The 210182-nt window shown below is 47.9% G+C and overlaps 1 protein-coding gene and 1 long non-coding RNA gene across 4 annotated transcripts; one reads left to right on the top strand and one right to left on the bottom strand.

Moving 5' to 3' along the window:
- Positions 1 to 9724: 9724 nt before the first annotated feature.
- Positions 9725 to 202280, bottom strand: lmnb1 (lamin B1). 3 transcript variants are annotated; one of them, XM_072516572.1, is made up of 15 exons: positions 202178 to 202280; positions 181421 to 181509; positions 179279 to 179319; positions 151845 to 151930; positions 144171 to 144244; positions 35713 to 35869; positions 31872 to 31997; positions 24788 to 24958; positions 20288 to 20413; positions 19985 to 20205; positions 18005 to 18230; positions 17793 to 17897; positions 16645 to 16764; positions 16149 to 16247; positions 9725 to 10397 (listed from the first exon to the last, which is right to left on the bottom strand). In XM_072516572.1, the coding sequence occupies exons 2-15, from the start codon at positions 181492 to 181494 to the stop codon at positions 10356 to 10358; spliced, it is 1668 nt and encodes a 555-aa protein (XP_072372673.1). In that variant the 5' UTR covers positions 181495 to 181509; positions 202178 to 202280; the 3' UTR covers positions 9725 to 10355. The 3 variants fall into 3 exon arrangements, with proteins under 3 accessions (XP_072372673.1, XP_072372672.1, XP_072372674.1); XM_072516571.1 differs by lacking the exons at positions 144171 to 144244; positions 151845 to 151930; positions 179279 to 179319; positions 181421 to 181509; positions 202178 to 202280 and adding an exon at positions 77727 to 78332; XM_072516573.1 differs by lacking the exons at positions 144171 to 144244; positions 151845 to 151930; positions 179279 to 179319; positions 181421 to 181509; positions 202178 to 202280 and adding an exon at positions 76601 to 76692.
- Positions 105605 to 117417, top strand: LOC140429499 (uncharacterized). The gene is made up of 3 exons (XR_011949102.1): positions 105605 to 105690; positions 113766 to 113853; positions 113944 to 117417. It is a non-coding gene; the product is annotated as an uncharacterized lncRNA (long non-coding RNA).
- Positions 202281 to 210182: the final 7902 nt, after the last annotated feature.

The following is a 210182-nucleotide window of genomic DNA, read 5'->3' as shown; positions in this document are numbered from 1 at the left end:
CCCCAACCCTCTTACCGGCTCCTCTCTCCCCCCCCCCCCAACCCCCACCCTCTTTCCAGCTCCTCCACCACCACCCTCCGAACCCTCTCTTACAGACTCCTCCCCCTCCCACCCCCCGAACCCTCTCTTACCGGTCCTTCCCCCCCCCCCAACCCCCCGAACCCTCTCTTACCCGCTCCTCCCCGCCCCACCCCCCGAACCCTCTCTTACCGGTCCTTCCCCCCCCCCCAACCCCCCGAACCCTCTCTTACCCGCTCCTCCCCGCCCCACCCCCCGAACCCTCTCTTACCGGTCCTTCCCCCCCCCCAACCCCCCGAACCCTCTCTTACCCGCTCCTCCCCGCCCCACCCCCCGAACCCTCTCTTACCGGCTCCTCTCCCCACCCCCACCCCCACCCCCCCCGAACCCTCTCTTACCGGCTCCTCCCCCCCCGAACCCTCTCTTACTGGCTCCTCCCCCCCCCCCCAAACCCTCTTACCGCTCCTCCCCCCCCAAACCCTCTCTTACAGACTACCCCCCCCCACACGAACCCTCTCTTACAGACGCCTCCCCCCCCCACCCCCCGAACCCTCTTTTACTGGCCCCTCCTCCCCCACCCCCGAACCCTCTCTTACCGGCTCCTCCCCCCCCCCCACCCCCCGAACCCTCTTACCGGCTCACCCGCCCCCCCCCCATAACCGCCCGAACCCTCTTACCGGCTCACCCGCCCCCCCCATAACCGCCCGAACCATCCCGAACCCTCTTACCGTTCCTGCCCCCCCCCCACACGAACCCTCTCTTACAGACGCCTCCCCCCCCCACCCCCCGAACCCTCTTTTACTGGCCCCTCCTCCCCCCACACGAACCCTCTCTTACAGACGCCTCCCCCCCCCCACCCCCCGAACCCTCTTTTACTGGCCCCTCCTCCCCCCACCCTCCAAACCCCCTCTTACCGGCTCCTCCCCCCCCCCCGAGCCCTCTTACCGGCTCTCTCCCCCTCCCCCCTCCTCCCCGAACCCTCTTACCTGCTCTCACTCCCCCCCCCCCCCCGAAACCTCTCTTACCGGCTCATCCACCCCCCCCCCCCTCCGAACTCTCTCTTACATACTCCTCCTCCCCCCCCCCCCACCCACCCTCCGAACCGTCTCTTACTGGCTCTCCCCCACCCCACCCCGAAACCCCCCTTACCGGCTCCTCCCCCCCCCGAACCCTCTCTTACCAGCTCCTCCCCGCCACCCCCCCCCAAACCCTCTGTTACCAGCTCTCTTTCCCCCCCCCCCCGAACCCTCTTTTACTGGCTCCTCCTCCCCCACCCCCCGAACCCTCTCTTACCGGCTCCTCCCCCCCCCCCACCCCCTGAACCTCCTCTTACCGGCTCCTCCCCCCCCCCCACCCCCTGAACCTCCTCTTACCGGCTCCTCCCCCCCCCAAACCCTCTCATACCGGCTCCTCTCCCCACCACCCCTCTCTTACCGGCTCCTCCCCGACCCCCCCCCCCAAACCCTCTGTTACCAGCTCTCCTTCCCCCCCCCCCCCCCCGAACCCCCTCTTACCGGCTCCTCTCCCCACCACCCCCCAAACCCTCTCTTACCGGCTCCTCACCACCCCCACCCCCCCCCCAACCCTCTCTTACCGGCTCCTCTTCCCCCGTCCCCCCTCCCAACCCTCTCTTACAGACTCCTTCCCCCTCCCACCCCCCGAACCCTCTCTTACAGACTCCTTCCCCCTCCCACCCCCCGAACCCTCTCTTACAGACTCCTTCCCCCTCCCACCCCCCGAACCCTCTCTTACCGGCTCTTCTCTCCCCCCCCCACCGAACCCTCTCACCGGCTCCTCCTCCACCCCCCCCCCCACCGAACCCTCTCACCGGCTCCTCCCCCCCCCCCCCACCGAACCCTCTCACCGGCTCCTCCCCCCCCCCCACCGAACCCTCTCACCGGCTCCTCCCCCCCCCTACCGAACCGTCTAGGTTGTTTGCACTGAGTGCTGAATTTGGTGCTTTTTGAGTGCGATAGTGAGAGTTTGGTGACCGAGGGAGTAAAGGCTTCATTTTTATCTAAAGTTTAGTCTTTCTTTTATTTAGTTAATTAACTTAAAAGTTGCTGTTTGGTTTAGAAGAAGGTGAATTTTCAATCAGCTTTAAACAGGCTTCTACTTCTAGGCACTTGCAGCTGGAGCTTGTTAATTAGTTAATTGGATTAGGCCAGTTTTTCAGAGGCTAGATTCACAGTATAAAAGTGATCCCCTACAGTGCAGACTTTGTTTGCACTGAGTGCTGAATTTGGTGCTTTTTGAGTGCGATAGTGAGAGTTTGGTGACCGAGGGAGTGCTGAATTTGGTGCTTTTTGAGTGCGATAGTGAGAGTTTGGTGACCGAGGGAGTTAGGTGAGGAGGGAGTAAGGTGCTCCTTTCATTTTGTTTCTGACATTTCCGCAAAGAGTGAGAAGAGAGCCAGGAGTTTACAGGAAGTGTAGCTGACTGGGAGCAGAGTCGGAGGGCGGAGATCTAGTTAGTCCACACAGCAGCTATATTCTGTCAGGTGAGAGGGGATGGAGGCTAGGCCAGTTACATGCTCCTCCTGTAGGATGTGGGTGGTGAGGGATACCACCGGTGTCCCCACTGACTATACCTGCGGGAAGTGCACCCAACTTCAGCTCCTCAAAGACCGTGTTAGGGAACTGGAGCTGAAGCTGGATGAACTTCGGATCATCCGGGAGGCAGAGGGGGTGATTGAGAAGAGTTACAGGGAGGTAACCACACCCAAGGTACAGGACAAGAATAGCTGGGTTACAGTCAGGGGGAAAAAAAACAAACAGGCAGACAGTGCAGGGATCCCTCGTGGCCGTTCCCCTTCAAAACAAGTATACCGTTTTGGATGCTGTTGGGGGGGATGACCTACCGGGGGAAGGCCCTAGCGGCAAGGTCTCTGGCACTGAGTCTGGCTCTGGGGCTCAGAAGGGAAGGGGGGAGAATAGAAAAGCAATAGTTGTAGGAGATTCAATGGTTAGGGGAATAGATAGGAGATTCTGTGGTCGCGAGCGAGACTCCCGGAAGGTATGTTGCCTCCCGGGTGCCAGGGCCAGGGATGTCTCGGATCGTGTCTTCAGGATCCTTAAGGGGGAGGGTGAGCAGCCAGAAGTCGTGGTGCACATTGGTACCAACGACATAGGTAGGAAAAGGGGTGTGGAGGTAATAAACAAGTTTAGGGAGTTAGGCTGGAAGTTGAAAGCCAGGACAGACAGAGTTGTCATCTCTGGTTTGTTGCCGGTGCCACGTGATAGCGAGGCTAGGAATAGGGAGAGAGTGCAGTTGAACACGTGGCTGCAGGAATGGTGTAGGAGGGAGGGCTTCAGGTATTTGGATAATTGGAGCGCATTCTGGGGAAGGTGGGACCTGTACAAGCAGGACGGGTTGCATCTGAACCAGAGGGGCACCAATATCCTGGGAGGGAGGTTTGCTAGTACTCTTCGGGAGGGTTTAAACTAATTTGGCAGGGGAATGGGAACCGGATTTGTAGTCCAGCAACTAAGGTAGCCGATATTCAGGACGCCAAAGCATGTAACGAGGCAGTGGGGAAGGGAACACTGACAAAGGAGAGTATTTGCAGGCACGGAGATGGGTTGAAGTGTGTATACTTCAACGCAAGAAGCATCAGGAATAAGGTGGGTGAACTTAAGGCATGGATCGGTACTTGGGACTACGATGTGGTGGCCATCACGGAAACTTGGATAGAAGAGGGGCAGAAATGGTTGTTGGAGGTCCCTGGTAAAGATGTTTCAATAAGATTAGGGAGGGTGGTAAAAGAGGTGGGGGGGGTGGCATTATTAATTAGAGATAGTATAACAGCTGCAGAAAGGCAGTTCGAGGAGTATCACCCTATTGAGGTAGTATGGGTTGAAGTCAGAAATAGGAAAGGAGCAGTCACCTTGTTAGGAGTTTTCTATAGGCCCCCCAATAGTAGCAGAGATGTGGAGGAACAGATTGGGAAACAGATTTTGGAAAGGTGCAGAAGTCATAGGGTAGTAGTCATGGGCGACTTTAACTTCCCAAATATTGAGTGGAAACTCTTTAGATCAAATAGTTTGGATGGGGTGGTGTTTGTGCAGTGTGTCCAGGAAGCTTTTCTAACACAGTATGTAGATTGTCCGACCAGAGGAGGGGCAATATTGGATTTAGTACTGGGTAATGAGCCAGGGCAAGTGATAGATTTGTTAGTGGGGGAGCATTTTGGAGATAGTGACCACAATTCTGTGACTTTCACTTTAGTAATGGAGAGGGATAGGTACGTGCAACAGGGCAAGGTTTACAATTGGGGGAAGGGTAAATACGATGTTGTCAGACAAGAATTGAAGTGCATAAGTTGGGAACATAGGCTGGCAGGGAAGGACACAAGTGAAATGTGGAACTTGTTCAAGGAACAGGTGCTACGTGTCCTTGATATGTATGTCCCTGTCAGGCAGGGAAGAGATGGTCGAGTGAGGGAACCATGGTTGACAAGAGAGGTTGAATGTCTTGTTAAGAGAAAAAAGGTGACTTATGTAAGGCTGAAGAAACAAGGTTCAGACAGGGCATTGGAGGGATACAAGATAGCCAGGAGGGAACTGAAGAAAGGGATTAGGAGAGCTAAGAGAGGGCATGAACAATCTTTGGCGGGTAGGATCAAGGAAAACCCCAAGGCCTTTTACACATATGTGAGAAATATGAGAATGACTAGAGCGAGGGTAGGTCCGATCAAGGATAGTAGCGGGAGATTGTGTATTGAGTCTGAAGAGATAGGAGAGGTCTTGAATGAGTACTTTTCTTCTGTATTTACAAATGAGAGGGGCGATATTGTTGGAGAGGACAGTGTGAAACAGATTGGTAAGCTCGAGGAAATACTTGTTAGGAAGGAAGATGTGTTGGGCATTTTGAAAAACTTGAGGATAGACAAGTCCCCCGGGCCTGACGGGATATATCCAAGGATTCTATGGGAAGCAAGAGATGAAATTGCAGAGCCGTTGGCAATGATCTTTTCGTCCTCACTGTCAACAGGGGTGGTACCAGGGGATTGGAGAGTGGCGAATGTCGTGCCCCTGTTCAAAAAAGGAACTAGGGATAACCCTGGGAATTACAGGCCAGTTAGTCTTACTTCGGTGGTAGGCAAAGTAATGGAAAGGGTACTGAAGGATAGGATTTCTGAGCATCTGGAAAGACACTGCTTGATTCGGGATAGTCAGCACGGATTTGTGAGGGGTAGGTCTTGCCTTACAAATCTTATTGAATTCTTTGAGGAGGTGACCAAGCATGTGGATGAAGGTAAAGCAGTGGATGTAGTGTACATGGATTTTAGTAAGGCATTTGATAAAGTTCCCCATGGTAGGCTTCTGCACAAAGTAAGGAGGCATGGGATAGTGGGAAATTTGGCCAGTTAGATAACGAACTGGCTAACCGATAGAAGTCAGAGAGTGGTGGTGGATGGCAAATATTCAGCCTGGATCCCCGTTACCAGTGGTGTACCGCAGGGATCAGTTCTGGGTCCTCTGCTGTTTGTGATTTTCATTAATGACTTGGATGAGGGAGTTGAAGGGTGGGTCAGTAAATTTGCAGACGATACGAAGATTGGTGGAGTTGTGGATAGTAAGGAGGGCTGTTGTCGGCTGCAAAGAGACATAGATAGGATGCAAAGCTGGGCTGAGAAGTGGCAGATGGAGTTTAACCCTGAAAAGTGTGAGGTTGTCCATTTTGGAAGGACAAATATGAATGCGGAATACAGGGTTAACGGTAGAGTTCTTGGCATTGTGGAGGAGCAGAGAGATCTTGGGGTCTATGTTCATACATCTTTGAAAGTTGCCACTCAAGTGGATAGAGCTGTGAAGAAGGCCTACGGTGTGCTCGCGTTCATTAACAGAGGGATTGAATTTAAGAGCCGTGAGGTGATGATGCAGCTGTACAAAACTTTGGTAAGGCCACATTTGGAGTACTGTGTACAGTTCTGGTCGCCTCATTTTAGGAAGGATGTGGAAGCTCTGGAAAAGGTGCAAAGAAGATTTACCAGGATGTTGCCTGGAATGGAGAGTAGGTCTTACGAGGAAAGGTTGAGGGTGCTAGGCCTTTTCTCATTAGAGCGGAGAAGGATGAGGGGCGACTTGATAGAGGTTTATAAGATGATCAGGGGAATAGATAGAGTAGACAGTCAGAGACTTTTTCCCCGGGTGGAACAAACCATTACGAGGGGACATAAATTTAAGGTGAAAGGTGGAAGATATAGGAGGGATATCAGAGGTAGGTTCTTTACCCAGAGAGTAGTGGGGGCATGGAATGCACTGCCTGTGGAAGTAGTTGAGTCGGAAACATTCGGGACCTTCAAGCAGCTGTTGGATAGGTACATGGATTACGGGAAAATGATATAGTGTAGATTTATTTGTTCTTAAGGGCAGCACGGTAGCATTGTGGATAGCACAATTGCTTCACAGATTCATGGTCCCAGGTTCGATTCCGGCTTGGGTCATTGTCTGTGCGGAGTCTGCACGTCCTCCCAGTGTCTGCGTGGGTTTCCTCCGGGTGCTCCGGTTTCCTCCCACAGTCCAAAGATGTGCGGGTGAGGTGAATTGGCCAATGATAAATTGCCCTTAATGTCCAAATTGCCCTTGGTGTTGGGTGGAGGTATTGAGTTTGGGTAGGGTGCTCTTTCCAAGAGCTGGTGCAGACTCAAAGGGCCGAATGGCCTCCTTCTGCACTGTAAATTCAATGATAATCTATGATTAATCTAGGACAAAGGTTCGGCACAACATCGTGGGCCGAAGGGCCTGTTCTGTGCTGTATTTTCTATGTTCTATGAACCCTCTCACCGGCCCCCTCCCAACCATCTCTTACCAGCTCTTCTCCCCCCCCCCCCCGGAACCCCCTCTTACCAGCTCTCTTTCTCCCCCCCCCCCCCCCGGAACCCCCTCTTACCGGCTCTCCCCCCCAGAACCCCCTCTTAACGGCTCCTCCCCCCCCCCCGAACCCCCTCTTACCGGCTCCTCTCCCCACCACCCCCCAAACGCTCTCTTACCGGCTCCTCACCATCCCCCCCCCCCCCACCCTCTTTCCAGCTCCTCCACCACCACCCTCCGAACCCTCTCTTACAGACTCCTCCCCCTCCCACCCCCCGAACCCTCTCTTATCGGCTCCTCCCCCCCCCCCCAACCCCCCGAACCCTCTCTTACCGGCTCCTTTCCCTCCCCCCCAACCCCCCGAACCCTCTCTTACCCGCTCCTCCCCGCCCCACCCCCCGAACCCTCTCTTACTGGCTCCTCTCCCCACCCCCCGAACCCCCTCTTACCGGCTCCTCCCCCTCCCCCCAACCCTCTTACCGGCTCCTCTCCCCACCCCCACCACCCCCGAACCCTCTCTTACCGGCTCCTCCCCCCCCGAACCCTCTCTTACCAGCTCCTCCCCCCCCAAACCCTCTCTTACAGACTACCCCCCCCCCCACACGAACCCTCTCTTACAGACGCCTCCCCCCCCCACCCCCCGAACCCTCTTTTACTGGCCCCTCCTCCCCCACCCCCGAACCCTCTCTTACCGGCTCCTCCACCCGCCCCCCCCCATAACCGCCCGAACCATCTTACCGTTCCTGCCCCCCCCTCCAAACCCTCTCTTACAGACTACCCCCCCCCCACACGAACCCTCTCTTACAGACACCTCCCCCCCCCCACACCCTCTTTTACTGGCCCCTCCTCCCCCCACCCTCCAAACCCCCTCTTACCAGCTCTCTTCTCCCCCCCCCCCTCCCTCCTCCCCGAACCCTCTTACCTGCTCTCCCCCCCCCCCCCCCCTTCCCGAAACCTCTCTTACCGGCTCCTCTCCCCCCCCCCACCCCACCCTCTCTTACCGGCTCCTCTTTCTCTCTCCCCCCCCCCCCCCCCCCAAACCCTCTTACCAGCTCCTCCCCCCCACCCCCTCATCTACAAAATGTCTTCCTCACACAGCCTTGGAATACATTCAATTACCCAGCTTCCATTGCTTCCTGGGGAGGGAATTCCACAGAATGATGACCCTCTGACAGAAAGAAATCCTCCTCATTCACTTTAAAAGTGTTACTTCTCTTAAATAATGTTTCCTCGTTCACCCCACACCGGTTAAAGGGGCGTGAACTGTCTCAAACCAGGACAGTTGGGAGGTTTTGCAAGCCCAGGGCAGATGGTGGGGGGGGGGGGGGGGGGGGGTTGAATGTAATGGGACATAAATCCAAGGTCCCGGCTGAGATCGTACTGATGTGTGCGGAATTTGGCTGTAAGCTTCTGCTCGGCGATTCTGCGTTGTCGCGCGTGCTGAAGGCCGCCTTGAAGAACGCTTATCCGAAGATCAGAGGCTGAATGCCCTCGACTGCTGAAGTGTTCCTCGACTGGAAGGGAACATTCCTGCCTGGTGATTGTTGCGCGATGTCCGTTCATTCGTTGTCGCAGCGTCTCCACGGTCTTGCCAATGTACCACGCTTCAGGGCATCCTTTCCTGCAGCATACGAGATAGACAACGTTAGCCGAGTCGCACGAGTATGTACCACGTACCTGCTGGGTGGTGTTCTCACGTGTAATGGTGGTACCCATGTCGATGATCTGGCACGTCTTGCAGGATTGCCATGGCAGGGTTGTGTGGTGTTGTGGTCGCTGTTCTGAAGGCTGGGTAGTTTGCTGCAAACAATGGTTTGTTTGACGTTGTGCGGTTGTTTGACAGCAAGTAGTGGGGGTGTGGGGATAATCTTGGCAAGATGTTTGTCTTCAACGATGACATGTTGAAGGCTGCGAAGAGGATGTCGTAGTTTCTCCACTCCGGGGAAGTACTGGACGACGAAGGGTACTCTGTCTGTTGTATCCCATGTTTGTCTTCTGAGTAGGTCGGTGCGGTTTTTTGCTGTGACGCGTTTATTTTTCAGGAAAATACAGCTCCTGCTGATATCCACCTGGGAGGTTAGGTGAACCTTGGCGATCATGAACCGAGCTGGTATAAAGAACTTCCCAATTTTGTGACAGTAAAAAGGTTCTCATCCCCTACCCTCAAGCACTTCTGTGGGGGGTTGCTGGTCATCTCTGCAGTTCACTTCCAGAATACAACTTCAGTCCAAAAAAACTAGAACAAAATGACTTCCCTTTTTGGAGACCAAGGGTAATTTAGCATAGCCAATCCACCAAACCTGCACGTCTTTAGACTGTGGGAGGAAACCGGAGCACCCAGAGGAAACCCACGCAAAACATGGGGGAGAACGTGCACTCTGCACAGACAGTGGGAATTGAACCTGGGGCTGTGAAGCAACAGTGCTGACCACAATCTCTTCCATTGGGCAGGAGATGCAAATGTTGGAGAACAGCACTCCAGATTCAAAAACAGAAGTTACCAGACTCCTGAATGACCCTCTTATGGACTGAACTGATCTCTCCATGTATCTCCTCTACTGTGTAGCAGGATACTGCTTCACCTGAGGTCACTCCTGTCTAGCATGACACTGCTTCACCTGAAGTCTATGTATTTACTTTGTGTATTTATTGTTACGTTCTGTTTTTCCTGTAGGGAATTATCTGCCTGGACTGTACGCAGAACAATACTTTGCTGTACCTCGGTACACATCTAGATCCGAACTGTAACAAAGTGCAAAAATTTTAATTTTTAAATTAAGTTTAGTTGACCTACAATACAAAAGGTATTTTAGTGACACAGCAGTTACTTGAGATGCCTCAAATCATGGTACTTTGATGCCGGTTTGATTTCAGAAAGAATGACATAACAATTCTTTATTACACAATGTTTACTTTATTTGTATTTGCCAAGAAAACCCAAGTAGATCATTTCTACATTAAAACTTATTTTAAAAATCTGCAATAAGTCATACCATGTGCCCAACCACTATCTAAATAAGGGGGTAAAGCTACACACTAGATTCTTCATCCCATTTTGTGGCATATTTAGGTCAACCTGGTATAAACAATTTAAAAAAATTAAAAAGGTTACGTTCAGTATTGTTCTATTTATAAATTTACAAAATGTCATTACCAAAATCTAATCCCCCCTTTCCCTGCTCATTAACTCAAGTCCAGTCACAAATGCAAGCTGCCCCAAAATAACTGTAGTTTCTTCAACTACACAAAATTATGTTTCACTGGTTTCATCGGTAATCTTCGGAAAACCATCTGATTCACATTAGTTTGGTTTCAGAATTACACACTTTTGTTTTAAGTCTACACCTTGTAATGTTCTAAAACAATTCTCAGTAACAGTATAAAAAGCCCTGAACCAATGTCATGTGTACAAAAAGAAATTAACAAAATATCTAAAATACAAATTACTGAAATACAAAAATAGTTTATAAGTTGAACGTAGGCTGCGATGAGTTTTTGAAGAAATGTTGTCTTGCAAGACAATCACATTACTGCACAGCCCCTGTCAGCTGCTCTTGGATCTCCCTGCAAAAGAAACCCAAACAAGCTTAATGTTTTAAAGTAGACAAGTTCATTTTTACTCATTGGGTTTTTACTATTTTGATTTGGACAGTAATACAATGATTTGTATTTATATATCACCTTTAAAACAAAATTCATTTAAAACATAATTTGAACCAAAAGAGATATTAAGAAGGGAGCAGAGGGTGAATTAAAATCTTGATCAAAGAGTTGGGTTCGGCTGGTCTTAAAAAAAGGTGCTGTGGAGAAGTGTATAAAATTGCAGAGCTTCATCATCTCGACGGCAGTGATTAGGACTGCTGCCTCACAGCGCCAGGGACCCGGGTTTAATTCCGACCTTTGGTGACTGACTGTGTGGAGTTTGCACTTTTTCCCTCAGTGACTGTGTGGGTTTCCTCCAGGAGCTCAAATTTCCTCCCACAGTCCAGAGATGTGCAGGTTAAGTGGATTGGTCACGATAAATTGCCCCTTGGTGTCCAACGATTGGGTGGGTTATGGTGATAGGGCAGGGTTGTGCGCCTTGGTATGGTGCTCTTTCAGAGGGATGGTACAGGCTGGATGGGCCAAATGGCCTTCTTCTGCACTGTAGGGATTCTATGATCATAGCTAAAGGCACTTTAGGATGAAGAGGCCAAAGTTTGATGATCGCAGACTAGTTGTAAATCTCGCAGGATAGCAAGCAGATGAGGTCAGGGACAGGTTTGAACAGGACTGAATTTTAAAATTAAGGTACTGGGAGACAATATGGGTCTATCAGCATAGATAATGGGCAAATGAAACTTGGTATGATACAAGAAACAAGCTCAAATTTGGATGAGAAATTTATATTGAGTACAAGATAAATTTTGTGTTCTATGTTAGCCTGCATATCACCACATTACAATTGTATGGTCAATTACCAGGTGCTAAAGGGGAACTCTGGATCTATTTTCTCATTCAAAAAAGGTTTTGATATTCGTTGAGAACAGTTCAACCTCATGAACAAGCTTTCCAAATGACCTGGTCAGCTTTCATCCCTCAACCAGTTTAACTGATCATTTATCTCACTATTTGAAGATCTTGCTGCACACAAATTGGTTGCCTGTTTGTCTATACTTCAAGAAGTAATTTGTTGCCTTATAAAAGCAGTTTGGGACAAAGAACATCAAAATATATAAAAGCAAATGCACTTAGAGTGGACAGTGAAGAAGTGAGTAAGAGGCTTGAAAGAACACGGGCAGGCCTACATCACCTCAGATTTATTTTTTCAGTTTAATCTGCCACATTGATATTACAAACTAAATGGTACAATAAAGAGACCCATGGGGCATGTGCACACATCTTTAAAGGCAGCATGATAGATTAACAAAGAGGTTAATAAAGCCTTGTGCTTTCCAAATAGACAGTGTTCTAAAGTCAGGATGTTAAACTTGTATATTGGCCCCAGCTGGTTAATTCTGGGCACCATTAGGAAGGATGTGGCAAAAATAAATTCGCTAGATAGACTCCAGGAATGATGAATTATATGTTATATAATAATCTTTATTGTCACGATAGGCTTACAACACTGCAATAAAGTTACTGTGAAAAGCCCCTAGTCGTCACATTCTGGCACCTGTTCGGGTACACAGAGGGAGAAATCAGAATTTCCAGCTGGTACAGGAATTGAACCCACGCTGCAGGCCTTGTTCTGCATCACAAACCGCTGTCTGGCCCACTGAGCTAAACCAGCCCAAGAGAAATGGTTTTCAAATGAATCAGCATGGATTTGTGATTGGCAAAAGAACCAGAGACAACAGGAGGAGAAACTTTACTGGACGAATGAAGAGGATTTGGAATACACAGAGTGGTGGAGATTAAATCAATAGGTGTTCAAAAGGGGATTAGATAAATAATTGCAGGAATATGAAAAAGGAATAAGAAGTTTGTGGGACTGAATTAATTTTCTTTGAAAGAAGCAGCACAGATTCAATGGCTGGATAGTTTCCTTCTGCCCTGCACTAGTCTATGATTCTATGAAATAAAACACTTGTTGATTTAGAGCCTGCATGCCAGACTGATAAAAAGCACATATACAGGCCACTTCTAAAGAGAAAGGAATCGCATTGCAGTAGCTGCGTTAGAGAAATTATATTCCCCAATCATGAACCTCCGGTCTTGCCATGAATGAACACATTTCAGATTTATTCTTCCTCAGTTACAAAACTTTAAAATTCACATCACATTCAGGATCTGCGTCAGAATTGGTGTACGATTGCACTAATCACTTCCCTTTTGCAACTATCCACTTACACAAGAAACCAAATGTTATTGAACATTCACAATAAGGTTAGAAGGAAATGAAGCCCAAGACATTCAGTTCACTTGCATTATGTCCAATGTGTAGACATACGAGGTGTGATTCTTCCCCAAAATTTCTAAGTTCATTTGTGGAGGATTTTTCAGGGACTTTCCCGCCGACTTTGCCGGCGAGTTCCCCACTGTTATTCAATGACAAGTAGTTTTTCTTTTCCCCGAGGTGTGTTGATAAGGTAGGGTTTTTCTATTTCCATTTTTTTTTATCGTGTGATTAGTAACATTTTTTCCTTTTTTTTTCCTTTTTCATTTATCTATTATTTGATATTATAGTTGGACTAAGGTAAGCTTAAGATTAAAAATGGCATAAGATCTCAGACCAGAGTTATGCTCCTCTTGCTCAATGTGGGAGCTCAGGGACGTGGCTGATGTCCCTGGCTCCTTCATGTGCGGGAAGTGTTTCCAGCTGCAGCTCTTGTTAGACCGCATGACGGCTCTGGAGCTGCGGATGGACTCACTTTGGAGCATCCGCGATGCTGTGGATAGCATGTTTGGCGAAGTGGTCACATCACAGATTAGGATTGCTGAGGGAGAAAGGGAATGGGTGACCAAAAGGCAGAGAAAAAGCAGGAAGACAGTGCAGGTGTCCCCTGCGGTCATCTTTCTCCAAAACAGGTATACCATTTTGGATACTGTTGGGGGAAATGGCTCACCTTGGGAAGGCAGCAGTAGCCAGGTTCATGGCACCATGGTTGGCACTACTGTACAAAAGGGCAGGAAAAAGAGTGGAAGGGCTATAGTCAAAGGGGATTCAATTGTAAGGGGAGTAGATCGGCGGTTCGGAGGTCGAAAACGGGACTCGCGAATGGTATGTTGCCTCCCAGGTGCACGGGTCAGGGATGTCTCAGATTGGCTGCAGAACATTCTGAAGGGAGAGGGTGAACAGGCAGTTGCCGTGGTGCATATAGGCACCAATGATATAGGTAAAAAACAGGACGAGGTCCTACAAGCAGAATTTAGGGAGTTAGGAGCCAAGTTAAAAAGTCAGACCTCAGGACTGCTACCAGTGCCACCTGGTAGTCAGTAGAAATGAAAGAATAGGCAGGATGAATGCGTGGCTTGAGAGATGGTGCAGGAGGGAGGGGTTCATATTTTTGGGACATTGGGACCGGTTCTGGGAGAGATGGGACTACTACAAATTGGACGGTCTGCACCTGGGCAGGACTGGAACCAATGTTGGCGAGGGTTTAAACTAATGTAGCAGGGGGATGGGAACCAAATGAGGTTAGTGAATAGTAAGGAGGTAGTAATCAAAGCTTGTAAGGAACTAGATCATGAAGCCAGCATGACTAAGGGGAAGAGCAGGCAGGGAGCAGATGATGAACGCAAAAGGGACTGGTGGTCTGAGGTGCATTTGTTTTCATGCAAGTGTAGTAGATAAGGCAGATGAACTTAGGGCTTGGATTAGCACCTGGGAGTATGATGTTATTGCTATTACTGAGACTTGGTTGAGGGAAGGGCATGATTGGCAACTAAATATCCCAGGATATCGATGCTTCAGGCGGGATAGAGAGGGAGGTAAAAGAGGTGGAGGAGTTGCATTACTGGTCAGAGAGGATATCACAGCTGTGCTGAAGGAGGGCACTATGGAGGACTCGAGCAGTGAGGTGATATGGGCAGAGCTCAGAAATAGGAACGGTGCGGTAACAATGTAATCTGTACTACATTGGACTATGTAGTACAGATCTCCCAACAGCGAGCGTGAGATAGAGGTACAAATATGTAAACAGGTTATGGAAAGATGTAGGAGCAACAGGGTGGTGGTGATAGGAGATTTTAATTTTCCCAACATTGACTGGGATACACTTAGTGTCAGAGGTTTAGATGGAGCAGAATTTGTAAGGAGCATCCAGGAGGGTTTTCTAGAGCAGTGTGTAAATAGTCCAACTCGGGAAGGGGCTATACTGGACCTAGTGTTGGGGAATGAACTCGGTGGTTGAAGTTTCAGTCGGGGATGACTTTGGGAATAGTGATCACAATTCCGTAAGTTTTAGAATACTCATGGACAAAGACGAGAGTGGTCCTAAAGGAAGAGTGCTGAATTGGGGGAAGGCCAACTATACCAAAATTCGGCAGGAGCTGGAAAATGTGGATTGGGAGCAGCTGTTTGAAGGTAAATCCACATTTGATAATGTGGGAGGCTTTTAAAGAGAGGTTGATTAGAGTGCAGGACAGACATGTCCCTATGAAAATGAGGGATAGAAATGGCAAGATTAGGGAACTATGGATGACAGGTGAAATTGTGAGACTAGCCAAGAGGAAAAAGGAAGCATACATAAGGTCTAGGCGACTGAAGACAGACGAAGCTTTGGAAGAATATCAGGAATGTAGGACCAATTTGAAACGAGGAATCAAGAGGGCTAAAAGGAGTCATGAAATATCTTTAGCAAACAGGGTTAAGGAAAATCCTAAAGCCTTTTATTCATATATAAGGAGCAAGAGGGTAACTAGAGAAAGGGTTGGCCCACTCAAGGACAAAGGAGGAAAGTTATGCGTGGAGTCAGAGAAAACACGTGAAATTTTTAACGAGTACTTTGCATTGGTATTCACCGAGGAGAGAGACATGACGGATGTTGAGGTTAGGGATAGATGTTTGATTACTCTAGGTCAAGTCGGCATAAGGAGGATGTGTTGGTATTCTAAAAGGCATTAAGGTGGACAAGTCCCCAGGTCCGCACCACCACACCCACTTAAGGGCCCCTCCCTTTCCAGGACCCCATCCCCCTCCAACCTCCCAGAGGACGGATGGACGGACGCACGCATGCACCCCCCCCCCCCACCCCCCAGGCGTGCCCCCCTTCCCTCGGGCTTGGACCCTCAGCAGTGCCACCCTGGCACCACTCCTGCCAGCTTGGCAGTATCAGCGAGTCACCATGGCAGTGCCAAGGAGTCCATGTTCCAGTGAGAGCGCCAGGGAACCAATCTGCACTGACCCTGACCACCCTGGGGTCTCCGATGGTCCGGGAGATTGTTGTGTGGACCGGTGCTGAACAGCACCCGGTTGCAGCCTCGCTGGGGAGGCCGGTGGATCCCAGGTAATTCACCAGTCGGTTTAAAACCAGCTTCGGTGTGCGCTGTTTGGTCCCGCCCCTTGGGGGTGTGTTTCTGACTCTGGCACCTCGCGGGACTTGGGTGAATCCTGCAAGATGTGAAGACTTCCAGGAAGCCTACGAGAGGGCTCTCCCAGCATCGACTGGCCGCATCGCGCTCTAGCGCGAGCACAACACAGCTGGTGGATTGTGCCATGTTGTCTTGATCTAAAACTAAAATTAAATGCAAATTATTGCTTCAATTTCAGACATTCCACCAGTGTAAACCGGAAGCTTGCAAAAGCTCCCACAGCTCATTTATATCACTCACAATGTCTCCTTGTGTAGCTCACTTTGTGGGATACAAATTCAGTTGTTAGATCAAACATACCTGTTGATGGAAGAGGTCTTCATCTTTGATCTCAACTTCTTCTTCCTCCTCCTCCTCCGGTACAGTAGTTGTGAAGATGGTGGTTCTGTCAGCCACCGCCTATATACGTACACAAAAGAAATCAATTTAGGAAGCTAAACCTAAAACTAGCAAATTGCATTGTAACCATTATTCTACATAGTGTGTGTTTTTAAAAATATAAATGCATATTTTAATCTTTACTACCTGTGAATTGAAGATAAAGATTCTGGCATATTTCATCTCCCATAGCTTAATGCTTACACAGCTGTTATTTAGTCATGTTCAAATTATAATATAGAGGCTTATAAGTGGAGTTATTTAAGCCTCCATTGATGCAACCCCTCCCAACCCCTATGAAACCTATTCCCATCTTTATTTGTTACAGCATTAATTTTGTTTGCTTGGAACTGGCAAGAGATATTAATGGTTAGAAACGACACATACATGTTTCAATCCCACTGAAAGAAGCATTTACCTCGCCCTGAGAATTCTTGAGAACTACTTTCACATCTGTCCCAGTGCCCCAAGCACTTTGGTTCTTCCAGACGAGGTTGGCAGGAGGCGCAGATGTCACACCAGCATCAGCAGCCCAGATCTGCAGTATTACAATTATTAAATAAGAAGCAGTTTCAGCCTTACAGCAGGCACATTTTGATAAAGTTCTCTGAAAATTATTTGAACTAAGCAGTGGGTATAATGCATCGAAGTAGCTTTGTTTTTGCGCAAACTCTGCTTATTGTCTTCCACCAATGGCAGTCATACAGCTAGCAAAACTTAATACTTCAACTGCTGGATGTTATTACTTGGAAGCTAACAGAAACAGATTTAACCTTCAAATCTAGGGTTTGGCACCACTTTGATTGTTGGAAATTAGAAAGTTGCTTAAATTTCATTTCTCAATTGAGAGTGACTGTTGGGTATTGTGCAAAGTTAATCATGAAAATCTCTTGGTCAAGAAAATCAGCTGGATGACGAATGTGACTGGCTCAATAATCTAAAGTCTAAACCACAACTCTGCAGCAAATGCAGATCTGTGACGAGGAGATAGGATTCTTCCCACTCAGCTACAAATAATCCTGAAAACGAATGTCACAATAGGCAAGGTGGTCCTACTAATGCAGGGTCCCACCTATGCTCATGCCCTACTTCTCTGGACTTAAGTGAAGCATGTCCCCAAGTAGAGAGGGTGAGCACTCCTCAGACAAGAAGGAACTATAGGTCAGCCACCTGAACGACTAAAGGGTATTTAGGAGATCAAATCACTGGAAGTCAATTATGCATTAGGATCATAACAGTACAAGTTAATATCCACTCTCTTGTTTCTGGAAACTGGATTTTCCAGTTCTTGCAACAATCTAACCAATGTACAGGGAACATCCAATCACTATTTCCTAAACTAACAAATTGTCTGATTTCAACTCCAGATAAAATAAGCACTCCAACCCAAAATCAGATCCATCATTTCAGCAGCGATCACTGAATGCCACATCAGGATCTAGGGACCCTGGCAGCTTTTTCTAGCAGAAGTACACCAAAGCCAACCAACTCCTCCCTGTAACAACTGCAAATAGAGATCAACAAAGGCTGTATCTCGCTTTAAATCAGCAATTATATTGGACTTACTGTAGTAGTCTGCCCAGCTTTCAATGTATATTTTGGGGTAAATTTGTAAGAGACAGTTGCATCACCAATTTTTCTGGTCAGCTCCCAGCCACCCATGAATTGATCCTGTTAAAGAATGTTTTGAGGAAATAGTGAGAAAAAAAAAACAGCATACCCAAAACAAATCATTTGATGCATGCTATATGTAAACATTTTTTCCCCCCCACTCATACCTGTTCAGAATTGTTCTTTAGGCGGATAAATTTGCCATCTACATCCACTTCTTCAATGACAACATTCCCTGTGGCAGAAGCAAGATGGGAAATGCTGACACTGCTACTGGCCTCTGATTCCTCAACATCATTGCGCTTTCTCTTCCCACGAGTTGTTCGGACACTGCGACTAGATGTCGCACGAGAAACAGTCACACGAGAAGATGGACTTGGTGACAACTTCAATCTGAAAAGGTTAAGGAAACCAAATTAGCAAAAAAGCTACAAGAAAAGGACAAGTTCTTACAATTTACATGTTGTAAAAGTCCTTCAAGTAAAATTGCGACATAAAAATCAAATAGCTTGTGCAAAGTTGCAAAAGTCATCCTTTATCCAAATCATCAAATGAAGGTTTTGAGTTGCTGATGTTTCTATGGTGAATTCCAACACTGTGGCTACAAGTATTTTGATGACGTATAACATTTTGGATATTGGATTTGGATTTTGTTTGTTGTCACATGCACCAAGGTACAGTGAAAAGTATTTTTCTGCAAGCAGCTCAACAGATCATAAATACATGAAAAGAAAAGGAAATAAAAGAAAATACATAATAGGGCAACATAAGGTACACAATGTAACTACATAACACCGCATCGGGTGAAGCATACAGGGGTGTAGTGTTAATGAGGCCAGTCCATAAGAGGGTCGTTTAGGAGTCTGGTAACAACGGGAAGCTGTTTTTAAGTCTGTTCGTGCGAGTTCTCAGAGTTTTGTATCTCCTGCCCGATGGAAGAAGTTGGAAGAGTGAGTAAACCGGGTGGGAGGGGCCTTTGATTATGCTGCCCCCTTTCCCCAGGCAACGGGAGGTGTAGATGGAAGTCAATGGATGGCAGGCAGATAGTGTGATGGACTGGGCTCTTGTTCACGACTCTCTGAAGTTTCGTGAAGTTCAGCTCAAAAGATATGCCTGATGAGGGGCAAGGGTCAGATGATGTCAGTGCATATAAACATCTGCAGGTGTGTGTCCATCCGTGCATACATTGAGATTTTGAACACAATAAACCACTTCTAAAGTTATTAAACTCCAAACAAAAGAGAAAGGCATCAGGACTTTTCCCATACCAGAATCCATAAGTTTGTAAAGAGAGTGACTGAATATCTAAAGACCAGAAAAATCGACAGCTTTCAGAGATCTCACACAGACTGAATGAGTCTATTTTGCCGAATGTGCCAAATTTAAAGTTCCTGGATAATCAAAAATTTGTTTCCATATTTATGGCAGTGACATATTTTAAATGTTCATCTTGCTCAGATTAAGAAACACAAAAAAAAGCCCACCTCACACTTGGATTACCTTTAGCCAAAGCTCGATTCATTAGGAATCCAATTTTATTGGGTATTTTCTGTCAGAGAAGATACCAACGTAAAAGAATACTTAATATTAGGGGGGAAGTGCAGTCAACAGGAGATAACATTTAAAAGCATCAGATACCATAACATGGTTGTTTTGCAACAGCATACTACAACCTTTAAATGAAACAGAGTACTCGTCCTTGAAAATCTGTTGCTTGTGTGTATTAAAACTATTTGGCCCTGTAAAAATATTCAACATAACAGATGCACAACAGGATAGATATGGCATTTCAAGCACAATGATATAGTCTGTGGTTGTCAGAGTACTAAACTGTACACCTGCCATTTTCTTTAATATTAAACTACTGTCCATAACTGAAAAATGATAAGGAGTGAGGCTGTGAAGTACTTGTAAGCAAATATGAAGAATCAGAATTTAGTCCACTGGAGACATGAAGTAAGGCAAGGTGTAATATAATGGGTAGAACTTGATGCTCAACAGGATATGTATATTGTAAAGAGCAGTGGCATATGGACACTTTGACATTGGAGTAAGGCATGGACAGGAAACAAAAAAGATGTTAAATATGACCTCAGCCGTCTTAAAAATTTAAACTTGAAAGTACGATTATAATCGTTAAAGATTACCTCTCCTCTTCACCCTCCAACAGCTTCCTGTATGCACTGATTTCCATATCCAATGCTAACTTAACATCCAAAAGATCTTCATATTCATTTAGTTGGTGCTGCATCTGTGCTCGGATCTCTGCCATTTCTTTCTCCCTTTCTGACAGCAGCCTGCGATGTCCATTCCTCTCCTTTTCCAGCTCATCTTCCAATTCCTGAACCCTTTCTTGCCAGGCTCTAGCCTATGGCAAGAAGGCAGGGTGAGAATAGTTGAAAGCATTTAAAATTACTGATATGTTAACTCCAATTAATAAATTTACTTACATCTTTTTGCATGTTGAACAACTGAGTGCTGAGACTCTCTATCCTCATCGAATTTTCTTTCAACTCTTCTTCAGCTGCCTTGGCTGACCTGGTGTTCATCTCGGAGGCAAATCTCGCATTCTCCAGCTTAAAAACACAATTGCCAGGAAATTTCAAAATATGCACTTCCTCAAAATGGTTCGTAATCGAGTCACATGAGTCCATATAGAATTGAGCCAATTATCCTCAATGCCCTTCAGATTACTGAATATATAAAAGTGCAGAATTAGCAGAAACAACTTGCAAAACTATTTCGGTTTAAAAAAAAAAAAGAGAACTATTATTTGCAGCTTTTCAGAATTCATTGCAAGTTCTGTAAACCCCAATCTACATATTGCATGTTCCTATCATACCAAAGGGTTTTTCAAAAACTAAAAAGGTACACAAAGAAAACACTGAACTGCGCAGTCATGCCCATTGCTTGCTTCCTATCAGAAAAGGCTATAAGCTATTAGGGAAATGGTACAAAGCACAGAATCAGGCAGAGTCACTGATTAATCAAGGGAAACAGCCTTTAGCAGTTAGTGTTTTGAGAGTGAACTAATAGAATGGATATGGGGCAGATGTAGTGCATTTGCAAGAAGCTCCCTCTGTCCTTGTACAAGTGTGGGCTCCCTTGCATAGGCACGAATAAAACCGATAAACCCAGCCCTGCCCACTCTCCATTCTAACATCTGGGAGCTTATGCCGAAGTTGGGAGAGCTGTCTCTCAGAATAGTCAAGCAACAGCCTGACAATTCTGAGTGTATGACTATGTCCCAGACACCACTATCACCATTCCTGGGTATGTTCGGTTTCACCGGCAGGACGGATGCAGAGGTGGCGGCATAGTGGTATACATTCGGGCGACCTCAACAATGACTCTCTGCCATCCGAGGGATTCCACAAAATGTGGAGGCCATTCACGAACATGTTCCAGGGCCTGTTCAAGGAGGGGGGGGGGGGGGGGGGGGGGGGGGTGATGGGGAACATCAGCAGCAGAATCGTATTCAATCACAATCTGCAACCTCATTGTCATATCCCCACTCTATATTACCACCAAGCCAGTGGATCAACCTTGGTTCAATGAAAAGTGTAGGAGAGCATGCCTGGAGCAACATCAGGTGTACCAAAAAATGTCAACAGGACTACTTGTGTGCCAAACAGCATAAGTAGTAAATAATAGACAGAGCTAAGTGATTCCACAAGAAAGCATCAGATAGAAACTCTGTAGAATGGTGGTGGACAATTAAACAACAGTGGGGAGGCTCCACAAATATCCCCACCCTCAAATGATGGAGGAGCCCAGCACATGTGTGCAAAAGACAGGGCTGAAGCATTCGGAATAATCTTCAGCTAGAAATGCTGAGTGGATGATCCATCTTGGTTCCCTCCGGAGAACCCCAGAATCACAGATGTCAGTCTTCAGCCAATGTGATTCACTCCATGTGATAGTAAGAAACAGCTTAAGGTACTAAATACTAAGGCCATGGGCCCTGACAATATTCCGGCAATAGTACTAAAGACTTGAGCTCCAGAAGATGCTGCACCTCGCCAAGCTGTTCCAGTACAGCTACAACACTGGCATCTACCCAGCAATGTGGAAAAGTTCCCAGGTGTGTCCTGTACACAAGAAATAGGACAAATCCAACCCAGCCAATTATCACCCAATCAGTCTACTCTCCATCAGCAAAGTGGTGGAAGGAGTCATCAACAGTGCTGACAAGTGGCACTTCTCAGCAATAACCTGCTCACAGATGTTAAGTTTGGGTTCCGCCAGGGTCCTCAGCTCCTGACCTCATTACAGCCTTGGTACAAACATGGACAAAAGAACTGAATGCCAGGTGAGGTGAAGACATCAAAGCAGTAATTGCCCAAGTATGGCATCAAGGAGCTCTCGCTAAACTGGACAATGTGAATCAGGGAGGAAAACTCTCCACTGGTTGGAGTCATAGCTGGTACAAAAGAAAATAGTTGTGGTGGTTGGAGGTCAATCATCTCAGCTCCAGGACATACTGCAGGGGTTCCCCAGGGTAGTGTCCTAGGCCTAACCATCTTCAGCTGCTTCAATGACCCCCCCCTCCCCCTCCATTATAAAGGTCAGAAGTGTGAATGTTTACAGAAGACTGCATAATGTTCAGCACCATTCGGAACTCCTCAGATAATGAAGCAGTCCATGTTCAAATGCAGCAAGACCTGGGCAATATCCAGGCTTGGGCTGACAAGTGGCAAGTTACACTCTTGCCACACAAGTGCCAGGTAATGGCCATCTCCTACAAAAGCGATATGACCATCGCTGAATCCCCCACAAACATCCTGGGTGACAATTGACCAGAAACTGAACTGGATTAGCCATATTAATATTGCGGCTACCAGGGCAGATCAAAGTGTAGGAATCCTACGGCATGTAACTCGCCTCCTGACCCCCCAAATTCTGCCCACCATCTATAATACACAAGTCAGAGTGGAATGGAATACTCTCCAACAACAATCAAGAACCTCAACACCATCCAGGACAAAGCTGCCTGCTTGATTACTACTCCTTCCACAAACATTCAAACCCTCCACCACCGAACAGTGGCAGCTGTGTACACCATCTACAAGTGCACTGCAGGAACTCACCAAGGTTCCTTAGACAGCACCTTCCAAATCCACAACCACCATCATCTAGAAGGACATGAGCAGCAGATACCTGGGAACTCCACCACTTAGAGGTTCACCACCAAGTCACTCACCATCCGGTCTTGGAAATATATCACCGTTCTTTCACTGTCACTGGGGCAAAATGATATATATTGATATTTGTCACATGTACCGAAGTACAGTGAAAAGTATTTTTCTGCGGTCAAGGGAGCGTACACAGTACTTACATAGTAGACGACAAAAGAATAATCGACATGGTGCATCAACAAATAGTGATGGTTACAGTGCGGAACAAAGCCAAACAAGAGCAACATAGGACATTGTGAATAGTGTTACAGAGAACAGATCAGTCCAAAGAAGAGTCATTGAGGAGTCTGTTAACTGTGGGGAAGAAGCTGTTCCTATGTCTGAATGTGCGGGTCTTCAGACTTCTGTATCTTCTGCCTGATGGAAGGGTCTGGAAGAGGGCAAAGCCTGGGTGTGAGGGGTCTCTGACAATGCGGTCTGCCTTTAAGGTGTATACAGAATCAATAGGAGGATGGCAAGCTTGTGTGCTGCGTTAGGATGAGTTCACCACACTCTTATAGTTTCTTGCGGTCTTGGGCCGAGCAGTTGCCATACCAGCTATAATGCAGCTGGATAGGATGCTCTCTATGACACATCTGTAGAAGTTTGAGAGTTGATGGAGACATGCCAAATTTCTTCAGCGTCCTAAGAAAGTAGAGACATTGTTGGACTTTCTTGACTGTTGCATCAACGTTGAGTGGACCAGGACAGACCGTTGGTGACGGTGACCCCCAGGAACTTAAAGCTATTGACCATCTCTACTTTGGAGCCATTGATGTTGGGGAGGGGGGGGGGGGGTCATGCTACACTTCCTGAAGTCAATGACTTCCTTTGTCTTTTAGAGAGGTTGTTTTCGGTACACCATGCAACCAAGTGATCTATCTCCCTCGTGGAACACCACCCTGACAGCACTGTGGGTGTACCTACACCGCCGGGACTGCAGCGATTCAAGGCGGCAACTCTCCACTACTTTCTGAAGGCAAATTAGGGATGGGCAATAAATGCTGGCCTAACCAGTGACCCCCCATCCCGTAAATGAATTTAAGAAAAAAAAAAAATCATGCACAGGTCAGCTACCTCACTTAGGAGGAACACTCGAAAAAGAGACTCAATGAAGAGTTGTCATTATTGTAGGAGGTTATTGAGTGACATTTCATAATTACAATTAATGTTTTCTGGTGTACATATTTCTGAACAATCAGGGCCATTTCCTATTTATAAAATCTTAAAGACAGGCGCCAGAATGTGGTGACTAGGGGCTTTTCACAGTAACTTCATTGAAGCCTAGTGCTTATATTTTTATAAAGTAATGAAAGAAAATATACTGCAAGTGATACAAATCTTGGGAGCAACAGATTTAAGAGTGCATGTGCATAGGTCATTAAAGGTCAAAAGTACAGGTTAAAAGAGCAGGACAAAAAGCAAGTAGTTTCTACAAGATAGAATTTGCATAACACATTTGGAGCATTGCAGGTAGCTCAGGACAGGCCATCATATGAAGGATATTAAAGCCAAAGAAAGGGCACAGTGAATACTGACTGGAACGATTGGACGGCGGAGGTGTGAAACTCGGGTGAGGAAATGGAAGCTCTCTCCCACCCAGAAAACCTCAGGGTGGTTTTTAAAATTATCGATAGTTTTGTGCAGTAAAAATGATTAATTAAACCTAGTCAACGATTTACCTCGAATTATTTATTCTTTGATATACTGGATTACTCTTCCTTGTACACACCTTCACAGATATTGATGGGGGAAGAGTTTTTTTTTAATTACCTTATCGCGGAAGTTTTTTTCGAGTTCTTCTTTATAGATTTTAACTTGTTGATCATGGTGTTCTCTGAGTTCTTGTAGAGCTTTGGCCAGCTTGTGCTCATATTCAACCAACCGACCTGTATCCACCTCAACTAGACGAGTCTCATGTCTCTTTCTGGTTTCTTTGATTTCCTGGGGGGTCACAGAAAAGAGCCACAAGTACATGGAGGTTTTACACAAACAATTACTTGAAAAAACACACAAGATTTAGAATCGACCTGGAAAGGAAGTAATACGCTACACCACAAGGCTTTGGAAAACGTAGTTAGTTGAGAAGTTAAAGCATCAAGACTGCCTGGGGTAGCGGGGTACGAATTGATTCTAACATTTTACCTGGTAGTGTTAGCCTCTCCTCGTGCAAGGTCATATTGGCTGCCTCTCAAGGATGGAGGAATTCTGGAGTATCAAAATCAACACATCCACTATTTTTGCAGCCGCCTCTTAAAACCCCAGGTTGCAGGTCATCAAAACCAAGCAATCTGTTGCTACTTCATCTCAAAAATGTCCCCAGTACCATTTCATTACTTATACTAATTTAAGTTCTTATTTCTTACTAGGCGATTATTTCGGGAACATTGTCTTCTACTGTGAAAACAGACAAGTTGTGTTAATGTCTCTGCCGTTTCCCTATTCCTCATGATTTTACCTGCCTCTGATGGCCCAGGTTTCCTTTCACCAATTGCTGCCTATTTACATTTAGTCTATTTTTACATCTGTTTCTAGCTTACTCTCTGTCCTATTTTGTTCCTTCTTTGCTAAATTCATTGCAATCCTCAGGCTCACCGTTCTTTCACAAAATAAGCTTTTCATGTAATGCTGTTGAACAGCTGGTCCACATTTTTTGTACCTTTACAGAATACATAGTTGTTGCAAATTAGGTATTAATTCTTTAAATGTTGCACTAACGGGACTGCCATTTAATCAAGCCCGACACAAATTACGCTACCTGGGGATCCAAATAGCCCGTGACTGGAAAGGGATCCACAATTGGAACCTCACCAGTCTGACAGAGGAAGTAAAAAAAGGACTTGCAATGATGGAACACACTCCACTCTCCCTCGCGGGGAGAGTCCAGACGATCAAAATGAACGTGCTGCCCAGGTACCTCTTCCTATTCAGATCCATCCCGATCTACATCCGCAAGGCCTTTTTCAAAGCATTAGACAAACTAATCATGGCGTTTGTATTGGGGGGGGGGGGGGGGGGGGGGAGGAGAAGAGATACTGGACGAGTTACTGGATGCAAGCATACTAGAGAAAGGAAACTGTAGCGACACGTATGACCGACTGGTAGAAGGGGCCGACACCGTACTGGAAGCAACAACAATGAAATGGGAGAAGGACCCGGGGATCGAAATAGGGTGGGTACTCTGGAGCGAAGGATTGCATAGGGTCAACTCCACCTCTACTTGCGCAAGGCTCAGCCTGACGCAACTAAAAGTGGTACATAGAGCCCACTTAAGAAGAACTCATATGAGTAGGTTCTTCCCGGAGGTGGAGGATATATGTGAACGGTGCCAAGGAGGCCCAGCCAACCACACCCACATGTTCTGGTCTTGCCCCAGACTTGTGGAGTACTGGACAGCCTTCTTCGAGGCAATGCCCAAAGTGGTGGGGGTGAGGGTGGAGCCATGCCCGAAAGCAGCAGTCTTCGGGGTTTCAGACCTATTCCTGGGGAGGAGGGCAGACGCCTTTGCCCTCCTGATCGCCCGCCGTAGAATCCTGTTCGGCTGGCGGTCAGCAGCACCACCCAAAGCTGCAGACTGGCTGTCCGACTAGCAGGGGGGGGGGGCAGGGAAACATTAACTAACTTGACATCCACAGGAACAGAGAAAAAGGAGAATATAGGTGGAAGACGGGAGGGCCGGCTGAAGCGGTAGTGAGCACGAGCCGACAACGGCAGAGAAATCCATCCGGGAGAAGCAAGGGACAACATCGGCACCAGACCCATTCAAGAATTGCCCTCTGGAATTGTCTCTCTGGCACAAACAGATGCCTACTTGTGTGTAAATAATTTAGCCAAGTGTACAGAGTTGCTGCGGCTGGGCGGGTGCATTATACCCTACCAGTTACATTATTCGATTTTGTACTTCTCTCGTGTTGTTACTGTTTTTTGTTCTTTTCTTTTCTCCTCTCCCTTTGTGATGAGTGTGTGTGCCCTTCCCTTCTATATAGATATATACATCATATCTTATGTACATAACGGCAAATATACTTTGTTCAAAAATCCAATAAAAAACATTTATAAAAAAAAAAAAATCTTTAAATGTTAGCCATTGATTGTCATATCTTTTAATGTATTTTCCCCATCTATCTTGGGCAACTCATACATGCTTTGCTTTGTTTAGATTTAAATCCCTAGTTTCAGTCATACCTAAAACAAAATTCTAACATACTATGGTCACTCTTTCTTCAAGGTTTCTTTAATACAAGGTTATTCATTAACTTATTTCCATTGCACTACTGAGATACTCAGTAAGGAGTTAGGTAATCTCATTACTTGCGACTTTGGAGGGAGTTGAGACGTTACAAAGGAGTACCCTACACCAGGCTAGATCAATCAGAGGACAGACAGGTAATATCACAAACTAAAACTGTGTGCCTATGTAATACGGTATTTTGTTAGCAAGTTGCTTTTAGTGCAACAAAGCATTGTGATTTTTGAAAATGAAATTTGTATCTCAAATAAGTGTGGGGAAACATGTTTCCAGACACATCAACGAACACTACTAAATCCAAAACAGCCTATACTCTAGTTGGTTATTTGACATACCTGATCTAAAAAAAACTCAACAGGCTACTCAATCCCATCAATCTTTTCTGCCTTGGTTTCTTAGCCCCACGGGAATGGAATCTAATACTTAAGATTATCTTTATCTACACTACCCTGCTTTTCCATTTTGCACCTCAAAAAAGTATCACAAACATTTAGTTCCTAAACTTATCCACACACTAACCACATTTACTACCAGATCAAACTTTTTAATTTGTTTGTGTTAATTCACCTAATTTGTTACAAACACTAATAAGCAAATATTAGTGTATTTAGCTTCAACATTTTCCAAAGCAATAATAATCTTAGTCACAAGTAGGCTTACATTAACACTGCAATGACATTACTGCGAAAATCCTCTAGTTGCCACACTACTGCACCTGTTCAGGTAAACTCACCCAACAAGCACGTCTTTCAGGACTTGTGGGAGGAAACTGGAGCACCCGAAGGAAACCCACGCAGACATTAGAGAACGTTTAGACTCCGCATAGGCAGTGTCGGAGAATCAAACCAGGGTCCTTGGTGCTGTGAAGCAACAGGGCTAACCACTTGCTACCTTGCCGCCCTTCCACCTACTTTCTACTTGTTATCTATAGTTTTCCTCCCCTTCCTTGTACTGTGTAGTTACTTAATTCAGTCCCCCCCCCCCACCCCCCACCCCTTCCCTGTACTGTGCACTAGTCACTTCCTCCTTTTGCCAGAACTCCAATCCATTCTTTAAACTAAAACCTTCACCAAAACTCCTTTTGTCAATTTCACTGTCCTTATTCTCTTCAACATAAAGTCTCAAAGCACACAAGGCCTAATGTTTCAGTCACTGACAAAGCCACTCTGATCTTAAGTGTTGCTTAACATACAAAAATGTACGACAAGTCACATTGGCCTGTGCAAATTCTAGTTCTTCGCCTGGAGTCATTTGCATTAATTGCATTTTGTTGGTTCATTTCCCATATCCTATACTTAACATTAAAGGGCTAAAAATCTTATAGGGTTCCCCCCTCTACTATAACACCAAGAGTATTGACAGAATTGTGGTGCCCTCAAAACTGTATCCATCCATTTCTACTATCCCATTTCAAACTTTAACTTTACATTTGCCTCCATTTCAAATATCGAGTTTGATTTCCACTCAGCTTACAGCAAGATTATACAAATTGATGTCATCCATGGCATCCTCTGTAGCTATGAAAATAGTGCATTCTCCTCAGAAAGAAACTCACTGTACTGTCTCTCCTCCATAATTCATCTAAAATTCTTACTTGCATGGTTCCAATGATATAGATTCTATCTGAAGCACATCTCCTGCAATGACTTCTCAACTCACTTCTTGCAAGGTCAATTTGCAACTGTCCTCCCTTTCTTGCTCTATATGTGGTCCCTTAGCAGCATTATCATCAAGAATGAAAGTTTGATCTATGCTTACCATATCCAATTCTACGTCGCCACCAACCTCAACTCAATAAGTAATATGCTGTCCAATTAGTGGTTAGATCTCAAAACAAAAACAAAAAAAAAGAGACAGAAACTTCCCAGACAACATAAATAAACCTTTCCCTACCCTGGCATGTTATTGCCTGCTCATGGTATGATGCTCTAAACTGTTGTGAAAGAGTTCATTAATTTATTGACAAGGTGGGATTGTGTGCCCATACTTCACCATTTACTGTGGCCTGTCTCAGCTTCTGAAACTTTGTTCTCTCCAGATTTGACGAATTCTAATTATTTTCATACTTTATTTTAATGTCTGTCTATAACCATAATGAATTTGATTACTGGTTTGATTTGCATAATCACCACAATTTGACATATGCTTTGACAATTCTTCAATAAACCAATTATCGATTCTGTTCAGCTCCCGTCAAAAACTAGAACCACAGAATCCCGAGTGCAGAAGGAGGCTATTCAGCCCATCAAATCAGCACCAGCCCTCTGAAAGAGCCCCTACCTAGGCCCACCATAACACTGTGCAAAATGTAGCCCTTCAACTATTCATTAGTCATCTCCACTAACTGTGCAACCAATGGTCGGCTTCAGTCTCCTCTTCTTTGGGCACCCAACAGCAGGTATTACACCAAAAAATATATTATATAGCTAAACCAAGTTGGTTTAGTTCACTTGCTGGACAGCTGGTTTATGATGCAGAGCAAGGCCAGCAGTTCCTGTACCAGCTGAGGTTATTCATGAAGGCACTGCCTTCTCAACCTTGCCCCTCGCCCGAGGTGTGATCCTCGGGTTAAAATCACCACCAGTCAGCTCTCCCCTGGAGGAAAGCAGCCCATCGTCATCAAGGACAATGGTGACTTTACCTTACTATATACTTGCAAATGACAGTTCATCTGTTCAAGGTTTGACTGTTCAAATAAACAGCATGATCTCTAGGCTTCTAGATAATTCCTGCAGATCTTTCACTGATTCACATGCTATGACATTAGCTTCAAATGTTTTCATCCTATAAATCACTCCTCGATCTCACCATTAATCTGACTGAACCTTCTCCATTTGGTCCAGCCAACATTTGCTGTGCCTCCCAACTCCATCACCACTCATTTTGCCCCTCCTGCCAAGGTCAACGTTTCAAACAGTAAGCTCAGGTTTACTCTTTCAAAACTTTGTCCCTTTCGCCAAAAAAAATTGAAAGATTTCTGTACTTCACCCCACAGTACCTTCCTAACACGTTTTCCAATCATTCTCTCATTTAGAAATTCTGTGCAAGATGTGCAACCTATTATAGCACACTACAAAACTAAATTTCCTTAAACTGTTGGCACAAGGGTAGATTTAAGGGTGTAATGACTGTCAACACATCAATCATAACCAACCAACCATTTTAGAAAGAATAAAAAGATGACTCCTATAATACAAAAGAAATCTAAATCCAGTAGTGAAAATCATTCAATTTTATTCTGTGGGCAAAAAGAGCAAGCAATTATTATTTGGCGTTCAATTGGGCAGCACCATAGCACAATGGTTAGCACTGTTGCTTCACAGCACCAGGGTCCCAAGTTCGATTCCAGGCTTGGATCACTGCCTGTGTGGAGTCGGCATGTTCAAGAGTCTGCATGGGTTTCCTCCAGTGCTCCGGTTTCCTCCCACAAGTCCCAAAAGACGTGCTTGTTAAGTGATTTGGGCATTCCGAATTCTCCCTCAGTGTACCCGAACAGGCGCCGCAGTGGGATGACTGGGGGCTTTTCACAGTAACTTTATTGCAGTGTTAATGTAAGCCTACTTGTGACAATAAAGATTAAATTAAATGTAAGATGCCTAAATAAAATTCACAATCCAGATCAGAAGAGAGGCACTGTACTATCTTCCTATGTGCAAATTCAATAAAGTACAAGTTTTATACTCGGGCTGAGTTTTAGGAAGTGGCTTAGTTTGGTATTTTGACTGATGCTGTGGCCAAACCCATTTCCTAAATGGTCTCCACCACAATTCATTCAAAAGTGATGCATTAGAGTCTGAAATTATGAAAAAAAAAAGGGAGCTTGGCAATGGCCTACAGCATCTTCCTGGTCATCCCACAGTAGGTATGAAATGAGGGAGATTGGTTGGATGCGATAAATTGGTTTCTTGAATCTTGCTTTAAATCACCTAAAAAAGCACAACTTTCCTCCCATAGGTCTCACTTGAAATAGTTGCCTAGAATTAGAAAAAATGGAAATGACAACAGGCTAGAGTTGCAGTATTTTTGGCTAGTTAATATTCAGCGTTTCCCTCAACCCCTCCGAATCCAATCACAACTTCAGGACTTCACACAAGCAGAAGTACGATTAACGCTCCATAAAAAACTGTGGGGAATCCCCCATCCCATCCAAGCTGGTAGTGAAATCAGTTACTCGCCGGAACCTCCCCTTTTCACTCAATTATTAGAAACCAAGTCCAGTCTTTTCAATGAAGTGCAACTGGATTTTATTATTTAATCACAATTTTATAATTTCAGCTGAACAATCAATCTGGTCCTCAAAAAAGTGGAATGAATGATTTATTACTAGTTGTTTTTTTGTTCCTATTTCAATCTCTACCTTATCCTTGTGCATGTCCCAATCTTCTGATCGGTTTATCGGAGTTTCTCAATTCCTGGTGTGGTGCCTGTGAAAATTTGCCTGGACAGAATGACATAACTGCAGCTCAATGCTGGGAATTTCCCGCAAACATTATACATCAGCACAGATCGCCGGATTCATCCATGCAGCTTTCTAGGGGCCAGTATGATTGCCATCTCTTTGCTGCTGGCTGCAAATCTGGATCAAGTAACATTGCATTCCATTCTTACCTCCTCATATATATTCTTTCTGAACTCCAGTTCCTCGGTGAGGCTCTGACATCGATTCTCAAGATCTACTCGTAAGAGAGTCTCTTCTTCTAGTTGTTTCTTTACAGCAGCTAAGGAAACCTCCAGCTTTAAGAGAGATATTTCAGTTTCATTTCAAGAATTCAACTCTACCTGAAATCTAAAAAGATGCTATGCATAGATAATTAGTCTATTCAAGTGATTAGATTTTAGGAACATATTTGCAGATGCCTTGTTATACAAGTATGTATGCATGGTACCATGAACAGTGAAGACTTTGGGGTAGAGTGGGGGGGCGGCTCATTCATTCCCTCCAATGGGAAGAGTAGCTCGTAGAAACCTCTTTATGCGGAAATTTGATGAGCTTGGGATGATGTATTAGAGAAGGCAGAGGCTGTTACAGAAGAAGATCAAAAAAGATCAGGCTATGGGGGAATCGATCAGGGCAGCTGGATTAATTTTGGGCTGCCCCATTTAAAAACCTGGACAGACCAGTTGCATCAAATAACATCTGTGCAGCAAACTTCCATGGTGAGGGACCCCCTTTGCTTAAACTTCCTTTTAACATTTAAACTTGTGAAATGTTTTGATAGAATGGGTGGTGCTGAGAGATAATGTGGTCTCCTGTGGGGAAGAACAATCACAAGAGACCAGCAATGCAAGATAGTCACCAAGAAATGCAATAGGGAATTAGGAAGAAACTTTACCCAAAGAATGGCAAGAAGGTAGAACTCACAACCACAGGGAGAGTGAGATAATTGAAGGGAGTAGCTAGTATAGGTGCATTTGAGGAAAAACTAGACAAGCATTAAGGGGATCAGATGGTGGATTTAAAGCAGAAAAGATGTGAGAAGGCTCGAGCACAAACGCTGGAATGAGCTGGTTAGATCAAGTAGTGACTTTCTGGGCAGCATATAGGGCAGCACGGTAGCACTGTTACTTCACAGCTCCAGGGTCAAGGTTCAATTTCCAGCTTAGGGCATTGTCTGTGCCAGTGCCATTCCCAGTGTCTGCATGGGTTTCCTCCAGGTGCTCCGGTTTCCTCCCAGTCCAAAGATCTGCAGGTTAGGTGGATTGTCCGTGCTAAATTGCCTGTGTCCAAAAGGATAGGTTGGGTTATGTGGATAGGATGGAGGTGTGGGCTTATGTAGGGTGCTCTTTCCAAGAGCCAGTGCAGACTCGATGGGCCGAATAGCCTCCTTCTGTTCTGTAAATTCTATGAATTCTAAGATAAATTAAAGAAACATTCAGTGAAGAAGTTTACAACAATGGTCAGACTCTGTAATAATAACTATGGTACTGGGTTTTCACTATTTTATAACAATTGCAGAGGGTCATCTGACAATAACAGCACAATTATTTTCAAATAAGACAAATTGCAGAATGATTTACAAAAGAAACCTGTCATTTTTTTCATCTTGACAATAATAGTTTGTAATTAATTTAGTGTGACGCAGGGGGCGTCAGCTGGAGGTGAAGTGACCCAAGGGCAGGAGTGCAGTGGGGCTGCCACAGCTGTTACTAATGAGAACACAAAATATTGCCAAGAAGCAAGCACCAAAAATTTGATAAATGATGTACACGTGTCTCTAGCTTGCATTCACCAGTTGTGGGGAGGAGGAGGAGGAATTGTCCAGTTCTAGACCCCAAGGGGAGGGAAAGAAATTAGGCCAGTCCAAAATTGCCATTGTTCCGTATCTTCCAAGCTCCAAGGTGTCATGACTGAGGGATTCATAAAGGGTAGGTCGTGTCTGACTAATTTGGTAGAATTTTTTGAGGACGTTACCAGTGCAGTAGATAACGGGGAGCCAATGGATGTGGTATAGCTGGATTTCCAGAAAGCTTTTGACAAGGTGCCACACAAAAGGTTGCTGCATAAACTAAAGATGCATGGCATTGAGGGTAAAGTGGTAGCATGGGTAGAGGATTGGTTAACTAACAGAAAGCAGAGAGTGGGGATAAATGGGTGTTTCTCTGGTTGGCAACCTGTAACTAGTGTGGTCCCTCAAGGATCAGTGTTGGGCCCGCAGTTGTTCACAATTTATATAGATGATTTGGAGTTGGGGACCAAATGCAATGTGGCAAAGTTTGCAGACAACACTAAGATGAGTGGTAAAGCAAAAAGTGCAGAGGATACCGGAAGTCTGCAGAAGGATTTGGATAGGTTAGATGAATGGGCTAGGGTCTGGCAGATGGAATTCAATGTTGCCAAGTGTGAGGCTATCCATTTTGGGATGAATAACAGCAGAATGGATTATTATTTAAACGGCAAGATGTTAAAACATGCTGCTGTGCAGAGGGACCTGGGTGTGCTGGTGCAACAGGTGATTAAGAAGGCTAATCGAGTTTTGTCTTTCATTGCTAGAGGGATGGAGTTCAAGACTAGGGAGGTTATGCTGCAATTGTATAAGGTGTTGGTGAGGCCACATCTGGAGTAAGGACATATTGGCACTGGAGGGAGTGCAGAAGAGATTCACTAGGTTGATCCCAGAGTTGAGGGGATTAGATTATGACGAGAGGTTGAGTAGGCTGGGACTGTACTCATTGGAGTTTAGAAGAATGCGGGGGGATCTTATTGAAACATATAAAATTATGAAGGGAATAGATAGGATAGATGCGGGCAGGTTGTTTCCACTGGTCGGGGAAAGCAGAACTAGGGGGCATAGCCTCAAAATAAGGGGAAGTAGATTTAGGACCGAGTTTAGGAGGAACGTCTTCACCCAAAGGGGTTGTGAATCTCTGGAATTCCTTGCCCAGTGAAGCCGTTGAGGCTCCTTCTTTAAACGTTTTTAAGAAAAAGATAGATACCTTTCTAAAGAATAAAGGGATTCGGGGATATGGTGTACGGGCCGGAGAGTGGAGCTGAGTCCACAAAGATCAGCCATGATTTCATTGAATGGCAGAGCAGGCTCGAGGGGCCAGATGGCCTACTCCTGTTCCTAGTTCTTATGATCACGTTGCTCAAGTGGAAAAATAGAAGAGGAGCTGGTGGGGCAGTCCTATGGTCGCAGAGTGCACAGGATTGGTAACAAAGCGACAAAACGTGTCATCACTTTCCCAACATGCAGGAAACGTTTTCTGGCATAGCAATGAAGGAAAAATTCAGGCTCTGCCTGGAAGGAGAAAATGATGTACAAAAGGTTCATTGCCATCAATGCATATTACATGAATTTTCAGATGGTAATTAAACAACCCTGAAATGTCTAATTTTTAAAGAATTCTGGCTGAGTCAAAAGTTATCCTTCAGCTCATCGAGTCTATGTCGGCCTCAAATACCCATCTATTCTAATCCCATTTTCCACCACATGGTCCATAGCCTTGTATGCAATGGTGTTTCAAGTGCTCATCTGTGGAATTAATGTCTGGAGTACATTAAGATTGCTTTTGGGAATAGATGCAATAAAGTCAACATGAGGCCTCCAACTTGCAGCTTCTACATGCAGACAGCCCAACTCAAACTGCAATTCAGTGGCATTCGACAATGTTAGCATATGCACGTTAATGGAAACCTAGATTTAAGCCATTTACCTGGCTTTCTTGCTATACAATAATGTGGCTCATGAAGACAAGTAGTTAGAAAAGATGCTGCAGAAGGGGATAGCTTATGAATACATGGTTATACCCAGTACTCTAACTAAATGAAAGGAGGAAAAATAAAATTGAAAAAAAGAGGCAAAAATAGACAAGACTTTTTCCAACCCACAGTATTAAGATCAAAACACAAGAGAATGGGAAGAAATGGCATCTCGCCAAACAATTTTCAAGCAAAACTTCATCCTGTTGGATATCCAAGGATTTTCCAATCCAACAGTCACAATGCTACCTTTGAAAGACGGGCCTGCAAATCCTCAGCTTCTTCCTCAAGTGCGTCCTTTCCTCCCAGGGCATTGGCGAGGCTAGCCTCCTTAGAATGAAGCACAGTTTCAAGATCTTTGATGTGAAGTTGGGCCCCATGAAGATCAGATTCTTTCTTGGTATAACTGTTGAAAGACCAGAGAGAAAAGAATATTCAAACTTAGCTTCCTGCCCCCAAGTTAACTAAAGTTGGATCTAGTGCTTGGTCACATTTTAGATAACGCAATCGGGCATGGATTGCAATATGGTTTCCTTAAATCACGGTGAATTGACTGATGATCAAAAAAGGAGAAAATTAAGCATTAAAAATGCAACTTACAGTTCTAGTTATGTACCTAGAATGGCTTTATTCTCAGCTCTAATACAGCCAAAATGTCTCAGACTTCAATTTAATACCATTTTTAAATTCAAAGATTTTCTTTGTCTTTTCAAAGTGTTAAAAATCAGTGTATTAGTGTCCCCCCAAAAGTTAAAAGCACATTTCAATAAGAAAATTCACATCAGTATTTAGATTATGATCATATTTTAAATACTATAAAAAGGATTATATACCAAATACCAACAGCTGCAAATGGAAGAAAATGTTTGTTAAATTAAGAGCTATGTACATGGACATACCAGGTAACAAAATGTGATTGTGCCAACCAGGACCCTTCAACACTTCCTGGAAGAGTATGCAGGTTCAGGAAGATGATATGCACTTTTGTAAAAATTCATGGATACAAGTTTCAGTGGCAAGGCCAGGATAACTATCCTTAATATGGTGGCAGGCCACCTTTTTGAAATCCTGCACTCTCACTGCTATTAGGAAGGAAACTCCAGGTATTGTTCAGTCAGGATTACATTTGGCTTGGAGGGAACATGGCAGGTGATAACAAAACAGCAGATGCTGGACAATCTCAGCATGTCCGACAAACGTTTGCCAAAGATGGAGACAACCGGAAATAGATGGGAGTTTAACGTGCACACATGCGCATTTTCAGTTCTCTGTAGCTTGGAGAAAGAATCATCCAGACCCAAAAAGTGTTACTTCCCACTTTGAAGTAGCTGAAGACGGTTGGTCCCCAAGGAACCTCTGCAGCAACACCCTGGGGCAGAGACGATGGGACTCCCAATAACTGCAATCATCTTCCTTTGTTCCAAATAGGATTCCAGCCACTGGAGAGTTTGTCCAACCTGCCCCACCCACCAATTACCACTGGACTTCTTGCCAGGGCCCCTTGATGCCACACTCGTTAAATGCTGTTTTGAGGTCAGTGGCAATCACCTCACTTCTGGATTTCAGTTCTTTCAATGTTTTGACCAAGGCTCTAGAGCAGAGTGGTCCTGGCACACCCCACACTGAGCTGGATGCAGGTTAACGTATCAAGTGCCACTTGATAACACTGTCAATGACATAGCTATTGCTGGTTTTGAAGCTCAAAAAGCTGACCATAATGGGATGTTGTCCAGAACTTTGCATGCTGCTTCTATTTTTTGGCATGCATAGGAAGCTTCACCAGGTTAATACCTTATTTTTAAAGTATGCTGCTCTTGGTATTCTCTCCTGCTCTCCATTAAACTACGGCTTGTCCCACAGCTTGATAGTAATGGCAAGTAAGAGACATGCAAGGTTACATATTTAGGTTGAATATAATTAGACTACTACCACTACTGCTCCTGATAGCCCACACCGACTCATGGATGCCATGTTTTGAGCAGCTAAACCTGCTCCGAATCTCTATGCTGGTAGGACCACATAATATGATGTAGCGTGTACTCAACATGAGGGATGATTTAGTCACAGAAAAAGCTGTGATGGTCACTCCTAGTAATATTGCCTTTGGTGACTACAACAGGTAGACTGGCACAGAATGGCACAAATGGGGCCAAGTAGGTTTTTCCCCTCCGATTCCCTCACCACCTGATTCAGGCCCAGTCTGGAAGATGCGTCCCTCATTACACAACCAGTTCATTTACAAATGGTGCTACTGAGCCACTTGCGGTGATGGACACCCTTACCCAAAGTACATTCAAGTGGTGTTCAACATAGAGGAGAAGTGATTCAACATCGGAGGGAGAGCAGTAGGTAATATCAGATTTCCTTGCCCATGTTTGACCTGATAGTTCATGGGGTTCTGGAGTCAATGTGGAGGACTTAGAGGGACACTCCTTTCTGGCTGCATACCCTGTGTCACCACCTCTGGTCACTGTCCTGCCACTAGAACATGATGTACCCATTGTAGCTGGGTAGCGAATGGTAGTGACTTTGTCATACCTTACTTTCAGATTTGGAACTTTGTCATACCTTCGACTGTAGCCATCTGGGATGGCCACTTCCAGAACACAAAATGGATGCTCAAGAGAATGTAGGGAAATGAGAACAATACTAAACAACAAGCAGGCACAGAGCCCGAATGTATATTTGGGAAGCAGTTACCAGACCGAATCGAAACTCTGGGTCGATTAACGTATCAATGGCCCATCTCCAGAGAACAAAGGACTAACACTCAGGTAGGTGACACTGTCGTAGACATCCTGGCGCCAGTACCCCAACCGAAAGACACAAAACAAATCAAGGCCAACGGCCACCTAAGACACGCCCAGCCATCAGGACACACACCCCATTATTGCTTAAGATCGATAACAATGATCGAGAATGATCAATTAATTGCGACCAAGTTTAAGGCCCGCCTAAAAGCTCGCAAAGCCCCTCCAAGTATAAGAAGGAACCCCCCACGAGAGATTTGCTCTCTTGGATTCGGCTCTCAAGCGGAGAGGCCCATCCACCAGCATCACCAGAAGCAAACAAGTTCAAGGTCAACGCTCGCTACCAGACGGACGACTTTAGCTGTACTCCTGTTACCTCTTCGAACCCAACAGCCTCAGATCCGAACAACCTGCCATTGTTCCTCTGACTAAGTGGGCACCCAAAGTTAAGTATAGGTGTTAGTGATAGAGATAGTTTAGTTTGTAGTATTATCGTGCACGAGTAGATCTTGTGTATAAATAAATAGTATTTTTTGAAATAACTAACTGGTGCATTGGCTCTTTGATTGGTATTCGTGTTGAACCTTGTGGCGGTATCAAGGAGATACCTGGCGACTCTGAAAGCATATTCATAATTAGGATTAAGAAAGGCGACCATATAACCAAATAAATATAGCAACAGACTAATCGGAGGAAAGCTCTCCAATTTTGGCACAATCCCCAGATGTTAAAAAGGAGAATATTTGGGCAGGGTGTGCCCTTGTCCTTTCTTGTTATCTAGATCATACGTGGTCCAACCAGTATTGTTCCTTTTCAACTTTTCTGTAATGATTTGGCACAACTGAGTGGTTTGTTTGGCTACTAGAGGGCAGTTAAAATTGGCGTCATTGCCCATGTTTGGGTCTGACATCACATGTAAGCCAGATCGGGGAACAAGGCATATTTCTTTCCGCGAAGGACTTTTGCATTGGTCAGTGTGCAGAAGGTGGCACTTATTAACCATCTGCCTCAAGCCAAAAGAAATTCAGCCAACCACTTGCGGAAACGAGGGGGTCTGTCAAGCCTTGTGTCACCACCTCTGGTCACTTCCCCAAACCTTGACAATGCAGCATCCAATTCCCCAATCAAATACATCAATTAAAGTATCAGTTCAAATTTTTTTTAGGGATCTGGGTTGTTTGCTTGACTCAGAACCTGATGGAGACCGCTATGTCTCATCTCCCATGCAAAAGTTGCCACTATGTTGTGTCCTCCATGAATACAAGCCAAAAGTAAGCAAGTTCAACAGAGGTAATGTTGACATTAGATTACTGTAAAATAGTTTTAATTCACACTCTATGCAAAGTCAAAATTACATTCCCTCCCCCGTTTCCAACTCCAAGCATTTCTTTTCAGAAAGGCAAAGAAGAACCTCCCTCTCAGGAAATCTACGATAACAAGAGTCTCCCGTTACCTCAGCTGCCAGGTTAAAATCAAAAAGGTACAAGAGATCCATATGATTTCAGGGTCAAGGTGTTCGTACACAAGGGAAACAAAAATCAAGTCAAATTTTCAAGTCAGTATACAATGATCAAATAGAAACAGGCTATCTGAAAGTTTAATTTCAGCAGTACAATCAATATTATTTTACTCGTACAACGTGTAATTAATACAACAAATAGATAGTGGGTATGGGGCTTTGTTCTGGTTAAGAATCTGAACTCAAATAAAAATAGGAAAATCTCCAGGACCTGGTGATTTCTACTCCAGAAAGTTTAGTCCTTTGATTTGGTTTTAATTTCTAACTTCTATCATTGGTATTTTATCTTTTACCTTTGTGAATACAGAATAAGAGTACGTGTTTAATCACTTTGCTATTAGTTTATCCATTGCAATATTATCTGCATCGGTCTTTAATGGGCTCACATTTCCCTTAGCCACTAAAAATCTCACAAAGAACAAAGAACAAAGAAATGTACAGCACAGGAACAGGCCCTTCGGCCCTCCAAGCCCGTGCCGACCATACTGCCCGACTAAACTACAATCTTCTACACTTCCTGGGTCCGTATCCTTCTATTCCCATCCTATTCATATATTTGTCAAGATGCCCCTTAAATGTCCCTATCGTCCCTGCCTCCACTACCTCCTCCGGTAGTGAGTTCCAGGCACCCACTACCCTCTGCGTAAAAAACTTGCCTCGTACATCTACTCTAAACTTTGCCCCTCTCACCTTAAACCTATGCCCCCTAGTAATTGACCCCTCTACCCTGGGGAAAAGCCTCTGACTATTGGCTTTTTATACTATTTGGGTTTTCCATACCATACTCCTTTTCAGTTAATATATTTTGTGCAATGCCACTTTCTTAAAAAGTAAATTCAGGTCAGAACTGAATTGGTGGTATTGGTCATCGCACTCAAAAATCACTTTTCCAAATGATTGGAAATGTCCATTTATTTCTTCTATGGATCAATTAAAATTTTGAACGTATAGGTGCTTCATGTCGATTGACAAGCCCAACTAATGCCAACTAGGAATGGCTATACGTTCCAACAATTTGGTCAATTTCAACCATAGGATGTCAATTCTTAGGCATAATTAAATACTTGGTGGCAGCATGGTGAGGAGTCGCACATGTGACTGCTCGTGCTAGGGTACTTCGCTTATGACCCTTTTCACTGGGTTTATTGGTGTGGGGGGGGGGGGGGGGAAGGTGGAGTAATCCGAAAGAGCAAGGTCCCCACAATGTCCAAGTATACAAGGCAGCAGAGGGGCAAAGAATTGTCAGACTCAGAAGCTCCTCCCGCCTCATTGGTGGAGAAAATAGCATAGGCTCCTGCTGCAACTTTCTGTGGACGGCCAAGGATGCTGGCAAGCTTCTTGGGGGATGAGTTCAAGAAGCAGCGGTAGGAGGTCTCAGAGGAACATGATAAGGGGCTCGAGCCCCGATCGGTGCAGAAGACGGATTGCAAAATAAAGGAGCATGGAGCAGACGTAGTGATAGCACTAAGACCAGATTGTTTCACTGGAGGCAGAGATGGCCCTGCTGGCTGAAGGGCATAGAAAAAAGAGGGCCAAGATAGATGACCTGGAAAGCTGCTCCAGTCGGCAAAATTTAAGAAGTTAGGCTGCCAGAGGACCCATTCCTACAGACTACATGTCCAGGATGTTGGGACGGTGGTGGTTGGGGGAGGGGGGGGGGGGGGTTAGGGGTGGATTACCATTCCCTCTGGACTGGACCAGGCCCAGCAGTCGCTAAGGCAAAAGCCCCAATCTGGGGAATCACCAGGGGCAATCATAGTCAAGTTCCACCAGGTACCAAGACATGAAGCGGGCTGCTGATTTGCCTGGCCAGGACTAGCTTCTGTTATTTGGGAATCCCGGTGGCCAAAGATTGGACCTCGCTCCACAACTTTGCTAGTCAGGTGAAGAGAGTTACAGCAGACCTGAAAAGGTAGTACGTCCTCCCTTGAACCCAAGTTGTCAGGGTGCAGACTGTGAACATGAACGTTCTTCCGAGGTTTAGTTTCAGTGTCTCCGTCTTTCCAAATCTCTTTTGTACGGTCAATAAAATAATATCCTCCTTTGAGGAGGAAGGCCCCATGGATTTGTAGGAGATTTGTACAGAGAGAGGCAGCTGGGGGGCCTGGCGCTACCTAATGTTATTTTATTATTGGGCTGCAAATATTGAAAAGGTGCGGGGGTACCTTAGGGATTCAGATTCTAGGCGAAGAGGATGGAGGTGGGCTCTTGTAGTAGAGGTCAGAGTCTGAGGACTCTGGTCACTGCCGAGCTAGAGTTTTCCCGTACATAACACCTAATAGGGCAAACTCTGAGGATTTGGAGGCAGTTTAGGCAGCATTTTAAGCTGGGCTTCATGTCAATGTCCACCCCTATTTGCAGGAACCCTTTCTTTGGCCGTCTGACATGGACTCATCGTTCAGGGCACCGGGGGGTGGGGGAAGAAGAAGAGGAGGAAAGAGTTATTGGAGAAGTTGCAGCTCCCAAGGACTCGTGAATTCAGGTACTTGCAGGTTTGCGACTTCTTGCGGAAGGATGTTCCTTCCATTTCCTCTGGCACAACCACCTTCGCTCTTGGATAGGACCCTTTGTCTGGCCGAGTTGGGCAAGGGAGGATTTCAGATATATATAGCCGGATCCTGTCAACGGAGCAGGCTTTGTTAGAGGATAAAATACACACCGATTGTGTCAAATCCATTAAATAACTGCTGAAAAAGTCAAACTTTGATCAAAATTCATAATAATCTGGGTTTCCAGAACACTAATAGCCTGGCAAGAATCGAAAAGTAAAGCGAAGTTACTGTCACACTGGAAGACACACCAAAACACCGGTTTGCTAGTACTAAACCCACTGTTCGTTGTACTAACAACATTTTAACAAGTCCGAGCAAATAATTTTCATTAAAACTTTTAATTGCCATACTGTTTAATTCCAGTCAGCTTCTTGAAAATGTACGAGGATTGACAGAATGTTTTAAAAATATTTTTCATAAATAAAGCCACCTACTTTTCTATTTTAAATCAATTGCAGTATCCTTGTGGATTAATGAGAAATAATCTATCTATTGTCTCTTGACTGACTGCATATTTCCAAAAAGTACAAAATGGCCAACAGGTTAAAATGTATTTTGTTAAACATACTAAGAACAGATTAACTGACCAGGAATGTGCAATGATACAGTTTTTGTGGTGATGTGGGGCATATTGAGCAATGAGCAGCAGTATTTTATCACCCTAAACCACAATTTCAGAATGATTAGCCACATTTCTTTCCTTGGATTTATTTTATTTTAATTACATGGATTAGTTTAATTTAAAATGTGAAATTTAGTGGTATGTACCTATTCAATCTGCAGTCAACAGTTCTATAAAAAATATTGCTGTTGAAGAGGTAATAAAAAAAAAAAGAATAATCTCCTCTACAGTTTAGGAACTTGAATTAAAGCATCACTCAGTTATTAGACAAAACCAGGGATGGATCGGCACACTCTCCATTATATAAGAGGGTTTAAACTAGTATGGCAGGGGGGTGGGCACAGGAGCAATAGGTCAGAAGGTGAGAGCATTGAGGGAGAACTAGGGAATAGGGACAGTGTGGCTCTGAGGCAGAGCAGACAGGGAGAAGTTGCTGAACACAGCGGGTCTGGTGGCCTGAAGTGCATATGTTTTAATGCAAGGAGCATTACAGGTAAGGCAGATGAACTTAGAGCTTGGATTACTACTTGGAACTATGATGTTGTTGCCATTACAGAGACCTGGTTGAGGGAAGGGCAGGATTGGCAACTAAACGTTCCAGGATTTAGATGTTTCAGGCGGGATAGAGGGGGATGTAAAAGGGGAGGCGGGGTTGCGCTACTTGTTCGGGAGAATATCACAGCTATACTGCGAGAGGACACCTCCGAGGGCAGTGAGGCTATATGGGTAGAAATCAGGAATAAGAAGGGTGCAGTCACAATGTTGGGGGTATACTACAGGCCTCCCAACAGCCAGCGGGAGATGGAGGAGCAGATAGGTAGACAGATTTTGGAAAAGAGTAAAAACAACAGGGTTGTGGTGATGGGAGACTTCAACTTCCCCAATATTGACTGGGACTCACTTAGTGCCAGGGGCTTAGACGGGGTGGAGTTTGTAAGGAACATCCAGGAGGGCTTCTTAAAACAATATGTAAACAGTCCAACTAGGGAAGGGGCGGTACTGGACCTGGTATTGGGGAATGAGCCCGGCCAGGTGGTCGATGTTTCAGTAGGGGAGCATTTCGGTAACAGTGACCACAATTCAGTAAGTTTTAAAGTACTGGTGGACAAGGATAAGAGTGGTCCGAGGATGAATGTGCTAAATTGGGGGAAGGCTAATTATAACAATATTAGGCGGGAACTGAAGAACATAGATTGGGGGCGGATGTTTGAGGGCAAATCAACATCTGACATGTGGGAGGCTTTCAAGTGTCAGTTGAAAGGAATACAGGACAGGCATGTTCCTGTGAGGAAGAAAGATAAATACAGGAATTTTCGGGAACCTTGGATGACGAGTGATATTGTAGGCCTCGTCAAAAAGAAAAAGGAGGCATTTGTCAGGGCTAAAAGGCTGGGAACAGACGAAGCCTGTGTGGCATATAAGGAAAGTAGGAAGGAACTTAAGCAAGGAGTCAGGAGGGCTAGAAGGGGTCATGAAAAGTCATTGGCAAATAGGGTTAAGGAAAATCCCAAGGCTTTTTACACGTACATAAAAAGCAAGAGGGTAGCCAGGGAAAGGGTTGGCCCACTGAAGGATAGGCAAGGGAATCTATGTGTGGAGCCAGAGGAAATGGGCGAGGTACTAAATGAATACTTTGCATCAGTATTCACCAAAGAGAAGGAATTGGTAGATGTTGAGTCTGGAGAAGGGGGTGTAGATAGCCTGGGTCACATTGTGATCCAAAAAGACGAGGTGTTGGGTGTCTTAAAAAATATTAAGGTAGATAAGTCCCCAGGGCCGGATGGGATCTACCCCAGAATACTGAAGGAGGCTGGAGAGGAAATTGCTGAGGCCTTGACAGAAATCTTTGGATCCTCGCTGTCTTCAGGGGATGTCCCGGAGGACTGGAGAATAGCCAATGTTGTTCCTCTGTTTAAGAAGGGTAGCAAGGATAATCCCGGGAACTACAGGCCGGTGAGCCTTACTTCAGTGGTAGGGAAATTACTGGAGAGAATTCTTCGAGACAGGATCTACACCCATTTGGAAGCAAATGGACGTATTAGTGAGAGGCAGCACGGTTTTGTGAAGGGAAGGTCGTGTCTCACTAACTTGATAGAGTTTTTCGAGGAGGTCACTAAGATGATTGATGCAGGTAGGGCAGTAGATGTTGTCTATATGGACTTCAGTAAGGCCTTTGACAAGGTCCCTCATGGTAGACTAGTACAAAAGGTGAAGTCACACGGGATCAGGGGTGAACTGGCAAGGTGGATACAGAACTGGCTAGGCCATAGAAGGCAGAGGGTAGCAATGGAGGGATGCTTTTCTCATTGGAGGGCTGTGACCAGTGGTGTTCCACAGGGATCAGTGCTGGGACCTTTGCTCTTTGTAGTATATATAAATGATTTGGAGGAAAATGTAACTGGTCTGATGATTAGTAAGTTTGCAGACGACACAAAGGTTGGTGGAATTGCGGATAGCGATGAGGACTGTCTGAGGATACAGCAGGATTTAGATTGTCTGGAGACTTGGGCGGAGAGATGGCAGATGGAGTTTAATCCGGACAAATGTGAGGTAATGCATTTTGGAAGGGCTAATGCAGGTAGGGAATATACAGTGAATGGTAGAACCCTCAAGAGTATTGAAAGTCAAAGAGATCTAGGAGTACAGGTCCACAGGTCATTGAAAGGGGCAACACAGGTGGAGAAGGTAGTCAAGAAGGCATACGGCATGCTTGCCTTCATTGGCCGGGGCATTGAGTATAAGAATTGGCAAGTCATGTTGCAGCTGTATAGAACCTTAGTTAGGCCACACTTGGAGTATAGTGTTCAATTCTGGTCGCCACACTACCAGAAGGATGTGGAGGCTTTAGAGAGGGTGCAGAAGAGATTTACCAGAATGTTGCCTGGTATGGAGGGCATAAGCTATGAGGAGCGATTGAATAAACTCGGTTTGTTCTCACTGGAACGAAGGAGGTTGAGGGGCGACCTGATAGAGGTATACAAAATTATGAGGGGCATAGACAGAGTGGATAGTCAGAGGCTTTTCCCCAGGGTAGAGGGGTCAATTACTAGGGGGCATAGGTTTAAGGTGAGAGGGGCAAAGTTTAGAGTAGATGTACGAGGCAAGTTTTTTTTACGCAGAGGGTAGTGGGTGCCTGGAACTCACTACCGGAGGAGGCAGTGGAAGCAGGGACGATAGGGACATTTAAGGGGCATCTTGACAAATATATGAATAGGATGGGAATAGAAGGATACGGACCCAGGAAGTGTAGAAGATTGTAGTTTAGTCGGGCAGTATGGTCGGCACGGGCTTGGAGGGCCGAAGGGCCTGTTCCTGTGCTGTACATTTCTTTGTTCTTTGTATAACGGTGGGTGGGTTGAAGTCTCCATTCTTAAATGACTCAGGAATTTGAGAAATAAATGGCATTTGGGTATTCTTAGCCCTGCTCAGAAAGTGGTGATTACAGCACAAAATAATCCAGGATTCTGTACACAAGAGTCCAAAAGTAGTAGGGCAGAATCATAAAATTTACAGTGCCGAAGGAGGCCATTCAGCCCATCGAGACTGCACCAGCCCTTGGAAAGAGCACCCGTGCTAAGCCCACACGTCCACCCTATCCCCATAACCCCACCCAACCTTTGTGTTTTGGACACGAAGGGCAATTTAGCATGGCCGGCACATCTTTGGACTGCTGGAGGAAACTAGAGCACACACGGGGAGGATGCACAGACTCCACACAGACAGTGACCGAAGCTAGGAATTGAACCTGGGACCCTGGAGCTATGAAGCAACTGTGCTAACCATGTGCTACCTTCATTGAAAAGGAATACACATGCTGCCCTCTTTGAAAAGGAATACAAAGTGAAATTTGGATTACTAAAAAGTATTCGTGCCACGTAATGCAGACCCAAAAATAATTAAGTTAGCTACCCAAAAAGGATTCACACATCAAACAGTGGACTTATTTGATGGTTAAAATCTTTAGCAAGTACTCAAACATTTCACAAAATGTACTACTGAAGCCGGCCACTGCATGTTGCCCAATATTGTCAGGTTCTGCAAGAACCTTGCATCAAGTGCTGTATATTTCTGTACAATGCATTCACCGCCACCCCCCCCCCCACCCCCCCCGCAATGTTTTTTCTTTGGATATTCACCTATGTACAACTTGATCACAGTCTTTCTTCAACATTATTCCAAATGAGAGCTAATCAAAATGAAAACTAACCATCCAGCCAAAGAACATAAAAACAGAGGGATCCAAAATCAGCTCATCTACTAAACAAACTACCTTCTTCCTATCTCTGCAGACAGCAGTCTGCCTGCCCATCTAGCACTCTTGCATGGACATATGCCCAATTAGACAACCTAAAATTACCCCCAAGATACCATTGATCACAACATACAGATGACCATCCATGCCACCACAATTAAATGAGTGAAAGTTTTTGCCTCCAATTACTTCAGGAGTGGCACAGTAGCACAACGGTTAGCACTGTTGCTTCACAGCACCAAGCTCCCATGTTTAAATCCCGGCTTGGGTCACTGTGCAGAGTCTGCATGTTCTCCCTGTGTCTGCGTGGGTTTCCTCCGGGTGCCCTGGTTTCTCCTCACAAAACCCATGCAGTTAGGAAATTTGGACATTCTGAATTCTCCCTCAAGTGTACCCGAACAGGCGCCGGAATATGGTGACTAGCGGCTTTTCACAGTAACTTCATTGCAGTGTATGCAAGCCTTCTTGGGACAATAAAGATTTTTATTATGCGGTACACTTCCTAGCACTTTGCCTGAAAATCCCTTTCTCCAGTTACAAACTAGCGCAAGCATCCCAGCAAATCTGAAGAATGAGTTCAGGATTAAACCTACCCTATGCCATTACTGTCCTGCATATTGTAGATGCACCCCTCGTAAATAATTTTCTAAAAAGAGAATTCAGAGATACATATGCATATACATATCCATATCTCATTACATAGCACAAAAAGGTTCTATGGCACTTTGCAACAGTGTTAAACAAAACACATGGGGGGAGAGATTTTTGGACAAGTGACCCAAATTCAAAAAAGGAGAGAGACACAATCTGAGGGTTTTGGGAGGAATGCCAGAATTTCTTGACAAGGAAGCTTAAAGCATGCTCAATGGTGGACCAATTAAAATCACGATTGTGGAGATGCCGGCGTTGGACTGGGGTGGGCACAGTAAGAAGTCTTACAACACCAGGCTAAAGTCCAACAGGTTTGTTTGGAATCACGAGCTTTCGGCAGAGGGCAGTAGAGCGGAGATGCTGATTGGCTGTTGCGGGGGCAATTTGCATACATCTGCTGTGCTCACCCTAACTTGAAGGTGGTTTGGGGAGGAGCTGTTGTCAAGTGACACTTAAACCCGAAACACTTCTTCAGTGTTTCCCTCCCTACCCCCTCCTCTAACCAAAAAAAAACTGCTGTAAAGATCAAGAGGCAGGCTCGAGGGCAGGTAGAAGTTGAACCGTGAAGTCACAGCCTGCAGGTAAGGGATTGGCAAGTAGTTTTTTTCTTTTATTTTCCCTCAGGTGTTATCGTGCGGGGCGCTGAGGTTGCTGAGTGAGTGCTTGCTGAGAAGGGGAGTGAATAACAGGGAAGCTCTTCCTTTCTTTTTTTATCTAGAGGGGATGGCAGGGAAGATAGTGCAATGTTCCTCCTGCAGAATGTTTGAGGTGAGGGACGCAGTCAGTGTCCCTGCTGATTTCATCTGTGGGAAGTGCACCCATCTCCCCCTCCTCAGAAACCACGTTAGGGAAGTGGAGCAACTTTGGATCATTCAGGAGGCAGAGGTGGTCATAGATAGAAGCTTCAGGGATGTAGTTACTCCGAAGAATAAAGATAGATGGGCGACGGTGAGAGGGGCTGGGAGGAGCAGTCAGTACAGGGATCCCCTGTGGTCGTTCCCCTAAGTAACAAGTATACCGCTTTGGATACTGTTTGGGGGGGGGGGGGGGGGGGGGGGAAGAGAGAAGACGACTTACCAGGGATAAGCCATGGGGTACAGGTCTCTGGCACAGAGTCTGTCCCTGTTGCTCAGAAGGGAAGGGGAGAGGAGTAGAGCATTAGTCATTGGAGACTCCATAGTTAGGGGGGATAGATAGGAGATTCTGTGGAAACGAGAGAGACTCGCGGTTGGTGTGTTGCCTGCCAGGTGAGTGATGTCTTGGATCGTGTTTTCGGGATCCTTAAGGGGGAGGGGGAGCAACCCCAAGTCGTGGTCCACATAGGTAGGAAAAGGGATAGGGATTGTAGCCACCTAAAATGGCTGATTCCCGATTAATTTGGCCAAACCCCAATGTAAAATGGCGAACTGAAAAGGCTGATGGGAAAATCAGTCAACAGGGCACAAACGGACAGCTGCAGACAGAACAGCGTATTCGGCTCTGGGGAAGTCGGCCCAGACCGATACCTGCAACCATTAGCAGCACATCAACCCAGCCATCTGCAGTTTAATCGGCTATCCCCGGGAACAATTGCTACAAATTAGCAATTGAAAGCCGATCCAGACCCCTCGGCGCCAGTATTGGCCGAGACAAAGAAAGGTGAACGACCACCCCCCGATCAAGGAACCGCCCCATATTGGAACATATCGAACCCAGTGATTGGGACCAAGTCCAATCACTTGGGACCAGGGTCAAGGTCCGCCCCGAGAGGCAGGAAGCCCCTGGGAACTATAAAAATAGGGGCCAAGTTCAGATCAACCCTTCTTCTCCTACTCGCAACCTTCAAGACCCTTCGACGGAAGAACAAGTCTACTCCAGCGATCGCTACCTGATAGGTGTTCCAGACTATCGACCCGTACCAGCCTTTTCGAATCCCGCAGGCCAGACCCAATTCGATAAGCCATTCGTTTCCCTGACCTGGGGGGCCATCACCAAAGTTAAGTATTGGCCTTTAGTGGTAGGTAATAGTCTAGAGGTAGTATTATTGTGTAAGTATTTATTGCTGTATATAGTAAATGATATTTGATTTAACATTTACTAAGCGGTGTGCTGTATTATTAATCATTACTTGAGCTTGGACCACGTGGCGGTATCAGAAAGATACCTGGCAACTCGTGAGCAAAGGTGACAGAATTAGAGCTAATACAACTAAGGCTAATAAGAGTAACAGGATGTAACGCAGGAATTCAGGGAGCTAGGGTGGAAACCTAGATCTAGGACAAACAGAGTTATTATCTCTAGGTTGTTACCCGTGCCACGTGATAGCGAGATGAGGAATAGGGAGAGAGAGAGGAGTTGAACACGTGGCTACAGGGATGGTGCAGGAGAGAGGGTTTCAGATTTCTGGATAATTGGGGCTCATTCTGGGGTCGGTGGGACCTCTACAAATGGGATGGTCTACACCTGGACCAGAGGGGTACCAATATCCGGGGGGGGAAAGAGAGAATTTGCTCGTGCTCTTCGGGAGGGTTTAAACTAGTTCAGCAGGGGCTTGGGAACCGGAATTGTAACTCCAGTATACAGGAGGTTGAGTGTAGTGAGGTCATGAGTAAGGTTTCAAAGTTGCAGGAGTGTACCAGCAGGCAGGAAGGTGGTTTAAAGTGTGTCTTCTTCAATGCCAGGAGCATCCAGAATAAGGTGGGTGAACTTTGCGGCATGGGTTGGTACCTGGGACTTCGATGTTGTGGCCATTTCAGAGACATGGATTGAGCAGGGACAGGAATGGTTGTTGCAGGTGCTGGGGTTTAGATATTTCAGTAAGCTCAGGGAAGGTGGTAAAAGAGGGGGTGGTGTGGCATTGTTAGTCAAGGACAGTATTACGGTGGCAGAAAGGACATTTGATGCGGACTCGTCTACTGAGGTAGTATGGGCCGAGGCTAGAAACAGGAAAGGAGAGGTCATCCTGTTAGGAGTTTTCTATAGGCCTCCGAAAAACTCCAGAGATGTAGAGGAAAGGATTGCAAAGATGATTCTGGATAGGAGCGAAGCAACAGGGTAGTTGTTATGGGGGACTTTAACTTTCCAAATATTGACTGGAGACGCTATAGTTAGGAGTACTTTAGATGGGTCCGTTTTTGTCCAATGCGTGCAGGAGGGTTTCCTGGCACAGTATGTAGATAGGCCAACGAGAGGCGAGGCCATATTGGATTTGGTACTGGGTAATGAACCAGGCCAGGTGTTAGATTTGGAGGTAAGTGAGCACTTTGGTGATAGTGACCACAATTCGATTAAGTTTACTTTAGTGATGGAAAGGGATAGGTATGTACCGCAGGGCAAGAGTTATATCTGGGGGAAAGGCAATTATGATGCGATGAAGCAAGACATGGGATGCATCGGATGGAGGGGAAAACTGCAGGGGATGGACATAATGGAAATGTGGAGCTTGTTCAAGGAACAGCTACTGCATGTCTTTGATAAGTATGTACCTGTCAGGCAGGGAGGAAGTGGTCGAGCGAGGGAACCGTAGTTTACTAAAGCAGTTGAAACACTTGTCAAGAGGAAGGAGGCGGCTTATGTAAAGGTGAGACGTGAAGGTTCAGTTAGGGCGCTCGAGAGTTACAAGTTAGCTAGGAAGGACCTAAAGAGAGAGCTAAGAGGAGCCAGGAAGGGCATGAGAAGTCTTTGGCAGGTAGGATCAAGGATAACCTGAAAGCTTTCTATAGATATGTCAGGAATAAATGAATGACTAGGGTAAGAGTAGGGCCAGTCAAGGACAGTAGTGGGAAGTTGTGCTTGGAGTCCGAGGAGATAGGAGAGGTGCTAAATGAATATTGTGTGTCAGTATTCACACAGGAAAAAGACAATCTTGTTGTTATAACCTGCCTGCTTACCATTGGCTGGGGACTAATGACAATCCCACAATCCTGTGGGAGTATGAGCTTCCCCAACGAGAGGGGGGGGGGGGGGGGCGGAGAAACCATTAGTAAGCCCAATGTATAAATAAAGCTGGCCAGTTTGGAACCAGCAGGAAGGAGTGTGCAGCAAGGGAAGTTGCCAAATATATGTTATTACTTTGTATCCTTAAAACTCGTGCTGGATTCTTCGCGGCCCTTACAAAACTGGCGACGAGGGTTAAAGTGAATAGCTGTCTACACTGCTGAAGCCACCTCCCTGGATTTTTGTTGGATACAGGTTGGAAGTTGTTTTCTATTATACCATGCCTCTGTACGGACGTATGGATGTTTTTGATGCTGTGCTGGAAAGCTGGAACCAGTACGCACAACGGATGCATTACTATTTCTGGGCAAACAATATCACCGAAAACGAGCGCCAATTGGTCATATTGCTCACCGCCTGCGGCCCGCATAAATTTGGGGTGATTAGGAGCCTTACGTACCCAGCTGCGCCGGACACCAAAACATTTGATGAACTTGCGAATATAGTGGGGCAACATTTTAACCCAACCTCGTCCACGATAGTCCAGCGTTACCTGTTTAATACCGCTGAGAGGACCCCTGGAGAACCCCTTGCCGACTTTCTATCCAGGCTACGCAGGATTGCGGAGTACCGTGACTATGGTGAGACCTTGTCAGAAATGTTACGCGACCGTTTGGTTTGCGGTATTAACAATGCGGCCACCCACAGAAAGTTGTTAGCTCAGCCAACATTGACTTTTCAACAGGCCATTCAAATAGTATTGTCCCGAGAGAGCGCAGAACGAGGAGTGCAGGAGCTACAGGGAATGGAAGTGCATGCCTTGGGGCGCAACCCCTTCCGTCCGAAAACGTCCCCCCGCACTCCTGCGGTACCTTGGGCGAGGCGCCGTCCGGACCGACGCCAGTGGCCGTCGGACATTCCTCGCCGAAGGGAGCCTTCTCCTGAACCAATGGATGAGGAGCCATGTCCGTGTCACGACTTGTAGGCGCCGACCCCGTCGCGGACGCCGGTCCTGGGGGCGCCAGAGGCGCCGTCGTTCCGACCGAAACTGGGACCAGCCCAGGGCCCGTACCTTCAATGTGGATGAACCTCCGGCGACTACTCCTGAGGACGTGGAGACGGAGGACGACTGCCTGCAGCTGCACTGTGTGGCAGCTCCCAGTGTGGCCCCTATTAAGGTGACAGTACGGGTCAATGGTCACTCGCTTGAGATGGAGTTGAACACTGGCGCAGCGGTCTCAGTGATCGCCCAGAGGACATTCGACCGCATCAAGCAGGGTATACAGACCCTTACATTAACAAACTCACAGGGGCCAGGTTGGCCAGCCTACACGGGGGGGGAACCACTGGACATTGCAGGAACTACCAATGACCCCTGTTGTTTATGGACGCCAGGAAGGGCGTTTCCCACTTATCGTGGTGCACGCCCAGGAGCCCAGCCTGTTGGGTCAGGACTGGTTCCGCCATTTGCGGTTGCAATGGCAGCACATCCTCCAAACAGTTTCCGAAGGGTTGACTGAGGTGCCAGGACAATACCCAGATGTATTCCAGCCTGGTTCGGGGAAAATAAAAGGGGCCGTAGCCCGTATCCAAGTCGAACCAGGAGCCACGTCGCACGTCGTAAACTATTACGGGAAGTTCCTCCCCAATCTGGCAACTACGCTGGCCCCGTTGCACCTTCTGCTAAAGAAAAATCACACCTGGGTTTGGGGTCAGCCGCAAGAAACTGCTTTCCGGCGGGTAAAGCAACAATTGTCGTCGTCTGGGTTACTAACCCACTATGATCCTGGAAAGCCTTTGCTCGTCACATGTGATGCAACCCCGTATGGTATTGGGGCGCTCCCTGTCCCACAAGATGGAGAACAGGGCCGAGCGACCGATAGCTTTCGCCTCTCGCACATTGACTGCAGTGGAGAAAAAGTACGCGCAGATAGAGAAGGGGGGCTTGGCAGTGGTTTTTGCGGTGAAACGCTTCCACCAGTACGTGTATGGCCGCCATTTCACTATCGTGACTGATCATAAGCCTCTGCTGGGACTTTTCAGAGAGGATAAGCCAATACCGCCCATTACTTCCGCACGGATCCAGCGCTGGGCTTTGTTGCTCGCTGCTTACGAGTATTCTCTGGAGCACAAACCAGGAACGCAGATAGCGAATGCCAACGTACTGAGCCGATTGCCTTTATCGACCGGCCCCATGTCGATCCCCACGACCGGGGAGGTAGTTGCAACCCTAAATTTTATGGACTGTCACGGCATCACAGATCCGTGAGTGGACCCAGACGGAGCCAGTCTTGTCAAAGGTTCGGCACATAGTCCTGTATGGTGGGCAGCATAGACAGCTACCAGGCGAGATGCGGGCATTTTCCTCCAAGCTGTCAGAATTCAGCGTGGAAGACGGCATCCTCTTGTGGGGGACGCGTGTGATTGTCCCAGAAAAAGGACAGGAGCTAATACTAAGAGACTTGCACAATGGGCATCCAGGTGTGACCAAAATGAAAATGTTGGCCCGGAGTTATGTCTGGTGGCCAGGCCTCGACACCGACATTGAGAAGGTGGCCCAAAACTGCTCCATTTGCCAGGAGCATCAGAAGCTTCCGCCAGCCGCGCCCCTACATCACTGGCAATGGCCAGGGCGGCCTAGGGCGCGCTTGCATGCCGATTTTGCAGGCCCGTTTCAAGGATCCATGTTCCTTCTATTAATCGACGTCCAGTCTAAATGGCTAGAGGTGCATAAGATACAGCGACAACGTCCTGCGCAACAATTACAGTCCAAAGATGTGCGGGTTAGGTGAATTGGCCAATGATAAATTGCCCTTAATGTCCAAATTGCCCTTGGTGTTGGGTGGAAGTGTTGAGTTTGGGTAGGGTGCTCTTTCCAAGAGCTGGTGCAGACTCAAAGGGCCGAATAGCCTCCTTCTGCACTGTAAATTCAATGATAATCTATGATTAATCTAGGACAAAGGTTCGGCACAACATCGTGGGCCGAAGGGCCTGTTCTGTGCTGTATTTTTCTATGTTCTATGCGTGTCTTTTAGTATGCACGGCCTCCCCGAGGTGCTGGTCACGGATAACGGCACTCCATTCACGAGTGAGGAGTTTGCGAGGTTCATAAAGATGAATGGCATACGCCATATCCGCACTGCCCCTTACCACCCGGCTTCAAATAGGTTGGCAGAGCGCAAACATTCAAGAGGTCTAAAGAAGCAGTCTTCCTTCCGCATCAATGGACACGAGACTGGCTCGCTTTTTGTTTACGTATAGGACCACCCCCCATGCGGTGACTGGGGTAGCTCCCGCAGAACTCCTAATGGGCCGGAGACTTCGCACCCACCTTAGTGTGGTTTTCCTGGACATTGGCGCAAAGGTACGCCGCACACAAGAACGGCAGGGACAAGGATTTTCTCGGCATCGGCCGATTCGGCAGTTTGCGCCCGGTGACCCAGTGATCGTTCGGAATTTTGCTGGTGGTGCCCAGTGGGTTCCTGGCGTAATCTTTCGCCAAACGGGCCCTATATCTTACCAGGTGCAAGCCCAGGGTCGTCTCCAGCACAAACATGTAGACCACGTCCGGTCCAGAGGACTATATCTTCCGAAGATTCCCCGCCCCCGGAGCTCTTTTCTGCAGCCGCAGAGACCAGAGACAATGGAAGGTAGTCCTCACAATCTTCCACTGGTGCCTCACTCAAAGCCTGTGCAGGTCGTTACAGAACCAAATGGAGAGAGGCTGACATGGAGGCAGCAGACTCTGACTCCGAGATGGAGACACAGGACGCATCAGAGGGGGAATCCTCGGGTCCATGGGCCGTGGATGTACAACCATTACGCCGTTCATCACGGAAGCGCCGGTCTCCATCTCGTTACACGCCGCCTGATCCAGCAAATGGTGTCCGGCCTGCGGGGGGGGGGGGGGGGGGGAGGAGGAGATGATGTTATAACCTGCCTGCTTACCATTGGATATGGAATAATGACAATCCCACAATCCTGTGGGAGTATGAGCTTCCCCAATGAGGGGGGGGGGGGGGGGGGGGGGGGGGGGGGGAGAGAAACCCCATGTATAAATAAAGCTGGCCAGTTTGGAACCAGCAGGAAGAGGTGTGCAGCAAGGGAAGTTGCTGCTGCTGAATATCGTGGCTCTTACAAAACATGTCGAGGAGAATACGGAGATTCAAGCTACTAGAATAGAAGGGCTTGAGGTTCATAAGGTGGTGTTAGCAATTCTGGAAAGTGTGAAAATAGATCAGTCCCCTGGGCCGGATGGGATTTAACCTAGGATTCTCTGGGAAGCTAGGGAGGAGATTGCTGAGCCTTTGATCTTTAAGTCATCTTTGTCTACAGGAATAGTCCCAGAAGACTGGAGGATAGCAAATGTTGTCCCCTTGTTCAAGAAGGGGAGTAGAGACAACCCAGGTAACTATAGACCCGTGAGCCTTACTTCTGTTGTGGGCAAAATCTTGGAAAGGTTTATAAGAGATCGGGTGCATAATCATCTGGAAAGGAATAATTTGATTAAAGATAGTCAACACTGTTTTGTGAAGGGTAGGTCGTGCCTCACAAACCTTATTGAGTTCTTTGAGAAGGTGACCAAACAGGTGGATGAGGGTAAAGCAGTTGATGTGGTGTATATGGATTTCAGTAAAGCGTTTGATAAGGTTCCCCACGGTAGGCTACTACAGAAAATACGGATGCATGGGATTCAGGGTGATTTAGCAGTTTGGATCAGAAATTTGCTAGCTGGAAGACGACAAAGGGTGATGGCTGATGGGAAATGTTCAGACTGGAGTCCAGTTACTAGTGGTATACCACAAGGATGTGATTTGGGGCCACTGCTGTTGTCTGGTGCGGCCACATTTGGAGTATCGCCTGCAATTCTGATCGCCGCATTATAGGAAGGATGGAGAAGCATTGGAAAGGGTGCAGAGGAGATTTACCAGAATCTTGCCTGGTATGGAGGGAAGATCTTATGGAGGAAAGGCTGAGGGACTTGAGGCTGTTTTCGTTAGAGAGAAGAAGGTTAAGAGGTGACTTAATTGAGGCATACAAGATGATCAGAGGATTGGATAGGGTGGACAGTGAGAGCCTTTTTCCTCGGATGGTGATGTCTAGCACGAGGGGACATAGCTTTAAATTGAGGGGAGATAGATATAGGACAGATGTCAGAGGTTTGTTCTTTACTCAGAGGGTAGTAAGGGCGTGGAATGCCCTGCCTGCCACAGGAGTGGACTCGCCAACACTAAGGGCATTCAAATGGTCATTGGATAGACAAATGGATGATAAGGGAATAGTGTAGATGGGCTTTAGAGTGTTTCACAGATCGGCACAACATCGAGGGCCGAAGGGCCTGTACTGCGCTGTAATGTTCTATGTTCGGAGCACTGCTCCTTCTTCAGGGATGTACATGTGCAGAAGCCAGAGATAGGGACGAGGGAGGGGCAAGGTCACAGATTTGAAAACAAAAGGAATTTGATTGAGACGTTGCCACCTATGATTTCCTCATTGTTGATCCACAATTATTTGGCATGCTAAATCAGAATCTTCATCAACATCACTAATCCCTTTCCATAAGTTTCCGCTCAATGTACAGTATTGTGCATTCATCTGCATTGTACATCAGTCATGCTTATTTGTGCATTAGCTTATTTTGTAGCTCACTAGATGGACTCTTCTCCCAATTTATCATCCTCTACTTAAATTATTTGGTTTCCAAAGTCATACGTTTAGATTAGGAACATCAAGGACTTCCAAACCACAATCTGCCAAAAAAGAATCCATTCAACATCTGGGCAGAGGTAGGTGCTATTTTTCTGCAAGCATCACTGTTTTACTCAGCCAATTCAATAACTGCACAGATTGAAGCTGCTATACAATGTTGCCACAAAAATAACCCTTCATAAAGTTGCTCAAGTATTTTAAGTCCACTACATCATTTGGTTTCCATTATGCCATTTGGTTCATGAATGCCTTCCAGGCAAGAAAATTTGCCATCCTATCCAGTCTGGACAACGTGACTTCCCAAGCACAGCGATATAGTCAACTCTAAAATGCACTTTGAATGGCCTAGCAAGCCGCCGAGATATAATTTCTGCAAATTTCAACTAATTCAAGGAAGTTTCTACTTCTAAACCAAAGCTAGCTTTTAAAGCATAAATTGGGCAACAGACTCTACTGTCCTCCTACCCAAAAAAGGAGGTATTCCTCATATTTCCCAGGTGAATAATTGGATAAGCAATCATCTAATTGGATATCAAACTTTGCTTGCATCTTTTTCAACTGCTTGGTTACTCTTGGTGCCTTCGGGTAAAATACAAGACAAAAGCATCTCTACAAATTTCAGTTCCCTTTGGCTCACCTCATCTAAAAACCTGTTTAGTAGCTCTGACAACTGGTGGCTCCAAATTATCTCAAAAATGCAGTTGGATATTGCTTATTATAGGGAATTTTCTGTACCAGTGCAACCAGTAAAACCAACCTAAAAGGTACAAAACAAAAAAACCCACCGGAAACACTCATGGAATGAGACACAGAGCTAACATTGCAGACCAGTTATCTTGGGTCAGAACTAGGCAGGGATCACATAGTGGTCACTCCCATAAATACAGTCATGGATACATGCAGCTGCTACAACAAGACTGGCCAGCACAATGTCAAGATGATTCCCTCATCAACCTCTGGCAGGCATGCCCTTCAGGGCTCAGTCCACTCCGGTGAGTAGCAGTGCTTTATTCTTTCATAGGATGCCGGCATCACTGGCAAGAGGAGCATTTGTGGCCAATCCCTAATTGCCTTTAAACTGAGTGACTTGCTTGGCCACGGCAGAAAGCATCAAAGAGTAAGCCACATTATTGTTGTGGGTCCAGAGTCAATTTGCAATGGGGAGCTGAACAGAGATCGGGCCGCCATTTTGAAAGGGTGCCCCAATTGATCTTGTGCACCCCCCACACTTCCTACCCATGGGCAATGTCACCCCCCCCCCCCACCCCAAAGTGATGACACATTGCTATGGGGTTCCTGGGGATCTCACCTCTTCAGGCACCCCCCCCCCCCCAGCCCCCTTACAGCACCCCCACCCATCACCTCCCCTTCGTATCCTCCTTTCGTGGGCATGGCTCCCCTTGCCCCCTGGCAGTGTCACCCTGGCACCACAACAGTGCTCCTGCCAGCTTGGCAATGCCAAGGTGCCAGCTGGGCAGTGCCAAGCTGCCCATGTTCAGGGGGGCAGCGGGCCACCCTGCACTGACTCCCATCATCCAGGGGTTCCTGTTGGCCCGGGATCCCCTGGGGGCCTTTCCGCCTGGTCCATGATTGTGAGAACCAGTGCTGAACAGCACCCAGGTGCGGCCTCGCTGGGGAGGCTAGAAAATCGAGGGAGACCAGTAGATGCTGAGTGAGTTCGCCCAAGTCAATTAAAAAACCAGCTTCGGCGAGCGCAGTTTGTTCCCTCCGCTTGTACATGGGATTCTGACTTTGACGCCTCACAGGACTTGGGTGAATCCCAGGAGGCAACTGCCAGGAAGCCCGTGAGAGGGCTCTCCCAGCATTCACCAGCCGCACCGCGCTCATGCGAGTGTGCAATGTAGCGGGTGGATTTAAATTCTAGTTTTAGTAAATTAATTTCAATTCCACAGCTGTCTTGAACCCATGTCCCCAGAGCATTAGCCTGCACCTCTAGGATTACAAGATAAGATACCACATTACCCACCCCCATGAAGTGGCTATCAAGCCACTTTTGGTGACTGAAAGCCACACACCCCAAGTACATGGTTCAGCTCACAATACCATCAGCACCTCCTCAAAGTGTTGATGTACTGATTCATTAACTCGAGGGAGGGCAGAAAATGCGTCCTTACACGTTTGCTCTAATGACGGCAGACAACTTTGGGAGTTCCCAGAGACACTCTCTCAACTGTACACTAGTAACGGTTCTGAAAGCGTCAATGGGTTTATAGAAAATATAGTTGACAATGGAAATAGCAAAGTCAAAAGAGTCAGATTTGGGCCAAAGATAAAAAGGGGTGGCGAAGCAGTTGTACAAGTTCAAAAAGGGGCATTGTAGTAGACCCAGAAACAACTAGAATAAAGAATCCCACAAAAAAAAGACAAGCATGGCCAGGATCCATGCAGGTTCCTAGTATGACACGTTTTGGAAGTAGTAAGTGGAGTCAAAGGGCAAGCTGCTAAATACAACAAGCACCATTAACAGGGTGGAGGAAGACGACTGATTGGGTCTCTGTTCAAGGAAGAATGGAGTGCCCAAAAGCCATCATATCATGTTAGACAACAGAGGTGTAGAAGGATAGAGATGAAACGGACATGCTTGGGGGCCAGGAAACAAGCGGTGGAGTGCGCCGTAAGAGTCATGGCTGGGCGGTGGGAAGAGAATGTACAAGGAGAAAAAAAAAAGATAGTAAAGTGATCAGGCAAGGACAAACTATGGGTCTAGCAGGGTAGTCTTTGCTTTTGAGGATTTGTAAAATAGAAATGAGCTGTGCACGGTTGTGAGTGGGGAGACCATGTGGTTTAAGGTCGAGGCTGGAGGTGGATAGTGAAGACCTCCTGTAACGAGCAGAACTGACATTCTGAAAATGATGGTTTAATGCTGTGGTCAGGAACTGATCCAGGCAGAGGCAGGCGGTGGTGTTAGATAAGTAATGGTCTGTTTTAGAAACAATGCTGCCTGTCAGACATTTCAAAATAATGTCAGAGTTGAACTGGAGAAAGCAGAGAGCTGCAATTCAGGAGGGGGGGGGGGGGGGGGGGGGGGGGGGGGGGGTGTTATGTTGGGTATGCCAGGTCTGCGTTTACTGCAGCAGTGAGAGACAGGCTTCCAACACTTGAAGAAATGCAACAACTTGATTTTATTGAACTCTTAACTATCATACATACTTTAACTGTGGGTTGACACTATGCTGACTTGACTGGAGACCTGATGCTAATCTGACCAGACTATCTTACTACCACATGGTGTATGTTCTAGTTGCTGCTCACGGACTCTGACGGTCTCAGAGGCTGGATCCCATGAGCGGGAAAACTAGTGCCCTCTGGCTTTATAGTGGTCGTGTCGTGTCTGGTGATTGGCTGCTGTGTTCTGTGTGTTCACTGGTCATCCTGTGTGTCAATCACTGCACCGTCATATACCTGTGTGTATATTATGACAGGAGGTATGTCAGGGTAAGCAAAGAAATTGAGACAACCAAATGTCGAACTAGCAGTTCCACCCCCCCCCCCCCCACCCCCCCCCCCCCCCCCCCCCCCCCCCCCCCCCCCCCCAAAATAAAAGGGGCCAGAGGAAAGAAGCCAGGTGGAAGGTGAAATCTAAAGACAAAAATTACACTTGTGCACCTCTGGACCAAATAAATAGTTGCAGAGATGAAAGTTCTCAAAATTCCTTACGGTAGAGGTGGACAATGAAACCAAGATCTCTGGTCGAACTCTGCTGATTCTCTGACCTCTTCAGGACTGGGGTGGGGGGTTGGGGAGAGGGAAATAGGAGTATAAAAAGATCAAAAAGTTTGAGGGATGGAGAGAAACACAAAATGAAGGAAAAAACATTTTAGAAAGGTGTTGCTATCCAATAGTTGAAAATTAAGAACCATGTACAATGAATGAAGTGCAACTGCAGATTAGGACAATTCGAGCGAGTGACTGCTTACGTAGCAGTAGAGTGTTGATATCAGTGAAATAGCAACGGTGTTTCAAAGAACATTATTGAGGTAGATATGTGATCATGGGTGGATCAGTAACACAAGGGGGTGGAATTTCAATTCAATCCAGGTGGAATAAGTCAGAGCCAGTTGCTGACGAGAGATGGGACTGTGCATGATCAAACTTGGGAAAGGAAACAGAAAGCAAATTATAGAGGAGACAAACAGAAATCCGTTTCGAGAGAAGAGCAGAGAACTTCAATGTGGGCATTCCTGGAAGGAGTGGCAAAATTAAACACCATTACAAACAGGGGAAAATACCGCAGATTCTGGACATCTGAAATAAGCAGAAAATGATGAACATTCCCAGCAGGTCAAAGCAGCATCTCAATTCAAGAATGGCAATGCAAGATCTGGAGTCTGCTCCAGAAGGATTTAAAAAATTTACATTGGAAATGAATATGATGCTGGGAATGAGGGATGGGTTAAGAGTCAGGGGCAGATGGTGGGCAATGTTAAGATATTATGCCTAATGTGCTAGCCAATTAAGTTCTAGGAGAGAGAAATCAGTTATTACCTGCCCACAATTTCCATGGTGATACTGCCTGCAAGTATCACTGCGTGCCAGAGTGACTGCCAAGAATGAGCCCTTATTATTTCTGGGGGAAGTTAACTTTCATCAAAATGGTATACTATATAATGTTTGACTTTCATAATTAAGTTGGTTCCATTTCCTCAAAAATCACAATCAGCTCTTAACCCAATAGCATATCTCAGATTTCTCAACTCCTTTGGAAAGTGAAAAGGAGGAACCGATTATGCTTTCATGCACCAAGTATGTTCAGATTTCAGTACATACTAAATAAGGAGAACCAAGTATTTTGGAAGCCAGAAGGAATTTTCACCTGACCTTTTTGCTATCTGTTGCAAACTGGCTTCCAAGTCTAATCTGGCTTCTCACCACCTAGAACATTCCTTGCATCATGCTCAGTATAAAATGTATATATTACTATAACAAAAGTAAAAATCAACAAAAATAATCAAAAAGGGCAGTACGTTAGCACAGTGGTTATCACAATTGCTTCACAGCTCCAGGGTCCCTAGTTCAATTCCCGGCTTGGGTCACTGTCTGTGCGGAGTCTGCACGTTCTCCCAGTGTCTGCGTGGGTTTCCTCCGGGTGCTCCGGTTTCCTCCCACAGTCCAAAGATGTGCAGGTTAGGTGGATTGACCATGCTAAATTGCCCTTAGTGTCCAAAAAGGTTAGGTGGGGTTATTGGGTTACGGGTGTGGGCTTAAGTGGGGTGCTATTTCCGAGGGCCGGTGCAGACTCGTTGGGCTGAATGTCCTCCTGCACTGTAAATTCTGTAAAACATTGAATAATTGCAGTTTTACACTCCCATACTCATTATGTGGAAAATGTTGCGAACAGGAGTCTTTCGTGGCAGTGGCATTTGCACAATCTGCATTTGGAACAGATTTACAGAGGAATCATTAAGCTAACAGATACAATAGAGCTGCAAAATGTAAACTCGCCGTAGTCCCAGGTGACCATAGGCTGTTTTCCCCTTTTTTGAGGTGATTTAACTGGAGGATCACCCATCTCAGGTGATGGGGCCATGGTTGAGAGGATAGGCCTTCACAAATAACCTCAGCCAGTATAAGAATGTTTTAACCCATCCCTCATTCCCAGCATATTTCATTCTCTGGAGCAGAATCCAGATCTTGGATTGCTATTCCTGAATTGCCAACGGTATATTAATAGATGCTACTCGACCTGCTGGGAATCACACAACAGGAATCAGCTGCCCAGCAAATAGAGCTAAACCGGCAGTAGAACGAAGGCTTACAAGACAACAATATTTTCCCACTACTGCTAGCACTTCCATTATTCACTGCACCAAGGGAAAAAAAAATTGAATTATTCTGCTTCAGAAGAAGCTTGCTTAAAGCAGAGCCATTTTGTAGACAGCAAAAAGGTCCTCAACAGCAATATTTATTAACTGGTAATCGAAGTGCTGACTGAGGGAGAACAGTTGCCCAGAACACCAAAGCTCCCAGAAGAAATTGTGGTGGATATCCAAAAGACACTCCATTGTAGATAAAGCAAGCAGCAGTTTATTCAATAAAATTATGCATACAGGGAAATATTTTCAAGAGAGCACTCCAAGACAGTTCAAAGATACAGTTTCAGTCATTTATACTACCATCTGTGCAATACATCATTAACACTCAAAGATGCCTATAGTTTCTTCGAAAACATTAACTGTGCTTCTTTAGACTGATGTTTTGTTGCAGTGCCCAGTCGTATGTATATTTTAAAACTGCCTGAACTCCAGGCAAGCTATCATAGTACAATAAAAAAAAAAAAAAAAACTTATGGGTCATTCAAAGCAGCAACTTAGTCAAGCCCGAGTGATTCCATGATACACCACACACAAAGTCTCTCAAAGAAGGATGACATCTACCAGGCTTCACGATTGTTCTGTTGACTCAACAGGCCAATCAAACCCGGAGCCACAGATGGGCAGACTGAACAAGTGTTGCCCCGAGGAAAAGAGTTTGAGCCAGAGTTCTGCTCTCTCCCCTTCTACATTCAGCACTACTGCAGTTTAGAGATTAGCTTCCGACTGTGCTTTGGATTGTTAGATGAAGCGTTGCCACTGGCACAATTTGCAGCACTCCCACACACTGGTGTCAAGTTATCTCCTTTTCAGGGAAGCCTTCAGCTGGTCCTTAAAAACATTGTCCTCGAGATCAGGTGCCATCATGTAGTTGTCTGCTTCAAAACCAATTATTTGGATTGTGAATACAGTGTCCAGAGTACCAGAGCTGATTTTGAATGCTCATAGTTGTGAAGCTGGATTAATTGATTTTAGTGAGCGCACTGGAGTTTATTCACCATCTTCCCACTTTCTGCAGAGACACTGCTGGTGGAAATTTCCCAGCACTCAGCAGTGCCTTTGGTGGCTGGCACAAGATACTGCCAAGAACAGCAGTGGCAATACCACCACCGCAGACTAAAGACTTAGACCCTCTTTTCAGATCCTTGTTCCTGAAGACACAGTTGACCAATTTTTGGAAGGCTATCTTGGCACAATTTATTCAGTGCTGGATTGCCATTTCCAATAGTGACCAAAAAGGTTGCTGCAGAGACAAGGAAAGTGTTCAACACATGTCTGTTCTTCAGTAATAGATGGGAGAAGTAGCAGCTTAGCCAGGAGGAGTTGGGTTGGGTCTTGATAGGAACTGAAAACCAATCCTTTCATATGCAGAATTGAACTATTTGACTTCTGGAGATGGTGATATGCTGAGCAGATGTACATCAGGTGGCTCTCTTCCAGACCGGAATCAAAATGGCACTGTCGAATTTTGCCCAAACATTCAAAAACAAATTTACTTCAAATTTGCAAGAGGACAGTAACCATGAACGAATGCCAGCAAACGGAAGCTAGAGGGACCGAAGAGACAGCAGAAGTGGAAGAAAGGGCCACGAGCAGCAGGTAGTATTGTCGAATCCACAATACTACCACTGGGCAGCCACATCCGAAAGGGAGAGAGGATGGATACGAGAACCAAACGCAGAATGGGTGCGGGTGGATGAGTTCACCTGCAAGCGAACGACCCTCCGGGGCTCGCCACGGCAGAGCTCCCATCCTCCCCGCCAAAGTACACATCCTACCCAGTGGTGGTATCCACAGAAGACATGAAGCAGCATTTCAGTCTCAGAGATGTCCCCCATCTGCAACAACCACAAATTCTCACCAGTCGTGCTCGACAGCAACTTTGCCAGGATGGGGGGGGGGGGGGGGGGGGGGCGGGGAAGAGACGCTAGCAGTCAGGGATTCTTTCATATGGGACAGACTCGTGATCCTGGGAAAACTGACGGAAGACCTGGACCTACCGACAGGAACGGAACTCTGGCAACTCCAAATTAAACACTTTCACCGCAAGGAAACGGCAAGATACCCCAGGGCCCTGAGAGAGCCACAACTAGAGGAAAAACATAAGAGGAAACACACACAATGGAAAGTAGCAGAGGAGGAAGGAGAGAGAAGGGAACCCAATGGAATCACAGAAATCAGTAGGAGGAGAGGGGCCACGTAGCCCACAACAGAATGTGACGCCCAGAGCAGGAGTCAACACTAAGCTACCAACAGAGGAAAGGGTAGAGGGGGGAGGGGGGGGGGGGGGAAAGAAAACAACTTTATTTGTAAACACCCAGTACATTTGTGCTGTTGCTCTGCAAAAATACCAATAAAAAATTTCAAACAAAAAAAGAATCGAAGTAGTTGAGGGTGGTCTGAATGTTTTTTTTTTTTCCAGAGCGAGCCACAACTGAGTAGTCATCAACATACTGCAAGTCATGAGATATGCAGGAGCATCACTTGGTCTTGGCTCTCAGCTTGAAGTTAAAAATTTTCCCTTCAAGGTGAAACGCAATTAGGATTCCTTGGAACTCCCGTTTCTGACCAGCTTCTACATGAACAGACCAAAACAGATGGAATTGGAGCAATCAGAGCTTTGCTGGATGCTCTTCTCCAATCCACTGCAAAGGATAGTTGCTACTATCCTGTGACTCCTGCAGGATAGACACCCAAGTCTCTGGAGGACTTTCCAAACTGGTGTGGTTGAACGAATCGAAGACATTCAACAGATCAAGAAAGGCCATGTACTTTTGCACTGTTCCAGACACTTTGCCGAATGACAAAGGTGGTATCTGTGGTTCCCCTCAATGGTCGGAAACACACCGGTATAATAAGGTCTTTATGGACAGTAGAGGTCGGTTCAGGAGGATTTAGACGAGAAGTGGACCAAAGGGAAATACTTCTAGATCCAGTGAATTATGGCACTGCAGACACTTGGAGATAGTGGGTGGAATTTACCAGCTGTTCACGCCACGCTGGCGGGATATTCCAGTCCCACTGATGGCAAATTAATTTCCTAGCAACGAGGGGTGCTGTCAATGGGAAATCCTCCTGATCACGGCAGGACCAGAAAATCCCGCTGGCAGCATCTTCCACCACTGAAAAATATGCAGCGGGTTGGTCGATAAGTCCAGCCCCCCAATCATTTCTTCCCAGATTACTGTAAAAAGATCTGAGAGTTTGAACGGGAACTCACAACCACCAACTTTACAGGTCTCTGCAGGAATGTTGTCCAGGTCACATGCCTTTTCATTGATAGCCTTTGCATCAAGTTGGCAATGTACTCAAAATTTGCCTTCCAAGCCGAGGGATGGTTTTATCTGATATGGTTTAGTTTCAACTAAGATTTCAGCGGTGTTCCTTCCAACAGTCTCAGATAAATGTATCATTACAAGAGCCTCCACTTTACAGGCTCAACCAACCAAAAACGATCAATAGCTCCATCATTGTTGCAATGGCATGCCATCCTCGACTGTGTGCTCTATTCCTAAAATGGGCAGAACCCACATCCTGAGGAGAATAACACCAAGTTTTATGGATTGCGCTAGCAATTAATTTAAATATTGCACACAAAATTAAGATAAATGCTACCAGGGCATGTACAGCATTTTATGTATAAATATAATTTATAAATAAAATCGGCTTCAATTGCTCAGGAATACAGTGCACCACAGGCAGCAGGCCATTGATCAAATCTTCTGATCAAGTGCTCCAATACCATTGCAGAATGGTGGCAAAAAACAAATCAAAATCTTAGCTTTCATATCTTACGGAAGGATTTAATAAAAAGCTGTGCAACACAGTAAGTGCTGGTCGAGCCAGCGACACCCACTTCCCACGAATGAATTTTTAAAAATGTGCAGGAACCAAAATTGTTAACAATTTGCTAAGATATATTTTTGCAGCGTGTAGTTTTGCCACTACCTTGAACAAAGGCAAAACAGTGGCCTCCTCTGTTTGTTTGTGACATGCATGTCATAACCAGCTGAGCCAGTGCGGGGAAAAGACGGATCACCAACACATTCAATCAAGTGACCAATTTAAATGCAGCTTTCAAATTACACACACTCTAATCAGCAATAGAAATACTTTTGCCAGGATGTGACAAATAGCTCCCAGTAATTATAATCCCACATGTTGTAATGGACAACATATCAGGCATCAACAGGGGGAAACAATAACAGTTATACATTTCCTTGAATAGGAACAATATTATTCAAACATCTGTCAAATAAAGCAGTTGGTTCTTTTACTTGCAGCTGCTTTTCTCATCAAGGTTTGATGAATAAAACAAGAGAAGACTATTATTTTAAACTCGGTTTAATGTTACAGATGTCAGACTAGTTTGAATTAAAACAGTCTGAATTGTAGTACTGAGCATCCCCATCCCCAAAACAGAGGCAACAGCTGAGATTACAGTTAAGACAGCAACCATGCCAGCAGCTTGAAATGACCACCTGTCCTTCACTAGTCTCACATTTCATTGCCACATGCAGATATTTTAAACACCTGCCAGCTCCTTTTGCCATAAATGAAAACAGCCAAAATCCTCATGCATACTTTTCCCCCTTTTCTATCCCTCCTAATGCACTTGGGCATGCACTACCTTATCTGTACACCGTCACATAGAAGATATAATCCTTTCAGGTTGAAGACCCTTTTCTTCACGTAAAATTACTAGGGACCATTTTTAATTCTGCTCGGTTGACCAAACTCTGACAATTCATTCAGTGAAGATAATTTCTGGAACTCGCAGATCAATTCCAGTTCAGTGGTTAGAGTCCTCTCAAATATTGCCCTCCCCTCATTCAATGGGACACACCATTGAGTCCCCGCAACCACCACATGGCTCTACAAAACAGCCTCTGGACACGAATGGAGCATCTCCACCATCATAACACTGAAGAAACCTGAAGAAAAGCTAGAGCAGAAACCATCCCAAATAAGCACTAGAGTCTCTTACCCAACCTCTTAACAACCACACATGGATGATTTGGACACATGATGCACAAATGGCATCTGGTAACCTCACCTGGTTGTGGCTGCATAAGCCCTGCCCACAGCATATAGCATCTTGTCACCATTTTGGGGATGGGGATGCTCAGTATCTTGGCAACATCCTTGAATTACACTTGCTCTCCAGCAGGGCATTGAACTGGTTTGGGCTCTCCAGCAGGGCATTGAACTGGTTTGGGAACATGACATTTAAAATGTTGACAGTTTCGGTTCCCAAAGCCAAACGAGGGGAAGAACAGGGACCACCATAACCAAGTTTCCATCACTGCTGCACTAGTAGCTTTCTGAACCTTTACCCCTGTGGTATTAAGAAATTCAGGAAACAAAACATTGAAATTTGCCATGTTTTTACTACAGAAGAGTCAAGATGATACAAATAACATTTGTCAGGCTGTGCATAGCTCTAGTTATGTAATTAACAAATGGATAAACTGCATACAAATTTTACAGTTTATAGCACATACTGCAAAATAAATTGCAACCCAATTTCATGTAGCATTTTTCCAATTTTGAAAAATTGACTACGGCACATCTATAGCACTAGGGCACAAAGTGTTGGAAATTAGGCAATTATATACACCACACCACAATGTACGAGAGCATCAAAAGCAAGTATGGAACTTGTTGAATTGCCACTTGACCAGTGCAGAATAGAGCTTGAAGGCTCAGTAAAGTAGTTGCTCATGGCCAACTTTTTATTGACTTGTTCCAAGTACTTGATGGAAATCATATGTCATAAGGCCTACTGCTGCTCCCCCCACCCCATACATCAGATTAATGGTCCAAATTCTGAAGTCGATAAACAAAGCAGCACTTGCTGCTGACTTTGAAGAAAGCCACCCGAGAATATCTGCTGAATTTTGGGGTGCAACTTTTCCCTTTTCTGACAGCAGCTTAAATCTGACTAAGTCATGAGAATGTTTTGGTATGCAATAGTAGCCAATCACACTGAAGCATTTACATGCAAACTAGGAAGTTAAAAGTACTGAATATTCACTTAAAATGTTCAGATAGTGAAATAACCCGATTAAGGTAAAAGGTTCTGTGAAAAAAAATCTTTATTTTTATAAAATGTGGATTTGTTCAAAATTGAGAAATTTGTCACTCCACAAAGATTAAATTTTCAGCCTGACCAGAGGGTGAGCATACTTTTTGAAACGAGCTACACCTCATTCAACAAAGAAACTTTTTTTCTAAAAACAGCAAGACTAACTTTCCAAGAGTGTAGGTTCTAAAATTTGCAATTATTGCAGTCTGGAGAGATCTTAACGCATCACTGACAGCAACTCCTGCATTTGGGTATTACTCTGTACACTTGCAGATTTAGTGGAATGATGGTCAACACCAAATGTGGTCATGACCACTGCAAAATGCAGGCCGATTAGAGATTATATATGGATTGCAACCAGTAATAAAATGTAGGTAGGAAATAATATGCAGTTTTGGGAGATAACACTGCACTTGGATGCCTTCTTCTTGGAGCTAATTTATACGGTCAATTTGAACACAAATTAAACATGACCATTCGGTTTGTAAACACTGCCATACATCCCAACTGTTCTACCAAATCAAAGTTACAAAGAAAGAAGCACTGGGAAAGCAGCACAGGAACAGACCCGCGTCGATCACATGTCCCATCTAGACCAACTGCCTGTATCCTTCTATACCTCATCTGTTCATGTCCCTATCCAGATAAGTCTTAAAGGTCACAAACGTATATGCCTCAACCACCTCACAAGGCAGTGCATTCCTGGCCACCACCGCCTTCTTTAAAAAAAAACTTTCCCCCCACATCTCTACAAACCTTTTCCCTGCTCACCTTGAACTTGTGCCCCCTTGTAATTGTCATTTCCGCCCTGGGAAAAAGCCTCCAACTGTTCACCCGCTCTATATACCTAATAATTTTATAAAACTTCCAATCAGGTTGTCCCTCAGCCCCTCTCGGGAAAACGATCCCTGTTTATTCAAATCTCGCCTCACAGCTAATACCCTCCATACCAGGCAACATCCTGGTAAACCTTTTCTGTACTCTCTCCAAAGCCTTCTGGTAGTGCGCTGACCAGAATTGGACACAGTATTCCAAATGTGGCCTCACCAATGTTCTATATAACTAACATAATTCCGAGCTTTTATACTCAATACCCCGTCCTATGAAGGTAGGCACATGTCATATGCTTTCTTTACCACCATTTCCACCTGTGCTGACACTTTAAGGATCCGTGGACCTGCATGCCCAGATTGGCGTCTCTATGCTCTTGCCATTTATTTTATAGTTCCCATCTGAATTGGATCTACCAAAATGTATCACCTCGCATTTGTCTGGGTTAAATTCCATCTGCCATTTCTCTGCTCAATTTTCAGCCTATCTACATCCGGTTGTATTCTCTGACAATCTTCATCACTATCCGCAACTCCTGCAATCTTCATCACTACTCCTGCAATCTTAGTATCATCCGCAAACTTGCTAATCAGACCCGCTACGTTTTCTTTGAAGTCGTTTATAAATATTACAAAGAGCAGAGGTCCCAGTACTGATCCCTGTGGAACACTAGTTACAGACCTCCATTCGGAAAACACACTTCCACTGCTACCGTCTATGGCCAAGCCAGTTCTGGATCCATCCAGCTAGTTCACCCCTGACCCCATGTGATTTAATCTTTTGCACCAGCCTGCCATGAGTGACCTTTTCAAATGCTTTACTAAAGTCCTTGTAGACAACATCCACAGCCCTTCCCTCGTCAAATATTTTTGTCACCTCAACAAATTCAATCAAATTAGCGAGACATGACCTCCCTCATACAAAACCATGCTGTCTGTCGCAAGACCATTCACTTCCAAATGTGCATAGATCCTATCTCGGAGAATCTTTTCCAACAATTTCACTATCACCGACGTCAAGCTCACTGGCCTATAATTACCCAGATTATCTTTGCAACCCATCTTAAATAACGGTACAACATTGTCTATCCTCCAATCCTCTGGAATCTCACCTGTGGCCAAAATCCTCCAATCCTCTGGGGTCTCACCTGTGGCCAATGTCTATCCTCCAATCCTCTGGGGTCTCACCTGTGGCCAATGAGGGCACAAAGATTTCTGTCAGAGGCCCAGCGATTTAATTTCTTGTCTCCCTCAGCAATCTGGGATAGATGTCATCTGGCCGTGGGAATTTGTCTACCGTAAATGCTTTTTAAACACACCCAACACTTCCTCCCGCATAATAACCTTTTCTAAAGCTTTCACTCTTTCTCTAGCTACCATCTAGTTCCTAATATATGTAGAAAACGCCTTGGGATTCTCCTTAACCCAGTCTGCAAAGGACATCTCATGACCCTTTTTGCCTTCCTAACTCCCTGCTTGAACTTTACTACTTTCCTTGTATTCCCAAGTGCTTTATCTGTTTTTAGTTGCCTGCACCTTTTGACAAGATTCTCAAATTCCCTGGTCATCCATAGTTCCTGAATCCTGTCCTTCCTTTTTACCGGCACATGCCTGTCCTGCACTCCCATCAACTGCTCCTTTAAAGACTCCCACATGCCAAATGTGGATTTACCCTCAAACAGCCTCCAAATCCTGACTAATCTAGTTGTAGTTAGCCTTTCCCCAATTTAGCACCTTAATCCTAGGACAACACTCGCCCTTTTCCATGAGTATCCGAAAGCTTACAGAATTGTTGTCACTGTCCGCCACTTGTTCTCCCACTGCAACTTTGATGACCTGGCCATGCCCGTTCCCTAGTACTAGGTCCAATATAGCGCTTTTTCTTGTTGGACTATCAACATATGTTCTTGGCCGCACTTACCAAATTCCTCACCAACCCTATTATTTCTACATCTATTCAGAATCTGCTTACATATCTGCTCAACTGCCCGTGGGCTGTTGGGGAGGTCTGTATACACCCCCATCATAGTGACTGCCCCCTTCCTGTTTCTGAGTTCTACACACAGTGCCTTGTTACTCGATTCTTCCATGGTGTCCTCCCTCTGTACAGCAGTAATAGGTTCTCTAACCAGCATTGCAACTCCCCCACCTCTTTTACGTTCCTCCCCGTCTCGCCTAAAACACCTATACCCTGGAATATTTAGCTGCCAGTCCTGTTCCTTTTTTAACCAAGTCTCCATTACAGCAACCACATCCAAGTTCCGCACGTGAATCAAGGCTTTAAGTTCATCTGTCTGATCTGTTATACTCAGTGCATCGAGGCAGATACACTACAGACCCACTGAGTTTGACCTCCCTCAGCCAGCCCTTCCTCTTAGCCAGCCTGGCGCTGGTACCATGCTCATCCCCAGTCTCTACACTTGCTGACTTACTGCCCCGATTCCCTCCCACCTGCCAAATTAGTTTACGATTCTCAATATTTGTTCCATTCTATATCAGACCCAAGTAGCTTGGGGGAGTGAGTCAGAAAGATTCAATTCACCATTAGGCTTCCGGAGGTACGTAATAATCTTTTACAGCAAATTGGTCTGCAAATTCAGTACTCAAGAACTGGGGAGCACAAGATTCTAGTTATCATATTTGCTGCTAACAGCACGGTGGTGCAGTGGATTAGCCCTGCAGCCTCACGGCGCCGAGGTCCCAGGTTCTATCCCGGCTCTGGGTCACTGTCCGTGTGGAGTTTGCACATTATCCCCGTGTCATAGAATTTACAGTGCAGAAGGAGGCCATTCAGCCCATCGAGTCTGCACCGGCTCTTGGAAAGAGCACCCTACCCAAGGTCAACACCTCCACCCTTTCCCCATAACCCAGTAACCCCACCCAACACCAAGGGCAATTTATCAGGGCCAATCCACCTAACCTGCACATCTTTGGACTGTGGGAGGAAACCCACGCACACACGGGAAGAACGTGCAGACTCCACACAGACAGTGACCCAAGCCGGGAATCGAACCAGAGACCCTGGAGCTGTGAAGCAATTGTGCTAATCACCATGCTACCGCGCTGTCTGCGTGGGTTTCGCCCCCACAACCCAAAGATGTGCCGGGTAGGTGGATTGGCCACACGAAGTTGCAAAAAATGAATTGGGTACTAGATTTGGGTAAAATGGAGTTTAGACCAATGTTGAAGCCAAATCTAAAGACAATGAAGCACCGATCAGAATCACTCGATTATCCTAAGATGATAACAAAAACGTTGTAGGGTTCATAAAATGGTAGAGAAGTTTCATTTTTACAAAGAAACCTTCTCCGAAAAGCTGGATTAACCCGACTCCCAAAGGCATTCTGGAGGAAAGAAATTGAATATCTCACAGTGGAGTCAACCTATATTTCTAAGAAGCACTTAGCAGAAAAATCATCTCCAAAAAACATCGAGCAACACCATCTATTCTTTGATAATTAAACCACAATTGGAGTCAGCAAAATGACAGTATAATATATAGCTGAAGCACCAAAGGGGCTAGAATACACAGGGGGTGAAAGTTATAGCTAATCAGAATTTATCTGGGAGTACATATATCCCCGGTTTGAACTCGTTCTAAGTGAACTTTCCTGAATAGTGCTGCTGGTCACATATTTAGATTTTCACTTTAGTGCAGTTACTGCACATTTGTAACAACAACAAAAAATACACATCTAGTCAGTTATTACAGCACATGCTTGTGATCTCAGTATAATATCCAGGGCTATCTCACTCTTCTTGAGACAGGAGATATTATGGTAGATTTAGGAAACGCTTTAAAAATCCTTTTTTATTTCAGACCTCGATCTGCAACTCTGGTCTGAAAAAGGGTCCTAGCAGACTTAGAACATCAATATCAGCTGTTTTTCTCTCCACAAATGCTGCCAGGCCCGAGTGTTTCCAACATTAAGCTCTTTCGTCCCATCTCGACAATTTTAAGCCTGCTTCCAATTCCCTTGATGTTGCGAAGTGGTCCAAAATTCACCCGTAGCTGTGCAGAGCACCAGATCTGCCACTCCACCATGACATCAGTCAAAATCTACACCTGCCCAGGGCTATACAAAATAGATGAAGATATAATTTTAAGTAAAGGCCTCATTTTCCCTGGCTCTGCCAGAGATCCTACCAGATCTCTTGGGTTTCAACTTCTAACCCCTTTGGCTTCAGCCAAGTTTTGGACCCAGTCATTTGTCTCGTGATTTGATGTGTTACAGCATCCTGCAATTAATCAGCATTTCTGCATCTGGTGCATGTTTGGTAAATCATTCATCACCTTGCCTCAAGTTTGAAACACCATGGCAAATTGGCCTATGCACGTGACATTTAAATACATCTGCATCGGAGGAAAAGTATATTACATTTTTCAAAATAGAGTTAAGAATCATCTTCTAACAATACAAACAATAACTACTGTAAAATTTCAGATGATGACCATTCATCAGAACTGGGTCAACAAAGCCATCAGGAACCTGAACCATTAACTTTTTCTTGCTCTCCACACATGTTGCCAGGCCAGAGTGCTCCCAACATTGTCCATTTCAGATTTACAGCATCAGCTGTATTTTGCTTTTGTATAGGCATTACTTTACTGCACTGAAACAATACAGGTATTTTATTGCATGCAAACCAGCCAAATTTGCAGGTGACAGCAAACCAAAAAAGGGGTTAAGTAAAATCCATTGAGTTTCGCTGGTCTATGCATTGAATGCAGTAAAAAGTGACACTTTGCATATTGCAAATAAATGCAAGGACTTACAACCCATAAGATGACCTGACAGCGTATGAACAAGATTAGGTCATTTAGCCCCTCAAGCCAGTCATTCAATGAGATACTGGCTGATTTGTGATGAATACCTTCGCTCGCTCTATACCTTTGGTTCAATAAAAATGTTTTTATCCTTTAAAACTAATTCAATGTAGCATCAATAGCCATTTGTAGAAGAGAGCACCAAGCCTCCATCACTGCGTAAAAGTTTCCCCTAATTTCACTTTAGGTTTGGGTCTAGGCTTTAGATTGTTGACCCTACCCAACACAGAAAGCCCCTCTTCTCCAGCAAATCCATCAGGTCCCCTTAATATCTTAAACCTTCAATCAGACCATCCATTATCCATCTAAAATTCCAGGGAATACAAGCTTGTTTGGGAGATCTCTCCTTGTAATTTAACCCTGGGGGTCCAGGTGTGTTATTCTGGTAAATCTGCGCTGCACTCCTTACAAGGCCAAATCTAAAAGCAAATCACCGAGGGATGTAGAGGTAACAATGGACTCTTATGAAGTACATTGGGATGTAGCAATGCATAAAAAAGGTGCCATCTAAATGTATGCCTTCAAAGCTAGGAATACAGCTTGCATATTGTTACTGCCTGCATAGAGACCAATAATGTTTGAAATGAAATAGCTAGAATAAGAAGAGTTCACTGTGACAGACTAAAAGCATTTGACTAAAGACAAGTTACTTTAAACTTTCACACAATTGCCATTTAATGTCCAAAGCTGTTAGGTTAAGGGATTATTGGGATAGGGCAGGGTGAGTGGGCCTGGGTGGAGTGCTTGGAGGATTAGTACAGACTTGATGGGCTGAATGTCCTTCTTCTGCACTGTAGGGATTATATGATAATAGGAAGTTCAGTGCTATTTTAGAAAAGCCTGTAACCTGATATCACAATTGTTTCCACTGTACCTTACCACCTCAGATTCCATTACCATGGTAATGTGAATTACATGGGCCTTGTATCCAGGCAGAGATGCCTATGAGAACCCAATTCTTTCATCTTGGATAAAGGACAGTTTAGAGCACAATCGTTTACACCCAACATTTCACTTTTCTGGGACAGGAGACTCAATTTATCCACTGTTGGCACACAGGCTGCTGCAAGGGCAAACACCTTGCACCTTCTTTCCTGTGAGACAATCCAGGCCCCCTTTAATCTCCAACAGGCAGATTTCAGATGACCCCCTTCCATTTTATCTGAAATTAAAGACAGTCCCAAAAACCAATCTTATTAATTTTAATAGGAATGCAATTCCAAAACACTTTTTGAATGATGGCAATCTTCATATTGTGATCACAATTTTAAACAGGCTTGTGAAGCAAAAGCATTGAATGGTTGAGGAAACAGCTGTGAAATATTGGGTACAGGGGCAAAAGCCTGGAACGATGTTTGAGCAAGCTACAGTGTGTCGAACAACGGCTTGCAACTTCCGCGATCGGGAATTATTTGCAAATAAACCGTGCACAGCGGCAAACATGGAAAAAAAGCACCTGACCAGAGGGAAAGTAAACAGGTGAAAACCCCAGCCGCCCTTAGGGATTCCACGAAAATCTAAGATTATGTTACAAGAATTGGGGGTGGGTACTTTTATCACTGAAATGGTTAAGGAAGGAAAAGGTCTCACCAGTCACAACATTTTTTTAAAAATGGCAGATAGCCGTCACCCCTCCTCCCCAACACTGAAGGATAGCCGTTTGTCATCAAAAGGCAAACTGGTCAGCCGGACATCTGGCTCACACCACGATTTTAAAAAGGGATACAATCCTAATGTGTAATACAGGTCTTATTCGATGAAAGTTTGCCGTTTATTTCGCTTGAATTGTAACCGCTGTAGCCCTGCCTGGGGTTTTGCAGGGTGCCGGCTCAGGAGCAGCTCTTTGTCTGCACAACGGCTCTTCCACACGACAGATGGTCATTGTCCAGCTCGCACATTAACTATTCCCCTCAAAACAGACACCGACCTCCACGATGGCGTTCATCGTTTAAAGAGTCCCCCCCACCCCCACCCAACCAAAAAGAAACACGGCTGCAATGTGTGATATTAGTGAAAGAGCTGAGATTTCCCAGCAGGAAAGCGCGATACCCGCCTTCAGCCCATATATGGTCAGCCTGTAGTAACTGGGCAAACTGGTCCATTCAAACAGCACCAATTACACCCGGGACATAGTACACACACACACAATGGCAACTCCCAAGTCACCGAGGTTGGAAATATCGCTTCATTCAACACAAGTTCACGACACAATATATGGAGAGCTTGGACCACATCGACACACTCCCGCTTCGAGGAAAAAGGTTGGAGTGCTCACACAAATAGACATCCCCGTTGATGCATTCCCCGCGCGGTTTAACCACATTTATCCGGCCACCGACTCTACCCTTTATATAAAAGATATAATTGTTAAATTCATTTTATCCATTCCTACGTGCCTGAAGGAGATGCCGGTTTAACCAATGAAAATCGACCCCAAATCACGACCGTAAAATACCAAGTCACAAGCGATCCATCTGTAACAAATACGTTGGGGTGCGAATCACGGGGAATCTTCAAAACACAAATCTCGTACAATGAGATTCTCCCCACCTCCTCGAGACTCTAGCTCAATATTGTCCATTGAATTCAAATGTGCATCACATAGCGAAACAGGAAGAAAAACACCGGGGAATTCACCACTAATGTGAAATCCCAAAGCACAGTTTTATCCACCTACCTTTGACTAATTTACACCCTGAATTTCAGTCACTCTCACCTCTGCAGCACGTTCTCGTAGTCCCCGCGGAGCTTGCCCAGCTCTATCTGTAAACGCGCCCTCTCCCTGGCAGTCTCATCCAGGGACTGGCGGGCGTCCGCCAGCTCATTCTCATACAGGTTTCTAATGCCGGTCACCTCCCGGCTGGTTACCTCCTCCCTCTCGGAGATTTGCAGCTGCAGGATACTATTCTCGGACTCCAGCGAGCGCACCTTGTCGATGTAGACAGCGAGCCTGTCGTTCAGGTTCTTCAGGTCCTCCTTCTCCTGCAGTCGGGAAATTCGGGTCGGACTGAGCGGGGAGCTGGCCGCACTCCGGCCGCTCGGACGGTGCTGCTGGCTCTTGGGAGTAGCCATTGCCATAACTTACATACACAACCGTGTTGGGTGGGTGTGTTTTTCGTACAGTGGAGCCAAAAAAAACCTGACGTGAACCAGCAATTATTTTCCGAATAAAATCAAAGCAATACGAGAAGCGGCAGCACCTGATAGCTCTTCCTGCTCCCTGCCTGTACCCGCGCTTCTTTTCCACACACTGCTTCCTCTGTTAAAATGGCTCCTCGTTTTAGATACACAACGTGACCATCTGGAGGTCAATTGTACCGCGAGACTAGACCCGTCCTCACAACACCACCAGCAGTTGTGAAGTTTGTGAAATGTCCATGTTCATCTTTAAATCACGGTACCATTTTACCTCGCTTAAACTAAGATAACCACCAGGACTGCATCTGTAGTTAACCAGGGATTTACACTTGTAAAATCCGGTCTGATTGTTGAGGTTTTTTTCTCTTTCTCTGGGAATCAGTGCGGTGTAGTGATTACTGTAAATGTGAAGCTGCTTAAGTCAATTATACGGGCTGGTATCACCTCATATTCACATCAAGGAGACCGAAATAATAGGTTGATTGGCAGGGTGAAATAATTAAGTTGAACAGATTCGTCTAATTAATTGTGAACATGGCTTTTGAGGTTAGATTTTTAAAAAAGTTTTGTTATTCTAACAACAATTTCTACACCTGAAGTTTCTCGCGCTGACAAACAAAAATCGATTAAATGCGAAGACCATATGTGCACAAATCATTCGTGAACACCGGTTTTCACCAACTCTGAATGCTCACACATTCGATCATAGGTAGACAGGGTAATTGATACCCAGCAAATGTTTCTTTTCAGAAATACTGCGAGCGCTGGAAATTTGAAAACCAAAGGACTGGAAATACTCAGCAGCACCGGCGACAACGGTGCAAAAACAAGGCACAGGTTTCCTTCTCTGTGGCTAATTGCACTGCTCGGGTATTGGCACATAAACTAATCACTGCTCATAACTACCCTATCCAAAAAATGTTTCAATTTCAGTCTGGTGTATGAGACAATTTTTCTCGTTCTTAGCCAAACCTTACGTGGGTAACGGATGGTGTAAATCCGCTCTACACTTTTGGGAGAAACTGCATGAAATAGTAAGAGCTTCTTATGAGTCAAAAGATTTGTTTTAAATAGGGAAACGTGTTTATCATTGGCGGCGCCACATGAGGTTAAAGGCCAAGTCTATAAACTTGCAGTTACTACATTTATATTTGAGCAGTATTGCTAACAGGACCTTTTTTTGTCATGTATTCACTAATCAGGATAATCACAAGACTGCCAATGTAAGGGAAAGCAACACATTTGTACTGTATGAGAAAAGAGTGCTGATTGGTTGGCAAGTGGACAGCTCGAGGCCTTGCATGGAAAATGCACTTGTTGATCTTGATTGACAGTTAACTGCCAAGCATTGTTTGAAATTTAAACCAGGCTTTAGATCTGGTCAGAAATAAACTAGTGAATGGCTGTTGCTTATTTTGTTTAGCTGAAACAGGAACTATGTGTGCACATATTCTTTCTGTCTGCAAATTCATATTTATTGTACAAAATTAACAACACGCTTATTTAGGTGCTTATACATAAGCATCATATTCAAGTTCCATATGGAACTAATTGAAAATATGTGATACAAGAATGTGGATTTGAAATAACAAAGATGATCAAGGCACAAATGCCACATAAATGTTCAATGGTAGTGGATCTCCAAATATATACATTATTTTTGAGCAGTTGTTTTCTGACTTTATGTTCTATGTTATTTGTATAAACTATAAACGTGCTGAAAATATTCCAGGTTTATGTCACAACAAAATACAAGAGATTTAAAAAATAGGCCATTCCAGATACAGAAAATTGAGTGAAATGTACTGTATTAAACAACTTTATTGTACAGAAGTAGTAAACTCAGCATAACATTGAAATCTGAAATCCTAAGCAAAGCATAAAATATTCATGAATGATACTTTTAAAGCATTCTAAGTCATCAGCATTTTAAAACAGACTTAATCGACTTGCAAGTTCAGAAGGATTCTAGGAAGGGAATAAATCAACCATGGTTAACCAAGGAAGTGACGGATAGTACTAAACTGAAAGAAAAATATACCATGTGGAAAAGATGAGCCAGAGGATTTAAAAACCAACAAAAGATTACCAAAAAAAAGAAAATAAACCATGAGGATAAACGAGCAAGTAATATAAAAATGGACAGTAATGGTTCTTTAAATATATAAAAAGGAAGAATGTGGGGAACATAATCCCCTTAAGATAATGAGACTGGAGAAATAATAATAGGGAACAAGGAAATGACAGAGGAGTTAAATAAATACTTTGCGCCAGTCTTCATGGTGGAAGACACTAATAAATAACATTCCAAAAATACAAAATAATCAAGGGCAAACTGAAGGGGCAAGAGGAAATAAATACAATAACTATCACTGGAGAAAAGGTACTGGGGAAACTAATAGGGCTTAAGTCCTCTAGGACTGATGAGTTGCATCCTAGGATATTAAAGAAAGTAGCCTACAGAGGTAGTAGATGCACTGGTAGTGATCTTCCTAAAATTCTGAAAAAATCCTAGACGATTGGAAAACTGCCAATGTTTACTCAAAAAGGGAGGGAGACAAAAAGAAAACAATAGGCCAGGTAGCTTAACAATTTTCATTTGGAAAATATTAGATACCATTATAAAGAATGTAATAGCAGAGCATTTAGAAATACATAATTTAAACAAGCAGAGTCAGCATGGCTCATGAAGGGGAAATCATATTGAGAAATTTATTCAGATTCTTTGATGTGGTTATGAGCAGGAAAGACACAGGGGAACCAGTAGATATAATTTACTTGGATTTTTAAAAAAAACATTTGATAAGGTACCGCACAAAAGGCTGCTTAATAAGGGGAGGCGGTGGCGTAGTGGTATTGTCACTGGACGAGTAATCCAGAGTACTCTTGGATCTCAGATTCAAATCCCACCACTGCAGATGGTGAAATTTGAATTCAATAAAATCAATAAAAATCTGCAATTAAAAGTCTAGTGATGACCATGAAACCATTGTCGATTGTTGTTGTAAAAAGAAATCTGCCATCCTTACCCTGTCTGGCCTATAAGGGGAGTAGTATATTAGCCTGGATAGCGAATTGGCTAGCTAATAGACAGACTTGGAATAAGTGAGACTTTTGCAGAATGGCAACCTGTAACTAGTGGAGTGCGGCCACAGGGGTCAGTGCTGTGGCCACAATTATTTACAATAAATAAATTACTTGGACGAGGGAAGTGAAGGTCTTATTGCCAAGCTTGTGGATGACACAAAAATAGATGGGAAAGAAAGTGAAACAAAGAGTCTACAGAGGGATGTAGAGAGGTTAAGTGAGTTGGCAAAAACTTGGCAGATGGAATATAATTTAGGAAAATGTGAAGTTCTGCATTTTGGTAGGAAGAATAAAGAAGCTGGATATTATTTAAATGGAGAAAGCTGCAGCACAGAGGTATTTGGGGTCCTTGTACATAAATCACAAAAGGCTAGAGGCAAATGCGATGTTGGCCTTTATTTCAAAGGAAACGGTGTATAAAAATAGGGAAGTCTTGCTAAAACTATCTCAGGCACTAATTAGACCACAACTGTATTACTGTTAACAGTTTTAGTCCTCTTATCTAAGGAACGATATGCAAGCATTGGAGGGAGTCCAGAGAAGGTTCACGAGGGTGATGCCAGGTATGGAGGGATTTGCTCACGATGAGAGGCTGAGTAGGTTGGACCTGTTGGAGTTTATCATATCAAATCAGTCATGATCTCATTGAGTGGCAGAGCAGACCTGATGGGCCAAATTGCCTACTTTTGCTCTTACATCATATTTTCTTTGAGGTTTAACTATTGCATAATTCCAGTATGGGAATAATAATTACTAAATGGGTGAACCTTGGTCAGTAAATAATTAACATTTTAGAGCTGTTTTTTCCAGAAGAGTAGAGTGAGAAATTAACGTTTTGAGGTTTTGTGACATAAGAAACCATTCTGCAGCCCAGTACACCATTCACTAAGATCATATCTGATCTCCTACCCAAGCAGCACCTTCCTGTACTATTCGCATATCACTTGATTCCACATGTATCAATCTCTGACTTGAATTACTCAACAACTGTGCCTGGATATTAACATTTATAGCCTCTGGAAATTTAAAATATATTCTACTTTTCTCTTTTTCTAGCCAAAGTGGATAATTTCACATTTTTTCCACATTACATTTCATCTGCCATATTTTTGCACACTTACTTAATCTGTCTAAACCCTTTTTCAGCTTCTTCAGAACTTACTTTCCCACCTAAAAGATCATCAGTAAACTTGGACATATACTTGGTCCCCTCATGTAAGTCATTCATATACATTGTAAATAACTATTGATCCTTGCCATCATCAATTTCCCTTTCATTAAATTTATGTTGACTTGGCCCAATCAAATTATGATTTTCTAAGTGTTCTGTTTACCACTGTTGGAGGGAAGAAATGCTCAGAGTCCGTTTGCGACTGCATGGTGTTGGTAAAACTTTTGTTTATTCAAAATATGGCTGTGTGCACAACAGGAAAACCAGAAGATGCTGCTGCCTTCAGCTAGCACGAGTCTGTTCTGATTTCATGCATATATATTTTAAGTTCGCTCAGTTACAGATAAGCATTGACATCATCAATCAATTTCATACAATACAATCTGATCAGTAGGTATCGGTAGAAATGTTTCCTGATCCCCTTAATGGGAAACCGATTTACTCATACAATGAGTTTTACAAGTTACCAGATCACATTCAGAATGTTCCCCTTAACCTGAAATAATGCCGTTAGTCCTTGATGAGGCGTTAATGGATTTGTATTCCCTGATCTGGAAAGAACAGTGAATCTCCTGCAGGCAAGGTGGTTTGTGACATAGGTTCCCCATTATTATTATAATGTTCTGTAAAATGATTAAATTATCCTGAGTGCAGGTTTTCTTAAGGTTTCTGGCTGATCCAACAATTTAACCCTTTGCCTACCGGTTTTCCACTCCCCAAGTGCTGCTTTTAACCTAGAATATCTTTTTATTAATATATATATTATTTTCTCACTACCACTTTCCTAATAATAGATTCCAGCATGTTCCCCACTACTGATGTCAGGGCAACTGGCCTACATTGTTCATCGATTTCCCGCTCCTTTTTTTTGAACAGAGAGGTTACATGTGCTACCTTCCAATCCATAGGGATTGTTGTATAATTTAAGGAATTGTGGAAGATCAAAACCAATACATCTACTACCTCTGTAACCACCTCATCTACCCCATAGGGTGAAAGCCATCAAGCCCAGGGATTTGTTGAATTTTAGTCCCATTAATTGCTCCTGTACAATTTCACTGATATTAATTTCCTTAAGTTCCTCGTTTTCATTCAACACTTGATTGCTCACTTCATAGAATTTACAGTGCAGAAGGAGGCCACCCAGCCCATCGAGTCTGCACGGGCTCTTGGAAAGAGCACCCTACCCAAGGTCAACACCTCCACCCTATCCCCACAACCCAGCAACCCCACCCAACACTAAGGGCAATTTTGGACACTAAGGGCAATTTATCACGGCCAATCCACTTAACTTCCCCTAGAATGTTTTTGTGTCCATGAAAACAGATACAAATATTTCTTCAACAACACTGCCAATTCCTTATTCCCTATTAACATTTAATCTGTCAGGGTGGCACGTGGCACAGTGGTTAGCATTGCTGCATCCGGCACTGAGGACCCGGGTTCGAATCCCGGCCCTGGGTCACAATCCGTGTGGAGTTTGCACATTCTCCTCTTGTCTGCATGGGTTTCACCCCCATAACCCAAAGATGTGCACGGTAGGTGGATCGGCCACACTAAATTGCCCCCTAATTAGAAAAAAAGATAATTAGGTACTCTAAATTTATTTATTTTTTAAATTTCATCTGTCTCGAGGACACACTTTAGTCTCACTAATAGTTTCCTTTTTACATACGTATTGGAGCTTTAACATCTGTTTTGATCTCTAGCTGACATATTCACATAGCCTATTTTCCCTTTCTTTTCTTTAGTCATCTCTTTGCCATGCCTTATGTCTGCGAGGTTTTCCTCCGGGTGCTCCGGTTTCCTCCCACATGTCTTGAAAGACGTGCTGTTAGAAGACTTGGTCATTCTTAATTCTCCCTCGGTGTACCCGAACAGGCGCCAGAATGTGGTAACTAGGAGCTTTTCACAGTAACTTCATTGCAGTGTTAATGTAAGCCTACTTGTGACAATAAAGATTATTACTATTAAGGCATTACTATTATTATTTTTTGATTTTTATATTCCTCCAAATCCCCAGGCTTGGAATTAATTATTTAAATGTTTGTCATTGCCCATACCATCATATCTTTTCAATCTAATTTCCCACTACAGCCAACTTTTCCCTCATACCTACATAGCTTGTATTGTTAAAATTCGTTACTTAGCTCATCACTCTCAAACTCAATATAAAATGCTATCATATTGTGATCACTCTTTTACATAGACTCCTTTATCACCAAGTTATTAATTAACCTTGTCTCTTTGAGGGCAGCACGGTGGCACAGTGGTTAGCATTGCTGCCTACGACATTGAGGACCCAGGTTCGAATCCCGGCCCTGGGTCACTGTTTGTGTGGAGTTTGCACGTTCGCCCCGTGTCTGTATGGGTTTCACCCCCACAACCCAAAGATGCGCAAGGTAGGTGAATTGGCCACGCTAAATTGCCCCTTAATTGGAAAAAATAATAATTTTTTTTTTTTAACTTTTCTCTTTGTACAATACTGGATCTAAAATAGCAATTTCCCTAATTTGTTCCTTGATGAAGAAAATAATCTTTAACGTATTCCATGAACCAATGGAATACCAGTCTTATAAATTTGTTTTTCCCAGCTAGTATGAAGATTGTAGTCTTCCATGATTAATGTATTACCCTTGTTACATACACCTTCCTTGTTATAATGTTAGGATATGGAGACAGTTTAAATAATTTTATAAATAAATAAACTTTATTGTCACAAGTAGGCTTACATTAACACTGCAATGAAGTTACTGTGAAATGCCCCCAGTCATCACATGCCGGTGCCTGTTCGGGTCCACAGAGGGAGAATTCAGAATTCTCAGCTGGTACGAGAATTGAACCCTCACTGCTGGCCTTGTTTTGCATCACAAACCACTGTCAAGCCCACTGAACTAGAAATAAAGTATACGTGTAAGCTGAGCTTAATTTGTGTTTCTGTATTTGTGTGCTAAGAAAGGATTAACATTTCAGTTAGCTTTACGTTAAACAAAGGTACCTGCATATCTATATGTTTTCATTTCTCTTCAAACTTTTCCTGCATTGTAATTAAGGATTTACAATGTAAAAGCTATTACATGCTTTAAATAAAGACCATGCTGTTGCTTAGCAACCAGAGTCTCATACTGAAAAGCAGAAAGTTTTTTCAGTCTGGAGCTAGGTAACCCCAGAAACAAAAACTTTTGCACAGAAACTACCAGTAAAGGCAGGACAATAAAATAAGGAGCAAGAAAGCAAGACACATAAGCTAAAGAATAGATAGTTCCAGGGAATAAAAAGAGCAAAGACCCAGGAAGGTTGAAGTCAGGGGGACAAAGAACTGGAATCTGAACAAGATACTGGTCACTGAAGTTAAATTAAGAGGCAGAGAGAGGCTCCCAGTTAAAGTGATGATGGGATGAATTTGATGGGAAATCCACAGAAGTTGTATTGGGTGGCATCTGCCACTTAGGTTCAAAGTGTTTGACCACCTTTTGCCTATTGGTTTACATAGGCTGTGAACTTACTGAGAACATTAGAGTATAAGATATATTTTGTTATTTACAAGCCTGTATATATCTGTAAAGGTAGAGCTGAGGTGCATTATAATTTCCCCATGTCTGTGTGTGTTTCCTCTGGCTGCTTGGTTTCCTCCCACAGTCCAAAGATGTGCAGGTTAGGTGGATTGGCCATGATAAATTGCACTTAGTGCCCAAAAAGGTTAGGTGGGGTTACGGGGATGGAGTGGAGGCATGGGCTTAAGTAGGGTGCTCTTTCTAAGGGCCACTGCAGACTCGATGGATCGAATTACCTCCTTCTATACTGTAATTCTATGAAAATCAAAACATATTGGAAATATACAGGAAGATAACTGGTATATGAAGCTCAGCAGTACTTTGGCTACCTTCGTCAATGGAAAGGCATTAAAGATATTGGGGACAGTATCAATACCAGTATCGTATCAACAGCAGCCAGCCCTGTCTTTTGTTTAATCATTTTTACTTTTGTTAAACGTTAATTGGCAGTCCTATGAATCAGTTCATCCACACCTCTGAACAAAAAAATAAAAGTTACAATCTATTGAGCGGGTTTGTAACAATACCCTTCTCAACACCACAATTACTGTTAAGGCAGCACGGTGGCACAGTGGTTAACTCTGCTGCCTCACAGTTCCATGGACCCAGGTTCGATTCCAACCTGGGGTTACTGTCTGTGTGGAGTTTACACATTTATCTGTGTGGGTTTCCCCAGGGTGCTCCGGTTTCCTCCCACAGTCAAAAGATGTGCCAGTTAGATGGATTAACCATGCTAAATTGACCCTAGGTGTCCAAAAGGTTAGGTGGGGTTATGGGACTGGGGTGGGGGAGTAGGCCCCGGTAGGGTGCTCTTTTGGAGGGTCAGTGCACACTTGATGGGCCGAATGGCCTCCTTCTGCACTGTATTGATGTTATGAGTATGGGCCCTTGAGCTATTCCCTCCAGTGATCTGGCCCTTGTTGCTTCTTAGCTCAACCTAAAATGATTCAACCTACGTTGATTTTATGAACTAAATTCCTTTGTCTTTACTGTCTTTATTCCATCCTTCACCATCAGGACTGGTTACCCTACAATCATGACTCTGTAATGGCTATTACATAAACCCCTTTAATTTCTATGTGTGCTATTAATTCATCTGTTATTTTGCAAATGCTTCATACATTCATATATAATGGTTTGGGCTTTTTTCCCCTCATGAAGCATGAAAGTGTTGACCTGAATGACTGTGAGGAACTTGCTACCAATCAGTCAGAATAGCGACAACTTATCCATCAATCTGCATCAGGCTTTGAGTCCTAACACCTTAATGATGAGGCAGAGCAGTAGCAGGGAAGGAAAGAAAAGGAAGAAAATCTAATATTCTGGATGCCACGACCTTGTGGGACATCCTGCCCCATGTGCCCCCAAAGATCTGCAGGTGAAAATCATGAAGACCCATAGCAGAAATATGTGACCCTGAGTAGACTTCATCCTTGAATCGAGGGACAGCCAAGATGACGAGGTAGAGAAGAAGTTTCCACTTGTGGAGAAGCCCAAACGTAGGAACCATAAATATATTTTAATTACTAATAAATACAATATGGAATTAAGAAGAAACATCTTTAATAAGGGAGTGGGAATAGAAGGGTATGTTGAGAAGGTGAGATGAAGTAAAGTGGTGGAAGCTCATGTGGAGCATAAATACCTCCATTGGTCTGCTGGACCGAAAGCCCGTTAACCTGAGCTCACAAAGAGTGAGCAATGAAATGGAGCATGCTCTACACCATAAAGTAGAGGTGGAGTTGAAGCATCTGGCAGACCTGGGGGTAATTACGCCAGGACAGTTTTCACAATGGGCAGCATGGTAGCACAGTGGTTAGCACAGTTGCTTCACAGCTCCAGGGTCCCAGGTTGAATTCCCGACTTGGGTCACTGTCTGTGCTGAGTCTGCACGTGCTCCCCATGTCTGCGTATGTTTCCTCTGGCTGCTTGGTTTCCTCCCACAGTCCAAAGATGTGCAGGTTAGATGGATTGGCCATGATAAATTGCCCTTGGTGTCCAAAAAGGTTAGGTGGGGTTACTGGGTTAAGGGGATGGAGTGGAGGCATGGGCTTAAGTAGGGTGCTCTTTCTAAGGGCCGGTGCAGACTTGATGGACTGAATGACCTTCTGTACTGTAATTCCAGGAAAATCAAAACATATTGGAATTATACAGGAAGATAACTTGTATATGAAGCTCAGCAGTACTTTGGCTACCTTCGTCAATGGAAAGGCATTAAAGATATTGGGGACAGTATCAATACCAGTATCATATCAATAGCAGCCAGCCCAGTTACCATTAACCATTGTGGAGGGAAAGAGACCAAGCCTCATGGGCATGATTGGCTGAAGAAAATCAAATAGAATTGGTTGGAATTATTCAGTATCACTGGGGTTTTCCAGGAGCTTCTACAGAAACACCATGAGGTCTTTCAGAGAGAGTTGGGATGCATCAAAGATGTGAAGGCAAAGATCTATGTAGAGCCAGAAGCAACACCAAACCTTTTTCATGCCGGATCAGTGCCTTCTGCTCTACACCAGAAAGTAGAGGTGGAGTTGAAGCGTCTGGCATACCTGGGGGTAATTACTCCAGTACAGTATCAGAATGAGCAGCACCGATTGTACCAGTGTTGAACTTTGTTTTAAGCTCCCTTGCTGTAACCCTTTTGTATGCAACTGTAAATAAGAGTTTTTCTGTTTGGATCTGTGAGGGAACTTGAGATGGGTGGAATGTGGTAGTGTGACCTCTTCAGCGTAATCCTTTGTGGAGCACTTGGCGGGTCTAGAACCTATGGGTGCATTGCATGCGAACATAAGTCTATCAGGAGTTTAGGTGCAGCTCTGGCAATTGGGACTTGGTCAGAGTTAGCCTGGGAGTCATGGGAACAAGACCTGTGTATTAGTTGTGCTGCCCTGTGTGTGTAGTTGCCTTAGTTCTATAAACTTCTTTTATGTTTCCACACTGTCGCGTTGATCGCCTTGCAATACAATAATGATCTTCCGACTCTGCAACATGCAGGCAGGTGGTGCTTGAAGGGCTAGGTAATTGAGTTATTTGGAGACTTGCATGCTCTTTCTAATGCTTCAACTTCACCTCTGCTAGCTCCTGACATAGAAACATAGAAAAAAGGAACAGGAGTAGGCCATTCGGAGCCTGCTCTGCCATTCAACATGATTTGATATCTGAATTAGGTGACTGCTTTGCAGAACACCTCCATTCAGCCTGCCAAAGTGACCATGAGCTTTTTGTCGCTTGTCATTTTAGTTCTCTGACCCACTTTTAATCTAACTTCTCTTGGCCTCCTACACTGTAAGCTTGAAGAACAGCACCTCATCTTTTGATTAGGAATTTTACATTTCAGGCACACCAGAGTTCAACAATTTCATCTCAAAATTACTGCTCGTATTTTTCAGTGTTGGGAATGGTTCTGTTTGATGCTTTCCCAAATTAACCTTCCCATTTTTGCCCGTCACAAGCCAGGGACTCTCATGAGTCAGCAGGGTGTTTGACATTTCACAGATGCTTTGAGGACAGCCCTAAAATGTCTTGGTTGTCCTCCTGGGACTCTCCTGCCACGGCCGAGTTGTGAGTAGAAGGGCTCTACTGTTCTACAGGGAATCTGATATCAGGCAATGCAATGTCCTGTCCAGCGGAGCTGGTTTTGAGTGATTAACATCTCAATGCTGAGAATATTGGCTTGGGAAAGATGGTGTTGGCAGGCTGTCTTTCTTACCATCATATTTGGAGAATCTTGTGAAGGCACCGCTGGTGGAACATTTCCCAATACTATGAGATGTATCATGCAAGTTGTCCAAGTCTCCCAAGCAGTACAGGAATCACTGCTGCTTGGGAAACCATGAAGTTGTCTCGGGTTTGAGATCCTGGTCCTCAAGTGACACACCTGATACACTTAGTCATCAGAATACCATATTTTGACATATTTAGTTATAATGCATGTTTTAGTGTTGGCATAGGTTGGTGATTTTACAATCCTAACCCTTTTATTTTGGAATTATGAGGTCAGATGTATGCCCCCATTAATTTCCCTCAACTTCAGCCTTGATTGGCATTATGAACATGTTTTTGGTCCAGTGAATCTAACTTGCTGCTTATCCAATGGAAGAAAATCGCCCAGGAGTTTTACCTTCCTCCTGATTGATTAAATTTCAATAATATTTTAGCTAGGTCCTAAAATTCATAAATATTATAAGGGTCTGGGTTAGCATCTCAGTAAACATTCCTCCACCATTAAGAGAATAGGAGTTGGGTTCATTGGGTGTTTGATACAAAAGCTTAGGTGAGACAATTTATGTTTTAAGAATAAACACAAATTTATTATAATATAAAAGAAAGCATGAAAAACAGAGGTCAGTTTTAAGAAGGTTGTTCAAGGAGGCAAGAGTGTTGGAATGGCTAAGATAGAAAATGCGAAAGTGTGGGATCTAGGCAGATGAAAGCATTGTTATCAAAAGGGTTCACAGAAACTTCGAGTCAGGAACAGAGAGTTTGGAAGAGGTTGTGTGGTTGGAAAAAGTCACAGAGATGAGGCGACAAAAAATAATATTGGACATGAATTTAACATCTTTTTGAGGGACCAGGAGCAGGGAGAATAAGGGTGATGGCCTCGTCGAACATGTTGCAGGATAGGTGTAAGAAAGAAGATGAACTGGTATTAATCAAATGGAAGATCAGGAAGGAGAGCATTTGAATAAGTAAATCTGAAGGTGATGTACATATGTATCAGGGTCTCGGCAGCAGATTGATTGAAGTAGTGGTGGTGGTGGGCTATCTAGGATCTGGGGGTCAGATACTTAATGTGAGATTAAAGAACTAGACTGAAAGATTGCAACTTCTTTCTGCTAAGGGGAATAAGTAACTGGGGTTTGTGGCAGACTTGGACACGGCTTTAGTGTTCTTTTCCAATGTTTAATTGGAGGAAATGTAGTAAAGCCAAAAATTATTCCCTTCATGTGAGACAATTTATATTCAATGTTAGGTGTTAAGCATTCTGCTTAATCTTATGATAATATTTTTAAATTAAGATGTAGTAAGTATAAAGGTTATGGTGCAGGGCTTTTTGGTGGACAGCTTTTGTTTTATTGCTAGAACTGCTTAATTACCATTTTAGAAATTCTTTAAATTGGGACTTAAGTTACCATTTGTATGAACTATTATCCCGAAACAAATGTTAACTAATTTCAATTATTTTTGCAAAAACAATGTTGGAAATATTCAGCAGGTCAGGCCACAACCGTGGAGCGAAACAGAGTCAACATTTCCGATCAATATTGGCCATTCATCAGAACAGAGTCATTGTTGCATCTCACCATTTGGAGAATATTGTACCTTAGTTCAATATTGTTCTGTGGGAGATCACTATTAATTCTGACAAGCACTGAATATTTGAGAATGTATGTAAATTTTGAAATGATTTTAAATTAAATCTGTTTCTTGTTTTCAGTAAGTTACTTTTGTAAAGTTAGTGTGAGAATTTGGGAAACTAATGTTAAAACAATTAACAAACATTCCATTTGTCTTTCACCATGCTCGAGAGGCAATCTTTGAAATATGCCTGAGATTTGACCTTTGACAAATGTCATGAAAGGCAGGACTGAAAATCTGTGAAATCTGCACGTTTGATTGAACATTTAAGAATGAGAGTGATTTTTGGATTACTAAGAGGATGAACAATGTCATTGTCTAGATCCTATTCTTCACAGTTTGTTAGTCCTGCTGGCATTGATGACACAATAGTTTGATGTGTAGTAGGCTCTTTCATCTTCTGATTTTATGCTTGACATGGCTGCAGTAGCAGGGATTTCACCATGTCTTTGCATTCCCTTCCTCTCTAGGTTTAAAGTTCTGGTCTCACATATATTCTACTGAAATAATCTGAACATCATTTTGCAGTTCTTTCAATGGGAGTACCTTTTTTTGTTTGAAAGGGAGAAAATTCATAAGTATGGTACTTCACCAACTGTCTCAGTTGGATGTAAGCTCAGAGTGCTGGGGTTAAACACTATCCCAATACAAATTGTCCAATGATATTCTGATAGAGGCATTGTTTCCCTCAGCCTGTTGTTAATTATATTTGAGTATTCATTTACGTTCAGTTGTAATCCTAGAATATGATTTCAATATTGCTGAAAAAAAAAGATTTGCTGTCAAACCTTTTTATTTTGGTCTCATGAGGCCAGATTCACATGAATACCATTTGTAAAGGCAACAATAATTTGTTCTGCATGAGAAGAGATAATTGGCTGGCAAGTGGACTCTGATTGGCAGAGATGATGACATGGAGAATGCATCAGGGAACAGTTAACTGCCAAACCTTTGTTTAGATTCAAACCAGGCAGGTTGACTGATTGGTCAAGGCATTGTCATGGGGAATGAACCATGGGATGGCTGTTCCCCCAAGGTTTTGTTTAGTTGAAAAAAGCATAATGCGTGGACATGATTCTTCTGCCTGCAAAGGACAGGGCCATATATATGAGTAAATGTAGCCTCCAATTTGCATGAGAGCCACACTATGCACCTGAGTGAGTCTTATTCTGATTGTTAGTGTAATTCTTAGCATAATCAAAATTCTTTAGCAAGTGTTGTCCAATCATGGAATCAATCTAATGTTGAACAATATGTTTTGAGTTTTGCAAGCACAGGCTTGTTGAGTATGTCAGTACTTCGCTTGTTGCGAACAGCTGAATGACATGCTGGTTGATACAATTCTCCAAGCATTGTGATGTACAGCCTACATACCTGACATCAGACCTGAAATTCATATACCACATTACTCAGTGTATGATAGGCAGAACGTCTTTTTGGGGCTGGATGGCAGCATCCTATTATTGGATAGAAAAACTTATTGCTACTGCACAGTAGCAGTGTGAAACAGCTGCACCTGCTGCTCAGATTTTTGAGAAACCTTGTCCTTTTGGCTAAACTGAAATACACTAGGCACGTTTTAGGACCAAAGCTTTCTGCCCATTCATGAGTTTCTGCGATATAAAATGAGCAATGATCGGATCAGAACAGCTATTATAACGGAGGGTAGCTTTGATGTGCCCTCTTTCAGCGTCAAGCTTGAACAATAAGCAAATGACTTGAGCCTTATTTAGGAGGTTGCCAATAAGGCTAATCTTATAGTGCATGGAACTATACAAATTCCAACATATATATATATACCTGTTATGGTAGGCTTGCAGTAGACAGTACTAGAGAACCCATTGGCAGATTGTTCAACTAGCATGTTGAGGAATGTGAGCTCCTTTGACTGCACCACTTTAAAGGTGAATTTGAGCACAAGATGGTGCCCGTTAAAATGTGTAAGAAAATTCTTATATGCAGCTGCAGATTCAACACCATCTATTTTAGCATACATGATGTTGTTAAAACTGAACACAACTGCACAAGTTGCTGAGTTCATAAGTGCAATGAATACAGATTCAGTCAAAGGTGCGATTCTAGATTGATAATATAGCGATGTGGTGCAAATGTTTATGGCTTCCTTGAGTGTTACATTGATGAGCTGGCTAGCAATGTCACAAGCACATGAAACACTGCACTGTTATCAATAGCAAGTCCTGTAGTCTTTGCAAACATGAAATTGAAGGAATCCTTCATGGAAAACCTGCTCAAACCAGATTGTAGCAACTCACCCAACCATTTTGTCAATTCATGTTGTGCAGAATCAGTGACAGATGAGATAGGATGTAAAGAGACAGCAATGTTTGGACATCTTGGGTAGTCCATACATACAATGACAGTGAAACGTGAAGATGAATCCTTTCATATATCCAACCTGGCAGCTCGTTACTCTAGGCAAGTCCAACAAGCAGTATTGGTAAATACTACTTGATACAGTTTGTGGTAATTCCATCACTTTTAATTGAAAGGAGGCAATGGAACCATTATTTGTTGGGTTGGACTTGTCCAATTTTCTACGTCGTAAGGTAAATATCAGCAGTTTAGCTATACAGGTAGAACAGCTTGGCTCAGGGTGTGGTGAAGTTCCAGCATGTTTTCAGCACTTGTGTGATGTTGTCAGGGCAGGTAGCCTTCATCAACTCTAAGCATTGGTCATCACATTTAACAATAGACCTTCCACATTTTGCTCCCATGCTACCATTGGTGCTTACTGCAAATGGTCTTCAACATGGAGGAATAATGATTCATCAATTGAGGGACGTCAGTGGGTGTAATCAGCAACACATTTTCTTGCTTGTGTTTGACCTTAAGCCAAAAGACCTCATGGGAGCTGGTGTGAATGTTGAGTACTCCCAGGGACCCTCTCCATAAAAGTATGGCCCGATGTCTCTACCTCTGGTGAGTTTGTCCGATAGGTGGATAAGATATATCTAGAGAATGTGATCAAAGATAATAAAAACAGTACTGGTAATACTCATCAGCTCTGGTAGCATGGGGAGAGAGAAACAGTTTTAACATTGAGTAAAGTATGACTTCTTCAGAAATTCCTCTTCATCTCCATCTTAAATAGGAGAACCCTTATTTTTAAACTGTGCCTAATCCTAGTTCTAGATTCTTCCATGAGAGGAGACAGTCTCTCAGCATCTACCCTGTCAAGTTCCCTCAGATTCTTATGTTTCATAAGATCACCTCATTCTTCTAAACTTATAGGCACAATATTTTCTCCTAAGACGAACCCTTCAACCCAGCAATCAGCCCAATGAACCTTCTCTGAACTGCCTCCATTGCAAGAATATCCCTCCTTAAGTAAGGTGATCAAAACTGTACACAGTAGTTTGGTTGTGGTCACACCAATGCCCTGTACATTTGTAGCAAGACTTACTGTTATAACCTGCCTGCTTACCATTGGCTGGGGACTAATGACAATCCCACAATCCTGTGGGAGTATGAGCTTCCCCAATGAGGGGGGCGGAGAAATCATTAGCAGACTCCCTGTATAAATAAAGCTGGCCAGTTTGGAACTAGCAGGAAGGAGTAAGCAGCAAGTGAGTTTGCTGCTGTTATGTGTATATATGTTATTGTAAATAAATGTTATTTCTTGTATCCTTGAAACTCGTGCTGGATTCTTCGTGGCCCTCACAAAACTGGCGGCGAAGATGGGATTAAAGTGAATAGCTGTCTACACTGCTGAAGGCACCTCCCTGGATTTTTGTTGGATACAGGTTGGAAGTTGTTTTCTATTACACCATGCCTCTGTACGGATGTTTGGATGTTTTTGATGCTGCGCTGGAAAGCTGGAACCAGTACGCACAACGGATGCGTTACTATTTCCGGGCAAACAATATCACTGAAAACGAGCGCCAGGTGGTCATATTGCTCACCGCCTGCAGGCTGCATACGTTTGGGGTGATTAGGAGCCTTACGTACCCAGCTGCGCTGGACACCAAAACATTTGAGGAACTTGCGAATTTAGTGGGGCAGCATTTTAACCCAGCCCCATCCACGATAGTCCAACGTTACCGGTTTAATACCGCTGAGAGGACCCCAGGAGAATCCCTTGCCGATTTTCTATCCAGGCTACGCAGGATTGCGGAGTACTGTGACGATGGTGAGACCTTGTCAGAAATGTTACGTGACCATTTGGTTTGCGGTATTAACAATGCGGCCACCCAGAGAAAGTTGTTAGCTGAGCCAACATTACAGGCCATTCAAATAGTATTGTCCCGAGAGAGTGCAGAACGAGGAGTGCAGGAGATACAGGGAATGGAAGTGCATGTCTTGGGGCGCAACCCCTTCTGTCCAAAAATGTCCCCCCGCACTCCTGCGGTACCTTGGGCGAGACGACGTCCGGATCGACGCCTGTGGCCGTCGGACATTACTCCCCGAAGGGAGCATTCTCCAGAACCAATGGATGAGGAGCCATGTCCGTGTCAGACTTGTAGGCGCCGACCCCGTCGCGGACGCCGGTCCTGGGGGCGCCAGAGGCGCCGTCGTTCCGACTGAAACTGGGACCAGCCCAGGGGCCGTACCTACCATGTGGATGAACCTGCGGCGACTACTCCTGAGGACGTGGAGACGGAGGACGACTGCCTGCAGCTGCATTGTGTGGCACTCCCCGTGTGGCCCCCATTAAGGTGACAGTACGGGTCAATGGTCACCCGCTCGAGATGGAGTTGGACACAGGCGCAGCAGTCTCCGTGATCACCCAGAGGACATTCGACCGCATCAAGCAGGGTATACAGACCCTTACATTAACCGACACACAGGCCAGGATGGCCACCTACACCGGGGGAACCACTGGACATTGCAGGAACTACAATGACCCCTGTTGTTTATGGACGCCAGGAGGGGCGTTTCCCACTTATCGTGGTGCGCGGCCATGGACCCAGCCTGTTGGGTCAGGATTGCTTGCGCCATTTGCGCTTGCAGTGGCAGCACATCCTCCAAACAGTTTCTGGAGGGTTGACTGAGGTGCTAGGACGATACCCAGATGTATTTCAGCCCGGTTTGGGGAAAATAAAAGGGCGCGCCAGGTGCCTTACGCCTTGCTTGAGAAGGTAGAAGGGGAGCTCACTCGTTTGGAAACTTTGGGTATTATCAGGCCCGTCCGTTTCGCTGACTGGGCAGCACCAATTGTACCTGTAATGAAGCCAGATGCCACAGTTCGCTTGTGCGGCGACTATAAACTTAGTGACTACGGCTTCCCGACTCGACCGATATCCAATGCCTTGCCTAGAGGATCTCTACGCAAAGCTTGCAGGTAGACTCTCATTCACAAAATTAGATATGAGTCACGCCTACCTACAGTTGGAGCTGGACCCGGTCTCCCGACCATATGTAACGATTAATACACACCAGGGCCTGTATGACTGTACATGTTTGCCCTTTGGAGTATCCTCTGCCTGCGCTATTTTTCAACACGTTATGGAGGGCATTGAGAGGTTTACCGTGTGTCGCTGTATACTTAGATGACGTTTTGATCACCGGGACGTCGGACCAGGAACATTTGGAAAATCTGGAGGCTGTCCTTCGACGTTTTTCGGAGGCTGGAGTCGGTTTACGTCGCACAAAGTGCGTCTTTCAGGCGAAGGAAGTAGTCTACCTGGGTTATCGGGTGGACCGCGAAGGTTTGCACCCTGTCGCAAAGAAGGTGCGCGCGATTCAACAGGACCCCGTCCCGACTGACACTTCGCATCTTCGTTCTTTTCTTGGACTCGTAAACTATTACGAGAAGTTCCTCCCCAATCTGGCAACTATGCTGGCCCCGTTGCATCTTCTGCTAAAGAAAAATCACACCTTGGTTTGGGGTCAGCCGCAAGAAACCGCTTTCCGGCGAGTTAAAAAAATAATTGTCGTCCTCTGGGTTACTAACGCACTACGATCCTGGAAAGCCTTTGCTCATCACGTGATGCATCCCCGTATGGTATTGGGGCCGTCCTGTCCCACAAGATGGAGAACGGGGCCGAGCGGCCGATAGCTTTCGCCTCCCGCACATTGACTGCAGCGGAAAAAAAGTACGCGCAGATTGAGGAAGGTCTGGCAGTGGTCTTTGCGGTGAAACATTTCCACCAGTAAGTGTATGGCCGCCATTTCACTATTGTGACTGATCATAAGCCTCTGCTGGGACTTTTCAGAGAGGATAAGCCAATACCGCCCATTGCTTCCGCACGGATCCAGCGCTGGGCTTTGTTGCTCGCTGCTTACGAGTATTCTCTGGAGCACAAACCAGGAACGCAGATAGCGAATGCCGACGCACTGAGCCGATTGCCTTTATCGACCGGCCCCATGTCGACCCCCACGACCGGTGAGGTGGTTGCAACCCTAAATTTTATGGACACCTTGCCTGACACGGCATCACAGATCCGTGAGTGGACCCGGGCGGAGCCAGTCCTGTCAAAGGTTCGACACATAGTCCTGTATGGTGGGCAGCATAGACAGCTCCCAGGCGAGTTGTGGGAATTTTCCTCCAAGCTGTCAGAATTCAGCGTGGAAGACGGCATCCTCTTGTGGGGGACGCGTGTGATTGTCCCGGAAAAAGGACAGGAGCTAATACTAAGAGACTTGCACAATGGGCATCCAGGTGTGACCAAAGTGAAAATGTTGGCCCAGAGTTATGTTTGGTGGCCAGGCCTCGACACCGACATTGAGAAGGTGGCCCAAAGCTGCTCCATTTGTCAGGAGCATCAGAAGCTTCCGCCGGCCACGCCCCTCCGTCACTGGGAATGGCCAGGGCGGCTGTGGGCACGCTTGCATTCGGATTTCGCCGGCCCTTTTCAAGGATCCATGTTCCTTTTATTGATCGACGCCCAGTCTAAATGGCTAGAGGTGCATAACATGCTAGGCACAACGTCCTACGCAACAATTGAGAAGATGCGTTTGTCTTTTAGTACACATGACCTCCCCGAGGTGCTGGTCACGGATAACGGCACTCCATTCACCAGTGAGGAGTTTGCGAGGTTCATGAAGATGAACGGCATACGCCATATCCGCACTGCCCCTTACCAACCGGCTTCAAATGGGTTGGCGGAGCGCAGACATTCAAACAAGGCCTAAAAAAGCAGTCTTCCGGATCAATGGACACGAGACTGGCTCGCTTTTTGTTTTCGTATAGGACCACCCCCATGCGGTGACTGGGGTAGCTCCCGCAGAACTCCTAATGGGCCGGAGACTTCGCACCCGCCTTAGTATGGTTTTCCTGGACATTGGCGCAAAAGTACGCCACACACAAGAACGGCAGGGACAGGGTTTTTCTCGGCATGGGCCAATTCGGCAGTTTGCGCCCGGTGACCCAGTGTTCGTTCAAAATTTTGCAGGTGGTGCCCAGTGGGTCCCTGGCGTAATCTTTCACCAAACGGGCACTATATCTTACCAGGTGCAAGCCCAGGGTCGTCTCCAGCGCAAACATGTAGACCACGTTCGGTCCAGAAGGCTATCCTTTCCAAAGATTCCCCGCCCCCGGAGCTCATTTCTACAGCCGCTGAGACCAGAGACAATGGAAAGTAGTCCTCACAATCTTCCTCTGGTGCCTCACTCCAAGCCTGCGCAGGTCGTTACAGAACCGCGTGGAGATAGAGACTCCGAGATGACAGAGGCAGCAGACTCTGGCTCCGAGATGGAGACACAGGACGCATCAGAGGGGGAATCCTCGGGCCCACGGGCCGTGGATGTACAACCGTTGCGCCGGTCTCAGTCTTGTTACACGCCGCCCGATCCAGCGCCTCGTGCAAATGGTGTCCGGCCTGCGGCAAAACGAGTCCGACGCCCTCCTTCGCCAGGGTCTTCGGTGGATTCCTTGGAGTTCGGGGGGGAGGAGGGATGTTATAACCTGCCTGCTTACCATTGGCTGGGGACTAATGACAATCCCACAATCCCGTGGGAGTATGAGCTTCCCCAATGAGGGGGGCAGAGAAATCATTAGCAGACTCCCTGTATAAATAAAGCTGGTCAGTTTGGAACTAGCAGGAAGGAGTAAGCAGCAAGTGAGGTTGCTGCTGTTATGTATATATATGGTATTGTAAATAAATGTTATTTCTTGTATCCTTGAAACTCGTGCTGGATTCTTCGTGGCCCTCACAAAACGTACCTACTTTTATATTCCATCCCTCCTTGCAAAGAAGGCTAACATTCAACTTGCCTTAATTCCTTGCTGTATTTGCATTCTGACTTTGTAATAATGTACAAGGACACCCAGGTCCCTCTGTATTACAGCATTTGGCAATTACACTGTTTAAATAATATTCTACGATATTGATCACATTCCTAACAGGATTATCCAACTGTTACTGAGGGAATAATGTTCCCTGGGTAAGATTCTTTTGGGGAATAAGATAGCTTGTTTTTCTATGCATGACCTAACATGCAGTTTTACTACTCGTTGCCTATGCAGTACATTTATCAAATCCTGACACCTTTTATGGCACACAAACAACAGAGACAATTCATACGTATTCAAAACTGCATTTAATACAACATTCAGACTACACTCCTTCAGGGGAGGAGGGGCACAGTGGAGAAGGGATATAAAGTTCAGCACAAAGTACAAAATAGTTAACACTAGTACAATAATTATAAATTTAAATCAGTCCCAATGTGCAGTTTTATTCATTTTATATAAAAAGAAAGCATATTAAATTAAAGCTCATATCTGGTAAAACAATATACTGATCAGACCATCTCCACCAATTTTATAATTTTCTACATAAATAGAACTTTTATATTACAATTACTTCTTCATATCTAAATATTATACATATTGAAAATGTCTAACCAGTAATGGTTTCTTCAGATAATTACACCAACATTTGTAACCATCTGGAAAGCTACAGTAATATATTAAGTGAAAAAAAAAATGTGAACTGTTGCATTTCTGAAATATACATGAGTGGATCATGAATGTGGAATAAACACAACACTGAGGGTCAACACTTGAAGTTAGTTCAAAAGTTACTTTTTCTCTTCCAAAACTCTCAAACATCAATAAAACTGTGAAAAACCTAAATAGACTCAAGTTGCCGTCGCACTTTTTGTTCAGCACGTCTATCTAGCGTCCTTTGTCTAAACAGAACAATGATGGCAAAAATTACCCCCACCAAAACCACAATTCCTTCGAACCTCCAGAACTTCAGCTCTTCCATTTCATCTGAACGACAGCTACAAAAAGGTGGAATTGAAAGAAATATTAAAGTTTAATATATATTTTAATAGGCAATTTCCCAAGATCAACATTGAAATCTACTTGGTTAATGAAACATACAGCAGTGACTTTTATGCAGAATTCAAATACAACCTTGAGAGAATATATGAGAGTGCACAGTAAGTGCACAATACAGCTCCTTTCTGCATTTCATAGTACAGTAAAACAACTTAAAACAAACTTAGCAGTGAAAAACAAGTCCCAAGTGTGAGGTACCTCGACGATATAACCATCTTAAACAGGATCTTCCATTAAATCTGTGCTAAAACACAAAAAAAATTAATTTTGTCCCTCTGCAGAATCTGCTACGTACAGATCCCAAAAGCAGCCAACAAACTAAAGTCGTAGAATTAGCCAATTCAGCCAAGTAATATTACACTTCACTGGGAATAACCCCACGACAACACCTTTACTCATGTAGGGTACTTAGTGTAATAAACATGGCAAGATGCTTCACAGGAATGCAGACACAAAATAACAGCAAGCTGGAGCAGGAGCTACTAAAGATACGTGACTAAAACGTTGGTCAACGAGGCAGATTTTAAAAGTAAACTGAAAGGAGAATGGTGTCGAAGATTAGGGGAATAATTCCAGATCTTGGGGAGTTGAAGATACAACAGTGACTGCATGAGGGAAGGAAATTAAGGATTTGTAATAGGCCAGAGATCGAGGAGCATTGCTCTCGAAAGGGTGAGTGAATTTACAGAGATAAGGCAGGGGGTAAGGCCCTCAAGAGATGTGAAGACAAGTAAAATCTCTGGTGGACCGGGATCCAATGTACATTAGCAAGCAAAAAGATGACGGGTAAATAAGACGTTGTGAGTTAGGACACAAACAACACAACTTTGGATAAGCCCATATTTATGGAGAGTGGATGATGGGAGGCTGATCAGGAGAGTATTGAATAGTCAAGTGTGAAAGGAACAAAAGCATGGATGAGAGCTTCAACAGCATTTGGGCATTGGCACTGTTGGAGAGGGTTACATCATGAAAGAGAAGTCAGTCTTTGAGATGAAGATATACGGTTGGATGCTCCACTCAGGGGCAAATAGGACATCAAGGTTGGAAACAGCCTGGTTCAGCCAGAGGCAGTGACCAGGGACAGAATGGAATCTGTAACAAAAACAGAAAATACTGGGCAATCTCAGCCGGTCTGACAGCATCTGTGGAGAGAAAAGGGAGCGAACGTTGAGTCTAGGTGACTATTTGTCAAAGCTAGAGAGAGCTAGAAATGGGGTCAGATTTATACTGTAGCCGGAGGGATGAGGCTGGATGGGGGGCCAGCTACAGGTGGAGACTGACAAAGATGTCGAGGACAGAAGATAAAAGGAATTCAAATGAAGGTGATTAAGGCTAAGAAGGGTGCTGATAGTGCTGATTAGAATGTGCGAATGGAAGAAAGATGAGCAGTGTGTCAAAGAGCAACTAGGAACAGATGACCCGAGTGGGGTGGGGGAGGGGAAAACAATGGTGAGGGGGAAACAGATCAATGGTAAAAATGAAAAGAAATTGATAGAAATAAAAACGGGGAGAAGGCAGAGGAGAGAGTTCACAGTTCGAAGCTGTTGAACTCCATGTTAAGTCCAGAAATCTGTAACGTGCCAAATCGGAAGATGAGGCGCTGTTCCTCCAGTTTACGCTGGGCTTCACTGGAATACTGCAGCAGGCCAAGGACGGACATATGGATGTGGGAGCAGGACGGTGAGTTGAAATATCAAGCGACAGGAATGTCTGGGTCTTGGTTGCAGATGGACCGGAGGTGTTCTGCAAAGCGGTCAGCCAGTCTGCTTTTAGTCTCTCCAATGTACAGTAGACCGCATTGGGAGCAGCAAATGCAATATACCAGATTGAAGAAGGCGCCTCACATGAAGAGAGTATTTAGGGCATGAGATGGTGAGCAGGGAGGATACATAGATACATAGAAGATAGGAGCAGGAGGAGGCCTTTTGGCCCTTCGAGCCTGCTTCGCCATTTATCACAATCATTGATCCCAATCACCCCAAGTGCTATATCTAGCCGCCTCTTGACTATATTCAATGTTTCAGCATCAACTACTTCCTGTGGTAATGAATTCCACAGGCTCACCACGCTTTGGGTGAAGAAATATCTCCTCATCTCTGTCCGAAATGGTTTACCCTGAATCCTTTACCCTGAATCCTCAGACTGTGACCCCTGGTTCTGGACCCAATCATCATTGGGAACATCTTCCCTGCATCTACCCGGTCTAGTCCTGTTAGAATTTTCTAAGTCTCTATAAGATCCCCCCCTCATTCTTCTGAACTCCAGCGAGAGCAATCGTAACCTAGTCAATCTCTCCTCATACGACAGTCCCGCCATCCCTGGAATCAGTCTGGTAAACCTTTGCTGCGCTCCCTCAGGAGCAAGAACATCCTTCCTCAGAAAAAGAGACCAAAACTGCACACAATATTCTAGGTGTGGCCTCACCAAGGCCCTGTATAATTACATCAACACATCCCTGCTCCTGTACTCGAAACCTCTTGCAATGAAGGCCAACATACCATTATCCTTCTGCACCTGCATGCTTACCTTCAGCGACTGGTGCACAAGGACACCCAGGTCCCGCTGCACACTCCCCTCTCCCAATTTACAACCGTTCAGGTGGTAATCTGCCTCACACTTATCCAAATTATACTGCATCTGCCATTGATTTGCCCACGAGCCCAACCTGTCCAGATCATGCTGTAGGATCCCTGCATCCTCGTCACAGTTCACCCTCCCACCCAACTTGGTATCATCTGCAAACTTTGTGATGTTATATTTTGTTCCCTCAGCCGAATCATTAATATATATTGTGAATAGCTGGAGTCCTAGCATCGATTCCTGTGGCACCCCACGAATTACTGCCTGCCAATTTGAAAAGTACCCATTAATCCCTACTCTTTGTTTCCTCTCTGCCAACCAGTTTTCTATCCACCTCAATGCATTTCCCCCAATCCCATGAGCTTTAATCTTGCACAACAATCTCTTATGCGGGAAATTGTCAAGTGCCTTCTGAAAGTCCAAATATACCACATCAACTGGCTCCCCCTTGTCAACTGTACTAGTTACATCTTCAAAGAATTCCAACACGAGGTGGTGAAGGGGAAGGTGTTACACCTTCTGCGATTGTATGGGATGGGGTGTTGGGGTGATGGAGGGCCAGGGTATCCTGGACGGAAAGGTCCCTGCAAAATGCTGACAGGGAGAATGAGGGGATTGTGTTTGGTGATGGAATCATGCTAGAGTTGGCGGAACTGGTGGACGATGATACTTTGAATGCAGAGGCTGGTGATGTGAAAAGGGTGGACAAGGGGGACCCTATCCTGGTACTGGGAGGGAGGAGAGGGCAGAGGTGCGGGACATGGGTCAGACATGGTTCAGTGCACTGTCGACCACAGTGGGTGGGAAACCATGATTAAGGAAGAATGAAGACATGGAATCTGTGGCTAGGGAATGGTGCTTGTGGCAGGAACTGAGGATAATGTCTTCACACTTCCTAATCTTTAACCAAAGGAAGCTTCAGCTCATCCAGAATAGGTCAAACAGACAGTGGTGTGTTTGACAGAGGCAGTGACAAACTAGAGCTGAATGTCATAAAGCACACTAACACCACCCCAAAATATTCAGCATGGATGGATTCCAAATCTTGACAGGAAAACCTAGGACTAACCCCCCAACCTATCCCTCTAACCCCACCTAGGGGCAATGTAGTATAGCCAATTCACCCATCTGAGTCAGTCAGTGGAGTCTGAAGCAATCATAATAATCTTTATTAGTGTCACAAGAAGGCTTATATTAACACTACAATGAAGTTACTGTGAAAATCTCCTAGTTGCCACATTCCGGCACCTGATCGAGCACACTGAGGGAGAATTCAGAATGTCCAATTCACCTAACAAGCACGTCTTTCGGGACTTGTGGGAGGAAAATGGGGCACGCAGAGGAAACCCATGTAGACACAGGGAGAACGTGCAGACTCTGCACAGACAGTGACCCAAGCCAGGAATCGAACCCGGGTCCCTGGCGCTGTGAAGCAACAGTGCTAATACATCAACTTTCAACAGCGAGTTAACAATTTCATGTCTGAGATATTCTTCTATTTCTAATTGAAGCATTTCTTTCCTGATCCAAATTTATAGACGGATACATTTCCTTGTCAAAAAAATCCTAAAATAAATTCCATATGTTTGGCTCCTCCTCACGGACGGAAGCTTAAATGCTGCACCCATAAATGATCAATTTCATAGAATCCCTACAGTGCAATTCAGCCCATCCGAGTCTGCACCGACCTTCTGAAAGAGCACCCTACCTAGGACCAACCCCCCACCCTATCCCCCTAACCCCACCTAGGGGCAATGTAGTATAGCCAGTCCACCCAACCTGCACATCTTTGGACTGTGTGGAAACCGGAGCACACGGAGTAAACCCAGCCAGACGTGGGAAGAATATGCAAACTCCACACAGTCAGCCGAGGCCAGAATCGTACCTGGGTCTCTGGCGCTGTGAGGTAGCAATGCCAACCACTGTGCTACCGTGCTGCTATTTGATCGAGGTTGCAAAATATTAATCATGATGTACAGTAATGTAACAAAATTTCTTGGGAGATATTTCACAACCATGCTATATTTTATCAAAAGAACTGCAATCTCAGATTATCCATAAATATATTTTACCAATATCGAATTTTTATTTTATTTTTATTTTTTAATATAAATTCAAAGTACCCTTATTCTCTTTTGCCAATTTAGTGTGGCAAATCCACCTGTCCTGCACAGCTTTGGGCTATGGGGGTGAGGCCCATGCAGACACTGGGAGAATGTGCAAACTCCACACGGACAGTGACCCGGGGCCAGGATCGAACCCGGGTCCTCAGTGCCATGAGGCAGCAGTGGTAACCACTGTGCCACCGACTCCAATATAGAATTTAACGTGATAATTTTAACAACACATGGTTACAGCACCGGAGACCATTTGGCCCTCATCTGCTGGCTTTCTACAATAGCAATATTCAGTTGTATTTGAGTGCTCCTTCTAATGTCCCTCTCTTTAGCTCAGCATCCACGGTTTTGTTATTACGCCTCTGTGGAACACCATGGGAGATTTAGCTACATCAAATCGAAAGTACTTTAGAAATGTAAGTTGCTGATCTTGTGTGCTTCAACTTAAGATCTTTTTCCTTACATTCAAGATTGCTAATATGCTGTTTGATTTTAATTATTTTTTCTCAGCTGATAGGGTCACAAAAAGACTGGGCCATAGTACCACAGCTTCGAGTTTGTCAGGGCTTCACAACATTATACATCCATGATTCACTGTAAAACGGTAGAGGAAACACTTATAATAAACTCATGCAACCAATGCAACTGAACACCAAATGCAACATCCTGCCTTTTTACCATAGTCCTGCAAATTGTTCCTCTTTTTTTTCTCTTGGAATTCACTTCAGCTAGTTCCAGTTAATTATTTATCAGATCATGGACCAAGTTTCCCAACTAAACGCTAATTTAATCAGTTAATTTTGCATTCTAATCATACAGCAATGCAGGTTAAATCATAAACGTTATAACATGCTACAATTTTCTTCCCCCACATTCTTTCACTCGCCTTTTCACACCCACACAGTTGCCTACAGTTAACATGGCAAAATAGATAGCAGAAATTAGTAGTTATCACATCAGTAAAGCAAAACAAACTTTAACTTCAAAGTCAATTGTTTCATAATAGCTAATATAATATTTAACATTGCCAAAAAACCATCAGTTTTCTCACCAATAAATGAAGCATCATAATGCATTTAACATTATGAAGGGGCTGAGATATGTGAATTGAGAGAAGATACTGCACTTGAAAATCCATAACTAAGGGTCTTAAATGTAAGATAGTTGCTAATTCAGAACTTTACCCAGAAAATTATGGGAATGTGAAATTTGCTACCACGAGTATGGAAGTATAGATACATTTAAAGGAAAGCCAGATAAGTAGATAATGAAGAAATGTATAGATATCTGTGCAGATAGGGTGAAATGAAGAGCGGTGGGAAGAGACTCATGGAGCCTAAACGGTCAAAAGTTGAATGGCCTGATTTTGTGATGTACATTCCATGTAATTACATGCAATATCTATAACTTCAAAAAGATTAGATGCTTATAAAGATACATGGGTTGGAGGGAGGTGAAAGGTTATCTGTGAATACACTTCTATGTATTAAAAAAAAGTGTTTTGGGAAACAAAATGACATTTAATAAAGTCAAAGGCTAGATATGTTTTGAAGCATTAATTATTTGTAAATTTGCAATCTTGGTATCCTGTTCAATTTTATTTTTTTTTTAAATATGTTTTATTGAAATTTTTTTCCCAAACAACAATTTTTCCCCTCTTACAAAGCAAACGCAACAATAACAATACAGAAATTTTTAACAATACACAAGTAACAAAACCCCTTTATCTTTGACCTAAACTAAACTAACCCCCCCCCCCCCTCCCCCCCTTCCCCCTGGGCTGCTGCTGCTGGTCATCTGTCTTCCCTCTAACGTTCCCCTAGGTAGTCGAGAAATGGCTGCCACTGCCTGGTGAACCCTTGAGCCGATCCTCTCAGGGCAAACTTTATCTGCTCCAGTTTAATGAACCCCGCCATATCATTTACCCAGGCCTCCAGTCCGGGGGGTTTCGCCTCCTTCCACATGAGTAGGATCCTGCGCCGGGCTACTAGGGACGCAAAGGCCACAACGTCGACCTCTTTCGCCTCCTGCACTCCCGGCTCTTCCGCAACTCCAAATAGAGCTAACCCCCAGCCTGGTTTGACCCGGGCCTTCACCACCCGCGAAATCACTCCCGTCACTCCCTTCCAATACCCTTCCAGTGCCGGGCACGCCCAAAACATATGTGCGTGGTTTGCCGGGCTCCCGCCACACCTCCCACATTTGTCCTCCACTCCAAAGAACCTGCTCAATCTTGCTCCCATTATGTGTGCTCCATGTAGCACCTTAAATTGAATCAGGCTAAGCCTGGCGCATGAGGAAGAGGAATTTACCCTGCTTAGGGCATCAGCCCACATACCCTCCTCTATCTCCTCCCCTAGTTCTTCTTCCCACTTTCCTTTTAGTTCGCCCACCGACTCCTCCCCCTCTTCCCTCATCTCTCGGTAAATCTCTGACACCTTGCCCTCTCCGACCCACACCCCTGAAAGCACCCTGTCCTGTATCCCCTGTGTCGGGAGCAACGGAAATTCCCTCACCTGTTGTCTAGTAAACGCCCTCACCTGCATATATCTCAAGAAATTTCCCCGGGGCAACTTATACTTTTCCTCCAATGCTCCCAAGCTCGCAAAAGTCCCATCTATAAATAAATCTCCCACCCTCCTAATTCCCAACTGGTACCAGCTCTGAAATCCTCCATCCATTCTTCCTGGGGTGAACCCATGGTTGTTCCTGATTGGGGACCCCACCAGGGCTCCCCGCACCCCTCTCTGTCGCCTCCACTGTCCCCAGATATTCAATGTTGCCGCCACCACCGGGTTCGTGATAAACTTTTTAGGTGAGATCGGTAGCGGCGCCGTCACCAGCGCCTCTAAACTCGTCCCTATACAGGACTTTCTCTCCAGTCTTTTCCACGCCGCTCCCTCACCCTCCATCATCCATTTACATATCATTGCCACATTGGCGGCCCAATAGTAATCGCCCAAGTTCGGTAGTGCCAATCCTCCTCTGTCCCTACTACGCTGAAGGAACCCCCTCCTTACTCTCGGAACTTTCCCTGCCCACACGAAGCTCGTGATGCTCCTGTCTATTTTATTAAAAAAGGTCTTGGTGATTAGTATAGGGAGACATTGAAATACAAATAAGAACCTCGGGAGGACCATCATCTTAATTGCTTGCACCCTGCCCGCCAGCGATAGAGGCTGCATGTCCCACCTCTTGAAGTCCTCCTCCATTTGTTCTACCAACCGTGTCAGATTAAGTCTGTGCAAGGTTCCCCAGCTCCTAGCGATCTGAATCCCCAGGTATCGGAAGTTTCTTTCCACTTTCCTTAGAGGCAAGCCTTCTATCTCTCTACTCTGGTCCCCTGGATGTATCACAAATAATTCACTCTTTCCCATGTTTAGCCTATACCCCGAGAAATCCCCGAACCCCCTCAAAATTCGCATAACCTCTAACATCCCCACCGCTGGGTCCGACACGTATAACAATAGGTCATCCGCGTATAACGAGACTCGGTGTTCTTCTCCCCCTCTAATCACCCCTCTCCATTTCCTGGAGTCTCTCAACGCCATGGCCAGAGGTTCAATTGCCAACGCGAACAACAATGGAGACAGCGGGCATCCCTGTCTTGTTCCCCTATATAGTCGGAAATACTCCGATCTATGTCGACCTGTAACTACGCTTGCCGTCGGAGCCCCATAAAGAAGTCTAACCCAGCGAATAAACCCGTTCCCAAACCCAAACCTCCTTAACACTTCCCATAAATACTTCCACTCCACCCCATCAAATGCCTTCTCTGCGTCCATTGCCGCCACTATCTCTGCCTCCCCCTCCACTGGGGGCATCATTATCACCCCTAATAGTCGTCGCACGTTAACATTCAGTTGTCTCCCTTTTACGAACCCTGTCTGGTCTTCGTGCACCACCCCCGGGACACAGTCCTCTATCCTCGATGCCAGTACCTTTGCCAACAATTTGGCGTTCACGTTCAATAATGAAATGGGTCTATAGGACCCGCACTGCAACGGATCTTTAGCCCTCTTCAAAATTAACGATATCGTCGCCTCCGACATCGTCGGGTGTAGAGTCCCCCCTTTCCTGGCCTCATTGAACGTCCTCACCATCAACGGGGCCAACAAGTCCACATATTTTCTGTAATACTCCACCGGGAACCCGTCTGGTCCTGGGGCCTTCCCTGCTTGCATGCTTCCCAGTCCCTTAATAACCTCGTCCACCCCAATTGGTGCCCCCAGGCCTACCACCCCCCACTCCTCCACTTTCGGGAACCTCAATTGGTCCAGGAACTGCCGCATCCCCTCCTCTCCCTCTGGGGGTTGAGACCTATACAGTTCCTCACAGAAGGTCTTGAACACCTCATTTATCTTTCCTGCCCTTCGCACCGTGTCTCCCCTTTCGTCTCTAATTCCTCCTATCTCCCTCGCTGCTGCCCTCTTTCATAGAATTTACAGAGCAGAAGGAGGCCATTCAGCCCATCGAGTCTGCACCGGCTCTTGGAAAGAGCACCCTACCCAAGGTCAACACCGCCACCCTATCCCCATAACCCAGTAACCCCACCCAACACTAAGGGCAATTTTGGACACTAAGGGCAATTTATCATGGCCAATCCACCTAACCCGCACATCTTTGGACTGTGGGAGGAAACCGGAGCACCCGGAGGAAACCCACGCACACACGGGGAGGATGTGCAGACTCCGCACAGACAGTGACCCAAGCCAGAATCGAACCTGGGACCCTGGAGCTGTGAAGCAATTGTGCTATCCACAAGGCTACCGTGCTACCGTTTCGCAATTGATGAGCCGACTAGCCTTTTCCCCATATTCCTACCTCCTCCCGTGCCTTCCTCCACAGTACCTCCGCCTTTCTGGTGGTCAGAAGGTCAAATTCCGTCTGGAGTCGTCTCCTCTCCCTGTACAATTCCTCCTCCGGGGTCTCTGCAAATTCCCTATCCACCCTTAAAATCTCCCCCAGTAATCTTTCCCTTTCCTTGGCCTCTGTTTTCCTTTTGTGGGCCCCAATGGAGATCAGCTCTCCTCTGACCACCGCTTTTAGTGCTTCCCATACCACTCCCACAGGGACCTCACCGTCGTCATTGACCTCCAGGTATCTCTCAATACACCCCCGCACTCTTGCACACACTCCCTCATCCGCCATCAGTCCCACATCTAATCACCAGAGCGTTCTCTGCTCCCTTTCCTCTCCTAATTCCAGGTCCACCCAATGTGGGGCATGATCCGAAACCGCTATGGCTGAGTACTCTGCTTCATCCACCCTAGAGATCAACGACCTTCCCAAAACAAAAAAATCTATCCGGGAGTACACTTTATGGACATGGGAGAAGAAGGAAAACTCCCTAGCCCTAGGTCTAAGAAATCGCCATGGATCCACTCCCCCCATTTGGTCCATAAACCCCTTAAGTACCTTGGCCGCTGCCGGCCTTCTTCCGGTCCTTGAGCTGGATCTATCTAGCCCCGGGTCCAGCACCGTATTAAAGTCCCCTCCTAAAATCAAGTTTCCTACCTCCAGGTCCGGTATACGCCCCAGCAACCGTCTCATAAATCCCGCATCGTCCCAGTTTGGGGCATACACATTAACCAACACGACCTCCATTCCCTCCAGCCTGCCACTCACCATTACATATCTACCTCCGCTATCTGCTACGATGTTCTTTGCTTCAAATGCTACCCGTTTCCCCACCAAAATGGCCACCCCTCTATTCTTTGCGTCCAGTCCTGAGTGGAACACCTGTCCCACCCATCCTTTCCTTAGCCTAACTTGGTCCGCCACCTTTAGGTGCGTCTCTTGGAGCATAACCACGTCTGCCCTTAGTCCTTTCAAATGCGCGAGCACTCGGGCCCTTTTTATCGGTCCGTTCAGGCCTCTCACGTTCCACGTGATCAGCCTCACTAGGGGGCTACCTGCCCCCCTCCCGTGTCGACTAGTCATTACCTTCTCTAGGCCAGTCCCATATCCCGCTTCCGCGCTCCCGCTCGCTCCCCCAGCGTCGCACACCATCCCCGCCCACCCACTCTTTAGCCATTTCCTTTTGGATTTCCGCAGCAGCAACCCAGTTGTCCCCCCCCCCCCCCCCCCCCCCGCTAGATCTCTTTCTAGCATGATTGCTCCCCCATATTACTTCCGTAAGTCAGCTGACTTCAACTAACCCCGGCTACTCCTGCTCACTCCTCGACCCCCCCGTGTGGGGAACTCCCATCCACCTTGCGCCTGTCTTCCCGCCTTATTCTTTCTGGCGCGGGAACATCCCTTTACCTGACCCGCCTCTTATAGCACAGCTCCCTTTCCCCTCCCCCTCCCCTTCCCCATTCTCCAACTATGTCCCGTCTTTCCCCCCTCACCGGCGCCCACATTTCCCCAATGTCTCCCCCCTTCCCAATTTACTTCTCAATTAACTTCAACCATAACATTAACAATAACATTTCCTGCAGCATCAGTCCCTCAGTTCCGATCCAATTTCTCTTCTTTGATGAAGGTCCATGCTTCCTCCGCCGTCTCGAAATAATGATGTCTCTCCTGATACGTGACCCATAGTCTTGCCGGCTGCAGCATCCCGAACTTCACCTTCCTTTTATGCAACACCTCTTTGGCTTGGTTGAAGCTCGCCCTCCTTCCCGCCACCTCCGCACTCCAATCCTGGTATACCCGTACCACTGCATTCTCCCATCTGCTACTCCGCACCTTTTTAGCCCATCTCAGGACCTCTTCTCTATCCTTAAGGCGGTAAAATCGCACGATTATCGCCCTGGGTGGTTCTCCCGCTTTTGGTCTTCTCGCCGGAATCCGATTTGCCCACTCCACCTCCAAGGGGCCCGTAAGGGCCTCAGCACCCATCAGTGAGCTCAGCATCGTACTTGCGTACGCTCCACAGTCCACTCCTTCCACACCCTCAGGGAGACCCAGTATCCGAAGGTTCTTCCTTCGCGCTTCATTTTCTAGGGCTTCGATCCTTTCAGTACACTTTTTATGAAGTGCCTCGTGCGTCTGTGTCTTAACCGCCAGGCCCAGGATCTCGTCCTCAATATCTGTCACCTTCTGCTCCACCATGCGGAGCTCTGTCTCCTGGGTCTTTAATGTCTCCTTGAGCCCCTCAATTGCCTGTAGCAACGGGGTCAGCACCTCCCTCTTCAGCAGCTCCACGCACCGTCTCACAATTTCATCCTGCTCAGGCCCCCATGTCGCCTGCGCTTTCTCCGCCGCCATCTTGTACTTCTCTCTTTCTGACCCTTTGGTCGACGATTCCTCGCGCTGCAGCCGCCGCCGCCTGTTTTTTCCTCCTTCGTTTGGGGGGGGGGGGAACTCCCTTCTCACACACCCCACACCGGGTTGCGTCATCGAAAAATTCCCCGTTGGGGCTCTTAAAAGAGCCCGAAGGTCTGTCGGAGCTGGAGCCGCCGAAGCGTGCGGCTAGCTAGGCATCACCGCAACTGGAAGTCCCTTCAGTGGCCTTGATGAGGTCTTTTCACAGTTGTTCCCTCTGCTGCTAGAATTCACCTTTGATACAGGCCCTCAGGTCAGCTTGCAGCTTTAAGCTTGCCCTTCCCCCGCCTGCATGCTGGAAGAGGCCCTGTTTATCCTGCAGTTGCAGCCAAATCTTTTACTGTTTCTGCCGTGTCTGGCAACCCAGAGATATACCCTTCCTGGGGGACACTGTCGGGGGAATATTGCAGCCTTCTTCCCACACCGGGAAATGTCAAACAAATGCCCTGTAAAAGAGCCCAAAAGTCTGTTCCAAGCAGGAGCTGCCGAATATGCGACCTAGCTCTGCATAGCCGCACCCGGAAGTGTCCTGTTCAACTTTAAACTGAGCTTCCACCCCCACATCTTCTCAAAGGACATCAAATTCATTCCATTAAAAAGACTCACCTCCAACCCTACCTCTGCCCATCTGCTGCTGGAATTGCATATACACCTCCAAATTTGATTATTCTTGCATTCTTCTGACCAGTCTCCCATCCTGCAATTTTATCATCCATAATTCAGCTGTTCATATCCGATCCCACAAGAAGTCCTGGTCACCCATCACGTCTATCCTTGCTAATCCACTTTGGCCAAATGTAAAATGGCCATCCTCATATTTAAATTCATCCACATCCTTATCTGTTCTTTTCTCTGCAACATTGTCCAGCCCTACAAGCAGCACAGAACACACTGAACTGTGCAAGCCCCCTCCCTCCCTCCTTGCCACCTCGGCTCCACCCAGACTTGAATTTCCCTATCAGTCCAACTCCCCTTCCTCCTTTCAGATCTCCTTAAATTTTACTGAAATCCCCTCCCCCTGCTAATATCTTCTCTTTAGCCCAGCATCCAATATTTTGCTTTTGTACTTCTGTGAAGCAACATGGGTGGTTAAGTTACATCAAATTGAAAGTACTTTAGAAATGCAAGTCGCTGATGTTGTAGGCTCCAACTCAAAATCTTTTAATTTTCTTACCAAACAGGATCGTCAATTTATTGTTTGTTTTCACTTTTTTCTTAGCCAACACGGTCACAAATTGGGCCAGAATACTGCAGTTCCAAATTTGTCAAGGCTTCACAACTTAATCCATAATGATTCACCACAAATGGTAGGTGATGCAGATATTGGGGTAGCTGCGTTTCCTTTGAGCTCTGGTGCTATTCTAATGTAAATCCTTTCATTTCCCGTTTTCATACAGCTCACTTTCAGTTAAATGGGGAGTGAAAACTCCATAATATATCCCTAAATCTTTGGCCGAACTCTAGTCAAAATGCAGAGAAATGTGAAGAAAACCATTGATAAAATCGATCAGCTGGAGAGGTATCTGTTCTTCAATTTGGCGACTAAATCAGCTCTTGATCCGATACATTCTTTTTTTTTTCATGTATTTTTATTACAAACATGTATCAAAGCAGGTTACAACCAATAAACACCCCGGGAAACACACTTCCGAACAATCAACTATACAGTCTGTACAAATCTTTTCCCCCTTTTCCCCCTCCACCCCCCCCCCTGCGACGAACAGCTCCTCAAACATGGTCACAAACATCCCCCACCTTTTCTCAAACTCCCCTGCTGAGCCCCTTAACTCATACTTTATCTTCTCCAACCCCATGAAGTCGTACAGGTCACCCAACCTGCTGCTACCCCTGGTGGCAATGCCGACCGCCACTCCAGCAAAATTCGCCGCTGTGCAATCAGAGAGGTGAATGCCACGACATTGGCCTTCCTCCTCTGCATGAGCTCCGGCTTCACTGAAACCCCAAATATCGCCACCAAAGGGTCTGGGTCCACTTCCTGCTCCACTACCCTTGCTAAGACCGCGAACAGTCCCGCCTAGAATCTTCCCAATTTTTCGCAACCCCAAAACATGTGCACGTGATTCGTTGGCCCCCGCCCACACCTCTCACACCCATCTGCTACCCCCTGAAAGAACCCACCCATTCTCGCCCGAGTCATACCACCTTAAACTGCATCAGGCTCATCTTTGCACAAGAGGAGGTCCCATTTACCCTTCGCAGTGCCTCACTCCATACTCCCCAATTGCTCTCCCCTCCCAACTCCTCTTCCCATTTCTCCTTGATCTTCACCACCCACTCACCTCCCTATTCCCCCAGCCACTTGTATATATCCCCAATTCTTCCCTCCCCTTCCACATCCTGAAGCAGCAGGGTGTATCCCGGCAACCTAAGGAACCCCCTCCAAACCTTTCGCGCAAATTCCCCAACCTGCAGACACCTGAACTCACTACCCTTCGGCAGCTCTGCCCTCTCCCTTAGCTCCTCCAGACTGGCGAACCCTTCCTCCAAATACAGATCCCTCACCTCGACCAGCCCCACTTCCCTCCACCTCCTGTATACATTGTCCATCCCCCTCCGGTTTAAACCCATGATTCTCACACAGCAGCGACATCCCTTCCATCCTAAAATGCCTCCTCAGCTGATTCCATATCTTCACCGTGGACTGCACCACTGGACTCCCTGAATACCTACTCGGAGCCATTGGCAACGCTGCTGTCACCATAGCCCTCAAACCAGACCCCTTACAAGATTTCTCCTCCATCCCAAGATCCTGTACTTTCAAAGGCATGTGGACTGATGACTGCTAATATCATTAAGTCATTGGTGAGAGACTGGCTATTAGCACAAAACATCAGTGCCATACGAACTGCAGAATACTGATAAAAGACTTGACGAAGCTGGGGAACGAATTTGGTGTGGAAAATGCAACTTCCTCAGTAGAGGCCCATTTACAGGCTCTCGAAAAACAGTTGCTCACAATGTCGGAACATTAGAGAACCGAGGCCAGAGGAAAAATGGTCGGATTATTGGTTTACCAGAGGGAGCAGAGGGTAAGCTCCCAGTTAAATTATTTGAAAGCTGGCCACTAAGTTTTCCTCAACATAGAAAAAGTTGGGCGCATTAAATTGGAAAGGGCACATCGATCACTTGTTCAGAGGCCCAGGAACAACCAACGACCCCAGGCCATGGTTGTGAGTTTCCAAAACTTTGAAGTTGTCAAAAAGTGATGGAGGCAGCTAGACGAAATGGGACTTTACTCTGATGGATCAAGTCTCTTTCTGTCAAGATTTTTCAGCGGCGGTACAACAGAGCCATAAGGGTTTCTTTGAAGTCAACAGACGACTGAAGGCATCGGAGCATAGTACACTCTACTGTATACAGCCATACTGAGGGTGGCATTTAATACTCTGGCTAAAGCCATGGCTTTCCATGAATTCCGTGGGAGACAATAATTTTGGTGCCTCAACTGAAAGACATTTGTGAACAGGCTGCAGTTGATTATAAAGTCTGGACTTTATCCCTTGTGTGTGAGTATGTATACATATATATATATATTGTATTTATCATTCTGACAGAGATGGGGGACGACAGTGCGTATGGTATTTAAGAAATGCTGGGACTTGTAAATTGGATGATTAACATTTTTCAATGTTTTCAAAGGGATACGCTTTGCAGGTTATATGATACTGTTGTATGAGAAATGTATTTTTTCCTTTTTATACGTACTTTTAATTTTGTATATTTTGTTTCCATCTCATTATGTTAAATGTGTGGCACTACTGCTGAGCTGAGCATGTGACTTGGGTTTGAATAGGCAAGGCTAGATTACAGAGATGGCACCTCGTTCTCTTTTACTTTACATTACATTTAAATTTTTCTTTCTTGAAGAGAGAGGCTCTGTGTCATAAATATGGAATGTATATTTGGTTAGTTAAACAAGGCCTCACATTTGGTGAGGAAAACCCCCTTAAAGTTAACTCTTTTTGATCGGTTGTTTAAAATAGTTTGTGTGTGATTACTTTTGTTTGTTTTGGTTTAAAGAATCATTCGTTGGTTACTGGTATTCTTGCAAGGGTACAGACCAGGTTGCTTTGCGAGAAAGTAACTATTTAATATGGGGTGGCACGCTAGCACAGTGGTTAGCACTTTTGCTTCACAGCCCCAGGATCCCAGGTTTGATTCCAAGCTTGGGTCACTGTGCGGAGTCTGCACGTTCTCTCCGTGTCTGCATGGGTTTCCTCCGGTGCTCCGGTTTCCTCCCACAAGTCACAAAAGATGTACTTGTTAGGTGAATTGGACATTCTGAATTCTCCCTCTGTATACCCGAACAGGCGCCGGAGTATGGCGACTAGGGGATTTTCACAATAACTTAATGTAAGCCTACTTGTGATAATAATAAAGATTATTATGTCCCTGGCGCTTGTCCAGTTAACTGGGGATGTGGGAGGTGAGTCTGGGCATACAACCGAACAGGAAGTCAACATCATGTAAGAGGCCAACTTTCTTTTATCAGTCTCCTACAATCTTTTTTATGGAGTAAGTAATGGCAGTGGCTACACTGAAAATTTGCACATGGAATGTACGGGGATTCATCATCTTATTAAAAGAAAAAATTGCATCTTTCCTCAAAAAGGAGAAAGTTGCGAAGCTCTGATACAAGAGATACCTTTGGACAACAAAGAACATCCGAAATTGAAGCAAGAATGGGTCGGACAAGTGGTTTCTGCCTCATTTTCTACTAATAGCCGAGAGGGTGTGATTTTGATTAATAAAATCTTGTCATTTAGACTTGAACTGCGTGGAGGGGGAAGATATGCAATTATCAAAGCAATATTGCATCGGGAAAATATTTTAATAAAGAATGTTTATGGTCCTCCAAGCTATTCTCCTGACTTTATGGATTTTGCTGAATTGCAACGACAAATTCATTTATAGGAGGGGACTTCAACTGCCACATAAATCCTTTGTTTGACGAGCTTTCTCGAACTAGAAATGCACCGACACAACAGGCGAAGTGTTGTGTGCGATGAAATAGGATACCTGGATGTTTGGAGAATATTAAATCCTCAGGACACAGAGTTCACTTTCTTCCCTGTTCCTCACCAATGTCATACCAGGATTGATTTTCTTTACATGCCAAAAACAATAGTACACAATTGTTTTTTTTTTAAAAATATGTTTTTATTAAGAATTTTTCAGGAACAATATTTTCCACCTTACAAACACCCCCCTCCCCCGTAACAAAGAAAAGAGAAAGAACTCGCATTGCAAGACAGAAACACAGCAAGTCAATAAGATACAAAACTTTGTACATTGGATTCTTCCCGTACATGTCAGTTTCCGGATCATTCATGTGTTTTCTTGCTCAAATGCCCCCCAGAGAACCCCCCCCTTCTCCCCCCCCCCCCCGGGGTTGCTGCTGCTGTCCGACCTTCATCTAACGCTCCGCGAGATGGTCTAGGAACGGTTGCCACCGCCTGTAGAGCCCCTGCGCAGACCCTCTCAAAGCAAACTTTATCCTTTCCAACTTGACAAACCCTGCCATATCATTTATCCAGGCCTCCACGCTGGGGGGCTTCGCCTCCTTCCACATTAGCAAGATCCTTCGCCGGGCTACTAGGGACGCAAAGGCCAGAAGGCCGGCCTCTTTCGCCTCCTGCACTCCCGGCTCGTCCACTACTCCAAATAGTGCTAGCCCCCAGCTTGGCTTGACTCGGACTTTCACCACCTTAGATACTGTTCCCGCCACTCCCCTCCAGAGCCAGGCATGACCAAAACATATGGACATGGTTCGCCGGACTTCCTGAGCACCTCCCACATCTGTCCTCCACCCCAAAGAACCTGCTCAGCCTCGCCCCCGTCATATGCGCTCTATGAACCACCTTAAATTGTATCAGGCTAAGCCTGGCACACGAGGAAGAGGAATTAACCCTACTTAGGGCGTCAGCCCATAGCCCCTCCTCAATCTCCTCCCCCAACTCCTCCTCCCATTTACCCTTCAGCTCCTCTACCAAAGCCTCCCCCCTCTTCTTTTATCTCCTGGTATATCGCCGACACCTTGCCCTCCCCGACCCATACGCCCGAAATCACCCTATCTTGAATCCCCTGTGCCGGCAGTAGCGGAAATTCCCTCACCTGCCGCCTCACAAACGCCCTCACTTGCATGTACCTGAAAGCGTTTCCCGGGGGTAGCCCAAACTTCTCCTCCAGCGCCCCTAAGCTCGCAAACGTCCCATCAATGAACAGGTCCCCCATTCTTCTAATCCCTACCCGTGCCAGCTCTGAAACCCCCCGTCCATCCTTCCTGGGACAAACCAATGATTGTCTCTGATCGGGGCCCACACCGAAGCTCCCGTCGCACCCCTGTGCCATCTCCACTGCCCCCAGATCTTTAGCGTTGCCGCCACCACCGGGCTTGTCGGCGAGAACGGCAGCGGTGCCGTCACCAGCGCCCCCAGGCTCGTTCCTTTGCAGGACGCCATCTCCAACCTCTTCCACGCCGCCCCCTCTCCCTCCATCACCCACTTACGGATCATTGCCACGTTGGCTGCCCAATAGTAACCACCCAAGTTCGGCAACGCCAACCCTCCTCTATCTCTGCTACGCTCCAAGAACCCCCTACTTACCCGCGGGGTCTTGCTCGCCCACACAAATCCCATAATGCTCCTGCTTACCCTCTTAAGGAAGGCCTTAGTAATTACAATTGGGAGGCATTGGAATACAAAAAGAAACCTCGGGAGGACCACCATTTTAACCGACTGTATCCTACCCGCCAGAGAGAGTGGCAACATGTCCCAACTTTTAAAATCCTCCTCCATCTGTTCCACCAACCGCGTCAAATTAAGTTTGTGCAGTGTCCCCCAGCTCCTAGCTACCTGAATTCCCAAATATCGAAAGCTCCTTTCCGCCCTCCTCAACGGTAGGTCGTCTATTCCCTGGTCCCCCGGATGGATCACAAAGAGCTCACTCTTTCCCACATTGAGCTTATAGCCCGAAAAGTCTCCAAACTCCCGTAGGATCTGCATTACCTCAACCATCCCCTCCACTGGATCCGTCACATACAGCAACAGGTCGTCTGCGTACAACGACACTCGATGTTCCTCTCCCCCTCGAACCACCCCCTTCCATTTCCCCGACTCCCTTAACGCCATGGCCAAAGGTTCAATTGCTAATGCAAACAGCAGAGGGGACAGGGGCACCCCTGTGCCTCGTCCCTCGATACAGCCGGAAATACTCCGACCTCCGCCAGTTCGTGACCACACTCGCCACTGGGGCTTTATACAGGAGCTTAACCCAACTGATAAACCCTCCCCCGAACCCAAACCTCCTCAACACTTCCCAGAGATACTCCCACTCTACCCGATCAAAGGCCTCCTCTGCGTCCATGGCTGTCACCATCTCCGCTTCTCCCTCCACCGATGGCATCATTATCACATTTAGGAGCCTTCGCACATTAGTATTTAACTGCCTACCCTTTACGAATCCCGTCTGGTCCTCATGAATCACCCCCGGGACACAGTCCTCAACCCTCATGGCCAACATTTTTGCCAGCAACTTAGCATCTACATTAAGGAGCGAGATCGGTCTATACGACCCACATTGCAGTGGGTCCTTATCCCGCTTCAAGATCAAAGAGAGCGTCGCCTCCGATATTGTCGGGGGCAGGGTCCCCCTCTCCCTTGATTCATTGAAGGTCCTTACCAGCAACGGGGCTAACAGGTCTACGTACTTCCTGTAGAACGCCACCGGGAACCCATCCGGCCCCGGGGCCTTCCCTGCCTGCATGCTCCCCAGTCCTTTAGCCAACTCCTCCACCCCAATTGGCGCCCCAAACCAGCCACCTCCTGCACCTCCACTCTTGGGAACCTCAACTGATCCAAGAATCGCCGCATCCCCTCTTTTCCCCCTGGGGGCTGGGACCTATACAGTTCCTCGTAAAAGGCCTTAAAAGCCTCATTCACTTTCCCTGCACTCCGCACCGTAGTTCCCCTGCCATCTTTGACTCCACCTATTTCCCTCGCTGCCGTCCTCTTACGGAGCTGGTGTGCCAGCATCCGGCTCGCCTTCTCCCCATATTCATTTATTGCCCCCTGTGCCTTCCTCCACTGTGCCTCTGCCTTCCCTGTGGTCAACAGGTCGAACTCCGTCTGGAGGCTTCGTCTCTCCCCGAGTAGTCCCTCATCAGGAGCCTCTGCATAGCTCCTGTCCACCCTTAAAATCTCCCCCACTAACCTCTCCCTTTCCCTGCCCTCTCTCTTCACCCTGTGAGTCCGGATGGAGATGAACTCTCCCCTGACCACCGCCTTCAGCACCTCCCATACTACTCCCACCTGCACCTCCCCGTTGTCGTTAGCCTCCAGATACCTTTCAATACACCCCCGCACACTTCCTCGTCTGCCAGCAGTCCCACATCCAACCTCCACAACGGCGTTGGTCCCTCTCCTTCCCCAGCTCCAGCTCCACCCAGTGCGGGGCATGGTCTGAAATGGCTATGGCCAAATACTCCGTTCCCTCCACTTTCGGGATCAATGCCCTGCCCAGAACAAGAAAAACTATCCGGGAGTAGGCCTTATGGACGTGGGAGAAAAAAGAAAATTCTCTGGCCAAAGGCCTGGCAAATCTCCACGGATCTACTCCCCCCATCTGATCCATAAACCCCCTAAGCACCTTGGCCGCAGCCGGCCTCTTTCCCATCCTAGATCTGGAATGATCTAATGCTGGGCCCAGCACCGTGTAAAAATCCCCACCCATTATCAAACTCCCTACCTCCAGGTCCGGAATACGCCCCAACATCCGTTTCATGAATCCAGCATCGTCCCAGTTTGGGGCATACACATTCACCAGTACCACCTCCTTCCCCTGCAACCTACCACTCACCATCACGTATCGGCCTCCCTTGTCCGCTACTATGTTCTTGGCCTCAAACGACACCCCCTTTCCCACCAGTATTGCCACCCCTCTATTCTTCGCATCCAGCCCCGAATGGAACACCTGTCCCATCCATCCCTTCCTTAACCTGACCTGCCACCTTCAAATGTGTCTCCTGAAGCATGACCACGTCTGCCTTCAGTCCCTTTAGGTGCGCGAACACTCGGGCCCTCTTTTTAAAAAAATTTTTTTTCATTCTCCTCCTTTTTCACGTTTTCTCCCACATTTACACCCATCAACAATAAACAATAATCAACAAGATATGTCAATCCCCATAATAACAATGATCCTATCCGCCCACCAACCCCCAAACCTCAACCTGCATGTTTACATAAACAAATGACAAAAAGGAATCAGGGATTACCCGTAGTCACCCTTCATCTACACGGCTCTCCACCCCCCCCAACCAACGCCATCCAGCCTCTAAGAGAGTACCGTGCATGATACCCCACAGTTGTAGCCCCCCACCCCCCAAAGTCTCCAGCTCCTCCTGTCCACTGCCTCTTGTAAAACTCCTCCTCCCAACCTCGGTTCCCTCCCCCCAACTTTCCACCCCGGCTAGACCACTCGGACCCTGTTCTGTCAGGCTCCGATGGCCGCAGCCCTTCCCCCCCACCTCACTCCCGTTCACTGGCCGGCTTAAACCGGCCAGCGTGGAGGCCCCCGCCCGGGTCCCTTTCCCCCTTGCCCGGCCCTAGTAAAGCCCAAAGATCCCCTTTTAGCACACAAACCCCACATATCCACCTACACCCCAAAGAGCTTTCCTTTCGAATGAAAGTCCCGTCCCTTCCCTTGTCCAAATATATGCAACATTGGCTCCTTTAGCCTCTACCCCCGCGCGCAGTGACACAAAAAGAAAGAAGAAAATACAGTCATGAGGTTACATCGGCACATGACCATTCCTCAATTTGTCAGTTCTGCCACAGTCCTTCTGCCTTCGCAAACTCCTCCGCTGCTTCCGCCGTTCCAAAATAAAAGTCCCTGAGCTTGTAAGTCACCCTCAGCTTCGCTGGATATACAATGCCACACTGCACCTTGCCAATGTACAGTGCCCTCTTCACCCGGTTGAAGGCAGCCCGCCTCCTCGCCAGCTCCACCGTAAAGTCCTGGTATACACGTATACCAGCTCCAGCCCACTGCACCACCCGCTTCTGCTTGGCCCAGTTCAGACTAGCCATCTCCTATCTTAGGCCGGACCCGTGCTCGCGCCTCCCGCCCCCTCCAGTTCCCCAGGCGGGGAACCCCCGCCCCGACCACCTCTTCCATTTTCAGTTCCCCCTCGGACAGTGCAGCAGCAACCCTAGAATCCCCCCCCCCCCCCCCACCCCCCGCCACTAGATCCACATCTAGCACTTTTGCCCCCCCCATATTACGTCCGTGAGTCAGCTGACGTCTGCTGACCCCGGCTTCCCCCGCCTTCCCGTTGATCTCTCCCGTGTGGGAGTCTCTCCTCCTCCTTACCTTCCTCCATCCCCCCCCCCCTTTTGGCGCGGGAAAAAGCCCGCGCTGTCCTGAACCAGCCCCGCCCCCTATGGTGCAGCTCCTGTTGCAGCCAATATCCCAGTTCCCTCATCCCAGAGTCTCAACTCCCTCCAGCACCCACGCCCACATTCCCCATCATCATCATCTTGTCTACAGAAAAGAAAAAAGGAAATTTTAGGAATTTTAACCAGAACTCTACCCCCATCCCCATCCATCATCCCACCCATGAAATATTCTTTACCCATATTTACAACCCCATACACAACCACATCCCCTCAGTTCGAGTCCAGTTTTTCCATCCGGATAAAGGTCCAAGCCTCTTCTGGCGTTTCAAAATAATGGTGTCGGTCCTGTAAGTGACCCACAGGCTGCAGCATGCCGAACCTGACTCTTTTTTTAATGCAGCACCGCCTTGGCCCGGTTGAAGCCAGCTCTCCTCTTTGCCACCTCCGCGCTCCAATCCTGGTATACTCGGATTACCGCGTTCTCCCATTTACTGCTCCGCACCTTCTTGGCCCATCTCAGCACACTTTCTTTGTCCGCGAATCGATGGAACCTTGCCACTATCGCCCTTGGCGGCTCATCAGCCTTGGGTCTCCTCGCCAGGACCCGGTGAGCCCCCTCCAGCTCCAGGGGGGTCGGAGAGGCCTCCGCACCCATCAGCGAATGGAGCATCGTACTCACGTACGCCCCGGCATCAGCTCCCTCCACTCCTTCGGGAAGACCCAGAATCCGGAGGTTCTTCCTCCTCGACCTGTTCTCCAGGACCTCAATTCTCTTGGCCCACCTCCTGTGCACCGCCTCGTGCGCCTCCATTTTTACCGCCAGGCCCAGGATCTCGTCCTCGTTGGTCTCCTTCAGCCCCTCGATCGCCAACAGCATTGGCGCAGCACCTCCTTTTTCAGCTCCTCCACACATCGCTTGAGGAACTCCTGCTGGTCTGGCCCCCACGCTGCTCGCTCTCCGCCCTCGCCATCTTGCCTTTTCCCCCTCGTTTTGGTCTCTGCTCCAGGGCCTTTCCTCGTCGTTCCACCGCTGATCTCTGCCATATATTGTGAGGGGGGACCTCACTGCACCTTCCCACACGGGATTAAATCAAAAAAAGTTCCGTTGGGGCTGCTCTAGAGCGCCCGAAAGTCCGTTGTCGCGGGAGCTGCCGAAACGTGCGGCTTAGCTCCACATCGCCGCAACCGGAAGCCAATATTACACAATTGTGATCATGCTCCAGTCTTCCTGGAATTTTCATTCAGTGAGACATATCTGTAAACTAGATTATGGAGATTCAACATATCTGATTAAAGATCACAATTTTATTTCTTATTATAAATTGGAAATTGGCCTAAAGTCAGTCTCTTTCAGAAGTCAATCCCTCAATCCTGTGGGAGATTTGCAAGGCTTTTACAAGAGGATTGGTAATTTCTTATATGACCAATAGAAAGCGCAAAATGCTTGAGACAGTGTCAGCCATAGATGTCGGTGACTGTCTGTGTGGACTTTGCACTTTCTCCCCGTGTCTGCGTGGGTTTTCTCCGGGTGCTCCGGTTTCCTATAAGACCATAAGACATAGAAGCAGAATTAGGCCACTCAGCCATTCGAGTCCGCTCCGCCATTCAATCATGGCTGATATTTTTCTCCATTCCCATTCTCCTGTCTTCTCCGCATAACCCCCGATCCCCTTATTTATCAAGAACCTATCTATCTCTTGTCTTAAAGACACACAGTGATTTGGCCTCCACAGCTTTCTGCGGCAAAGTGTTCCACAGATTCACCACCCTCTGGCTGAAGAAATTCCTCCTCATCTCCGTTTTAAAGAATGGTCCCTTTAATCTGAGATTGTGCCCTCTGGTTCTAGTTTTTCCTACAAGTGGAAACATCATCTCCACATCCACTCTATCCAGGCCTCGCCGTATCCTGTAAGTTTCAATAAGATCCCCCTCATCCTTCTAAACTCCAACGAGTACAGACCCAGAGTCCTCAACCATTCCTCATACAACAAGCTCTTCATTCCAGGGATCAATCTTGTGAACTTCCTCTGGAACCTTTCCAAGGCCAGCAAATCCTTCCTTAGATACAGGCCCAAAACTGCTCACAATACTCCAAATGGTATCTGACCAGAGCCTTATACGCCTCAGAAGTACATCCCTGCTCTTGTATTCTAGCCCTCTCGACATGAATGCTAACATTGCATTTGCCTTCCTAACTGCTGATTAAAGCTGCATGTTAACCTTAAGAGAATCTTGAACAAGGACCCACAAGTCTCTTTGTGCTTCTGATTTCCTAAACATTTTCTCATTTAGAAAATAGTCTATGCCTCTTTCCAAAGTGCATATCCTCACTTTTCCACATTGTATTCCATCTGCCACTTCTTTGCCCACTCTCCTAGCCTGTTGAAGTCCTTCTGCAGTCACCCTGCTTCCTCAATATTACCTGTCCCTCTGCAGATCTTTGTATCTGCAAATTTAGCAACAGTGTCTTCAGTTCCTTCTTCCAGATTGTAAATGTATATTGTGAAAGGTTATGGTCCCAGCACCAACCCGAGGCATGCCATTAGTCATCGGCTGCCATCCTGAAAAATACCCCTTTATCACCACTCTCTGCCTTCTGCCAGTCAGCCAATCCTCTATCCATGCCAGGATTTTATCATTAACACCATGGGCTCTTAGTGCGGCACCTTGTCAAAGGCCTTCTGGAAACGTCTAATAGTTTTCCTTTATCTAACGTCTTTGTTACTTCCTCAAAGAACTCGAACAGATTTGTTAGTCATGACCTCCCTTTGACAAAGCCGTGCTGACACAATCCTATTTCATCATGCACTTCCAAGTACTCCGTGATCTCATCTTTAATAATGGATTCTAAAATCTTACCAATAACTGAAGTCAGGCTAACTGGCCTATAATTTCCCGTCTTCTGCCTCCCTTCTTAAACAGCGGTGTTACATTAGGCACTTTCCAGTCCTCTGGGACCCTCCCTGCCTCCAGTGATTCCTGAAAGATCATGACCAATGCCTCCACAATTTCCTCAGCTATCTCTTTTGGAACCCTGGGGTATAATCCATCCCGTCCAGGTGACTTATCCACCTTCAGACCTTTCAGTTTCCCCAGAACCTTCTCCTGAGTGATGGCCACTGCACTCACCTCTGCCCCCTGATTCTGCTGGTGCTCTGGCATCCCACTGGTGTCTTCCACCATGAAGACTGATGCAAAGTAACTATTCAGTTCCTCTGCCATTTTTTTAAATATTACTTCTACAGCCTTGTTTTCCAGTGGTCCAATGTCAATTTTTGCCTGCCTCTTACCTTTTATATATTGAAAAAAACTCTTCCCATCTTCTTTTGTATTACTAGCTAGCTTACATTCTTATTTCATCTTCTCCCCCCTTTATTGCTTTTTTAGTTGTCCTCTGGCTTCCCATTAATCCTCGCCACTTTGTATGCTTTTTCTTTTGCTTATATGCTGTCCTTGACTTCCCTCGTCAGCCATGGATGCCTGTCCTCCCCTTAGCAAGTTTCCTCCTTGCGATGAATTTATGTTGTGCCTCCCGAATAACCCCCAAAATTCCTGCCATTGATGTTCCACTGTCTTCCTTGCTAAGCTCCCTTTCGAATCAAATTGCCAGCTCCTCCAACAGTCTAATGATGTGCAGGTCAAGTGGACTGTCTATGCTAATTGCCCTTAGTATCCAAAAAAAGATTAGGTCGGGTACGGGGATCGGGTGGAGGTGTGGGCTTAAGTAGGGTTCTTTTTCCAAGGGCCGGTGCAGACGCGATGGGCCGAATGACCTCCTTCGGCACTGTAAATTCTATGATCTATGTACTATAGATAAAACTTGCTGAATCAGAAAGAGTATATTAAAAATCCTGGCCATTTGACATTGAAAGAAATTACTGCAGTTCAACCAGCTTTGAATTTCCTTTTGACTTACTGTGCTCAGAGGTATATAACATTTGCAAACAAAAACTGTATGAATTTGGAAATAAACCAAGTATATATTTAAGCTCTCTTTACAAAGAAGAAAGCAGACTCTTGGATTATTTTTCCTGTATTGGATTCAAAGGGCAATAGAAGGGTTAAGACAGGGCGGCACAGTAGCACAATGGTTAGCACTGTTGTTTCACCAGGGTCCCAGGTTGGATTCCCGACTTTGTGGAGGTTGCACGTTCTCCCAGTGTCTGAGTGGGGTTTCCTCCGGGTGCTCCGGTTTCCTCCCACAAGTCCCGAAAGACGTGCTGATAGGTGAATTGGACATTCTGAATTCTCCCTCAGTGTACTGGAAAAGGGGCGGAAAGGCGACTAGGGGATTTTCACAGTAACTTCATTGCGGCGTTAACGCAAGTGTCCTTGTGACACTAATAAAGATTATTGTTATATTAATATGGCATTTAAATGTTTTTATGTCAGTTTATACAAAACCAATCAATCTGAAGATGCAGTAATACATACAAAGCAATTTTTCTTTCTTTTATTTCCCAACAATTTCTGAAGACCAACAGTCGACCTTAACACCCCCATTTCTAAAGAAGTATTATCTGCTTTAAAAGGTCTTCATTCTGGTACGGCTCCAGAATCTGATCGTTTCGAAAATTAATTTTCTGAGGAATTCAAAGATATGCTAAGAGAATCTATGATTGGTACGTATAACCATTTATTTCAAGAAGGACAGCTACCTCAATTTCTTAGAGAAACAAATATTTCTTAATTTTGAAGACAGGCAAAATCCAGAAGATTGCGCCTCCTCTTGACCAGTCTCGCTTTTAAATGTATATCTGAAATTACTTTCTAAAATACTGCCGTTGTGTCTAGAAAATATTCTTCCTTTAACTATCCAGGGGATCAGACTGGGTTTATAAAAGGCCAAAGTTTATCCCATTATTTACATCCATAAAGTGCGATTTGCATTCATGACTGGGCAGGATAGCACTGATTAAGATGAATGTATATTAGTGCGCACGGTGGCACAGTGGTTAGCACAGCTGTATCACAGCTCCAGCGACCCAGGTTCAATTCTGACCTTTGGTGACTGTGTGGAGTTTGCACATTCTCTCTGTGTCTTTGTGGGTTTCCTCCGGGTGCTCCAGTTTGCTCCCACAGTCAAAGCATGTGCAGGTTCAGCGGAGTTACGGGGATTGGGCGGGTGAATGGGCTTAGGTAGGGTGCTCTTTCAGACCCAGGAGAGCCAAATACCTCCTTCTGCATCGTAGGGATTCTGTGGATTATCAAGGTTGATTTACCTTCCACAGATGATACTTCATTGTCATGTGCGAGTACCTTTAAGAAATGGGTGTTTATCAAATAGCTGTAGTGGGTGTACCTTTATGAAATGGGTGTTTGTCAGATAGCTGCAGTGATGTCAGAGAGTAGGTGGAGCTGGGCTGTCTGTCTTTCACTTTCAGCAGGCAGCTGCAGGGTGTGTTTAGTTTCATTTTGAGAGCTGGATAGCTGTAGGAAAAGCAAGCAGCTGTATAAGGATCTCTCTGCAATCTAAAGACTGTCTCCAGATCATTTGGGTGATTTCAAAGTGATAACTGCTCTCAGTAGTGAATTTAAACCAGATCTCGGTATTAAAAAGGGTCTTTTGTCTTATGGATGTTGCAAGAAAAGATTAAGGGTTACTTCTAAAATATTGTATCTGTGGGGATGATTGGTGTTGATAGTTGTTAAGATGTTTACTATGGGTTTATAAAGTGTGAACTGGTTTCATAAATAAACATTGTTTTAATTTAAAAGTACTGTAGATTTCTGTTGCATCACACCTGCAGAGTGGGCCCGTGTGCTCCCCATAACCAGAATCTATTCAAAGTTGTGGGTCAGATGAATTCCATGATACACTTTGAGGTTCTCTAAACCCTGGCCCATAACATCATATAGAATTTCTCTTTCGGCTAAGGTGCTGAAGGAAAGCAATACGGGTTTAGATCTTTTATATGGAACAAAAGAGAGCTCACTTAAACTGGCCAAATTGCAACTTGCAAGTTCAAAAGGGGGCTTTGGTGTGCCGAATATAAAATTATATCTGCTAGCCTCTATCTTAGATTTATATGGGAATGGATGAGAAGAACCCCACTTTCATCCATTTGGCTTGATACTGAGGTTTGTCAGGCTAAATATTCTTTACAAACCCTTTTGCTACTTAGACATTGTAAGACAATACTAGGCAGATGTGAAAATTAAGAGCTTGGAAGATGGTCCGTGATTTGAAACAAACATTTTTGATAACCTCTGCTCTGATTTTGACACCTGGCATGATAGGGGACTTGATTGGTGGATCTGTTTCAGGGCCTTCCTTATTATCTTTTGATCAACTGTGTCAGCAATAGCCACCAAGCTAGCTGGGCGGGCTAGCTCACAGAAGCGCAGTGGGGGGGGGGGGGTGCATATGTTTGGTTTATTAAAGGGATTGGGTTACAGATTGTTGTTACTGGGGGGGGGGGGGAAGAGGGGGGGTAAATGTTCTGCTGACGAGGGAGGGACTAGGGCTAAGGGACAGAGAGGAGGTTGGGGACGGAGGCTGCCGGGGGGCGGACCAGTGGAGGCGCGGAGCATGGGCTGGAGGCGGGCCCAAAAAAGGGGATGGCTGCTCGGCGGAGGGGGGGGGGGGCAGGGGGGCAATGACCCCGCCAACTAGGCTGATCACCTGGAATGTTCGAGGGTTTAATGGGCCGGTGAAGAGGGCACATGTGTTCGCGCATCTTAGGGGACTGAAGGCGGACGTGGTAATGTTGCAGGAGACACACCTTAGAGTAACTGACCAGATTAGATTGAGGAAAGGCTGGGTCAGTGTGGTGAACGTATTGCTGCTGCAATTCAGCACTGTATTGTGTTGTATTATGTTGACGCGCTTGTGGGCTCCGCCTGTGGCTCCACCCCCTCGGGGGGTGGTATATAGATTTGCAGCCTGTAGGCGGCACTCAGTAGAGCAGTCGCAGGCAGGCGCAGATCTAGCTTGTTAAAACCACTGTTCACTTCTACTATTCGTCTCGTGTGAATTGATGGTCGCATCAATTTATTAAGCTAAGATATCGCAATGGAAGCCGCCCTCAAACCTGATCGACTGGAACTCGACCCACAGGCAGCTGAAGCCAAAGGAATCTTTTCACAGCTGCTTTGAGGCCTTCCTCGCCCGCCATCACCGAGGCACAGAAGCCTAGTCTCCTCCACGCCCAGGTGAGCCACTGAATCTCTGTACTAATCGAAGATGTGACCACGTATGCAAATGCGGTGGCGATCCTGAAAATATATTTTGTGAGGCCGGTGAACAAAGTGTTTGCGCGGCATCTCTTCACCACTGTCATCAATGCCCTGGGGAAATCGCTGGAGAAATATCTGCGCAACCTGAGGGTACTCGCTCAAAACTGCAACTACAAGGTCGTCACGGCCTTGCAACACATGGAACTCGCCATCCGGACCACCCATGTGGCTGGAGTCCGGTCCAACTACGTCAGACAGCGCCTGCTCGAATAGGGTGCCCTCGACCTAGAAGAGACGGTAAAACTCTCCACCTCATTAGAGGTAGCCTTCCAGAGTCTAAATGCTTTCCCCTCCGACCACGCAACTTCCTCGTGGGCGCCGGAGGCGCGACCATCACCCGACCAGAGGGTGTCCCAGGCCTGTGCCGCGCGGCTGCCCGCCCAACCCGGGGGGGCCGCCTTGTTATTTCTGCGGTCAGAACCAGCACCACAGGCAGCATTGCCCAGCTCGTAACACAACCTGCAGCGACTGCGGCAAGAAAGGACATTTTGCCAAAGTCGGCTTGGCCCGACCCAAAGTTCCAAAATCGCAGGCCCGACTCAGACTCACAGGCCCGCAGACCCCGCAGCGTGGCTGCGTGCCTACCGGTAACGCCCCCTTCTGACGCCTCATGCTATCCGTGGGGGCCGCCATCTTCAACGCCACCCGACACGTGCGACCGACGGGGGCCGCCAACTTAGCCACCATCTTCAACGCCGCCCGACACGTGCGACCGATGGGGGGCCGCCATCTTGGGACCACCCCGCTACCACATCGGCTACCCGCAGCTTGGCGCTGTCACTCTCGACCAGTCACGGCCCAAGCACCTTAAGAACTCCATGATGACCATCCGGGTCAATGGGCACGAAACGCCCTGTCTGTTTGACTCTGAGAGCACGGAGAGCTTCATCCATCCGGACGCGGTAAGGAGCTGTTCCCTTCAGATTTCCCCCGCATCCCAAATAATCTCCCTTGCTTCCGGATCACATTCAGTGCAGATCCGGGGGTACTGTGTCGCGAACCTCGCAATACAGGGTGGCGAGTATGCCAATTTCAAACTCTGGTCCTCCCCCATCTCTGCGCTTCTCTTGTGTTAGGACTGGATTTCCAGTGCAACCTCAGAAGCCTGACCCTGAAGTTCGGTGAACCCCTACCCCCTCTCCCCGTATGTAGCCTCGCGACCCTTAAGGTCACCCCCTCTTCGCGAACCTCACCTCCGACTGTAAACCCGTCGTCACCAGGAGCAGGCGGTACAGTGCCCAGGACAGGACCTTTATCAAGTCGGAGGTCCAGCGGCTCTTGAGAGAGGGGATCATCGAGGCCAGTAGTAGCCCCTGGAGAACCCAAGTGGTGGTCGTCAGGACCGGGGAAAAGAACTGGATGGTTGTAGACTACAGCCAGACCATAAATCGTTACACGCAACTCGATGCATACCCACTTCCCTGCATAGCAGACATGGTTAATCAAATTGCACACTACCGGGTTTTCTCCACGGTAGATCTGAAGTCCGCATACTACCAGCTTCCGATCCACCCGGAAGACCGCCACTACACTGCCTTTGAAGCAGACGGCCGCCTCTTCCACTTCCTCAGGGTCCCCTTCGGCGTCACCAATGGGGTCTCAGTATTCCAAAGAACGATGGACCGAATGGTTGACCAGTACGGGCTGCGGGCCACGTTCCCGTACTTGGATAACGTCACCATCTGCGGCCATGATCAGCAGGACCACGACGCTAACCTTCAGAAGTTCCCCCAAAGCGCCCAAGCCCTCAATCTCACCTACAACAAGGAGAAAGCGTGTTCTGCAACCCGACTATCCATCCTCGGCTAAGTCGTGGAAAACGGAGTCCTAGGGCCAGACCCCGACCGCATGCGCCCCCTCCTGAAACTCCCCCTTCCCCACTGTCCCAAGGCCCTGAAGAGATGCGTGGGGTTCTTTTCATATTATGCCCAGTGGGTCCCCAACTATGCAGACAAAGCCCGCCCACTTATCAAAGCCACCATCTTTCCCCTGATGACTGAGGCCCGCCTGGCCTTCAACCGCATCAAGGCAGATATTACCACGGCCGCGATGCACGAGTCCATCCCATTCCAGGTGGAGAGTGACGCGTCGGATGTCGCCCTGATCGCGACCCTTTTAAAAAATATATATATTTATTAAAGTTTTTTACCAACACAATTTTTTCCCCTTACAAACAATAAGCACCCCCCCCCACCCCCGTAACCAAATAACACAAAATCGCACTGAGCAAGATATATACATGGCAAAATGGTATATTTACATAGCTTTATACACTGGCTCTCTCCCGTACGTGCCAGTTTCCCCCACCCTTCATGTTATCTCCTGCTCCTCCATCCCCCTAAGCAATCCCCCCCTCCCCCAGGGTTGCTGCTGCTGCTGACCGACCTTCCTCTAACGCTCCGCGAGATAGTCTAGGAACGGTTGCCACCGCCTGTAGAACCCCTGCGCAGACCCTCTCAAGGCAAACTTAATCCTCTCCAGCTTTATGAACCCAGCCATGTCGTTTATCCAGGCCTCCACGCTGGGGGGCTTCGCCTCCTTCCACATTAGCAAGATCCTTCGCCGGGCTACTAGGGACGCAAAGGCCAGAATGCCGGCGTCTCTCGCCTCCTGCACTCCCGGCTCGTCCACTACTCCAAATATTGCTAGCCCCCAGCTTGGCTTGACCCGGACTTTCACCACCCGAGATATTGCTCCTGCCACTCCTCTCCAGAACACCTCCAGTGCTGGGCATGGCAAAAACATATGGACATGGTTTGCCGGACTCCCTGAACACCTTCCACAACTGTCCTCGACCCCAAAGAACCTACTCAACCTCACCCCCGCCAAGTGCGCTCTGTGAACCACCTTAAGTTGTATCAGGCTGAGCCTGGCACATGAGGAGGAGGAATTAACCCTACCCAGGGCATCAGCCCACAAACCTTCCTCGATTTCCTCCCCCGGCTCCTCCTCCCATTTACCCTTCAACTCTTCTGCTAGCGCTTCCCCCTCTTCTTTCATCTCGGTGTATTGCCGACACCTTGCCCTCCCCGGCCCATACACCCGAGATCACCCTGTCTTGAATTTCTTGTGCCGGGAGCAACGGGAATTCCCTGACCTGTCGCCTCACAAAAGCCCTCACCTGCATATATCTAAATGCATTTCCCGGGGGTAGCTCAAACTTCTCCTCCAGTGCCCCTAGGCTCGCAAATGTCCCGTCAATGAACAGGTCCCCCATTCTTCTAATCCCCGCCCGATGCCAGACCTGGAACCCCCAGTCCATCTTCCCCGGGACAAACCGGTGGTTACCCCTGATCGGGGACCACACCGAGGCTCCCACTGCACCCCTGTGCCATCGCCACTGGCCCCAGATCCTTAACGTTGCCGCCACCACCGGGCTCGTGGTATACTTTGCTGGTGAGAACGGCAGCGGTGCCGTCGCCAACGCCCCCAAGCTCGTTCCTTTACAGGACACCATCTCCATCCTCTTCCATGCCGCCCCTTCTCCCTCTATAACCCACTTGCGGATCATCGCCACATTTGCTGCCCAGTAGTAGCTCCCTAGGTTTGGCAGCGCCAACCTTCCTCGGTCCCTGCTGCGTTCCAGGAACCCTCTCCTTACCCTCGGGGTCTTATTCGCCCACACAAACGTCATGATACTCCTACCTACTCTCTTGAAAAAGCCCTTGGTGATCACGATGGGAAGGCACTGAAACACAAACGAAAACCTCGGAAGGACCACCATTTTGACCGACTACCCGTCAGCGAGAGCGGTAACATGTCCCATCTTTTGAGGTCCTCCTCCATTTGGTCCACCAGCCTCGTCAGATTCAGTTTATGTAGGGCCCCCCAACTCCTGGCTATCTGGATCCCCAGATACCGAAAACTCCCCACCACCCACTTCAGCGGTAGGTCCCCTATCCCTCTTTCTTGGTCCCCTGCCTGTAATACAAAAAGCTCACTCTTCCCTACATTGAGCTTATAGCCCGAGAACTCCCCAAACTCTCTAAGAGTCTGCATGACCTCCACCATCCCCTCCATTGGGTCCGCCACGTACAGCAACAGGTCATCCGCGTATAGCGACACCCGATGCTCTTCTCCCCCTCGGACCACCCCCCTCCATTTATTAGACTCCCTCAGTGATACGGCCAAGGGTTCGATCGCCAATGCAAACAACAGGAGGGACAGGGGGCACCCCTGCCTTGTTCCTCGGTACAGCCGAAAGTACTCCGACCTCCGCCGGTTCGTCACTACACTCGCCATCGGGGCTCTGTAAAGGAGCTTAACCCAGCTGATAAACCCTCCCCCGAACCCAAACCTGCGCAACACCTCCCAGAGGTACTCCCACTCTACTCTGTTAAAGGCCTTTTCCGCGTCCATAGCTGCCACTATCTCCGCCTCTCCCTCCTCCGATGGCATCATTATCACGTTTAAGAGCCGCCGCACATTAGTGTTTAATTGCCTGCCCTTTACGAATCCCGTCTGGTCCTCATGAATCACCCCTGGGACACAATCCTCAATCCTTGTGGCCAGCACTTTTGCCAATAACTTAGCGTCCACATTGAGGAGCGAGATTGGCCTGTACGATCCACATTGCAATGGGTCCTTGTCTCGCTTTAGAATCAAGGAAATTGTTGCCTCCGACATTGTCGGGGGCAGGGTCCCCTCCTCTCTTGCCTCGTTAAAGGTCCTCACTAGTAGCGGGGCCAACAGGTCTACGTACTTTCTGTAGAACTCCATCAGGACCCCATCCGGCCCCGGGGCCTTCCCTGCCTGCATACTCCCCAAACCCTTGCTCAGCTCCTCCAACCCGATTGGTGCCCCCAAACCAGCCACCTCTCGCTCCTCCACCCTCAGGAACCTCAGTTGGTCTAGGAATCGTCTCATCCCCTCTTCCCCCCCTGGGGGCTGGGATCTGTACAGCTCTTCATAAAAGGCCTTCAATACCTTGTTTATTTTCATTACACTCCGAACCGTGGCTCCCCTTCCATCTTTGATTCCCCTTATTTCCCTCGCTGCCGTCCTCTTACGGAGCTGGTGTGCCAGCATCCGACTAGCCTTTTCCCCGTACTCGTAGGTCGCCCCCTGCGCCTTCCTCCACTGTGCCTCCGCCTTCCCCGTGGTCAACAGGTCAAACTCTGTCTGGAGCCGTCGTCTTTACCCAAGTAATCTTTCCTCCGGGGCCTCTGCGTATCTCCTGTCCACTCTCAAAATCTCCCCCACTAACCTCTCCCTTTCCATGCCCTCTGTCTTCTCCCTATGAGCCCTGATGGAGATTAGCTCTCCCCTGATCACCGCCTTCAACGCCTCCCATACCACCCCCACTCGCACCTCCCCGTTGTCGTTGGCCTCCAAGTACCTTTCGATACACCCCCTCACCTTCCCACACACCGCCTCATCTTCCAGCAGTCCCACATCCAGCCACCACAGCGGGCGTTGGTCCCTCTCCTCTACCAGCCCCATTTCCACCCAGTGCGGGGCGTGGTCCGAAACGGCTATGGCCGAATACACCGTCCCCTCCACCCTCGGGATGAGCGCCCTGCCCAGAACAAAGAAATCTATCCGGGAGTAGGCTTTGTGCACGTGGGAGAAGAAAGAAAATTCCCTGGCCTGCGTTCTTGCAAACCTCCATGGGTCCACTACCCCCATCTGATCCATAAACCCCCTGAGCACCTTGGAAGCCGCGCGCCTCTTTCCCGTCCTTGATCTGGAGCGGCCCAGTGCTGGGTCCAGCACTGTATTGAAGTCCCCTCCCATTATCAGGCCTCCTACCTCCAGGTCCGGAATGCGCCCCAACATGCGCTTCATGAATCCTGCATCATCCCAGTTCGGGGCATATACATTTACCAACACCACCCACGTCCCTTGAAACCTACCACTCACCATCACATATCTCCCTCCATTATCCACTACGATAGTCTTGGCCTCAAATGACACATGCTTTCCCACCAAAATTGCCACCCCTCTATTTTTCGCGTCCAATCCCGAGTGAAATACCTGTCCTACCCATCCCCTTCTTAACCTGACCTGGTCCGCCACCTTCAGGTGTGTCTCTTGGAGCATAGCCACGTCTGCCTTCAGACCCTTCAAGTGCGCGAACACTCGAGCTCTCTTCACCGGCCCGTTCAGGCCCCTCACGTTCCACGTTATCAGCCGGATTGGAGGGGCTCTCAAACCCCCCCGCCGACTAGCCATCTCCTTTTCTGGGCCAGTCCCGTGTCCGCGTCTCCCTCGCCCTCCAGTCCCCCAGCCGGGGGACCTCCGTCCCGACCACCTCTTCGGTGTCCCATTCCCTTTCGGCCAGTGCAGCAGCAACCCTTCCCCCACCCCCGCTAGACCCCCGTCTAGCTTTTTTGCTCCCCCCCCCCCCATGTCACTCCCGTAAGTCAGCGTTTCGAAGTAGTAATGTTGGTCCTTGTATGTAACCCACACTCGCGCTGGCTGCAGCATTCCAAATTTCACTCCTTTCCGATGCAGCACCGCTTTGGCCCGGTTGAAACCCGCTCTCCGCTTGGCAACCTCCGTGCTCCAGTCTGGGTATATTCGGATCTCTGCATTGTCCCACTTGCTGCTCCGCTCCTTCTTGGCCCATTTCAGGACCCTCTCTCTGTCCGTAAACCGGTGAAATCTCACCACCATCGCCCTTGGCGGCTCAGTTGCCTTGGGCTTCCTCGCCAGCACCCGGTGCGCCCCATCCAGCTCCAGCGCCCTTGAAGGGGCCTCAACGCCCATCATCGCCCCGATCATCTTATGCCGCTTATGCCGCGGCCCCCTCCACTCCTTCTGGGAGACCCAGGATCCTCAGATTGTTTCTCCTCGATCTGTTCTCCAGGTCTTCGAGTGTTCCCGCCCACTTCTTGTGTAGCGCCTCGTACCGCTCCACTCTCACTGCCAGGTCCAAGAGCTCTTCCTCATTCTCACTCACTCTTTTCTGGACCTCCTGGATCTTCACCTCGTGGGCCTTCTGTGTTATCCCTAGTCCTTCAATTACCGCCAGCATAGGCGCCAGCATCTCCTTACGCAGCTCCTCGAAGCAGCGCTTGATGAATCTCCTCTTTGTCCCCGGCCGCCGCCATTTTGCTTTTTTTCCTTCGCTTCTCCCGCTGCTCCAATGCCGCTTTTTTGGCCGTTGCACTTCAGGTCCGGTCCATAAAAGTCGGAAGGGGACCTCTCTCTTCTCTTCCCCACGGGTTGTCTGTAAAACAAATTCCATTGGGGCTCCTCTAACGAGCCCGAAAGTCCGTAATCGCGGGAGCTGCCAAATCGTGCGGCTTAGCTCCGCAGAGCCGCAACCGGAAGTGTGATCGCGACCCTTAACCAGGCAAGCAGGCCCATGGCCTTCTTTTCCCGTACCCTCAACGCTGCCGAGATTCGACACTCCTCTGTCGAGAAGGAAGCTCAAACCATTGTGGAAGCTGTGCAGCATTGGAGGCACTACGTGGCCGGTAGGAGGTTCACCCTCGTCACCGACCAACGGTCGGTTACCTTTATGTTCAACAACACACAGCGGGGCAAGATCAAGAATGATAAAATCTTGAGGTGGAGAATCAAACTCTCCACCTATAATTACGAATTCATGTATCGTCCTGTGAAGCTCAATGAGCCCCCAGATGCCCTGTCCCACGGCACATGCGCCAGCGCGCAAGATGACCGACCGTCTATTTGTCTTCCCCAGAAAATCCACCTCCGGGGTCTCGCTTCCGTCCTGGCTGACAACACCGGGCCTGTCCTCCTCCGGAAGCACGTGAGGAGCCATAAGTCCGGCCCCCTGGTCGAGAGGGTCCAGCTCCTACATGCCAACCCTCAGTATGCCTACGTGGCGCACCGCGACGGCAGACAAGATACAGTCTCCCTCTGGGATCTGGCACCCGCCGGTTCCCCAGCGACCATCACCTACCCCCCCCCCCCCACACACCGAACACCGCCGCCACACGGCCTACACCTCCCCTCCCCCCCATGATGAAGCTCCAGACAACATGCTCCCGGAGTCAACGTGACCAACACCCGTGCCCGCAGCGAAGCCGGGGCTGAGGCGATCACGGAGAACGATCAAGGCGCCGGACAGACTCGATCTGTGAGCCAACTTCACCCCCGCTGGACTTCAATTTTTTAATAGGGGGTGAATGTGGTGAACGTATTGCTGCTACAATTCACCACTGTATTGTGTTGTATTCTATTGATGCCCTTGTGGGCTCTGCCCCCTCGGGGGTGGTATACAGATCTGCAGCCTGTAGGCGGCACTCAGTACAGAGCAGTCGCAGGCAGGCACAGATCTAGCTTATTAAAACCACTGTTCACTTCTACTAATCACCTCGTGTGAATTGATGGTCGCATCAGTCAGTCAGGTCTTTCACTCGGGACTAGGCTCAAAGACTAGAGGGGTCACGATCCTGATCAATAAGCGGGTGGTGTTTGAGGCGGGTAGAATAGTCTCGGATGTGGGAGGTCGGTACATTATGGTCAGTGGGAAACTGGAGGGGGTGCAGGTGGTATTATTAAATGTGTGCACCAAATTGGGATGATGTATAGTTTATAAATAGGATGCTGGGGCAGATACCGGACCTGGACTTGTACAGGTTGGTCATGGGAGGGGACTTCAACACAGTTATTGATCCTGACTTGGACCCTTCAAGCTCGTAAACGGGCAGGGTGCCAGCAATGGCAAAGGAACTAAAAGGGTTCATGGAGCAGATGGGGGGGTGGATCCATGGAGATTTGGGCAGCCGAGGGTGAAGGAGTTCTCTTTCTACTCTCACGTGCATAAAGTGTACTCCCGGATTGATTTCTTGATTTTGAGCAGGGCCTTACTGGCAGGGGTGGTGGACACGGGGTACTCGACAATCACAATCTCAGACCATGCTCCGCACTGGGTTGACCTGCAGGTTAGTAAAGACGGTAACCAGCACCCGCACTGGAGGTTAGATGTGGGACTTTTGGCTGACGAAGGGGTGTGCGAGCAGCTGAGGAAATGTATTCAGAACTACCTGCAGGTCAACGACACGGGGGAAATTTCAGCAGCGGTGGTCTAGGAAGCACTGAAGGCGGTGGTCAGAGGGGAGCTGATCTCGATACGGGCCCATAGGGAGAAGGTGCTCAGGGCAGAAACGGACCGACTGGTAAAGGAGATACTACAGATCGATAGGAGGTATGCGGAGACCCCAGAGGCAGGGCTTTTAAGGGAACGGCGGAGGCTACAGGTGGAGTTTGGCTTGTTAACCACAGGGAGGGCGGTGGAGCAGCTGAGAAAGGCGAGGGGACGATCTATGAGTATGGAGAGAAGGCCAGCAGAAGGCTTGCACAGCAGCTTAGAAAGAGGGAGGCAGCCAGGGAAATAGGGAAAGTAAATGACAGAGATGGGAACCTGGTTGGAGATTCAGCAGGGGTGAATAAGGCGTTTCGGGATTTCTACAGTAGGCTGTACAGGTTGGAACCCCCTAAGGGGCCGGAGGGGATGAGGCACTTCTTGGAGGGGCTGAATTTCCCAAAGGTGGACAGAGAGCTGGTAGAAGGGCTGGGGGCCCCGATCAGGTTGGAAGAAATAGTGGAGGGTCTGAAGGCCATGCAGGCGGATAAAGCCCCGGGGCCGGACGGGTACCCAGTGGAGATTTATAGCATGTTCTCTGGGATATTGGGGCCGGTGTTGATGAGGATGTTCAATGAGGCAAGGGAAAGAGGGGTGTTGCCCCCGACGATGTCACAGGCCACGATTTCGCTGACCCTGAAGCGGGACAAGAACCTGGAGCTGTGTGGGTCTTACAGGCCGATATCCCTGTTGAATGTGAATGCCAAATTGCTGGCCAAAATTTTGTCCTCCAGGATTGAGGATTGTGTTCCGGACATTATTGTGGAGAACCAGACGGGGTTTAAGGGTAGGCAGTTGGTGGCAAATGTAAGAAGGTTGTTAAACGTGATCTGGTTTAGCACACTTACCGGGGCAAACCGGTGATTATGACAGATTGGGGACCAGACCGATGCTCCCTCTGCTCCCACATGACTCCTCCATTGCCCCCAGACTCTCAGGGCCACCACCACCATGAGGCTGGTGGGGCTGGTTTAGCACACTCTGCTAAATCGCTGGCTTTTAAAGCAGACGAAGGCAGGCCAGCAGCACGGTTCGATTCCTGTACCAGCCTCCCCGAACAGGCGCTGGAATGTGGCGACTAGGGGCTTTTCACAGTAACTTCATTGAAGCCTACTTGTGACAATAAGCGATTTTCATTTCATTTCATTTCATGATGCCCCCGGAAGGCAGGGAGGTGGAGGTAGTGATCGCAAAGGATGCAGAAAAGGCTTTTGATCGGGTAGAATGGGATTATCTCTGGGAGGTACTGGGATGGTTCGGATTTGGGCGGGGCTTTATTGACTGGGTCAGGTTGCTGTATCAGGCTCCTGTGGCAAGCGTACGGACGAATAGGACAACATCGGACAGTTTTAGACTGCACCGGGGGACGAGACAGGGATGCCCCCTCTCCCCACTGTTGTTCGCACTAGCTATAGAGCCGTCGGCAATTGCTCGGAGGGCCTCAAGGGGCTGGGCCCGGGGGTAGGGTGGGGGGGGGTGTGTGGAGCATAGAGTCTCGCTCTATGCAGACGACCTGCTTCTGTATGTATCGGACCCAATAGAGGGGATGGAAGAAATCATGAGGATTGCAGGGGAATTTGGCCGGTTTTCGATGTACAAGCTAAATATGGGGAAAAGTGAGATGTTTGCGGTACAGGCGAGGGGACAGGAGAGGCGATTGGGGGAGCTGCCGTTTAGATTAGTAGGGGGAAGCTTGAGGTACCTAGGCATTCAAGTGGCGCGGGAATGGGACCGGCTGCATAAATTAAATCTGGCCCGACTAGTAGACCAAATGAAGGATGATTTTCGGAGATGGGACGCGCTTCCGTTGTCAGTGGGAGGGAGGATGCAGACGGTGAAGATGGTCCTCCCGAGATTCCGGTTTGTATTTCAGTGTCTCCCCATCTTTATTCCGCGGTCCTTTTTTAAACGGGTCAACAAAGTGATCACTAACTTCGTTTGGGCGGGCAAGCACCCACGAGTAAGGAAGGTCATGTTTGAGCGGAGTCGGGGAGAGGGCGGGCTGGTGCTGCCAAATTTTAGTAACTATTACTGGGCGGTGAATATAGCCATGATCGGGAAGTGGGTGGTGGGGGAGGGGTCGGCATGGGAGCGTATGGAGACGGCTTCATGCAAGGGCACCAGTCTGGGGGCGTTGGTAACTGCGCCTCTGCCATTCCCGCCGGAACGGTACTCCACCAGCCCCATGGTGGTGGCGGCCCTGAGAGTCTGGGGGCAATGGAGGAGACATGTGGGAGCAAAGGGAGCATCGGTCTGGTCCCCAATCTGTAATAATCACCGGTTTGCCCCGGGAAGTATGGATGGGGGGTTCTGGATATGGTGGAGAGCAGTGATTGAGAGGATGGGGTTTATGTTCATAGAGGGGAGCTTTCCGAGTATGAGGGCGCTGGCGGAGAAGTTTGGGTTGGCGAGGGGAAACAAATTCAGGTATCTGCAGGTGCGGGACTTCCTACGTAAACAGGTGTCAACCTTCCCACTCCTACCGCTAAGGGGGATTCAGGACAGGATAGTTTCCAGAGGGGGGGGTAGGAGAAGGGACCGTCTCTGACATTTACAAGGAAGTTATGGGGTCAGAGGAGACGCAGACCGAGGAGCTGTGAGGAGAGATAGAGGATGGTCCATGGGCGGACACGTTGAGTAGAGTCAACGTGTCCGCAACATGTGCCAGGCTCAGCCTGATACAATTCAAGGTCGTTCATCGGGCTCACATGACAGTGGCTCGTATGAGCAGATTCTTTGGGGTGGAAGACAGGTGTGCAAAATGTGCGGGAGGACCAGCGAACCATGTCCACATGTTCTGGACATGTTCGAAGCTTAGGGGATTTTGGCAGGGATTTGCAGATATCATGTCCACAGTGTTAAAAACAAGGGTGGCACTGAGTCCAGAGGTGGCGATTTTCGGGGTGTCTGAAGACCTGGGAATCCAGGAGGAGAAAGAGGCAGACGTTCTAGCCTTTGCTTCCCTGGTAGCCCAGAAACGGATACTATTAGCTTGGAGGGACTCAAAGCCCCCGAAGTCAGAGACCTGGCTATTGGACATGGCTAGCTGTCTCAAGTTCGCTTTGAGAGGGTCACTGTTAGGGTTCGCCCGGAGGTGGCAACCGCTCGTCGACTTCTTCGCGGAAAATTAATCGTCAGCAGAAGGGGGGGGGGGGTTAGTTTAGCTCACAGTAGGGGGTTAATAAAAGGTGGACCTGTAAGGAAGGGAGCTGGCTTTTGCACTTTGTTTATAGTTTCATGTACATTGTGTATTTTGTTGTTGTTACAATACCAAAAATGCCTCAATAAAATGTTTATTAAAAAAAAACTGTCAGCAATGTAATATCCCCAGACATGCATATTTTTCAAATACTCAACTTTAAGACTTTATTCTTAATAAAACAACCTTGCATCTTAATCCCAATGTTTTCCCTGTAGAAAACAATATTACTGCTTATGGATCCAAAACGATTATTTAGTCATTTTTATGACACTATGTTCTAGATCCAAGACAAATATGCAAGCGTACTGCAGATTTGGGAAAGGGATCTTGCAGAGAATATCGATGAAGAGATCTGGGGAGAGATATCTTGGAGAATGTTTGTAATAGAACAAAGGCGATTAAACTACAAATTCTACATTGTTTGCATATTACACCAAGTTTAAGACACAAGATGGACTCCGTCATATCTCCACTGTGCAAAAAATGTAGAATTGCAATAAGGGACTATACACGGTATATGGTCTTGTGTTGAAATTTTTAAAAAGCTATTTGTCAGGTACATGGAGGTGGGAAAACTATTTGATATAACCTTGGGAGATGGACCCGGTGTTTTTGATTCCAGATAAACGTATAATTGACTATAACGAGAAAAGGTGGCATAATATTCTAACATTTACAGCATGACAAAATATTTTATATTCTTGATCACTGATAAGTCACCTCCTGTCCATAATTGACAAAATTATTATAGAGTGTCGTCCAATGGAATTTTTAATTTGTATACTTCAATCCAAGTTGGACTTACTCCAAAATGTAAGGGCCCCTATCTTGAATATACAGATTTTGTGGTGTTAGATTTACTTCTACGAGGCTTTCCACAGAATGTGCAGTTGTCCCTAATATACTGTATATGGGGTGTATGCCCCTTCTCTTTTTATTTATTTTTTCTCTTCATCCTTTTATTCTTATGTCAAAGTTCTGGGTTAGATAATTCAACTGCATTTTTCTTCTATACGATGAAATGATTGTGCTGCACTGCACCAGTTTTATGGTGTGTTTTTTGTTTATAAAAAAGGGGGGGAAATTAAAATTAAAATATTTACAAATATATTCTAAACACCCATCCAAAAATGACCTGTAGAAGGTAGAATTGGAGGTAAGGGTGGCAACTATATGGCCCCTGACTTCACCACTGCAAAATCATGACAAAGATGAACAATAAAATGACCAAACTACTAAAGAGAATGAGTGAGTGTTCTTGTATGGGTGCAAGTGGAATGTTGCAGACTTTACTAAAACATTCAAACTGGTCAAGCAATATAGGGTGCTAATTGTAAATGTAAATAAGACGAATATAATGGGGTGATTGACTGTCATTCCAACCTTATGACCTAATGAAGACAGAAGAAAGAAATGACAACCAATTGATGGACAGTACAAGCTAATATCAACCCAGTAAAGATAACAAACAACCTAATGGGGAAGTCACTAACTTGCAAGTGAAATATAACAAATAGTCATACACAAAAAACTTAAATTTTTGTTTGTTTCTGAAATTGCAAGTATTTATTACTGTAATTGCAAGTATTACATTTATTTTTCCCTGGGGATTCTTAAGGAGTTTCTGATTAAGTTGGTCTTTTCAATGTCCATAATTTCTTAAAATGGACAAGCAGTTCTACTGGACTCAATGCTGGGTTGTCTTACCTCCTGTACTTATGGTCTGATGTACACTGTATTTCTTCCACAAACCCAGTAAATGCACATTCCACCTTCACGTTCTGCAAAAAGTTAGATGGATAAGTCATAAAATAACAGTAACAATACACATCAGGTTTTTTTTAAAAAATACAAAATATATGGGTAGTTAACCATGTCAACACTACTGTGTGATGCGTTCTAATTTTGAACTTGTTTCGAGACGATTTGGCTCAGATGTGCAAATTGGGTCATTTCCTCAGTGATTGTGGCATCATAATTATATATATTCGGTCTGTCATTATTAGGTTCACCAAGATTTATCAAAATGGTAGAATAAACTTCCCATAACCAAAAAGAGAAATAGAAAAGCGTGTGTAAGTTTACTCAGCTAGACTCAGAGCCTCATCCAAAACGTGAGAAAGTGGGGGGCTAGAGGGGTGCCATGTAGTCTCGCCTTGATAATAAAGGATAGGATGGAAAAAAGAGAAAGGGTGTTAGCTGAGAAATCAAGATGTAAGGTGGGCTTCCGGTGGCGGCCATGGAGTGAATGGTCGCTCATAGGGCAGCTCAGGCTCAAAGGCGTGGGTTTTGGTACTTTTTTACCTGCCTTCTGGGTAGTTTCAGCAGAAACGTAGAGCGGAAAGTGTAAGAGAAGAGGTTCTCCCCTGGATTGGCATGTCTACTGGCTATCAGACCCGGCAGAAGACTGTGCAAGTCCTGGCTAAGGATTTGGAGGAGACCTGTCGTGCAGCACCAATTGTGAAAATGGAGGTGGGAGAAGGGTCATCCTCGGTGGCAAAGCCTTAGATGGAGCAATTGATGAACTTCATCAAGAAGGAATTTCGACATCAGAGGAAGGAGATACATAGTGACTGGTCAAAGGCGATTGAGGGAGCAGTGGCAGGTCTTCGCAGGTCTCTAGATCGAGTGGAAAAGTGCGTCGAAGCGTAGGGGGTGACGATTTGTGAGATGGAGAAGGTGGTGTCCGAACAGAGTGACCGTGTCTTTGGAGGTGGAGGTCAGGATCCTAGGGGACCTGTGCAAGTCGTTGCGGTCGAAGGTGAAGGAGCAGGAGAATAGGTCCAGACGACAGAATTTGCAGATTGTGGGTCTGCCGGAGGGTGTGGAGGGAATGAGTGCCATGAAGTACATCTCGAGAATGTTGGCCGGGATGGTGGAGGAGAAGGTGCTGGATAAGGCCCCAGAGGTGGACCAGGCCCATAGGTTCTTCAGGCAGAAGCCGAGAGCCGGGAAGCCGCTGCAGGCAGTGGTTGTGCGAATAAACAAGTTCTTGGACAAGGAGAAGATTCTGAGGTTGGCCAGGGCGAAACAAGTCTGTGACTGGGAGGGTAATAGAGTCTGGATTTTCCAGGACATTGGTACGGAGCTTGCGAAGAGGTGTGCAGGTTTCAACAAGGCCAAGGCGGTGTTATACAGACGACGTATTTGGTTCGGGACGTGTACCCAGCCAGACTCTGGATGACTCACGATGGCTGGGAGTATTATTTTGAGACGCCGGAGGAGGCGAATGATTTTATAAGGGACCATAAGTTAGGGGAGAGCTGCGGGGTGGTATGAGACGGAGGAGTTATGTCCACGAAAACTGGGAGTTATTGTTGTTTTGGGTTGCCAATGGGGGAGGGGGGGGGGGTGATTCTTTTTTGTTAGAAGCTGCAAGTTTGCAATTTCTCTCCCCCCCCCCCCCCCCCCCCCCACCTTTTGCTTTTTTGGGCGAGAGATTATTTGTGAATTTGGTGTTTTTTTCATGTGTGTTTATTGGGGCCCCTTGGGTGGCGTTGGCGGTTTGGTCATTTTTCAGGGGAGTTGGGGGCCGGTTGCGCACACTGGGGCTGGTGGGGGGAGGGACGGGAGGGTGCGCAGGAGGGCCTTCACACAGGAGATCCCACGCTGGCAAGCAATGCTGGTGAACGGAAGTGTGGTGGGGGAGGAGGCCATGAGGGATGGCCAGGCCCCGGGGGGGGGGGGGGGGGGGGGGAAATGATGCAAAGTGGCAGGTTTGGAGGATGACCATGGACGGAATGGGGGGCCACCGTGTAAGCGCCCAGTTTGGAGTGAGGTTGGGCGAGGGAGAATCAATGGGGGATGATGGTGGACAATAGAGGGGTTGGAGGCGCAAGCCTCCGGTAGAATTGTGACTTGGAACATCTGCCAGTTGAACAGACTGGTCAAGAGGTCCCGGGTTTTCACACAGGTCCCGGGTTTTCACACACTGCGGGGTTTGAAAGCCGAGGTGATTTTCTTGTAGGAGACGCAACATCGGGTGAAGGATCAGGTTAGGCTGAGGGGTGGGACAGGTATTTCACTTAGGGTTTGATTCGAAGTCGAGGAGGGTGGTCATTTTGTTAACTAAGAAAACAGGGTTTAAGGGGGCCAGGGAGATGCGAGATCCAGGGGGAAGTTTTGTGATAGTTAGTGGGGTGTTAGTCAACGTATATGCGCCTAACTGGGACAATGCGGGGTTTGTAAAGAAGCTACTGGGGCGATTCCGGACACGCACCAGTTGTTCATGGGAGGGGATTTTAACTGTAATGGAGCTGAAGGTGGACAGGTCGAGCCCCCAAGTCGATGGGAAGGTCAAGGGTGGCGAAGGACCTGGGAGGATTTATGGAGAGCATGGAGATGGTGGATCCGTGGAGTGGGGGTGGAAAAGAGAGTACGCCTCCTTTTTGTACGAGGCGAGGGTGGCGATTAGGGTTCACGTGGAACAGATTAGGAATTATGTGGAACTGAATCAGAACAGGGAGGTGGCGGCAGCCACGTTTTGGGAAGCTTTGAAGGCAGTGGTCCACGGTGAGATTATTCCGTTTAAGGCTCATAGAGACAGGGAGGAGGAGGGAGGAGCATAGGCCGCTGTTGGATAAGATAGCGGTGGTGGATCGAAGATACTTGGCGGCCCCAAGGAAAGAGTTGCTGGCGGGGTGCATGAGGTTACAGGGGCAGATTAATAGGCTGATGGCAGACAAGGCAGTGGGGCAACTGCAAAGGGCAGAGGGGGTGCAGTATGAGTACGGAGAGAAAGCGAACCGTATGCTGGAACACCATTTGTGGCGGCAGGCAGCGTCTAGGGATATTTTAAAGGCAAGAGCAGAGAAGGTGAGGTGGTATCAGAGCTGTAAAAGATGGAGATGTTCAGTGGGAACTACGAGAAGTTATAGAAGGCTGAGTGGGTCAAGAGCCAGGGGATATGGGGCAGTTTCTGGATGAGTTGGAGTTCCCAGAGTTGGAGAGGAAGAGGCAGGCATTGGAGAAGTCGCTGGGACTCAGGGAGGTGATGGATAGTATCAGGGGAATGCAGTCGGGGAAGCCCCCGGGCCTGGATGGTTTTCGACGGATTTCTATAAGCAGTTTGCAACAGAGTTGGCCCCCCGCCTGTTGGGGGTATTCAGTCAGGCAATGGAGAGTGACGAGTTGCCAGCAATGTTTTTTGCAGGCGGTGATTTTGTTGATTCCGAAGAAGGCGAAGGACCCACTGTAGTGTGGGTCCTACAGGCCCATCTCTTTGTTGAACACAGATGTGAAAGTATTGCCGAAGGTGCTGGCGTGTAGGCTTTAGGGGTCTCCGAAGTTATTGTATCCATGGATGCGGAGAAGGCCTTTGACCGGGGAGAGTGGAGGTATCGGTTTGAGATTCAGGATAGATTTGGTTTGGACCAAAGTTTGTGGTGTGGATGAGTCTTTTGTATGCATCCCCATTGGCAAGTGTGCGTACTAACAGGATGCATTCAGGATATTTTGGGCTGCAGAGGGGAATGAGACAGGGGTACCCGCTGTCATCATTGTTATTTGCGTTGGCGATTGAGCCCTTGGCAATGGCACTTCGGGGGTCGGCCAAGTGGTGAGGGATTGTGAAGGAGGACAGGGAGCACCAGGTTTCGCTGTACGCAGACGGCCTGCTGTTGTTTACGTTAGACCCGCTGGAGAGTATGAGCAGAATCATGGGTCTGCTGGAGGGGTTTGAGGCCTTCTCCAGGCATAAACTGAACGTAGGGAAGAGCGAGGTGTTTACAGTGAATCTGGCGGGGCAGGGGGCCAATTTGGGGCATTGCCGCTTAAGGTGTAAAGAGAGCGGTTTAGGTATTTGGGGATTCAGGTGACCCACGAGTGGGCCATGATGCACAGCTGGAACTTGACAACATCAGTGAAGGAGGTTAGGGGGGGATCTCAAGAGGTGGGATGCTTTGAACTTGACGTTGGCAGGGAGGGTGCAGGTGTTAAAGATGAATGTGCTGCCAAGGTTCTTGTTTGTCTTTCAGATCTTTCTCTCCAATGTCTTTTACTAGAAGGTGGGGGTACTGATCTCGGAGTTTATATGGGCAGAAAGGTACCGAAGATGAAGAGGGATTTTCAGAAAATAAAATGGCGAAGTGTCAGGTTCTGACTGAAAACCGACGTGTTTCTCACCAGAAACGCAGCCCAAGCTTTCTGACCAGATCTTCTATCAATCAAAAAGAAACTGGGGGGGGGGGGGGGGGGGGGGGGGGAAAGAGGGTGAAAAAGCTGTCCCTCCTGCCCCTGGAAGTATCACGGGTGAAAGGGGGCACCTTCTCCCCTACACTGTTGTCCCTGTGCATCCCACCTCACCCCCCATCACCACACATAAGGGGAACAACATTCCCCCCCCCAATGAAGGGGTTTACCTCCCACAGCCACTGCCATTTCGGCCCTCAACCTCGAGGCCTCTAGGCACCTCTGCACTCCCGTCATGGTTACCACGACTCGTTTTAGTTTTCAAAATCGGTAGTGATTCATGCTGGCGTGGCATCACGCCGCCAGGGGCTGGATGCTACTACGTTTAATAAGATTAAAATATATTTAAAATTATGCAAAGGGCGTGAATCAGATCACATCACTGGCCGGGGGGGGAAGGAGAGAGAGAGAAGAGATTGATAGAGTCAGGGTGGATCGCATGCTCTCACCAGTGCAAACCCCACTATGGTTCTCTCAAACCTTTGCAGTCGTAGCAGGATTTGCAAACTGTCCGCCAAAATTCAGCCTCACAGAATCAGTTTGGATGGAGCGAAGTGACAACAGGGCCCCAACTACTGGGCATGTATGAATCAGGATATTAATGGTACATGTTGCATAACTGTAGTCATGCAGGACTATAACCCTCAAATAGACTGGATGAACCGAATTTGCAGCAATAATGTGGAGGATGAGTTCAAGATAGGTTGAGATCAGTATGTCAATGGATCAGGCTATTTTACATCTAGTAATGAGACAAGGTTAATTAATAGCTTTATATAACTGGAGCCTCTCAATTGGTATATCACAATATGATTGAATTTTATTTTGGGTTAGTGTGTGATCTGGTTAAGTCGAACTAGGATCTCAAATCTGAACAAAGTAAACTATATTGTTACAAAGGACGGGTTGGCTCAGATAGATTGGAAAACCTGATTAAAAGCTGTGACAAAAATCACAAATATTATCCTATGCAACTGTGGCAAAAATAACTCTCTCCTCATCCTTGTCAAACACTCTGCAACCTTTAAGACAGTTGATGACATTATTCTCTAACAACTCAACCAATGTCCAGCTGGGTGTCACTGCATTTTGCCTGGTTTAAATCTCATCTGTCTAAACGTAGCCAGAGAAGCATCTGCAATGTTTTTTCTTGCAACACTCTGGTGTCCCCAAAGGATCCATCCTTGGATCCCATTTCTCATTTACATGCTGCATCTTGACAACATCTGAAAACTCAGCAGATTTCACATGAATGCTGGCATCACTCAGCTCTCCCTCACCACTACCTCACAACTCCTCCACTGTCTTAAAATGATCAGACTGCCTTTGTGACATCCAGTACAGAAGGAGTTTGAATTTGCTCCAATTAAACACGGCGAAGGTAAAATTATCTTAGGTCTCCACTGCAAACTTCATCCTCCAGTCACCGACTCATTCTTTCTCCCGGACAATACTCTGGAACCAAACAAAACTGTTCACAACCTTGGTGTCATATTTCATACCAGGGTGAGATTTCAAACACATATATGTGCCAGCACTAGGATCATCTATTTTCAGTACCGCCCAACTCTGCTACCTCATTTCATCTGCTGCTGGAACCCTCATGGGCTTTACCTTTGGACTTGACTATTTCAATCGACTCTTGATCAGCCTCCAACATTCTACCCTCTGTAAATTTGAGATTATGCAAAACTCTGCTTCGCGTGTCATAATTTGTAACAAGTCCCATTCACCAATCGCGTTTGTCCTCACTGACTATATAAATTGCTGGATAACGCAATGAGATTTAAAAATTCTCATTTTAGTTTCCAAATCTCTCCACAGATTTGCCCTGCCCCATCTTAGTCATCTCCTCTCGCCCCACATCTTTCCAAGATATCTGCTCTCCTATAATTCTGACCTCAAAGCATTTTGGATTTTAATTGTTCCATGATTGGCGGCTGTGCCTACAGCTGACAAGGCACTAAACTCTGGAATTCCCTCAGAATTCCCTCAGTAAACCGCTGTCACTATCTTTTTCTCATACTAAAAAGCTACCTTTATTGACCAATCTTCTGGGCATCCACCTCAATATCTCTTTAAGTGACGCTATGTGACGTTTTGCTTAATAACACTATTGTGAACCACCGTGGGATGGTTTATTACAATAAAGACACAATATAAATACAAGTAGTACTTCCTGGCAATAGCTGATCAATGCCAACAGTTAAAGAATTAAATCATAATTTGCAATGAATATACATTCCCATTGGAATGAAGTTCCAACTGCGGTTAAAGATAGTGTTGGATTAAATGAAGAAGCTTATAATGTTGCCAAAGAGTATGACATAAGGTTTGAAGAGGATTTTAGAATTTAAAGGATGAACAAAAAAATTGATAGAGAAAGCAAAATAGAATGCGAATAAGGTAGTAGGAAACATAAAAATATTGTAAAAGCTTCTATAGATGACAAATGGAATAGATTAGCGAAAGAAAATTTAGAGGCAGAGGCAGGGCAGATTATAGTGGTGAACTATAGAGCAGCTAACCCGATATTAGTAGTGAGGAAAATATTAGAATGCATTATTAGGGAGATAGTAACAGGGCACTTAAAAAATCATAATACAATTGGGAGGGGGGGGGGGTGGTCAACATTTTTACCAGAGCAGGGTGGCACGGTGGCGCAGTGGTTAGCACTGCTGCCTACAGCGCTGAGAACCCAGGTTCGATCCTGGCCCCGGGACACTGTCTGTGTGGAGTTTGCACATTCTCCCCGTACCTGCATGGGTTTCACCTTCACAACCCAAAGATGTGCAGGTTATGTGGATTGGCCACGCTAAATTGCCCCTTGATTGGAAAAAAAATAATTGGGTACTCTAAATTTAAATTTTTTCTACCAGAGCTTATTAAAGTTACAGCTAGCGGGATAGATAAGGGGGAGCCAGTAGGCATAGCATATTTGGATCTGCAGCAAATTACAATCCAATATATTATTTTACACAATTTACTAACTAGTTATGAAATTAGATCGAGAGCAGGTTGGTTAGTTCCTGGTATATGTTGTCATTATACCAAAGGCACAAGGGTGGCAAATAAATGTCTTAATTATTCTTATTTATGATATTAATTTACTGATTTATTTTCCATCTCAAAATAAATTTTAGAATTACTCAATATAAGCATAAAATGTTTGTAAGTTCAATTACACAATACCTTTTCATAATCGCTGCATGGGGTACATTCTCTTATAATACTGAATTCTTCTTTTTCCCAGCAAGGCCATGATTGTAAAGTTCCTGCTGTTTAATTCATAAAGATAACATAAATCAAGTTATAGAATGTTATTAGTTTATAGGAAATAGATTATAATGTTTCAGTATTTATAATTATTGACATTTTTGAAAAAGTAACCTCCGATAGTCTATCTCTGAATTAATTCATCTCAATTGTTTACAGTCACAGCTAACTAGTAAATATCTAGGAAGCAAATATATCATCTTCTGGGCTTGTCCAGTGGTGCAGAATATTCAGTGAAGCAGCCAACATATCTGTGATCCCCACACAAAGGTAATAAACACAAGGGAGTAGGAGGACAATAGCAGGGAAAGGCACAAAACGAAAATGGAGCAAGCTGAAAAATATGATACATGAACTTGGCCTATACTTCCACACAGATTAACAACCAGATCCAGTGAACCGTTAGTGAAGATCAGACAGGTCTTCCCCTCAACGGGTACATCAATTACGTTATATATAAAACATACAAGTCAGTCTGGACTTGAGAGAATTATCAATGTATTTCCTGCCTATCAAGTCAAGTGTCACATTAGCACAAAGAAAATAATTCACAAATAGTTCCCCGTGGCCATCCCCCTTTCCAACAGATATACTGTTTTAGATACTGTTGGGGGGGGGGGGGGGAAAGAAGAGAGATGCCTGTGTAGGGAAAAGCAGTGGCAGCCAACTTCATGGCACCATGGGTGGATCTGCTGGACGAGAGGAGGGAGGACATCAGGGCTATGTTGGTTGGGTATTCAATTGTAAGGGGAACAAAAAGACTTTTCTATGGTCGCAAAAGAGATTCCAGGATGGTGTACTGCTTCCCTGGTGCTAGGGTCAGGGAGATCATTGAACGGCTGCAGGGCATACTGAAGGGAGAGTGCAAACAGACAGATATCGTGGTACACATTGGTACCAATGATATAGGCAGAAAAAGGGGACAAGGTCCTGCAAGCAGAATTTAGGGACCTAGGAAGTAGATTAAAAACCTGGACTCAAAAAAGGTAGTAATCTCTGGATTACTTCCAGTGCCAAGTGCGAGTGAGTATAGAAATAGGAGGTTAGTCCAGATGAATGCATGGCTGAAGAAATGGTACAGGAGAGAGGGCTTTGAAGGTCTGGGACATTGGGACTGTTTTGGGGGATGGCGAGACCTGGACAAGGCAGACGGTTTGCACCTGAACCAAAATAGGACCAGTATCCTTGCAGGGAGGTTTGCTATTGCTGTTGGGGAGGGTTTAAACTAACTTGGCAGGGGCTGGGATCCTGAAAGAAGGTTCAACAGGGATAGATGCACAGCCAAAATTAGGTGACTCAGGAAGGTATAGAGTATCTAGACCTGTTAAGTCACAGGGAGTTTGGCAAGATTAGATGGTATTTATTTTAATGAAAGGAGTCTGATGAACAAGGCAGATTAATTGAGGACATGTATTAAAACATGTGGGTATGATGCCATTGCTGCCACTGAGACATGGTTGAGAGGGGGTCAGGATTCGCAGCTCAATATTCCAGGTACAGGATCTTCAGGTCAGATATTACAGAGGAGGGGTTGTCGCAATTTTGATCAGGGAATCAATTACAGCAGTAAGGAGAGACATCATCTGAGAAGGCTCTTCAACTGAATCCATATTGGTAGAACTTAAAAACCAAAAAGGAGCAATCACATTGCTGGGAGTGTTCTAATGGGCTCCCTAACAGTCTGAGTGAAATTGAAGAACAGATATGTAGGCAAATTATCAGAGAAGTGTTAAAGGAATAGTGTGGTGGTAGTGGGGGATTTCAACTTCCCCAACATTTACACTATGGCTACCCCAGTTAAAAGGCTTAGCGGGAATAGAATTCTTAAAATGCATCCAGGAGAACATTTTGAGCCAGTACGTAGAAGGTCCTACAAGAGAGAGGGCGGTCCTAGACTTGATTCGAGGTAACAAAGCCGGGCAAGTGGTTGAAGTATCAGTGGGGGAGCATTTTGCAGACGGTGATCAAAAACTCCATTAAATTCAAGATTATTATGGAAAAGAACAATGGGCCTGAAATCAAAGCTCTAAAATTGAGGGGGGTGGGGGGACGCGACTTTAACAGGATCAGATATGATTTGGCCAGAGTGGACTGGGAGCAGATACTTTTAGGTAAATCTGTGACAGAACAGTGGGACACATTCATGAAGGAACTAGGGCGAGTACAGGGCCAACATGTTCCAAGGAAGAAAATGGGTGATACCAACAAAGAACAATACAGCACAGGAACAGGCCCTTCGGCCCTCCAAGCCTGTTCCGGTCACAATGCCACCCTTGGCCAAAGCCCTCAGCACTTCCTAGTGCCGTATCCCTCTATACCCATCCTATCCATGTATTTGTTGAGATGCCTTTTGAACACCGTTCAAAATGGGTTTTCTCCGGGTGCTCTGGTTTCCTATATCTTTTTTTTTTAAATAATTTTTATTGGGGTTTTCACAAAATATCAACAACAGAATGAAAAAGGAACCCAATAGAATTAAATACAGAACAAAGTAAAACAACCCCCGTGCCCCCCCTCCCCCCAAATACATAAATAATAAATTAACACCCCGAATTAACACAAAGCAAACATAGCAAATATATACACCCCCTCAGATCCACCAGGGTAAATTTAAAAAAAAAAGAACCCCTCCTCCCCCGGGTTGCTGCTGCTACTGACCATTGTCTACTGTTCTGCCAGGAAGTCCAAGAACGGTTGCCACTGCCTAAAGAACCCTTGTACAGATCCCCATAAGGCGAATTTCACTCTCTCCAATTTAATAAACTCCGTCATATCGTTGATCCAGGATTCCACGCTTGGGGGCCTCGCATCCCTCCACTGAAGAAGAATCCTTCGCCGGGCTACCAGGGATGCAAAGGCCAGAATACCGGCCTCTTTCGCCTCCTGTACACCCGGCTCCCCTGCAACCCCAAATATTGCGAGCCCTCAGTCCGGCTTGACCCTGGATCGTACCACCCCCGACACCGTCCTCGCTACGCCCTTCCAAAATTCCTCCAGCGCTGGGCATGCCCAGTACATATGGGTGTGATTTGCTGGGCTCCCTGAGCACCTAACACACCTGTCCTCTCCCCCAAAGAACCGGCTCATCCTTGTCCCGGTCATGTGTGCCCTGTGCAGCACCTTAAACTGTATGAGGCTGAGCCTCGCGCACAAAGAGGAAGAGTTTACCCTCCCTAGGGCATCTGCCCATGTCCCCTCTTCGATCTCCTCTGCCAACTCCTCCTCGCACTTACCTTTCAACTCCACCACCGAGGCCTCCTCCTGCATCACCTGGTAAGTTTCCGAGATCTTCCCCACTCCAACCCACCCCCCTGAGAGCACCCTGTCTTGTACTGTGCGTGGCAGCAGCCGCGGGAATTCCACCACTCGCCGCCTGGCAAACGCACTTACCTGTAAATATCTAAAGGTGTTCCCGGGGGGAGCCCATACTTCTCCTCCAGTTCACCCAGGCTCGCGAACTTCCCGTCCACAAACTGGTCCCCAACCTTCTTATCCCTGCCCTGTGCCACCCCGAAAACCCTCCGTCTATTCTCCCTGGGACAAACCGGTGGTTCCCCCGTATTGGGGTCCACACCGAGGCCCCAACTTCCCCCCTGTGCCACCTCCACTGCCCCCAAATTTTGAGGGTAGCCGCCACTACCGGGCTCGTGGTATACCTCATTGGAGGGAGCGGCAGCGGCGTTGTTGCCAGTGCCTCCAGACTCGTACCCTCACAAGACACAGTCTCCAGCCTCTTCCATGCAGCCCCCTCCCCCTCCATCACCCACTTGCGCACCATCGCCGCATTGGCGGACCAGTAGTACCCACAGAGGTTGGGCAGTGCCAGCCCCCTCCCATCCGTACTCCGCTCCAGGAACACCCTTCCCACCCTCGGAGTCCCTCGCGCCCACACATACCCTGTTATGCTCCTGTTGACCCGCCTAAAGAAGGCCTTCGGGATAAACATGGGGAGGCACTGGAACAGGAACAAAAACCTTAGGCGCACCGTCATCTTAGCTGACTGCACCCTACCCGCCAGGGACAGCAGCAACGCGTCCCACCTCTTGAACTCCTCCTCCATTTGCTCCACCAGCCTCGTGAAATTAAGTCTATGCAGGGCCCCCCAGCTCCTGGCCACTTGCACCCCCAAATACCTGAAGCTCCTCTCCGCCCTTTTTAGTGGGAGCTCCATGTTGAGCTTGTACCCTGAGAAATCCCCGAACTCCGAGGATCCTCATTACCTCCGGCATTCCCCCCACCGGCTCCGCCACATATAGCAGCAAGTCGTCCGCATAGAGCGACACCCTATGCTCCTCCCCACCCCGCACCAACCCCCTCTAGTTCCTCGACTCCCTCAGTGCCATAGCCAGGGGTTCAATCGCCAGTACGAAGAGCAGGAGGACAGGGGACACCCCTGCCTCGTCCCTCGATACAACCACAAGTACTCAGACCTCCTCTTGTTCGTGGCCACACTCGTCATCGGGACCTCGTACAACAGCCTAACCCACCTGACAAACCCCTCTCCAAACCTCATCAGCACCTCCCACAATTACCCCCACTCTACCCTATCGAAGGCCTCCTCAGCCACCACTATCTCCGCCTCCCCCTCCCTCCCGGCATCATAATAACGTTCAGGAGCCTCCGCACATTCGCGTTCAACTGCCTCCCCTTCACGAACCCCGTCTGGTCTTCATGGATCACCTGCGGCACACAATCCTCAATTGTCGTGGCGAAGACCTTCGCCAGCACCTTGGCATCTACATTTAACAATGAAATCGGCCTGTAGGACCCACACTGCAGGAGATCCTTGTCCGCTTCAGGATCAAGGAGATCAGTGCCCGGACATCGTCGGGGCAAAGCACCCCCCTCCCTTGCCTAATTGAAGGTCCTAACTAGCTACGGGCCCAACAGGTCCACATATGTTTTGTAAAATTCGACCGGAAACCTTCCGGCCCCGATGCCTTCCCTGCTTGCATGCTCCCTGTCCCTTTGGCCAGCTCCTCCAGCCCAATCGGGGCCCCAATCCCACCACCAGTCCCTCTTCACCTTTGGAAACCTCAATTGGTCCAGAAAGCGGCCCATCCCTCCCTCCTCCAGTGGGGGCTCGGACCGATACAATTCCTCATAAATGTCCTGACGATCCCATTGATGCCAACCCCATTCCACACCACATTCCCTCCCCTATCCCTAACTCCCCCAATCGCCCTAGCTGCGTCCAGCTTCCGAAGCTCATGCGCCAGCATCCGACTTGCCTTCTCCCCATACTTATAAATCGCCCCCTGGGCTTTCCTCCACTGCACCTCCGCCTTCCTGGTGGTCAACAGGTCGAATTCGGCCTGGAGGCTGCGCCTCTTCCTCAACAGTCCCTCCTCAGGCACCTCCGCATACCTCCAGTCTACCCTCACCATCTCCCCCACCAGCCTCTCCTCTCCTTTCTCCTCACCTTGTGGGCCCTAATGGAGATCAGCTCTCCCCTAACCACAGCCTTCAGCGCCTCCCATACCATCCCCACTCAGACCTCCCCGTTATCGTTGGCCTCCAGTTATCTCTCTATGCTTCCTCGGACCCGCTCACTCACCTCCTCGTCTGCCAACAGCCCCACCTCCAAGCGCCACAAAGGGCACTGGTCCCTCTCCTCCCCCAGCTCTAGATCTACCCAATGCGGGCGTGATCCGAAATGGCTATCGCCGAGTACTCGGTATCCTCTACTCTTGTCTATCAGCGCCCTACTCATAATAAAAAAGTTGACCCGGGAATAAGCCTTATGATCATGCGAGAAGAATGAAAATTCCTAGCCCCCGGCCTTGCAAATCTCCAAGGGTCCACCCCTCCCATCTACTCCATAAACCCCCCTCAGCACCTTAGCCGTCGCCAGCTTCCTACCCGTCCTAGATCTGGAGCAATCCAGTGCCGGATCCAACACCATGTTAAAGTCCCCCCATTATCAGGCCCCCCACTTCCAAGTCCGGGATCCGACCCAACATGCGCCGCATAAAAACCCGCATCGTCCCAGGTTCGCGGACATACACATTGACCAGCACCACCCTCTCCCCTTGCAGGTACCATTATGTACCTGCCACCATTGTCTGTCACAATGTTCGACGCCTCGAATGACACCCTCTTTCCCACCAAGTTCGCCACCCCCCGATTTTGGCATCCAGCCCCCGAACGAAACACCTGACCTACCCATCCCTTCCTCAATCTTACCTGGTCTGCCACCTTCAGGTGTGTCTCCTGGGGCATGACCACATCCGCCTTCAGCCCTTCAGGTGCACGAACACCCGGGCCTGCTTGACCGGCCCGTTCAGTCCCCTTACATTCCAGGTTATCAGCCGGATCAGGGGGCTACCACCCCCCTCCCCCACGACTAGCCATAACCCCTCCTTGGCCACCCAGCGCCCGCACCACTCGCACGGCCCGTTCCCCACGGCAGCAGACCCCCGTCCCAAAGCCCTCTACTCGCTCCAGCTCCCCCTTGACCATAGCAGCAGCAACCCGGTTCCCCCCACCCACCCCCCTCCCCAGCTAGGACCCCTCCTAGCTCTTTTACTCCCCCCATTGCACTCCCGCAAGTCAGCTGACTCCTGCTGACCCTGGCTACTCCTGCCTCTCCTTCGACTCCTCCCATTGTGGACATACCCTCCTCTTCCATTACCCATCCACAGGCTCTTCGCCTCCCCCTTCCATCCCAAGCGCGGTAAACAACCTCGCTTTCTCCGCCCCTCCATCCCTTCAGCGCGGGAAAAAGTCTGCACTTTCCACCTGCTCGGCCCCGCCATCTCTGACGCCGCTCCTTTTACAGGCCCAGTCCCCTCACCCCCGACTCGGGCCTCCCCTCCCCGCGGGGCCCCATCCCCCTACCGGCCATCCACCCCTACTCCATTTACTTACCCCCTCCAAGAGCCCACCGACAGACCCAAACCAAAACAGTGCCCAACCCACCCTAACCACCCTCACCGAACCAAAAAGAAAATTATAGAGCAAAGAACCCCCCCTCAAAATGTAACACCCCAACAGCAATCCCCGACCACCCATTCCGACCCTCAGTTTGTGTCCAGCATCTCGGCCTGGACCAAGGCCCACGCCTCCTCTGGAGACTCACAAAATAACGGTGCCGGTCGTTGTAGGTGACCCACAGTCGCGCTGGCTGCAGCATGCCAAACGTCACCCCCTTCTTGTGCAGCACCGCCTTCGCCCGATTGTACCGGCCCTCTTCTTCGCCACCTTCCGCACTCACGTCCTGGTATATTCGAACCTCCGCGTTCTCCCACCTGCTGCTCCTCTCTTTCTTGGCCCACCTGAGGACGCATCCCGTCAGCGAGAACCGATGAAACCGCACCAGCAGCGCCCCGCGGGGCTCGTTAACCTTGGGCCTCCTCGCCAGCCCCTCTATGGGCGCCTTCCAGCTCCAGGGGGCCTGGAAGGATCCCGCTCCCATCAGCGAAGTTTAACATTGGTGACCACATAGGCCCCCATGTCCGACCCCTCCAGCCCCGCCGGGAGGCCCAGAATCCGCAAATTCTTCCGCCTCGACCGATTCTCATCTCCTCGAACCGATCCAGCCATTTCTTGTGGAGCGCCTCGTGCGCCTCCACCCTTACCGCTTGGACCAAGATCTCGTCCTCGTTGTCGGAGATCTTTTGTCGGACCTCGCGGATCGCCACCCCCCTGGGCCGTCTGGTTCTCCAGCAGTTTGTCGATAGAAGACTTCATCGGCTCCAGCAGGTCCGCTTTGATCTCTCTGAAGCAGCGCTGGATAACCTCCTGCTGCTCCTGCGCCCACTGCATCCACGCTGTCTGGTCCCCGCCCGCCGCCATTTTGCTCTTCTCCCCTCGCACCTTCTTTGGGTTCACCACCGCATTTTTAGTCGCCCCGCTCCTGGTCCAACGCATACACTGTCGGGGAGCTATTTGCAATCTCCTTCCCACACCGGGAAACATCGTAAAAATGCCGTTGGGGGGCCTGAAAAGAGCCCAAAGGTCAGTTTTTAGCGGGAGCTGCCGAATGTGCGACTTAGCTCCGCATAGCTGCAACCGGAAGTCCCGGTTTCCTATATCATAAGACATAGGAGCAGAATTAGGCCACTCAGCCCATCGAGTGTGCTCCATCATTCAATCATGGCTGATATTTTTCTCATTCCCATTCTCCTGCCTTCTCCGCATAATCCCTGATCCCCTTATTAATCAAGAACCTATCTATCTCTGTCCTAAAGACCCTCAGCGATTTGGCCGCCACAGCCTTCTGCGGCAAAGAGTTCCACAGATTCACCACCCTCTGGCTGAAGAAATTCCTCTTCATCTCTGTTTTAAAGAATTGTCCCTTTAGTCTGAGATTGTGCCCCCTGGTTCTAGTTTTTTCCTACAAGTGGAAACATCGTCTCCATGTCCACTCTATCCAGGCCTCACAGTATCCTATAAGTTTCAATAAGAAGCACGGTAGCCCAAGTGATCAGCACTGTGGCTTCACAGCTCCAGGTTCGATTCCCTGCTGGGTCACTGGCTGTGCGGAGTCTGCACGTTCTCCCCATGTTTGCATGGGTTTCCTCCGGGTGCTCCGGTTTCCTCCCACAGTCCAAAGACGTACAGGTTAGGTGGATTGGCCATGGTAAATTGCCCTTCGTGACCAAAAAAGGTTAGGAGGTGTATTGGGTTAGGGGGATAGGGTGGAATTGAGGGCTTAAGTGGGTCAGTGCAGACTCGATGGGCCGAATGGCCTCCTTCTGCACTGTCTGTTCTATGTTCTAAGATCCCCTCATCCTTCTAAACTCCAACGAGTACAGACCCAGAGTCCTCAACCATTTCTCATATGACAGCTCTTCATTCCAGGGATCATTCTTGTGAACCTCCTCTGGACCCTTTCCAAGGCCAGGTGTTCAATAGGCACACCTTGCCTGACTGCATAGCCTCCAGCCCCTCCACCACTTCAACCAGCCCAATTGGGGCCCCTAGGAACTCCACCAGCTCTTCCTCCACACATCTTAAAGTATTAAAGTAACCCCCCCCCCCCCCACCCCCCCCCCCCCACCCCCCCCACCCCCCCCCACCCCCCCCCCACCCCCCCCCACCCCCCCCCCACCCCCCCACCCCCCCCACCCTCCCCCCCCCCCCCCACCCCCCCCCCCCCACCCCACCCCACCCCACCCCCCCCACCCCCCCCCCCCAGCCCCCCCCACCCCCCCACCCCACCCCAGCCCCCCCCCACCCCCCCCACCCCCCCCCAGCCCCCCCACCCACACCCCCACCGACACCCCCACCCCACCCCCCCACCCCCACCCACCCCCCCACCCACACCCCCACCCCACCCCCCCACCCCACCCCCACCCCCCTCCCACCACCCCCCACCCCCCCCACCCCCCACCCAACCCCCCCCACCCAGATGAAATGTATCCCAGGCTAGTGAGTGAGTCAAGGGAGGAAAGAGCAGGGGGACTGGTAACAATTTTCAATTCCTGTCTGGCCACAGGTGAGGTGCCGGAGGATAGCCAATGTGGTACAATTATTCAAGAAGGGAGGAAGTAATAAACCAGGAAACTACAGGCCAATCAGTCTAACCTCAGTGTTGGGGAAACTATTGAAAGCAATTCCGAGAGACAGGGACTTCCTGTGGCGGCTATGGAGGAGTAAGTCGCACATTTGGTGGCTCCCGCTCTGGTCGGACTTTTGGACCTTTCCCCTGGACTTTTTCCGGTTTTAAACGGCAAATTTGAAGGCTGCGGCAATTGGGCACTGTTTCCACGCATCGGTTTATGGAGAAAAGGATTAGAAGTGCACAAAAGGGCAGAAACAAGAAGTCAGTAACGAGCGGTGTTGAAGCTGCAACGGGAGACAGTATGGCCGAGGGCCGGACCCCTGGGGTGGCAGCGCAGCACCCAACAGACCCAATGATGCAGGCCATTCAGGATGGCTTTGCCAGGCAGAAGCGGGAATGCTTGGACCCGATCAAAGAATCAATTGATCAGCTAGAGAGCACACTGGATGCCCAGGACCTGGCGATTCAGAAGGTGGAGAAGGCACTGCTTGAACAAGAGGAGCATCAAACAGCGGTGGAGCTGGAGGTGGGGATGCTTCAGGAACAGCAGAAAAGGCTCCTGGAGAAGGTGGAGGACCTTGAGAACTGGTCCCGCCAGCAGAACCTAAGAATTGTCCGGCTCCCGGAGGGGTCTGAGGGAGCGGATGCTGGGGCATACGTGGCGGGTATGTTCGAAAAGCTGCTGGGGGGGCTTCCGGGTGCTGCGATGACCAGCTGAGTCGCACGTTTCGGCAGCTCCCTGTGAAACGGACTTTTGGTCTCTTGATAGGAGCCCCAACGGCAATTTTGACGGCTAAAAACACTGTGCGGTAAACCAGAAGGGAATCCCCCCTGGATACGGATGGAAAAAGGAGAGGGAAGTGGCCAGATTGCAGTGGATCTTTTAGAACAGCGGCAAGGAAGGCAAGCAAAAACCAAGATGGCGTCGGAAGGTGGCAGTTTAACATGGGGCCCTGAACAACAAGAGTTCTTGAAATGCTGTGTGGAAGAGATCAAAAAGGAAATGAAGAAAGAGCTGTTGGCCCCGATACTACAGGCGATCGAAGGGCTAAAGGAGGAACAAAAGACCCAGGAGCGGGAGCTTCGGGTCGTGAAGGCAAAGGCAGCCGAGAATGAGGACGATATACAGGGCCTGGTGGTGAAGACGGAGACGCAGGAGGCACATCAGAAACGATGTGTGGAAAGGTTGGAGGCACTGGAAAACAACGCAAGGAGGAACAACCTGAGGATTCTTGGTCTTCCTGAAGGTGTGGAGGGAGCGGACGTCGGGGCATATGTGAGCACGATGCTGCACTCGTTAATGGGAGCGGAGGCCCCGGCGGGTCCGTTGGAGGTGGAGGGAGCATACCGAGTGATGGCGCGAGGATCGAGAGCAGGAGAAATTCCCAGAGCCATAGTGGTGAGATTCCTCCGTTTTAAGGATAGAGAAATGGTCCTTAGATGGGCGAAGAAAACTCGGAGCAGTAAATGGGAGAACGCGGTGATCCGCGTTTATCAAGACTGGAGTGCGGAGGTGGCGAGAAGGAGGGCGAGCTTTAATCGGGCCAAGGCGGTGCTTCATAAAAAGAAGATAAAATTTGGAATGCTGCAACCGGCAAGACTGTGGGTCACATATCGAGGGAGGCACCACTACTTTGAGACGGCGGATGAAGCGTGGACTTTTATTGTGGAAGAAAAACTGGAATGAGCGGGTTATTAAAAAGAACGTTCGAACAAAGTGGTGGGGCGAATGTGGGGGCAAAGAGGGGTTTTATGTACTAATCCTGCGATGTGGTAACTTTTCTCTCTCCCACAGGTGGTGATGGGGGAGGAGGGGAGGTGGAGGAGATGGGGCGTTGGCCATTGGGGGCGGGGCCAAGGGAGAAGCGCGGGCTTGGTTCCCGCGCTATGATAATCATGGCGGGAATAGAGAAGCAGGAAGGAGGGGGCGTCGCACGGTGCGAGCCGAGGTCACGGGGGGAAGCCGAGGTCAGCCAGAGTTTGCTGACTTCTGGGAGCAACATGGGGGGAGTAATTACGCTAGCGGGGGATCTAGCGGGGGGGGTGGGAGGGGGGAATTACTGGGTTGCTGCTGCTGGGGAGAGGGGGGAGCTGGTATGGGAGAGGATGGGCGGGGGGGCACCACCTGGGGGAGATACAGCTGCGTGGGAACCAGGTGAGGAGCTGGAAAAAGGTGATGGCTAATCGACAAGGGGGGGGGGGGTAGGAAGCCCCCCAACTCGGCTGATCACGTGGAACGTGAGAGGGCTGAACGGGCCGATAAAGAGGGCACGGGTACTCGCACACCTTAAGAAACTTAAAGCAGATGTGGTTATGTTACAGGAAACGCACCTGAAACTGATAGACCAGGTTAGGCTACGCAAAGGATGGGTGGGGCAGGTGTTCCATTCGGGGCTAGATGCGAAAAACAGGGGGGTGGCTATATTAGTGGGGAAGCGGGTAATGTTCGAGGCAAAGACTATAGTGGCGGATAACGGGGGCAGATACGTGATGGTGAGTGGCAAACTACAGGGGGAGACGGTGGTTTTGGTAAACGTATATGCCCCGAACTGGGATGATGCCAATTTTATGAGGCGGATGCGAGGACGCATTCCGGACCTAGAGATGGGAAAGCTGATAATGGGGGGAGATTTTAATACGGTGTTGGAACCAGGGCTGGATAGGTCGAAGTCCAGGACTGGAAGGAGGCCGGCAGCCGCCAAGGTACTTAAAGATTTTATGGAGCAGATGGGAGGTGTAGACCCGTGGAGATTTAGCAGACCTAGGAGTAAGGAGTTCTCGTTTTTCTCCTATGTCCATAAAGTCTACTCGCGAATAGACTTTTTTGTGCTGGGTAGGGCATTGATCCCGAAGGTGAGGGGAACGGAGTATACGGCTATAGCCATTTCGGATCACGCTCCACACTGGGTGGACTTGGAGATAGGGGAGGAAACAGGAGGGCGCCCACCCTGGAGAATGGACATGGGACTAATGGCAGATGAGGGGGTGTGTCTAAGGGTGAGGGGGTGCATTGAAAAGTACTTGGAACTCAATGATAATGGGGAGGTCCAGGTGGGAGTGGTCTGGGAGGCGTTGAAGGCGGTGGTTAGAGGGGAGCTGATATCAATAAGGGCACATAAAGGGAAGCAGGAGAGTAAGGAACGGGAGCTGTTGCTGCAAGAACTTTTGAGGGTGGACAGACAATATGCGGAAGCACCGGAAGAGGGACTGTACAGGGAAAGGCAAAGGCTACATGTAGAATTTGACTTGCTGACTACAGGCACTGCAGAGGCACAATGGAGGAAGGCACAGGGTGTACAGTACGAATATGGGGAGAAGGCGAGCAGGTTGCTGGCACACCAATTGAGGAAAAGGGGAGCAGCGAGGGAAATAGGGGGAGTGAGGGATGAGGAAGGAGAGATGGAGCGGGGAGCGGAGAGAGTGAATGGAGTGTTCAAGACATTTTATAAAAAATTATATGAAGCTCAACCCCCGGATGGGAGGGAGAGAATGATGGGCTTCTTGGATCGGCTGGAATGTCCCAAGGTGGAAGAGCAGGAAAGGGTGGGACTGGGAGCACAGATCGAGGTAGAAGAAGTGGTGAAAGGAATTAGGAGCATGCAGGCGGGAAAGGCCCCGGGACCGGATGGATTCCCAGTCGAATTCTATAGAAAATATGTGGACTTGCTCGCCCCGGTACTGACGAGGATCTTTAATGAGGCAAAGGAAAAGGGACAACTGCCCCCGACTATGTCTGAAGCAACGATATCGCTTCTCTTAAAGAAGGAAAAGGACCCGCTCCAATGCGGGTCCTATAGACCTATTTCCCTCCTAAATGTAGATGCCAAGGTCCTGGCCAAGGTAATGGCAATGAGAATAGAGGAATGTGTCCCGGGGGTGGTCCACGTGGACCAAACTGGGTTTGTGAAGGGGAGACAGCTGAACACGAATATACGGAGGTTGTTAGGGGTAATGATGATGGCCCCACCAGAGGGAGAAACGGAGATAGTAGTGGCGATGGATGCCGAGAAAGCATTTGATAGAGTGGAGTGGGATTATTTGTGGGAGGTGTTGAGGAGATTTGGTTTTGGAGAGGGGTATGTTAGATGGGTGCAGCTGTTGTATAGGGCCCCAGTGGCGAGCGTGGTCACGAATGGACGGGGATCTGCATATTTTCGGCTCCATAGAGGGACAAGGCAGGGATGCCCTCTGTCCCCATTATTGTTTGCACTGGCGATTGAGCCCCTGGCGATAGCGTTGAGGGGTTCCAAGAAGTGGAGGGGAGTACTTAGGGGAGGAGAAGAGCACCGGGTATCTTTGTATGCGGACGATTTGCTACTATACGTGGCGGACCCGGCGGAGGGGATGCCAGAAATAATGCGGATACTTGGGGAGTTTGGGGATTTTTCAGGGTATAAATTGAACATGGGGAAAAGTGAGTTGTTTGTGGTGCATCCAGGGGAGCAGAGTAGAGAAATAGAGGACCTACCGTTGAGGAAGGTAACAAGGGACTTTCGTTACCTGGGGATCCAGATAGCTAAGAATTGGGGCACATTGCATAGGTTAAATTTAACGCGGTTGGTGGAACAGATGGAGGAGGATTTCAAGAGATGGGATATGGTATCCCTGTCAATGGCAGGGAGGGTGCAGGCGGTTAAGATGGTGGTCCTCCCGAGATTCCTCTTTGTGTTTCAGTGCCTCCCGGTGGTGATCACAAAGGCTTTTTTTAAAAGGATTGAAAAGAGCATCATGGGTTTTGTGTGGGCCGGGAAGACCCCGAGAGTGAGGAAGGGATTCTTACAGCGTAGCAGGGATAGGGGGGGGCTGGCACTACCGAGCCTAAGTGAGTATTATTGGGCCGCTAATATTTCAAATGGTGAGTAAGTGGATGGGAGAGGAGGAGGGAGCGGCGTGGAAGAGATTAGAGAGGGCGTCCTGTAGGGGGACTAGCCTGCAGGCTATGGTGACAGCCCCATTGCCGTTCTCACCGAGGAACTACACCACAAGCCCGGTGGTGGTGGCTACACTGAAGATTTGGGGACAGTGGAGACGGCATAGGGGAAAGACTGGAGCCTTGGGGGGGTCCCCGATAAGAAACAACCATAGGTTTGCCCCGGGGGGAATGGATGGGGGATATGGAATGTGGCAAAGAGCAGGAATAACGCAACTGAAAGATCTGTTTGTGGATGCGAAGTTCGAGAGCCTGGGAGCGCTGACCGAGAAATATGGGTTGCCCCAAGGGAATGCATTCAGGTATATGCAACTGAGGGCTTTTGCGAGGCAACAGGTGAGGGAATTCCCGCAGCTCCCGACACAAGAGGTGCAGGACAGAGTGATCTCAAAGACATGGGTGGGGGATGGTAAGGTGTCAGATATATATAGGGAAATGAGGGACGAAGGGGAGACTATGGTAGATGAACTAAAAGGGAAATGGGAAGAAGAGCTGGGGGAGGAGATCGAGGAGGGGCTGTGGGCAGATGCCCTGAGCAGGGTAAACTCGTCGTCCTCGTGTGCCAGGCTAAGCCTGATTCAGTTTAAGGTATTACACAGGGCACATATGACTGGAGCACGGCTCAGTAAATTTTTTGGGGTGGAGGATAGGTGTGCGAGGTGCTCGAGAAGCCCAGCGAATCATACCCATATGTTTTGGTCATGCCCGGCACTACAGGGGTTTTGGATGGGGGTGACAAAGGTGCTTTCAAAAGTAGTAGGAGTCCGGGTCGAACCAAGCTGGGGGTTGGCTATATTTGGGGTTGCACAAGAGCCGGGAGTGCAGGAGGCGAGAGAGGCCGATGTTTTGGCCTTTGCGTCCCTAGTAGCCCGGCGCAGGATATTGCTAATGTGGAAAGAAGCCAAGCCCCCGGGGGTGGAGACCTGGATAAATGACATGGCGGGGTTTATAAAGCTAGAGCGGATTAAGTTCGTCCTAAGGGGGTCGGCTCAAGGGTTCACCAGGCGGGTGGCAACCGTTCGTCGGATACCTCGCAGAAAGATAGACGGAATGGGAAAAAGAAGGCAGCAGTAGCAGCCCAGGATCGGGGGGGGGGGGGGAGGAGGAACCAGAAGGACTCTCAGGGTTGTTAATATATACTGTATAGTATGTATAGGTCGTTGCTACAGATAATTATATATTGGACTGTTAAATTATATTTTTGGAGAGTGTTACTTGTGACAAGGCAGTTGCCAATTAGGGCTAGTTTTCATTTTTGTTATTTATTATTTATTCATTTTTTGTTTATAAAATAGGTCATTGTTATTTGTGTTGTTATAATATTGTGTAAAGGATGCACAATGTACTGTGTTGGTTGACCAAAAATTTTCAATAAAATATTTAATAAAAAAAAAGAAAAGCTGCTGGGGGAGGGGACAGGGTGTACCGGGCGCTTGCTAGGAAGCCGCGGGCGGGGGACCCTCCAAGGGCAATGGTGGTGAGATTCCACAGGTTCCTGGACAAGGAATGCATTCTTCGGTGGGCCAAGTGCACGCGGAGTTGCAAGTGGGATAACAGCATCCTGCGGGTGTACCAGGACCTGAGCGTGGAGGTGGTGAGTAAGAGGGCAGGCTTTAACCAAGTCAAGGCTATTCTATTTAAGAAGCAGGTTAAGTTCGGTCTGCTGTATCCGGCGCGTCTTTGGGTCACGCATGGGGACCAGCATCACTATTTTGAGTTGCTGGACTTTGCTAAAAGGACTGGTGGGAGTTTGAGAACTTTCGGACTTAGTGACAACGTGTTGGCCTACATTGGGCCCTTTTATCTCTGTTTTTCTGTTGTTTTTTTTGTTTTTCTTTTCTCCCCCTTGGTTTTTGGTGGGCTTTGTTTTGTGTCTGTTTTTTTTTGGAACTCTGCTTAGGGAAAAAAGGCAGGGGGGGGGGGGGGGGGGTGAGTCCATTTTTTGTTTTTTTGTTTCTTTTTCTCGGTAGATGTTGGCAATGTCCCTTTTCTGTTTTATCTTGTGTGTTTTTATTGATGTGCACTTTTGTGGGATGGAGACGTGCCTGTCTGAGTTTCGGTGGGTGGTGCTTTTGTTTTTGTGTTTTCTTGCTGCTGGGTGTTTGTTTGGGGATTGTTGGATGAGGGAATTTGTTTACATGGGCGGGGAGAGGGGTACGAGGGAACAATAAGTGGGAGACTTCTTGGTGCCGGGGGCAGGGGCCACCAAGCTAGCTGGGTGAGCTAGCTCACGGAAGCACAGTGGGAGGTGTGTATATGCTTAGTTCATTAGATGGGTTGGGCTTTAGAGTAGTGTTGCTTGGGGGGGGGGGCGAGGGGGTGGAAGAGAGGGGGGGGGGTTCTGTTGACGTGGGAGGGACTTTGATGGAAGGTCACTGAGGGGGTCGAGGGTGGGGGCCGCCATGGGGCAGGCCGGAAAGAGGCGCGGCGCATGGGCTGGAGGCGGGCCCAAGAAAGGGGATGGCTGACCGGCGGGTGGGGGGGGACACTTTGCCCCCCAACTAGGCTGGTCACCTGGAATGTCCGAGGGCTAAATGGGCCGGTAAAGAGGGCACGTGTGTTTGCGCACCTGAGGGGACTGAAGGTGGGCGTGGTAATGCTGCAGGAGACATCTTAAAGTAGTGGATCAGGTCAGGTTGAGGAAAGGCTGGATTAGTCAGGTCTTCCACTCGAGGCTGGATTCAAAGACAAGAGGGGCTGCGATTCTGATTAACAAGCGGGTGGCATTTGAGGTGGGGAGGATAAACTCGGATGTGGGAGGTCGATATATCATGGTTAGTGGCAAGCTGTAGGGGATGAAGGATTGCTGGTCAATGTATTCCCGCCAAATTGGGATAATGGGGATTTTATAAAAAGAGGGTGCTAGGGAAGATTCCGGATCTGGATTCGCACAGGCTGATTATGGGAGGGGATTTTAATACGGTTATTGATCCAGGCCCGGACCGGTCATGCTCGAGAACGGGCAAGGTGCCAGCAATGGCAAAGAAGCTGAAAGGGTTCATGGAGCAGATGGGGGGCGGGGGGGGGGGGGGGATCCATGGAGATTTAGGCAGCCGAGGGCCAAGGAATTTTCTTTTTACTCCCACGTACACAAGGTGTATTCCCGGATAGATTTCTTTGTTGTGGGTAGGGCCCTATTGGCGGGGGTGGTGGACACAGGGTATTCGGTGATTACGATCTCGGACCATGCAGCGCCCGCAATGAAGGTTGGATGTATGGCTATTGGCGGACCAAGCGGTGTGTGAGAGGCTGAAGGAGTGCATGCTGAATTACCTGCAGGTAAACGATACGGGGGTGGTCTCAGCAACGGTGGTCTGGGAAGCGCTGAAGGCAGTGGTGAGAGGAGAGCTGATCTCGATCCGGGCTCACAGGGACAGGACGGATAGGGCTGAAACGGACTGACTGGTAAAAGAGATTCTACGAGTGGATAGGAGGTATGCGGAGGCTCCAGAGGCAGGGCTTTTAAGGGAACGCCGGAGGCTACAGGCGGAATTTGGTTTGTTAACCACCGGGAGGGCAGTGGAACAGCTCAGAAAGGTGAAGGGGGCGAGTTATGAGCACGGGGAGAAGGCCAGCAGGATGCTTGCACAGCAGCTCAGAAAGAGGGAGGCAGCTAGAAAAATAGGGAAAGTTATTGACGGGGATGGGAACGTAGTTGGGGACTCGGCGGGGGTGAGCAAGACCTTTCGGGATTTTTATAGCAGGTTGTACAGGTCGGAACCCCCTGCAGGGCTGGAGGGGATGAGGCACTATTTGGATGGGCTGACTTTCCCAAAGGTTGTTGGGGAGCTGGTAGAAGGGCTGGGGGCCCTGATTGGGCTGGAAGAGATAGTGGAGGGGCTGAAGGCCATGCAGTTGGGCAAGGCCCCGGGACCGGGCGGGTACCCAGCCGAGTTCTATAAAAAGCTCTCTGGAATATTGGGGCCGGTGCTGATGAAGGTCTTTAACGTGGCCAAGGAAAGAGGGGCTCTTCCCCAGACGATGTCACAGGCCATGGTCTCGCTCATTCTGAAAAGAAGACAAGGACCCCGAGCTGTGTGGGTCTTACAGGCCGATTTCCTTGCTGAATGTAGATGCCAAACGTCTGGCCAAAATTCTGTCCTCCAGGATTGAGGACTGTGTACCGGACGTTATCGTGGAGGATCAGACTGGGTTCATTAAGGGCAGGCAGCTGATGGCCAATGTAAGAAGACTGCTAAACGTGATCATGATGCCCCCGGAAGGCAGGGACGTTGAGGTGGTGGTCGCGATGGACGCAAAAAAAGCCTTCGACCGGGTTGGGTGTGATTACTTATGGGAGGTGCTGGAACGGTTCGGATTTGGAAGGGGCTTTGTTGACTGGGTTAGGCTGCTGTACCGGGCTCCGGTAGCTACTGTACGGACAAACAGGACGACTTCGGACTATTTCAGGCTGCACCGGGGGACGAGGCATGGATGTCCCCTCTCCCCATTGCTGTTTGCGCTGGCGAAAGAGCTGCTGGCAATTGCTCTGAGGGGCTGGAAGGGCTTTGTCCGGGGGGGGGGGACAGAGTCTCGCTGTATGCGGATGACTCACTGCTGTATGTCTCAGACCCAATGGAGGGGATGGAAGAAATTCTGGGAATTTTAGGAGAATTCGGCCGGTTTTCGGGGTATAAGCTGAATATGGGGAAGAACGAGATGTTTATGGCCCAAGCAAGAGGTCAGGAGAGGTGACTGGGGGAACTGCCGCTCAGAGTGGGAGGGGACACTTTCAGGTACCTGGGTATTCAAGTGGCGAGGGATTGGGACAGACTACATGAATTGAACTTGGCCCGGTTGGTGGATCAGATGAAGGAGGATTTCCGGAGATGGGATGCGCTCCCGTTGCCTCTGGCGGGTAGAGTGCAGTCGGTAAAAATGACAGTCCTCCTGAGATTCCTATTTGTTTTCCAATGTCTCCCCATCTTCATCCCGCGGTCCTTTTATAAGCGGATCAATAACATTGTCGTGGGCTGTGTGTGGGGGGCAAGTCCCCGGGGGTGAAGAGGGCAATGCTCGAGCAGAGTCGGGGGGATGGACGGCTGGCGCTGCCGAATTTCAGCAACTACTACTGGGCGGCTAACATAGCCATGGTGAGGAGGTGGCTGGTGGGGGGTGAGCCGGCGTGGGTGCGCATGGAGGCACCTTCTTTTAGGGACACAGGTTTGGGGGCGTTGGTAACGGCGCCTCTGCCATTCCCGCAGGCGTGGTACTCCAGCAGTCCAGTGGTGGTGGCGGCCCTGAGAGTCTGGGGGCAGTGGAGGAGACATGTGGGAGCAGAGAGGGTGTCGGTGTGGTCCCCAATCTGCGATAACCATCGGTTTGCCCCGGGGAGGATGGGCGAGGGGGTTCCGAATTTGGCGGAGTGCGGGGATTGAGAGAATGGGGGACTTGTTCATAGAAGAAAGCTTCCTGAGCATGAGGGCGCTGGAGGAGAAGTTTCCATTGGCGGGGGGGAAATTTAATCCGATATTTACAGGTACGGGACTTTCTGCGGCAGCAGGTACCAAACTTCCCACTGCTGCCGCTAAGGGGGATTCAGGATAGGGTGGTCTCTAGAGGATGGATAGGAGGGGGGAGCGTCTCGGACATATACAAAGTGCTCATGCGTTCGGAGGAGATGCAGACCGAGGAGCTGAAGCAAAAGTGAGAGGAGGAGCTGGGGGGGGGGGGGGGGAAGAGATGGAGGAGGGCCTCTGGGCAGACACGTTAGGAAGGGTCAACGCAACCGTGACATATGCCAGGCTCAGCCTGATCCAATTGAAGGCCGTTCACCGGGCTCCCCACATGACAGTGGCCCAGATGAGCAGATTCTTTGGGGTGGAGGACAGGTGTGCGAAGTGTGCGGGGGGGGGGGGGGGGGGGGGGGGGGGGGGGGGGGGGCAGCGAACTATGTCCATATGTTTTGGGCATGTCCAAGACTGAGGGGGTTTTGGCAGGGGTTTGCCGATGCCATGTCCACGGTATTAAACATGAGGGTGGCGATGAGTCCAGAGGTGGCGATTTTTGGGGTGATGCAGGATCCGGGAATCCAGGAGGAGAAAGAGGCAGACATTCTGGCCTTTGCTTCCCTGGTAGCCCGGAGACGCATATTACTAGCATGGAGAGACTCAAAGCCCCCGAAATCGGAGACCTGGCTGGCTTCCTCTGCCTGGAGAAAATTAAGCCATGAGAGGGTCTCTGTTGGGGTTCGACCGGAGGTAGCAACCATTCATCGACTTCCTCGCAGAGAATTAATTGTCAGCAGAAGAGGGGGGTAAGCAATGGTAGGACCTGTGGGAGAGGGAAGCGGAATTTGCACTATGTTTATATTTTCCTTATTATGTACATTGTTGATTTTGTTGCTGTTACAATGCCAAAGAAATACCTCAATAAAATGTTTATTAAAAAAAATTAAAATTCTGAGACACAGAATTCATCTGCATTTGGAGAGGCAATGATTAATCAATAACAGTCAGCATGGTTTTGTTGAGGGGAGGTCATGTCTGACTAACTTGATTGAATTTTTCAAAGAGGTGACCAGGTGTACAGATGAGGGCATTTCATTTGTCGTTGTCCACTTGGACTTCAGCAAGGCTTTTGATAAGGTCACACAGGATCCAAGGAAATTTGGCAAATTGGATCCAGAATTGGCGCAGTGGCCGGAAGCAGAGGGTGATAGTTGAGGGATGCTTTTCCAACTGGAAGCCTGTATCCAGTGGGGTCCTGCAAGGATCAGTTTTGGAGCCCTTGCTGTTTGTGGTTTATATGAATGATTCTACTTGAATGTAGAAGTAAGTCCACGGATTATACGAAAAATGGTAGTGGTAAATAGTGAAGAGGATAGCCTTAGATTACAGGAGAATATAGATGGGCTAGTCAGATAGGCTGAGCAGTGGCAAATGGAATTCATTCCGGATAAGTGCGAGGCGTTGCACTTGGGACAGGACAAACGAGATAAGGGAATACATGATAAATGGCAAGATCCTGGGAAGCACTAAAGGAGCAGAGGGACCAGAGCAGGTGGATACAGTGGTTAAGAAGGCATATGGTATCATAGAATCTACAGTGCAGAAGGAGACCATTCGGCCCATCGAGTCTGCACCGGCCCTTGGAAAGGGCAGCCTACCTAAGCCCACACCTCCACCCTATCCCCGTAACCCAGTTACCTCACCCAACCTTTTTAGACACTAAGGGCAATTTAACATGATCAATCCACCTAACCTGCACACCTTTGGACTGTGGGAGGAAACCGGAGCACCCGGAGGAAACCCATGCATACACGGGGAGAACGTGCAGACTCCGCACAGACAGTGACCCAATCCGGGAATCGAACCTGGGACCCTGGAGCTGTGAAGCCACTGTGCTACCGTACCACCCTTGGCTTTATTAGTAGAAGCATAGAGTTTAAGAGCAGGGAGCTTATGCTGGAACTGTATAAAATGTTGGTTAGGCCACAGCTAGAGTATTGTGTGAGTTCTGGAATCCACATTATAGGAGGGATGTGAAAGTACTTGAAAAGGGTGGAAAGGAGATTTGCCAGGACGTTGCCTGGGCTGGAGAGTTTTAGTTATGAAGAGAGATTGGATAGGCTGGGGTTGTTTTTCTTGGATCAGAGGAGACTGATTGGGGAGATGATTGAGATGCATAAAATTATGAGGGGCATAAATAGAGTAGACAGGAAGAAACTTTCTCTCTTGGTGGAGGGATAAGTGACCAGGGGGCATAGATTTAAGGCAAGGGGCAGGAAGTTCGAGAAAAAAACCATTTCACCCAAAGAGTGGTGGGAGTCTGGAACTCACTGTCTGAAAGGGTGGTGGAGGCAGAGACCTTCATAACATTTAAGAATTTAGGTGTGCTCTTGCAATGCCGAGGCATACAAGGCTATGGGCCAAGTGCTGGAAATTGGGATTAGCATAGCTAGGTGGTTGTTTTTGACCAGCGCAGACACGATGGGCCAAAGTGCCTTTGTATACTGTAGATCTCCATGACTCTAAATTCCTCTTTGATGCGTCATCTTTTAGCTCAACACCACACTACCCCTCTTCCTTTCAATGTTGCTACTCTTCATATTGCAATTTTAAAAAATGAATTGCTTACTAGGTCCCATTAGGAAAGAGAAACAGCTCTTTAAAGGGCTACTCGGATGAATGAGAGAATTCCAGGTGAAAAGGCTCTAGATGGATACATTTTGATACAAGTCAAAATTAAGGCAAGCTAGACTATTCCTGGACCCATAAAAGGTGTACGCTTTTTTGGTATTTGAAGTGCTACATTAACGTTTCATGGTAGTCTGGAAATAAATTGTTCACCCATTCATTTAGCTCCATAATAATCTTTGCGTATAAGTGTGACTCGTAATTTAATATAGGGAAATTTATATTATTGCATTGAAATATCTTGCCATCAAGGCCAGAACAGGAGTGTTTATTCCCCAAAATTACTGGCTAATAACCATTCACCTGCTGTACACGAGTATTTTGATACTAAATCAAGACCATAATTACTCCAGTTCAATTTACTTTAGGTTGGTTTGTCTTTCAGTGTTGGATTCCTGACTCCCCAAGTCTTTCTATCATTTACAAGGCTCAAGTCAGAAGTGTGATGGAATAGAACATAGAACATTACAGCGCAGTAGAGGCCCGTCGGCCCTCGATGTTGCGCCGACCTGTGAAACCACTCTAAAGCCCGTCTACACTATTCCCTTATCGTCCATATGTCTATCCAATGACCATTTGAATGCCCTTAGTGTTGGCGAGTCCACTACTGTTGCAGGCAGGGCATTCCACGCCCTTACTACCCTCTGAGTAAAGAACAAACCTCTGACATCTGTCCTATATCTATCTCCCCTCAATTTAAAGCTATGTCCCCTCGTGCTAGACATCACCATCCGAGGAAAAAGGCTCTCACTGTCCACCCTATCCAATCCTCTGATCATCTTGTATGCCTCAATTAAGTCACCTCTTAACCTTCTTCTCTCTAACGAAAACAGCCTCAAGTCCCTCAGCCTTTCCTCATAAGATCTTCCCTCCATACCAGGCAAGATTCTGGTAAATCTCCTCTGCACCCTTTCCAATGCTTCCACATCCTTCCTATAATGCGGCGACCAGAATTGCACGCAATACTCCAAATGCGTCCGCACCAGAATTTTGTACAGCTGCAACATGACCTCATGGCTCAGAAACTCAATCCCTCTGCCAATAAAAGCTAGACACCGTACGCCTTCTTAACAACCCTCTCAACCTGAATGGCAACTTTCAGGGATCTATGTACATGGACACCGAGATCTCTCTGCTCATCCACACTGCCAAGAATCTTACCATTAGCCCAGTACTCTGTCTTCCTGTTATCCCTTCCAAAATGAATCACCTCACACTTTTCTGCATTAAACTCCATTTGCCACCTCTCAGCCCAGCGCTGCAGCTTATCTATGTCCCTCTGTAACTTGGAAAATCCTTCCGCACTGTCCACAACTCCACCGACTTTAGTGTCATCTGCAAATTTACTCACCCATCCTTCTATGCCCCCCTCCAGGTCATTTATAAAAATGACAAACAGCAGTGGCCCCAAAACACATCCTTGTGGTACACCACTAGTAACTGGACTCCAGTCTGAACACTTCCGATCAACCACCACCCTTTGTCTTCTTCCAGCTAGCCAATTTCTGATCCAAACTGCTAAATCTCCCTGAATCCCATGCTTCCGTATTTTCTGCAGTAGCCTACCGTGGGGAACCTTATCAAACGCTTTACTGAAATCCATATACACCACATCAACTGCTTTACCCTCATCCACCCGTTTGGTCACCTTCTCAAAGAACTCAATAAGGTTTGTGAGGCACGACCTACCCTTCACAAAACCGTGTTGACTATGTCTAATCAAATTATTCCTTTCCAGATGATTATACACCCGATCTCTTATAAACCTGTCCAAGATTTTGCCCACAAACAGAAGTAAGGCTCACTGGCCTATAGTTACCGGGGTTGTCTCTACTCCCCTTCTTGAACAAGGGGACAACATTTGCTATCCTCCAGTCTTCTGGCACTATTCCTGTAGACAAAGATGACTTAAAGATTAAAGCCAACGGCTAAGCTATCTCCTCCCTAGCTTCCCAGAGAATCCTAGGATAAATCCCATCCGGCCCAGGTGACTTATCTATTTTCACACTTTCCAGAATTGTTAACACCTCCTCCTTATGAACCGCAAGCCCTTCTAGTCTAGTAGCCTGAATCTCAGTATTCTCCTCGACAACATTGTCTTTTTCCTGTGTGAATACTGACGGAAAATATTCATTTAGCACCTCTCCTATCTCCTCGGACTCCAAGCACAACATCCCACTACTGTCCTTGACTGGCCCTACTCTTACCCAAGTCATTCTTTTATTCCGGACATATCTATAGAAAGTTTTAGGGTTATCCTTGATCCTACCTGCCAAAGACTTCTCATGTACCCTCTTGGCTCTTCTTAGCTCTCTCTTTAGGTCCTTCCTAGCTAACTTGTAACTCTCGAGCGCCCTAACTGAACCTTGTCTCATCTTTACGTAAGCCTCCTTCTTCCTCTTGACAAGTGTTTTGACTGCCTTAGTAAACCACGGTTCCCTTGCTCGACCACTTCCTCCCTGCCTGACAGGTACATACTTATCAAGGACACGCAATAGCTGTTCCTTGAACAAGCTCCACATTTCCATTGTGCCCATCCCCTGCAGCTTTCCTCTCCATCCGATGCATCCTAAGTCTTGCCTCATCGCATCATAATTGCCTTTCCCCCAGATATAACTCTTGCCCTGCGGTACATACCTATCCCTTTCCATCACTAAAGTAAACGTAATCGAATTGTGGTCACTATCACCAAAGTGCTCACCTACCTCCAAATCTAACACCTGTCCTGGTTCATTACCCAGTACCAAATCCAATACGGCCTCGCCTCTCGTTGGACTATCGACATACTGTGTCAGGAAACCCTCCTGCACACATTGGACAAAAACGGACCCATCTAAAGTACTCGAACTATAGCGTCTCCAGTCAATATTTGGAAAGTTAAAGTCTCCCATAACAACTACCCTGTTGCTTTCGCTCCTATCCAGAATCATCTTTGCAATCCTTTCCTCTACATCTCTGGAACTTTTCAGAGGCCTATAGAAAACCCCTAACAGGGTGACCTCTCCTTTCCTGTTTCCTGTTTCTAACCTCAGCCCATACTACCTCAGTAGACGGTCCTCATCAAACGTCCTTTCTGCCACCGTAATACTGTCCTTGACTAACAATGCCACCCCTCCCCCTCCTTTACCACCTTCCGTGAGCTTACTGAAATATCTAAACCCCGGCACCTGCAACAACCATTCCTGTCCCTGCTCTATCCATGTCTCCGAAATGGCCACAACATCGAAGTCCCAGGTACCAACCCATGCCGCATGTTCACCCACCTTATTCCGGATGCTCCTGGCATTGAAGACACACTTTAAACCACCTTCCTGCCTGCCGGTACACTCCTGCATCTTTGGAACCTTACTCATGACCTCACTACTCTCAACCTCCTGTATACTGGAGCTACAATTCAGGTTCCCAAGCCCCTGCTGGACTAGTTTAAACCCTCCCGAAGAGCATTAGCAAATTCCCCCCCCCAGGATATTGGTACCCCTCTGGTCCAGGTGTAGACCATCCCATTTGTAGAGGTCCCACCGACCCCAGAATGAGCCCCAATTATCCAGAAATCTGAAACCCTCCCTCCTGCACCATCCCTGTAGCCACGTGTTCAACTCCTCGCTTTCCCTATTCTTCGTCTCGCTATCACGTGGCACGGGTAACAACCCAGAGATAATAACTCTGTTTCTCCTAGATCCTAGATGAGTGCAGCTCCAATGATATTGAAAAACCTTAACACCATCCAGGATAAATCCACCCACTTGATTGGCATGCCACCCCTACCTCAAACACTCACTCTCTCATCGTAGCTGCAGTCTGTAGCATCTACACGATACACTGCAGCACCTTGTCAAGGCTTCTCCAAAAGCACCTTCCAAACCTACGAGCTCTACTGCCTAGAACATGGGCACCACTAATTGTCAAGTACTCCTCCAAGTACAAGTCTGTGTGGGTTTCCTCCGGGTGCTCCGGTTTCCTCCCGCAAGTCCCAAAAGACGTGCTGTTAGGTAATTTGGACATTTTGAATTCTCCCTGTGCACCCGAACAGGGGCCGGAATGTGGTGACGAGGGCTTTTCACAGTAACTTCATTGCATTGTTAATGTAAACCTACGTGACAATAAAGATTATTATTATAACATCCCCAAGTGGTTCTGTGTTGTTTTATGCCTCTGTGAAGCAGACTTGAATCTATTACATTATAGGTGCTATATTATGTCCCAATATCGCTGTTGCTTCATTATGGCTGGATGTTAGGAAAGAGTTCATGTTCCCTAGTATTTAAGTTGGAAATGAGGTTTAAATTGTTTAATAGATGGTGTTTATTGTTTAATAGACTGTACAGATATATAAAAGAGGATACAGGTGGCAATTGTTGGATAAGTGATTACTGAACACAAATTTGAGTTGAAGAAGTCAAGACTGCTTTCCTAGTTCTTATTACAGTTACCATCAGAGCTTAACATATCTCACCAGCACTGTGGGAACAGCTTCCCATCACAGACCTCAGCCTTTCCAAAAGGCAGCTTACCACCACATCACGAGCAATCATGGATGGGCAATAATTGTTGGACTTGCCAACACCACAAAATCTAAACAAATAAATAATAAAAAATGCCAGGGAATTGAGATGCATATTTTACATTCAATTTTTTGTGGCCAAAAAATGTATCCTTACACAGTGGGTTTAACGGTAATTATGATTCTGTACTTACAGGATCTCTTTTTTCAATTTTCAAAAATGAAAAGCAAAATTTTGATACAAATTGTAAATTTGATCATTACAACACTTACTTGTATTTCTTTCTGACTGTAGTGGAACAGCTTCACATACCCTGTGAATCCGACAAAAATTCAACAAAATATAGTCATTATACACAGAAACAAACTGATGTTGCACATTTCAGTTCTTTTGATTTCAGATAAATTTTAAAATGTAACTGAGATGGATTCCTTCTTGAGTGCAGTATATAAAATTTAACATATTGTATGCATTAATTTTAAAAATGTATTTTATTACAAACATGTATCAAAACAGGTTACAGCGATTAAACACCCCGGGAAACATGCTTCCCAACAATCAACTATACAGATTTTTCCTCTTTTTCACCCCCCCCCCCGACGACGAACAGCCCCTCAAACATAGTCACAAACATCCCACCTTATCCTCAAACCCCTCTGAAGAGCCCCTTAACTCATACTTTATCTTCTCTAATCGCAGGAAGTCGTACAGGTCACCCAACCATGCTGCTACCCCCGGTGGCGATGCCGACCGCCACTCCAGCAAAATTCGCTGCCGTGCAATCAGAGGCGAAGGCCATGACATTGGCCTTCCTCCTCTCCATGAGCTCTGACTTCTCTGAAACCCCAAATATCGCCACCAAAGGGTCCGGGTCCACCTCCTGCTCCACTACCCTGGCTAAGACCGCGAATACTCCCATCCAGAATCTTCCCAATTTTTTGCAACCCCAAAACATGTGCGCGTGATTCGCTGGCCTCCGCCCACACCTCTCACACTCATCTGCTACCCCCTGAAAGAACCCACTCATTCTCGCCCGAGTCATAAGCACCCTGTGCACCACCTTAAACTGTATCGGGCTCATCCTTGCACAAGAGGGCCCATTTACACTACGTAGTGCCTCACTCCATACTCCCTAATTGATCTCCCCTCCCAACTCCGCTTCTCATTTCTCCTTGATCTTCACCACCCGCTCGCCTCCCTGCTCCCCCAGCCACTTGTATATATCCCCAGTTATGTATTTTTAAACTAATTAAAAATGTTTCGTCCGTCATATTGCATTTTGTGCAGAAAGTGTTTTGGTAATACAGCGTGACAAGTAATTCATCAAATACAACACTTTCAAAAACAATTTAATCTGATAATGGCCCATACTGTTTTCACCCTTCCTAACCCAGGAGACAGTGGCCGGTTAGAGCTCACAATTCTGCTTAGTTGAGATCAGCTACATTATTAAAAAGAACAGGAAGGGATCTGGAGCACTCTGTCCTGTATTTATTAGACCTACCCTGGATTAGAGCTAGCCTTTAATAAACCATTGAATTACCAATTTATACACTGTCTGAAGTTGGTTGGGAATGGTGAGCTGCAACAACAACTTGCCAAGCATAAGTGGACGGTACGGTAGCACAGTGGTTAACACTGGTACTTCACAGCTCCAGGGTCTCAGGTTCGATATCTGGCTTGGGTCACGGTCTGTGCGGAGTCCGCACGTTCTCTCCGTGACTGCGTGGATTTCCTCCGGGTGCTCCGGTTTCCTCCCACAGCCCAAAGATGTGCAGGTTAGGTGGATTGGCAATGCTAAATTGTCCTTAGTATCCAAAAAGGTTAGGTGAGATTACTGGGATAGGGTGGAGGTGTGGGCTTAAGTGGGGGTGCTCTTTCCAAGGGCCGGTGCAGACTCGATGGGCCGCATGGCCTCCTTCTGCATTGTAAATTCTATGTAAATATGTAAAATGTATGTAAATCTTTAACATAGTCAAATGCCCCAAGGCCTATTGGACATTTTCTGTGGATTTAAGAGGCTACAAGCCTTTTCACATGTCATACTTCAAGCTCTTAGGGGGGTGTATCGCTTTTCAATGCCATGTCCACACTCATCCAAGTGGACTAAATCTGAGCTCTGATTTCCCCAAGTCACTAACCAATTTACCTGGAGGTGTTTTACAGGACGGAATCAATGGATTTACTAACACATCTGTTCCTGAAACAGCATTACAATGATGGGGAGAAGGCAGCACAAAATAAAAAGCACCAAACAAAGCAACAAAGAGATCTTTGGGGTCTAGTGAGGCCCAAATGACACATCAAAATTGCTGTAAACAGATTTATTTTAAATGTGCCATAATTTTAGCAAATTACATTTGTTGGCAAGGCCAGTCAAGGAACACTAGACTCTGTATATATGCTTATTTTACCTGAAAGATGTGAGCGTATTCCATATTGTGCACAGATAAACCAGAAGATACACAAACTCTGCCAACTGCAACATGTTTTTCCTTACTTGCTGCAATAAAAAAGACAACAGGAATGTTCGGAAGAGCATTTACTCATTTTGAAGAAAAGCATAGCTCACATTAGATACTGACCCAATTATCAAAGTACAGTTCAAAAGATTCTAGTAATTATGCCTGGGGGAATAAACACTGATATACACTATTAAACCTTCAACGTAATAGAGGTGGTTCAAACATCAAATGGAACAACACAAATTGGTCCTCTGAACCATAAATTTAGGTTGGTCTTATCTCATACCAGTTATTTCAAAGTAGTAAACTTTTTTTAAAAACATCCCCGATACTCTACTTTAAAAATTGAGTCCTCCTGTGTGTCAGTGGAATAACAGAGTCCTATACTAATCTATAACTTCACTGAAGAATAACTTTTACCACATTGCAGACACAATATATGTTGTAATAATTCTTACAGCACTCCACTTAATGAAGTTAATGTATTTAATTCAGTCCATTGAGATTTGTGGACTGCCAATGCCCTGTAAGAAGTCTTACAACACCAGGTTAAAGTCCAACAGGTTTGTTTCAATGTCACTAGCTTTCGGAGCGCTGCTCCTTCCTCAGGTGCGTTCCGAAAGCTAGTGACATCGAAACAAACCTGTTGGACTTTAACCTGGTGTTGTAAGACTTCTTACTGTGCTCATCCCAGTCCAACGCCGGCATCTCCACATCATCTATGCCCTGTGTTAATGGTCATGAAGCGTATCTGAGTAAAACATCATCAGTATACAGTAACAGAAATAGCATGGAAAAGGTCACATCCTGGTGTACCATTGAACCACATCGTAGACTCCAGTCTGGCTGGTGGGAGGGGGCACTCGCTGCTCCTGGTTTTTGGGGGGTGGGGAGGTGGAAGGCAGGTGGGGTTGACCCGCCGCTCTGCCGCTCTGGACTGGGGCCGATCCGCCGGTTACGGTTGCAATAATGAGGCCCGGGTTGATACTGCTCCCGGTTGAGGGAGGGGGTCCGTTCACTGCTCCAGTTTAGGGGAGGGGGGTCTGCTCACTGCTCCCGGTTGGGGTAGAGGGTTTGCTCAATGCTCCCGGTTGGGCGAGGATGGGGGGGGTCAGCTCACTGCTACTGGTTGGGGGGAAAGGAGTCTGCTCACTGCTCCTGGTTGGGAGAGGGGGGTCGGCTCACTGCTCCCGGTTGGGATGGGGAGGGGGGGTCTGCTCACTGCTCCCGGTTGGGGCAGGAGTCTGCTCACTGCTCCCGGTTGTGGTGGGGGGTCTGTTCACTGCCCCCATTTGGGGGAGGGCGGGGTGTCCGCTCACTGCTCCCGGTTGGGGCAGGGGGTCCGCTCACCGCTCCCGGTTGGGGCAGGGGGTCCGCTCACCGCTCCCGGTTGGGGCAGGGGGTCCGCTCACCGCTCCCGGTTGGGGCAGGGGGTCCGCTCACCGCTCCCGGTTGGGGCAGGGGGTCCGCTCACCGCTCCCGGTTGGGGCAGGGGGTCCGCTCACCGCTCCCGGTTGGGGCAGGGGGTCCGCTCACCGCTCCCGGTTGGGGCAGGGGGTCCGCTCACCGCTCCCGGTTGGAGTCATAGAGGTTTACAGCATGAAAACTTGCTCTTCAGCCCAACCTGTCCATGCCGTCCAGTTTTTACCACTTGCCCTCATTTGGCCCATATCCCTCTATACCAATGTTTTCCATATAACTGTCTGAATGCTTTTTTCAAAGACAAAATTGTACCCGCCTCTACTACTGCTTCTGGCAGTTCAACCCAGACACTCCCCTATCTTTGGGAAAAGATGTTGACTATAGAACATAGAACATAGAACAATACAGCGCAGTACAGGCCCTTCGGCCCACGATGTTGCACCGAAACAAAAGCCATCTAACCTACACTATGCCATTATCATCCATATGTTTATCCAATAAACTTTTAAATGCCCTCAATGTTGGCGAGTTCACTACTGTAGCAGGTAGGGCATTCCACAGCCTCACTACTCTTTGCGTAAAGAACCTACCTCTGACCTCTGTCCTATATCTATTACCCCTCAGTTTAAAGCTATGTCCCCTCGTGCCAGCCATTTCCATCCGCGGGAGAAGGCTCTCACTGTCCACCCTATCCAACCCCCTGATCATTTTGTATGCCTCTATTAAGTCTCCTCTTAACCTTCTTCTCTCCAACGAAAACAACCTCAATTCCATCAGCCTTTCCTCATAAGATTTTCCCTCCATACCAGGCAACATCCTGGTAAATCTCCTCTGCACCCGCTCCAAAGCCTCCACGTCCTTCCTATAATGCGGTGACCAGAACTGTACGCAATACTCCAAATGCGGCCGAACCAAAGTTCTGTACAGCTGTAACATGACCTCCCGACTCCGGAACTCAATCCCTCTACCAATAAAGGCCAACACTCCATAGGCCTTCTTCACAACCCTATCAACCTGGGTGGCAACTTTCAGGGATCTATGTACATGGACACCTAGATCCCTCTGCTCATCCACACTTTCAAGAACTTTACCATTAGCCAAATATTCCGCATTCCTGTTATTCCTTCCAAAGTGAATCACCTCACACTTCTCTACATTAAACTCCATTTGCCACCTCTCAGCCCAGCTCTGCAGCTTATCTATATCCCTCTGTAACCTGCTACATCCTTCCACACTATCGACAACACCACCGACTTTAGTATCGTCTGCAAATTTACTCACCCACCCTTCTGCGCCTTCCTCTAGGTCATAGAATCATAGAAGTTTACAGCATGGAAACAGGCCCTTCGGCCCAACCAGTCCATGCCGCCCAGTTTTTAACCATTAAGCTAGTCACAGTTGCCCGCACTTGGCCCATAACCCTCTATACCCATCTTACCCATGTAACTATCTAAATGCTTTTTAAAAGACACAATTGTACCCGCCTCTACTACTACCTCTGGCAGCCCATTCCAGACACTCACTACCCTCTGAGTGAAGAAATTACCCCTCTGGGCCCTTCTGAATCTCTCCCCTCTCACCTTAAACCTATGCCCTCTAGTTTTAGACTCCCCTACCTTTGGGGAAAGATGTTGACTATCTACCTTATCTATGCCCCTCATTATTTTATAGACCTCTATAAGATCACCCCTAAGCCTCCTACGCTCCAGGGAAAAAAGTCCCAGTCTATCCAGCCTCTCCTTATAACTCAAACCATCAAATCCCGGCAACATCCTAGTAAATCTTTTCTGCACTCTTTCTAGTTTAATAATATCCTTTCTATAATAGGGTGACCAGAACTGCACACAGTATTCCAAGTGTGGCCGTACCAATGTCTTGTACAACTTCAACAAGACGTCCCAACTCCTGTATTCAATGTTCTGACCAATGAAACCAAGCATGCCGAATGCCTTCTTCACCACCCTGTCCACCTGCGACTCCACCTTCAAGGAGCTATGAACCTGTACTCCTAGATCTCTTTGTTCTATAACTCTCCCCAACGCCATACCATTAACTGAGTAGGTCCTGGCCTGATTCGATCTGCCAAAATGCATCACCTCACATTTATCTAAATTAAACTCCATCTGCCATTCGTCGGCCCACTGGCCTAATTGATCAAGATCCCGTTGCAATCCTAGATAACCTTCTTCACTATCCACTGTGCCACCAATCTTGGTGTCATCTGCAAACTTACTAACCATGCCTCCTAAATTCTCATCCAAATCATTAATATAAATCACAAATAACAGTGGACCCAGCACCGATCCCTGAGGCACACCACTGGTCACATGCCTCCAGTTTGAAAAACAACCCTCTACAACCACCCTCTGCCTTCTGTCGTCCAGCCAATTTTGAATCCAATTGGCAACCTCACCCTGGATCCCGTGAGCTTTAACCTTCTGCAACAACCTACCATGCGGTACCTTGTCAAAGGCTTTGCTAAAGTCCATGTAGACAACGTCTACTGCACTGCCCTCATCTACCTTCTTGGTCACCCCCTCAAAAAACTCAATCAAATTTGTGAGACATGATTTTCCACGCACAAAGCTATGCTGACTGCCCCGAATCAGTCCTTGCCTCTCTAAATGCTTGTAGATCCTGTCTCTCAGAATACCTTCTAGCAACTTACCTACTACAGACGTTAGGCTCACCGGTCTGTAGTTCCCAAGCTTTTCCCTGCTGCCCTTCTTAAACAAGAGCACAACATTCGCCACTCTCCAATCTTCAGGCACCTCACCTGTGGCTGCCGATGATTCAAATATCTCGGTTAGGGGACCCGCAATTTCCTCCCTAGCCTCCCACAACATCCTGGGATACATTTCATCAGGTCCCGGGGATTTATCTACCTTGATGCGCTTTAAGACTTCCAGCACCTCCTCCTCTGTAATATGCACACTTCTCAAGACATCACTATTTATTTCCCTTAGTTTCCTAACATCCATGCCTTTCTCCACCGTGAATACCGATGAGAAATATTCATTCAGGATCTCACCCAACTCTTGTGGCTCTGCACATAGATGTCCTTGTTGATCCTTAAGAGGCCCTACTCTGTCCCTAGTTACTCTTTTCCCCTTTATGTATCTGTAGAATCTCTTTGGATTCTCCCTTGCATTATTTGCCAAAGCAATTTCATGTCCCCTTTTTGCCCTCCTGATTTCCCTCTTAACTCTATTTCGACAATCTCTATACTCTTCAAGGGATCCACTTGATCCCAGTTGCTTATGTACGTCATATGCCTCCTTCTTCTTTTTGACCAGAGTCTCAATATCTCGAGTCATCCAGGGTTCCCTACTTCTACCAGCCTTGCCCTTCACTCATTTTTAAAAGCCTCCCATTTACCAGCCGTCCCTTTGCCTGCCAATAGTCTCCCCCAATCTACCTCTGCAAGTTCCTGTCTGATACCATCAAAATTGGCCTTGCCCCAATTAAGAATTTTAACTCTTGGGCCAGACCTATCATTCTCCATAGCTATCTTAAAACTAATGGAATTATGGTCACTTGTCCCAAAGTGATCCCTCACTAGCACTTCTGTCACTTGCCCTTCCTTATTTCCCAAGACGAGGTCAAGTTTTGCCCCCTCTCTAGTCGGTCCATCCACATACTGAATGACAAATTCCTCCTGAATACACTCAACAAATTTCCCTCCATCCAAGCCCCTAATGCTATGGCTGTCCCAGTCAATGTTGGGAAAGTTAAAGTCTCCTACTACTACCACCCTATTATTCTTGCAGCTATCTGTAATCTCCTTACATATTTGCTCCTCAATTTCCCGCTGACTATTTGGGGGCCTGTAGTACAGTCCTACCAAGGTGATCTCTCCCTTCTTATTTTTCAGTTCCACCCATATAGACTCAGTGGGCGAACCCTCGGATATATCCCCTCTAAGTACTGCCGTGATGTTCTCCCTAATCAAAAACGCCACTCCCCCTCCTCTCTTACCTCCTGTTCTATCCTTTCTATAGCATCTGTACCCCGGAACATTGAGCTGCCAGTCCTGCCCCTCCCTTAGCCATGTTTCAGTCATAGCTATAATATCCCAGTCCCATGTGCCCGTCCATGCCCTGAGTTCATCCGCTTTGCCCGTCAGGCCCCTTGCATTGAAATAAATGCAGTTTAATGTAGACCTTCCTTGCTCTCTGCCCTGCTTTCTCTGGTCATGCTTTACACACTCTCCCTTCCTGCCTTTTGTTTCTGTCCCCACTGACTTCCTACATCGGTTCCCATCCTCCTGGCACATTAGTTTAAACCCTCCCCAACTGCACTAGCAAACACACCCCCGAGAACATTGGTTCCGGTCCCACCCAGATGCAGACCGTCCGATTTGTACAGGTCCCACCTCCCCCAGAACCGGTCCCAATGTCCCAGGAATTTGAAACCCTCCCTCTTGCACCATCTCTCAAGCCACGTATTCATCCTAGCTATCCTGTCATTCCTACTCTGACTATCACGTGGCACTGGTAGCAATCCTGAGATTACTACCTTTGAGGTCCTACTTTTTAGTTTAACTCCTAACTCCCTAAATTCAGCTTGTAGGACCTCATCCCGTTTTTTACCTATATCGTTGGTGCCTATATGCACCACGACAGCTGGCTGTTCACCCTCCCCCTCCAGAATGCCCTGCAGCCGCTCCGAGACATCCTTGACCCTTGCACCAGGGAGGCAACATACCAACCTGGATTCTCGTTTGCGTCCGCAGAAACGCCTGTCTATTCCCCTTACAATTGAATCCCCTATCACTATAGCTCTGCCACTCTTTTTCCCGCCCTTCTGTGCAGCAGAACCAGCCACGGTGCCATGAACCTGGCTGCTGCCACCTTCCCCTGGTGAGCCATCTCCCCCAACAGCTTCCAAAACGGTAAATCTATTTTGGAGGGAGATGACCGCAGGGGATCCCTGCACTGCCTTCCTACTCTTCCTCTGTCTGTTGGTCACCCTTTCCCTATCTGCCTCAGTAATTTTAATCTGCGGTGTGACCAACTCACTGAATGTGCTATCCACAACTTCCTCAGCATCGCGGATGCTCCAAAGTGAGTCCATCCGCAGCTCCAGAGCCGTCAAGCGGTCTAACAGGAGCTGCAGTTGGACACACTTCTTGCAGATGAAGGAGTCAGGGACACCAGAAGGGTCCCTGACTTGCCACATCTCACAAGAGGAGCATGACACGGGTCTGAGCTCTCCTGCCATGACTTAAACCTGAAGTTAAATTTGAACTACACTACACATAGGTCATTGATAAAAATGACAAACAGCAACGGCCCCAGAACAGATCCTTGTGGTACTCCACTTGTGACTGTACTCCATTCTGAACATTTCCCATCAACCACCACCCTCTGTCTTCTTTCAACTAGCCAATTTCTGATCCACATCTCTAAATCACCCTCAATCCCCAGCCTCCGTATTTTCTGCAATAGCCTACCGTGGGGAACCTTATCAAACGCTTTGCTGAAATCCATATACACCACATCAACTGCTCTACCCTCATCTACCTGTTCAGTCACCTTCTCAAAGAACTCAATAAGGTTTGTGAGGCATGACCTACCCTTCACAAAGCCATGCTGACTATCCCTGATCATATTATTCCTATCTAGATGATTATAAATCTTGTCTCTTATAATCCCCTCCAAGACTTTACCCACTACAGACGTGAGGCTCACCGGTCTATAGTTGCCGGGGTTGTCTCTGCTCCCCTTTTTGAACAAAGGGACCACATTTGCTGTCCTCCAGTCCTCTGGCACTATTCCTGTAGCCAATGATGACATAAAAATCAAAGCCAAAGGTCCAGCAATCTCTTCCCTGGCCTCCCAGAGAATCCTAGGATAAATCCCATCAGGTCCCGGGGACTTATCTATTTTCAGCCTGTCCAGAATTGCCAACACCTCTTCCCTACGTACCTCAATGCCATCTATTCTATTAGCCTGGGGCTCAGCATTCTCCTCCATAACATTATCCTTTTCCTGAGTGAATACTGACAAAAAATATTCATTTAGTATCTCGCCTATCTCTTCAGACTCCACACACAATTTCCCATCCCTGTCCTTGACTGGTCCTACTCTTTCCCTAGTCATTCGCTTATTCCTGACATACCTATAGAAAGCTTTTGGGTTTTCCTTGATCCTTTCTGCCAAATACTTCTCATGTCCCCTCCTTGCTCGTCTTAGCTCTCTCTTTAGATCCTTCCTCGCTACCTTGTAACTATCCATCGCCCCAACCGAAACTTCACACCTCATCTTCACATAGGCCTCCTTCTTCCTCTTAACAAGAGATTCCACTTCCTTGGTAAACCACGGTTCCCTCGCTCGACGCCTTCCTCCCTGCCTGACCGGTACATACTTATCAAGAACACGCAGTAGCTGATCCTTGAACAAGCCCCACTTATCCAGTGTGCCCAACACTTGCAGCCTACTTCTCCACCTTATCCCCCCCAAGTCACGTCTAATGGCATCATAATTGCCCTTCCCCCAGCTATAACTCTTGCCCTGCGGTGTATACTTATCCCTTTCCATCATTAACGTAAACGTCACCGAATTGTGGTCACTGTCCCCAAAGTGCTCTCCTACCTCCAAATCCAACACCTGGCCTGGTCCATTACCCAAAACCAAATCCAACGTGGCCTCGCCTCTTGTTGGCCTGTCAACATATTGTTTCAGGAAACCCTCCTGCACACACTGTACAAAAAATGACCCATCTATTGTACTCGAACTATATCTTTTCCAGTCAATATTTGGAAAGTTAAAGTCTCCCATAATAACTACCCTGTTACTTTTGCTCTTATCCAGAATCATCTTCACCATCCTTTCCTCTACATCCCTAGAACTATTAGGAGGCCTATAAAAAACTCCCAACAGGGTGACCTGTTCAGGTCATACTACCTCGGAAGAAGAGTCCCCATCTAGCATCCTCTCCGCCACCGTAATACTGCTCTTGACTAGCAGCGTCACACCTCCCCCTCTTTTGCCTCCTTCTCTGAGCTTACTAAAACACCTAAACCCCGGAACCTGCAACATCCATTCCTGTCCCTGCTCTATCCATGTCTCCGAAATGGCCACAACATCGAAGTCCCAGGTACCAACCCGTGCTGCCAGTTCCCCTACCTTGTTTCGTATACTCCTGGCATTGAAGTAGACACACTTCAAACCACCTACCTGAACACTGGCCCCCTCCTGCGACGTCAAATCTGTGCTCCTGACCTCTATACTCTCATTCTCCCTTACCCTAAAACTACAATCCAGGTTCCCATGCCCCTGCTGCATTAGTTTAAACTCCCCCAAAGAGCACTAACAAATCTCCCCCCCAGGATATTTGTGCCCCTCAGGTTCAGATGTAGACCATCCTGTCTGTAGAGGTCCCACCTTCCCCAGAAAGAGCCCCAGTTATCCAGAAATCTGAATCCCTCCTGCCTGCACCATCCCTGTAGCCACGTGTTTAAATGCTCTCTCTCCCTATTCCTCATCTCACTATCACGTGGCACGGGCCAACCCAGAGATAACAACTCTGTTTGTTCTAGTTCTGAGCTTCCATCCTAGCTCCCTGAAAGCCTGCCTGACATCCTTGTCCCCTTTCCTACCTATGTCGTTAGTGCCAATGTGGACCACGACTTGGGGCTGCTCCCCCTCCCCCCTAAGGACCCTGAAAACACGATCCGAGACATCACGTACCCTTGCACCTGGGAGGCAACATACCAAACGTGAGTCTCTCACACTCCCACAAAATCTCCTATCTGTGCCCCTGACTATAGAGTCCCCAATTACTAATGCTCTGCTCCTCTCCCCCCTTCCCTTCTGAGCAACAGGGACAGACTCCGTGCCAGAGGCCTGTACCCCATGGCTTATCCCTGGTAAGTCCCCCCCCCACAAGTATCCAAAGCAGTATACTTGTTTCTCAGGGGAACGACCGCAGGGGATCCCTGCACTGACTGCTTTTTCCCAGTCCCTCTTACAGTTACCCACCTATCTCCAATCTTTGGTGTAACTAATTCCCTGAAACTATCTATGACCCATTCTGCCTCCCGAATGATCCGAAGTTCTTCCAACTCCAGCTCCAGTTCCCTAACTCGGTCTTGGAGGAGCTGGAGATGGCAGCACTTCCTGCAGGTAAAATCAGCAGGGACACTAACTGCATCCCTCACCTCAAACATCCTGCAGGAGGAACATTGCACTCCCTTCCCTGCCATTCCTCTAACTTTCTACCAAGATCTGGCTAACAACTAAATTAAATTTTTTATAAAAAATAATAATATAATAAAATATGGTACTTACCTCAGACCAATGGGTTTTATTATTAGGTTAGAGGAGGAGGGCGGGTGGGAGACACTACACGTGTAGTGTCTCGGGTTTCCTCTCCACCAGAATTTATTGGTGAGGGTCTTCCCAGACGTCCGTGGGTCGACTTCCTGTTCCCGCCTAAAAAACTAATTAAAAAAAAAAAATCTCAGCTCCTGCTGAAATTGACTAACCAGCCAGCTCCACTCCCGCCGAAATCGACTGGCCTGCCCCTTCAAAGACAAGTGCTTTTAAAGGACAGACTTACCTCCCAGCAGCCACTTCCGCACTGCTCCCGCTGAAACTGACTCACCAGCTGTTCTCACGCCGAAATCGACTGGCCTGCCCCTGCAAAGACAAGTGCTTTTAAAGGACAGACTTACCTCCCAGCAGCCACTTCCGCACTGCTCCCGCTGAAACTGACTCACCAGCTGTTCTCACGCCGAAATCGACTGGCCTGCCCCTGCAAAGACAAGTGCTTTTAAAGGACAGACTTACCTCCCAGCAGCCACTTCCGCACTGCTCCCGCTGAAACTGACTCACCAGCTGTTCTCACGCCGAAATCGACTGGCCTGCCCCTGCAAAGACAAGTGCTTTTAAAGGACAGACTTACCTCCCAGCAGCCACTTCCGCACTGCTCCCGCTGAAACTGACTCACCAGCTGTTCTGACGCCGAAATCGACTGGCCTGCCCCTGCAAAGACAAGTGCTTTTAAAGGACAGGCTTATCTCCCAGCAGCCACTTCCGCACTGCTCCCGCTGAAACTGACTCACCAGCTGTTCTCACGCCGAAATCGACTGGCCTGCCCCTGCAAAGACAAGTGCTTTTAAAGGACAGACTTACCTCCCAGCACTGCTCCCGCTGAAACTGACTCACCAGCTGTTCTCACGCCGAAATCGACTCTTTCGGCGTATCTACTATCGACTCTATCTACCTTATCTATGCCCTCATTATTTTACAGGCCTCTATAAGTTCACCCCCAAGCCTCCTACGCTCAAAGGAAAAATGTCCAGTCTATCCAGCCTCTCCTTATAACTCAAACCACCAAGTCCGGTAGCATCCATGTAAATCTTTTCTGCACTCTTTCCAGTTTAATTTAAAAAATATATATTTTTATTGGGGTAGTTGCAAGTTTTTATAATAACAGCGACATGAACATGGCACATCCCCATCACAATCTTCACACACCCCGACCACAAAACAACAGTCCGGCCCTCTTCCCCCCCGCCCCCCCCCCTTTGGAATATCTGCTGACATTTTAATTTTCCCCGAGAAAGTCGACGAACGGCTGCCACCTCCGGGAGAACCCTAACATTGACCCTCTTGTAGCACAATCAGTCACTCACGAGACGAGATGAGAAGGAGTCGAACGATGGCTTTATTACGCAGACTTGTTCCCTAGCAGCTCAGTTACAGAATGCGGCTGCTGGGAGAACCCGGGCTCTTATACTCCGCCTTACTGGGTGGAGCCAGCAGGTGGGTGATCCAATCGGGATCTAGTGTCTATCCACCAATAGCCTCTTGGCCTACCAGGGTACCTTAATACCCCTAATACATACCACCACATTCACCTCATTAAAAAGGAACCCGGCGGGGTAGTGGGCCATATGGTGGTAGGGGTTTACAGAGTCGGTACCTAGGATGCCGCTAACACAGTGGCTGTGCTCCGATATTAACTACTTACAATGCCGCTTTTACTGGGCAACCAAAAAAAATTATTGACAGAGGCATTTCTTGCTTCATTATACAGATTCGATGAGTCGAATGGGTGTCCTGGTCGTCCTCGCCGATTGTCTTGGACCCGGTGACGATGCAGGTGCAGGTTCCGGCCTCGTCGTCTCTGGGAGCGTCACGATGCCTCGTCCCGCTCCAATATCCCTATTCGGGGCCGGGGGAAGGACCGATCCACCCTGGAAGCGGGCGGCTGTGGGGTGCGCCGGTGGGAGGGAGGGGGTGATTGGTGTTGGGGGGGGGGGGCTCCGGCGGGTGCCACGTCCCGCAGGGAGATTGTGTCCTGTTGGCCGTCGGGGTACGTCACGTAGGCGTATTGAGGGTTCGCGTGGAGGAGATGAACCCTCTCGACCAACGGGTCCGATTTGTGCGTCCGCACATGCTTTTGGAGCAGGATGGGTCCCGGGGCTGCCAGCCAGGTCGGAAGTGACGTTCCGGAGGAGGACTTCCTAAGGAAGACAAGGAGGCATTCGTGAGGTGTTTGATTCGTTGTTGTACACAGCAGCGACCAGATGGAGTGGAGGGCGTCCGGGAGGACTTCCTGCCAGCCGGAAAATGGGAGACTTCTAGACCGCAGGGCCAGTAGGACGGTCTTCCAGACCGTTCCGTTCTCCCTCTCTACCTGACCGTTCCCCCGGTGGTTGTAACTGGTCGTCCTGCTAGAGGCGATGCCCTTGCTGAGCAGGAATTGACGCAGTTCGTTGCTCATGAAGGCGGACCCCCTATCGCTATGTATGTAGGCGGGGAAACCGAACAGTGTAAAGATGGTGCCGAGGGCTCTAATGACCGTGGCCATGTCAGGACAGGGGATGGCGAAAGGGAACCGGGAGTATTCGCAAATCACGTTGAGGAAGTACGTGTTGCGATCGGTGGAGGGGAGGGGGCCTTTGAAGTCCAGGCTGAGGCGCTCAAAAGGACGGGAAGCCTTTATCAGGTGCGCTTTATTTGGCCGGTAGAAATGCGGCTTGCACTCTGCGCAGATCTGGCAGTTCCTGGTGGCGGTCCTGACCTCCTCGATGGAGTAGGGCAGGTTGCGGGTCTTTACGAAGTGATAGAACCGAGTGACCCCCGGGTGGCAGAGGTCCTCGTGGAGGGTTCGGAGACGGTCCACTTGTGCGTTGGCACACATGCCGCGGGATAGGGCATCGGAAGGCTCGTTCAGCTTTCCGGGACGATACAAGGTCTTATAGTTATAGGTGGAGAGTTTGATCCTCCACCGCAAGATCTTGTCGTTCTTGATCTTGTTGATTCACTCTCCTCACTGACCAACGGTCGGTTGCCTTCAAGTTCGATAATGCACAGCGGGGCATGAAGGCAACCGACCGTTGGTCAGTCAGGAGAGTGAATCTCCTACCGGCCAGATAATGCCTCCAATATGGCCTGGGCCTCCTTTTCCACTGAGGAGTGGTGGATTTCTGAAGTGTGGAGGGTGCGTGAAAAAAAGGCCACGGGTCTGCCCGCTTGGTTGAGAGTGGCCGCCAGAGCTACGTCAGACGCGTCGCTCTCGACTTGGAAGGGGAGGGACTCGTCGATTGCGTGCATCGTGGCCTTTGCGATATCCGCTTTGATGCGGCTGATCTGTCGATAGGGGGAAAACCGTGGACTGGATTAGTGGACGGGCCTTGTCCGCATAGTTGGGGACCCACTGAGCGTAATAAGAGAAAAAGCCCAGGCAGCATTTCAGGGCCTTGGAGCAGTGGGGGAGGGGGAACTCCACGAGGGGGCGCATGCGTTCAGGGTCGGGGCCTATCACTCCATTACGCACTACGTAGCCAAGGATGGCTAGACGGTCAGTGCTAAACACACATTTTTCCTTGTTGTATGTGAGATTCCGGGCGTTTGCGGTCTGGAGGAATTTGCGGAGGTTGACGTCATGGTCCTGCTGGTCGTGGCCGCAGATGGTGACGTTGTCGAGATACGGGAACGTGGCCCGCAAACCGTACCGATCAACCATTCGGTCCTTCTCTCGTTGGAAGACCGAGACCCCATTAGTGACGCCGAATGGAACCCTTAAAAAATGATAGAGCCGCCCATCTGCTTCGAAAGCAGTGTATTTTCGGTCACTCGGGCGGATGGGGAGCTGGTGATAGGCGGACTTAAGGTCCACCGTGGAAAAGACCTTGTACTGTGCAATCCGATTGACCATGTCGGATATGCGGGGTAGAGGGTACGCATCCAGCTGCATCTACCTATTGATGGTTTGACTATCGTCTACGACCATCCTCTGCTTCTCCCCGGTCTTTACAACTACCACCTGGGCTCTCCAGGGATTATTGCTGGCCTGAATTATGCCTTCCCTCAGCAGCCGCTGGACGTCTGACCGGATAAAAGATTGGTCCTGGGCACTGTACCGTCTGGTCCTAGTGGCGACTGGTTTGCAATCTGGTGTGAGGTTCGCGAACAGGGAAGGCGGATCGACCTTGAGGGTCACGAGGCTGCAGATAGTGAGTGGGGGTATAGGGCCGCCGAATTTAAACGTTAAGCTCTGGAGATTACACTGAAAATCCTATCCCAGGAGTGTGGAAGAGCAGAGGTGGGGAAGGACGTAAAGCCGGTAGATTTTGAACTCCCTCCCCTGCACCATGAGGTTCGCGATGCAGAACCCTTTTATCTCTTCCGAATGGGACCCCGCCGCCAGAAATTTTTTTTGATTACTCAGGTGGATCGGAAGGGAATAGCGTCTTACTGTATCAGGATGCATAAAATTCTCCGTGCTCCCAGAGTCGATCAGGCAGGGCGTCTCGTACCTGTTTACAAATATAGTTGTTGTTGCTGTTTGGAGCGTATGGAGCCGTGACTGGTCCAGGGTCACAGAAGCCAGTCGTAGTTGCTGCATCGGGGAGTTTTCTTCAGACCCCGTGTGGCCGTCCATCCCGGGGTCCTTAGACGTCAGCCAAGATGGCGGCGTCCACGGGTCGCACACGGTCGGGGGTGCACAAGATGGCACCGCCCATGGATCGCACATTGCCGGGGGGGGGGGGGGGGCACACAATGGCGGCGCCCATCCCTCCCGCATGGAGTCCGGGACCCAAGATGGCGGAGCCCGTTGGCCACACGTGGATCGCTGGGGGGGTTGAGTTTGGGGTTCTCCCCCGGAGATTGCGGCTACCCCCCGGGCCTGGCACACAGCTACGAAATGCCCCTTTTTCCATACCCTTTACAGAGGGCCAAGCGGGCCAGGCATCACATCCGGAGGTGTTTCCCCTGCCCGCAAAAGTAGCAGCGGGCCCCCCCCCCGGGTGATCCGCCGCTCTGGCAGCGCAGGCCTGCGGGGGGTCCCGGGGGTTTGGTCGTGGCTGGGGTCCACGGTGCCCAAGGGGCTGCCACCCGGTCGGGGGCGCAGGTGCGGGCATTCTGTGACGCCACATCAAACGAGGCCGCGAGGGCCCGTGCCTCTTTGAGGCCTAGTGTGTCTCTTTCCAGCAATCGCTGGCGAATTTGGGATGTATTCTCCCCAGTATCAACAGCGCATTGTAGAATTCGTCCAGCGATTCCCCGGGGATCTGCCGTCTCGTCGCGAGCTGGTGGCGTGCGTAGTCCTGGTTGACGGGCCGAACATAGATTCCTATCAGCATCGCGATCGCCATCGGGAAATCTTCCGCATCCTCTAAGAGCGTGTATGTATCAGGGCTCACTCTGGCATGCAGGACCTGGAATTTCTGTTCCTCTGTAGGTATGCCGGGGGCCGTTCGGAGGTATTTCTGGAAACACGCTAACCAATGTTTAAAAGTGGCCACTGCGTTTGCCGTGTGGGGGCTGATTCGCAGATACTCCGGCATGATTCGGAGCTCCATGTCCTTAAAAGTTTGCGTAATAAATCGTAGCACAATCAATCACTCACTCACGAGATGAGAAGGAGTCGAACGATGGCTTTATTACGCAGACTTGTTCCCCAGCAGCACAGTTACAGAATGCGCCTGCTGGGAGAACCCGGGCTCTTATACTCCGCCTTACTGGGTGGAGCCAGCAGGCGGCTGATCCAATCGGGATCCAGTGTCTACTCACCAATAGCCTCTCGGCATCCCAGGGTACCTTAATACCCCTAATACATACCACCACACCTCTTAAGGGCTACCAGGGAGGCAAAGGCCAAGACGTCAGTCTCTTTCGACACTCCAAAGATGGCCACCTCCGGACTCGGCACCACCCGTGTTTTGAGTACCGTGGACATTGCCTTCGCAAAACCCTGCCAAAACCCTCTAAGCTGCGGGCATGCCCAAAACATGTGGACATGATTTGCTGGGCTTCCCGCACACCTCACACACCTGTCCTCTAAGGCCCTCGGGATTAAGGTGGGGAGGCACTGAAAGACAAACAGAAATCTGGGGAGGACCATCATTTTCACAGTCTGTACCCTCCCCGCCAGTGACAGCGGGAGCATGTCCCATCTCTTAAAGTCCTCTTTCATTCTATGAGCTGGGATAGGTTTAACTTGCGCAGTGCCTCCCATTCCCGGGCCACCTGGATTCCCACAGGTAATCCCACTCTACCAGATCAAAAGCCTTCTCCACATCCATCGCCACCACCACCTCCATCTCCCCTCCTTCTGAGGGCACCATAATAACATTTAAAAGCCTTCGAACATTGGCCTGGAGTTGCCTGCCCTTTACAAATCCCGTCTGGTCTTCCCCTATCACCCCCGGGACACAATCCTCTATCCTTGTGGCCAGTATCTTAGCCAGCAGTTTGGTATCCACATTCAGTGGAGGAATTGGCCTGTATGGCCCGCAATGCTCCAGATCCTTCTCCCGTTTCAGGATCAATGAAATCGAGGCCTGCAACATTGTTGGGGGGGTGGACTCCCTTCTCTCTTGCTTCATTAAATGTCCTCACCAGCAGTGGGTTCAATATCTCTGAAAACTTCTTATAGAATTCCACCGGGTAGCCGTCCGACCCGGACCTTGCCCGACTGCTTGTCCTCCAGCCCCTTGATTATTTCCTCAATTTCAATTGGGGCTCCCAGCCCATCCACCAGATCCTCATCCACCCACAGGAACCTCAACTGATCCAGAAACTGCCTCATCCCCTCCACCCCAGCTGGGGGGCTCTGACTCATATTTTGCTGTAGAGGTCCTTAAACACCTTGTTCACCCCCGCTGGATCCAGGACAGTATTACCGTCTCTACTCTTTACTTTACCTATCTCCCTGGCCACCTCTCTTTTCCTGAGCTGGTGCGCCAACATCCTGCTTGCCTTTTCCCCATACTCATAGATCCCCCCCCCCTTGCCTTCCTCAACTGTTCCACTGCTTTCCCTGTGGTCAACAGCCCAAACTCCGCCTGTAACTTCCGTTGCTCCCTCAGTAGCCATGCATCCGGGGCCTCAGAGTATCTCCTGTCCACCTGGAGTATCTCCTCCACTAATCTATCCCTCTCAGCCCATTCCACCTTTTCTCTGTGGGCCCGTATAGCGATTAATTCCCCTCTGACTACTGCCTTCAAAGCTTCCCAGGCCGTCGCTGCAGAGACCTCCCCCGTATCATTTGTTTCCAGGTAGTTCTGGATGGACTTGTTAACCCGCCCACAAATTGCTTCATCCGCTAGCAACCCCACATCCAGTCTCCACAGTGGACATTGCCCTCACTCCACACTAACCCATAGATCTAACCAGTGCGGGGCATGATCCGATACTGCAATTGCCGAATACTCAGTATCCACCACCTTCGGTATTAGCGCCCTGCTCAGAACAAAAAAGTCGATGCGAGAGTATACCTTGTGGACATGTAAAAAAAAAAGGAAAACTCCTTCGTCCTCGGCCCTGCAAACCTCCATGGGTCAACTCCTCCCATCTGTTCCGGAAAACCCTTCAATTGCTTTGCCGCAGCCGGCCTCCTCCCTGTCCTGGATTTTGACCGGTCCAATTCTGGATCAGTGAGTGCATTGAAGTCCCCTCCCATGATCAGGTAATGTGACTCTAAGTCTAGGATCTTACCGAACACCCGCCTCATAAATTCCACGTCGTCCCAATTCGGAGCATAGATGTTCACAAGTATCATTCGCACCCCCTCCAGCTTCCCACTGACCATTAAGTACCTACCGCCCTTGTCTGACACGATTCTCTCTGCCTCGAATACCACTCGTTTGCTGATCAAGATCGCTACCCACCCCGGTCAGTCCAGTCCTGAGTGGAACACTTGGTTAACCCACCCCTTCCTCAATCCCGTCTGGTCTGTAACCTTTAGGTGTGTTTCTTGCAGCATTGCCACGTCCGCCTTCAGTTCCCTCAAATGCGCAAACACGCGAGCCCTCTTCACCGGTCCATTGAGTCCTCTCACGTTCCATGTGATCAGCCTGGACGGGGGGCTTCCAATCTCCTCCCCCCACCCCCCCCCCCCCCCCCCCCCCGCCAACTAGCCATCAGTCTTTTTAGGCCAGCCTTGGGCTCGCGCCCTCCGCTTCCTCGAGCCCCCACTCGGGCTGTCGCCATTCCCAACCTCCCATTTGTCCCCTAGTAAGTTCCTCCCCATCAGCAAAGCAGCTCCCCCCCACCCCCCCCTAGCAACAACACTAGAAACCCAATCCCCCAAGTCAAGCTGCAGCTTAACACCTGCTCACCCCCCACTGCGCCTCCGAGGGTCAGCTGACCCATGCTGACTCGATAGCTCCCGCCCCTGGCACCAAGCAGTCTGTCTCCCTATTGTACTCTCCTCTCTCCCCCCAACATGAATAAACATTTTAAAAGCATCACTTTCCCCAGTAAACAGAAAAAAGTGAAGAAACATTTAAAAAATAGTCACCCAAACAGCAGAACTAATTCAAAGCCCACCCCCCCCCCTCTAACAAGGTCCCTACAAGACAGATCAACCTTTAACCATCCACACAACCCATTATTTCACATAGAGCTACTTAAATTTATACAATCCAGCCCACAAATTGCTGCCACAGTTCTTCTCCAAGGCTTAAGTGTCTTTTAATTCACCTCCAGCTTAATTTCTTTAATAGAGGTCCATACTTCGTCTGGCGTTTCAAAGTAGAAGTCCCGTTCCTCATGTGTGACCCACAGACGGGCTGGGTACAGCATCCTGAACTTCACCCCCTTCTTAAAGAGGGTCATTTTTGCCCGATTGAACCCAGCTCACCTCTTGGCCAAATCCACTCCCAGATCCTGATAGATGCAACTCACAGTTCTCTCATTTGCTGCTCAGTTCTTTCTTGGCCCAACTCAAAACGTGGTCCTTGTCCATGAAACGGTGAAAATGTACCACCATAGCCCTCGGCGGCTCGTTCACTCTGGGCTTTCTCGCGAGGGCTCTGTGCGCTCTGTGCAATTCCAGGGGCTGAGGGAATGCCCCAGCCCCCATCAACTTTTCCAACATGTCCGTCACATAGGCCCTCGCTTCCGATCCCTCACTGCCTTCAGGGAGGCCAACAATTCTGAGATTCTGCCTCCTGGACCTATTCTCCAGATCCTCCAGCTTCTCCTGCATTATTTTCTGGCGGTTGTTCGTCATCCCCACCTTGCTTTCCAGCACGGTTATATACTCCTCGCGCTCGGACAACTTTTGTTCGACTTCCTGGATCGCTCTCCCGTGGGTTTCCTGATTCTGAACCACTTGATCAATCGATTAATCGTGTCCAGCGTGTCCTTCTTCAGCTTGGCGAAGCAATCCTCGAAAACTTCACCAGCTGCTCCGCCATACTGTCCCGTGTTACCAGATCTGCTTGGGTCTCCCTTATCGGACTTTGTCATCTCACACGGCCACTTCTGGTCCAATTCTCCATACACCAGAGGGGGATTTCTCCTTACTGTCTCACTCTTCACTGATTTATCGCATTAAATCCGAAAAAAAGGGGGGGAAATTATCCAAAAGTCTGTTACAGACGGGAGCTATCAAATGTGCGACCTACTCCTCCATGGCCGCCACCGGATGTCCCCCTCCTGCTCTATCTTTCCTCTAGCATCTGTACCCTGGAAGATTGAGCTGCCAGTCCTGCCCCTCCCTTAGCCATGTTTAAGTAATACCTATAGTGACCCAGTCCCATGCACCCACCCATAACCCGAGTTCATCTGCCTTGCCCATGAGGCCTCATGCATTGAAAAAAATGCAGTTTAATCTAGACTTCCCTTGTTCTCTGCCCTGCTTTCTCAGACTCTCTGTCCGGTCATGTACACTCTCTGTGTTTTAATTCTCTTTGCCTTACAGAACCCACTCACCGAGGTCGGTGGGGGGAAAGGGGGGGGGGGTCAGTGGGGGGGGAGGGGGGGGGGTCAGTGGGGGGGGAGGGGGGGGGGTCAGTGGGGGGGGGAGGGGGGGGTCAGTGGGGGGGAGGGGGGGGGTCGGTGGGGGGGAAGAGGGGGGGGGTCGGTGGGGGGAAGAGGGGGAGTGTCGGTGGGGGGAAGAGGGGGGGGTGTCGGTGGGGGGAAGAGGGGGGTGTCAGTGGGGGGAAGGGGGGGGGTCGGTGGGGGGAAGAGGGGGGGGTCGGTGGGGGGAAGAGGGGGGGGTCGGTGGGGGGAAGAGGGGGGGTCGGTGGGGGGGAAGAGGGGGGGGTCGGTGGGGGGAAGAGGGGGGGGTCGGTGGGGGGAAGAGGGGGGGGTCGGTGGGGGGAAGGGCGGGGGGTCGGTGGGGGGAAGGGCGGGGGGTCGGTGGGGGGAAGAGGGGGGGGGTCGGTGGGGGGGAAGAGGGGGGGTCGGTGGGGGGAAGAGGGGGGGTCGGTGGGGGGAAGAGGGGGGGGTCGGTGGGGGGAAGAGGAGGGGGGGTCGGTGGGGGAAGAGAGGGGGTCGGTGGGGGAAAAGAGGGGGTCGGTGGGGGAAAAGAGGAAGAGGAGTCTGGCTCCCTGCCCCCGGTTTGGGGAGGAGGTTGGCCACTGCTCCGGGTTAGGGGAGGGGGTGGACTCACTGGCTGGGTTCAGGGAGGGGGGCTGGACTCACTGGCTGAGTTAGGGGAGAGGGTGGACTCACTGGCCGGGGTATGGGAGGGGGTGGTCTCACTCTCTGGGTTTGGGGGAGGGGTGGTCTCACTGGCTGGTTTGGGGAGGGGGTGGTCCCACTGGGTGGGTTAGGGGAGGGGGTGATCTCATTGGCTGGGATGGGGGGGGGGTGGTCCCACAGGCTGGCATAGGGGAGGGGGTGATCCCGCCGGCTGGGATAGGGGAGGGGGTAGTCCCACTGGCTGGCACAGGGGAGGGGGTGGTCTCACTGGCTGCGATAGGGGAGGGGGTAGTCCCACTGGCTGGGATAGGGGAGGGGGTGGTCTCACTGGCTGGGATGGGGGAGGGGTTGGGTCACTGGCTGGGTTAGGGGGAGGGGTTGGACTCACCGGCTGGGTTGACTCATTCTCTGAATACTTTAGTCACTGCCGCCTCTGCCTCCCCTCCTCCTCCGTGCTCTTGGCCCCGCCCTCCAGGATTTGTGACGTCAACCCACACGCGACACTCTCAGATGGCATCGGAAAGAACCAATCAGGGAATGCCGTTGCATTCTGTATTTGCATAAATGTGCTTTGTTATGAGTGACAACAATATTCACCAATAAAGTTCCAGATTCGTCTATGATGTCACTGCCTGCCTTCCCGATGACGCTGATAAAGTGGGATGGCCGTTGCTAAGTAGGTCGCTAAGCAGGTTGCCGTGTGACGATTGAGTAGCTCCACCTCCTACCCGTACAAGGTCAATCCTGATCCTTTTTTTGGACAAGTTGTTCCGCGGGGAATTAAAAGGATGAGGGATGTGAAAATAAAATCAAAATAATGTGAATGCTGCAAATCTGAGAGGGAAACAAAATTTTGGAACTATTCAACAGCTCAGGCCGCCTCTGTAGAAGGGGAGAGAGATAATGTTATCAGGTCATGACCTTTCATCAGATCTATGAGTCAAAGGTCACTGTTGAAAAGGTCAACCTGATAGTTAACTCTATTTCTCTTTCCCCACATTTACTTAACATTTCCAGTATTTTCTGCTTTAGGTACTTTTGATGTTTACCTTACAGGAAGTCGGGCTGGTTAGATGGGCTGAACAGTGGTAACTGGAATGTAACCCTGGAAACTGAGATCGTGCATTTTGGGAGGACTAACAAGCATAGGAAAAGACAACGAATGGTAGGACCCTAGGAAATACAGAGTGTGGTAGTCACCACTAGCTGTATTATATGTATTACAGTAAGGCACATATACTAGAGATACATGGGTAAATCCCTGCCTGCTGACTCTGCCCAGTAGGTGGCATATAAATGTGTGTGCCCGCCGGTGCTGCAGCCATTCTGGTAGCAGCTACAGGAGGCACAACATCTTTGCGCAATAAAGCCTCGATTATTCCACTACTCTCGTCTTTGTGGTAATTGGTAGTGCATCAATTTATTGAGCAAAGATTTTAAAATGATGGATCTTCGCATCAAGCCTGATTGCCTGCAGCTGAGCCCTCAAGCAGCCAACGCTACGTCCGCTTTTGACCACTGGCTAGCCTGCTTCGAAAGCTACCTCCGAACATCCGCTGAGGAACCCTTGGACACGCAGAAGCTCTAAGTCCTCTATTCACGGGTGAGCCCTGGCATTTTTCCTCTCACCTGGGATGCGCCCACTTACTCCGAAGCAATGGAGCTCCTGAAGGGACATTACGTTCGGCCAGTCAATCAACTATACGCCAGGCACCTCCTGTCCACGAGACAGCAACTCCCCGGTGAGTCCCTAGACGATTTCCCGCATGCCATGCACATCCTGGGGAGGAACTGTGACTGCCAGGCAGTTTCGGCAGACAAGCACACAGAACTTTTAATCCGAGACACCTTCGTTACGGGCATGAGGCCTGCGTACGTCCGCCAGCGCCTATTGGAAGGGGGTACTCTTGATCTTGCGGGAACCAGGCAGCTCACGAACGCGTTAACAGTGGCCTTCCGCAACGTCCAGTTGTGCGCCCCCGACCACACGGCACCCTCATGGGCATCGTGGGCCCCACCAGCTACCGACACCAGCTCACCGCAAGCCTGCGCCGCGCAGCAGCCAGCCAACTCCGGGGTGCCCAAATGCTATTTTTGCGGGCAGAGCAAACACCCCCGGCAGCGCTGCCCGGCGTGGAACGCAACCTGCAATGGATGCGGAAAGAAGGGACACTTTGTTTCTGTGTGCCAGGCCTGGTCGGTCGCCGCTGTTTCTAGGCCCAGCCCCCACATGAGACCCATGGGCGCCGCCATCTTTAATGCCACCCAACATGTGCGCCCCGTGGGCGCCGCCATCTTGGACGTGCCTCAGGACCCCTGCTCGTCTGGAAGCTCCTCTGGCCGTTCATCGCCTGCCACTACCCCCACCACCACTGACCAGGCCGGGCCTCCCAGCATCTGCCGCAGATTGCCTCGATCACCCTGGACCAGTCCCGGCTCCGCAACCTCGCGACCGAAACGACAACGGTGAAAATCGATGGGCACAAGGCGTCCTGCCTTTTTGACTCCTGGAGCACAGAGAGCTTCATCCACCCTATGACGGATGGCGCTGCTCCCTCGCGGTACACCCCGTTACCCAGAAAATCTCCCTGGCCTCCGGATCCCATTCCATGAAAATCTGGGGGTACTGCATTGCGACCCTCACCGTCCAAGGTGTAGAGTTTAGCAATTTCTGGCTCTACGTTCTCCCCCACCTCTGCGCTGGTACTCGGCCTGGACTGGCACCTCCAAAGCTTAACCTTAAAATTCAGCGGACCCCTACCCCCCCCTCACCGTATGCGGCCTCGCGACCCTTAAGGTCGATCCACCTTCCTTGTTTGCGAACCTCATCCCGGATTGCAAACCCGTCGCCACCAGGAGCAGACGGTACTGTGCCCAGGACAGGACCTTCATCAGGTCGGAGGTCCAACGGCTCCTGCTGGAAGGCATCATTGAGGCCAGCAACAGTCCCTGGAGAGCCCAAGTGGTAATAGTAAAGACTGGGGAGAAGCACAGGATGGTCATTGACTACAGTCAGACAATCAATTGGTACATGCAGCTCGACGCGTACCCCCTCCCACGCAACTCTGACATGGTCAATCAGATTGCACAGTATCGGGTCTTTTCCACAATGGACCGGAAGTCCGCCTACCACCAGCTCCCATCCGCCCGGAGGACCGCCAATACACTGCGTTCGAAGCAGATGGCCGCCTCTATCACTTCCTTAGGGTTCCCTTCGGCGTCACTAATGGGTTCTCGGTCTTCCAACGTGAGATGGACCGAATGGTTGACCGGTATGGACTGTGGGCCACTTTCCCGTACCTAGACAACGTCACCATCTGCTGCCACAATCAGCAGGACCATGACGCTAACCTCCTAAAATTTCTCCAGACCGCCAAACTCCTTAATCTCACGTACAATAAGGAGAAATGCGTGTTCCGCACCAACCGCTTAGCCATCCTTGGCTATGTCATGCAAAATGGAGTTCTAGGGCCCGACCCCGACTGCATGCGCCCCCTCATGGAACTCCCACTGCCCCAAGGCCCTGAAACGATGCCTGGGCTTTTTCTCCTACTATGGCCAGTGGGTCCCTAACTATGCGGACAAGGCCCACCCACTCATTCAGTCCTCAGTTTTTCCTCTGACGGCTGAGACCCGCCAGGCCTTCAACTGCATCAAGGCAGACACCGCCAAGGCCACAATGCACGCGGTCGCTCCCCTTCCAGGTCGAGAGCGATGCATCGGACGTAGCTCTGGCTGCCACCCTCAACCAAGCGGGCAGGCCCGTGGCCTTCTTTTCCCGCACCCTCCATGCCTCCGAAATTCGGCACTCTGTCGAAAAGGAGGCCCAAGCCATCGTGGAAGCTGTGCGGCATTGGAGGCATTACCTGGCCGGCAGGAGATTCACTCTCCTCACTGACCAATGGTCGGTTGCCTTCATGTTCAATAATACACAGCGGGGCAAGATCAAAAACGATAAGATCTTGAGGTGGAGGATCGAGCTCTCCACCGACAATTACGAGATTTTGTATCACCCCGGGAAGCTCAACGAGCCCCCGGACGCCCTATCCCGCGGTACATGTGCCAGCGCACAAGTGGACCGACTCCGGGCTCTCCACGATGGCCTCTGCCACCCGGGGGTCACCCGGTTCTTCCATTTCATCAAAGCCCGCAACCTGCCCTACTCCATTAAGGAGGTCAGGACTATCACCAAAGACTGCCAAGTCTGCGCAGAGTGCAAGCCGCACTTCTACCGGCCAGATCGAGCGCACTGGTGAAGGCCTCCCGCCCCTTTGATCGCCTCAGCATGGACTTCAAAGGGCCCCTCCCCTCCATCGACTGCAACACGTACTTTCTGAACGTGGTCGATGAGTACTCCCGGTTCCCTTTCGCTATCCCATGCCCCGATATGACTTCTGCCACGGTCATTAAAGCCCTCCACAGTATCTTCACTCTGTTCGGTTTCCCCACCTACGTCCACAGCGATCGGGGATCCTCCTTTATGAGTGATGAGCTGCGTCAGTTCCTGCTCAGCAAGGGCGTTGCCTTGAGCAGGACGACCAGCTACAATCCCCAGGGAAATGGGCAGGTGGAGAGGGAGAACGGGACAGTCTGGAAGGCCGTCCTGCTGGCCCTGCGGTCTAAAAATCTCCCGGTCTCCCGCTGGCAGGAGGTCCTCCCCAACGCGCTCCACTCCATCCGATCGCTCCTCTGCACCGCGACTAACAAACCCCCCCCATGAACGTCTCTTTGCCTTCCCCAGGAAGTCCACCTCTGGGGTCTCGCTCCCAACATGGCTGACGGTTCCTGGACACGTCCTCCTTCGCAAGCATGTGCGGACCCATAAGTCGGACCCTTTGGTCGAAAGGGTCCACCTCCTACACGCGATCCCGCAGTACGTCTACGTGGCGCACCCCGACGGGCGCCAGGACACAGTTTCCCTCCGGGACCTGGCACCCACTGGATCCCCACTCACGGCCCCCGACCCGACCCCCCCCCCCCCACCCCCCCTTCCGGTTGCCTCATTCACCCCTGCGCCACTCCCCCTCCCCCCAGCGAACCTTACCGCAGCCCCTGCCCCAGGAGGATCCGTCCTCCCACTGGTTCCACTCAAGGGTGACGAAGATGAGGCCAACACGCTCCCTGAGTCACAGGTGACCAAGTCGATGCCCACATCACCACCAGGACTGAGGCGATCACAGAGGAGGATCAAGGCCCCCGGAAAAAAAAATTTCCACCACCCCCGCCGGACTCTTTTTTAACAGGGGGTGAATGTGGTTGTCACCACTAGCTCTATTATATGTATTACGGTAAGACCCATATACTAGAGGTACATGGGTAAATCCCTGCCTGCTGGCTCCGCCCAGTAGGCGGCAGATAAATGTGTGTGCTACAGCCGGTGCTGCAGCCATTCTGGTAGCAGCTACAGGAGGCACAACATCTTTGTTCAATAAAGCCTCGATTATTCTACTACTCTCGTCTTTGTGGTAATTGATAGTGCATCACAGAGGAACTGAGGCATTTATCATAGAATTGACAGTGCAGAAGGAGGCCATTCGGCCCATCGAGTCTGCACCGGCTCTTGGAAAGACCACCCTACCCAAGGTCAACACCTCCACCCTATCCCCACAACCCAGTAACTCCACCCAACACAAAGGGCAAATTTGGACACTAAGGGCAATTTATCATGGCCAATCCACCTAACCTGCACATCTTTGGACTGTGGGAGGAAACCGGAGCACCCGGAGGAAACCCACGCACACACGGGGAGGATGTGCAGACTCTGCACAGACAGTGACCCAAGCCGGAATCGAACCTGGGACCCTGGAGCTGTGAAGCAATTGTGCTATCCACCATGCTACCGTGCTGCCCTAAGTTTGCATGTCCATAGATCCCTGAAGACAGGTAGATAAGGTTGTTAAAGAAGTCTTTAGTAATCGACAGTAAAAAGTCTTACAACACCAGGGTAAAGTCCAACAGGTTTGTTTCGAATCACTAGCTATCGGAGCACTGATCCTTCCTCGGGTGAATGAAGAGGTGAGTTCCAGAAACATAAATGTAGACAAAGTCAAAGATGCAAGACGATACTTTGAATGCGAGTCTTTGCAGGTAGTCAAGTCTTTACAGGTCTAGACGGAGCAACTGGAGAGATGGATAATCACAGTTTAAAGAGGTGTGAATTATCTCAAGCCAGGACAGTTGGTAGGATTTTGCAAGCCCAGGCCAGATGGTGGGGGGTGAATGTAATGCAACATGAATCCAAGGTCCCGGTTTGATTTGATTTGATTTATTATTGTCACATGTATTGGTACACAGTGAAAAGTATTGTTTCTTGCATGCTGTACAAACAATGCATACCGTACATAGGGAAGGAAGGAGAGACTGCAGAATATAACGTTACAGTTATAGCAAGGTGTAAAGAAAAGATCAACTTAATATGAGGTCGGTCCATTCAAACGTCTGATGGCAGTAGAGAAGAACATTGTTAGAGAGTTTAAAAGAGTTAGAATGAAGTTTTAGAAGCATAGAACGAGAGTAAAAGATAGAATTAGAGGGTATGCTGGGCACAGCTTGCAAGAAGTCACCTCGCTCCGGCGCCACCTTAGATTTCTTTTTTTGTTGAGGCCGTACTCATGTGTGCGGAACTTGGCTATAAGTCTCTGCTCAGTGATTCTGTGTTGTCAAGCGTCCTGAAGGCCGCCTTGGAAAACGCTTACCGAAGATCAGAGGCTGAATGCCCTTGACTGCTAAAGTGTTCCCCGACTGGAAGGGAACATTCCTGCCTGGCGATTGTCACGTGATGTCCGTTCATCCATTGTCGCAGCGTCTGCATGGTCTCGCCAATGTACCACGCTTCAGGACATCCTTTCCTGCAGCGTATGAGGTAGACAACGTTGGCCGAGTCGCACAAGTATGTAGCCCGTACCTGGTAGGTGGTGTTCTCACGTGTAATGATGGTACCCATGTCTATGGTCTGGCACGTCTTGCAGAGCTTGCCACGGCAGGGTTGTGTGGTGTCGTGGTCGCTGTTCTGCGGGCTGGGTAGTTTGCTGCAAACAATGGTTTGTTTGAGGTTACGCGGTTGTTTGAAGGCAAGTAGTAGGGGTGTGGGGACAGAAGTCAGAGGTCCATCTGCAGCTTATAAATCAGAAGAGACTGTGGGATTAGGGGGAAGTGGAATGTGAAAAGTATTAGGTATCATCAGCAATTGATTCAGCTCCACAGGCCATGGCTTAGCAACTGCCTTTCCAATAATGCTAGCTCTCTCTCCTCCATGGAGGTTAGGACATACAGGTACACTTGTCCTCTTCCTCCAACCTCATGCTCTATTGCTTGTAAGCTACATTGTCCTATTTCTTTTTTAAAAATAATATTTTATAGAGATATTTGAAAATTTTTATAACAGTAACATAAACAATGACATCAACATTGACTGAGAAACCCAGCCATGTCACTAACCCAGGTCCCTCCACATTAACAAGATCCGTCTCCGGGCTACCAGGGAGGCAAAGGCCAAGACGTCGGCCTCTTTCGCCCCCTGAACTCCCGGCTCTTCCGACACTCCAAAGATCGCTATCTCCGGACTCGGCACCACCCGTGTTTTTAGCACCGTGGACATTGCCTCAGCAAAACCCTGCCAAAACTCTCTCAGCTTCGGGCATGCCCAAAACATGTGGACGTGATTTGCTGGGCTACCCGCGCACCTCGCACACCTGTCCTCTACTCAAAAAAACTTGCTCATCCGGGCCACCATCATGTGTGCCCGGTGGACTACCTTGAATTGTATCAGGCTAAGCCTGGCACATGATGAGGAGGTATTAACCCTGCTTAGGGCATCTGCCCACAGACCCGCCTCCATCTCTCCTCCTAGCATGTCCTCCCACTTGCCCTTAAGCTCCTCCACCGGGGTTTCCTCTGTCTCCGAAAGCTCCTGGTAAATATCCAATACCATCTCCTCTCCCACCCCCACCCAGGTACAGGAAACTACTCTATCCTGTATCCCCCGTGGCGGCAGCAGCGGAAAGGCCGGCACCTGTTTTCTCAGGAAGTCTCGCACCTGCAAATACCTAAAACCATTCCCTGCTGGCAATTTAAATTTATCCTCCAAAGCTTTCAAGCTGAGAAAGCTCCCATCCTTCTAATTACTGCCCTCTGCCAACTCCGGAACCCACCATCTAGCCTACCTGGTACAAACCTGTGGTTATTATAAATCGGGGTCCAAATCGATGCTCCCTCCACTCTCTTACATCTCCTCCATTGCCCCCAAATCCTCAGAACCGGCATTACCACCGGACATGTGGAGTATTGGGCCAGCGAGAACAGCAGAGGTGCCATTACCAGTGCCCCCAAACTTGCGTCTTTACATGACGCTGCCTCCATCCGCTCCCATGCCGAACCCCCCCACTACCCACTCC

The sequence above is a fragment of the Scyliorhinus torazame genome, chromosome 9, assembly GCF_047496885.1.
Source record: "Scyliorhinus torazame isolate Kashiwa2021f chromosome 9, sScyTor2.1, whole genome shotgun sequence".
NCBI lineage: Eukaryota > Metazoa > Chordata > Chondrichthyes > Carcharhiniformes > Scyliorhinidae > Scyliorhinus > Scyliorhinus torazame.
This window is presented reverse-complemented; position numbering and strand designations above follow the sequence as displayed.

Excerpts from the sequence above, each read along its gene's own strand:
- lmnb1 (XM_072516571.1), bottom strand. The coding sequence starts at position 78,088 with ATGGCAATGGCTACTCCCAAGAGCCAGCAGCACCGTCCGAGCGGCCGG. Across the intron at positions 31,998-35,712 it reads TGCAGGCCCGTCTTTCAAAG|CTGGAGGTTTCCTTAGCTGC; the intron begins GTAGCATTGTGA and ends TCTCTCTTAAAG. Across the intron at positions 17,898-18,004 it reads TAAAGAACAATTCTGAACAG|GATCAATTCATGGGTGGCTG; the intron begins GTATGAGTGGGG and ends ATTCTTTAACAG.